The sequence below is a fragment of the Lytechinus variegatus genome, chromosome 6, assembly GCF_018143015.1.
Source record: "Lytechinus variegatus isolate NC3 chromosome 6, Lvar_3.0, whole genome shotgun sequence".
NCBI classification, from domain to species: Eukaryota; Metazoa; Echinodermata; class Echinoidea; order Temnopleuroida; family Toxopneustidae; genus Lytechinus; species Lytechinus variegatus.
Window position 1 is genome coordinate 19,138,134 of NC_054745.1, and position 277,665 is coordinate 19,415,798.

The window sequence follows — 277,665 nt, forward strand, 5'->3', positions numbered from 1 at the left end:
GGGGGGCACGTGCCCCCCTAAAAAAACCGGGAAATGGAGAAAAGAGGGAGAAGAGAAACGTGGTTGGAAAGAAGAAAATATCATTCAAATATAATGTTATATTATAATTATGTTATGTGACATTACATAAGAAACATTTTTATCATAAATTTATGAAACACAATTTCCCAGGGCCTGCGTCTTTATTGTTCCTGGTGCTCGCATTGTCTGTTAACGAGATATGTAATCCTGTTGTACTAAAACATCCCGTTTTCAAGTCAATATAAACCAAATATATTTCCCAGCACTCATAAGTTATCATTGTTTTATGTAGTGACATATGCTTCTTTTTCATGACTCAAAAAGTGATTGCTCCATGTTAAGGTCTTCGTACACAGCCAGTGCATTATGCAGTGCGTATAAAAAAAATTACACTTTCAAAAAATCCTGTAAAATTCTACATTTGTAATATCCTGAAGATTTTTCCACATTTTAACATTAGTACAGATCCATTAAAGCAAATGACGATACAACTGTCGAAAAATATTTCCGCTTGAGTGAGCACCACTTACTTTTGAAAAGTTAGTGAAAAATGATTTGCGCAGAACTTTGAAATAGTTATGCGAATAAAAGTAGAACTTAAACATGAAGAAAAAGTGGAATTTAGCTAGTAAAATTGATTTGAAGATATCTTTTAACCTTTTTAACTTGCTTCCTTGCCAACAAACACTTCAAAGAGTGCATTTCGCCCCACCCCACTCCCCCACACACCGAGGCCATCGTGACGATATTTTGCTTTACACTGAGCTGTGATTTACATGGAATGACTTAAGCTTAATTTTCGTTTTTCAAATCATTGCCAAGCTTGGGAATAGCGTGGAGAAACAAGTATTAAATGAAAAATGAAACGTAAACCCACTTTCAATGATAAAAAAACTTGTTAAAAAAGTTTTTAAAAAATGCTGGAGATGTCTGATATAAACTTTTGTTCAGATTCATTTATGTCCTCAGATCCAGCTGGCACAAAAATGGTAAAGGTTGTGCTTACTACATGTTGAAATTTCAATTTGGGTGGCAAAATTGTTACAGAATGCTTGAATGTGTCCGTTTTATCTCAATTGACTAAAAGTGCAAGGGAAATGTATGGGAAATGTTTCGCAGGGCAAGTTTGATTTCGCCCTTCCCCCTTGACACAGCGTGAAAATGAGCATTTCTGCGCAAACAGATTTCTGCGAGCTTTACAAAAAAGGACAGCGCTCACTCAAGTGTAACATTCTGACAAAACTTTTACTTTCATTGGATAGATGAGACCCAAACCCAAATTTAAATGTTGAAAATTTCCTACATGTTGTATATTTTTTCATTCCCAGGGCTTTTTCAAAGTGTAAACTGTTTTTTGATACGCACTGTATAGTTTGAAATTCAATTCAGTCATAAATATATTTCAGCTTCAATAGAGTTGAAAACCCAATAATCTTTTTAAGAATAATAAGTGAATCACTGAAAAAAAGATGAAACTTCGAAAATGGGAGAGCAGGATTGAGAAAAGAAAAGGAAAAAAGGATAGGAAAAAAAACGAAAAGGAAGGAGAACAAAAAGAAACAAGTTGATGGCGGTAATAATATCTGATCGCCATTATATCTATCAAAGTACAGCAACAAGAAATTAATATAATCTAATATTATTCGATTCATCCGAAAAGGGGGAAAACAAGATATGACTCATCAGTTTATCCCACATCACACACACAAACACAAACACACATAATATATACATATTGAAATTCATCTTTTTTTAGATACGCATGCAGCTGCATGGTTCTTAACACGTTATTCCATGATTAAATTTTCAGTGTTTTAAGCCAGCAAAGTCAATCACCACAACACACACCAAACACATTGTTATATACACAAGCATTTCTTATTTTATATCCGATTGGGCTATTTGAGATGTATTGAAGGCGGAGGGGGGGGGGGGCATGGTCCCCCTTCTGGTCTCGACCGCCGGTTCGCACCGAAATTTGGCATGCATATTTGATTTGATTTATTTGTTTCCACATACCAATAACAAAAGTATATAATCATATTCTTTTTACCACATAAACTACAAGCTAAAAAAATCTGGAAATGATTATTTGTAATTGTTTTCAATAAATATGCAAATTTATTCATTAAAAACATTATTTGCATATATAAAACCCTATTTCACTTCAAATTTTCTTTCCTTTTTTCAAAGATGTCATCTTTGTAATCTAAATGCCCCCCCCCCCCCCCCGTCCTTTTCGGATTAAAGGTAAACAATTAGGCCTTAATGTGCTTCCTGTACGCACACACACACAAGAGAAAAACCACACAATTCAAAATTAAGACGCAGTTCAACTACTTCAACATTATAACCTTTATTCAGAGGGTCATGTCCCATACTTTCGCTCTTTTAATTATCACGATACATCCTTACAAAATCATAAATTTCAAGTTTCAGTTTCATAGTAAGCGTTAACTATTCTTCAATTATATTGAAATAATAATAAAATTTATATAAAATAATACGTAGGCCTATAGCCTTTATGCCCATCTTATAGTTAGATGTTCAAGGTGCTTCAGAGCAAATTAAAGAAAGTGAATATTTTGCATTTTAGACAAAGAAAAGCAAATCACGGTTATAAAACAGGTTGAAAAGGGTTTACAACATTAATTTGCAATTCAATGCCACAACAATAAAAGTATCATATTATGTAGGCCGATGAAACGTTTTATGAAACGATGAAACGTTCCCATGCCAACTGGTCCAATTGCCAACTCGTCTACTATCATTTGGTCTAACCATCAGTTCGCCCAATATCAACAAGGTCTAACTGCCATTTCGTCCACTCACCATTTCGTCTAACAACCAGTTTGTCCAATAGCCATTTAGTCCATTTACATGTTGGTCTAATTAGACTAAGTGTTTATTAGGCAAAATAAATGAAAATAAAACGAATATCAGACCAACTGGTTGTGAGACAAAGTGGTCATAGACGAACTGGGGGGTGTTTCACAAAGATTTAAGCATGACTTAAGTCGCACTTAAATGCCGACGCGTACATGATATGCAACGCGCGATCTTATTGATCAATACGCAGTAGTGCGCGTCCTGTTGGCATGATCTGACCAATGCTGTCATGCCTTTTATACTGCGCGCTACTAGACATTTAAGTGCGACTCTAAGTCATACTTAAATCTTTGTGAAACACCCCCCAGGTGATTAGACGAAGTGATGATTGGAGCACTCTAAAAAAGAAATGTTAACTACACATTTGAAAGGTTGGAGGAGTGACAACATTTTCTAAATGTTGCATTTACCACTTTAAATGGTTCTATCCAACACTTAAAATGTTGGTTGGATTCAGCTTTATACAAGGTTGGATGTAACATTTGGAAAATTTCGAATTTTTAGAGTGAGCAAATGGTTGTTAGACGAAATGTCGATTGACGGAATGGCATTAGAAAATGAAGATTTTTGGTGAGTGGACGATCGAGTTGGCAGTGGACCCCGGGGGGAGGGGGCACTTACATTGACGAGTGGATACCATGCGCGACCAAAAAACACGTAAAAAGGATGTCCTTTTCACGATAGGGCACGTTACATACGTAACGTGATAAGGGTGTCAAAAACACAATAATGAAAAAAAGGTATCTATTTCGCTAGAAAATTACGTGATTAGGGTCGAATTTGCGAGGATGATAAAACAAAATTAAAATGTTTTATGAAGGATGTCCTTTTTGCCCCAACACTACATGTTTAGAGTCCTGTTTGCGCGAGGTGTAGAAGATGGGGTCGCACTAAACCAAATAAGGTAAAGCCGACGACCGAAGGACCCGTAACAATAAAACATTCCTGTACTTGTTTAGGGATTCATTTCAGGGAATATTTGCCAAGAGTATCGTTTTGTTTCCAATACTTGTTAAGGGTAGGATTTCACAAGCCAATACTGTTAAGGGGTGCATTTTCAGAATATGGAAATTACGTTTTTAGGGTGCTTTTCGAGACCCCATGGTCGCACATGGTATCCACTCGTGAATGGAAGTGCCCCCCCCCCCCGGGCAGTGGACGAATTGTCAATTTACTAACTTTCTGGAGAGCGTACATAAAAACTTCTGTCAGTAATTTTACTCTTTATAATTGCTCTCAACCATCAGTTGCTAGGATTTGCTAGGAGTTGTTCTTTTTTAAAATGTGCGGGAGGGGTTCGAGCTGAGGGGGGGGGGGGGGTGTTGGACAATGCAAGGAAAGAGAGAAAGTAAAACACACACACCATCGGGTGGGTACCTTGTTTATTCATATCCATGACAACGAAGGAAACGGATCGCATAACTACTGATGAAAAATGAATAAAATAATGAAAATAATACAAATATTACGGTTGTCAAAAATTCATAAAGGGTAAGTAGTTTTTACGTTTTTGTACACCATTTTTTTTTAGGTGGAGGATTAAGTGACCGGGGTGGTGCTGTATGATGTAACACCATAAGCAACGTACCCCCATTGGCGGCGGAAGCCAAAAATTTTAGGAGGGTACAACCAACAATTTTTTGACAAGCAAAAAAAAAAAGAAAAGGTTCTCAACACAAAAATTTTAGGGGGGACGTAGGAAAATAAATTAACAAGCAAAAAAAAAAGAAAAAAAGGTCATCAACAACAAATTTAGGGGGGGGACCGTCCCCCCCCCCTTCCCTGGAAATATGATTTGTATAATTGCTGGTTTTTTGTTTGTCTTTTTCTTGGGCTTGTCATTTTTCGGACCAAAAGTAGTTAGTCGTTACATCTCCTCTTAAATAATCGTTTCTAGGCCCCCGCCTTTCTCCAAATTCAACAAAAACCAGTGAATATCGGAAAATACCTGGAGTAACAAATATACACAAAAACTATAATGCCATATTATTTCGATGAAGTAGCATATTTTTGTTCTATCTAAAGATTCGATAAACCATGTATGAACCCTTAATGCACGTATTAGACTATAAGTCATTGTAAAGAAGACACACAAGAACATTATACTAAGTCCGTAGGCTGATATGGTAAGGAAAGGATGGGGGGGGGGGGGCAGTGGTATAGTGGTGTAGAAAAGCAAAATAAAATATAAAAAAAGACAATCAATTGTCGAACGAAACCAAAAACGACTCCCGCGTTTTACCAAGGATTTCGCTATCTGGAGTCAATTAATAATTGTCGTCATAGATTTACTAATACAGACTTTACTGAATTTGCATTGTGCCATTTTTTGCGACAACTTCCCACAACGTCCGTAAGCCTCGTAAAAAATGTAATGATGATTTTGATATCATTCTAGTAAGCGAATTAATAAGAACGTATTATTCCAACTGTAAGAAAAAAAATCATACACACTAAAATGTTAAAGATCTATGTAACGTCAGTACGTCACCGTACAATCTGTATCCCTTATGCACAATAAAAAAAAATAAATAATAAAAAAAACGCGTTGTTTCAGCCTGTCACCATAACAACTGTTGTTAAACTTTTTTTGTAATTGTTTAAACTTTTGGACAATTTGCTAAAAAAACGAATTTAAACAGTTGATTGAAAAGTTTAAACAGTTGCTTAAAAAGTAGAGTGACGGGCTTAAACAACGTGCTTAAAATTTTAAACAGCGTTTATACAGTGTAATACATCAGCGTTGTGCATGGTCCATAAACAATAGCGATATCCATTGCTTAATTCATTTCAGGTTATTTGATGCATGCATGTACGGTCATTGGTTATATAGGCGTAAAAAGGACTTAGTATGATAGTTTTAGAATAGTACGCCATTCACCTTTCTTCTATGGAATACCGACTATTTACATTTGAAATGTTCTATCCACGAACCCGAAGGTGTCATATATTTCCAATCACAACATTTTAAATAACTTTTTTTTGCACGAGACAGTTTGAATGAGAAAAGTTCTTACCGACCTGCTGTTCGTTTTGATATATAATTCAAATATTGATTGTTATCTACAAATTGCACAGAAATATACATACATATAAATAAAAGCAACCGCAACCAAATTTTTTTTTTACGATAGTTTTAATAAGTAGGTGGTTCTGCCTGTGTTTATATAATTTACTGATTATTCCGAATCCAGGATTGCTTGAGATAGGCGTACACAAAAAACGGATGAATATTTACACATTGCAGGCTCAGATCCGGAGCTGGGGGGGGGGGGTGTTTTTGCGAGCGAATTAATGACCTAGTGTTTAAGTGAAAACCTTTTTATTTTGCTTGTCAATTTCTCAACGGGTTACCATTTTGAAATTTGACGAGAAAAAAAAGGTTATCATCCCATTATTTATAAGGTAGGCTAATTTTGACAAAAATAAATTTGAAAAGCAGGCCATCTCGACCTAACTAAATGTGTCCTATCTCTTTAAATGTCAAGTCCACCCCAGTAAATACTGACCTAACTAAACGTTTTATTTATTTCCATCATAAAATGCCAAAGATACTTGGGGGACATTTGAAATTATGTCCTCCATACTATTTGGGTAGGGGGACGCGGCTCCCCCCACCCGTCCCCCTGGGATTTCCGCCCATGAACGGGTAAAATGTGTCATCCTTTTTTTTTTAATGCTGGATCCTGTAGCACCCGAAAAATTTCAACTCTGGATCCGCGCCTGCATTGCGTAAAATGTTTACAGCATTCAACGACACACAAATGAAAATTGATCCCCGTTATTTACAATATAAATAATATTCTTTCAAAATATACATTGCGCGAATGTGTGTGTGTGTGTCAAAGAGAGAGAGAGAGAGAAAGGGGGGGGGGGATGGGGATTTATAATATCTTTCTCTGACTGGAGGAATACAAAATACATATTGAGTACTCAAACCTAAATACATAGGCCTATAACAGCGCAGTAAATGATCACTTAAATTTATATTTCTATTTCCATGTCTGCACTGCTATCTTTTAAATACGTGAATACAAGAATGTACACAAAGCAAAATGTTGCAAAACAAGAAACCATAAAAAAGACTGGCTTAATCCTGTCCATACAATTTTGCCAGTGTTTTGTTTTTCTGGTCAATACAATATCATAAAAATATGATACACATTTATAAATTTGCAGTGGTCATTTCTCTGACCATATACAAGTAGTGTATTCAATATTCAGGTGATTTCAAGGGAGAAGAATCTATCCCTTAAATCCAATAATTTGGCATCGGTGAGGGCTCCCTTCAGCCTGTCATGTTGCTCTGCAACTGCCGTTTCGGCTCTCCAGTCCATTAACATTCTATGGGTTCCTCTGGCGGTAACCTGGCCTTCCAGTCTGTTGAGATCGTGACACCGTTGCTGCGCCCCTGGGGGGACTTTCAGAGCTTGCATCAGCCTATCAAGATGGTCATCGTTTTCGATTTCGTTGGCGAGATCGTAGAGAACCTTGTCATCCAGCCTTTTTGAGGAGGCTGAGGATGACCTTGTGTGAAGATTGAATAGAGCAGGGAAAAAAAGCAAAACATTTTAAACTTTTTTATTACGATTATAAAACCCCCACACATGTGAGATAGTATACAATGTGGATGTATGCTTGTGTTTGTGTGTGTTAGGGCGGGTGTGTGGGGGTTTGTCTGTTTGTGTGCGTAAGACTAAGATATATATATATAGAGAGAAGGCTAGATTGAAAGAAAGATCTGGAGTTTACCTAAGAGAGATAGAGACACTGCTAGAGAGAGGGGGGGGGGGGGGGCAGGGAGAAAGAACGTAAGTAAGCAAGTAAGTAAATAAGAAGGAATGAATGAAGAAACGAAAGAAATATATGGAGAAAGTAAGTACCGGGAGTAGTAGGGAGGAAGGGAAGAAGGAAGGGAAAGAAAGAATGAATGAAAAAGAAGCAAAGAAAATAGAAAGGGAGAAAGAAAGAAAAGGTGGAAGCGGTTTAAAAGCATTGGTGTCTCCCTATAGCAGCTCAGACGCAAAATTATGAATTTTCTGACATAGATCCATAAATCTATGGGTCCCTCTTTCTGTAAAATAGTCCTCCAAGAGATATGAACGACACTGCAATATTTCAGGGCATGTACTGTCTGTGTAGTATGTGCATGCTCTATTGACAACTTTATAAGTAGTTATCTTTTCCGAAAACATTTGTGTCTTGCATGGCGGCCGTATAAAGACCTATTGTTTTTTTACGGAGACCGGGGTGGGGGCAAATTACATGCAAATTTTGGAAGAAAAATTGAGCCAAGTGACTAAGCTTGTCATGAATTAAAAAAAATGAAATTGAAAGATTTAGTACATACTTATTATCAATTTTGAAAAAAATACTTCTTAAAAAAAAAATCGGTAAAGGGGACGGGGGGGGGGGGCACTGCCCGCTGCAAGCCAGCCCCTCCCGCTCCTTACGGTTATGCCGCCTTATATTGGTAGCTGTACGTTTCATGCTATAATGAAAATGACTCAATGACGAAAGCTTACATTAAAAATTCCCTGTAGACTTACTCTGATTTGGTTTGTGCCCCATTTGGGCTCCCCGAAAACGTTGCACCATCTGACTCGGGTGAAGAGAGAGGACCTTTTGGACTGAATAGGGAGAATTGTGAATAGGTGAAAAAAAAATCTTATCCTCCTGATGACAGTTCAGCAGCTTTGTTAAAACCACCCCCTTTTCGCCGTTTTAAGGTCATGTATGGAAGTTTAACAGAACAACAATTGGAGTCAAATCTGTAAACAATTGAACTATTCTGATATTCAGTAAACAAAGGAATTTTTAATGTTCCTTCAATGTAGATACGGCTATAACCAAGAAAATAGGACCTACACATTTTTGCATGCTTCATCTAACGAATTACAACTAGAAACACTTAAGAAAATAAAAGTAAGCGAATATGATTATGGACATGACGTTTATATGATGTTTCTTAGATCATAATTAGTAATATTTCATCAAAGTTAAACCAGAAATATATTTTCATAAAGATAATCTGTGTTAAAAATAATTATGCATTATTGTATTTGTTCTCCAAGTGTTCCACGTACTACTTTTAGGTTCAGGAGATACAATGAACATTATGGATGAGTTTGTTTACGTAGAATGAAAATAGAGCGGTTATTGGGAGAATCTGGATCTTATTAAGTTTCATATTTTACAATATTTGGGAATACTCACGCGTCAGTTATATCACCTGCAACACACACACAAAAAAAAACAATGAATGAAAATGATAATAATAGAAAGCAGTTAAGAGACGTTGATCACTACAACTTTGGTTCCAGTGTAGTGTATTGAACAATAATTATAACTATGCATATATAGCCCTATAGCCCTATCTATATACATACAAACATATATATATATTATAAAGGGGCTAACTAAACCCACCTTTGACCAAAATTTATTTTTTTATACAAATATATCTTAGACGTGGGAATCAAATGCAACATATCGCATTTGAAAAAAGGCCTTGGTAAAGATTAATTGCAAATTTTGGATATTGCATCCTGATCTCGTTAAGAAAACAAAGGTTTTGGCTTCTTCAATCGCTTCTGATTTAGCGTATTAAAAAGAAAACAAAGGGTTGGTGACGAACTTGATGTACTTCTTTTTTTTGTGGGGGGGGGGGGGGTGGGTGTGGCTGGGGTGTGGGGACATAGGCGGCGGAAGCGGGGGGGACGTGTCCCCCCCTAAATTTGAGGAGGGGGGGATGGTCCCCCCCTAAATTTGTAGTTGACCTTTTTTTTTTTTTTTTTTTTTTTGCTTGTCAATTTATTTTCCTACGCGTCCCCCCCTAAAATTTTTAGGATGAGAACCTTTTTTTTTTTTTTTTTTGCTTGTCAAATTTTTTTCTTGGGTTGTCCCCTCCTAAAATTTTTGGCTTCCGCCGCCAATGTGTGGGGATAATATAGTTGCCATAGAGGTTATATGCTGGTGTGTGTGTGTGTGTGTGTGACGTTCAATCTTTGATATTAAGTAGTTATAATGATTTAATACATGATTTATTGCAGTCAACTGACGCGATCATCGCAACGATATTCAAAATAAAATGATTAACCTCTCATGATGATGATGACGATGGTCATGATAAAAAAAATAATGAAATAATAATAACTAGCAGAGAGATGCAGAGCAGAGCAATCATTACACTACTAATGACAATACTACAACAACAACAACAACTACTACTACTACTACTACTACTACTACTACTACTACTACTACTACAACAACAACAACTACTACTACTACTACTACTACTACAACTACAACTACTACTACTACTACTCCTACTACTACAACTACTACTAATACTACTACAACTACAACAACAACAACTACTATTACTTCTACTACTACTACTACTACTACTATATACTACTAGTACTGCTACTATTACTACTACTATTACTACTACTATACTATTTTACTACTACTACTACTACTACTACTACTACTACTACTACTACTACTACTACTACTACTACTACTACTACTACTACTACTACTACTACTACTACTACTACTACTACTACTACTACTACTACTACTACTACTACTACTACTACTACTACTACTACTACTAATACGACTACTTATGGTAATTATAAAAATAATAATGACTACAAAAGAAATCGAGTTCCTTACCGAATTTAGCATTGAAGGCATGACCATCGTCACAATGCGGCCGGAAATGGAAAGTAAAATATACATCAGAGTTACTGGTCGCTTTCACTAAGAAATTGACGACATTTCTATCCAGTCTGTAGATTTCGTCTAGTGACACAGCCTTTGTTCATGAATAGAAGCAGAAAGAATTTCAAATAGAAAATGATACTAATGCCCTCTACGTTATTTGCTAAATGCCCTAGTCACATACGAAACTGAATCCGAACTGACCCAATGTTTGTCATCGGAAATAACGTCATAGTAGCTTTGATCGTTGTAGTAGTCGGCTCCACCGTTGTGACTTTTTAATTAATTTCGGAGTTTTAGAATATAATGTTATGCGCAGGTATATATTCCTAGCATACAGACTACCCCCCCCCCCCCCCACAAAGCACAATGCCAAAAAAAGTGAAGCAAATTCAAAGCAAAACAGTACAGTGCAATACTTGGTTCGATTCCAGTAATTCTTCAAAAAGCTGTCAGGACCGGGATCGGTAGATAATATAGGAGCGCAAATTTGGGACCTATATAACAAGGTGAATATGTGCGCTATACAAATCCTACATCATATTTATCAAAATATTGTTAAGAGTGAACTTCTTTTTTTAATATTGGACCATGTGTGTGTGTGTATTTGAGTTTTGTCAGACGTGTATCAATCAGATATGATTATTTACGTCTGGGACCGACCTTTAACGTCACCATCCGAAAGACGTGACCAGGGCTCGAACCTCGAACCTCTGCATCAATTTGTAACTTCCCCACAGCTTGGATTACAGGCGCACGCCACAACGCCCAGTTGTATTGCTACTTTGATGGTATCTTGTAAACATAAAAGAAATGTACAAATTACAAATGTTCACTGCGCAAACTTTGTGCATTGCACATTACAGTCATTCACCTATACTTGGTGATTTGAAGTTCTTGTTATATGGTTAGAAATGGGGAGTATATTACCAGCCAGTGATGAAATCCACTGTAAGAATTGAATGGAATTTTCAATTCCATGTACCTTTTCACTTTCTGTCACGTGACCACTGTTTACGTCACATTTGATCTTGAGTTCTCCCTTCTCCCAAAGGACAAATATTTTCTTGGTCGGTGCCATTTTGACGTAACCAAGCTTTTCTTCTTCAGTACCAATTACCTGTTTATCAAAAGAAGAAAAAGGAGAAGGAGAACATGAAAAAAAAGGAGAAGAATTAAGAAGGAGATGATGAAGAAGAAGAAAAATTCACGTTGCCCAACTGGCAAAGGTCTAATATATATTTTTCAGATTATGTTTTTTAAACTTTCTAACTTATCTAACTTTTAATCTAATTTGCATTAACACAAGATCAAGACAATTTTAGAAAAAAAAGCCAAGGCAAGTACAAAAAAAAACAAACAAAAAAATGAACTCTTTAATGCTTTCAACTTAATATCGTTTTCATGAAAGCAAAAAAAGAAGAAATAAATAGCTAAATGAATGAATAAATAAATAAAACAAAATAAAAATTCCAACTAAACATAATGACATAGCATGATGAAATTAAAACACAGTTTCATAACATTTAGCTAGCACTAATATGATTACATTTATAATGATCTTGATGATAATATCTCACGTCTTCAAGGCCTGGGGTGTCATTGTACAAACGAAGGTGGCAGCATTGCGGTTGTAGACGGCTGAGTGATTTGGGAAGGTAGGGCGTCGAAGCGACTCGCTTTCCAAGAAAATAGTCCGAAATTACCATGAACATTTCACAGATGGAGAAGTGGTTGATGTACACTTCAAGTATGTCTTGCCTGACAACGCACCGAGGCATCCCAGTTGGTGATAGCTCTTCTTTGGTGACTAAAATTATGAAGTATTAAGTATACCTGTATTAAACTTAATTACCTCCCTTGTATAAAGCGCATAGATATTCTGTATAATATTATGCGCTATATAAGCATCTACTATTATCATTATTATTATTATAAAAAAGTGAGTCATTCGAAATGATTTTGTTTTTCATATTCATCTTGATTTACTGGTTAAGTTATACATAAAAATGTATTGTTTTTATAATGGCTGTATAATGATTATGATGATGGCGATTATATGAATTAGAAACTATATGTCGAAAAATGTTATGAATTAGGGTAACAGCAACATTAACAGTGGGTGACGTCTCAATGGCCAATATAACGCCCTCATATCTGATCGTATTCTTTGAGGTATCGTCAAAACCTGCAATGCAATGGATGTCATCATGTGATGGCACTTTGACCAATCACTGATCCAATCTCTACAAACTGTAAACTATTACGTTTTATTTACCTTTATTATTGAAAAAAAAAATTCGTTCTAAATGATCTTTTTTCTTCATCTTCATCCTGATTTACTGGTTAAGTTATAAAAAAATCTCTATAATAATGGCTGTATGATTATTTTTGATGATGAATTACAAACTAAATGTAAAAACAAATGTTAGGAATTAGGGTAACAGTAACATCAGCAGTGGGTGATGTCTCCACCGTCAATTTAACGCCCTCATCTGATCGTATTCTTTGAGGTAACGTCAAAACCTACAATGCAATGAATGTGATCCGTGATCCTTGTGGCTAGCTATGATCACGTGATGGTATTTTGACCAATCACTGATTCCGATCTCTGTGTACTATTAAGGTTTATTCACCTTTATCGCCCTGCGTGACGTGCATGTTGACCATGGCCATGGAGGGATCTGTTGGCATAGGGGACGCAATGGGGGCCACACCTCAATGGTTTATCAAAAATGGTCCCTCGATTCGTCGAAGTGTACACCCGATGGCTGTGTGAGAACATCCTCAGTGACAAGTGAACTTGAGGCTGTAGAACCTAAAAGTGAGAGGGGAGGGGGGGGGGGGAGATATAGAGAATACTTGCTTTAGGAAACTTAGATAACAGTACCAAATCATTACGAAATCCTGATGCAGACTGCTATCGACAAGGGAAAGTCTTTTATTCCGAATATGTAATATTTCCTTATTCGCCCTACAAAATCTTGATTGAACCTGTTATCTCTTACGTAACACGCAATCGGAAAAAAATGAATTGATAAATCCAGTAGTTATTATATTCATGTTGATAATCACTCTACAAAAAAGTCTTTAAACAATTGGCTATAGAAACGGGGAAGGAGGGGGGAGGGTCCGCCCACTTTTTTTCAACAAAGGTACAAAAAAACGTAAACTTGATAATCTGATTGTGAATTTTGCATGGTCAGTCCCCTCCCTCTACTTTCCGCCCACGCGCCAAATTTCAAAATTCGTCCCATTGCCAAAAGTCATTAAGGAATTTCGCACTGCGATGAAGAACGCATCCGAGAACACAGAAAATAATATGTTAATATCTCAGAGGTCATAGGGGTAGATTTAGAATTGTAACAGAGTTTTTGGTTTAGAATAATGTTCAAGTAATGATCAGGGTTACTTTATTTAGTTTTGGAGGTTAGATTTTATGCCCGATTTTATGTTTGGTTCAACGTGCCTATTTTCCATCGGATTAATTGTCGCCGGAGCAAATATCATGGAACATAATCGCCCAGCCTACCTTCATCGTGATTCTGCATTCCTTTCGTAAAGCCCAGACTGGGATGAATAGACTAATACCATGGGCAGGTAGCATGATTGTACCTCCTCGAGATGGATGGATCATTTGACTAGACATGTCTGGATCTGATAATAAAAGGGTTAATACTGGCTTGTTAATAATTAAGGTTTGTTATAATAATACATGAGATTTGTATAGCGTACTTTCCATCTTGATTAGATGCTCAAGGCGCTTCAGAGCAGAACAACAAAAACTATTTACATAATATGTGTGAACGATAAGTCAATGTCTATCCAAAAGCACTCTTATACAGGTATGTTTTCAGGTTGCCCTTGAAGGTAGCTACTGAACTCTGGGTTTTCAAACTCTGTGGTAGACAATTTCACAGGCTAGGCCCTGCATGAGCAAAGGCATTCCCCGTTATTCAAATTGTTATACAATTTACATTTTATTTCAAAGATTTTTCAGGAATAAAAACAAAATATTCCCTTTTCTTGTTTGTTTGATCGTTGTTTTTGTTTTTTTTGGGGGGGGGGGGCATAGCCCCAGGCCCTAATCTGATGTAGTTGACACCGAAATCTTGATTGTACACCATGTGTACAGTGAACGTTATATAAACGCACTGTATGAAACATTTAGCCCCGAATTATTGAATTTTGTTAATACCACTGCCAAGATACATACCGTAATTATCTGGGTCTTCTTCCATATCATCGAAAAATGAATCCTAATAAAAAAGCACACACACAAAAAAATAATGATTTAAATTCAACTAGGAACAAAAAGTGTCCACACTTTTATCATATTGTAAACACACTGCAAACATTGTGAACAAGCAGTGAATACACACACTGTGAACACAATGCAAATAGACTGTTCACGAACACACTGTGATTTATATGTGAACTCACTGCGAACACATTATAAACTCACTGTGAACACACTGAACTCACTGTGAACTCAGAAATCACTGTTCACACACTGCACTGTAAAAATGAAGTGCTAATTTAGCACTTACAGTGCTTGTATAGTGACTGCACTACGGGTGCTGAAAATCAGCACTCGCAGTGCAGTTACTATGCAAGCACTGTAAGTGCTAAATTAGCACTTCATTTTTACAGTGTGGAAACAAACTGTTCACACACTGTGATATGTCTGCGAACTCACTGCAAACGCACTGCAAATACACTACGAACTCACTGAGAACTCACCCTGAACACACTATGAACACACTGCAAATAGACTCTTCACGAGCACAGTGTGATATGTCTGTGAACTCATTGCGAACACACTGCAAATACACTATAAACTCATTGTGAACACGCTGTGCACATACTCCAATACATTATATACTCAATGTGAACACACTGCAAATACACTATAAACTCAATGTGAACACACTGTGAACATACTGCAATACATTATATACTCAATGTGAACATACTGTGAACACACTGCAAATACACTATAAACTCAATGTGAACACACTGTGAACATACTGCAATACATTATATACTCAATGTGAACACACTGTGAACACACTGCAAATACACTATGAACTCAATGTGAACACACTGTGAACATACTGCAATACATTATATACTCAATGTGAACACACTGTGAACACACTGCAAATACACTATGAACTCAATGTGAACACACTGTGAACATACTGCAATACATTACAAACTTACTGTGAACACATTGGAAACAAACTGTGCACACACGGTGATATGTATGCGAACTCACTGCAAACAAATTTCAAACACACTACAAACTCACTGTGAACACACTGTGAACATACTGCAAACACATAGCGAACCCACTGAGAACACACTGCAAAAAACACACGGTGATATGACTGTGAACTAACTGTGGACTACCTCTGAACACACTGTAAACTCAGAAATCACTGTGAACATATACTACAAACACATTACAAACTCACTGTGAAAACACTGTGATCTCACTGTAAACTCGAAAACCAGTTTGAACACACTGTAAACACAATTACTGCAATCATATTACAAATACAGTGTGAACACAATGCAAACAAAATGTTCACATACTGTGATATGACTGTGAACTCACTGCAAATATACAACAAACTCACTGTGAACACAATGTGAAATTACTGTGAACACACTGGAAACAAACTGTGCACATACTGTGATATGACTGCAAACTCACTGCAAATACACTGCGAACACACTACGAACATACTGTGAACCCGCCGTGATTATACTGCAAATACACTCTGAACACACTACGAACCCACTGTGAACAACCCGTGAACTTACTGCAAACACATCTCATTCAAACGCACTACAAACTCACTGTGATCACACTGTGAACAAACTGTGAACACACTATGATACCGTGCTTTCGCTGCGGGGAAGGGACGAACCATCATAATGAAAGACAATACATGCATACCCCCCCCCCCCAAAAAAGGGACATGACAACGTACAATACAAAATGTTAGTAGGCCTATACGAACCCGAACGGCTGGTTTCTCAAGACGACTATGTGGAGGGAAGAGTCTAGAGTCAGACACCACATCTCCTCCGCTTGCTCCTGCTCCTAATTCGTCCAAACCTGAAGATGTAAATAATGAAAATGATGAAGAAGAGGATAGATATAATAATTATCATTATTTTGATAATAGTGATAATAATAATCATTATCATCATTTTTATTATACATGAAACATAATTTGAATAACGGACACATGTATTTTTTTTAATGCGAGGGAGCAAAACCGACATCTTGTGTCATTTTTGTTATAGATGTCAGAAAGAGTTTAATTTAGCAAATAGATATACTGGTGAAAGTCTCATCCAAGCCTTATCGCTCACGATGGTAGTATTCTGCAATTTTTGAAGAAAAAAAACCTACCACCAATGGTTCGATTTATAGGTTAGCCTACATATCACGCTTCATACAAATATTAGATTTTACTAATTGTTGTTTTATTATGTACCATTTAGTCATCGGGTCATGATTTTTTTTTATTCGGAATAGCAGTAACTCAGACAAAAGCAAATACGAATCATTGTAAAAAATAATGGTCCGTATTCTGAACTCGGGTTCATATTTAACCCTGGTTAAAGTTGTGGTTTAAATATGGAAAGCCAATTGGAGCAATCCCTGACAGTACAAATTCAATTTATAAACTAATTTGACAACCAAATTGTTCATAATTGTCTGGGAATGATAACTGAACCACTTTTCTTCATTATTAAAGCCCAAGGAAACGAAAGAGCAAACATACGAAATATACAATATAAACAGATTTTTGTCTATTATTTTTTTGGCTCCCTATACTTTTGGCACAGAGTTAGACCGTGCAGGCCATTTAAGACTAAACTAAACTAATGGGATGTGGAAAGAAACTTGAAAATGACTGCAAGTCATTTAAAGGGGAAGTTCACCCTGACAAAAAGTTTATTGTAAAAATAGCAGAAAAAATAATAAGAAATATTGACGAAGGTTTGAGAAAAATTCATAAAATAATTAAAAAGTTATTAGAATTTCAATTATTTGATTTGTGACGTCATATGCGAGCAGCATTACTACATAGCGAATGGTAAAAAATCAATGAAATGTCATTTTCTCAGAAAATTGAAAATGGTTTTTACTGTACGTTTTGTATATCAATAGACAAATCATTTCACACCCGATCATGAATAGAAAACAAAATTAAGTCATCAGCAACCATATAAAATTTGAAATTCATGCATTTTATATTACATAACACATGGGGCAGCTGCTCGTTTATGACGTCACAAATCAAAAACTTTGAACTCTAATAACTTTCTTATTTTTCAACGGATTTTCCTCAAACCTTCACCAATATTTTTTATTATTTTTTCTGCTATTTTTACAACAAAGTTTTCTTCAGGGTGAACTTCCCCTTTAAGGTCATGGAATCAATCATAAAGATCCATCGACAAGAATAAATTAATTTGCTTCATTTGAAATCAACATCACTTCTAAATTTGCAACTAAAATTTGTAATTGATTGCAAGGCTTTTCTTGCAACTCCCCCTTAGACTTCCATTAGTTCCAGATTACATTAAAATTGAATGACTTGCCTTGTGAAACACTCCTTGGGACAGAGGATGGCTCATGAAGCTCTTCTAACATGTCTAAGTCTTGTGTAGGCCCAACTGTGGACTATTATCAGGCAAAAAACAATGGTATGAAGAATATATTAAAAAGGTGTTTTCGACAAACGATTATAAGCGACATCATACACGATGTTTCCAAACCTACTTAAAATTTACGATGATTGAACGGTGATCATATCCGGACACCCATCCCCTGGACGTCCGCCCCGCGGACATCCACCTTCTAGGATCACTACCGCTTAGGACAACCACCCCCTTTATTCGAAATGTCTTTATATTCTTTATTCATTTTATTTGTATTGTAATGGTACAATGATTTACTGAACTATATCTAAACCAACATTTGTATGTATTGGAATGCCTAGCTTTAATCATTCCGGTGTCTTGTAAATCATTTGTCAGGGTACTGTGAATTAATGAAACGGAGACAAGTAACACATAACGTAATATTCAATTGTAAATTTATATAATTGTCATGGTCGGAAAAAAGGTTACCTATATATTTCAAATGTCCTATTTTTCTACAAAGTTTTATATTCATGGGCATATTTTAAATAATTGTTTAATGTTCATTATCATTAACCAATCTTGACGTTTGGGCAAAAGTTCAACTTTTATCCTCACAGTTGTTATAGAATTTCTGGATTATTTCTTTCAGTAATAAGCTGAAGAAGGGGGAAAACATACAAAGAACGCAGCAATACCATAATTATTCCTTGTACTCCAACAATGTACAGCTTCTAACCATTTTGTGTGTGTGTATGTTTAAAATAATCATTTTAGGAATCGCTTTAAGCTTTCATTACATTATGGATTAGATTTTTTAATTCAATTTATTCGTACCGGGAGACAGGAAAATCAGGTAAAAAGATTCAATGATCTGCTTACCTTTACGTTAGGCCTACTACTAAACTTTCGCATGGCACCACTATCCATAATTTGATAGCCTGTGATTGCATTCTCATCATCCCCGCCTTCATAGCCTGTATTATCGGCACCTAAAATAATATGATGTAGTATATATATATATATATATATTATATACATATATATATATATATACACACACACATATGTATATATATATATACATATATATATAGTGTATTTATCATTGTGATTATTAGCAGATTGGTTTAGATCCTGAAGAAGGGAGTGTGCCAAAAAGCTTGATGAAGACTGGTATTGACCTTGCTACGGCCCTCTCCATACTCTTGATCTCATATATATATATATATATATATATATATATATATATAACTAAATGATACAGAAGGATTAGACATAAAAATGCATATCAGCCCCAAAGCAAAATAAGAACAAACATCTTCGTTGAAGCTTTATTGTACTGTTTTTTTTTCTTGTGCACACACCTTCAGTTGTGATTAATAAGGTCGTATTTATTTATCTATTTAATAAACGTGTATTTATTCATTACGTTAAGTAAATTAATTAATAAATTTATTTATTTCAATAAAGGTGTATTAAGTTCATGAAATAGTATTATAATAATGCGTACGTTTCTTCATTAGTTCATTTATAAAAATCAATTTCCATTTTAATCCATATTTTCTGCAGAATAGTTTACCTTCTGTTTTTTTCTTTGACGCAGTTTCGGACGATGAAAAATGACCTCCATCAAGATTCTGCAGAGACAAATTCTAAGACAATAAAGATGACAATCAGTTTTATGCGCAATCTACGAATCTGGACACCCACCCTCCAAAAAATAGTATGAGACATCAACGGTGTAAAATGAACGTGTTTTATACCTCATAATAAGTAGATATTCCTATGATATATCATGGGGGGGGGGGTCCATGCTTCAGAATGGGGTGGGATGAAAACTGGCCACAATTACAGGATTCCGAGGAATTTTCAACTTTATTTTAATTTAAGGGTACCCCCCCCCCACACACACACACGTCTTTAAAGTAAGCATTATTGCAAGGTACACACAATTTGTGTGGGTGGGTATAGGAGAGTGATATCCGCCCTGGGGTCCGTTTTATAAAGCTGTTCGTAAGCTAAGAGGGGCTTTAAGAACGATTGGTGATCCTTTCTTACGCGCAAAACCATTCGCCCTAAGAAAGGATCACCAGTCGTTCTTAACTTACAAACAGCTTTATGAAACGCCCACCAGTTCTACCAAGTTACTCCTTACTCATCTTCCATTTATAAAATTGTACAGAACTCTTTTAAAGCTGGCAGAAGTATTGGAATATTGTCATCCAGGCAACCGTAACAAATAAAGATATTTCCTTATTGCCACCAACGTAATTTACTCCAAACCGACCGATTATGTCCTATTAAAAAAAACGTAACAGCTTTGATCGGTCTTGAATCGGCCTATCTAGTGTGACTGAGACTAGCTCACCTTTGTTTCCGTCGCCTTTCGACCGAAGCACGTACTCCATTGTACTTCTAAAGCTATTTGGAAGCAGACGATGAACTCGAGGAATGCAACCGCGGCAATCACCCCGTCAATGGCCCGTCTCGTTTCCTTTTATTGGCAAGAAGGTGGTGAAAAGGTTGTAAGCATTGGAGACGAAACAATAAATTTCATTTTTGCAGTTATATTTGATAAGGTCCATGGGCGGAAATCTGAGAGGGGGGGGGGGGGGGGGTGGGGCGGACCTTAAATTTGAGGTAATTACCTCAAATTTTCCAGCTCCTTGTCCCCCAACATTATGGGAGAGATTTCCGCCCCTGATCAGGTCTGAGCCAAAGAGAGGGCGATGGGGGGGGGGGATTGCGAGGGCAGAGCCAAGAAGGGACGGGGTCACGACGTTGAATGTTAAGCCCTCCCCCAAACTGAGACTTTTTGGTTGCGGTTTTTTTCCGCCTGTCACCTTTTTTTCTATAAACCAAAATGCTCTTTACTCCTAAGTAACGATTTTCATTGTTTTTCAAGATAATATATTGGTTTATTTTTCTTGCTTTTGTTTTTTAGAAGACAAAATGATTTTCTTTTTTTGAGTGATATCCCGTCCCACCTTAGTAACTTTTGAATTTCTGGGACATAACACGTCTCCTTACAATAATAATGGATCCTTAGCTGCATTGCCCAAACTCGAAACCTTTGATTTTAATTTTGTTTTTGCTCTTTTGTCATTTTATGAAGGCCTATACTGATAAGGGGGGGGGGGTAATTGAGGATCTGCCCCAGTATTTATCTTGTTCAAATAATTATATATCCATGTAAATCTGACAGACGAAACATGTAAATTGTACATTCTCAAAAAGACTGGACCTCTAGGAAGAACAGAGCCATTATATCAAAGGCTCTGAATATAGTGATCCATCCGTATATTTTTATGTGCATATTTATATATTTAATATCATATCTTGTGCAATGTATTTTATTGTGATTATCATATGGTAAATAAACCAAACCAAACCAAATATGTGTGAAAGATTTGTAGACGTTTGGTTTATTCGAACAGGATACAGAAAACGGGACACGGACCAAATGAAATAAACTTGAAATTTATATATATTTTATTACGGTGTCTTCAGGGTGTAAGCAAATTCTGATCAATAAAAAAAGTTGCTTAATTAGGCAATTGCCATAATTCATTAGCATTACAGCTATTAATGATGACAACAATGCAGTGCTGGGAACGCTTTTTTAATGGTGGTGCTGAAGTAAATGTGACAAGCCTTAAAACAAGTTTTTCACTTCAAAATGAAGGTCATTTTGGTTCCTAGAAATATGAAAAAGAAGGCTTCACTTCAAGACAAAGTTCATAAAGTACATTTCTCCAATTTTGTCACACCTTTCAGAATTACAGGGGGTGCTGCCTTATGATTACAGAGATGATTTGGACGACTCACCAACTGTTCACAAGAAAATGACGAACTCATCACACCCGGTGTGCACATTGAAGCATCTTCGGAAGCAGCTATAGAGCAATAGAGAGCAGCTAATGCCAACGAAATAAGACTAGATATACAAGATAATACCCTGTAGAACGTATGCCTGGTATGCTAATGGGAAAAAGTGAATATTAATGTAATATAACATAATATAATACAATATGATATGATATTATAGTAATATTATATGATAAATTAATATCTGTAAGAAATATTAAGTACGATTTCAACCAGCATGAGGCTAAATTACATGTGTCAAACCAAGATGTGGCAGTATCTTACCCAATGCGGGAAGGATATTATCTAGTAAGTTTAAAAAATAAGCAGGGATTACTTTAGAATGAGCAAACTTTTTATCACAGTTGATAAATAAAATGCCCAAAAGAAATGTCCAATCTTGGTTGGACACATAATTACCCTCATGGAGCATTTTTACCCAATATCTTATTTTTAGATATTTTTTAGTATAGAATCGGCTTGATAATCACTGGAAGGATGCTGCTTTTATGTACAATTTTGAGTAATGGAATTTCAGTCTTGCCACATGCACCTAATTGAAACTTATAGTGTGGAGCTTACACTTTATTTCCTTGGACCAATGAATAGGCTACGAGCATAGTTTGATTAAAATAAAATAAAGCATGTACATTAAATTGCAAGTTGGAAGAAAAATTAAAGATCACAGAACGTTATTTCTAATATTTGAGAACAATGTTTCTATAATTCAAAAACATAATAGCATATGCCTGGTAAAATTAAAGTGAAATAAAAGTACCTTTTGTTTGCTTAATTAAAAATCATCATAATATTTAACATGTTTAGTGTGCTCAAATGTTGCATAATTGTATCAGGTTATTGTAAAATTGCCCTTTTCCTGTCTTGTGATTTGATTTGAAATGTATTGTTATTGAGAATATCACGCTTACATGCCAATTTCAACCTTCTGACTAACATCTGCGTGCATTTGTTGAAATCAATACCATTGTTAAATTGATTTTTTTAAATGCAAGTAGGAAGAAAAATGAAAGATCACCGGATGTTATTTCTAAAATTTGAGATAAAATGTTTCAACAATAAAAAAATATCACTAGAAGGCCTTTCCTATATGTAACTCTAAAGTTGTTTCTTTTAAATAATTCAAAATTAATGGTCAAAGGATTAACAAATGAGAAGTGCACTAGAAAGTGAAAGGCTATACACTATAAAAAAAAAATGTTGAGTAAAAGTGGTCCATGAGGGTAATTATGTGCCCAACCAACATTGGACATTTTTATTTAGAAGTGTGATGAACATTTTGCCCATTCTAAAGTAATAGCTGTTTTTAACCTCACTGGACATTATGCTTCACGCACTGGGTAAATTACTGCCCCAAATTGATTTTATACATAATTACCCTCGTGCTGGTTAAAATTTTACAGAGTATGTTTATTTTCAAGTGTACATAACAATAATCCATTTAATACTGAAGATGTTTTAATGTATATTTTATCAGTACAGACCTGGCACTTTGAGAGAATAATTTTTGATATGTAACATGTTGGCAGTGATAAAAGGGTGTCACCACTTCACAGGCATTGCTTTTAGTGGACCCTCTGATTTCCATATGCTCTATTTGGTGCTGAACTTTTATATAAGTCCTACTTGCACTCACCGATAATGTTCACCCTTTAATTTGAATCTGATCTGATTAATTGGTATCATGTTCAAATGTAAATGGAATAAAAAAGACTCTGAAAAATACCCGGCATAGAGAAGACCCACTAAACCATTCAGATGATAGTATATTAATAAACACATAAAAAATCTTACAAGATATGTGGAACATTACACTCATAAAAAATGTTGGGCAACATACTGTCCACAAAACAATTGGTTAAAACTTTATCAATTTATTTGTAGTTTTAAACCAATAATGTGTGCTTTTGGGTGAAAACTACACATTATTTGTTGAAAACTACCACAATTCTTTAAGTAATCGTTGTGTGGACAGTATGTTTCCAACATTTTAAGAGTGCACCTAAGACGCAGATGAACATTTATTCAGAAACTAACTACGAAAAAAAGGTTTAGTATATATTCTTTTACACAACTGACAAGAAAAAACATCTTAAAGAGTAAGAACAATATCAATAAACAAATATGCCAAATACAACAAATATCCAATTCTGGGTAGTTTTAAACCAATAATGTGTGTTTTTATGTGAAAACTACACATTATTGGTTGAAAACTACCCAGAGTTGGATAAGGTTTTAACAAATTGTTGTGTGGACAGTATGTTTCCAACATTTTAAGAGTGCACCTAAGACGCAGATGAACATTTATTCAGAAAGGAACTACGAAGACAGGTTTAATATATATTCTTTTACACAACTGACAAGAAAACAACATCTTGAAGAGTTAAAACAATATCAATAAACAAATATGCCAAATACAACAAATAATGCATAAGTTTTGTAATACTTTTAATGCTTACCAAAAGAGCAATTCCTCTTCTGGAAAAACATATTCCAATGATCCCTGTTGGACCAAGTATCTGTTAGAATATAATTATGATAAAAACAATAACAACAACATTAATGATGATATTGATAGACAATAATCATAACTAAAATAATCGTATTTATGACAATAAAAATAATCGTAATTATAACAATAATGATACTGATTATCAAAATATTCATTTTTTTAAAATTGAATTCTGTATCATATTGTCGCCATAGCCAATTCTAATTCGATTAAAATCTTTGTACTTGAATAGACAGATGATGTTGTTAACCATTCTTGATTTTACAGAAATATCATAGTTTACTATGACATTGAAATAGGAACAAAATATTAATTCAATGTTTTAAATACATATATTTACAAACTTACAATTTAATTAAAACAGCTTTCTAACAGTTTACTCTTGAAAAATAAATAGTATTTGTCATCCTTAATGATTATTAAATAGATTGGAAAGGATGATCTCTTACGGCAACAACACATTGTGCATAATACCTACCAATATACAAACGATAATTGGAGCAGCAAAATATGACCATTTGCATGACAATACAATGGCAACGATGCCAAATATTATTAGAAAACCAGTTCCTGAAATTTGAAGAGCAGCTGGTAATTTGGACACCTGGGAAACAACAGAGAAAAACAAAATACCACAATTTGAAAAAATATACCGTATTATTAAGTATCGTTTGAATTTTAAAACAAAATTCTAAAAATATAAACAGTGTGCAATTTCTAATATTTATTACTTAAAAGTTGAGGGTTTTCGTTTTTCTTTTAATTCAAACCAGTACTAGTCTTCTTTAGTTGAATAAAAATATACACACATATATAGGTACACAAACAAAAGTTTTACAAGTTATTTAGTATTGAATTCTCTTTGCTCATATTCATATACAAATTTTCCTTTCGTTTATTTCTCTCATTATCATATTTTTTTCAGAACATATATGAACATAATTCACAAATCATAAAACTTCATCTTTTTTCATTGTAACTAATGTTATCTTGTGACATTTGTAAAAAAATATAATGCATTATTCACCATCAAATTAATTTCTCTTTCTTTTTCTTTTCTTAAACCGTAAACAATATGCTGAGGCTTCAAACGAAAATTTTGAATTGGACATTTTCTTATGAGTGCTTCGACGTATTTCCAAAACTCATCAACCTCTGCACACAACCAAAACAAATGTAATAAATCCCTCCTCAAATCATTGCATTCACTACACATATCTGTGTTTCTTAAATTCCAGTTTTTAAGTTACAGAGAGTTGTTGTTTAACTTAGTGATTAAAACAATGAAATGAAGATGGGCCGGCCATCTTACAAGATCACATGACAACAGATGGACCAAACGTATCACAAAATGGAGACCATGGCTAGGATCAAGAAATCGGGGTAGACAAACACTAAAATATATATTTTGTATTGTTTACACTGAAATGTATTTTTAATATTATTTGCCGAATAAATAATGATAATAATATAGTGACGAGCTCACAAAGTTCAATATAATGGCACAAAGTGGATTGCTTCAGCATAAGACCAGGACCTTTGAGATCAACTTGATGAGGCCTTCGTCCCGCAGTAGGCTAAACACGATTGATATGATGATGATGATTTTTAACTTTTTAAACATTGATTTCATTGTGTATACACTCCCCTCCAAAAGTTTGGGAACACCTGCATTTAGTGTGTGTTTTTCTATATACTTGGTAGACTTTGTTGATATTCGGGCTCATAGCACAGTTGAATTTTTGTTTTAAAGTGAATATTATACAGCAGTGTAAATTTTGTTATTGATTCAAACAAATTTATACTCTTAAATGGCTGGCTACCAGTCAAGATGGCATTCTCTCAAAATGCTAACTTATTTTATAACATGCAGTTATTGCAGTTATTCAGAGCTTTTACACTAATACATGTGCAACTTCATTCATTTTTCCTTTTCCTAGTCAGAAGTCAGACACAAAAATAAAATTTAACAATACTCAGTGTTCCACTGATATGGAAAAAAAATTAAATAAATTTTATTGTATAAACGTAAAAGACAATAAATCATATATTTCTTTTAAATAACCACAATAACAATCAAAAGGGCGTCAGTTTTTTTTTCTTGATCATGGAAACTCATTTATTTACTGGTTACTGGGGCGGCCAATCAATGATTTCCAGGACTTGTTTCTCTTCCTTTTTCTTCAAGTAGTCTTTGCATATACTTGACGTGTGTTTTGGGTCATTGTCTAGCTGGAAAGCGAATCCTTCTCCGATCAGGTATTTCCCAGAAGGGATGGGCTTCCGTTGTAGGATTGAATGATAGCAGTGCTGGTTGAGGATACCCTCTACTCTGTGCAAGCTACTTACCTCTCCTGCACCAAAGCGACCCCAAACCATGACGTTACCACCACCATGTTTCACAGTTGGCTTGATGCATTGGGGTAGCATCTTTTCTCCCTTTCGCCGTCTCACATAGGTACTTCGCTTGCTGCCAAACACCTCGAACTTTGATTCGTCACACCAAAGAACCTTCTGCCACTGCTCCAAAGACCAGTCTTTATGCTTGCTAGCACAAGCAAGCCTTTTCTTCCGGTTCTTTTCTTTGAGGAGTGGTTTCCATGAAGCCACACGGCCCATCAGCCCTGCTCCACAGAGACGCGTCTTCTAACAGTTGAAGAACATACAGGCATCTCACGGGTGTTGTTGAGGTCAGCTGTAATCTGTGGGCAAGTCAGGCAACGGTTGCGTAGACTGCTCACCCGAATGTATTAATCTCAGCAGGACATGTTGTTTTGGCCTACCACTTTGTCTACTGTCCCTATTAGACCCAGTGGCCTCTTTGCATTTCAGGCTGTAGTGAACAGCATGGATACTGATCTTGAGTTTCCTGGCTATTTCTCGCATGGAGTAGCCTTCTTTCCTCAAAACTACAATTGACTGACGTGTTTCCAAAGAAAGCTGTCTTGTCTTAGCCATTTTAATTTTGTGACTGACTTCTGACTACGAAAAACTGAATAGGCAAAATGAATGAAGGTGCACTGGAATAAGTGTAAAAAACTCTCAATAACTTTTGAGTTCATGAATTTCGAATTGCACTGATGTCAACTCCACTTTCATGCATTTTCTTTAAAGGATTAGGAATTTGTCAAGTTCAGATGTCAGTTTTCCAGGATAAAGATGCAGATTTCCATAAATTAACTGTCTTATGAACAATACTGAGCAACAAATTCTGAGGACATCACAAAATAATGGGAAAAATTTCAGAATAGAACCCCAAACAGAACAATGTTAAAAGAAGTTAGCATTTTTTAGAGAATGCCATCTTGACTGGTAGCCTGCCCACCTTGGCAGTTGGCAGCTGCACGTCTCCTAAGAGCTTTTAATTTGTTTGAATCAATGATAAAATGTACACTGGTGTATAGCCTTCACTTTAAGACAAAAATACAGCTGTACTATGAGGCTTAGCTTCAGTAAAGTCTATCAAAGTTTGAAAAAAACATACACTGAAGGCAGGTGTTCCCAAACTTTTGGAGGGGAGTGTATATAAACAAGTTTATCAAAAAGGGAATAAAACAGAATGAATACATATATACAAAAAATAAAAATGAATAGATTAAGGTTTAAATGCTTACCCGATGAGGCGTTTTACTATGTCCATCTGCCATTGTTTGAAAGTTACATGTTTCATCGGCTCCAGAAGCTATAAAATGAAGTGAAATGTGGTTGAAAATCAGTTCTGGCTTTGGTGGGGTAGATTCTTGATGGTATCGCACTTTGACTGAGCAGCAACGTAATTGTGATCCTTGATCCTCTCATCACCGAATGAAATCGGCACAACGTCATCGTTATCTATTTTGGCATCACCGCTAGTATAACCGTCATCATCGTCAATCATCATCATCACCATCATCATCATCATCGTCATTTTCCCCCACGAATTCAAATAAAATGCTTTATCGCGTACTCACATAAAGGGCAATATACCTTATAATCATATTTCATGAATTCACATACAAATGCTTTACTTTACAATGCATTAAAAAAACACACTCATTTTATTTACCTCGATGCATTTTAGTCATGTTAGTGTGCATTCACGTCAACGAGTTATCATGCTTCCATGCTAAAACAAAACAAAAATGTTGTTTCACCATCAATCTACAAAGTAGAGTCGTTTTTGCTGTACTAAATATTTCGTTTACTTTTATTAGATGTTCCATCACTCTCATAATAAGTCTGAATTAACGTATACCAATCCCCTTTCTCTTTCGTTTCGTCTTCGCCATATTTTTATCTTTTTTGAACGTCACTTCCTTCTTTAACCAACTATTGCAGAAAGTGCAGATAGGTCCTATAATGTTACTTCCAAGGCAGATAAACCTACTCTTGTTTTTCTTACCTTCGAATTCTAAGCTAATCCATTCTCATCCAAAATTTGAATTTATTATGTTGAAAGTTGTAAATCCATTCAGAGCTGCAATTTGAAAAGACTATAGGTGGCGTTTACGGCTTTTATCGACCTACTCCAAATACGATGCAAGCGGCGTCTGTATTATCACCAAAACACACACACACACACACACGTATGTACATGTATAGAAAAACACCGAAATGAATTCCAATTTTCCATGCATGCCTGCGTAAAGTAGTATAAATAGGAGGGGGACACGATAAACAGATATGAATAATCTATGCATAATAACTCGATGAATAGAGGAACATTCATGTGAATAGCAATGAAACTAGCGCTTTCAATGTTAACAGAGTAGAACGAATGCATAATACTAAATAAAAGCTGGCAGTCGAAAAGGTCCGATGCACTGGGGCAATCGACTCCAGGCCGATCAAATCTATTATGTTACATTTCAATGACATACCATAGTTCGGTATGGAGTCGGTTTCGTCTATGTGACTGTAACGTTAACACGCCTTATTTTCATGATCTGATGTTACTAAGCTAATGTCAATCGAACTCACTGAAGTTTCATTTTCAGTTCTGTATTGTTCAGTGTTCTTTTCTTTTAGAGATTTTTGGGGGGATTTTTTCGGCGGGGATAAACAAGACTACTATAAGCATTTGAGATGTGGATATGGCGACGGCATGCTCAAAGGTCAAGTCCACCTAAGAAAAATGTTGATTTGAATCAACATAGAAAAATCAGACAAGCATATAATGCTGAACATTTTATCAAAATCGGATGTTAAATAAGAAAGTAATGATATTCTAAAAGTTTCGCTTATTTTTCACAAAATAGTTATATGCACAATGCTCATACAAATGAGAGAATCGATGATGTCCCTCACTCACTATTTCTTTTATCTTTAATTGTTTGCATTCATGGGAGGGAAAAGGGTATTTGGATGAGAGACCACTATATCATCTGTGGAACCAATTTTGTAGATCTCGTTATCATTTTTGTTAAAGTCAGCACTGACCATTGCCTGTGGAAGTTACACGATCAATCTACAGAAGCCCGACATGACATTGTTTACTGTAGATACGGTATTCAACATAACTGAAACTACACGTACAAACCCTTATTCATATACTTATTTACAAAGAATTCTGTCACGAGAAATTAGCAATTCAAGAATAGGACAAAACTAGTAACTATGCCCCTCGCCCTTATCCGGCTCTTACTACATACTACAACATTGACAATCGTTAGAATGCTATTGTAAAGTATGCAGATTATGTATCGTGTTCAAAGTGGATAGGGGCTCCACGTCCCACTAGTAGTACTTGCTATTTCTGTGGAGTCCTTTTACCAATGAAGTATTTATGACAAGCTACCCTATATCAATGTATTTTGACATTATTTGGTTTTAAATTCAGTTTAGTTATTGTACTATTCCCAAACACTTAAAGGGGAAGTTCACCCTGAAGAAAACTTTGTTGTGAAAATAGCAGAAAAAATAGTAAAAAATATTGGTGAAGGTTTGAGGAAAATCCGTTAAAGAGTAAGAAAGTTATTAGATTTCAAAATTTTGGATTTGTGACGTCATAAACGAGCAGCTGCCCCATGTGTTATGTAATATAAAATGTATGAATTTCAAATTTTGTATGGTTCCTGATGACTTAATTTTGTTTTCTTTTCATGATCGGGTATGAAATGATTTGTCTATTGATATACAAAAGTTACATTGAAAACCATTTTCAATTTTCTGAGAAAATGACATTTCATTGATTTTTTACCATTCGCTATGTAGGAATGCTGCTCGCATATGACGTCACAAATCAAATAATTGAAATTCTAATAACTTTTTAATTATTTGATGAATTTTTCTCAAACCTTCGGCAGTATTTTTTATTATTTTTCTGCTATTTTTACAATAAACTTTTTGTCAGGGTGAACTCCCCCTTTAAAAGGGCAAACTTAGCATGTCTTCTTTATTAAGAATTATCTTAAAGAAATGAATATGTATTACAAAATTTACCTAGGTTCGTACAATGTTGACACCCACATTGGAGTGAAAAGAAAATCAGTAGGCCTATGCTTAGATAAGTGTCAATTGCAAGAAATAAATGAATTTACATGCAGTAGGTCGATCTGATTTTCCCTTTTTATTCAATAAAAAAGGTCAGAGCAGTAATAAAAGTTCAAAACTCATTAAATAACCATTCCATAAGGGGTTTAAATATGCGAGCCTACAGTCTTAACATTAATTACACACCTAACTTCTGACATAGGCACACTTGAAGTCGATCACTCAAACTGTTATTTGGTAGTGACAAGAACAAAACATTTATAAAGAATACCTGTCATTTGTTTTAATTCAGATTGTATTGCGTTAAAGAAAACCGATGGAGATAAAAAGAATTGAATGCTAGATACGAGTTGTTTTTAGCTTGTACCTAGAACGTTACCAACTTTCCTTTCTACAAAGCAGGTGTATTGACCATATTGACTGTCTTGTAAAATATCTCAACCAAAAGCTGGACATTTTGTCTTTGTAGACAATGTCTTTGTAGAAAAACACATATGTGGTCAATGGTGGGGGGGGGGGGGGCTATGACAATAAAAGCAAAAAAAACAAGTGGTATATAATATCTTTCTGTTTTCAATATTAAGTAAATCTATCAAAAATAAGATTTTCATTTTAAAAACATACAAATGTCGGTTTACTCGCGACTTACTAGAAACTATGCGCAATCCGCCATACTCTGTCTATTCTAATATTTCATTAGCTCTATATCCATCGAGCATCCGTCCACTGGTATATTTACAGTCATTAATACAAACAGATTCTTTACTGGATTAGAAGGGGGTAAGGGCATGGTTATCAAAACTTAAAAGAGGTTTTGATCCGTAGTGCGTAATATTAACATGTATATGCCCAAACGGGTCAAAGTCTAATAACTCATTAGCAAACGATACTACAAGAGTCCGAACAAAATATTTCTTCAGTTTGATTTGTGCAATTAATCGATTTGAATCAAGCATAGATAAGATGGGAAGTTCACCCTGACGAAAACTTTGTTGTAAAATAGCAGAAAAATAAGAAAAATATCGGGTAAGGTTTGATGAAATTCCATCAAAAATTAACAAAGTTATCAGAATTCCATTTTTTATTTGTGACGTCATAAAGGAGCAGCCCCAAATGTTTTGTAATATAAAATGCACAGTATCCAATGGTTCGAAGTGAATTACTTCTTTTTTTTGGTGCGGGTGTGAAATCGCCTGTGTATTGACATACTAAAGGTATAAAGACACACTTTCAATTTTCTGAGAAAATTTCATTTCATTTGGTTTTTTTTTTACCATACGATATGTAGAAATGCTGCTCGCACATGACGTCGCAAATACAATAAATCAAATTATAATAACTTTTTGTTTTTCATTCTTTGTGATTGATATTCCTCAAAACCTTGCCATTTTTTTTTAAGTTAGCCGCTTTTTATACTACAAAAAAATTTGCCTGGGTGAACTTCCACTTAAATTGTAATGCTGTGTACTATCATATTCATCAATTTTGTGTATGAAAGTATGATGTACACTGTATTTACACTCTAAAACATGAAGTGCCAATTTAGCTCTTAAGGAGTTTTTACAGTGACTATTGCCCTTTGTAGTACACATTTTTGTCGTTCAAATTTTGACTAGACAAATCAGCACTCCGAAGTGCAGTCACTATACAAGCTCCTTAAGAGCTAAATTAACACTTCATGAAGTTAATCGTTGCAATGAATAATATTTATTTTTGGCTTGGTATGTGTTTAAATTGTGGAAATCTGATTGTTCATTGCCTTTCACCTACAAATGACGAGTTGCACGATCCTAAAGAGATGTCAAATTCGCATAAAAAGTACTTTCTTTTTGAATTTCTTAATGACACTAAAGAAACCGTGTTCTGTTGTCTGTAAATACATATTTTTGTATTCTGTCTAATGTTATAGCCATTTTAACTTAACACTTTCTCTTTTGCCCCTTTTGTTTAACACGTTTACCAATACTTCAAGTTCAAATCAGCCTCGAAATGTGTCATGCGAGTCTCAAAAACACATAATAATAATAATATAGGGTATTTATATTGCGCACATATCCACCTTGTTAGGGGCTCAAGGCGCTCCTATATTACCCGGCTAAGCTAGGCTTTCATGGCGCACACAGCTTTTTAAGGAATTACTTCCTACCGGTACCCATTTACCTCACCTGGGTTGAGTGCAGCACATTGTGGATCAGTTTCTTGCTGAAGGAAATTACGCCATGGCTGGGATTCGAACCCACGACCCTCTGTTTCAAAGTCCGAAGACTAATCCACTGGGCCACAACGCTCCACATTCCGTGATTTAGTTTACTAAAAAGTATTTATTAGTATTTTGTAGTTGATAAAAAGTAAGGAGCATAAGGTCTTAACTTCTAAGTCAAACGAACAAAGAAGATCATCAACTGTAAATCCCTTCATTTATGAAAAAACACCCTAAAAAGCTGTCACACGAGTCGCTTTAAGCCGGAATGATTTAGAAAAACGTTAAATGCCATTAATAACACGTATGGACTACAATATGTAGTCCCACATGTTGACTTTACAAGACGTGACTTTAAAATTCCTTTGTTTTAAAGATAAATGGGATGCACGTGATCACAAATGTTCTGTTTGAAGAAAATTTGGCACATTTTACTGTATAAATTATGACATTATATTTCCATCTTAAGTCCGAAATGATACTTGTCACGCGAGTCACAGAGTCACATTTTCAAACGGCAATCGACCCACAACAAGAAATAAGGCGCTAATGATTTTCTGAACATATTTCCAGATGTTTAAAAATACCCTCCATATTTTTTTTAAATCAAAATCTGGTATCTTTTGAGGAAATTTTTATCAAAATCTGGTATCTTTTGAGGAAATTACAAATATAGTTAGCTCATATAGTTAGCTATTTTTGTCTATAGGCGAATCCCGCCACAAACAGCTTTTAGGGTATACGCCTTCTTCCTTAAAGTCATCATGTTCATATTCATATTTTTTATAACGAATTGATTTACGTATGAACTTATGTTTACAAGAAAAAATACGTGATAAAATGGAAGGAAATAAATATTTTATTTGAATTGATAAATTGAATGAATCTTCAATAAATATGGGACGCTCTATATAAATGTATATATTGATTGCTTTTCCTTTTGATGCCTCTCGCTGAAGTATTGCAGTCATAGGCGGTGGAAGCGGGGGGGGGGGGGGGTGGCGAGGGGGTTTTGTCCCCCTACATTTGAGGTAGGGGTGGCCTCCATAAAATTTCTGTTTTTTTGTTTTGCTTGTCAATTTTGTTTCCTGCGTCCCCCCCCCCCCCCTAAATTCAGGTGGACCCCCTGAAATGTTGGTCGATAATTTCTTTTTTGGGGGGAGGCTGCCAAATTTCTTACCTGTGTCCATCCCAAAATTTGAGGTGGAACTCCCCCCCCCTCCCTATTTCTTGGCTTCCGCCGCCCACGACTGCAGTTAAAAAATGTTACAAGACAAAATCAATAATTACGAATGAAGTTCAATATATCAAGTGAAGTGGAAGAGAAACTAAAGCGACTGAACTCTTCATACTACTTTACAGTAATGGACGATGTCATCATTTTATCCTAAGACCGGTAAGTGAACCAAGATGGGCGGTCACAGTACATCAATGATCATCCAATTGTTTGTTTTGTAAGATATGACGTGCGTCTATGGACAAACTTAAGCGAACATATCATCTCATAGGGCATGTATACTATAGGCCTATATACCTTAGGCATTCTATGACGAGCAACTTTAATATAATACTATGAATTGTTATTTTCCACTTATAGTACGTTAACCGATCTAAACTAATTATGAATTCATTTTCCCAAAAAAATTATAATACAAAGCATAATAATTCAATTTACCTGCAAGCTTCATAAAATCCTGCATCATGTGTAGAAAAATATCCTTGTGTGGAATAAACTAAGATTGATAAGGGGGGGGGGGGTGCACACTATATAGCTCCGACTTTTACTAATGAGCCCTTTTCACATTTTTCTAATCACTAACAAATTAATAGTTTTTATTTTTGTAATAGTACGGCACTAAGTATTATTTTAATTTGAAATTTGGTGTTAATGTGTATAGAACACCACATAACCATGATACCAATGGTATTATAGCAAATACTGTTTTGTTTCAATATCATTATATTCATTTCATTTCTTGCAAAAACAGATTGAATATGATCATTTACAAGTGATGAAGAAAATAGCAAGAACTTTCTTACCTTGCACGATACGTGTACCGCCTTCAACGAGCTATTGTTCATTCAATAAAATGTTTCCTTATTTAGTTAGTCACAGAGAACTTAAATCCTTTATTCACCAGTTTTCGTCGCACAACAAACGATTAAGTGGGACTCGATGGTATTTTCCCCTGTGCATTTCTTTAATCCACCCTTCGGAACAAATAACAGGCTTTCTTTTATCAAACGCACACTCTTTAGGTGGTTTCAGACCGCCTCGAAGTTCGCCAGTTCCAGGTATTCTCTGATCGGGAAATTTACCCCGATCAGAAAATACCAGGTATTTTGGTAATGTGAAAGCAAACTACTCGTAATTTCCCCGAAAGAAAATACCCGCTATATAGTAGGTACTTGGCGAAATTACGAGAACTTTTGTGGGGATTTTTCCAAGGTCGTAGGTATTTTGGCGATGTGAAAGCAAATTACGGGAACTTTTAGCCCAGCGTGTCGTTGGGCGCGGCGGCGTGGGTGGCTGCTGGGCTAGTGATTTTGAATCTCCCGCCTTGCCTGCTTATCAGACCACACTGCGCATGCTCGTAACTTCGGGAACTTATACCGAAGGATGTGTTTCGGGGCGGTCTGAATGCAGGAATAATTAACGGGTATTTTTTAGCCTTAAAAAGTTCTCGTAATTTAACGGGGATTCTTGTGATCGAGGCGGTTTGAAACCGCCTTTTGACATAAACGCGCACACAAACACACACTCACACCCACACAAAGTCAAAGTACATTTTCCGTCGGTCATTACTGACATGATAATGGAACAGTTCGCTGACTCCGGTCATGCCGGTTGAGGAGTAAATAGGAAACTACTAGTCCGGGGGCTGGGAGAGTTTATTCAGCTGATCGGGTACAAAAAGGTTTGATGGTCCCATCATGTTAGCATGAAGGTAGTCATCAAGGGAAAGTGTTGCTGCCGGGCCATATCCTGTACGGAAGGCCCCGATGGCCCCAAATAGGGGCCCCAAAAATTGGTTTATTCAGCTGAAAAGGTACATGGCTAATTCTTTTTGCAATGGACCGAGAATATATTGTGATTTCCCAAAATACCCATGCAAGCAACTTTATCCTGTACGGGGGCCCAGACAGTAGGCCCAAAGGGGCCCCGACTAATGGGTTTATTCAGCTGAAAAGGTACATGGCTGATTCTTTTTGCAATGGACCGAGTATACATTGGGATTTCCCAAAACACCCATACCAGCAACTTTATCCTGTACGGGGGCCCAGACAGTAGCCCCAAAGTGCCCATATATCCTGTATATGTCCCACGACTAATTTATCAAGCTAAAAATGTACATGGATAATTCCTTTTGCAATGGAGGCAATATACATTGGGATTTTCAAAAATACCCATGCAGCAATTTTATTCTGTACGGGGGCCCAGACAGTAGGCCCAAAGGGCCCCCGAAATAGGGTTTATTCAGCTGAAAAGGTACATACCTATTTTTTTTTGCAATGGACCGAGTATACATTGGGATTTTCAAAAATACCCATGCCAGCAATTTTATTATGTATGTGGGCCCAGACAGTAGGCCCGAAGGGCCCGCCGAAAATGGATTTATTCAGTTGAAAAGGTACATGGCTATTTTTTGGCAATGGACCGAGTATATATTGGGATTTCGCAAAATACCCATGCAAGCAACTTTATCCTGTACGGGGCCCAGACAGTAGCCCCAAAGTGTCCATATCTCCTGTATAATATGTCCTACAACTAATTTATAAAGCTAAAAATGCATATGGATAATTCCTTTTGAAATGGAAGCAGTATACATTGGGATTTTCAAAAATACCCATGCCAGCAACTTCATCCTGTATAGGGCTCCAAACGGTAGGTCCAAAGGGCCCCCGAAAATAGGGTTCAGCTGAAAAGGTACATGGCTAATTCTTTTTAAAATGGAATCTGCATACTTTAAGGCCCACAAAAATACACATGCCAGCAACTTTACCCTGCCATGGGCAGCATTCTACCTGTGTGGGGTCCAAAACAGAATTCATGCAGGGCCCATTAGAATGGTGCCTTATCAATGTGTATATATTATAAGGCCTCCATTGATAACGATGTAAGGGATGGGAGTGTTCAGGAATATCCATCCGAATTAGACAAAATAGTTTGAGAGGCCGATTACTGTACGAAAACAATATGGCCCCTGAAATTGTGGCTAATCTAGCTCCACGCCCTGAACCTCTTTTTATTGGGATTGCCTGATATTGTATAATGGCAACAACCGCCTATTCTGATTTGCCTTCAACCACTTGTCAGTGCTTCCAGACTACTCTACGTCATGGCTTCCACAACTCAGGTGAGAAATGTTAATTGTACTCATAATTTTATTCAAACCGATTTGACTAATTAAACTATCCGTTGAAAATAATAATGATCAAGCATCATACATTAGTTATCAACAATAAAAGTATTATTATTAAAATTTTATATTATGATCACAACTGCCCTCACTTGCCAGATACAATGTCCCGCCATGCGTGGATCAAGTGGGCCTGGAATGCCCCCCTCCTCTCCTCAAAAGAGGGGAGATAGAAAAGAGAAAAGGGAATGGGACTGAGGGAGAAGAGAAAAGCAGATCGGAAAGGATGAGAGGTGGAAAAGAGAGAAAATGGTGAAGGGTTGAGAATGAAAAGGAGGAAATAGAAAACGAGAAGGGAAAGGGGGAGGGGAGAGAAAAGGAAGGGGAGGAAGAGAGAAAATGAGAAGGGGCATATAGATGGGAGAGAGTGTGAAGGGGACAAAGAGAAAGAATGAGAAGGGAAGAGGTGAGAGAAAAAGAATGGGGAAGAGACAAAAAAAGGAGAGGAAAGGAAAGGAGAGAGAGAAGGAAACTGGGAGAGACTAAAGAAAAGGGACAGCGAACAAAATAGAGGAGAGAGGGAAGGGAAGAGAGAGAGGAAATATAAAAATTAAGAGATACAGGAAGAACAGAATAAAACTAGAGAAAATGAGAAAAGGGATAATTGGATTAAGGAAACATGCAGGATATGGGGACGATCATAATGATAATATGGAAAAGAGAAATGAATAACAGTAAATGGAAGAAATGATTTTTTTTAACAAAAGCCCTTGCCGTCTCGTAAAAAATAAAAAAAAATGAAAAGGGAAATATATGGGAAGATGTAGTTGGATCTTGGAAGCTGTAGCAGCCTCGTACCGTTGATGCCGACACAAAGGGTTATGAGGGACAAAAGAGGAAAATAATGTAGTGTGGCCGGGTGTTCTAACATGTCTTCCTCGCAGTCATAAGCAAGCCAACTCAAAAATAAGGATGTTGACCAAATGTAGTGTAGTAGGCTTCTGATTTATTGGTCTGCCATGCAGACCACACTAGGCATTGCTTTCACAAATAATATATTCAAATATATTTAAAAATAAAGTCACATTATAAATTTAACCAATAGAGAAACAGAGAATGGAAGAACCCAGTGGAAGAACCAAGGGTGAAAGGTGAACCAATGAGGATGAGATAGGATGACATGAATGAAGAAGAATGTTCTGAATGTAAATGAGAAACTGACAATAGACCGATCTGATAGAAACATGTGAAGCTGTATGGAGTTGGAATGGCAATGGAATGATGTGATGAAGAAACTAAGGAATGAGAGAAACAGGTGTGTGACAATGGTATAGAAATAGGAAGTGAAGAGAAGTATGGAAAGCAAAGTGTGAAATAAACAATTATATTAAATAAGGCAAAATTCAACTCTTACAATAACAAGAAAAGAGGAAGAAGTTTTAAAAATACATAGAAGTGGAAATGGAAAGAAAAATAACCTTAAATATCACACCTTTCAGGTTAATAAATTAAAATACTATTCTACTATATTCGGGCCTTGAACTGTATCAACAAAAGTGATGGTAGTATTAGGCACACGGCAAACTACTCCCATATCCATAGCCCTTGTTGTAATATTACAAACCACTTGAAAGTGGTATTTGGGGATACGCCATTCTGCGCGCTCGCTTCGCTCGCTATACTGCTACTGTCATTATTTCAGTTCAAGAAAGATTATGCATGTTTCAATCTATGATAACTACACCTATAGTGTAGTTATGTAAATAATTATGTATTGTGATTTCCCAAAATAAGGATGTTGACCAAATGTAGTGTAGTAGGCTTCTGATTTATTGGTGTAGTTATGTAAATAATTATCCCTCTATGTATTATCCCTCTATGTATTTAGCCCAGTAAATGAAATGTGGGATTTCCGCCAGTTCCAAGCATAAATATTCGATATCTCCAAATGAAACTACATGTATAGGCCTAGGTATACTGATTACACTACAAAATTAATTTCCATGTATGTTATCCTAGGGGCTTTTGGGGTTGACTGCATGTCTGGGCCTTATACAGAATAAACTTGATGGCATTGGCATGATTGGTATCTTTTAAAAACCTTAGCTGCGTGCATACAAATTCCATCCAAAAAGGTTATACCCATGTATCACTTCTGCCGAAAAAAAATTGGTTGTTAGACATCTGTTTCCTTTTTGGCTGCTATCTGGGCCCCCATACAGGGTAAATTTGCTGGAATTGACAATTATCCATGTATGTCTTCAGCCTAAAATACACTTTTTGGGGAGGGGCACTATGGGGCTACTGTCTGGGCCCCCGTACAGGATAAAGTTGCTGGCATGTGTATTTTTGTGAGCCTTAAAGTATGCAGATTCCATTTTAAAAAGAATTAGCCATGTACCTTTTCAACTGAACAACCCTATTTTCGGGGGCCCTTCAGGCGTACTCTCTGGGCCCTGTAAAGGATGAAGTTGCTGGCATGAGTTTTTCTTTTCAAATCGCATTGTATACTGTTTCCATTTCAAAAGGAATTATCCATGTTGAATTTCAGCTGAATAAATTAGTTGTGGGACATATATGGGCACTTTGGGGCTACTGTCTGGGTCCCCGTACAGTTGCTAGAATGGGTATTTTTGGAAATCCCAATACATACTCGGTCCATTGCAAAAAAAATTAGCCATGTACCTTTTCAGCTGAATAAACCCATTTTCGGGGGGCCCTTTGGGCGTACTGTCTGGGCCCCGTACAGGATAAAATTGCTGGCATGTTTTTTTTTTTGAAAATCCCAACGTATACTGCCTCCATTTCAAAAGGAATTATCCATATACATTTTTAGCTTTATAAGTTGTGTGACATATACAGGATATATGGGCACTTTGGGGCTACTGTCTGGGCCCTCGTACAGGATATAGTTGCTGGCATGGGTATTTTGGGAAATCCCAATACATACTCGGTCCATTGCAAAAATAATTAACCATGTACCTTTTCAGCTGAATAAACACATTTTCGGGGGGCCCTTTGGGCCTACTGTCTGGGCCCCCGTACAGAATAAAATTGCTGGCATTGGTATTTTTTAAAATCTCAATGTATACTCGGTCCATTGCAAAAAGAATTAACCATGTACCTTTTCAGCTGAATAAGCCATTTTTTTGGGCCCCTATTTGGGGCCATCAGGGACTTCCGTACAGGATATGGCCCGGCAGCAACACTTTTCTTTAATCACTACCTTCATGCCAACATGACACTTTTGTACCCGATCAGCTGAATAAACTCTCCCAGCCCCCAGAACTATACTATAAGTCGATGAACTAGCCAAACTCATTACAAAATATTCACCGTATGAAAATCTTTCACTCCCCCCCCCCCCTTCGGAATAATTATCAGCCTTTCTTTAACGAACGCACACTCAGACAAACATGCGCACTCAAACATTATCACAGCCACACGAATTTAAAGTACATCTTCCTTTTGGTCATAATTAACATGCTAAAGAAAATGTCGTGCAGCATTGCCCCCCCCCCCAAGAAAATGGAACAATCTACTGACTCCGCTAGAAATTATGAAACTCTTGATTCTCTGAACACGGAAATTTCCGTGTCGATGAATCGAGCAAAATTCAATACAAAGTATTCACCGTAAGATGGCGGATGTTGACATTTGGAATTACATGTGTTAGGTTTCACACGCTTATTGCATCATGAAGACGAACATTTCAGGGGGGGGGGGGGGCGTTTCATAAATATTTTTGTCCGACAAGTTGTCAGATCTGACAACTTTTCTGGATTTTGATTGGCTGAGAAGCACTGTTACTATGGTAGCTGTCGGATAAAATGGGAGTTGTCGGATAAAATGTCTGACAAGTCCTTTCATGAAATGCTCCCCAGGTGATGAAAGCAGTGAGCTTGTCATTACATTTGTGTCGATTGATTTCCCAAAATAAGGCATTAAATATACAATTGATGGTCGCGCTTTATTTTTTTTTAATAATAATATTGTGTATTGCAAATTATCACCCTATCGGATATCTGATCTGGTAATTTGCAACATTTTTCCTGGTCTCATCCGGGAATTTGACGATAATTAGAAAGGAATGCGCTTCGTATTTAAATGATCCGCGCAGCAACAACATTCGTCATATTACCGTGTTTATTTACATTAAAACATATAAAAATGTATGTACACACAAATAAAGGAGTATTATAGACATAGGGACAAAGAAAACAGAATGCAATCGAATGACCCCCCCCCCCAAAAAAAAAGGGAAAAAATAAACCAAAAAATAAACAAATACAAAAAAAATGTAACAGTTGACATTTAAACAAGAAAGTATAATAATTATATGCGTGTATTTGATAACGATTGGTGTATGAGTGCATGTTTTCAAATTAAACGTACTATCCGAAACAAAAGGTTCTGGTGACGAGGAAGACAAAATTGCCTACTGGAAAGCGCTGGTTTGTCGCCGATCTTCCTATCTCGGAAACATGGTCCTATACAAGTATAGGACGTTCCTACGTTTCGCTCATCTCGTCATAAAACAGGCCTCGGGCGTTTTTAAACGTTCCAATTTCCGACCACGAACAGGAATTAGAGTATAGCGCCAGCTTTTGATGATAGTTAATTTGTTACAATTCAAATTTGCAGCTGGGTCAGAAGAGATGAGATGGCAGAATCAAGCGATCGAGAAATTCGATCAACTTCATGTAAAGAATTCAAAGGCGGCGCCGGGATGGTTCTTCTTGATATTTTTTTGGGGTACATGTTTTATTCCATTTTATTTGTTTATTCTATAACTCATTTATTTATTCCTATATTTATTCATATCGTTATCTATTCATATATATGCGACGTCATTTTCATAATCAATTGAATTGTAGGAAGTACACAGCAAAAACTGTGGTGTTAACCGGTGTAAATAGAGGACCACACCAGTTATTGTACACCGGTGTTAAATTGGTGGTGTTAGTTTTACACCTATAGGTGTTATTACAACACCTTTTGTTGTTACATTTACACTCTTTGGTGTTATGTTTAACACCGGTTAACACCGGTGTTAAATTGGTGGTGTTAGTTTTACACCTATAGGTGTTATTACAACACCTTTTGTTGTTACATTTACACTCTTTGGTGTTATGTTTAATATTTAGGATGTAATTTTAACACCTCAGGGTGTGTTCCTCTATTAACACAAATTGGTGTCAGCTTTAACACCACAGTTTTTACAGTGTACCATGAATTCACATGGCTTAGACCATTTCGTTTTAAAAGTTTTTATCTCACCTTCCTTCATGTCCTTCATTATCACGTTGTCCCCTTTTTGTTCCCTTTTCACCTCTTTACTTCTTAGCTTCATGAAATGAACAATCATACGGTAATGATGGCTCCCTGCCCCTCCCCTGAGCGCGCTTCTGGGAATACTTGGATGACACCATTACAATCAATGCATGTCCCAACCCAAGCCCCCTCCCTAACGAAAAAAAAGTAATAATAAAATTCACACAATGAAAATAAGAACAAACAGATAAACAAACAAATATATATATAAATAGATATATAAATAAATGAATAAATACATACATAGATTAGTGAATAGAAATGACAAATAAAATCAAATGATGGATAAAAAGTAAAGATACAAAAAGATAATAAAGGTATTGACTTTCGTTGTCACTCACAATGTGCCCCTTTTGTGTAGAATATTGATTTAATACATAAACAAAAGATGTACTCATGTGGGATATACATTTCACACTAATTCGTGAAATTATAATATTTTGGAAAATCAAATAGGGTAGGGAAACCGTGTAAAAATGTCTGGCTTATGACACCTTGATATCGAAAGACAAGAATTTATGCCTCAGTCACATTTGGTCCACGGCGGCCGTACGGCGAGTCGAAAGCAGCCGTTTTATTCATTTTTGTACAAACCACCTATATGAAGCTGGTACCAAAATGTTAGTACCGCTGTTTTCGACTCGCCGTAAAGCAACTGTGACTGAGATATTAGGGATCATTTCTAAAGTCCATGGACGAACACGTTGTACACCTTGCTCCCTTGCATATGATTTCAATTGAAAAAAACCTATGTAGTTTCTATACACAATCCCACTATTGCATTTGTCTTATAATCATTCATTAAAACAATTTGTCCAATGAACTTACCACAGCGCATGCGTACATCTATTTAAAACCCCAACCAAACAAACGACATAATTGATATAGTAATGTCTTATGAGGTTGCCGCTGGTTAAATAGAACTTGCGATAGCTGTGCCAAATTTAGAGTGGTTGAATTATATGGTCATTTTGGTCGTGGGATAGACGAACTGTCTCGTCTATAGATATCAGCTTTGGATACACTCCTAAAAGTAACATTAAAAACCGATTGCATTCGATATCGATATTCGGATCTACCAGATTGATATACTAACTTGATAGAGTGCCAGAGTGAATGTCGTCCATTCACGACGCGGTCTGGGTCTTTCTGTTAAAGTGTGTCCTCCCACGTACTCCAACACATTTAAAGCAGACATAGATTCACGGATACAAGTTCCAAGATACTTCATTACTTTTATAACAAAAGTAAGATGATATCTGTCACAAGCTCCGGCAATTGTGTTTCTCATTGGGTGAAAGCAAATTAGTGCAACTGATTTCTGTGTTTGACATCAATGACAACCTTTCTGAAAAGTGGTTTTAGTGGCCGGTTTCCATCTGCATGATCTGAGTGAAGTAAGTTGTCATCATTTTTTTTCTGCACAGTTTGAGCAATCCTTCAATATTATTAAACTTATGATATTTATTTTCATTGACAATGATAATTAATTGCCAGTTTTCCCCTTTTTCGTCTGTTTTAAGAAATTCAAAGATGTGAGTTTAATTAAAAATTAAATCATTTTCATTTTTCCAAGGAAGTAAACATGACCAACACACTAAGAAATAGAGGTTCAAAATTGAACCCCAAAAGGTTGATGCAAAATCAGCACCCTATTGGTTCCCAAATTGAACCCCTGATTTGGGGTTCAAATATTGAACCCTGCGGTTGGGGTTCATTTTTGCACCCTGCGGGCTCAAAGCTGCACCCCTGAATTTTAAATTGAACCCTGGGGGAGCAGTTTTGAACCTGCAGGGTGCAAAAATAAACCCCAACCGCAGGATCCAATGTTTGAACCCCAAATCAGGGGTTCAATTTTTGAACCCATAGGGTGCTGATTTTGCATCAACCTTTCGGGGTTCAATTTTGAACCTTTATTTCTTAGTGTTAGTGCCACTGGTTTGACTGTGAATATTTCAAGAGTGACTTTAAAAAAAATATTTTGAATGTACATACCAACCAGAATATGCATATAACTGTTTTGCGAATCAACATGATCAAGCGAAATAAAAAATGTCATAACTTTTTTTTACAACCGATTTAGATGAAATTTTCAGTATTGTGGTTGTTTTTTGTTTGATTTTTCTCTTATTATTCGAATCATTTTGTTGTTGTTGCGGTAGACTGGTCCTTTAATCATCGGTAGAACATTACCCTGGCAAATCAGGTAGGTAATACACGGAAAAAAGGGAAAAAAGAATTGGGCACTTATGTTTTTTCTATTTGTTGGACCTTGGTTTTTTTATTGCTCAAGATTAGCTCAATAATTAACCAAATTTTTGACATTTTCCCTCTCCAACTGTAACAATTTTTACAATTTGTGAAAATTTTGGTCTGAAATTATTTACCGAATAATTCATGATATGTCATAACCCCCCCCATAATTTTCCGACCAACATTCGCATGTAACTATGGGGGGGGGGGGACTACAACCTCATATATGGCGATTCCATACGCGTCGTATGGGACATTTTGACAACCGATTTTCTAGTTTCCTTGTCGAATGCTTGAACAATAAAATATTCTTTTTGTCAATGATAAAGCTATAGTGGGTAGTCAAGTGAAAAACTAATAACCAACAAAAAATGCTTATCGGTAAATTATAGGTGAAAATGTTGAGTTTCGTTCGGGACGCAGATATGTCCCGTACGACACGCAGCATTTCACCTATGGACAACATATTTTTTAATGGTTGTCAGTTTTTTTGGCATGTCTACCAAGTAGTACTTTAATATTACCACAAAGCAAAATGAAGTTCTTCATTCTTTTGGACAGCAGGTGGCAGAGTGTTGTAAAAATGGCTGATTTTTCTAGCATGGAATCGCCCTATACTTTCATCCTTGTTCAAAGGGGATAGAAAGGCAAATACACATTATCAGTAGGCCTGAAGTTTATTCAAATTCACGTATTCATTTACAGTAAATGGATGGATCACGATAAACAAACCATAATAAAACAAAATCAAATTTACGTACTGGGAAACCATTAATCGAATAAATATCAATTTTCACCCGTGTATTACTCCCAAATTGCAATAAAACAATGAAATAATAAACATTTTAGAAAAGGGATAGTTTAGGTATATATATATATATATATATATATATATACATATATAAACATATTTATATATAACATATTTATATATAATATATATATATATATATATTACATATATATATATATATATATATATATATATATATATATATATATATATATATATATATATATATATATATAGTCGAATGTACTACATATGTACATACATTATACATACACACACACACACATATATATAAATATATATATATATATATATATATATATATATATATATATATATATATATATATATATATATATAGTCGAATGTACTACATATGTACATACATTATACATACACACACACACACATATATATAAATATATATATATATATATATATATATATATATATATATATATATATATATATATATATATAGTCGAATGTACTACATATGTACATACATACACACACACGCACACACACACACACATATATATATATATATACAAACGTATGTACACCCATAAGTACATCCATACATTTTGTAATGAATAATGCACCATCCTTGATGAAACATGCTCAAAGCGCTTTACAGTACAACACCATAGCAAGGAATGACACTACCGTTGAAAATCAAGAATACAATACTTTTTGGTAGTGGAAAAGTATTGCAATAGCTCTCAAAACATTCGAAGAGCAGTCTCTGCTATACACCACCTCTAAAGAGTCTAAATTGGTACATAAATTTCCATCAAATTTGACCCATTCGCACTCAATCATTTTCTTTCAAGTGTTGACTCTTTGGAAGGATATGTACACTGATTTGTTTAAACAAAAAATACTTGATTCAGAAAACAAACACTCAATTGTTATTACTATAAGAAAAAAAAAATGATTCACCCTAGCTGCATTTACGAATGTAGCCAGGAGCACAATAAAATATATGTATAAAAAAAGACACGTGCAACTCAAATTCAATGTCAGCCATACGGAAGATAAGTGCTGGAAATAATATGATGGCAATTATGTAAACAAAGTAATATTTTATCGAAGACAATAACATAATTGTGAACAATGGTTTAAACTACATGAGCTTATACTCTAAAAACAGAAAGACAGAAATTCTCAATCAGTCTGCGGCACTAACAATTATATTGTCGCTCAGTGGATAAATCTTCAGAATTTGAACCACAAGGTCAGGGGTTCGAATTCCGCTGCAGTATCCTTTGGAAAGGCGTTTAATTATCTACATTTGACACTCTTCACCAAGGTGACGTAAATAGGTAGGCCTAAATTGCTGGAGATCCCGATGAGAGTAGCCGTGTTAAAGCCGAGATAATAATAATACAGCAATTAGAAAAATTGTACTAAGCGCTAAAAATTTTTTGAATATAATAATTATTATTATTATACATGTATATAACACATCATGTATACAGTGGTATGAAACTTCTAACAGCCCATCCTATGCTCAAAATCTTCGTGCTTTCATGCAATGCATTCAAATTCATCTTCAATTGTTTTTCTTCTAGTGATGCTGCTCTATCTAAACTCTGGAAAAAAATTATGACTAGCCTAAGGTACGCACCATTAGATATGGGGGGGGGGAGGAAATCCCACTCCCCCTCCCCCCAAAAAAAAAATTGTCTTGCTATAAGAGTTAAACAAAAAAATGACTCACCACGAGAGTAAACAAAAAATGTCTCAATGAGGTACGCAATAAAAAAATACTCAAAGAAGAAAGGGTATTTTTTTTGCATCAAGCCAAACTTTCAGCCCCGGGTACCTAATGGTGCGTCCCTAACTCTCTCACTACCAATTGACGGATAGTATCATTTTGCTTCGGTGTGTACTGTTGAACACATTTGGATGTTACTACATCACCATTGCTTGTTGTTTCTACGCTCTCTGGTGTGGCCTGCATGCCTTGGGTCCTCGCTCCCACCCGTTTTTACGGTGTGGTGTTTGTGCGAGTGCGTTTTAACGCCATGTTCACGTAGAAATCATTGGCCCCTTTCTCTAAGTAATCCATTTACGAATGAAAAACATCATCCACTTCATTACCAGATTAACCTGAAGTTTTGAGAGCTCATGTTCAGTTACGTCGCCACACGCTACCACACCGAATGATGATTAATGACCTATTCAGTGCTTGGCACTTGACGAGGAATATAACATACTGTTGTCATCGTAATGATGAATGGACACAGTTGTTCCAGTAAATGTCCCTACTGACAAAACTGGGGGGCGTTTCATGAAAGGACTTGTCGGACATTTCATCCGACAAGTACTAGTTTATCCGACAGTTACCATAGGAACAGTGCCTCTCAGCCAATCAGAATCAAGGAAAGATGTCAGATCTGACAACTTGTCGGATGAAAATATTATGAAATAATATTGATGAAACGCTCCCCAGGCCTATAGGGGGAGAAGGCGGGGGGGGGGGGGTCGAGGGTACGGACCCATCCCCCAAAACTTTCACGACTGAGGGGCCGAAGAATATACAAACAGGAACGGAAAGGGGGTAATGTGTGATAAAATTTTCGTAAAATTTAAAAAAAGGTATCCTAATATATTTTTTTTCATTAAGATTGTCAAACATTTCCTAGCTCGCTTCGCTTACTTGCAGCTTTTTAGAAATTTTGCCCCACTGAGATGCTATGGCTAGCACCTCAAACTCTTTGGCTCATTCTAGGGCTCATTAAGCAACTATTTGACATGAATTTATTCGTTCACGAAAGAAGTTAGCCATACTTCCGCACATCTTGCTGCTCAAAGATAATGTTTAAAAAATGCCACATCAACGATCAACAGCACCAGCTAATGCTCTAAACTACTGAAACAAAAATCCATCCACGGATCTATACCCAGTGTGCAATATTTTGATTACACAGTATATTGCAACATAAGCACAAAAACACTCAAAACTACGGTGTTAAAACTGATACTAATTGGTGTTAATAGAGGACCACACCCTGAGGTGTCAAAATTACACCCTAGAGATTAAACATAACACCAATGAGTGTAAATGTAACAACAAAAGGTGTTGTAATAACACATATAGATGTACAACTAACACCACCAATTTAACACCGGTGTAAAATAACTGGTGTGGTCATCTATGTACACCTGTTAACAGCACAGTTTTTGCTGTGAAGACTGATATATAGATGAAATGACTCAATCTTTTAACAAAACCCATACCTCAATATTCTGCATAACAGACTCATGTACGTAACGTCCTCAAACTAATTATTGCACTTAGGACACACACCAACATCTCCATCTTTATTTCTCTCTCACATTTCCATTCTCACCCACACCACTTTCACTCCTATACATTCCCCAGCACGTACCTATCCTGCAAATACTGTCACTCACTTTTTTCTATTTTTTTCTTTAAAAACAAAAACAAAAACAAGTGCACACAAAGTTAGCAATAATGCATGTAGTATTTCCATTTATTTGAAAGCAGGATAAAAGAGCCTTGTAGATTAAATGCCTTGCTCTCGGGCATAGGTGCCGCGGCCGGGGATCGAACCCCGGACTTTCCTTGTTATAGCCAGGCGCCTTAGACCACTCGGCCAGGGCACCTCCAAATCACACCCTCGTGCGTGCGCGCACACGCACACCCACCATCCTTACAATCACTCACATCCATCCACGCACACACATCCACGTACCACAATTGCCTTTCTCCACTTCACACACAAACACACAAATCTCGAGCCCCCCTCCTATGCGCATAACATTGCAATCACATAACATGCATAAGTAAAGCACGCCCACACTCACATCTACAAGCACCGCCAAAGGCATCCTACAACCACCAAGTTTATTTTTCAACGATGAAAAAAAAGCACAAATAACAAACATACGCAGCAATTAGGCCTATAGATGTAAGATCGATTATTCCTAAATAACATAAGAACAATTTTCAGTGATTACTCTGAGAAATATTTTTTTTAATCAAGTGACGTAAAAAATATTTGTGTGGCCCATAACTAGGATATATATATTGGGGAGGGGCGGGTGTAACAAATTCCTGCTGTAACAGTTGCCAGTAAGCATGTACGTTGGTTGAATCGTTTCACTTTACAAGAAATATAGGTGGGGAAAGACTTATGATGACTATTTTGATGTGCGTTATAAGATTTACTGCAGTTAAAAACAAAAATGAGACTGCAAATCAGTCTTTTTCATTTAAGAAAAATTGATGGAAATCTTGATCCCATTGGAAAGAATTAAGTTTATATGTCATGTTGTCGATCCCTATAGATAATGAAACTGCTCTAGAAAGTAAGTCGAGCCCCCCCCCTCGCCCTTTTTTCGATATAGGTCTATGTAGATAAATAATTTATATAGGCCTATCCGTAAAGTTCATAAATGAATGCCTATTGAAAAAAGATAGAACGCCTGTAAATTATGTCTGTGCGAATGATTGTTACGTGTAATGCGCTATAACATGAAATACTGTGTCAATATTACTCTGAATGAGTTCTCGTATGAAGGGTCTCGGAGCAATTATGGCTAATCATTGACTACCCCAACTGTTTGTCTTCCCTGCCGACAGTTCCCCGATACTAACATCTTCAGTTACGATCGAATGCATCCACGGTGAGGAGGTATACCAACCTGAGCAGAAGTTAAGGAGTTTAGCGGAACGGAGTGAGAAGCTGTCGGGGGATTAGCGGGCCAGTATGGCGACTAAGCGGTCTATGAGCGTGATTAAATTAGTTGAAGATGAGGAATTCCCAGCGAAGAAAGCACTTTTTCATAGTAACATGAGTGGTAAGTAGTTTACAATGTGTATAAAATATAATCAATTGTAAATGACCGAATGCTGGGTGATAACTTTTATGTCGTTTGGAAATCAAGTTGCCCTAATTTGTAAATAAGGACAATTTTTTTGCCCTAGTTGGTCAAATGTTTTGCAAGTTTAATTTGACCAAGGCCAGTTATTTTTTTGAGAGGGAAGCTGGTTTATTTGTTAAAAATCCGGAAGAAAAAGTCAGTCAATAATGAATGAATGAATTTATTATCCAATGCAATGATAATACCAATTTACAAGTTTACAGACAATAATTTATAAATACATAGAAAAGCAAGGATAATAGGAACCAGAAAATAGCGTGAATGCTAGTCAAGTCTGGCCCCTTCTAGTCTAGATAGATAGATAGAAACATGTTTTTAAGAATGAAAATCGTGAGTCTACTAATATACTCTAGCAATAACTACATAACAATTTAACAAAATTAGTTAACAGTATTTATATATGAAAGATATCTAGATGATAACAAAATATAGATGGTATCAAAATTCATTTTCCAACAGATGTTCGACAATAGCTTAACGAAAACTTGATGGACTTTTTTCGGGGCAAAAAAAAGGTGGAAAAGAGCGGTTTTCATATTCCAAAAATCGGGATAACAATAATAAATATTCCGTTTAATGTTATTGTATTGTAAGTATTGTAGACACAATTGCACAACTTGACAACTATACAACTTTCGGTGAATTAACAATAAATATGGCGCGAGACGTGTTAAAATTGCTGGAAGTAAAAATTGAAAAAATGACACATTTCACGAGATGTATAGGCCTACCTATCTTTAGGAAAAACTATAACGAGTAATAATGTATTAAATGTTTGTTATGTAGAATAACAACTTATATGTTACAAGTATTTTGAATTGAGATTGACTGCTAATACCATGCATTCAATATTAGGCTATTATTCCTGCACCCTATCTTGTGAGATTCATTAGTTTCATAAGGTTGTATTTATTGTTCAATTTTGCTTTGTAATTAATTAATCCTCCAAAATTCACACTACAAATACATATCATAGAAACATAATATTGTTCAATTTTGTTTTGTATCAAATTAATTCTCCAAACTTTACAGTAAAATGCATATCATGGGAACATAATATATTAGCAAAGGTGGTATTTATTGTTCAATTATGTCTTGTATTCAATTAGTTCTCTAAAATTCGCAGTAAAAAGAAACATCATAGGAAGACAATATATTAGCAAAATATGATTAAACATGAAGAACGAAACATGCTATAGGCCTACATTAGAGCCACAGTCAAGAGAGACGAAGTTATATGATTAACTGGGAAAGACACCCTATTCAAATCAGTTTATAATAGTAGGCCCGCTGGGAGAACAGTTTTCGGAACTGAAGTGGCTACCCTGGGTAAATATACCATTATCATTATTGTTATTATTACTATTATTATTATATTATTATCTCCATGGCCATCACCGTTCTTACAAGGGGTCCCGGCAATTGGTAATTGGATTACACATCTTGAAAAATCTTGAAGAAAACAAAAGAAAAACAGCACAACATTTTGGGATAAATTAATAGACCTAATAATCATTGGGGATGAAGAGGAGGGGAATAAATCATTCAGTAAATGTAAATTCATATTTTTACATGGTATTTTGAACATAAACATTATAACATAAAAAATGAGAACATCTTTCCATAAATTACACAATTAGTTATGATATAAAAAGTGCTTTTGGTCGAATTGTTTTCGTGTGAATTGTAATTGAATTTGATGGGAATGTCAAATGTAAGAGAGATGTTACTCGCATAGTTGAAAAACATATTTTAAGATTTTATGTAATAATTACGAAGCGGGTGGATAGGATGGTCACAACATCATTAACTCGCTAATTGCACAGTCATAACGACATGCACACAAATGCACAGCTTTGAATTTAATAACTTTTGATAACTTTTCGATCCAATTATATTATGTTTTTATTGTAAATCATGAAGAACACAATATTCACAATGGATTTAATATTATCATTACTTGTATATTGGAATTACATCTTATTCTCCCTGGACCTACAATTTCATGTCTGCTCAACTTCGAATGTCCCTCTTTTTGGCCTCACTTACCCGATTGGGCGGGCACCGGTCATTTGACCCTCGCTCCTTAACACCATCACTTTATCGTTATGTTATGTTCGCTTTTATTTCTTGTAAATTTGTTACCAATCATATTATAATTATCATGTAAAGATGCTCTTCTTCATCTTGTATAAACGCAACGAAAACCTAATAATAACATCAATAATAATGCCATTTTACATTTATCATTTGCTGTTTTTTATCTCCTGATTTGTACATACTTTCTTAATCTGTCTGAGGTTGATATAAAGAGAATGAAATTTAATCAATCAATCATATAATAACGTCATGTTATACAGGGCCCACTGTCAAGTCTGGAGGAATAGTTCATAAGAGCCGTTACCCTAATGAATAGAAATTAATGTTATATATCATAAAACCAATTAAATTATGAATGTTTACATTGACACAATGAATCATACTGCTTCTTGTAATACCGTAAAATTGCATGAATTCTTTTCGCCCCGTTCCGTCTTATTGAACATGTTGAAACTTGGGACTTAGCCTAAGTGGTGATCGCATAAGACCATATGGTGATGTTCCCACTTATTGACGTCAGTCACACCGACATCAACTCCAATCCGACCGATGACATCTCCTTCGAAAACACGGAATAGATTTGATCGGTCTGGAGTCGGTTCCACCGGTGTCACTAGGGCATTAATTAGAAAATTTCACAGTGCATTCTTCTTTCTTTGTTCTTCGTTAATGAGTATGATCAGTGTAGGTTATCTATCCAGTTACCTAAACCCATTGCTATAATGAGGCTTTATCAACAATTATTTGTGGAGTGACTCATGCAGCATCCAGAAAGTTTAAAAACATCCCTCGAGATCTCCAAAAGAATCCTTGAACTCCAAATAGTTAAGACCCCTTTGTTTAATATTTCAAATTACGCTCCAATCTTGATAGTCCTCATCATGGGTTTGAATCAAAATTACAAATCATCATCTCTATCACCTCCTTAATATTCATTGTTTGTATATGGTTTACTATGTATTTTCTTTTTCCGCCTCCAATCTCTTTATGCATTCTCTGAATGGGCCCACCCCTTTATCATGACCCTGAAGCACTAACATGGCTGCTAACATTGGGTGATTTCAAGTTCAGTGTTGACCTTTTGGTGTTTGTGTCAGGTCCATTTTACACGATTATAACACCAAACATAAAATGAAATGAGCTAGGGAAGCAACCCAAATTTCAACACCAACACCGGACTTGAAAATCACCATTTGATAACTAGTTAAAAGTGACACTCCCATAGGGCAATTATATATAATTCATGGGTCAAAATGAGTGAGATCAGTACAAATGCTTGCAAATGAAGTAAAATCATAAAGGACCCAAAGGGTGAGACTAATTCTCAATGAGAGAGAGTTGGTAGCTCTGCACCAATAATGTATGTATGATTACGCCTGCTTACCAAACTAACAAATATTCCGAAGTCCCATTTCACTTTTATTTTTTTTTTTTGGGGGGGGGGGCTGTGACAAAAATTATCTCCTTTCGGAAGTGAAAACAATTTCCTTTATTTCTCTGTTATTTCTTTGCATGTCAAAACAACTTTCTTGCAAAAAGCACCTTCAGTCTAGGGAGAAAACTTTTCTTTTCGTCGTTGTTGATATTTGGCAGTCGGTCAAGTCATGGACGTCACGTGACTTCGTAGGAAGATGGTAGCGTATTCGTGATTTGGAGTTAAATAACCTCGCTTTGGTCCTGGATTCGTAATGTATTATTTCTAGAACTTTCCCCAAGTGTACTATGAGTGATCCTGACAAGGAAAAGACAGTAAGACAACCATATTTTCTTCGTTCGAGAGAGGAAAAGGATAAAGATCCTGAGCAAACTTTAGAACCACGAGGCCAGACTTCGTCTACACACACGCACGGAACACTTGCCCTCGAAGACGCCGTAACTTACCCCGTTCAGCCCGACACGCTTTCTACGTCTGATTCTGTAGGCCCAACTACCGTCACTATGCCTAAGGCTAATGAGAAAGAGTCGGTAAGTCGTGATGAATTTTTGCAAACGTCTAATAAAATTCTCGAAAAACTTGACTCACTAGGTTCAGATATTTCGGCAATGAGAAAGGAAGTAAGAGAAATTCGTGCCTCGGTTGCTGACTTGGAGGTAACAACAGCTGACTCCTCAGCTAGAATCACTAAATTAGAAAATGAAACGTTACCACTCATGAAGCAGGAATACAAGAGCGTTGAGACTGAGATGAGAGAGAAGATGCTTGCTCTTGAAATACACGACAGGAAAGCTAATTTGTTGTTTTATGGTATCAAGCATGAAAGGGGAGAGAATGTTTTTGGTGTGGCTAAGCATGTCTTCAATGATCTAGGAATCTCCCGGGAAATCCCACTCGTAAATATCCACCGTTTGCCACGTCGTTTTCAGCAGGGCGATGATCAGCACCAAGCCAGCCCAGACCCTATCATTATCCGATTTAGCTCAATGATAGATCGAGATTCAGTATTCAGCGCATATCAACAAAGAGTGAAGAGGATGGCCAGGGTAGGAGGTGCTCAATCGCCAACTGTACCACCGGCACCTATTGCTTATCCCTCTCTTAGAATCATGATGGATCTTCCACCACAATTGAAACGTCAGAGGTACCTGTTAGAGAAAGAAGCCTTCAGGCTCAGGAAGGACCACAATAAATCAACAAGAGTGAAACTGTTCGGTGTCCAGCTTCGCCTACAGGTCAGAGAAAAGGGTTCTAATGCAGAATGGAAAAATATCAATTGATAAGGATAGCCATTACATGTTGTTTGCTAAAATCAACCTCGGATCAGGATATCGTCTAGCTATGAAACTTTTGTTTATCATACATATGGAAATATGTTAACAGGATTTTGAAGAAAACTGACTGAATGAAGCCTTATTTGATCAATTTTCTTTGATTTTTAATATCTAAGGATGGTATCAATATGACGTCATGTACATTAAAATCATGGTTATTTGTTTCTTTGTTCAGCCAAAGATATATGGCTAGCTTGATGCTATTTGCTCATGTTGTTTGCTTCAATGCAGTATCTCAAAGTTTTTTTTTTTCTTTACATCCTTGATATTATGAAAATGCGATATCAATGGTATATGAATATGCAAAATATATCACTTAATTAGAAGCATATTTTTTAAGACACTGGTTGTCTTTAAGTTGTATTATGCCTGCAATTTTACATGAGAGGTAAAGAATCTCCTTATTTATTTGATTTTGTATACAGGTGTAGACTTAAAACAAAATACAAGTCATGCATTTTAAATTTAAAAGCTTGTAATTTAAAAGCTTATAAATTCTGTATGTTATTATAAGTTATTTATAATGCTAATACAAGTAAAAGAAAGATTCATACATTACTATAAGGTCTAGTGATGCATCTTACTGTTTGTGTTAACCTTGTATTAGAGTCAAATGCTCATATTTAAGCTTTGGTCTGTAGGCATGGTAGAAATATTTAATTTCAAACAAACGAGTTTATTGTATTTGAGAATTATGATGATCAAACCATCACAATTAAGTAAAAGCATATTTTATTTCTCACTATTATGCTTACTGTTCTGCATAAAGGGTAAAAATAACTTTATATCATTTTGATTTTGTGTGTGTGTAATCATACTGTACATGTACATTTGAAGGGCTCAAAACAAGGTATATAATTAAAACATTCTAGGACCTCAAAACATTTTATTAGTATTTATATTTTGTACTATGGCTTAGTATTCTGATATTGTTATTCCTATCTTTGATAAAAATATCCATTTGAAGATTAAAAATCTTATGGGAAACAAAATGATAAATTGTTATTATGCTTATCTCTGGGTGTTTTGCTTTAACCCATGTATGATGTACCATTGCAACTTCCATAAAGCACTCAGACTCACTGGTCTCTTATTCACAGGTGATAAACATTCCTAAGTGTAACTTACGCCATGACGATAGTCCGTAGCATTTACGCAATAATGTACAACAATAGTATACGTAATTCAAATGCCTTCTTGGTTAAATCATAGAGCTACTACTAGCTCTACGGTTAAGTCTTCGTATCTTTAGTAAGGTTTTTTTTATTGTCAATGTGAGTAGCAAATAGGATGAGATTCAATGTACAGACTTCACTTTGTCGTACTTCAACATTATTCAGTTAAATCTTAAAGTACGTTTGTACAGCAGTTAGTTTTATAATTAGATATTAATGATAGGGCTGGATGCTTTTAACATCAGATAATCCTAACAGTTACGAGCCCAACTCTTGCATAATTTTTTGTTAGGTATACCATGTGTTTTTGTTGCATTTTGTTTTTTTTTTATCCTGAATTCAGGACCTAGCGCAGGTTATTCCAATAATATTGCTGCCAAACATGATTGTTTTGTTCCATGTTCTTGTTATGTCTTTTTTTCATGTTACCTTTTTAAGTTTCTTGTCTGATTTTATTTCTTGTTATGCAGCTAGCCAACAATGTCTTATTATTTCCATATTTTGTTGCAATTTATTGTTGAGATTAAAGAGCTATGAATACTGTAATGGCTGAATTACCTTTTGCTGAAACAAACGACCTTGACTTGGACATTCTGTTTAATTCGTTGCAAACTGCTGATCATGATCCTTTATGTAATACTGCATATGAAAATTATATCTCTGAAAATATTAATAAGAAATTTGATGAAATGCTGTTTGATTTTGATCCCAATGATATTCACGCTATAAATGAGTCTAAATACTATACTCAAAATCAATTTATCCGTATGCATAAAAGCACTATAAAAAACGATATGCATTTCTTGAATTTGAATATCCGAAGTTTAAGTAAGAACTTTGAATATTTAACCTTACTGCTGGACAACATTGATGCCAGTAATTTCATTATCGGCCTTACGGAAACATGGTTGCATGACAAGCCTCACTCATTATACTCTCTACCACATCATAATTTCGTATTTAATAATCGTGTCAATAAGAGGGGAGGGGGTGTTGCAATGTACGTTCCTGATCATTTTAACTTTAATGTACTTAGTGACCTCAATATCATGAATGAAACTATGGAAGCAGTTTTCATTGAAATAGTTCTTGAAAACAAGAAGAACATTATTGTTGGAACCATTTATCGCCCACCATCTTCTAGTCACCCCGAATTTCTACTCGAAATCCAGCACTTACTTGTTCATCCTCTCCTTCAAAATAAACATTGTATCTTAATGGGTGATTATAATGTTGACATGATAAAATGTAAAGACAATCAATTTTCTCGTGACTTTTTGGACACATTGCTTTCTTACTCATTTATTCCTGCAATATCAAAACCTACACGGTTATCGTCACACTCTTGTTCTCTTATTGATAATATATTTGTAAATATTGATCACATTAAGGTAGAATCAGGAATTATACTCTCTGATATTTCGGACCATTGTCCAGTTTACTGCAAAATTGATAGTTTTTTAGGTACTACAAAACTGCCTCCTCCTTTAAAAATGATAAGGAAATTTACGGTTCCTAAAATTGATAATTTAAAAGAGAAACTCAAAACTTCAAGTTGGTCAGAGGTGTTGGAGAATAATAATATTAACGGCTCCTACAACAATTTTAATAACATTCTAAAAGACGCCCTCGATGAGTGTATTCCATCGGAGAAGTGTAAGTTTTCAAATTACAAACATGAACCTCGTAACCCATGGGTTTCCAAGTCTATACTGAGATCCATTAACAGAAAAAACAATATGTATTACAAACTTAGAGTAAATCCTACTCCAAAACGTCGTGAGAAATATAATAGATATAAAAATACATTAACAAGAATTTTACGGATTGAGAAAAGGAAATATTATTGTAATCAGTTTGAAAAGAAAAGGTCCAACATAAAAGAAACATGGGGTATAATAAATAATGCTTTGAATAGGAGGAGTCTCATTAAAGATATAACCCAAATCCGTGAGGGAAATAAAGTTTTAGATGAGAATGAATCTATATCCAATCACTTTAATGAATACTTTGCAAACATCGGATCAAATTTGGCTAAGAAAATTCCTAACGCAGAAAAAAGTTTTCATAATTTTTTGAAGAACAAAAATCAGAATTCAATATTTTTTAATCCAACCAATTCATCAGAAATTTTACGAATTGTAAAAAATATGAAAGACAAGCGAAGTATGGGATATGATGAAGTTAGTAATTTCTTGCTGAAACATATCATAAATGAAATTACTGAACCTCTAGAGCACATTTTCAATTTATCTATAAGTCAAGGTGTCGTACCGGACGCAATGAAAATCGCTAAAGTTATTCCGATATTGAAGAAAGGTGATCCTTTAGACTCCAATAATTATAGGCCAATATCACTGTTATCGTCAATTTCCAAAGTTCTAGAAAAACTTATTTTTGATCGTACTATGTCGTTCTTTGTAAGTAATAATATTTTCGCAGATTCGCAATTTGGTTTCAGACAAAAACATTCCACGATACATGCAATTTTACAATTTGTTAATCATGTTGCTTCTGCTAATGATGATCATTGTCATACACTTGCAATATTTTTGGACCTCTCCAAGGCCTTCGATACCATTGACCATCAAATATTACTGTATAAACTTTCTCATTACGGTATTCGTGGGAAGGCCTTGGAGTGGTTTAGAAGCTATCTCATAGGAAGGTCTCAATTCGTTTCTATTAAGGGTGTTAATTCGTCTTTTAAACAGCTACCTTGTGGTGTCCCTCAGGGATCCCTCCTTGGACCTTTACTTTTTATTTTGTATATGAATGACTTTCAAAACTCTTCTCGGGTCCTGTCATTTACCCTATTCGCTGATGATTCTTCCGTTTTCTTTTCCCATAAAAACCCAAATATCCTATTAGAAACAGTTAATATTGAACTCAGACTTGTTGCAGAATGGATATGCGCTAATAAACTTTCCCTTAACATAAATAAAACTCAAGGTATGTTTTTCAGTAATTCTATTTCACAGTTACCCGGTAATGTTTACATTAATAATACTGTTATAAATATAGTTGATTCGTTAAAATTTCTTGGTCTTATTATTGACAATAAACTTTCTTGGAAAGAGCATAATTTGAATTTAAGTAAAATGCTTGCGAGGAATGTTGGGGTAATCAATAAATTAAAATCGTCATTTCCTATGCATATCTTGAAAGGTTTGTACTCAACACTTATTTTACCTTATCTGAACTACGGTATACTTGCATGGGGTAATTCGTTTAATTACCAACTGGATAAATTGTTAATTCTTCAAAAACGGGTATTGCGAATAATTTGCCACTCTGACAGGTTAAGTCACACAAATATTTTATTTTTCAACAATAAAGTATTAAAGGTGCATGATTTATATAATTTCTTTTTAGGGTGTTTTATGTTTCAATTGAACTCAAATGCTCTTCCTCATGCTTTTACATCACTATTCCAAAAGAATCAACATTTGCATACTTATCCTACCCGACAGTCGTCATTCTTTCACTTGCATAGGTTGAGAACAGTACTTAGGAAAAGGACGATAGTATATACTGGTCCAGTTTTTTGGAATTCCTTGGATACGACACTTAAGCAACTACAAAATTATAATATTTTCAAACATCACTTGAAAGCAAAGCTTCTTCTTCGATATAATGAAACAAACTGAATTGCTCTTTATTGGCATGCTCTATTGTATTTTTGTCCACAGAGCTAATCAAGAACTTTCTTAAATTCTGTTGGATGGCAGCTGCTTGTTTTATTTATTTTGTTCTTTTATTTCTTCGTTTCTTTCTTTTGTCACGTTTCTGTGTTGTGTTGTTTTTGTCGGTATAATTTGATTTATAAAATGTTGTCACGTGTATTATTCTAAAGTAATTATATCAAAAGTAATGTATAAAAAGGGAACCTTATCTACAAGCATTCTGCTTCTAAGGTTTCCTCCACTTTTCCGTTTTATGTATACTTAAACATGTATTAATATGTATTGATTAAGAATGCTTGCTATTTATATTTATATAACCTACGTGTGTAATGGTTGTTCAGCTTAGTTATGCAAGATATCAAAGTTTTGTAACATAACGGATTTGTGGAAATAAAACCTAAATGAAAATGAAATGAATTTTTGAACAAACCATCCTGTTTTAGAAACAGAATTTAGAAAAGGAGCGGTTTTACTGAAAAATGGCAACATTACTCTGCAAATTCTTATAACAGGAATTTTCTTCAATTTAATGGAACAGGTCTGATAAAAAAAAGAAAATATAAGTCTCTTTACAGGAAATCGATAGGTTTCATACACCAAACCAGATACCGAATTTCTGTAATTTTACACAATACATGTAAGATTACAAAGTGTAGACAAAGTACTGGCGTCCGTTGCAGAAAGATTTGCGTTTAAACGCAAGTCAAAAAATCAATCGCAAGTCCCAAATGCGCGCCGATGATTGGTTGAAAATCAAGTTGCGATTGATTGCACCTCTTTCTGCAACGAGCCCCAGGTGTACTCGGGACACTGCTGCAAGAACTTCTGTTAATAAAATGTTTAACAGTGGAAATCTCCCTCCCAGAGAATCGTTCCACACAGTGAAAAAAAATAGCACGTTGTTTAAGCCTGTCACTTAAAAAGGTTGTTTGAACTGTTTTGTAATTGTTAAACTTTTTGAACAACTAGTTTAAAAAGTTTAAACGGTTCTTTAAAAAGTCTAAACATTTGTTCAAAAAGTTTAAACAGTAGTTGTTAAAGTGACGGGCTTAAACAACGTGCTTAAGATTTTAAACAGGGTTCTTACAGTGCAAGGCTCCGTGCCCTAGTCTACAAATGTAGACCCACATCTGCAGTGTGTGTACCTCAGCTGATTCAACGAGTCTGCATAGCAGACGATGTCTATTGATGCTGCAGAATGGCTTGCTTCGCTCGTCCTTTCAGGCTGGTTTGCTTCGCAAACCAGCAGATCCCACCTCACGAGCCATTCAGAGTCTGCATAGCAGACTACCCTTGCCCTTCCCACTCTACACTACATGATATATATCAAATCATTCTAAATTCACGCTTAACATTTTCTCGCTAGATGGTGAGAGTGCCGAAACTTCGTCCGACGAGGAACACGAAATAGAACTTGAAAGCAGTGCCATCGATAATGAAATTAGGAAGACAGTCGTTGTGAACAAAGATGACGGTGAAATGCACAAGAATAAGAAAGATGAACCAACGAAAACAACTGGCAAAAAGACTGTAGCGCAAATGGTGAAGGACAAGAAGAAACAAACCGCTCTAACCTTACAATGGTGAGTTTATAAAAAAAAAAAACTATATCAAGGGGTTGTCGAACCAGTCCTGTCCCTTTTAACCAACATAAGCCGACGGAGGGTATGACAGGCCGTTGTTATATTTAAAGGGTACTCCAGGCTGAAAATGATAAGACATGAATAGATCGCAAAAATCAAACAACCACATGACTGAAAATTTCATCAAAATCGGAACAATGTAAGATTTTGCATCATTTCAGAGAAACAGTGCATATGCAGTAAACAATACGATATCACATCCCCACTTATTGTTTTTATTTATTCTATGTAATCCTAGGCTATCTATTTAAATTCTGCAAAACTGACAATTGAAATAATGTGTTTAATATTCATTGCGGCTGATATTTCTCTTACAATTAAGGGACAGACAGGAATGAAATTATGAATAATTTTGATTTCGGGAATTAGGGATCATGACATCTTCAACCCACATATATATATATTGCATATTCTCGATACCATGGTAGTTGCCAATTCTGACAAAGTTACAGTAGTCGCAGGGGCAATTGCAACCCCCCCCCCCCCATACCCCCCTTGGAAAAAAAATGTGCCCTTATTCAAACTGAAAAGTGCCCGGTTTTTTTTTCAAAATGAATTGTGCCCTTATTTAAAATGAAATACCCTTTTTGAAGTAAAACATAATAATTGCATCAATTATTGTTTATTGAGGTACTCATTCTGTTCTTGGTTACAAAAAGTGCTTAGCATGTCCATTTTCAGGTTGGAATATCACGATTTTTGGCTCACATTTTGTGCTCGCATCATTTATTGTGTGGTAAGGTACTCATTCTGTTCTTGGTCAAAAGAAGTGCTTAGAATGTCTAGTTTTTAGGTTGGAATATCACAAATTTTGGGCTCGCGTTTTGCGATCGCATCATTTATTGTTTTGTAAGGTACTCGATGTTTCGCTCCGTTCTTGGTTAAAAAAGTGCTTAGAATGTCAGTTTTCAGGTTGAAATGTCACGAATTTTCAGCTCTTATTTCCGCTCGCATTATTCGATTGGTAAGATCATTTCAAAAAGGCTGTGCTCCACTTAAAGTTCAAGTCCACCTCAGAAATGTAGATTTGAATCAATGGGGGGAAATCAGACAAGCATAATGCTGAAAATCCATCAAAATCGGATGTAATATAAGAAAGGTATGACATTTTAAAGTTTCGCTTATTTTTCACAAAATAGTTATATCCAAGATTTAGTCACGAGCAGATGATGTCCCTCACTATTTTTTTATTGTTTGAATTATACAATATTTCAATTCTTACAGATTTTACCATAAGGAAAAACTTGAATGAACCGCAAAATGTTTAACAATGGTAATACCACATGTTCAGGGAGAAATAAAACTTTCTTTCACAGGACAAGGAGAAATATAGAATATTTCATACAATAAAAAACCTTCATGGTGAAAAAAGGAAAAACTTCATGGTGAAAATATCCGTTTGCACCAAAATGCCAATTTTGACATATGAGTGCCCATTTTGGCCCCCCCCCCCTCCAAAACGAAATTACGTTCCGCTGCACCTGAGAAGTTGTAATTCATCTCGGGAACTCTTTTCATGCTTTGAGAATCGGTTCGAAGAAATTCGATATTATTCGTAGTTAACAATAGTAATTTTAGTGATATACACGTATATTTTTCAACTCCAGGCTGGAAGAGAATTACTGTATATGTGATGGCGTATGCCTACCACGATGCATACTCTACTCACATTACCTGGACTTCTGCAGAAAAGAGAGTCTGGACCCAGCTTGTGCTGCTACGTTCGGCAAGGTAAGGATAAAATTTCAGCATTTCATTATGCCACAGTAATTATGACAATGTTAACAGTTCCTTCTCAGTACTCATGCAATTCAAACTGAGCGTTTGGGTGCTTTGTTTTTGTTTGTTCATATTTCGTCTACAAGCGATACATTGGAGCAACATCTATTCTGTTTTAATTAACAATGGTCCTTATTGCCGTTTGGTCAAAATTGTGCTATCGGTATTTTGGTGTCATCTGATTATAAAATCTTATCATCTATCAGTACTAAAATCTCACCTGCATATCTATAAAAATAATTTTTAAAAGAAACTTTTCCAAAATACTTTTTGGAGCCTTTTTTTATACGCACTTACATATCTCTGCAAAGTTAGCAAATTCGGACACGCGGTTCTTATGATCAGCATCTTTATACCCCAAGCAAATATAATAATAGTTATATTAATGAAACGTTTTTGTATAGCCCAAAATACATAAGCAAATTAAGTTGCATCTCTCTGAGCGCTTTTCACAAAGCGAGTGGAGATGGAGACATTTTCACTTGACTAGGGTACACTGTAAAACTCTCACCACCAGCCCAGAATCTATATATGCCCACCCCAGAAAGGTATTGAAGCAACACCGGTTTCAACTCAGTGTTGTTTTAATACTATTTGGTGTTGCATAATGACCTAACTGGTGTTAGACCAAAACCAAACTGGTGTTGTTTAACACTTTTCTTGTGTGGAGATATATAGATTCCGGGCTGGTGGTAAATCAACACCGGAGTTTTTGCAGTGTACACATCATTGAAAGAAAATGTAGAAATTCATCATTTTAGATTTTATTTTTCAACATTTCAATTTGTAACTATTGAGTATACTGTGAAATGAAATTTGCTGTGTATCTATTGAAATCATTGCCAGGTTTGTTTCTTGAATTTTTGCGAATAGTTTACGCGTGTTTGTTTTACTCATTGTGGCGATAGACAGGCGACAAAACAGCGGCACTATCCTTTGAAAATCGCAAGAATCGCCCCCAATGATGACGACAGGTCGGAGAAATTCTTAAGCAAATTATTCCTAACCCTGTGGGTTCACCGTTATACTACACCGCGGTTTTTACTAGTAGTTGATCTATTTATATATTGATAAATTTCCTTGTGGGTCTGAGTGTATCCGACATTGATAAGTAGCATTTATCGGTATTTACATCTTGTAAGTAAACTTTGCATGTATCTTTTCAAGGCACGGATGGTAAATACAGGACTACATGTTCATATATCATGACCTGGACAAAAACAATCAGGGTATATATCCGATATTACGTAACAATGATACCGTTTTGCGTATACTTTGTCAAATGTTTGCGTCATGAAAAACTTCTCGTAGTCTTGTTGTCTAGACCCATTGGTGTAAAATACTGGGCGGGTCTTTATGCCTATACTATAATAAAAACCCTGATTTTACAGGAAAAAGAAGATTTTGCAGAATGCAATAACAGAATCATCATGATCATTTTGTTAATTCATAAAACAGTAAATTTTCTGCAATTTAACAGAACAGGTCTGTTTAAAAGCTGAAAAGTGTGTTTTTTCAAAGGAAATTTGTAAGGTTCCATACACCAATTTCCTGTAAGATTACGCATTCTGGTAAGATTACAGGTGTTTTCGAGACTCCGCTGCAGGAACTTCTTTTATTTTAAGGATAAAACAATGAAACAGTGTAGTTCCAGTTCTGAAATGAATTTGTTTTACGAGTCATTGGATTCTGTTTTAAAATATTATGATTTTTTTCTAGAACTTCTGTTGAATATATTGCTGATAATCCTGTTAGCATTCGCAATCAATGACATAACAGGCCCTATTGATCTTGATTGATTGCACATTTTATGCTCACTCGCTTCGCTTGTATGACATAATTCCCAAATAATGCATCGTTTTCAGAACGAATCCTCTGGCAGATTTGTTTTAAGGTTTAATGTGCACTTCATCTACAGGCCCCTTAGGTTGGCATAATTGACGACAATGGCGTAAAGATGGGAAGGGCTGGGGTCGAAGCCATGGCTCCCTGAAAGCTTCATGACAAAACAAAAGGGACAACAGGAAGGGGGGGGGGGTAAAAGTAAAACGTTGAAATATATAATTTCCTAAATGTTTTTTTTTTGTTTCTCATTACCACTATAAAAATAAAATCGTGCTTTAAGGAGAAAATAAAAAGGGGGGAAATAATCTTATTCGCTTTGCTCGCTCGCAGCTTTTCAGAAGTTATGCCCTATACTGCATATGTGGCCCCTTCAAAATTAATTGCCCATGACGCTACTCATTGGCGGATAATCTATATAAGAATAGTCCACTGCCTAGGCCTAAAAAGACTACGAATGCAGACTGGTTGTTTTTCATTGACTGCAGGCGGAATGTCATTTATATTGTCGTCATGTAAACTGTTCCAAACTACCCGTTTCTTATCAGTGTGTTTTACCAACAATGAAACATTTGTAAACTGTCGCCAACGTTACGTGTGATCTTCCCATTATATTTGGGGAAAACATTTGAATGCAACAGTTACATAAACGAAATAATTATGTAGGTATATATTATAATATGAATGTATTTTAAAAATGATCCTGAACGATTTACTGTATATTCTGACATTTTATATTTTGTGTTCATCTTCTCACCTGATCAAAATTTGATCAACGGTGTTTTTATTGACGAGATTTATATTCAATATCTATATGTATCATCCCTTTAACGCTTTTGAAAATATCGATTTTTTTTTAATCTTCACGTTAAATGTTGACTTACACAAACAATTCTGAACCTGGTGAAATGTAACAAATTGTATCTTTCTCTGTGATAATTTTATCTTTCTTCTTATACCTTCAGACAATTCGACAAAAGTTTCCTAATTTGACAACAAGACGACTTGGAACAAGAGGGCATTCAAAGTAAGATATATATTTTTCGTCAAAAGAAAGTGAGAGAGGGAGAGAGATGAAGGGGGGGGGGGTTCAGATAGAGTGATGCGGAGGAAACGGGCCTTCTTCAACTAATATTTCAGTAAACGATTGTACGATCATTCATGATATTTTAGAACCAACACAAATATGACTTAATGATGACATAGTGTATAAAAAAATTATATTGATAAGAATTTAATAAATATGTATATAACCTGATATTGGTAACAAAGACACTGTGAGAAAATTAAAAGCCTGGTACGAGATTATTAGAAATACAAAAAGAAGTTAGTTAATCTAATAATTTAAATATCTATATTCATTTAAGAAAGAAAAATCTATTGGCACAGAAGAAGAAAGGAGAAGGGCAAGAGGAAGAAGTAGAGGAAGAAGAAGAAGAAGAAAGAAACAAAGAAAGAAAGAAAGAAAAGGAGGAGTAGAAATGGGGAAAAGAAGAAGAAAAAGAAGTAGGGTGAGGAAGGGGAGAGAAAGAAGAAGAAAAAGAAGAACAAAAATACAAATAAGAAAAAAAAACTTACATATAAAAGATGACACGGAGGAGCCGGAGGAAAAATAAACCAATTAAAAAAAAAACCGCGAGAAAAAAGTTGAAGAAGGGGAAGGGGCGAAAGTAATGAATTAAAAAACAAAGGGAGGACGAAAATAGGATCCAATCGAAATGCCACCCCCAAAAAAGCAAAAATCACAGAAGTCACACTGATTTTGTTCACACTTATAAAAAAAATGTAGATGATTCAAATGGCGTAGTAACAAAAACAAATCCAACAAAACAAAAGACAATTAGCAAACAAAAACAAGACGTACTTACACACATGGCCATTACACGCATCAAGATAGTGTATAGATCACGTCAAACAAAAGGAACCACGTCATTTGTTGAACAGCATTTGTTTGGTAACTCTAATGTTATTTCGTAAATTCCTGTCTTATCAAACTTAACGACATTTTTAAACCGCGGTTAGGATTGTCATACCAAATTATCGGTTCTCATAAAATGCAGTCCACTTCTAAAGGTAAAGGCCGAAAACTGCCTCTGATAATGAAAAACTTTGTCATGAGACTTCAGGTTGAATTGTAGAATGTGAAAAAAGACATTTACCATAGTATGAAAAATGACAATTTATTGATTAACAAAAAAAAGATAATCAACTAGTAATAACTGAACAGTTATCTTCTTTATCGAACATGATGACAGAGTCAAATAAAAATAGGAAGCATAAAATGTAAATGCAATTACTACAGTTTGGCTCCCCCATAGTATTATTACGGTTACACTTCGTAATTCCGAATGTTCTTTATTCCGAAGGTTCGTAATTCCGAAACACGTAAATTGCCTATACCTCGATGTTCGTTAATCCAAACACGTAAAAGGGTTCGTTAATCCGAACATTTGTGGCGTTATTCCGAAGGTTCGATAATCCGAAAACGAAATAAGGTTCGATGTTCCGAAGGATCGTTAATCTGAAAACGAAATAAGGTTCTTTGTTCCGAAGGTTCGTTCGTCCAAAAACGAAATAAGGTTAGTTAATAATTTAGTTTTCGGACTAACAAACCTTCGAAATTACGAACCTCATTTCTTTTTCGGATTAACGAGCCTTCGGAATTACGAGCTCATTTCGTTTTCGGGCTAACGAACCTTCAGAATTACGAACCTCATTTCGTTTTCGGACTAACGAACGGCTTCGGATTTACGAACCTTCGGAAATACGAACTTTCGGAATAATGAAACTTCGTAATATCCGAACCTTCGGAATAACGAAGCTTTGGAATTACGAATGTATATAATAATAGCGGCATATTTACCCAGGGTAGCCACTTCAGTTCTGAAAACTGTTATCCCAGCGGGCCCTGCCATGCGGTGATGGTTTACAATCATAGCCCATGGCCGAAGTTAAACCGGGCTTCATAATGTGGGCAAACCGTGACCCCCCCCAACACAAAGAGGAAAAACCCCCCAAAATCCCCAATTTAATGAACAATTATGCTATGAACACATAATTATTATGCATGGCCTGAAAGAGTATGTTCTCCCAAGTAATTTGTGTTAACGCCTGGATGATCAGGAGTTATTCTTTGAAATATTGTCAAGCTTGATTTGCGCCAAAATAAGACATGATTGCAATTCATTAATTCAGATGTAAATGGTGTTGCATTATAACATCAATTTAAAACACATTGTCAATAATTTACATAACAACTGTTAAACATTCTTTAGTTAAGTTCATTGGAAATCGATTTGCAAATGAAATTATGTTTATACTAACTCATGCATAATTATTGGCGATTTGTAAGGTGCCAATTTTGTTTAACTCACACTGTCTAATCTTTACACTAAACGTCCTATCATTCTCTTTGCAGATATCATTACTACGGTATCGGCATCAAAGAGTCAAGTGCTTATTATCACACTGTGTATTCTACAAAAGGACTAACCAGGTAGGAATTTGGTTTTTCATCAAATAGTAATATTTACGTATAAAGATTATTATTTATACGTATTTATACTATTGTCTTTTTACTTTTCTATTTTCAGAATTATTTATGGAATTATTATTTGATCTACATCGTTATATATATGTGTTAATCTATGCATTTGATATCTTCTCATTCATGAATTAATTTATTCCAAAATAAACTAATTCATTGATTTGCTCAATTCGTTATCTACATATTCATTTATATTTATTTGTTTATGTATTTTACCAATTTATAATTCATTCGCACATTATTTTTTCTTTAATTATTCATTTATTTACTTATTTATTTATTTAATTATTCATTTGTTTCATACAACTTTTTATTCATTTATCAACCGAGCAGTGTCACAGCATAGTAAAAGCACATATGAAAATTCAGATTGCAATATTTGCGTTATTAACCATAATCATCTTTTTTCACTTTACATCTCTTAACACGCATAGATTTTCTGGAGCAAGATTAAAGAGCGAGGTAAGGCCAAATTCCCAAAAAATCTTGCACAAAATATTTCACAAAATTATATTGCATTATTTTCCTCTGTTTGTCTGTTTGCACGTTTGCACATCTACATTCATAGACAAATTGTTTTAGTCCTGATTCTCTCTCTCTCTTTGTTTTTTTTTTGTGGGGGGGGGTAATTCAATTAATTTTCCCTCTTTTCATCATTACCTGCTTATCATTTTTTCTCCTCCTTTTTGTCTTCTATTCTAAATCATCATCACCATCTTTTCTTTTTATTCTTCCTTTGCTTCTTCCTCTTCTTAATCATCATCATCGTCTTCTTTCTTTTCTTTTTCTTCCCCTTCTTTTTATCTCGTATATTATTCCCCTTCCTGAGTCCTAGATTAATTGTTTTAGCGAAAAATAGCAAAATATTGTAATCGTCGAGATGAGCTTGTTCATCACACTCAACCATTGCATATTAACCGAGGGAAGCATATTGTTTACCGAAGCCCTCAGCGAGCTCGTGTATCGGGGCTCTAGCAAACAAAGACCCCGAGAGCTTAGGCGGCTATAACAGCGGGTCAGCGTAGGTATTTCCTGAGGAGCGAAGTATAACGGATGGAGACTCGAGTAGTTTAAAGAGCCCATATCAACGATCTGTCGTCTTAAATTGTTTTACTTATCCTCTCTTTGTTCATTCGTTCAATGTTTGGGTGGAAGTTAACCTAATCATTTCCTTCTATATCGCAAGCATGGAAATGAACCGACAGGGCCTACGCCTAGTGTTGAATCAAACTAGTAACGTAATAAACAAATTTTATTGTATCACTTCACTTTTTAAGAGACATTTTTTCGCACAAAGTTTAAATGTTTGAACTACATGTATACATAATAAATGTAACATAGTGTTATTTGAATTCAACAAGTTAAAGAAAAAAACCACTATGGGTTTAAACAAAGTGTTAAGGGGATTCCTTGCGTATTTCAATTTAAATTTCTTCAATTCATTTATTCTGCAGTTTCATTTTGCATGTAATCATTTTTCATTGTATCCTTATCAATGGCGTAATGATACCAAAAAATCTTACGGGGGCTATAAATGGATTTAGGGGCTAAAACTTCTACAATGCTACGACCGTGCGAGTAAAATGCCTCTTTCTAACGTGATTAATGAAAGTAAACTTGGTTACAGATTTTGATATAATATTCAGATATAGATATTCCATTTTCCTTTCCTTATCTTTCGTTTTTCATGGTCGTGAATATTTTGGGGGCATTCCCCCCATCTGTATGTCCATGATTGTCATCATTTCGTTGTATAATTTAATTTATTCATTTATTTGGAATTGCACAGGGGGAGAAAATTTGCACACTGTCCTCCGTGCAGGTTCCCCCATGCATACACGCCATCATGCATGCACACGATACGTGTGTTATCCAATTAAGATATTAACCTGTTTAGTTCGGAGGTTAATGACGTAAATTACGTAATCGCATCCATGTCCACACTCGGTGGTATCCAAGTAATAAACTCCATACTACAGACACATTTTTAAATGAAGAAAATGGAGGGGAACAGTATCATCAAAGCATGCAGGTATACCAAGAGGGGGAAGGGGTGTTCGGACTTCGATCTCACCACCTAGGAGTTTCAAAATCGAGAAAAGATAGGGAGAAGAGAAGGGAGAAGACAGATTTGAACCCTTGGCTTTGGCCTGTATTCTGAGCTCGGGTTTGAATTAAACCCTGGCTTAAAGTTGTGGTTTAACTATGGAGAGCCAACTGCAGCACCAACCCCTAACAGTACACGTTCAATTTATTAACTCACATGACATCCAAATTGTTCATATCTAGGAATTATAACTGATGTATTTTTCTTCATTATGAAAGCGAATGGAGACAACATAGTTAATTGGCTCCCAATGATTTTACTATTGAGTTAAACCGCGGTCTAAGTTAAACCTGACTTCAGAATACGGGGGCCGATTGCACGAAATGGTCTTTCCAAGGACCGTCTTTCGTGTCGCCCATCTTTTATGATACGCTATAAGCGGGGTGTTTCTGAAATTTATGATAAAGAATAAGAATTTGTTAGCTTGCTTTTAAATCAAATTTTATACAATTTCATGATATATCATATCATTTTATAAACAAATATTCTGTTAATTTAAATGGACGAATGAAATATGTTTGGAGATGATTTATTTGAAATGCGTTTCACATGGCGCATCATAAAAGATGGGCGACACGAAAGACGGTCCTTGCAAAGACCCTTTTGTGCAATCGGCCCCGGGCCTTTGATTTAAAACCCTGGTTACGGGGCAGCAAAATAATTTGATACCTCCGTAAACATTCCGTTTACATAAAAAAAATAAAATTTATATATGGGATGATGTTAATGATGGAGATGACGTTCATGATCATCGTTAATTTACTACGATTATCTACATCATTTGTATTTCTGCATGTATATCAGCTATGATTAAATTCGAACTCAATAGCAGTATTCTGATTATTATTATAACAAAATCCATAATCACCGCGATCGTCACCTGTCATCAAAAATATCTTTAATTACACTGACAGTTTTAGTCTGACTTTTATATTTCAAAAAGATTTTAGCAAATCAAAAGAAATTTACCGAGGAGTTTGCAAGATATGCACAGCTATTCCATGAGGTTTCCCTTCTTTGAAAGGGGGGGGGGGGGAGACGACCCTCGCCCATAGACTGCTCTACAATACTCACAATTCAGGGGGGGGGGGGGGTGTTCCGAGACCTTTATCCTCGTCACGCGACAAACCTTTCCATCATTATACTTCGGCTTTAACTGGGAGACGGAGAACGCATACCACTGTCAGGTTTCCGACTGCACCGGTATCCCCGAAACCGTTGCATCGAAACGCCGTCACTTCTCCCGGCAATGGATGCACGCTTGGCTATGAGAAAACTCGCAGCTCCGAGAAAGGGATTTGCGATGGTAGCTCGGTAACGGAACGTTGTGCACCATGCGGGCTATGGCGGATCTTCGTGTTATGGTTGCTTGCAAAATGATGGTTGCTTGGCTTAAAAAGCATGTTGCCCATCATCAATGAGTGAATGCCCTCAAAATGTACATAAATTGCACTAATAGGGGATTTCCCTCTCTACAATTTACGATCATCCAAGGTTTGCTGATGTTCAGAGCCATGCTCGTTTACAGAGTTGACTCTTTGCGCCAGGGGACCTATGACCAAATAAAATGAATGAATTAGTTTGTATGAAGATGAGCCCTAACAACTCGCAACGGCAAATGATCCAATTAAGAAAAGGAACCTATTTCATTTGTATTTGGAGAATTTTCATGCCGTGACTATGAAAGCAAATGACGTCGCACTGTTCAGTAGGAATAATAAGCCATTTTTTTCATCAGCGAAGAAGATAGACCTAGAGGTGGAATTTTGAATGATAATGATGTTATGAATTTTTATGCTGCCACGATAGGTATCATTTTGGAGAACATACCCTATAGCGTTGGCATGGTTGGAGGCTTGCAAAAATAACAAAGTGGGCGGGGTGGGGGCTGCCCATTCAAAAAAAAAAATCAGTCAGTCATGCGCCTTTAAGATTTTGCACACGGTTTTGGGGAAAAGTATGGGCAGAAGCCCCATACCCCATGTGGTTCAGAGGTCCCTGTGATGATCGTCATCCTTACCATCATTCTGTAGTAACCACAAGTCACTAATTTAGCTTTAATAGAGTAATGTTTTTAAAATAGGAATAAATAAAAAAAGTTTCAAGAAAAGTTCTTGAAATATGACAAGTTAACCCCCTTTTGATGGGAAAATATAACAATGTCGCATATTGTGGATTTTACCGTTTGGATGGATTTGGGAAGGGGGTTGGGGTTGATTCTCCCATCTGTCCCCTTTTCTCTCCATCATGTCCATAATTCTCTGAGCTCAGGTTTTCGTAATATCTTCTCTTCCCTTTGTCGGGTATATCTCTTCAAATCCGGTTCCACTGCGCTTACGGATGCAAAGGGATGTAAAACGTAAAAAAAAAACATCTTGCCATCCATTGGAAAGTGCTTTGCATCCGTTATCATGGTTATGTACGCATTGCATACGTGTTTCATACGCTCTATCCATCGAACATCCGTCACTGTGATTTCATCCACGCAAAACGCAAAAAAAAACGAGTTGCACAAAACTTCAAGAACGGATGACCTCTCCACCGTGTACGATATAAATCGGCAACATGACGAGCAATAAACGTGTCATGTCCGTTATCATCCGTTAGACGTCCGCTGTGACCTCTCTGCATCATCGCAACTCACAGCCACTGCAGTTGAACAACGGAGAGGAGGACAGATGAGGTAGGCCTACATGGAACGTTTTTACATCATTTGTTGGACGTAAATAGAACGGATGGAAGCGTATGCATCTCGTACACGTACTCAAAACCCCGGTAACCCCTTCGAAGCTGTCATCCGCTTCCATCCGCTATAGGCTTCCTATAAACATGCACTTAACATCCCTGTTACATACTCCCCACGTCCGATCTTTTCCGTTGTGTTTTCGCAAAATTTTCAAGAATTTTGTCCATTTCTGGAGCCGATGAAAACGGATGGAGCCACCCCCCCTCCCCCGAAATTTTGCTTGTCCGCTGTGTCTTTTATTAATACTTTTGTGGGACCAGGCTTATACTTTTAAGGAAGAGATCGACATGAAAGAGGAGAGGATATCACCCCCCAACAAAAATAATTTTATTTTAATCATGCTCCTGTGTGCAGTATAGCTATTTCATCATTTTCCTTATACATACACGCGCGTGCTTCTTATTTCAGCAAGATATTCATTAAAATCAATAGGCATGCATGCCCTCAAAATGATATAACGCTTTCCTAACATTTAACAACATTACACATGCTTCAACCCCCATCACCTTAAAAGGGCGGAATCGAACAGCTTTATTGCTATATTCATCTGCTCAGTGCAAACACATCGGGACAAATTCCAGGCTGTAAATTACTCCTTTTTGACACAGCTCTCTCGAATGAATAATGGCGCCAAATTGGCCTCTTTGCTTTTTCCTTTTCCAGTCCTTTCGGCCTACTTTTTTGCGCGCCTTCGTCGTCAGCCTAGCGCGGTAACATTGGCATGTGTCGTTTTTAATGCGGGGTCGTTTTGCATGGGACCACATGTCGCGTTTCATTAAAACGCTATCCGTCATCCTCAAAAAGATTGGTTTATGCACCGAGTTGATCGAAGGGAATTAAACCCGAGTTATAAATTTACTAAATGATGTTCATTCCCCTTCTTCTTTTTGTTTTTTGATGAAAGTTCATCAAACTCTATACTTCCTTCAGACACATTTCCAAGAATATCATTTTTGCATGTTTTTTTTAAGTCTCGTATTTATTAACGAGTGTCAATTCTATTAACAGTATTTCCATTCAACTATATCCATGATATCAGTAACACTTCATACGTCATCCTGTGGGTTGTGATCCTGTTTAAAATGATCAAGATCTGATATAATCTTCCCAACGTGTATATAATGGGGTTATTTGTAGGTATAAATACAAATTTATATTTGAATTTATGTTTTATCGAGTATTATATTAATGTAGAAGCGATAGGTTGTAAGTATTGAAACAATATTACAACTTACAAATTCCTCCGGATTTTCACTAAATCTACATTTGAATTTGTTTTCAATGTAGGCACTTTTATCGAGTATTATATTAATGTAGAATCGATAAGCTGTAAGTACTGAAACAAGGTTACAACAATTTATAGATTCCTCCGGATTTTCACTAAATCTACATTTGAATTTGTTTGTTTTCAATGTAGGCACTTTTATCGAGTATTATATCAATGTAGAATCGATAGGCTGATAGTATTGAAACAAGATTCCTCCGGTTCACTAAATTTCTGAGTTACTTTTAATCATCGAAATACGACATGTTAAATCTCGTCACGTGTTTCATTTCACTGTTTCTGAAAGACCTCTTTTACTAAATAACATGAAATGATGCTAAACTGGGCGTTGTGGCGTGCGCCTGTAATCCAAGCTGTGGGGAAGTTACAAATTGATGCAGAGGTTCGAGCCCTGGTCACGTCTTTCGGATGGTGACCTTAAAGGTCGGTCCCAGACGTAAATAATCATATCTGATTGATACACGTCTGACAAAACTCAAATACACACACGGGTAATCAAACCAGCACCCAATTAATAATTTAGTAATAAATACATGGATAATCAATAATCAATTGGAAGCAATCTTCTTTCTTTCCAGATCATCGCAAATTAGTGGTGCAATGAGCAGAAATAAAAAAATGAAATAATAATCATTACAAATAAATAAATAAATATATATACAAATAAATGAACAATAATTTCAGACATAAATATTGAGGGCGCCAGATTCTGCAGATGGATCAAAAGTTCTAAAAAGATGGAAGCGAGTAACAATTTTCGTTTTTGATAAAAAATCTAATTTTGGGATATGTTTTGACATATTACAAAGAGTTAATATTTCGGTTCCCCCTCTCTTTCTTTTTTATCTTTTCCTTTTTTTCTTGATCGTGAAACTTTTAGCAGCAATGACCCCCCACCCCCATCTGTACGCAAGTGCCATGAACTTAAATAATTTTTTAATAAAATGTATTTTATGACAGGGGGGTTCACCCGGAAGTATTCACTGTCACCCAACGTCACTGACACGAATGTTAATAACTTTGTAATTATCATTGTATTCTATGACAGGGCGGTTTCACCCGGAAGTATTCCTTGTCATCCAAGACAGGGACACTCCTACCAGACTTTCCGGATGCTCAGCACATGGCTCTTCCATTCGCTCTGTCTGCTGAGAGGGTAAGGATAAAAGTATATATATATTTAGTTTATCTCATTATATTTTACTCATTTATTCAAAATTTAGTTGATTTTATTAATTTATTTAATCTTATTACTTAGTCTTATTCATTTAGGAATATTTATTTATTTGATTAAAACGCAATATTAAATTGTGAATAATATCTCATCAGTTGTCCGTGTTATTCACCAAATTGGCAACAATAACTAATTTTTTAAGGCAAATCTGACCCATTTTTACTCTATTATGGGAGCCTATTTTGAAATCACTGTATAAATCACTTATTAACTGTAGTAAAAAAGCAAGTGAAGGTTTCTAAGCAAAGAAATGACCCCCTCCAAAAAAAAAAAATCTAATTTGCCTTGTTCTGGATTGCTGAAAGCGCACATTAAAGTAATTGGTAAATCATTATTGTCCTTTTTTCTGTTTTCGTTCAGGTTGACACTCTTCTTGTGATGTACAAAACACACTCTCAGTGCATATTAGACACAATTATTAACTCCAGCTTTGATGAGGTAAAACAACAATAGAGTACCGAAGTGTGACGTCAGTTGCCATGGTGTCCTGGCGGGCTGGTTCTAAACAGAGTCGCAGCTGACGATCGTCTGTGCACATTTGTATTAGCAAATGGCTTAGGGTCGTCTGAAAAAGAGGTTACAAGTGATGAAAGTCCGATAGCAGCCATTTTCTCATATTTTCTCATGTGATTAACATTTTGGGCTCATTTGCTTAGAACCAGACCGCCGTGACACCATGGAAACTGACGTCATCAATTCGATACTCTTTAGTCCTTTATCTTTAAAGGAAATACAGAACAGTTGGTCTAATAGCCACAGCTTAAGTCCTCAGCTACTTAAACCTGGTCTGATCATTACCCATAATGCCACAATGCTGGGTAGTATATTATATTGTCCCACGTGAGCATAAGAAAACACTAATTATACTCTATGAATTCATGTTGCAATAACGGTTTCTTTAAATACAAATAAAATTATATGGTTATATATATCCCTGGTATTACTAATGGTTTTATCTCAAAAGGAATATGTTAAGACTAGTTATTATGTAACAAACAGTAAACAAGTGACAACGCACATGTTGCATGGTCATTTTAGTTTCCCCTAAAGGATTAAATTGATGCATTACTCTGTCCTAGGAAACTACATTTATTATTATTCTAATCTGCAAGTAAAAACTAAACTCCAATAAGTGGAATCGAGTATACAAACTCGTGCGGTCCAGTGGTTAGAGTATTGGACTCATAATCAGAAGGTGGTTAGAATCCCCACTCTGCCACTGTCTCCACTTTGATAAAAAAAAACCAGAGAGTAATATCTGTCATCTATAACTTCAGCCACCATTTAAACCTATATGTAAAGTGCTTCCTACGTGACTGGTTATATACCAGCTTGGCATTTACCAGCAAAAAAAGCTGTCCTGCCAAATTCCTAAGGAAGTTACCATAAACAGAAATAGAAGCAAGAAACATTGGATGAGGCTTTGTCTGGCAAGCTTCTGAAAATAAAACTTACAGTACTGAATGAAATGAGAAAACCAGAAAATGAAACAAGGAGTGGTTTGATTTGTCTTATTCTTTCAAGTATAATTATATTGTTTTTAACTGTCTTTTTTAACAAGTGCACACCTAGGTACCAATAAAAGCTTGTAGCATTTCCATTTATTTGAAAGCAGGATAAAAGAGCATTGTAGATTAAATGCCTTGCTCATGGGCATAGGTGCCGCGACTGGGGATTGAACCCCGGACTTCCCATGTAAGAGTCAGCCGCCTTAGACCACGCGGCCACGGCACTTCCACTATTACACTACAAAATACTGCATTGTAGGATGCAGGGCCGTCGCCAGGGGGGGTGCGGAGGGTGCGAACGCACCCCCCTTCAGAACCCCCCCAAAAAAAAAAAAAAAAAAAAAAAACGGAGGGGGGGGGTAGGGATACTTGAGGGCTCTTTTGAAAAAGATCTGGCCGGCGGGCTATATAACTGCATGAAATTGAGTTAATACGTTGTTTTTTGTGTTTTTGTGGGTTTTTTTCATAAAAAGCACCCCCCCTAGAAAAAAGCTGGTGACGGCCCTGGGATGGATGGGGATGAGATGATTGACAGGACCATCAATTGGCTTTAAATTTTCAATCAGCCTGTCACACCCTTTGGTTTTATCCTCTATACCTAAATAGATCCAGAACTTTCTGCTGCATTTCTGGCAAGGCATGCCCGATCACCTTCAGCCGTTGCTCGATAACCCGATCATGATCGATCTCATCTGTATCTGCGACTCCATACTCTACAAGACTGTGATCGATATTCTTATCCCAGCTACCATGCAGGAAATGCCTGAAAGGTTAGTTAACCCATTGCAAACTGGAATTCTGGAACCAATCATATACCTGTACAAAGTCTGTGGGAATGATCGAATTCAGTATTCAATAGGTTAATGGGGAACTTTTTCCCCGACACAGGAGCATTCACGAACACAGTAAATGTATTTTTAAATCCCCTTCATTACTGAAAACAACCAATAAGTCTTTGTAGGAAATTGGTAAATCAGTAAATCAAACCAGCATTTTTGTCCTTGACTTTGGACAAACGAAAAATTTGGAATCTTTGTCAGCTCAAAAACTTAGTAGAACAAAACTAATGCTCAGGTTCACCAATTTCTGATAAAGACCTTCCAGCTATTCCTTGTAATCTAACGGGCATTTTCAATATATTCACTGTATTCTTGAACCTTCTGTATGTCACAGAGCGAAAACTGCTTCATCCATGTTGGAGTACATCACACAAATAACATGTTTCCAAGTGCCCTTTAATACTATGGTTGAACAAAAGGAATATGAAAATGTAATTATGATCTTTAATTTTTGAGCAATAAGTGCAAAATTGGATGTGATTTTTTTTTTGGGGGGGGAGGGGCTAAACGTCATATTTTTCATTTAGATTCGAACATGATTCCTTGTGCATTTACACCCCAAATACCCCCATGTCAAAATGATAGTTGCCCCTTATATAATTCAACTGGATTTTCAATCTCCCTACACATAGTTTACTGACGGATATCCGACGTTTCACTCGGCAATGGGAGATATGGATGACGTCATCACTTGAAAACCTTCCAGATGCGCTCAAAGAGTCTAAGATCACAGTGGCTAGACGTTTCGTCCAGTCGCTTAAAAGACAATCATCGTTCCTTCATTTAGCTCAGGTAAGACTTATATATTTAGTTTTGTTGTACAGGAGAATAGTATTAACATTTAAGCCTACATGAATGAATACAAACATTTTCTCACGGGGTTAGGGCAATACATGCAAACAATGTTCAAGAATTCCTACAAGCGAACAAACCCTTTGAGTTGATAATGAGCATGACGAGGGTCTTGTTTTATTAATAATTCGAAAGCGAAGCATTTGTTGCAAGCTTCTGTTGGAGGTTTAGAAATGAATGCAATGGGAAAGAGGATTTGAAAATTACATGCGTTTGGTGAGGGGAGAATAATACTGGTCACCAACCCCTGCTGTGTACCTCCTTCAAAGGAAGCTTTCATTTTACACTTGCCTTTTTTTCTCTTCTCCAGACTGCTCGTCCAGTCCTCTTTGACCAACAGCTCGTAGATCAGATGATCGAGGATCTTGAGAAGGTTGATCTTTGTTCTATCGGATCTCAGGCAATGCTGTCAGTCTCCCAAGATGAAGCAGATTCCGAATTGAACACAGAATGTGAGATTCATTTTCATTCTTGTTCACAATCATTTTTTGTTTTAATAGTGTTTACTGTTCCTTTGGGCACTTTCAGGTCTTATTGGTGTTGCAAAAAAATATTTGCAATCGATTGCAAATTTTCATCCCAAATTTGAAATCGACAAATCAAACTAAAATTTGTGTTTCAAAAAGCAGACCAGCAAATGAGTTCTAATTTTCTAATAATTGCATAACATTTGAGTTTGCAAAACATTCGATTGCAAAACATTTGATTGAGTTTGTAACAAAATTTACTTGTGATTGACTGCAAGTTTTTTACAACACCTCATTGGAATATTGGGAACAGGTTATTTTTCACTTCGTTCGTTAGGATCCCAAGTAATGCTGGTTATCACTCAAAAAGAAGAAAATGTACAACCAAGTTCACAATGTCATTTTTTCATAACTATTCTTCTGTGGTAAGTTCATATCTAAGGTAGACAAGAGTAAGTCAAATCACACACAAATATCCACACAAAATAAATACTCTCCCATACATAAGACACAGGAAACTATATTAAATAAGGAAAAGACAAAACATGAACACGTGCCGCCCCCTATAAATGCAATGACAAAAAATGCAGCAAAAAACACTGAACTCTCCTAAAAATGTATGCCCACAAAAACAATTAATACAATAAAAATAAACAGAACCATATAAAAATAATATAAACCAACACTGTTACACTCATAAACGCCCCCTATGCACACAATGGCCCACACACGCACACATACACGTAGGGACACTTAAAGTCCTTCATATATACTGTATGCATGATCTCAAAATATGATCAATCAACTCTGTCATTTCTCAAACACAATCTATTAAAGCAAAATATCGGCGCATCTTGCCTACAATTTCCTCAGGCAAATACAGACTATTCTTAACCAATCAGATTAAAGGATTTCAATAGTTTTTTTTCATTACAGTTTGCGCTAAAAATACCCCTTTCATGTGTCTTTGCAGTTCTGAATGACTTCAAGGAACTTCTGAAGAAGCAGGCGACGGTCGAGGCCTTCACAGAATGGCTGGATCAGGTCGTTGAGTCAAAGGTCATCAAGGTATGTCGAAGGTCACTTGTTACTCATCAAATAATGCATCCCAGTGCTGCCACCAGAAGATGATAAACCACACAGAAATCATACTCGACCATCATTCTACTATCAATGCTCCACCAGAGATATAAAAAATGCAACCTGTAAAAACACATTACTTCAACTGACCAACACTCATTCTTCCAGGGATGTTATCAGTTGTATGTTTTGTTTGTTGTATCTTAACAGCCAAGCAAACAGAATGGGCGGTCATTCAAGAAGCGAGCCCAGGATTTCCTGCTGAAATGGTCATTCTTTGGAGCTAGAGTGATGCATTCATTAACAATCAACAACGCCCAGAGTTTTGGTAAGTGTACACATTTTACTTTTATGTTCTCCATTTTATAAATGTGTAGGCTACAGTAATGCCATGGAATTACAAAACTAAACAAAAGATGTAATGACCAATTTAAGTTCATAATATTTTCAGGAATTCACATGAATTTTATAAAAAGAAAACAAATATTGAAAAACATGACGGACAAGTACGTAATGGTTGCACGGACATCAGAGTAAGTTACAGTACATACTTTTGCTCAGAGGTCATTGCGTATTTTGTAGTTAAAGTGCCATCATGCCCTAGAAAAAACAACAATATTACCATTTAATTGAATTGCAAGCGTTCAATGGCAAGATTTTATTGATATAATTCACTGTAGGGGCCACTTACATTGACAAGTGGATACCATGCGCGACCAAAAAACACGTAAAAAGGATGTCTTTTTCACGATAGGGCACGTTACGTACGTAACGTGATAAGGGTGCCAAAAACACAAAAATAATGAAAAAGGGGTATCTATTTCGCTAGGAAAATTACGTGTTTAGGGTCGAATTTGCGGGGATGATAAAACAAAATTAAAATGTTTTATAAAGGATGTCCTTTTTGCCCCAACACTACGTGTTTAGAGTCCGATTTGCGCGACTGGGTGTAGAAGTGGGGTCGCACTAAACCAAATAAGGTAAAGCCGACGACCGAAGGAACCGTAACAATAAAACATTCCTGTACTTGTTTAGGGGTTCATTTCAGGAATATTTGCCAAGAGTATCGTTTTTGTTTCCAATACTTGTTAAGGGTAGGGTTTCACACGCCAATACTTGTTAAGGGGTTCATTTTCAGAATATGGAAATTACGTGTTTAGGGTGCTTTTCGAGACCCCTTGGTCGCGCATGGTATCCACTCGTGAATGGAAGTGGCCCCCCCCCCCGGGTATAATTCACTTTAGTAAATCAGATCAGGTCTATCCAGTATACCATACATTAGGAAGGAGGGGTTGGGGACAGGGGCAGATCCAGGATTTTTCCCAGGGGAAATTTTGTACAGGAAAAATTTGACAATCCCCCCCCCAAAAAAAAGGGTCTTCACTTGCTTATGCATGACATATCCCCTTAAACAGCCTCTCAAAAGGAGGGGGGGGGGGCACTGGCTGGATGTGCCCTTACCTGAATCCGCCACGTTTGGGGGGTGAGGGGAAACAACGAGTTGATCAACTTTGTTTTAGATTTTCATTACATTTAGCACAAACATGAAGGATAGGTCTCACTTGTTAAAAGGTAAACAAAACAAAATATGTGTTGCTAAAGAATAAAATAGTCCAATGTGGGATTGAACCTCAAACCTTAGTTAGATTACAAGCTAAGTGAGTGAACTCCTACACCACACCACTTTCTCTTACAGCTTCTTTCCATTTGATACGAATGCTACTGGATGAATATATTCTGCTAGCTGTTGAGAGTCAGTTCAACTCTGAAAAGGACAATGACCTTCAAAATCGACTCGAAAAACACATGAAGGCATCAGGTATGTATCATAATATATGGATTTATACAGTGCTTTTGCCAAAGGATACAAAGTGCATCTGTTGCTATCTAGCCTGCAGGCATAGATCCTGAATAAAACTTTGATCAACAAGTAAGTCTTCCCATAAGACTAGCACATATAAACCTTGCTAAGTGGTTCTTCATTTCACTAGCCATTGTAGTCTATGCATTCAGACCACTTATCCCCCTGTGAAGGGTTTGCACAGCAAACTTGTATTTGTTACCCAAGCTTTGACATTTTCCTTTATATTGAATAGACAATATATTGGGCACATTCTTTATTGTTCTTTGTGATATTGAGTATTGACAGTAATACAAGAAAGATGGTTTAAAATGCTGACCTTTTTTCATTTTTCCCCTCACCTTCTTATACTAGGTAACAGCCAGAGACCTCTTTCTAATCCAGCTGGGTCATGTTTTCTCGCTAACCGCAATGGCTTGCCAAGACAGCAGGCTGGCCTCATAGACCAGCCGCATTGTAAGCGGGAAGACATGATGGATCACAACCGCAATGCACTCTATCCTGGACATATGGGATCCTTGGGGCCTGGGGAAAGAGACTACCTCATGCCATACGGAACGACTCCGCCTCATCATTCCCTCGGATCCCGCAGCAACCCGATGTTGACTCCACCCATCTCGCCCATCGTGATGCGCAGCTCTGTCATCAACCAAACGCCGTTACCGCTGGCACCTCATGCAGGCCCCGCCCATAACCAGCCATTCATGCCGTCCACATCACCACAGACCGGTTTCCCGTACATCAATCACATTCAGGGGCAGGAACCCTATCTCACCTCAGCTAGGACCCCAAACTACATGGCCCCGTACCCAGCATCAAACTACTACCACCATCCTACTGTATTTCCACAGGGCTACAACAACTCCCCTTATTATTCACGGTCACATGACTCCATGGATACAGGGGGAGTAGCTTATCCAGATTCCTACCCACATCGAGATGACCGTTACTATGGCAGCTGCACAATGGGTGGGGAAAGGCAGGATGTTGGGGACTCCTCCTTTTCTTACGCTAACGGTTATAACCAAGGTAAAATATAATTAAACAATTCTTTCTCCATACATGTACCAATATTCAGTATAACGTAAGTCGGTTTACTTATTCATGTCACTTGTGATATTAAGCTGTATTAGGCTAGCCATTCAAGAGAGAACTTGACATTTTCCTGGCATAACTGAATATTATAGGTATTGTAGATATGAATGTTATGAAAAGGGATGGCTTCTGGAGAAGTTGAACAACTCATAGGCCTAATTTAAGAGCAAAACACTGTCACTCTCTCATCACAGAATATTTATTATACTTAAATTATTTTATTATTAATATTAAAGTATACATGTTTCCAATAAACAATAAATTTATTTGAATAGAAAAATAGTATAAATTAATGAACAAAGGTCTTCAAGCTTTCTTGGTTCAAAAGTCCCTGTCTATTCTTCTTATTGTTGCACAATCACAAGCAAACAGCAGATTGTCATGTTACTTTAAAAGAAATCAATCCTGAATATAGTTCTTTCATTTTTTTCTTATGCAATTACCAAATAATAAATATTCTATTTTGTCCCTTTAACAGCTTATTACCATCCAAGCCAGACAGAAAATCAAAACAAGCAAGTTGCAGAGAGAGTCTCAGTCATCACCAGCAATTCATTCAGCAACCCCGCTACCAGACCGGATCATCAGTCGAATCCTCGCTCAGACAGCTACGAACAGGAGATGCGATCCTTTGAGTATGCCAGCCAAAACAGCGAACAAATCCGCCAGGAACACTTTGGTAATGAGGCGCACAATCTTGGTATGTTGGAAGCCAATTGTGGGGAGCAGGGAAAGAGTCTTCAAGAAAGCTTCATCAACCAATCATCATTCCAAGGTAAGACAGGTATAGCCACCTCTAAGTTGCCCATCAATATTGAATTTGGCTGTTTGATGTGATAGTATAACCTCAATCCCTCTGAACCATCATCGATACTGTGTATTTCTGTTAGCCATAGATGCATAGCGTCCTCTATGTTGTCCACTGATATTTCATTTGGCTGTTTCATGTGATGGTATGACACCCCAGGAAAAAGACATTGATATAGTGCATTTACATGTTTATCCTGTTAGCGAAGTGCCCCCTCAGTTGTCCAATGTTTCATTCAGGTGTTGCATGTTTAATAGCACTGCATGCATCCTCACTAAAGCAGCTACCAATAGTGCAGGTTCTATTTTACTAATCCCGATACAAGTAATTAGTAATTGGTATTCCTCTTGTCATTCTTGAACAATAATGCACAAATCCTACTCTATTACACCTGGGGTGTTCTGATCGGTCAACATGAAAATTATGAACTGGGCATCATTCTGTGTATGTTTACTTTAATCTTTGAACAGATCAAACCCATCCAAATTACCCTATGGGCAGCAATGGACTAGACCCAAGCCAAACTGGCTCCAGTGTGACTTCACACCCCTATGGACAGCCAGGGATGTACCATTCAAACAACAGGGAAGCAGCACACGCACTGTCACAGAGGGACCATTTGGAAACAACCACTACTCATCAATTAGGTGTAACTACGTCCCTTAGCGAGAGTGGACATGAACCGCCCCTGCCTTCAATAAACACGGTTTTCAGCCTCTAACAAATTTTAATGAATAAAAGAAATCTAGTAAGTTTAAACAAGTCAGTTGTCAGGTTTCATGGGAAAGTTGACATTGCTATGCAGGGTGCTAGATAAATTTTTAGAAACACTTGCCCTATCAGACAAGTAAATTTTTAAAAAGTTGGAATATACTTGCCCCAAAATCTAAGTTTTACCTCTTCAAAAGAAAGTATTACGGTTTTATAATCCATTGACCTTTCTTTTCTGTTTTGTCATGAACTGATGTACCTTGTTATTGCATTTCTTTTCCCAAAGTGATTTTATCTTGCCCGCCATGACCAAATTTAGGGTCGATACATTGTATCGACCCTAATTTTGGTCATTCCACTCTGAGAAATTTGTTGCCCAATTTGGGCAAGTCGTGTCGGTCTTTACTTCAAAACACTTGCCCGACTCTAACTTTTACTTGCCCCGGGCAATCCGGCACGTGCTTATGTAGCACCCTGCCATGTACACAGTTTCTAGCCAACGTAGGGTACTCTGAAAATGGTTGTCAGGATAACCATCTGAAATACATACATGGACCGGTATGCTAAACTCTGGTTTGATTCAATCTCTGGTCCAAAAATGTCTTCAAAATACAAATAGCAAATAGGCATGACTGGGATGGTGCATGATCTCGCATGAGGTGAACAGAAGATGCTCTTGCTGATGTGGTTTACTGTACACCATGTGGAGTGTTATAGAAGCAGTGGATAGAAGAAGAAGAGAAGGAAGTGGATAGGCGAGAAAGTGGAGATTTGAGAATAGAGTATTCTTTCTTGAGAATAGTCCTGAAAAGGACTGTAAACCAGAAGGAATGTTGAGTGAGAACAGCTTGAGTAGTAGAGCGAACGCCGAGCGAACACTCACTCCTGAAGACGGACAGTCAACCTGTCCGAAACGTCGAGTCTCTCTACTACTCATCATCTCTACTCGCCGACGCAAGCCAGCATCTCCTCATCAGCTCTACTACTCAAGCTGTTCTCACTCAACATTCCTTCTGGTTTACAGTCCTTTTCAGGACTATTCTCAAGAAAGAATACTCTATTCTCAAATCTCCACTTTCTCGCCTATCCACTTCCTTCTCTTCTTCTATCCACTGCTTCTATAACACTCCACATGGTGTACCGTAAACCACATCAGCAATTGTACATGCCACCATGCAAACCTTCAAACAACATCTGAGAAGATGCTCTATTCAACAAAGCATTAGCCGGGTTGAATAGAGCGTTTCTTTCTTTCACCGAATGCAAAATCTTGTACCATTGCACGAATAAGAATATTCGCTCTTTGTGTTGTACAACGCCTCGCAATCTAGCGAAAAACATGAATATAGAAGATTTTTCCCTGCAGTAATCTATGAAAAGGAGCAAAAATATTGACCTTGGGAAGCATTGCCCATGTAGCCAGCAAGCTATACTTCACGTTCACTTTTTACCGAGCACAATGAATTGAATTGTATAGTGACATCACCTCCTAAAGCTGTGCAACGGTACATTTTAGATGGTACGTCGGGTGTGCAACGGTACGAATGTTTGACATTCAGCCACCCATTTGCTCACGTACACAAGCCAAGCAGGCGGTGTACAACTATGTGAAAGGTATTTCTAACTGTACAAATTCAATTTGTCAGCTCATTTGATACTGAAACCAATCATTCACAATTGACTGGGAATGATCATTAAAACATGAGGGAGCCAAATAAAAAGAACAAAACATGTAAATGCATTGTTAAACTTTTGGCTTCCGGTAATATTAGCAGAGTTAGACCATGGCATGAAATAAACCAGATTTCAGAACACATGCCATAGGATACGATTCTGTGTTATCATGGTTGGGTACATGTATTTAATACAAAGATTTTTTTTTTGTAATAAACATCATATTACAGTTAGGTTTTATGGCCAACATATATTATGCAACTGCTATGTATACTCTAAACCTTGCAATATTATGTCCAAGTCCTAGTCCTCCTATTACTGATCTAACACTGCAAGAGGCAAGCAAAGGAATGCCTGTAGCCGTACTAGATTTAAATGGGCAAAATGCTGACCCCCAAGGATCCAGCTACATTACAAGAAACTCCAATGTTCTGGAGTCAGGACATTGAACGTGAAAGATCTCCTAGCTCCCAAAAAGAAATTTAAAATATTGATTATAATTTTTCTTATTCTTTTTTAAGATTATAAACCAAATAAAAGACACCTAAAAATGATGTTGATATGACTTATCCCGTAGTGACTTCAAAAAGTTTATTGAACCAAATTAAGAGAAAGGAGCACTACAAAAAATGTTTCAGTACAAAGTAATCCCCAGGGGATGTTTCACAAAGATTTAAGTGTAACTTTGAGACATATAATTTTGATTGCGAGTGGTACATGTATATAATGCTTCACTGCATTGGCCAGATCAAGTGCACAGGACGACCAATGCGCGTATCAATCAATCATATTACGCGTAGCAGCGTGTTTGCGTTTACGCACAACTCTCAGTCACACTTAATAATACGGTAAACACCCCTAACTGTAATTCAAACTGTTTTTATGATGATAAAATACAGTACTTGCTAAATTTTTTCTAGTACTGTCATGTAAAAAAACATGCTGATAATGCCCAGGGAAATATATTTAGCGACAATTTGTTTTCGAGATGATGAAACAGTACTTTTGGGTTTCATTGCTATTCTAAATCTGTACAAGTGTACATAGTTTTATAGAGACATTCTTCTGCTGTACAATTAAACACCATATCAATGTGGATTATTATCATTATCATTCCATAATATTATTTTTTCATGCTGGACATGAAAGTACATTTGTTCACATGTTAATACTTTCATATATAGTTTGTAGCTTATGCGTATCGTGTGTGATGTTGTCATTAGCTGTCTTTCAAATCGAGTATCTTTCGTTATATATATATTTCAATTCAATATTGAAAAATGTTAATAAATTAATTCAAGTGTTTCTGCAATGTGTAACTACCAGGGATGCCACTTAGGCTTGATAAAAAGGTTTGAAAATCATGTAAAAATAACCCCTTTTCTACATGAAAAAACGTGTTTCTTTATCCAGTACCGCTTTAAAGCAGAATCTCATATCTCAAAACTCTTCACTTATTCATGTGGGGCATCGTGGTCTAGATTCTTGTCTTTCAATCTGAGGGACATGGGTTCAATTCCCCGCAAGAAATTTACCCACATTTTGCTGCACTCAATAATGATAATATATAGCATTTATGAGGTGCCGATCTATCTAGTTGCCTATTCAGTGGCGCACTATATATTACCCCGGCTGTAGCTACAGCTGCTAAAGGCGCTTGGTGCATTCGAGTAATTAATCCTGCCGGGTACCCATTCACCTCACCTGGGTCGAGTGCAGCACAGTGTGGATAAATTTCTTGCTGAAGGAAAACACGCCATGGCTAGGATTCGAACCTACGACCCTCTGTTTGAAAGGCGAGAGTCAGAACCACTAGACCACGATGCGCCCACATGAGGTAAAACTGGGTACCCGCAGGAAGTAATTCCTCAAAAAGCTGTGCTCACCGCAATGGTAGACTAGCTTAGCCAGGGTAATATGAGCGCCTTGAGCACCTAACAAGTTGGATATGTGCGCTTTACAAATCCTATATCATTTATTCATTTTTTTATTCCATTTGTTGTGGCTTTGGATCAGGTTTTCTTTGATTAAAAACAGTGATTGCATTATAGACTGGATAAGCATTGGGAGAAGATTGCCTATGATTTTGAGTGATTTTAGATTCTTGTGTTTTTATGGAAATTTTTGCTGGCTACGATACCCCTGCCACCCCTCCCTGCCAACATAAGTAGCGCATCTAATTTTTGTCTGAAGGGGAGCAGCAATAGACATTCTACATTGATCGATGAACAGGCTTAGTCCTACAACATCGTTGGAGTAAAACACCCTACCCTTCTTCAAATAAAAAAGAGGCAAATTTCACAAAGGCATTAGGTTACTTCTTAATATAGGCGGAAAAGATCTATCGAAGATTAAGAAGTTACAAATTTCTAAAATTTTGCTCTTACTCTTTGTGCGCTGGGCCATGAGCTTCTCTGTGCTGAATTGTTTTCAGGGAAGGAAACAATGGATTGGTTGTTTGAGTGTGATGTGTGAAATGCAAATTTTGTGCGGCACCGAGTGTGCATTGGTGTGAGGTATGCGTGGAAAGGGCTAATGACGTCATATGAGAGCTGCTGCCTCATATATCATGTTACATGAATTCCTGCATTTATATATGTATCTTACAGATTCATGACAGACAATGGTTTTTGTCATGTAATTGCAAATGGAATTACATATATAATGGTAGAGCTGCTCGCATATGACACCAAATATTAAAATAAACATAATTCTATTCTATGAACCAAAAAAATGTGTGCTATGCAATGTGAAATATAGACATTCTTTCATCCTTTCATTGTAGCTGTTGGTATCATTGACTGAGTAATAAAAAACAGTATCCATATCTTTGCAATTTTACTTGTGTTTTATTAAAACTGAGACATGAGCATTAAAACCATATACATGTATATGTAAGATTTAAATAAATAAATAAAAAAACAAATATCTGTCAATTTCGGTTTATTTAATGCTGTGGAGTATGAGTACACAATGTATACATGCATATTAAGTAGGGTCAGTATTCATTATGTAGACATCAAACTTGTTATCTAACAAGTGGTAACAATGTAGAAAAGACATGTTATTGGTCACCACAGACTGTAAAATGATAGCGCTATACATAGCAAATGGTGATAATGTCTAAAGGTGCCACTTGCTTTAATTGATAAACAGTTTGAAGGTTAATGAAAGTAATTGCAGTTCACGATGTTTTCATAACAAATTCTCTATTATAAACAAAATTTAAATCGTCTTTATATCGTCAAAGATCTAAATCTGGTAAAGTTTCACTGAGCTGTGTGAAATCATGAAATCTTTAAAGCTGAAAAAATGATCACACTAAAGATCACTATCGAAGATAAGCATACGAGGAACAGTGTATTATTACTGATTGGGAAATGCTCAATATAGTGTTCGAACTTCATGCTCGTTTTGCTAATTTCTCAGAAATAACAAAACTTTTTCAAGAATTGTTTGGCACATATATTCCATACACCCGGGTGGTCATTTGATTGAGTTCTGTACAAACAATAGTTGAAATCATTACAACTAGCAGCCATCTATATGCTCAGTAAGGATAGTATAACACAATCCCACCATTCAAGGTGTTATACTGATAACATAAATTATATATTTACGATTTCATAATAAGTGGGATTATGCGAACAGTATCTCACTCATTACATCGCAGTCACGCTCCCTGCTTAAAAAAATACTGCATTTTGAAATGTTGTCACTATTATTTTGCATCGGATTTTGACAAAATAGAAATTATTTTGGTCCTCCCCAATTTTTTTTTCTAATTCAAATTACCATGATATTTGAGTGGAGTAGCCAGGGCTGGGAGTAGCAATTAGCCTAAGACAACCCATTGCCTCTACTAATCCACTTTATGAAGCAGTGGAATCAAATATATGGGGGCTCAAGGCAATTCTGCGAACCCAAAATGCACAAAGGAACCCTGGACAATAAAAATTAGCCTCAGAAAATATCTATTCAATGTGACAGATTTGGGCAGTTAAAGGACAAGTCAACCCCAACAAAAACTTGATTTGAATAAAAAGAGAAAAAATCAACAAGCATAACACTGAAAATTTAATGAATGATGAAATTTTCAGCATTGCGCTTGTCTGATTTTTCTCTATTGATTCAAATCAACATTTTTCTGAGGTGGACTTGACCTTAAAAACGGGCCCCCAAAAAAGGAAACAATTTTTTTCTTGCCTGGTATTAAATTAATCCCATTTTGAACTTGGTTCTTGACTTTCCTCTTTCCTTTCAAACCCCTCTCCTTCATCGCTCTCTCTTTCCCTAAATCTTCTCTTCCCCTCTTTCCTCTCCTCTCTTTCTCTATCCCTCTCTTTCCTTCTATCCCTATACCTATCGCTCTCCCTCTCATCATCTCCATACCTGCCCCTCTCCCTATACTTATCTCTATCTTTATATCTATCTCCTATTCTATCTCTCCTTTCATCCTTCTCTCTTCCCCTCTCTCTTTCTTTGTCCCTGATTTCTCCATCTTCACTATCTGAACCTCTGTCTTTGCCTATCACTCTACTGCTTTCCTCCCTATCTCTATCGTCAGCCCTTCTATCTCTCTCTCGATCTTCATCCCTTCTATCTCTATCTTCGCCTCTTCTATCTCTCTCTCTTTCCCTCCTATCTCGATATCTGTCTATCCTATCGCTGGCCTCTCTATCTCGATATCTGTCCCTATCTCTGCCTATCCCCCTATCCCTGTACCTATTGTCTCCTTCACGGTATCTTTCTTCTCTATCGCCATCTCTTGTCTCTCTATCTCGATCTTTTGGCTGGACTACGATGGGTTTCTTGAACGGCCGGTCCCTGCCCCCGAACCTCAGCTGGCCGGACTCCTTCTTGCCCCCGAATCCACCACCTGTAAAAAGAGAAATAGTAGAGACCGTGAGAGAGAGAGAAAGAGCAGGTGGGAGGCTGGGTGGGGGGGGGGGGTGAAATTGAAAAGATGAGAAAGACAGAGGAGGAAGAAATAGTAAGTGGGAGAGGGAGGATGAAAAGGAGAGGAGAGAGTAGGAAAACAAAAAGAAAAGTGTAGGTGAAAAAGGAAAGAGACGGGGGAGGGGGAGTAAAAAGGACAGCGAGAGATGGAGATGGAGAGGAAGGGTGATATGAGAGAGGCAGATACAAGGAGAGCAAGAAGGAGGGTTGGTTAATATAAGGGATTAAAGTGGTGAGAAGAAAGAGAGTGAGAGCGCAAACAAAGCAAGTGGTGGAGAGAAGGGGGAATAGACAGATAACCTAAACACCCAAAGTTATAAAAGTATGGGGAGGTGAAAGATAGACCAAAGAGAAAAGGACAGAAATAGAAACACATTCAGACAAAAAAAAATATGTAAATGGACGAAATTAGAAACTAAACCCCACCCCCTAAAAAGAATAACAAAGAAACATTTTCCTAATTATATTCAATGGGGCCTCAACAAAAGTATGTTGAAAAGGTGTATATTGCATCTTGACTCAACTCCCCATAGATTCATCACCAGAATTGTGTTCACACCACAAGTATCATATGTGAATCCAATCATTTTAAGGGTGTGTTCATACTATCTACCTAGCCTTCTGGGTATCCATCCATCCAGGGTGCGCTCACACTCCCAGTCGACAAAGACAATGCGTTCTTCAATCACGCTCTGATCAGCCTTGGCCCTTGCACGTCTCGCCGAACTTTCGTCTTCAAACTCGATGAACGCATACTGCTTTGAGAAGCCTGTCACAGCATCGCGGATTAGATTCACTTGCTTTAGGTCACCGTACTTTGAAAAAGTCTGAAATTAAAGAGAAATGCCAGTTGTTGCAGTAAACACTGATTTCATGACAAAGTCTGTAAAACCAGGCTTAATTGTCAGAATATCATCCAGGATCTAGATCTGGTACAGTTACGTAAACTGAACTTTGTGAAATCTTGAAATCTACGCTGAAAAACGTTCACACTGAAGAGCACCAACACAGATAGGCACACGTGGGACGCTGTATTATTATTGCTGGAATAAAGACCCGACGGAAGTGACCGAATCCGCGCTTATTTTGCTTATTTCTCAGCAATTACACAATTTCTTCCAGAATCCTTTGGCACATATTTTTTATTCATACAAACAGACACTTGGGTGGTCATTACATTAGATTCTGTAAAAAGTCATTTTGAGATCGTTACCAAAACTGGAATTTATCTTTAATAGGCTTGCGCCATATGGCCATTAACACAACACAAATCAGTGTTTTAAAACCAATATCAGATTGATTCTTAATTGGTGTTCTTTCAAGGTTTCCATAGGTTTTCTGATAGATACCTGTGTTTTGGGACTGTAGCAATGCAGCAAAGTCCATGGTGCAAGAGGCATGGGGCTTAAATTTTAAGTACAGCATTTAATCTGCACATTATTTGTTTCATAAAATGAGTCAACGTCGAAAATATAAGAATTTTTTTTTCCTATACTGGTATATAAAAATTATGTTTAAGAATTGTGCAATAAACATTTTATGACATTATTAGCACGGTATCTATATCGTAGCTGGAATGTGTATCAAAAGGCAAACCATAAAGCCCATACCTTTTGTAAAAACGCACTCTGCGTGCACTGTATATAAAGGTGTGTTTAAAACAATCATATATAATTTCTAGAGGGTATGATGCATGTGCACCTTTTGCAATTAGGTGTTTGTAAACATGTTTAATGGATTTTATCGCCTAAGTCATATTTTCCCCCATTTTTGGTTAATATTTGCCAAAAGCACTGCATGTACACTGCCTCTCTCTCAAAACTTAAATACAGTAACTCCATCAGTGAAATGAATCATGCACTTCTGTGTAAGGAATACCTTACAATATTTACCTTTTCCAAGGTTTTCTCTGTTGTTTCAGGGTTGAGCCTAGCAACAAACAAGGTCAAATGCGGGTCACCGTCTACAGAGGGCGGTACATAGCTGGCCTGAAGAAAGAAGCATAAGGAATCATATTCATATGTGTCAATACTTATAATTACAGAGGAAGAAACGAACATCTTCAAAAGAAGGCAATAACTCAGTAGCAAAAACGTTATACTATTGCATAGGACAAATGCACCAATACAATAGAATATTTAAAGAAATAATGGTAATTCAAATCTTTAAGATATTACCATTCAACAGTATGCCAAAATAATGTGAAAGGCTGAAAAAATGCACCTCAACAACAATTTTTTTCCCATAATCCAAGAATCTTGAATATTGTTCCCACATCAAAATTGTTTACCATGGTGGAGAATCGAACAGCAAAAAGGGCATTTGTCCCAGGCCCAATTCCCTTTCCTCTTTCATTTGAATGGTAGATGTACCTTTATAGCTCTCTCTACAGCTCTATCATGCGGTCTGGAGTCAGTCCCATCTATAGAACCTGCTGTTAGTGGATGATACACACGGGCTATGGGATGCCAATTATCCATGGTGACTCTTTGATTGTTTCTGCAGTAGATGAATGGATATGCAGTACCTGATGGGACAAAAAGGGATAAAGTGGAAAATGAAATAAGGGTCAGATTTTACTTGCAATAAACCGGTTGTGAGAGCTATGTTTTGCAAATTAACCATCAATGAAACTAATTGAATAATTTGCTGCCCATTCCAAAACATCTCATGTGCATGCGCGAGGGTCTGAGCTCGGACCCTCACGCATCACATGAAATGTTTTGAAATAGGCAGCAAATTGTGTGAGGAACTCCATGTTGGCTCTAAATCACCAATTTTGATGCTAATCGGAGGATAGATATGGAGTAACATTAGAATGAAAAGTAAGAAATCAAGCTAGTTCGGTGTAGAATTTTTACAATAAATGTGCATTTTTTCCCACCTTTGCCACTTGGAGTCTTATCAGAGCGAGTTTTGGGGCTAGATGTTTGGGTAGGCGGAGTGCAGTGTAGTGGTAGTGAAGTGGAGTGGAGCATGCACAAACATTGCTTGAGGTAAATGTAGGCCTAAAGGAGACTATTTTTTTTGTTCATGTGATTAAAAAAATATAAAGAAAACAAAATTTTGAAGTAGATCTAGACTATAAGGAAAAATTTTTCAGGAATTAACAAACCATTTTGGTGGACTGTACGGTACTCTATCATTGGCCATGCGTTTTGAGTTGGGCCCATTTCCGTTACAACTCAAATTTTCTTCGAAAATCGCACCATTTTATACAATTGTATTTTTTTCTTATGTTTGACATCCTTTACCCATAAAAGTATATATATTCTGAAAGGAAATTGTCTGAGGAATTCAAAAATGCAATCAGAAAAGGCATAGGGTAATGTTATAAAAAGTTAAAGGTCAAAATATGTGGAAAAATGTGAAAAAAACATACTTCCCAATAAATCTGAGAATCGGATAAACTTTACACCCTATAGGGAAATAACATGCATATTTCAATTCTTTAGAGTGAGACCTTTCCAGTGATATATAACTTGTTGGGGATAACTCTACCAAAATAACTGGGCGCAATCATCTTTCAAGACCAAATTTCACATCACAATTTTTGCGGGTAAATATGTATCAATGCTTGATTTACCCCTAAAACATTAATTAGTCTTGCCTTTAGTTGCATAAATACACTTGCAAACACTAACCAGTATATTATAATATATTTACTGTGGTTATTATGAATAAAAAATTATTTCATTTGACTCAAATTGTGGGATTTGTCACCTCTTGGCTCAAAGACCGGTGGACCACAGGTTGACAACTGAGAGTCAGGTTTAGCATATAAATATAGGAAAAATGTGAATACACAATGAAAAGTTCTCATTACTGCTTAAGCTTATTTAAAATTAGTGTCAACAAAAACAACTGACAAGTTATAAATAAATCCAGACACCTGGCAAAAATACTTTGTTATTTTAGAGTGTTTTATTTTAAATATACCCTCTTGCTCAACATTCTGCAGGACATGGTCTCTTGGTACTGGGTCAATTGAATGTCAATGCACAGAACATATTTCTATGGGTACATTTGCCTCTGTTTAATCTTTGTACCAGTTTCATTCTCAAGTAGTTTTTTGTTTAGTTTGTTTTATAATTTGGAAAAATATTCTCTGAACACTTTTGTGCCAGCCAAATATGTGTCATTTACTGATTTATAGAAGCAGTGTGATGTAACATTAAGAAAAAAGTAAATAGAATCAGATGAGGACTTTATTGCAACAAACAAGTTTTCATTAATTAAAATTGCATAAAAGGTGTATTTTTATCTATTATGATACCAGAGTAATCTGAAGATTCTGACACAAAGTTATCACTATCGGTCTACGCTGTCAATATTGAAACCATGAGGTCATGATTATTAAAACAATAGATTGATTTATCTCTGAAGCCTTTAATTAGTTTGTGCTTTTCTTTTTGAAATTTATGCAGCTTCTAAATTTTATTCAAGGTGTAACCCACAAATGTATTTATCTCTCCTCATTTCCTATACATCAGACAGTCACAATTTCAATCATGTTAATTTCATGTTTTACATCAATTAATTATACTAATTAGCTTAATTAGGTACCCTTTAAACTTAAAAGTTCAAATTTGACCCACTTATGACTGAAGAGTAAGCTAGTGAGCTCCAAAACTATTACATATTTTAGGTACTGTGATGTTACACATTTAGTTTCTTAATAAAATGAAAATTTATGCTCCCCTCGTCTACCACCATGCAAAAATGGCCAATCGATGTTACATAACTGCTAATTACTGGTTAACGAAGTAATCTCAAGTATTTCTTTTTCTTTTAAGTAATTGGTATAAAGATTCCCTTTAATATGATACCAAATATACCCATGTAGCACATGTATTTCAAGTTTTATACCATTAATTATTTCTGTGCTTGTCGTGCAAATGTAACGATACCACCTATTTGCGGGCCCAACTTAAAACGCATGGCCCATTAGGAGAATTAGAAAACTTTCTGACTCTGCAAAAAAAATCTTTATTTTGGTGCAGTTCTTTTATATATTTTTAATGAAATAAAGACAATTCGATAAGCCCCGTCGGGAGGATTTTGCATTGTTAACCCCCTAGCGAGCCATCTGTGTACAAGTAGAAATGAAAAAAAAAAAAAATGTTAAAAACTTAAATAACCACGACTCCTCGAAACAGACGGCTGCTAGCTGTCTTGCCTATAGGCCTAGATAAAATTTAAGAAAGCGAAAAAAAACTCAATAACTCAATGGCTATGTTTGTGACATAAAACACGATAATGCCAGATATCTTTGCTTTCTGGGACAATCCCAATATTTGGATTTGCACCTTGGTCTATTGGAAAGCACACTACCTAAATCGACCTGTTGCTAGGCCGCAAGTGTCGGCGTGTCTGACTCTGAATAACCCGATCCAAATTCGAACTCAATCTCCCCTCGGCCTCATCACGATTCACGGTGCGGTCTCAGTCTTTTCGTCTGTCTGCAGCTAGCTCCTCGTTCAACTTATTCAAGCAGATTGAAAACATAAGCATCCATAAAGTCTTGGTTATGCATATATGCGGAACCCTGACAGATGACAGAAGAAGCATTCACTATTCAGCCGGGCCAACATCCATAATTAGGAAGATCGGGGAAAGCACCTTTTCTTAAAGGTCAAAGGTCATAACTACGGACGCCAAAACCACTCTTCAATTCATGAAATCGTAAGTTCGGAACAATTTTGTTTGTAAGTTTACAAAGTTTTTTGAGTTAGATGTGTCAAATTATTCATTCATAAATTTATATTGGTTAAACTTCGGTAGTTTTCTCCCCATATCAAATCCAACAATATTGCAATGTATGGATCGAGAATTGATCTCGAAATTCTCTGAGACTCTGTTTTCTTTTTACCTATCCCAGTCCCACATTTGCATTTTAATGTAGGGGCCTAACCACTAGTGGTAGCAGGATGGGAGTCGGATGTTTTTGAAGCCTTCTTTTTTTGTCTTGCGATTACACTAAAAACATGAATTCAGTAGTTGTATTCATCTTCTATTTTGTTCTCTATAATATTTTCTAACATTTAGTAAAAATTGATGAAACTTCGCTTGTAATTTTTTTCCAAATGACATGACTTTCTAAAAAATAAAATTGATCGTCTGTACACAATTCACAACAAATGGGTAGGCCTACTTAGTCTTGAGGACGCAATGATGATGATTTTTTTAGATATGTCTTACATTCTTTCATCATTGATGAAAGAATGTAAGACATATCTAAAAAATCATCATCATTGCGTCCTCAAGACTAAGGCCTACTAGACTCAGACATGTCAGAGCTACCAAGTCTCACGCATTGTGCGTGAGACTCACGCATTCAGGGTCCGTCTCACGCATGGCACCCATTTTTCTCACGCATCGGGACCCGACAGAAAAAAAAGAGAAAAAGTAGCATTATTCGCCAGATTATACGACTGGCCGACCGCCTTCGCGTCTAGCCCGGCACGCGAGACGAATCAAAAGTGCAGTCAGCGCACAGCTAGTATGATGAATAGCGTGCGTGCATCGCATGGTTTTGAAGCCCATATCTCATGCGCGCGCACGTTGCGCGCGCACCTTTTCGCAACGTACAAGTGTAAGTACTAACCGCGCGCGCACAGAGACGTCGAGTCATGAAAATCTCACGCATTACATTTTTTTGAACTTGGCATCTCTGTAGACTTCTAGTGCAAGGTTATTTGACTGAGCCATCATACCACTCGTTCCAGCTCCTTGTCAGCAAGAACATTACAATATGCCTAACAGGGAGGGGGGAAGGAGGAGAAAGAGAAAGGGGAGCTGGAGAAAGATAATCATGGTGAATAATGTTGAGACTACCACATTTATAACCACATCTTTTGAAACTTACCACCTTGCGCGGGAGAGTAGGCGCGGTGTCCATAGAAACGACAGGAATCGATTTTATGAGAAAAAAGCAACAAAAAGTACAAATTTAGCAGAATTATTCAAAATTGTATTGACCAAACCCAAACCCCGCTGAAAAACCAAGAAATCCAATAGGAAATGGCTTTAGAACAAATCTCCGCCGTCCATCGTCGAATCATTAGCGGAGCTCACAGTGGAAGTAGTGAGGCGATCATTTAGCATCTTGACGTCGTAGAACTGATTTGAAAGAGTAAAAATATTTCGCCACCGCGACAAGAATCGGCCGTAAACTTACATTGTAGTGTACCGCGGGTGGTCGGTTTCAAAAGACGGGTGCAAATGAGCAAGTGGAAAATCGTCGTTTTCGTTGTTCGTCGATATATACGCAGACACCCATGGGTTCAAAGCATCTCGCGTGCGAAGGAATATCAGTCGAATGCAACGCGACACACACGACACAGTTAAATTCTTCTGGGCTTTTGCCCACATAAAATAATACTTAAAATTTTATATATCACATTCTGCTATGACACTTACCGAATCATTTAGATCCTTCCGTGACTTCTCCTTGAAGTTTCTTTTAAAAAACATGTATATTTTCTTGATCTTTAGTGAAGATTTTACGGAGATGAAAACTGCTCAGCGCGGATATCAATTTTCGCCTAAAGAGGGCGCGCGATTTATATTCATATCAAAGACACGACAAGGGAAAGACTAGGCACCTACACTACTTCTACACGCAAATCGACGCAAGGCATTACGCGAAGTCCGTGAAGTGTCCAATCTTTTCATTGTATAGACTTTGGGATACCGTACACGTATTATTGACGTTCGTTAAATCCTGTACTGCTGGTTTCTTTCCAGGCATGTATATTATTTTCATTTTTTTTTATTAGTCATCTTTTTATATTCATTGCAAATAAGTGTTATCATCACCAATAATAATCTTTAATTATGTTTTTGAAGGTATTTCATTCATTGGTGCCCATAATTAGTAAATTAATCATAAGGATTGCGCATTCAAAGAATTTAGATACAGTTATAAAATTACCGAGGAGCTGAATCAAGTTTGTGAAATTATTAGCGCCACCAACGGGCTTCCTTGTATTTCCGTGGAAGAGACAAGCGAAGTCACTTTCGAGGCCGAGGTAAGCGAAATTTGTTTTTTTTTAATGATTATTATTTTATTATTATTTTCATATTTCTTTAATCTATTGCTACTTACCGGCAAGAGCCCCGGTGCGTAGCGAGAAGGAGTTTCGGCAAATATTACTTCAGCAATGAAGCGATGTTTGCCGACTACTTTGAAATCCAGGGTCAAACACGGTCTATTGTACGAGGTTAGTACATACTAACCTCGTACAATGTGTGAGTGATACGCTGATTGAATCAGAGTCGCCGAGCTGAGCGAAACATGGGATTCTGATCTGCTTAATTTTCTGCACAAATGAGACGAAAACTGGGTAAAATTCATGAATATTTTCGCAGATACGATGCTTAGAAGATTAGGTGGTTGAAAAGGGGTAGTTCCAACCATATCCACTGTCACTGACTTCAATTAAAATCGTAATTGGAATATTTTTTTTTTTTTTTTTTTTTTTTTTTTCCTCCCTGAACATCTGGAATTGCCATTGTGAAACATTTACAGTGTATGGTTCAGTGAATTTGGTCCTTATCAAATCTGTAAAATTGAAATATTGTAATTTTAGATAGCTATGATTCAAACAATAAAAAACAAAAGAAAAAGTGAGTGAGGGACATCATCGATTCTCTCATTTGCATCCATGACCATGTGACTAAATTGTGCATAACTATTTTGTGAAAAAATATACAACTTTAAAATGTTTTATACATCCGATTTTGATAAAATTGTCAGCATTATGGCTGCTTGTTTGATTTTTCTCTATTCAAAACAACATTTTTCTGAGGTAGAGTTGACCTTTAACTTTCCCTCTGTCAATTCTGTGTTTTTAAATTCTATGTTTTAACTCTTCTTTCATCTTTTTCCTTCTGTTTTTCATTTTTATATATATTTCTATGTTCTGATTTTTCTTCTTCCTTTGTTTTATGAATTAAGATTAAGGAATAAAATGAGAAAGAAGAAGAAAAGAGGTAAAACAAAGGATATGGTTTACATTGACCCAGTTTTGAAATATGTAGGCTTAACTTAAGGCATGATTTAGATCACTCTCATTATCAAGTGAATGTTTTGAAGCTTGTAGATTAGAATTTGTGTTCAGATCTAAATAATTAGATCTAGATCTAATACGGGCAAGTCCAAGAAAAGGTCACCCTGGAAGGGAAAATTTCATCTTTAATTTAAGAAGTTTTCTTTGGTGGGGTAAGAAAGCCAAAATGTTGAATTTTAAAATTTCATTAAGAAAAATTTGATAATATGCATATTTATGCTAATTTGGGGCACCTAATCTGCATAATAAGTAAAATGGGCGTTACGTATGGGACAATTATAAAAACTCATAGAAAATGAAAACAAAACTTCTGAGATTTAGTCATAGGTGGGACATGGACCCCCTTACATCTTATTACTTTTGGCAGAAAAAAGTGGTGTCATCTAATTAATTATGCAAATTAGGTCTTGTCCAAGGATGGATTGTCCCATACGTAACATTTTGAGGATGTTTTTTTAAGTCATTTTTCATAAAACAATACTTGTATTGTTGCATCTCTGGGAAGTTCTAATTTATTAAGTATGAAAATGTTATACCACAAAAAGTTTCAAAAATGGAGTTTACTTTTTAATTAAAAGTTAATTAAAAAATTGTTACGTATGGGACATAATGTTACGTATGGGACATTTACACACAATGTCAATGGGGAGATTTGTGTACAAAGTGAATGGAGAAAAACAAATTTGAAGAGTGCTCTAAAAACTGATTATTTACCTTTTCTTTAGTTTTTAAACACTGATTTGTTATGAATACTGATTAATGAATACAATTGAAGCAAAAAAAAATGTGAAAATGGAAAAATATGAAAAAATAAAAACAATAGAAATACATAAGAAATTCATAAAACCATGAAAAACAAGGAATAAAAAGGTTGAAATGGCTAATTTCCCCTTCAGTGATATCAAATATGTCTCAGTAGAACATTTAATAAGAAAGAAACTCTTGTTATTTCCATTTTTTAAATTATTTCAATTTTTTGAATTATGGGGAAAATTGTGTACGTTCTCTATGGGGACAAAATGTCCCATACGTAACTGTCCCATACGTAACATGTCATTAATTTGTTTAATTAGAGTCTGTAATTAGAGGGATTTGGCTTATGACATGAAACTTGCCATAAATATACTATAGTATTGAGACTTCTATCACACTAAGTTTCAAGTTGTCAAGTGAAATACTTTTAGAGAATTCTCAACTTGAAAGAAATGTATTAAAAATTGTCTTTTGGTCAATTCCAGCCAAATGTTGCATTTTTCCATTTTCAAAAATTTCTTTTCTGAGCAATTTTGTTTATTCTGTTTAAAAGTATACAGTTTAAGGTTTACAAAAACACAATTATATTTACTATACCCTCATTCATTCATAAAATACACAATGTGCACTCTGTTGCACTTTGGTACTAAGATTTCATAGAAATTGTACAACTTTGACCCATCCCTGGCTCCTGGCATGCAAAGGGTGCTGACGAAAAATTCTACTGTCCATGTGACTTCCAAGCAGTAATTTACCATTAGCTGTATTGTTTTACATGCTGCAGTGAAACAGTGAGGCACAAAATACATTTCAATGTATGTTTGTTTGATGTCCCATAAGTCACAGTTTTAAGCATTAAGTTTCCCTCATGTGCTGCCATAGACTCCTGCAGACAAGTATTGGACTTTTTTATCTACCACAGTACATGCTTGCTTCAACAAATCAAGCTGCATCTGTATTGGACTTGAAATAGCTATACTGGGGGGACATACATTTAAGTCCCATAAGTCACATGTCCCATAAGTCACACATACAGTTCGTAAACCATGCCACCTTAAAGCTGTCCATGACATCAAAGAGTGAGATGAGAATGCTTAAAAGCTGGAGAACAGTATGCTGACTGTCAGAAAAAAACAGTTAGAATATCACAGGCAGTGGATGGAACAAAAAAAAGTTTGGATTGTGTGCTCACCCCCCCCCCCAAAAAAAGGAGAAAACTGGATGTGATCGCTAAAATGCAAAGCTTGAGTACAGGTGATTTGGGTTTGTTTCACCCCAGCTTTTATTCATTTTTTTAAGGTCCAGATCACTCTCTTGGTTTTCTTGTCTCCTTGGGGTATGCAGCAACTGTTTGACATATGATGTGAACTTGGTATATAGTTCCATGGAAACTAAACTTATTGCAATGTCCCATCAGTCACAAATTTTGTAGTTGAGCGATCCTATGGATCCTGTCGAAATAAGAGCAACAGTCCTCAGATGCATAAGGCTACCATGAGCAGAGATATTAAAAGGGTACATACAGCGCTCCCTACCAGCCCCTGTGAATGCCAAAAAGTTGTTCAGAAGCTTGCAATCAAGTTTTCTTAGAATCATTCCTGCCGCCTGCCAATAGAAAGTAACATGCGCAATTTGCAGAGTACCGAAGTGTGACGTCACAATGTCATGACATCGAATCGGCCGGTTCTAAACTGAGTCGCAGCTGCATGATCGTCAATACCTATTTGTATTTGCAAAAATGGTGATGTGTGTTGTCCCTGGTTGTTACCATAATTCTGAAAGTTGTAAAAGGGCACTGGTTCATAAAGCTAATCGTAACTTAAGAGTGACTTTAAGAACGACCGGTGATCCTTGTGGTAAATGTCATCATAAATTGGCAATGTTTTAGCATACAAGAAAGGATCACCAGTCATTCTTAAAGTTGTTCCTAACTTACAAACAGCTTTATGAAACGGCCCCCTGGTTATTTTGTTTAGAACCAGGCCGCCATGACACCATGGCAGCTGACATCATCGCTTCGGTACTCTATAAATGGTGATGTCCTTTATACAGGCATTCTGAATTTCTATGAAAGAGATGACATAACAACCCAAGCAGCTGGCAAAAAAAAAGAATTTGTGATAGGGTGCACCCCATGATATATTATTTAACTAACTTTTTTGTATGGCCTAAAGTGTATATTTAATGAATCTTGATGTACCCTTTGCCAAATTGTGTCCCATAGGTTTCAAAATTGGCAATTTTTGGCGGCCATCTTGGTGGTTATCTTGGATTTTTCATGAAAATCAGTTATTTTAATATTTTTTTGCAGAGACAATGGTAAAATCTTCCATGTAAATGAATACACTTTTTACAAGTATACATGTAGTTTAGATAGTAGAATATTTTTTTTAAAGAATTTATGCCAAAATTTTCATGTTTTTTGTCAAAAATTTGCATGTGCACTGATTTCTATTTGTTTTATTATAAACATCAACAACTAATGAAAAATATCAGCTTTCGACATGACAGAGAATACATGTATATTAACAAGAATATTGATATACTTCATGGCAGCATTAATGTCTTAATTTGCTTACATACAATACACTGAAAAGGCCATTTTCTTACCATACTGTATGAGACAGATAGAGAAAAGCAACATTTATTTGTCCCATACATGTAACAAATATGTCCTATCATTTTGTCCCATCAGTCACAATTGAAAGTGTGTACATGTCATAGAGCTATATATTGACACTAGAGTAATCGCTCGCATTGACGCGCGCGTAATGCGGCTGTGATTCCATGTATTGCGCAGCCGCCATCTTAAAGAGGGCAAGAGCGCGGATTTATAACACACGGTTCTATGGGAGAATATCACATATTTCACTTTTTTACATTATATTTTCAATTTAATGCTGTATGCAACGTTAAAATCACAAGGCAAAACATTTTTATGTTAAAATATATGATAACCATGCATATTTTATAAAGGAGATGGACTGAACATCCAGAAAACGGGGGAAAAACGACGAGGTCGACTGAGTAGTAGTTATTCAATATATAAGCCATCATATAGCATATACCGTGACAAGGGTGTAAGATAGGGTCAACTTAACACTTTAGAGTGTTCATATGTTCTCTTGATTTGGTGCTCATTTGACACTCAGTGTTCAAGCAATATACTCAACTGTATTGAAACAACACTTAGAGTGTAAAATAAACACCAAATAATCAGAAGTGTTGAAACAACTTGCATGGTGCTCATTTGACACTCCGGCAGTGTTCAAGCAATATACTGTGTTGGAACAACACTTAGAGTGTAAAATAAACACCAAATAATCAGAAGTGTTGAAACAACTTGCATGGTGCTCATTTGACACTCCGGCAGTGTTCAAGCAATATACTGTGTTGAAACAACACTTAGAGTGTAAAATAAACACCAAATACTCAGAAGTGTTGAAACAACACCGTGACAGGTGTTGGATAGAAATATTTTAACAAAAATTATTGTTGAAGTTACACTTCACTGGAGTAACTCAACACTGTCTGTTGTTGGGGTATTTTAAAAAAATACCCTAGTGTTAAGTTACACCGTCAGGCTGCAGGTGTTGAAGAACTTGAAATCGGACACCAAATGGTGTGAATCCGAACCGTGAAACAACACCAAAGCTGGTGTTGGTATATTTTAACATCCTAAATGTTGGTAATCTTAACACCAGTGGCAGTGTAACTCCAACACCAGATGGTGTGGTCCTTTATTGATTGGGCTGCTAGATTTAACACCCGTGGTGTTAAATATAGCTATAACGTCGCATAGTCTCCAATATTATATTTAATGGGATTATCAGTGATTCACCATATGATTTCTACTTTGATTTCCTCAAAATTAACTGAAAGGAGGGGAAACTTCAGACCAAGCCCTGATCTACATCATAGGTAATGCACGTACAGCAACCTATTTTTCCCCGTTTTCTGGATGTTCAGTCCATCTCCTTTATAAAATATGCATGGTTATCATATATTTTAACATAAAAATGTTTTGCCTTGTGATTTTAACGTTGCATACAGCATTAAATTGAAAATATAATGTAAAAAAGTGAAATATGTGATATTCTCCCATAGAGCCGTGTGTTATAAATCCGCGCTCTTGCCCTCTTTAAGATGGCGGCTGCGCAATACATGGAATCACAGCAATTTGATGAAGTCCGCCCTCTAGTGTCAATAATATACATCTCTATGGTTGGACATGTACATTCTTTCTAATTGTTCATTTTTCATCTGTTTGCTAAATATTTATGATTGTAATTGTTTATTGATTATTTTGTACTTAATTGATTACAGTTCTTAAAGCTTGCTGACAAGTTAGGAAGTATTTTTTTTTGGGGGGGGTTAATGTTCCCTTTATATTCATGAAGTGCATGAAAAGATGTTTCTGCCCTTTGTTGAATGTATTTCTGACACCATGGCATGAATTATTAAAGGTGTCATGTTATTAGGGAATATTTCTTCATGCTGAAATTAAGTTTGACTTAAAAAGTTATTGAGAGGAAATGTAAATTCCATGAAATGAGATAGGGTCCCATCAGTCACATTCACTTGTCCCATAAGTCACACACGATTGCACACAACTACTGAAACAAATGAAATGAATCTAGTCCAATTCAAGTACTGTTTGTGAGCACTATCACTGGTGAATCTCCAAGTCCAAATTTAAAAACATTGTCATAAAACTGAGATAGATATGGCACTTTGAACAAAAGAGCTCAATTTGTGTGGTCCATCGATGTCCCATAAGTCACAATGACACTTCTGAAGATATAGCACCCTATGAAACCAAGCTGCAAGCATACATTTTTGTATATAGTAAGTTTCAGTATTCTTCTTAGAGATTAACAAAGTAAATCCATGTTTGTGCAGCTACTATTTCAGATATGTACTTTAGTTATGTGGAAAAAACTATCAAATGTCCCATAAGTCACAATGGAATTGACCTTTTCTCTGCGTCCCATACGTAACGGCGCATCTTTTTGCTCTAAAAGGTCAAGATCAAGGTCATATGTCACAATTTTTTGCATGATTATTCTTCTCCTAGATGTCTACCATCATGAGGGTATTCAATCTAATCAAAGTCATTTAACACTATTTTTCAGGTCATTTAAGCCTCTGAAATGTCCCATATGTAACGCGCGCGAATTCTTGGACTTGCTCATACCTGTCTAAATGTAGATCTAATATGGTGATCTGTGTTGTATTTTCTCTGTAGATCTCTGTACATGTAGGTCTACATTTGCATACTTGTACATGTAGCCTATCAATTGATCTAGCATATTTGCTTTTTTTTCATCGCTATTTACATGTACTCCTCAAACTAGGCAAAGATGAACAATATTATCAGTTAACCTGAACCAATACCCCTCGCCCTACCTTATCACAGTGATTTTTTTTCACTGTTCCCTTTTAATAATTGTAGAAGCTATGATGTCACAGCCCACCAAGGATATGGAACAAGCATCACAAGGCCAAGCCCAACCTGGACCTGGTGGCGATACAGACCAAAGGACCGAAATAGTGCTGGATCCAAAGGCAGAACGTGACTCGAAACAAGAACAGGATGCAGAGCATGAGAAGGAAGACCCTCCATCTCCTGGAGTTTTGCAGGAGAAGCACTCTAATGATGAAGGCATAGAGAATGATGATCATGCAGGAGTAAGTGAGGGTGACAAGCATCACCAAGTACATGTAGGAGCTCTTGATGTAGAGAGAGGGACATCTGCAGCTCCTGAAGATGAAGCCAACAATGCGGATCAAGTCCCTGACAGGGGAGAGAAAAATGAAACAAATTCTAATTCTTTGACTGAACAGGATGAACACACTGTATCAGAAACCAGAGAGATTGATTCCGACAAGAATGGTATGTTCATAAATTATGCTTATTTGTGACACCCCATTCATTTTAATTTGATTTGTTAATGTGTTAAAGAATAGCACATTTTATTAGAGGTGGGCAAAAGAGGGGTAAACATGTGTGATATTTCAGAATCAAGCTTTACATATCATGAGTGAGCAGAATGTTCTGCTGATAGAGATGATGCCATTTAAAAAAAAATTGGGTGAAAAATGAGGCTAATTTCCTTTGAAATTGTGTCATATTTATCAGCACAACAAACTGCTTCAATTGAGATCTTGGTATTGAAATATCGCCCATTTATAGCCCACCTATAGTTATATGAAAAAAAATCTGAGATTTGTATGGCATGGGGTGGGTTACTTTAAGCTTGCAAGTAAGGAAAATGTTTTGTAATGATTCAAAATCTAATGATTGATTTGCAATTTAATTGATTGCAACACCCTATTGTAAGCAGATTTCCTTCCCATTCACACTGTATAGATAATATCAAAGCTTTACTGGGTCGTGACCTTCATCACTTGACACGACCTGAGAGGTCGATCCTCTACCGAGAGGGCGCTAGATGCCAAGAAGAAGGTCATATGGAGGGAGCCCTCAAGTGTTATCTTGGAGCCATCACGGGTCTGGCGGAGGGGTCTTCCTTCGAGGAGCTACCAAAGTGCCTTCACGCCATAGCTGATGTTTACTTTGAGAAGAAGGAATGTATCCTTAGCAGTAAATTGCTGATTGGTCTGTAGACAAAGGCTTCAGCTACATTCCAGTTGGCCACATTCCATATGGTCTAAAAATAATAATAATGATAATAGACATTTATATAGCGCCATCTATCTAGTAATATCATTTTCTGAGGCGCGTTGCTATCACTATTACACTGGCTTTAGCTCAAGCTGCCTTTCAGCGCTCAGGCATTAAAGGAATTAATCCTGCCAGGTAGCCATCACCTCACCTGGTGTTTCATAAAGCTGTTCGTAAGTTAAGAGCGACTTTAAGAACGACTGGTGATCCTTTCTTTTCGTAAATGATATCCACCATTGTTGATGGTTTAGCGTGTAAGAAAGCTTGCATCCTAAACAAATGTTCATTTACTCAAAAAATAATCTCAGGCTTCTCAGGTTTTTTTTTTTCACTCTTGTTGAATTGTGGAAGCTCTGTCTGTTTGTTATTTCTTAACATAATCCATAAGATGAAAAAGCTGTATATTTCATCCAGGCAGAGAAAATGTACTATGAAACAGCTCTGATTGATATTGTCTGTGTACCGAAAGATACAGGTAAGACTGTGGATAGGCTTAAATGTAAAAGCCAAAGTAATGACTTGGCAGGTGTTTCAAAAAGAAAACTAGCTTATCTGAAAAAAAGGTAATTCTCCTTCTTCATCATACTGTCACCATTCAATATTGTAAAATCTTAAAGACAATATAGGAAATATTCGTTAAGAGCTTTTTTTTGCAGACTGTTTGGAAATTTCAGCTAGATTACAAGGTGTGCACATCACAGGCTTTAGTGAATCCTGAATTTTAAACCTTGTTTTCTCCTTATTTTGTATGCTCATGTTGATTTTTTTTCTGCATTCAATCAAGTACTTGTGAGGGTTGCAGACTTAAAGTGGATCAATTTGGCAAGTTATATCATTTTAAATCTCTGGTGCTTTTTATACGCTCATCCTACGGGACGTAGTATGGTATCACGCTCGGTGTCCGTCTGTCTGTCTGTCTATCCGTCCATTAACTTTTCCATGTAAACGCACTTCAGTTTAACCTAACCTAGGCTCATATAATTTAGTGTGTATAATACTAACATGAATCCCAGAAATATGCTTTTTATACGCTCATCCTACGGGACTTAGTATGGTATCACGTTGGTGTCCGTCTGTCTGTCCATCCGTCCATTAACTTTTCCATGTAAACGCACTTCAGTTTAACCTAACCTAGGCTCATATAATTTAGTGTGTATAATACTAACATGGATCCCAGAAATTCTATTGATTTTGAGGTCAGAAGGTCAAAGGTGAAGTCACCACCTTCCACTTTTCTTGCTTGACCAATAACTCCATTTTACACATTACAGGCGGGCGTATTATGTGCTCGCTTTAGCGACACTCTTGTTCAAGCTCAATGAAAATCTCCAAATTTCAATTTGAATTTTAGCATGGCTGGTCACATTTGTGCTGTGCCATTTTTTCCTATGACCTTTTTTTTGTGTGGAAACAATAAATTCAAAGATACTCCCTCCCACGATCGATGTATCTTTAGTTAGAACTGTTGTCCTCTGCAATGAAAATTTAGAGATAAAAAAAGTTTTTACAGCTCATTAGCGACATCTCACCATAGTTGTATGTTCAATAATCTGTTTGTTTTTAACAGACTCTAAAGCTGAGAACAGACAAAATATTGAGGATGGCGATGGAGAACATCAAAATCAACAACACATTCAAGGGTCTGATGAGGAGACGAGCAATGAGAAGAATGGTGACCCTGATGATGACCTTTCACCTGACGCTAAGAAAGGTCAAGAATTTGAGAACTTGGCTAGACTCTGTCTCCGGGAGGGGAAGTAGGTTTTTCCACATTATGCATTCATTCTTATTTCTTAATTTTTTGTTTGAATTATTGTTGATCTTTATTTTATTCTCATAAATTTGTTTTATATACATGTACACCTGTATATATTAATCCTACATGGTCGAACCATGGTAGATTGAGATTTATGACTGGCAGATGGTTAACCCTATAAGGACTGTGGACTCTAGACCAGTTATTGGTTGAAGTGTCAGATATGAGTCTGTGCTTGTAGACGAATGAAAGCCGACACCCCCACTGACTTTATTGTTACTGCTTCTCTTCTCTTCAGGCTACAGCTCGCTCTTGATTACTGTGGGAAAGCAACTAAGATGTATCAGACCGAATACGGAGAAGATCATCCCATCACTGTTGCTGCACTGGATCTATTTACTGTCATATACGCCGATGTAGGCAAGAAGCTATATTCAGGTTAGAATTGTGATATTATCATCAGGAGGGATGCTGGTTTGAAAATTCAATTTCAGTCTAATTTCAATTCAATGTCACTTTAAAGAGAAATTTCAAGTGAAATCAATTTCCAAAAAAATTCAATGTAATTCCAGTTAGATAGAATTCATATTCAAATTCAATCAAATTCGCTTTCAGATTCAAAATAAAATCGATTCAAATTTCAGTTCAATCTTAATTCGATTAAAGTTCAATTTAAATTAGATTTATATTCAATTTCAATTCAGTTTTCTTGTGTTATTTCACTCTTGCTCTCCATCTCTAACACACACCTTTCTTCTTTTAAATTTCCCCCTCTCTTTTTTTATTTCTCCCTCCCTCTCACAATTTTTATCTTCCTTTCTTTCTGCTCTTTCTCGCTCTCTCTCTCGCTTTCCTTGTCCCTTTCTTCCTCTTTCCCTTAATCTTTCCCTCCAACCTTCCTGCATACAGATGCTATGCAGAAATTTGAGAAAGAAGAGGAGGTATTGAAGTCTGAGAGATCACATGATGTGTCACCTGACAATAATGAACCAGAACTAAGGCAGAGGTGAGTTAAAGAGAAAAGGGAAGGAAATTCTGTTAGTGCATGACGAAAATCTCCGTTTGAGAGCAGCTATACCCCAGTTTCCCTTATCATCAATTCTCTTCTCCAAGTACTACAAACCCTTAATTGCCCCAAGCATGAAATTTAAGTATAGAAACACCTGTTTCTTGACCTCGGTCCGAAGATAACACATCGCAGCATATACAGTCACAGCAGGGGGCCACACACGATGGATTGCAATGTGTGTAGTTCTAGAGCCTACTATGGAGTTCCATGTATACATGAAAGTGCAACTTTTTTCTTCCTTTGTTTCTTTCTTTTTTTTTTCCTTCCTTCCTCCTTCCTTTCTTACTTTCTTTCTCTATCTCTTTCTTTCTTTCTGGCTGTCTTATTTTTTTTCTTTCAAGACTTATTTTTCTTTACCTCTAAAGAACTTGGATTTGCCAAAAAAAAAATAATGATTTCATATTTGCATATCAGCCGCATGATTATTATACTTTGTATGTTGGTATGCCATTACTTCTTTTTTTCGAACGTTAGGACTGTATCATTGCGCGAGTGAACGGCATGCATCCCATATTTTCTTGCTGGACGGACAGAAACTATGGGATGCATCGCGGTCCCTCCATGCTAAGCATACCAGAATTTTTATTCCGCATACTTTCCTTATTTCGAGGTCGATTTTCTTCGTTCAAAATTGAAAATAGACTAATATTGGATGTCTGAATGTAATATGCCTTTGAAAACGTGATTAATATCGAATACAATAATTTCATTCCGAAGGTCCTTCTACAGGCAGACAAGTCTTACGTAATAGCACAGCTGTTGTTTATCATTTCGTCCTTGGCTCAACGCTCACCACCACGGCCTGTGGTGGTGAAATTGAGACAAGGGGATTACCTGGCCAAGATGGGTTTATCGGGGTTGGAAATGTTGTTGAGATTTTTCAAATGAAAAATGGGGTATGGGACCGCAGTTTGCAGTCTGAACTGCGGTCTCTATTCAAACGGGGGTTTGACGTAATGTAATATTTTGGCACGGAGATATTGTGCATAGCTATATCCTTATAAGATGCGGATTTTGGGGGACTCACATTAAAATGTATTTGTATTCTAGGTCTTTGTTAGTAAAAATAAAAAAAGAGATTCATATAGTGTAATATTTTTGCACAGAATTAAGTGTTTGTGTGCACAGCTATATCCTTATTATACAGAATTTGATTTTTTGGGGGACTCGCATTAAATATTCTACATGTATTTATTTATTAGAATTCTTGGTAACACTGAGAAAAACTTCAGGAAACAACCAGTACGAAAATGAGATAAGAAATTGAATTGTTCACATGTATGACATTGAACATATTTTTGTAAAGCTTTTTGGCTTTTATTTTGTATTTGAACATTTAGATTTACGAGCGCTGATGACAAAGAAGTGAATGGTGTTGACAGGACAATGGATGAAGGGATTCATCAAGGAGAACTGGAACCGACTTCACTCGAGGATCGAGGTGAATAAAAACCAAATTAACTTCATTTTCGTACTTTTCTTCCTTTAAAATCCTATTTACATGGCTTTACTATTCAAAATGATGTAAAATTGTCCATGGAACAAATCAGGAACATGTTGCCTATGTGTGCCATATATTTCCCAAACATTTTACTTAAAGAAGGTAAAGTCCTAAAAGCAGATTTATTGGGTGATGTTTTATATCTCCTAACATGCCACGCACACTACTAACCCAATGCCACAGTGCTAATCCGATGCTAATCCCCTGTGCCAGCCACAAAACCCCCCTGTGCCACATTGATTTTGGGATCGCGAGTCGTATTCACTCCTTTCAATAGTCATGATTACAATTGCTTGTAACTCTCTAATGATTAGTTTATCCACAAAATATTGTGTAGTAAAGTTGTAGGAAATGTCATAATGATGTCCTCATTATATGGATTGGTTATTATCTTTACCGCTAAAATATGAGTTGTATCAAGTAGTTCCATTTTGTGGAGTGTTTTGTATGGATCCAAAAACCTGGGTCTCTTTCCTCTCAGAGGCGGAGCCATATCTTGTAAAAAATGTAGAAATACTCGAAAGAGTCGAATGTAAACCGCGTAAGTTGATCTGTCAGAAAGCAGAGTTCGCACTGCACACAATAGTGCTAATATATGGCGTGCATGCGATGCGCAATACAGTGCAAAACAGCGTAACAATGATTGTTATTCCGAATGTGCGCAGTCATGCACGAAGCAGGCGAGGGTAGGACACAATGCAAGCACAAAGCAATCAATAGTAGGCGTGCGAGCACGAGTGTGGCATGTTATAGTAGGATACGTAGCATGCACGAAGCACTCAATGAGTTAAATAATCATTATTCTTTGGTCTTGATGGGAATGCAAAAAAAATTACATCATATTTCTATAGTGCATGATAGTGAATGATGATAGTGAATGATGTAATCTGCTCAGTGAAAACCCTTCACTCTAGTCAAGTGTGAAGGCCCACTTTTTGATCAAATTTTCAATGAGTGTATGCCCCTGCAGACTCTGCAGGATACACAATGTTTATATTCTTTATTTTATACAAATCAACAAATTATATTGATAACAATATAAACTTTTTTTACTCTATAAACATGGAATGGTCATGTCACGGCTGTTATAGTCTTATATTCAGCATTTGAGCGTTGAGTTGTGAGCGTTTGGAGCATTCTGGCCCAGTGGATAAGTCTCCGGACTTTGATACAGAGGGTCATGGGTTCAAATCCCAGCCATGGCGTAGTTTCCTTCAAAAAATTCCTTCAAAAAATTTTATCCACATTGTGCTGCACTCAACCAAAGTGATGTGAATGGGTACCCGGCAGGATTTATTAATTCCTTGAATGCACTGAGCACTGCAAGGCAGCTGAAGCTAAAGCCGGGGTAATAATAACAATGTGCATCGGAATAGATTATTTCTAGATAGATGGCGCCATATAAATCCCTATTATCATTATTATTGATATAAACTTTTATACTGTATAAACGTTGGAATGGGCATGTTACTGCTGTTATAGTCTCATATTGAACCTTTACAGTTTATTAATTTTCCATCCTTCTCACCAGATGACTGGGTCATGACGGTCCTTCTGATGTTGATCTTCTTCCTGGTAACCGTTTTCATCGTCATAGTGATATCGTCGATCTACTGCTATAACAACAACAGGACGGGTTACTGCGCGCAGACGAGAGGAGACATCAATTACTGGTACATGTATGGCAGACAGGTCATTCACAATATCAGGAAAAGTTTCAGATGAAGAATCCTCGACCAGTTGACAAAGGCACTGCCTCATCTAGGCCCTGTTTTACAAAGAGTTGTGATTGATCCGATCAATCGCAACTATGGACGGCAATCAACGTCAACATGCATTATGAATACTTGTTCAAAATATTTTCTAACTATGATGTATATTCATGCACTAATTTTCTGAGAAATTCACTGTGCTTCTCTTTGTTTACAAAGGACATTAAATGTGCAAATTTCCTGTTGAAAAATTTATGACACTGATGGATTTCCAGAGTTGCGATTGATTGAATCGATCGTAACTCTTTGTAAGACGGGCCCCTGGTGGGCGTTTCATTTAAAGCTACTCGTACATTACGATTTCACGAATAACTGGTGACCCTCTCTTGTGATAAATTATATTCACCATTAACCATTCATTGGTGATTATGAAGCACGTAAGAAAGTTCACCAGTCATTCTTATATGCTTTTCACACTGTACTTTTTGTCCTAAATTGGTGGGGCTAAGGGGGGTCTTAGCCCCACCAATTTCCTGTGGTTAAGCTTAGCCCACTTCATTTTCACACTACGTTTTAGCAAAGTGGGCTAGCACGGTAAATAGTACGGTACTATCTGGCCCTGCAAAAAAGCAGGGTTAGCCGGCTTATTGTGGTGCTAGCACCACAATTGCGGTGCTAAGAGATGCAGTGTGAAAACGAAACAGGGCTAAGGAGAGTGGGGCTAAGCATTAACCAATCACAGAAGTCGAATTGCACGTTAATCCCGCTCTGTATGGTAAAATCATCAGTATTCATGAGCTGAGGGATAGTCCGGGGTTAAGGCATTAACCACGGTTGAGCAGATACATGTAGTATGGGGTTAAGAAAGACAGTGTGAATTGAAAAAAAGATAGTATGGGGTTAAGAAAGACAGTGTGAATCGAAAAAAAGATAGAATGGGGTTAAGGATAGTCCGGGGTTAAGGATAGTATGGGGTTAAGGAAATGCAATGTGAAAAGCATATTAGAGTTGCTCTTTATATGAACAGCTTTATCAGTGATTTTTAACAAAGACTGGTAACCCTTTCTTGTTCTAAATGATATCGCTATGTGCAAGTCGGTGACATGTGGATGATTACTGATGAAAAGACGCTTCTGCCATGTCTGTGGCTCTCACTTGTGGAAGTTTGATAGCAGGGCCCTGGAAATGACTTTTTTACCGGGGGTGCTGATATACATGTGACGAGCAAAACACGTGGGTTTCACCAAAAAATGAAAGTCATTTTGTTTTAGTGGCTGTAAATTTGTTGAGCGAAAAAAAAAAGAATTCACTACAAATTGCAGGTCCTTTTTGTTATATTTATTCATTTTGCCTACCAAAAATTCCAGCGGGTGCCGCCTATGGAAAATAACAACCCAGCTTCCCAGGGCAATGTTTGGATAGTTCCGTCCATTTTAATGATCATTTTCCGTCCATATACAGGTTTATGATTCGCTATTTGGGCACTTGTGAAAATAGGGAGTCGGACTGGTGACACAACATTTGCTCTTGCCACATTTGCTTCAGTCTGTCTCAGAGGAAATAGAGTTTTTGGTTCAGAAAAGTGTAAGGATATTAAGGTTTTGTAGGGTTTATTTTGTTTTGGAGGTTGAATTTTATGTTTGACTTAAAGTGCAGACTTTCTATCAGAGCAAAGTGTTGCTGGATCAAATGTCGTGGAACTGTCGGACTACATTATACTTTCCGCACAATTTACTTTTTACTATGTAGTATATGTATATAACAAATGTCCCAACATATGAAGCAAAGTGATGACAATTTTGACAGACATTGATTAGATTTAGTAGGGGTTGGTTTCTTGAAGTGATTGGTCAGTGAATTGGCAGCTGTTGTAAGCTACTGAAAATCTTGTATGATTGGTTAGGACCAAATTCGTGAGAAGCAATTATTGAACAAAAATTAATGAAAACATCCCCCTCGTATCTTGTTTATTGTAGACTGAACTGAAATAGAATAACCACCAACTAGAATGCATTGGCACTAAAAAATAAAGTCTATCCATGTCGTTTAAATGGTTTTGTCTCTTAAGTTTAGAGGTTGCAGGTTTTTGTTTGTCTTCATGAAGTTTTGACGACAAACAGCAATCTGATTCTGAAACCAAAATTGAGAATTTACGCAGGGGGATAAGGGTCACATTCCAATGCATTGACCCTATCTAGGTAGGGGGTCAGAGGTCCCCCTCAACAATTCGTGTAATATTTTTGCCACGCGAAGTTTTTACCGCGCCGCTCGCTGACTTTTTACTTTCAAGTTTTGCGCATTTTCTGAGACCAAATTTGCGTTGCCCAGGTATGCGGATCCGAAATCATGCAACATTTTGTAAAAGCATGTCTGACCAAAAACTGTGATTTCATTTACAAAGTCAATCCAAAATGTGTTTTCAACCAAAAATCATAAAAGTATGATTATTTTTAGTTTTGCTGGTCTAAATTGATTTATTTTATGCTGTGTATGATCTTAAAAGAGTCCCAGAAAAATTTCATCGAAAAAAACAATGAAAAAAAGGACCAAAGGAATAATGTACATATGAAATTGCAAAAGCTAGTCCATAAGAAATTGATCTAATATCACAATTTTTTCACCTACATTTGCTAAGAACACCACAAAGAGTTTCTGCACCAAAAATTTGAACAATTGGAGCTTCATTTTGGGAGTTTATAGGAAAAAAAAGTATGATATTGCATACTAACTTTGCAAAAATTAGCATAATCAATCAATAGCAATTTGCATGAAATTGATTAATATAGTATTTAGTAGATTATATCCCAGATAACCTGCATGGCACTTTTTTGCGTGATTGCGCAATTCCAATTGACGACCGAGATCTCAAGGCCCCTGCCGGTCATATGGTCTCCCAAAATACCCCCGCCTAGATAGGGTTAAGCATGTCTTGCCCGACATGTACATGTAATCTAGATATCATCAAGAAATGAGGCTGGAAGCTTTATGCCTATATGTACATGGCAACTGGGATATTTCAGAAATATTGCTCTCCCCCCTCCATGATGTCCAAAAGTTGCCTTTCAACAATTTTGTGCCTTGCATGTATCTCTATGCTTAAGAACACAATGTGAAAAATTGATGGGAGGTGCCTGTTGCCTAAGTTCAGTCCTTTTTGTGTTAACTAGACAAGCTTGATATTTAAATATCTGCATGTTTTCAATAAATAATTCTCCAATTGAATCATATTGCGTCAGTTGCTCAACTTATTCCTTGCTAAATTCAACTCTTTTATATAATATTTATAGGTGTATATTTATGCATTGTTAATTACATAATTGTGCTCTTCTTTGTAAATTCATTGAACTTCTAATGTTAGTCCTTCATGTTTGGAAATTGCATTTTGATTTTATATGCTTTATATCTAGTTCCTCTTGGAAATATTTATGATTATTTATTGTTACTATTAAGTGACTACACAGATTTTGTATTGTTTATAAATTTTGATTATTTAAATGAAAATAAAACTCATGCATTCCATTTTCTCTTAAAACCCTCGTCTTGTCTGATGACTGTCTTAAAAGATGATCGACAAAAAACAGCTGGGAGGTCTTTGTCCAAACTTGGTGAACCTGAACAGGAGTTTGGCAAGTTTTGTAGCTAGGAACTTGCAAATATCGGACCTGCCACCCCAAAGCCATCAATAAGTTGACTAAAATGAATATTGAGATATTTATTGAGCTTGAAAATTCATTCCCTAAGCTTTAAAATGATATTTATAGTATGTTAAAAGCGACCAACAATAACCATTACAACTATTTGATTGAATGCAGAGGAAATTCAGCAAGAGCTTAAAAGATAAGGAGAAAACAAGGTTTGAAGATTTGGGTTTACTCAAGCATGAGATGTGTATACTCTGTATTCTCAGTGAAACTTCCAAGTAGTCTGCAAAAGTAGTGTCCGAGAAACTCTTTTTATTCAACATTACAACTTCAAACTTTCACAGTATGAAGAATTGCTAGAATTGCTCTTTCAGATAAGCTATTTTTTCAATTTTTGGTTTTTTTTAGACTAAATTACTATTTTGGCTATTTACGGAGAACCTTCCCTGGTGACTTATTGGTGGTTTTGGGGTGGTAGGTCACACATGTCTTTTGTCCCGACTCGAAGACAAAACTTCTGTTTTGAATCACTAATTTTTGACAAAGAATTCTCTGAGTGTCTTAATTTGTTATGAAGGGCATTTGACAACGCATTTATATTTTTGTCCTTGAACCCTTCAAATCTCTGTACGTTGTTCTCTCTAATGGCGTGTTGCAAGAAACTTGCGATCAATTGCAAGTCTATATTTGGTCCCTAAATCAATCATATGTCTTGTAGTTAATTGAAAATTAAAGATTGATTGCTAATCTGCTCCTTGAAATAAGAAGTTTAATCTGATTTGCTACAGCTAACGTTGATCTATCAGTTGTAAAATTGCAACATAATATTTGCAATTGATCGCAAATATTTTCTTGCAACACCCCCTAAGTGTACTTGCCTATTTCTCTTTGTCTTCTCTCCCTCTCTCTATATATATATTTCTCTTAGTCTACTTGCTCCCCCTCTCTCTCTCTCCATCTTTCCCTCTCTCTTAGCTCTCCAATTCTTTGTCTCTTTCTACTTTAATAAAACATTTCTTTTCCTTCTTCTTTCTATCTCTATCTTCTCTTTGCAAACTTGACTAATTACCCTGTAAAAGAATTATTACACTAATGTGAAACTAATTTCGTGCTTTACACAAAACAATTTTAATCTGTTTGAATATTCATGCCTAAACAGTCTATTCAGAATGCGACAATACAAATACATGTACATCATTACTATCATCAAGTTGATATCTTACAAAATAATTATATTGGCCTCCTTTGCAAGTGGACCATACACAAACAACCTACCTTTTTGTTTACATCCACGGCCTGTATAACATAACATTCAAGTTTCATAGGAAGTCTATGACAAGCCATGTATAAAATGATTACATCAATTGTATATTTTGATTTATTTTTGTATCACTTCATCTCAAAAATTATTAGGCTCCGTTTGAAATATTTAGAATTATCAATGCGATACACTTCTAAAAGTTTGAAGACTTTCAAGAAAGTATCAAAATAAATAAGGTCACAAGTTTCATCTAGCATACTGCACATTATGTCAATGTGTAAAATGGGTGTATATTTTTGTTGAGGAAATCCTAATGAATTTTGACTCGAACACAAATATCAGTTCCAGTGTCAAAGGCTCCTGATGAAGCGAGTTTGCATGCAAGTGTTCTCGAGCTAATTGTCCATACCAGACTCTTGTTTCGGAACAAGAGGGTCAATATGCGTGTTGTAGAAGCACCAGCACAGTTAATGGTACCCAATGCACTGGTTCAAGATAATTAAAATAAACAACCAAGAATTAATGTGTTTTATCATATTTGATTTCTATTCAAAACTAATGCTGATCAGCAAATTATCTGTGATCAGTTGGATGTTTCATAAAGGTGTTTGTAAGTTACAAGCGACTTTACGATTGACCAGTGATCCTTTCTTAAGAACTAAGAAATAACAATGAAAATGTTATTTACTCCAAGAGAGGATCACCAGTCTCTCATAAACCTACTCATAAATTACGAACAATTATTGTAGCTTTGCAATTATGACAACTGTTGTGGAAACCTTGCATGTGATTGGCAGTTGAACCATACTAGAATGGTAGTTGTCATATTGGCACAGTTATAGAAAAGGTGTCTCTTTATGCTCTTGGTTTAACCAAGGAACTGTGAACACTTTAATTCGCTGGTTGAACCTACAGTATATTCAAGTACACACGCTTGTACAAGTTGACCTTCCATTAGCCAAATATCGACCAACTGTTTTTCTGACCAGGTGGGTGTTTCATAAAGCTGTTTGTAATTTAAGAGCGAATCAAAAAACGACCGGTGACCCTTTCTTGTGGTAAATGATATTCACCTTGAATATTCATCGGTGATTATTTATTTGTTCTTAAAGTTGCTCTTAACTGCTTTATGAAATGTCTATCCTCCCCCCCACCCGAATGTGTAAAACATCGTATTCTACATCTTAACAATCAATATTTGCCGAGATCAAACAGATTTCTATGGCCCCAAGAAATCTGACTTATTCAGATTTTACTGTCCGACATACATATATGATGCCATTCATGCCAACATGATGTCAATGTTGGACCTGTCTCAACAACACAGTCGTAATTAGAAGAGGGTAACTTGTTAAAGAAGGGATATCCTCTGAATATTATAATAGGTCCATGATGTTGGTTGCATATGACAAATATTGTAGTTTGTACTAATACACTCGCTTTAGAATAGGGTGGCTGGTTGTCTCAGACAAGGGCCACGCTCTCGATATTTAGGTCAAAGAACTTGGTTGCAATTAATAAATATCACACAAGAATAGGGTAGCCGGTTATCAAAAGAAGTTCCATGTTCTCAGAGTGTGAGTGGATGAAGTTAGTTATGATTGGCGTAAATCAAACAAATAAGCAGTCTTTAGAATGGAGTAGTTGGTTGTTTCAAAGAAGAGCCACTCCCCTCACGGATGAAGAGGAAAGGAAACTGGTTGAGAAAAAAATCCTGGAATCATTGCTCAAAATCTGGGTTCTTCTTCAAGATGACGAATCCTTCCATGATAGGTGTGCTTGGAAGATCTGAAGAAATGGCATTAGTTAAGGATTAGAGCAGAAATAATAACAGTAATCCGCTTTTATACAGCGCTTGATACATTAGAACGATGTGTCTATTAAAGTGCTTTTATAGATATATTACCCAAGTCATCGGATTCAATCAATCATTCCCGCACACAATGTGTGCACATCTTCAACTCCCTGGGGAGTATTCCAGTCAGTCGCAGGTGAGGCGCACACAGTACTAGACAAGATACAATGACTTTCACATCCTACCGGGTGCCCATTTAGCACCTGGGTCGAGAGTGGCAAAGTGTGGATTAACGCCTTGCCAAAAGACGCCAGACCTCGGTGGGATTCGAACACACGACCCTCTGTTAACAAAGCGCGAGTCAGAACCACTACATCACGGCTCCTCCTCCGGTACTATAGAAGGTGATTTCATGAGAGATTATATTTCTTCCAAATAATGATTTTCAGTAAAATTTAAAGATAAATGACTTCAATTGCAAAACACAAATGATTTCATGATTATGTCATAGCCTGCTTGCATTTATCTCCTTATTTGAGTCTCTATTCATTTATTTTTATTTTTTACTTTTCTTGCTCTTTTCCTCTTTTCTCTCTCGTCTGCTCTCTCCCTCTACCCCCCCCCCCCACCAACCCTCTCTCTTTCTTTCTGAATCATTCTCTAAATTTCTTTCTTATACTATTCATCTTTCTATTTCTTCCTCCTGCACAAAGAGCATATTCCTTTCATGAGTATAGAAACATGAATTTTCAAGTTCTCCATGACTATCTACAATGTATTGCGTAAACATTGCAACAATTTAGAATTCCTGATAATGCGCTGTATTGTTTCATTTGTCGTGTACTATCTATAAAGAATGCAATTTGTAAATGTTATGAAGATCAACAATGAATAAGAAGATGATGATGATTACGATGGTGAGGTTGATGATGATGAAAATGATGATGATAATGATAATAATAATTGCATTTATATAGCACTTTCTCAAGAGGGTAAAATCGCTGTTGATGGCATAAGACAAGTTAAGGTTTACGGTTATATAAGTGTGTTTTGAGATGTTTTTGAAGTGGTCAAGAAAAGAGAGGTTTAGGAGAGATAGAGGGAGTTTGTTCCACAGACGATGGTGATGATGATGCTGCTGATGGTGATGATGATGAATTCAAACCACTATTATTACTAGAGTTGCCACATGAAATTAAACGATAAAAAGGATACATTCTTCCGTAGCCAGCTCTGCTCTCTCCCCGTAGGCTAGCAGAACTGGTGTGGTATGTGTCTGGAATCCTGTGATGGTTTTAGGCTTACCTGCCTGGCCGACTACATCAACAGCCTGAATAACAAATTATAAATAATGGTTGAATTAAATTCCTCAAAATGTAGCATAGTGGTAAATATTAACAGTCTAAATAACAAATGGTAAGTATCATTAATAGATTAAATTGCTCAAAATGTAGAACTGTGATAGGGAAGAAATACTAAAACTTAAAATCATATTACAAGATATATAAAGCAGGGTTCATTGACTTTTCCAACTCTCACTTGAACAGGAAGTGGTCCAAGTACTTCATGAATCTTTACTAGGATTCTCTATGAAAATTTGCTCTCTACGGATCAAAAGGCATCATTTTGTAGCTTATAACTAAAGCCTGAAACTTACAATCAATAACAAATTTCATGAAACATGCTCCACTTGCCTGTCCCCCTCCGACTTGCTCAGGAAGAGGTCTGAGTTCTTCCTCAAACATTAAAAGCATTCTCTATGCTCTTGACCAATCAAAACATATCACTTCGGTAGCTTATAACCAAAGCCAGAGACTTGCAAGCAATAACATCTTTTATGAAACAGGGTCCATTTACGTTTCCTACCATCACTTGCACAGGAAGTGGTCCAAGTACTTCATCAAACTTTGAACTATGAAAATTTGCTTTCTACCAATCAAAAGGCATCATTTCGGTAGCTTATAACTAAATCCTGAGCCTTAAAGCAATAAGAAAGTTTTATGAAACAGGGTCAGCTTACCTGTCCTACTCTGACTTGCACAGGAAGAGGTCTGAGTTCTTCATCAAATGTTACAAGCATTCTCGGTCGCATGGCAGTGACAAGGCCATAAATAAGGTAGTGAGACTTGCTCAAAATTGCTGATTGGAAAAAAAAGAACAAAAAATAAGTGGTATTAGGCAGTAACTATTAGGGAAACAACCATTATCAAAATTGATCATCATCAACGTCATCAAAATTGATCATCAACATCATTGTCATCATCACTAACATCATCGTCATCATCATCATCGTGAAAATCATCCCCATCACGAGCATCATCAACATCGGTATCATAAACATCATCATCAACGACACTACTATCACCATCATCATTGTAACCTCAAACAAGTGGAATGCCTCTGGCCGTCTCACCTGCATCACGCGGTTCAATATAGCAGCAGTGCGGACTTTGAATACTACTCTAACTCGCACAAGATGTTCAGTGATGCATGGTTACTCTTATGTCCACTTTTTATGAACTAGACCAATAAACTTACAGAGATATGATGGTTATTCAACAAAAAAAACCCAACATGGCCAAAGTTCATTGACCTTACATGACCTTTGACCTTGATCATGTGACCTGAAACTCGAACAGGATGTTCAGTGATACTTGATTACTCTTATGTACAAGTTTCATGAATCAGATCCATAAACTTTCAAAGTTATGATGGTAATTCAACAGATACACCCAATTCGGCCAAAGTTCATTGACCTTTGACCTTGGTCATGTGACCTGAAATGCACACAGGATGTTCAGTAATACTTGATTACTCTAATGTCCAAGTTTAATGAACTAGACCAATAAACTTTCAAAGTTATGATGGTAATTCAACAGATATCAAGTTCATTGACCCTAAATGACCTTTTACCTTAATCATGAGACCTGAAACTTGCACAAAATTTTCAGTGATGCTTGATTACTATTATGTCCAAGTTTCATGAATCAGATCCATAAACTTTCAAAGTTATGATGGGAATTCAACAGATATCCCCAATTCGGTCAAAGTTCATTGACCCTAAATGACCTTTGACCTTGGTCATGTGACGTGAAACTCATGCAGGATGTTAAGTGATACTTGATTAATCTTATGTCCAAGTTTCATGAACTAGGTCCATAGATTTTCTAAGTTATGATGACATTTCAAAAACTTAACCTCAGGTTAAGATTTCGATGTTGATTCCTCCAACATGGTCTAAGTTCATTGACCCTAAATGACCTTTGACCTTGGTCATGTGACATGAAACTCTGAAAGGATATTCAGTAATACTTGATTAACCTTATGGCCAAGTTTTATTAACTAGGTCCATATACTTTCTAAGTTATGACGTCATTTCAAAAACTTAACCTCAGGTTAAGATTTGATGTTGACGCCGCCGCCGTCGCCGTCGGAAAAGCGGCGCCTATAGTCTCACTTTGCTTCGCAGGTGAGACAAAAACCTTTTGTTAGCATCATTTTCCGTTTACAAGGTCAACAGATTAATAATCATTATATGGTGCGATCGTTTGACGAGCCATGTGATCTCTCATGTGACTTACTGTTTTTGACATCTAGGAATGCTAGCGTGGTGGCGAGTACACCTCCCAGGGCCACTTGATTGAGCAGCTGCCTATCGCTGTGGTAGGGGGAGAGGGTCAGGGTGCCCTTAGCCAAGTGGGTTAGACCCTGAGCTAGACGGACCATGAAGAGGTTGGAGGGGTCCTTGGCGTGGTACTGGGCCAGCTGACGAAGCATGGCAGCCAGACGGGCATTGTTGGTTCCTACAGTAAGAAAGGATAATCATCAAAACCAGTTGAGTAAAGCGAACAAAAAAATGCGTGCCTGACAGCAAATAACAACATATCTAGCAAGTTGTAACAATCATTAGGCAATTAATGTTTTACAAAAATATTAATAATAATAATTATACTTGCTTATATAGCGCTTAATACTTACTTTGTCAGAAGTCTCTAAGCGCTCTACAGTATATGCAGCTTAATTACCCTGGCTTTAGCAGTGCAGCTGTTACGCGCGCTGCGTTTCAAGGAATAAATTCCTGCCAGGTACCCATTTACCTCACCTGGGTTGAGTGCAGCACATTGTGGATCAATTTCTTGCTAAAGGAAATTACGCCATGGTTGGGATTCGAACCCACGACCCTCTGTTTCAGAGTCCGGAGACTAATCCACTGTGCCACAACGCTCCACATATTGAGCGTTATATTGTCCTCAGATTGGCAATAGCATTGTTGGAATGTTCACCAAGGAGTGGAGAAAGTGCATGCATTGAGTGCAAGCGAGGATCCAAAGACCAGGGAAATATCGTATCTGAAAATTCCTCAGAGACGTCATTGGACGTATCAAGCGCTCTACAAAAGCATAATAAACATCCTATTATTCCTATTATCATTGTTATGATTAAATTGTATTATATTATTACCAATTATCATTATCATTATTAATCACTATTATCATCATTATTATTAGTAGTAGTAGTAGAGAGTCAAAAGGGGCCTCAGCTTTCGATCCTAGCAGAATCTTCTTCGGAGGCAAAATGACAAACATATAAAGTGGAACAACCATAATATAGACCACAGACATTCTTTTGCCAGTAGTAGTAGTAAATGCTATAGCAGATGTAGGATTTACCTGCTCCGACGACACCCATAGCGTAGATTGCATTGTGAGCGACCTCGTTGTCGGGGTCGTGGGAGAATTTGCTGAGCGTATCAAGGATCTGTAACTGAGGGTTGGACACGGAGAGCATCGCAAGACCGAGCGGGACAGATCGCCTGATGACGGGCTCACCGTACCGTAACTGAAAAGAAAAAGAACACTCATGGTTTTAACAGCCTAGCTCGGGTTACAAGATCTGGGAAAAGGAAGGAGTAGCTGAAATTAATGATGGAAAGAGCAGATCTTAAAGGGGAAGTTCACCCTGACAAAAAGTTTATTGTAAAAATAGCAGAAAAAATAATTAACAATATTGCCGAAAGTTTGAGAAAAATTCATCAAATAATTAGAAGTTATTAGAATTTCAATTATTTGATTTGTGATGTCATATGCGAGCAGCATTCCTACATAGTGAATGGTAAAAAAAATCAATGAAATGTCATTTTTTCAGAAAATTGAAAATGGTTTTCACTGTACCTTTTGTATATCAATAGACAAATCATTTTACACCCGATCATGAATAGAAAACAAATTTAAGTCATCAGGAACCATACAAAATTTGAAATTCATGCATTTTATATTACATAACACATGGGGCAGCTGCTCGTTTATGACGTCACAAATCCAAAACTTTGAACTCTAATAACTTTATTACTCTTTAACGGATTTTCCTCAAACCTTCACCAATATTTTTTACTATTTTTTCTGCTATTTTTATAATAAAGTTTTCTTCAGGGTGAACTTCCCCTTTAAGACTTATAATTATATATCAATTCATTATCAAAAAACATAGATACTGTAAAGATTCAATGCAGATATATTTCAGAGAGGATTATTTTTCATTTATGCAAAGAGATATTTTGATGGTCATTTGATTTGATTCCGAACGAACTCATTTTGAAATCACTACCGCAACAGGCATTTGGTATTGAACAACTTACTAAATGTCCAAATGCCCTCAATGCCATCTCAGAACCAATCTCCTCCCCCATGGCTATCAGAGCAATGCCTAGCACTGCAACGGCTTGATGGGACGTGTGATCCACTGGGCCATCGTCCGATTTCTTCTCGTCCTTCTTCTTGTCATCTTTCTTCTCCTTTTCCTCTCCCTCCTCATCTTCGATGTGTTCACTGCAGATGTGAAGTAGATGCTGGACCTTGAGTACATTACCCGTGCCTGAAATATTAAAATCATAAAAATAAGACAGATATGTGTACACAGATACACGGGTCGTGTGGTTCAGTGGTTAGAGCATTGGACTCATAATTGCAAGGATGTGAGTTCGAATCCCCACTCTGCAATTGTCTCCACTTTGATAAAATGGCCCTAGAGTAATATCTGTCATCTAAAAGGTCAGGTTATTGGTTACATACCAGTTTGGCATTTACAAGCAAAATGCTGTCCTGCCGAGTTCCTACGGGAGTTCCCATAAACAGAAACAGAAATGTAGAAACGGTAATAAAGTTTCTTTTCACATATGGTCAAAACCTAGCACATACTGGCTAAAACAAATGTTTGAAAGTACAATATACAATCGCACAAACAGCAGCCGAGGACAGAAGGGAGGGGGGGCATCATGGCCCCACCCCAGTCCTGAATGCATCTAAAATTGCCAAGTTCTTTTAAGGATTCATTTAGAAGGACGCAACACATGTTTTGCATAATATGGTCTAAAATCTTGCTTCAACAAATATATCCGACTAATGGAAATTTACCTAATTTACATGAACCTTATTATACAAATAATGAATGTTCATGAGTGCAATGGACAGAATACTTGAATGGATCATTCATTTAATCTTTCACAGAATGAAGTATTCTGTCGATTGCAAAAATGCAAAAAACATTTTGATGCAAGATATGCTCATGCAATGCAACCTCGATCAGTTGATTGTTGCGTACATACATGAGTGCTACAAAAACAAGTTTTTTTACTTGTGGCGCCTGCGGTCTAAGGTGTGCATGTGCAATGGATCCAAAACTCCACGAATGATGGCTTCATTGTAAAATGGGCTGAATGATCAATATCAAACAACCCATCAAATGACAAGGATCTATTGAGGTGTTATACAAATATATGGACTGATAAGATAAGAAAGGTGCAGCCACTTGATCATGGTTATCCCTAAATAAAGTAGAACACACAACGAGAAGATCATTATATAGGAAGGTGGTTCCTGAACCACAAATCTCGCTTGATTTCACAATTAATAAACATCTAATATGACCCCAAGATGGCCTTTGGGGTATTAACCCTATCTAGGCCGGGGGGGGCCTCGGAGGCCCCCCCTCAACGAATCACGCGATATTTTCGCAGTGCGAAATTTTTTGACCGCGCCACTCGCTGACTTTTTACTTTCAAGTCTTGCGCAACTTTTGAGACCAATTTTGCGTCACCCGGGTACGTGGTTCCGAAATTATGTAACATTGAGTAAGTGCATGTCAGACCGAAAATGGCTCAAAAACGTGATTTCGTGTACAAAGTCAATGCAAATTGTGTTTTCAACCAAAATTCATAAATGTATGATTATTTTTAGTTTTGCTAGTCTAAATGTATTCATTTTATGCTTTTTATGATCACAGAAGAGTCCCCAACAAATTTCATTGAAAAAACAATGAAAAACAAAAGGTCAAAAAACAAAGAAATACATAAGAAATTGCAAAAAACAATATAATACATAAGAAAATGATTTGATATCACAATTTTTTTCATGTACACTTGCTAAGGACACCACAAAGAGTTTCTATACCAAAAATTAGTACATTTGGAGCTTTATTTAGGGAGTTAGAGGAAAAAGTATGATTTCGCATACTAATTACGCATAAATTAGCATAATCACTTAATAGCAATTCGCATGAAATAAATTACTATACAATCTTGTAGATTATGTCCCAGGCAACCCGCGTGCCAATTTTCGGCGCGATCGCGCGGTCGACGGCCGAGATCTTAGGGGGGGGCCTGGGAGGCCCCCCCCCGGCCATAGGAACTCCCAAAATACCCCGGCCTAGATAGGGTTAAGTATTGTAGGGGTATATGACAATACCTAATGATCATTTGATCTTATGACCCCTAGAGACCTTTTACCTCACCAACTTCATCACTACAAATGTGGCATTACCCGAGGATCGTTTGTAACAAGTATCAACATGATTGATGCAGAAATAAAGAAATGGGAGCAAGTTACACAAAAAATTTAACATTTTTATTACAGACTAACAGACTTACAGGAAAAGTGATTACGAGGTCTCTGCTGAACTTCATTCAGGCTAGACAAAAAAGATTAAAAGCCACTCACCTGCGTACGCTACAACATCGACAAGAATCTTAGCAAACTCCTTGTAAGGGTCTGGGAGGACATCTAATGCTGCCAGGGTAGCCTCTACTGCTTCTTGTTTACCTGATCACAAAATATTTTAAAAATAGGGTATGAATTATCCTTCTGGGCACCAGAAGGGAAAAAGGAAAAGGGGCAGGCCTAAAACAGCTTGGAGGCAAACAGTAGAAAAAGAAAGGACCCTGGCTGGATGGAGGACGTGGAGAAAAGCCAGAGCTGTGGCCTCCGATAGGCAAAGGTGGAGACGTTCAGTGGAGGCTCTATGTGCCACTAGACATCTGGTAATAACAAAAATAATAGACATTTATATAGCGCTATCTATCTAGGAATATTCTATTTCGAGGCACGTTGTTATTATAATTACCCCGGCTTTAGCTCGAGCTGCCTTTCAGCGCTCATGCATTCAAGGAATTAATCCTGCCGGGTACCCATTCACCTCACCTGGGTCAAGTGCAGCACAATGTGGATAAATTTCTTGAAGGAAATTACGCCATGGCTGGGATTCGAACCCACGACCCTCTGTTAGGCTCCACGTAACAGGTAGGGCGTGAAATGATGACCAGTAAAAAAAGCTGGGTCCTCTAACACATGAAGGTTCACAGCGATTGATCTTAGGCTCAATTGATTGTACATTGTAGTCAATGCAATCAACCACATAAAATTTTCTACAATCATTGCTAAGCTTTGTGTTACAGGCTGATTCAACACTCTTCGTACATCCAAAGAACTAAAAAAGCTATATTAGTGGAGCATTGTGGCCCAGGGGACTAGCCTTCTGACTTTGAAACAGAGGGTTGTGGGTTCGAATCCCAGCCACGGCGTAATTTCCTTTGGCAAGAAAGTCATCCACATTGTGCTGCACTGAACCCAGGTGAGGTAAATGGGTACCTGGCAGGAATTTATTCCTTGAAATGCCACCGTGCTGTAAAAGGCTGCGGGGCTAAAGCCAGGGTAATAATATCCAAATGACAGCATATGGATGTATTTGGCAGTGATATATGCGATATAAGCATGTTGTATTATTATAGAAGCTGAAAAATGAGTCCCATTCGACTGATTCTCACCAAGTTTGGATTGTGGATGTTTGAGTAATTCATGTATTTTCAGCAATTATAAATTTTTGTATTAATGCGTTATTAGTTTTCAGGATTGGTAATTTTCTAGAAAAATTCTGAGCAATTTCTGTAGTCAGTGTTTTTTAAATTCATTGTGATATTCAATGTCTATATGCATAATGGTATGATGTTGTTATATCTGTCTTTCTCCTGTCTCCTTCATATTTGACTTAATACATGTATGTGAGATTATTCATGTAAGAACGCCAAATTCAGCCTTTGGCTGCCACACAAATGCGATGCATTTGTGAAATACCATAATATAGAATTAAATCTGCTCTGCAGAGACATGGTGTCAAAAAAAATTGCTGAAACAATTCTTTGGTCAATTTATAATCTCAGTACACTATAATGGAACAGGGGCTTATTGAAATTATATCAATACTCTTCTTCGGTATGTTCCAAAAATAGACAAAGGAACTAAAGTACATGGTCACGGTCTTGAGGGTTCATTCAAGAATTACTCACCAAGGTATGTAAGGGCTAGACCAAGGGCCAGGTACCTGGCAAAGTTATCCTTGAGTTCTAGTTTCGTCTTCTCCATCAGGGTTTGTAGGATGGTACTGGTTACCTCACCGTTACAGGTCCCGACAGAGATTAGACCCAGCGATAGAGCAGTCACTCCTACGACCTGATAAACGTGTATGGGTTGCAAGATAGAGAACATCAAATTCTCATCGATATAGATAAATTAAGAACCATTTTGAGGAAGATTTAACCCTAAGAAGACTGGGGGGGGGGGGAGGGGGCTCAAGATAGAGAACATCAAATTATCAATATAGTTGTATTAACAACCATTTTGAGGAAGATTTAACCCTAAGACGGGGGGTGGGGGGCTCAAGATAGAGAACATCAAATTATCATCAATATAGATGTATCAAGAAGCATTTTGGGGAAGATTTAAGATGTTTAAAGGTAGAAAATTGATGAATGTCAAATGGAAATTAACTCGCAATGTTTGGTACTTAAGAGGATATTAGTGGAAATAATGATAATTGATGATAATGATGACGATTCGACAATGATTAAGTCAGTGATGGCGGCAATGATTGTGAAGAAGATGACGTTGATGATGGTTGTGAAGATGGCAAGATGTTAATGAAAATGCCAATGGTAATAATGGTGATGATGCTGTTGATGACGATGATGATGGCAATGATGATGGTGATGTTGATGATGTTGGTGATAATGGTATCAACATCATGTCTCCATTCTGATATTAAATCCTAATTTACTTCAGACTGCATCACAAAATAGTAAAATAAATTAACACAAAAATCAGATGAATTGATCCATGAATAAAGTACAAAAGAGAAGACTATCTTACCTCCATATTCGACTTGGTATCGGCTAAGGCTGGAAGAAGAAGACTAATCACATCTTCTCTATTAGATCCAGCATAGGCAAGACCAAGACTGCGATACAATTAATGAACAAAAGCAGTGATTCAATCGATTATCTTTATAATTATGCCTATAAAGCTTATTTACCTCTACATTGCATTTACAGAGCACTGCACGCATCCAGTACCATCTTGGGACAATTAATATTAGAACTTTCATCCAGGTACAATTTTTTTATACTGTAGTGTTCAGATTCTTAATCTTGTTTCAGCACAGCTACCATTCACACATACACTGTAGAAACTTTACTGCCATATTTTGGCAAAAGGAAGCAAGTTACAAAAGCATTTTGTGTAAATGAGCAATATGTGTTCACCATTTACCTAGGCATCAATGCAATTTAACAGTATATTTTCTTCAATATCTTCCCATAGAACTATCGCTTCTTCCCCAAATTTTGCCTGAGCGTGCAACATACAGAGGGCATTTCTGAAACAACAATAACTCAAATTTGACTGATGTGTCACTTGCTTCCTTTTGCCAAAGTTGGGCAGTTCAGCTTTTCAGGAACCAATTACTGCCAGGTATTCACTGACCTCACCTGGGTGAAGTGTGGCAAAAGTATATTGACAGCTTGCAAATGGATAGGAGAGACACAGTGGGATATTAACTCCCGACCTCGTGATACATAGTCCAGAGATATATCCAATGTATCATAAAACCTCAACTGATGAATATATCCTAATAATTAAGAAACTTTGTGATTTATTTGACAGAAACAAAGCAAATGATTGGGGAATTTTTTTTTAATTACTTTAAAAATAAAAGTGATAGCTTTCTTTCTTACCCAAATATAGCACCTATCCTCATGACATTGTTGTTGTGAAGAACGTAATCAGATAAAAGGGCTAGAGCTGGATCACACTCATTTCTCACGCCGGAATTTACAATGCCACATGCTAAAAGAGCCCCAGACTGGTGAGAGAAAGGATCAAAGAGATAATAAATTAAGATTGTACTCATTTCTCATGTATGAATTTACAATGCCACATGCTAAAAGAGCCCCAGACTGGTGAGAGAAAGGATCAAAGAGATAATAAATTAAGATTGTACTTATTTCTCACACATGAATTTACTATGCCCAATGCTAAAATAGCTTGAGACTGGTGAGAGAATTGATAAAAGAGATAATAAATTAAGATTATACTCATTTCTCATGCATGAATTTAAAATGCCACATGCTAAAAGAGCTCCAGACTGGTGAGAGAAAGGATCAGAGATGATAAATTAAGATTGCACTCATTTCTCATGTATGAATTTACAATGCCACATGTTAAAAGAGCTCCAGACTGGTAAAAGGATCAAAGAGATAATAAATTAAGATTGTACTTATTTCTCACATATGAATTTACTATGCCCAATGCTAAAATAGCTTGAGACTGGTGAGAGCATTGATAAAAGAGATAATAAATTAAGATTATACTCATTTCTCATGCATGAATTTAAAATGCCACATGCTAAAAGAGCTCCAGACTGGTGAGAGAAAGGATCAAAGAGATGATAAATTAAGATTGTGCTCATTTCTTACAGGTAAATATACATGTACCATACATACATTTAAGAGCTCCAGAATGGTAAGAGTAATGAACAAGGGAACACTGAATCAAGATTGTACTCTGATCTCACACCTGAATTCACAATGCCACATACTTCTAGACTACATGAAGTGAGAAAATGAGGATAAAAGATATAATAAAGACCCCCAAATTAGTGGACGAGGTACAAGCAGGTAAAAATAGAAAAAAGAAATACATAGTGCAACTTACTTTTATATAATCTTCTGATGAATATAGGTATTTATCTATCTGTGTGAGACCACCATCTACATCCCATAATAGAACCATCCCTAGTGATGCCGTTGTACTCATCATACCTGCAAAAAATAAACAAATTACATGTAACTCTTTTGAATTTAGCAGATTTGAAGCTATATTTAAATATTTACAGCTGAGGGATGAATTTATGGAAATGTATCATTACGTCAAACCCCCGTTTGGAGAAAGACCGCAGTTCAGATTGCAAACTGTGGTTCTATACCCCATTTTCTGTTTGGAATTTGAAAAACTCATTTCCAAGCGCCGATCAACCCTGATTGGCCAGTTAATCCCGCTGTCTCAATTTCACCTCCACAGGCCAGTATATGAGCGTTGAGCCAAGGACGAAATGATAAACAACAGCTGTGCTATTACGTAAGACTTCTCTGCCTGTAGTAGGACCTTCGGAATGAAATTATTGTATTCGATATTTAATCACGTTTTCAAAGGCATATTGTATTCAGAAATCCAATGTTAGTCCATTTTCAATTTCGAACGAAAAAATCGACCTCAAAATAAGGAAAGGGGATAAAAATGACGGCATGGTTTGCAGGGATGGTACCGTGCTCGCACATTGCCCATAGAGCTCTATGCATTGCCATATATCCATCGGGCTGTTGTGTTATCTTCGGACCGAGGTCAAGACACAGGTGTTTTGATACTTAAAAGAGAATGCAACCTTTGGACCAAGATAGCTTGTGTGAAAACAGAAAAATCAAAGAAACAGATCAACGAAAGTTTGAGAAAAATCGGACAAGTAATGAGAAAGTTATGAGCTTTTGAATATTGCAATCACTAATGCTATGGCGATCCTCACATTGGCAATGCGACAAACATGTGTGATGTCACTCTTGAACAACTCTCCCCATTACTTTAGTATATATTTCACTTAAATTGCCTCTTTTATCACATCTATCAGTAGATCATGTGTTCTTTCTATAGGAGGGCATGTAATACAGATTTCTAAAGAATACATCATGGATAAAGAGTTTGTATCACCATACGGAAAAGCAAAAAGACACATTTTCAGGGTATTTCATAGTCCATCAAAGGGAAAGTTGTTCATCAGTGACATCACACATCCTTGTCGCGTTGCCAATGGGAGGATCTCCATAGCATTAGAGATTGCAATATTCAAATGCTCATAACTTTCTCATTATTTGTCCTATTTTTCTCAAACTTTCTTTGTTCTTATTCTTTGATTTTTCTGTTTCGACACAAGCCTACTTGTTCCAAAGGTTTCATTCCCCTTTACATTGCTTGCTTGGGGCAGTTAGGGTTTGTTGTACTTGGAGAAGAGAATTGATGCATAGGGAAAAGGGGTATAGTGTTCTCAAATGGAGGTTTCCATCATGATTATCAAAATGATCAAACAAGTTGAAAAAATTAAGTTATTTTTTTGTAAAATTCAGCCCCCCCCCTTATGATCTCGGCCGTCAATCGCATGATAGCAACGAAAATTGGCAAGTGGGTTACCTATGGTACAATCTACAAAGCTATCAGATCAAATTCTGCGAAAAATCTCATGGCTAATTAATAAAGCTAATTTATGCATGATATCAACAGTTTCCTCTAATTAACTAAATAATGCCCCTAAAATGCTAATTTGGGGTTAACAGAGTTTTTATAGGAATCTGATTAAATTTACGGTAAACAAAAATTCAACATCACATATATTTTCTTATGAATTTTTGTTTTCTAAATTTCTTATGTATTTCTTTGTTTTTGGACTTGTTTTCATTGTTTTTCAATGATAATTGTCGGGGACTTTATTTTGACCACAACAGGATGAAAATTAATTGACTTTAATCAAAGAAAAATAATGATACATTTATAAATTTTGGCTCGAAACACTATTTGCATTGGATTTGTACACGAAATCATGTTTTGAGCCATTTGGGGTCTGCATGCACTTGCAAAATGTTGCATGTCGTAAACACGTACCCTGGGGGGTCACAATTTTTATCTCAAAAGTTACACGAGACTTGGAATGTAAAAAGTCAGTGAGTGACGCGGCAAAAAAATTTGCACAGCAGATTTATCTCTAAAAATTTTGAGGTGGGTGGCCTGAATAAGCCCCCCCCCCCCGTCTTATTAGGGGGAAAACCCCTTGATACTTACCATGTTCTTTGTTCTTATATATCCACTTGTTGCCATCATCTGTGAGCAACTTGTCCTGTCCAAATCCTGCGTTCAGGAAACCGTTGACAAAAGAAGCAGCAAGGTTCTGTCTAGCAGAGTCTACCTGTGACCCACTCGGAGCAAAGGACGGCCCTGGAAAGGATGAATGGCGAGATTAGAAAGGTATTAAACTAGTATTCATGATATTCTGATAATCATTTTATATTTTCATATTTATATTAGATTTTTATACATTTTTTTCTGCTTTTTTTTTAAACAAATTGTTTGTAAGGGTGAACTTTCCGCTTAAATCATAAAGCCTGGTGATCCCATTGATTTAAAAACACTGGACAGAGCCATAACATGCTCCTTTGAGGCCACCATAAACACTTAAAATTTTGACACCTTTTTTCTCTTGCGTGTGCATGTGTGTGGTGATTCCTATGTGATGGTATGGCCCCGTATACTGTTAATCGTGTCATGGAGTACTTTTCCTGAAGCTTCAGTGTTGTGTGAGCGGCAACATGTAGCGAGCTCTATCCATTTTCTTTTATATATCCATGGGTCATCCCTGTACAAAGTCCAAAGGAACCTCTGAATTCAGGGGAATGTTTCATGAAAGGACTTGTCTGAAGTTTTATCGGACAATTCTTGTTTTACCCGACGGTTACCACAGAAACTGTGCTACGCAGCCAATCAAAATCAGGCAAAGTTGTCAGAGAGAAAATGTTCGTGGAATGCTTCCCTGCAATCGAAAGGTTAAGAAACTTACTGGTTGATTCCAAGTGGCTCTTGTAGATATCTTCCGGGACTTTGGGCTCCATGATGTCAAGCTGGAAATAAATTGAAGAAAAGATTAACGAAAACAATGATCCTGAAAGGAACCAATTAAGAACTTCAGTTTCATTTTGCCATCTATTTTTAATACAACAAATTGTCTAAAGCGTTATCACATATGGGTAATTGATAAAAAAAAACTGGGTAGTAATAATAACTAAGTTTTATACAGTGCTTTTCATAAAATCCATCTCAAAGCGTTTACAAAGAAGAACACAAGAAATATACAAACAAAAGTGAATTAGAAAAAAAAGGACACTAAATGGGGCTATGTTGAATATGCTTTCTTCATCTTCGTCTTTTAATTTGATTGGTGTGATATTTGGGATACAACAAAGGGAAGCTGGCAGAGTATTCCAAGACATTGGGCAGAGCTTGAAAAAAAGTCTCCAAAAAGTTTAGTTTTGGCTTTTTTTACCATGAAGTTTTGATTTGCAGAATGAAGGGACCTGCTAGGAGTGTATGCATGGATTAATTCAGAGAGATATTTTTGAGCATGTCCATGAAGAGATTTGAATTTTAGGAGGAGAATTTAGAATTGTATATGAAATTGAATGGGGAGCCAGTGCAATTGTTTTTCATGAAAGGACTTGTTGGATATTTCATCAAAGTCTGTTTTAACTGAGAATTATCAAACCAGCCAAACATCTACATGTAAGTTTGTCAACCATCAAAAGCAAGAAATGTTGTCAGATCTAACATTTTGTCAGATGAGAAATGTTGATGAAACCCTCCCCCGATGTATTTCCTGCTTAAAATGTTTCTCATCACATAATTTTTGTCACAACTGTAATGTCGCCTGGGGCCTGTAACACAAAACTAAGCAACGATCTTAGCACATTTTTCTATGAAAGATTCCATTGACTACAATGTACAATCTATCACAAGGATGAAGTGTACGATTAATAGATAACCTTTGTGTTACAGGACCCTGGATTGGAATATCAAAGACCCTCCACTATATTGCTCTTTTTCAACACATGATTTGAGTAGCATGCACCCTGCAGGTCGCCCCTCTCATTGAGTACTGTACCGATATTTCCAGTGTCTTGAGCACTTTACTGGATGTGGCGCTGTGAATATAACCCGTATTAGTATCATATCATCTTTGCTAAAAGGGATGGTCTCGGCTGAAAACATTTATATCTTAATACATAGACTAGAATTCACTGATCAAAATGCCGAAAATTTCATCAAAATCAGATAACAAATAATACAGTTATTGAAGTTTAAAGTTAAGCGATATTTTGTGGAAACAGTCATCATGAATATTCATTACGTGGGCTGAGGATGTCACATCCCCATTTTCCTCTTTCTTATGTTATTACACAAAATCATAATTTTTTGCACTATTTCACACTTTTGTAAATAACATGTCTCCCTTATAATGAAATAAGTTGCAGCAATATATATCTAATGCACTATATCAGTTGTTAATCCAATTTTTCTAGTTCTTGGAGGAAAATAATTGAATAAACCTAATTTCATTTAATAAAATACAAAAGAACAAGTGGGGATGTGACATCATCAGCCCACCTAATGAATATTCATGACGAATGTTTTCACAAAATATTGCTAAACTTTAAAATTCAATAACTTAATTTGTTATCCGATTTTGATGAAATTTTCTGCATTTTGCTCAGTGAATTCTACTCTATTTATTAAGCCCACCTAATGAATATTCATGACGACTGTTTTCACAAAATATCGCTAAACTTAAAAATTTATTAATTTATTAAGCTATAAATACTTTCAGCCCAAACCATCCCTTTAATTAAATAAGTGCTTTACCTCACGAGCCAGAGCAAGGAAGTGTGTATTGAGTTGAGTATTGGACATAATCTCAACGAGATCATCGTAATCTTCGGTCTCCTCTGGTAGTTCTAAAAAGAGCTGCTGGGATCCTAGCATGTAGGCTAGCTGCTTCTGGACCAACCTAGTTGGGTCAAAGGATCAAAGGTTACAAGTGAAAAGGTCAAGGTATAGTTGATTTTTGTAACAACATTTATTTCAAAGAGATTACAACATCAGATAGCTTTATATTAAAGAAATTGGCCCAAAATAGATGAACATTTCAAGGAAAATACTCATGTGCTGTAATGAGGCCCATACACTTGTTTTGGTGTCTAGTGCGATTGTTCAATTTTCAGAACATAATATGGGGGCGTCGTGGTCTAGTGGTTCTGACTCTCGCCTTTCAAACAGAGGGTCGTAAGTTCGAATCTTAGCAAAGGCGTATTTTCCTTCAGCAAGAAATTAATCCAAACCGTGTTGCACTCGACCCAGGTGAGGTAAATGGGTACCGGCAGGAAGTAATTCCTCAAAAAGATGTGCGCACCAGAATCGGTAGACTAGCTTAGCCGGGGTAATATAGGAGCGCCTTGGGCACCTAGCAAGGTAGATACGTGCGCTATACAAATCCTACATTATATTATACATAGCTCGGTCAGACAAGCCAAGTCTAATGCATATGGTGTGAGACTCAAGCATTAGGGACATTACAAAGAATTGTAATGCTTTCAAATAAGTAAATTTTCTATTTTTACTTTTTAAAGACCAAATTATTATTTTGGCTGGCTGCCTAAGGAGGGGGGGGGGGCTGATTCACAAAGAGTCAAGTGTGAATTGTGAATCAGTGTCATGCTTTAAGTGCTGACATGAAAATGATATCTAACAAGCAATATTATTAATACGCAGTAGCATGCGTCCCCTAACCATGCTCATGACCAATGCAGTGATGACTTTTATAGGGATCGCAACTAGACATTTAAGTGCGACTCTAAGTTGTACTCAACTCTCTGAGAAACACCTCCCTGGTGACTTATTGACCAGGGGGGTGTTTCACAAAGATTTAAGTATGACTTAGGTCGCACTTAAATGTCGACGCGTACATGATATGCAACGCGCAATCTTATTGATCAATACGCAGTAGTGCGCGTCCTCTTGGCATGATCTGACCAATGCTGTCATGCCTTTTATACTGCGCGCAACTAGACATTTAAGTGCGACTCTAAGTCATACTTAAATCTTTGTGAAACACCCCCCAGAGTTCACTAAGGTGGTTAACCTGCAGTTGAGTCCATGGTTTATGCAGATTTCCTGTATAAATTACACTCATTTACTGCGTATATTAAAGAAATGTTCAATGCTGATGCACGCTTCTTTCAGAATTCGCCAAATTGTTGTCTGTTGCCATGGGTAAGTACGCTTTTCCATTCAAGAGTCCAATGTCTGAGTGGACTCATTAATAAAACAGTGGACTCGTGAATAAAATAGCACGGATGACCACGGCAACAGGCATTAATTTTGGGCAATGTGAAAATAACACGCATCAACATTTAATTTTTTTTAATAGACGCAGTAAATAAGCATAATTTATACAGGAAATCTGCACTGATCACAAATTACAATGACTTACTTATCTTGACACGATGTGAAAATCTTCTCAATAAGTTCAACATCATTCAGCCGGATTGCTAGCCTCATGGCTTCAGGGTAGCTATTGAACTTTCTGAAGATATCCAGTGCCGTTCTCAGCAGGATCGAGTCTTCCGGTTCTGGCACATAGTTCACACAGCTACAAAGACATAGATTCCAAGAGGACATGTGAACGGAACTGAATTTGAAAGGATTTGATTTTCAAACTATTCCACATATAATCCTGGAAATTTGAAATTGGTTTCAATGCAGATCTGAAATACTGGTGTAATACTGTCCCAATTTTACCTTGATAATTATTTCAGCATTTCATATCAAAATTGTAAATGTTCATATCTAACTCCACAAACTCTGAATAATTACAATTTGCATTCAAGCTACGCACATTGGAACTAATTCCTGAATACATAGCCATTTTTTTTCTTGAAGATATGGGTCCCGTCTTATAGAGAGTTACAATTGATCTGATCAACATCAAATCTATGGAAAGCCATCATATTTTCTACAAGAAATTTGAACAATGTCCTTTGTAGACAAAGAGAAGCGCACTGAATTTTCAAGAATGTGAAGAACACAGTTGGAAAATATTTCGAACAAACATGCAAAATAAATGTTGACGTTGGTGGCTTTCCATAGTTGTAGTTGATTGGATCAATCGTCAATATTCTTATGCAAACATTCAAATTGGCAATACCTGATGAGATAAAGACAGACCCTGAGGAACACATAAGTGTCTACATAATCATGTAATAGATCTGTTTCCAGTGAGGAATAGGCAAAAACAAATCACTATTCTTAAATGAGCATTCAAATTGGCAATACCTGATGAGGTAAAGACAGATCTTGGGGAACACATTAGTGTCTACATAATCATGTAGTACATCTGTTTCCAGTAGGGAATAGACAATATCAAATCATTATTCTTAAATGAGTATTCAAATTGGCATTACATGACGAGATAAATAAAGACTCTTTGGAACACATTAGTGTCTTGTAGTAGATCTGTTTCCAGTAGGGAATATGCAAATCAAAGCACTATTCTTAAATGAGCATTCAAATTGGCAATACCTGACGAGATAAAGACAGACTCTGGGGAACACATTGGTGTCTACATAGTCCTGAAGTAGATCCAACTGTTCGATCTCCATGAGAAGATCACAAGCCTCAGCCTCGGCGTTGTGCTGCATGTGGTAGGGTACGATCTCCTTGGCGAGGGTCAGGAGCTTCTCCCGCTGGGCCTGGTCCTTCTCCGCATCGGTCTCGTTCCAGACCTGGCCTATTTCTCCTGCAAGATGCCTGGTTAGACAAAAGAGAACAAGATTTGTTAAAACGGAACAACAACACCAAGGAGCTCAAACACACAGTCACATTTCAATTACCAATGAAAGTTGTGCTTCAATGACCACAGAAGGGCCTAACCCTGTGCATTAATTCATACTAAATGATTCATATTTATAATTATTACATGACTGATCACAATTTTATATCTTCTAGGATAATTCATCTTCTCACTTTAAAGAAGTTTGTTTATATCAAGGAACTCATAACCTGTCAAAGCGAGAAGTGCTTTCCTGATGTAAAGCATCTCAGAGCAGTAACAACATGGACACACGTACCTGGCATATTCATGGCCCCAGGATGCAATGTCTTCTTTGGATCCAAGCAGGCGGAAGTTCAGGCAGTCCTTGTTGTCGCTCAAAGTCATGCCAAGAACGGATATGATATCAGCACAAAAACACTGAAAAGCAACATACAAGAATAAAAAAAAAAGTTTGATTATCGCGTATATACATTGTTAGTTTAATTTACTGCCATTGTTTACGCCATATAAGCATAAATCACATGCTCATTCTCCTGAAGACAACAAGAACACACTTGTCAAAAATGTTGACTTTGGGGTCCTTTCAAGGATGAACAAATGCCCACTAAAATATATACATGGTGTATCATGAAATCACTCACTCTTCTTCCTTGCCATGGTAAACTTCACATGTGCATTATAGGTCTTCTATTTTACTTATTATTTATTCATGCATTTATTTATTTCTTATTCATTTATTTATTCATTTATTCATTTATAAATTTATTCATTTATTTATTCATTTACTTACTTACTTACTTACTTACCGGTATTATTTATTTACCACTCGTGAGATGGAACACCCTATCAGCAAATGTTGCTTTTCGTAGGAGTCTTTTTGATTATGTCATAGTTCTCAGAAACTTGAGGGACTTGGTCCCTCGAGGCCCCCCCTCAACGAATCGCGCAAAATTTTCGCCGAGCGAAATTTTTTGACCGCGCCACTCACTGACTTTTTAGTTTCAAGTCTTGCGCAACTTTTGAGACCAATATTGTGTCACCCGGGTACGTGGTTCCGAAATTACGCAACATTATGTAAGTGCATGTCAGACAAAAAATTGCTCAAAAACGTGATTTCGTGTACAAAGTCAATGCAAATTATGTTTTCAACCAAAATTCATAAATGCATGATTATTTTTAGTTCTGCTGGTCTACATGTATTTATTTTATGCTTTTCATGATCACAGAAGAGTCCCCAACAAATTTCATTGAAAAAAACAATGAAAAACAAAAGGTAAAAAAACAACTAAAATGTATACATGGTGTATCATGAAATCACTCACTCTTCTTCCTCGCCATGGTAAACTTCACATGTGCATTATAGATCTTCTATTTTACTTATTTATTTATTCATACATTTATTTATTTTTTATTCATTTATTTGTTTATATATTCATTTATTCATTCATATATTTATTCATTTATTTATTTATTTACTTACTTACTTACCGGTATTATTTATTTACCACTCGTGAGATGGAACACCCTATCAGAAAATGCTGCTTTTCGTAGGAGTCTTTTTGATTATGTCATAGTCCTCAGAAACTTGAGGGACTTGGTCAAGTTTATAACAAGCATATATGCAGTATTAAAAAAAAAAAAAAATCATATTTTAACAAAGTGAAAAAAAGGGTTTCAGCAAATAGCATCTTACCTTGTTATCACCAACCGCCATCTTTTCATAGATCTCCTTAAGCGTGTCATAGTGAGGCCTAAGGAACTTCAGGGGCTTAGGAACAGAGGTCATTGAACTTGTTGATGCTCTAATCATTTGTCTCAGTTGTTCTAATGCTGGCCGATAGAGGGATGTGTCCTTCTCCTATAAGTACATAAAGTAAGATGTACATGTAAATCAAGCATTGCCCATAGTAAATTGATTGTGAAGAGCGGAACTTTTTCTTTTCGCCATGTACTTCAAAATTTCAATATCGGAAACGTTATTTCTCTTGTGCATCTTTTTCCTCAAGGCAGTGATTGAAATGTAGAACAAGTATGTTGTTAAGGTCCTCACACAAGGAAAATTGTATTCTGAGTAAAACTCTTTAAAAAATAAATTGATGCCACATATAAGAGCAAATTAACGAGTTGTCGGTAAACAATAATGAATCTCAATTTATCAAGACATGATTTGTCTTGGTTTATGATGATATCCTTGTTTTCTGGGACAATCCCACTTTTTGGTCCAGCACCTCAACTGACTGAATGGCCCATATTCGAAGTAATGTTTAACTTAGACCATGGTCTAACTCTGTGCAAAAATTATGGGAAGCCAAAAATTCCAACATTTTTGTTAATATTGTATAGTTCTTATGTTAACTATTTTGTTTCCTTTTGCTTTCATACTTTAATACTTCAGTTTTCATTCCCAGACAATTTGGGTGTCATATGAGTTAATAGATTGGATGTGTACTGTTAAGGATTTGTGCCCCACTTGGCTCTCCATAGTTATAACAAAACTATAAACCATGGTTTAATTTAAACCCGAGTACAGAATACGGGCCAATGAATTTATACTGTACCTGGAGCCTCTCCACAAGCATTGTCAGCTCTTCCTGAAGCTGTTTGTCCTCCTCAGACTATTAATACAAACAAAGAGAGAAAATGTAAGTTATAGAACAAGATTAAGAAAATTGAGCGAAGAAGTTATATATAAACAAGTGTTTGGTACAGCAAAATCATAATATAGCCTTAAAAACTGACATACTGAAGTTTTTCGACATGCACTCATCGGAGTCGCATGACTGACTAAAACGATAGAGCAAAACAACATATAATAGAACCGAAACCAGACAATGGACGCTGAATGGTGAGCCGTGATTGGCTGTCAGGCAAATAGATTAGTCTTGGTACCAAATAAGCGTCTCTGTAAAAAATATGTGCCAAAGGATTTTGGTAGAAATTGTGTATTAAATGCTGAGAAATAAGCAAAAACAAGCATGAAACTGTTGCGACTATTTCCAAAACAGTACACTGTCCCACATGTGCTTATCTGTGTTGGTGATCTTCAGTATTTTGTTTTCAGCTTTAGATTTCATGATTTTCACAAAAGTTCATTTTAAACTGTACCAGATCCACCTTTATGTTGCTATACATGTAATGGCAAATAACCTTGGTTTTGCAAAGCTTCACAAGAAATCAGTGTACAATTTTCATTTATCTGTAAGACTACTAACATGATTCACATAGCAATGGATAGACAATAGACTGTATTTATAAGTTGACCATTCACAAATAGAACAACCAGTGATGTAAAGCTCGTAACCAGCTAGACTCTATGGCCCATATTTTGAAGTTGGTTTTAACTTAGACCATGGTCTAACTCTGTGCTAAAATTATGGGAATAAAGCAAGCAAGATGGCTACATGTACGTAAACATTGGCAAATTCTTTTCCCCTCTGCTCAAAATATATCTCTTTTTTTTTCAATGAATATTTGTTTTGAAACAAAATCGATATTCTATAAATTTTGGAAATGAAGTTCTAGCCAATTTACATGATTTTGGGCTAGATCTTTTACAGGGAAAGTAGAAATCTCTGGGCGAAAATTGCACTGTTGACCGCGATATGCACATGGATGGGGCACAATCCCTGGCTCCATGGAGAGTAAGCACACGTCAGTGAATGATTTTTAATCTCTTGGAGCCTCTTGACTACATTTAACTACAATAAAACACTATTCAATATCACTTAAATCTGATATCAATTTTTATATTTCTTTTTGAAGGACCAGAGTTCATAAAGCAAGGTATATATAAAATATGTTTTTACTTGTTAGCACCTCAAAACAATTCTGAAACGTTCTCGTCCGTTTAGTAATCTGAGATATGTATGACTTCTATTTCATTTTCCTTTCTGCTGTTGTCTGAATCATGCATCATTTATATTTCTTTTTGAGAACTAGAGTTCATAACGGCAGGATTATAAAATCGATTATAGCCTTTAGTACCGATCAATGGTGTATTGATATGTGACGATGTCATGTTGGGAACTTTTGTTTATTTGCCTTTCCGACTTTGTAGAAAAAAATGCATCTTCTACAGATACATGTGTATTCCTTTTTCGAAAAACAAGAGTTCCTTCCTTTAATATATAAATCGCTAGCACTGTCGCACATCAAAACACTTTAAAGCATGTCCCGACATAAAAAATATCCTCAAGCTTTGAGATAAACAACTTAAATTTCTGATTTCTTTTTGCCAATATCAATTTTAGGTATTGCTGTGCATCGCTGATCATCTAATCCAATCACAGATTTGACTTAGAGCATTAGTTAGATCACGCATGCATGCACACGTTTTCAGAAAAGATTCCAATTTCCACTTGTCTTAAGACAAGTTCCAGCACAGCAGGCACTCATCGATCAGCGTTACATTTTTTAGATCGCGATATTGGTGAAAGTCTTTGACCTACTTCACATTTTAGTCAATATATTTTTAGTGTATGATCTTGCCGCCATCAATTGAATTGGTCTTGCATTTAGTGAATCAATAATTTTTGCTTGACAAATATTTTTGAAATTCATGAAAATGCATGAATGATGAATGTGCATGAAATTGAAAAGTTTGGACACCCCGGCCCCCCTTGATCAGTAGAGGCGCTGGTCCAAAAATTGGGATTGTCCCAGAAAACAAGGATATCCTCATAAACCAAGACAAATCATGTCGTGATAAATTGAGACTGTCCTTGTTTATGGGGACGTTTTTTTTTCACTTCCCCTACGGGACAAAGACAGCAATTACGGAAATTGAGAGTGCTAAAAATAGATTCAGTGACCTCAATTCCCCCCAGTTCACCGTCTTTTTTTCATGACTTACCGTCTTCCAATAATCTTGTTATGAAACCTGATATGTTTACATTGACTAGCACACTTGATTGGTGTCGGCACTTGACAGGTGAAAGAACTTTCCTAGATTTCTTGTGTGAAGATATCCTTATAAACTGAGACAGTCCCTGTAAACTGGGACGATCCCAATTTTCTGACCAGCGCCTCTACTGTTGATATTTGATCTAAAAATAAATCTTAGTATCGTTGAATTTAAATGGACTCAAACTAGTGCACTAACTCAAACTGATGGACCGTGCATTAACGTTAATGCAGCAACGAACCATCAGTCACAAGAGGTCGGCTGAGCTTGAAAACCCGTCCCCAGTCGGCTGGGCTGTGGAAAAGCACCGAAGCCGGCGACTCTGTCTACATTTCAGTCCCACCCATAAGATTTCATGCTGTGTTTCAAGAAAATTGCTTTGTCATCACGACCTGTACACAAAATTGAACCCCAATTCGAAAAATATCATCAGAAAACGTACTTAATCAAGCCAACTACAATTAAAACTATTATTCGATTAGATGTACGTAGTTTTACCAAATCTTGCTCCTTTTCATCCTCTGTTTTCTTGTCATTTTTCGGCTCCGGTTTCTGCTCGGCTGGCTTCGTTGTATCTGCCATGATGAATTACTAAATATGAACGAAAGATGGCGCTATGTCAAAACTCCAAGAGTAGTAAATGGTTTTTTTTACTACTCTGAACTCCTTTTTTTTGTAATCCCATTATTTTTAGTAAGCGTATAATTATTTCTCAATGATAAGACTTTTTTTATATTGAATTATTTCAGAAAGGTATACTTAAGGTCTCAGATATAATATTTGGAGGTCAATTAAAACCAGTTTCATACTAGTATAATTTGAAATTTTCATCTGAAAACTTGCTCAGAAAAAAGATATTTTCAGTAAAAACAGGAGAGTGGATAGGCGCCTACAAGGTGATTAATGGAAATGGATACAGACAACTTTGAAATTGAATTTATGATAGTTGGGCGTGTTCAGAAACTATGTGATATAAAATTTAGACGAATATATGATCATTTGGCATAGACAAATTTCAAAATGATTTTGTATTTTATTTTCATGTTACAGATGGGCAATCCGAATATGATCTGGGGTCTGGAAATGGCCAGGGGGAATCGAAAGAAGTATTTCTGAGACTGAAATTTGCAATGCAAAAAACGCATAGAATTTCAATACAAAAATACAAGAGGCTGTATACACGGAAAGGGAACTTTCAAAATTTGGTTTTGAGACAGATTTTTTTTTTCACTTTAGTAAAAAAAAGGGGTTGAATCTTACCAACAAAGAAGTTGAATCTTACCAACAATTATTTTTTATTGTCCTAATCGAAGTTAACATGGTCAAGCGATTATGGGAAGAAATGAGTAAAAATTTTCGACTGAATGTACTTGGCAGTGACATATGGAAAAAAATTTTCATGGGGATATCTAACAAAGAAAAACACCATACAAGAGTATCTTTGATAAATGGAATTATCTTTTTATATATTATTTTAAGTTCAAGAAAACAGGGAATATTGCCAACCGCACAAAAAGTGACAAAATAGTTTAAAGAATAGAGAGATACGGATTTTTACATAGGCGTTTGAAAAGGGGGGGTGTTCGGGTGAACAGATCAATGCATACCTGTCTTAATACTATGAATGTATTGGTTGATTCAATTTTGTTTCTGTTTTGCTTTGTTTATTTGATCAATACGGACGGCTCTACCAGAGCAGGATAGTGTACGTGTGTAGATGGATGTGACGGGGGGGGGGGTCGGTGGGTTTTAAAGTGTGAATGTGTGAGCGTCAGGGGAGAGAGATTAGGGGGCATGGGTTTACGTAAGTTGAGTTTATAGGGACATTTTAGGGAAAATAACTTTCCTCTAATTAACCTTTAAAATAATATTTTATCCATTTTAAGTTATGTGCAAAAGATATTATTTTTATTCTGTTCAGGGAAAAAGCCGTATTTTACAAAATCTGTTTTATGTTTGCCGACTGATATATATTTTTTCCTGTTTTCTCATTGTTATGTAAGAGAAATGGGGCAGTAAATTGCATTTGTAATAATTCTAAAAATTTGTAATCTTAGTAATATTCACTGTTAAAAAACCCGTGATTTTTACAGAAAAAATAACAGAATCATTCTGTAAATTCATGAAACAGGAATTTTTCTGCAATTTATTAGAACAGGTCTGTTTACAAAGGAAAATTTAAGGAAATTTGTAAGATTCCATACACCAAATACCAATTTCCTGTAATAGGCAATTTGGTGAGATTACAGGTGTTCTCGAGACTCTGCTGCAGGAACTTCTTTTATTTTAAGGATAAATTTTCTAACAGTGTTGATATATTTCTTTGTTTCGTGTTTTGCATACATATACACAATCTTGATTTCTATGAATTGTGATTGTTAACTTATCGATTTGAAAGAGGAAGAAAATAAAATATGTAAAAAAAATGGCTCTACCTTTTTTCCTACTTCTTCTTCTTCGTCGTCTTTTTCTTAATCTTCTTCTTTCTTTTTCGTCAAATAGTGCAGCTAGTTTACAATCAAACTGGACAAAATAAAAAGAAAATGTACGGTTTGGGGGGGGGGGGTATAGAATCCAGATGCCACGCAGACAAGTACTAGTATGTATATACAGTTGAGGCCAAAAGTTTACATACACCCAGTGAAATTTGTTCGCTTGCCAAACGTCGTAAAATTTACTACATCTGCAGAAATATAAATACTACCGTGACGAATTTGGTATCAAATGAAAGAGCGTATTAAGCTTTTGCACATGATGGGAATGCCGTTGGGATTAAAATATATTTCAGGTGGAATTCTTTTTGAAAAAAAATATTCCTGCCGAATGTATTCTATCATTTGTTATTATATTTTCAAACATAGTTTCATAATATTATGTCAAATCTATGATTTAAATTACACTTTCTATCATGATATGTCACCACTGAACAAAAATTGTAATCTGAAATGCTTGTGTAGAGAAGAAACCAGCACAAATATGATATGTTTTTGTCAAGTTTTTATTTTCAATTTGTCTAAAATATGAAGATTTTTAGGGAAAAAATTACACCTAAATATTTTTTTCAGCTCCTGATGACAAAGCATTGTGATGAAGGGGCCCGTGTGAAGGGGCATGGCATACTCATTTGTTTGATATCAAATTTGTCGTGATAGCACAAATATTTTATAAGATACAGTAAATTTTATGATGTTTTGCAAGTGTCAAATTTTCTTTGAATTTCCTGGGTGTATATGTAGGCCTATGTAAACTTCTGCTGGCTTCAACTTTTTTTTTCAATTGGCTTCAACTATATATATATTATATATGTGGGGGTGTGTTTGTGTATATGAAAAGTTTAGATGCAAAAGGGATTAGGTCCACTTTGGACCATTCCGAGAAAAAAAAACATGTTTTTTTTATTCTCACTTATTGCAATATACTTATGAGAAACTAAATTGTCGTGATGTACTAACTTATCATGTGAACATAAAATTGGGTATAACAGAAATCTACCTGTCTTCATTTTTTTTCTATATATTTAAAAAAAATATCATTGTGGACCCTACCCCTTTTGCAAGTAAACTGAAATGAATCCATTCTCTTTTGATTAAAAAGGTAATTTTTCTTTGCCACTTCATTCACATTTTCATTTGAATTTCATATTGTCTTTGGCATCATCAGAGTGACTAAACTTTTAGAGGTTTAGAGACAGAAAACAATAGAATTTATGAAATATGGACCTAACCCCTTTTGATAAATGAGTTCTTCAGATTTTAGTCGCAAAAGGGGTTAGGTCCACTCCAAGGAAATCATTTTTTTAATTCTCCCATATTGCAACATTCTTGTGCGAAACTGAATTTTCGTGATACCCTACCATGAGAACATAAAATTTGGTATACGAGAAATCTACCTGTCTTCATATTTTCTTCAATTCTGTGTGGACCTAACCCCTTTTGCAACTAAACTGAAATGGACCTAACCCCTTTTGAAAAAAGTGAATTTTCTTTGCCATTTTAGTTCACTTTTTAATAGGAATTTCAACTTTTCTTTGGTATCATCTTATAGAGCTACTAAAAATTTATACAGTAAGACATAAAATACAAATTTGATGAAAAATGGACCTAACCTCCTTTCTTTTGCAAGTGAGCCCTCCCTCTCTCTCTATATATACATTGAGTTGAGATGAATCAAGGCCCAGGATTAAGGCGCTCATGTTAGTAAAACAGGAAGTTTAGTTAACATTATAAGTTACATTGTCAACTATTTTAAAGTATTTTATGATTGATACACCAACAAATAATATAAACATTATTTTAGCCGGGTTTGGCCTATGTTGCTGGGGATTGGGAAACAGAGCAGGCGGGAGGGGGGGGGGTGGACATTACCGCTATTTTGTTTGTTTTAAAGAATTACTTATATCTCTCTTTGTACGTCTCCGTCCTTCTTTCTTTCTCTCTCTCTCCCTCCCACTCTCTCTCAGCATCCTCCGTGCCCAGGGTGACCAGCTTTCAAGGGACAGTCCCGTATTCCAGCAATTTGTCTCACTTCCCCCCGGAACCAATCTATCGTCAGGGAGACCCCCCCCCCCCCCTTGATTTCACCCCTTCCCCACACTTCCTTTTCGACTGATGTATTAAATCATCTGTAGGCGACACGACATTTTCTCCTGCGGCATTTACTCCAGTCTTGAAATATCAGAGAGCAAACGGTAAAGTAATACCATGGTCACATTTGTTCTACGGCGGTCGTACGGCGAGTTGAAAACAGCCGTTTTAACGTTTTTTGTCCAATAGGTGGTTTGAATCAAAATTAATAAAACGGCTGTTTCCGACTCGCCGTACGGCCGCCGTAGAGCAAATGTGACCAAGGTATTATGATTGTAATAGAGTTTTGGGTTCAGAATTAGGTCAAAATGTTTAGTTTTCGAAGTTAGATTTTTAAAAACTAATCTCCAAGACTTAATGTTTGGCAAAACTTGCAGATTTTCAATCGGATAAGTTGCCGTCGGAGTAAATGTCATGGAACTCATTCTGTAATAGAAAAAAACATAAATGTAAAAAAAAGCTTAAATCCATAATGATTTTAATGACGTTTGATATGCTCTCATGAGCAAATAACAAAATTAAAGTAACGTACGTTTTTTAAGTAATTCAAAAAATCAAATATATAGTATGCAACTTTAAATACTACACTTAGTCATTTACGTACATAAAAAAAGACAATAGAGAATTCTTGGCAAAAAGATTTACATGTGCTGTCATTTAAACGAATAAATGTTATTTTTCAATTAATTGTCGATTGAAAAATAGAAATTAAAACAAATCAAAACCAGCCGTGAATAATGACTAGCCGAATATTGGATTTATTTTCAATCTAAAGGATTGGCTTTTAAATCTGAAAAGATTTTATATTAAAATCCACAAGGTTTATATCTAAATCTTTTTTGAATCCTCGGAATCTAGAGACTACCTATTCAAATATAACTTTGTCAAGAGTGTAACGTACAGGGCCTCGTTTCAAAAAAGAAACTGGTTATAATTACAATTACACAATTTCTATAACTGAATTACTATCGGTCAATCGGATTAAAGGATTTCAATAGCTTTTCACTAAAATTACAAGTTATTATTGTAACAAGTTTTATGGAACGACCCCCCCCCCCCCGAGGATCGAGGGGAGAAAAGAGAGAAAGATGATGAAAGAAGTAATAATTAGTATTCTTTTCTGAATTAATATTATTTTTTGTTACTTTCTTTACGGAATAATTCAGTGCAAACGGTTATAATAATTTGTTTTACTTGTCTTTTTAAAATGTTAAGATAAAATTATTTGTTTATTCTTTTATTTACTTATTCATGTTTATCTTCCTTTTTTGAGGGGGGGGGGGCTAGCATAACCCTTTGGCATATATTGGATCAATTCCTGCAGCATGTATTAAACCATGTAGACCGTTGGAGATTTAGTCTATGAAAAGCACGTGTTAGTATCCAACGGGTTAGTCTGCAGTTGATGCACTACTGTATACATGGTATAGCGTGACTCGAACACTAAAAACAACATTGCCATCAGAGGTCTATCCAGGAAAAGTTCAAACCGAAATCACTTTTAAGTTCCTGATTGCGGGGACGGTAGAAGTCGTACAACTTCTCGATGACTGCATCGGAAATCTTCGGGTGCTTCCGGCCCTTCTGTGAGTTCAGACATTTGACGTCGGGCCTGCTTTCAATATTCGCGCAATAAAAATGTTTGTTCGTGTTGTACTGGAAGTGATCACGCTTGAAAAATGGGGGCAGTTCTAGGAAACGTTCCACTTGAATCAAAATCGGAAATGGGTCTTTCTTGAACTCGTTACCGTCGACTATTAGAACTCTCTCCTCAGGTATCTGCTGGTATAGCGCCCTCAAGTCAATGGCGTACATTCCTAGGCGGACTATTGATGCGAAGGGATTGACATGACCGAGATCATCCAACACAGTAGCGTGAAGGGTTCCTTTGAACCCCTCAAGTTCTTCAAATTTCTTCCTCTCCTCTCCTTGGTAGCGGTCGGCAATGGTCGCCGTATGCACAAAGTCAGACACCAACCGTTCCACTGGATCCCGGAGCATCAGGATCAACTTGATGTCCGCAGGAAGATATTTCCTCAACATCTGCAGCAGTTGCGGCTGCATGCCGCTGAAGAGACCCGGATATCCTGTGACTGGCATCTGATATGCGGACGTCAGTCGGAAGGTCTCCTTCCACTCGGCCATTGTTGCCTCAGTGATGTCCGGACCAGGTTGGACTGAACGGGAGAAAGATACCTTGGGGTGTAAGCCCAGATACCTTGCCATGGCGGTTGTTCCACCCTTCTTGACTCCTATAACAAGTCCATGTGGCATTCGCTTCTGACATTGCCTGGTGTCAAGTTCTGGCTGAGACAGGGGTTCTTCGGGTCGCCATCTCTGAAAGAAGTAACATGTTATCTCGCTGTCTTTGGACACTCCTGGATGATCTCTTCTGCTAAAGAAAAGGGATAAAAGCCTGATGGAAGAAAGAGTGTTGCCGCCGTCTTCCTCTCCCAAATCTCCCTTTCCAAGGTAGTCAAGAGTCATGAGAAAAAGAATCGCACCAACAAAGCAGCCAATCGTTACGAGGATCCTTCTTCTTTGTCTTCTCATGATGTATAATTTACAGTATTGGTACCTGCCTTTAAGTACCCTACTTGGATGGTTCGCTTGTCATTCGCATATGCGACTTACTATATGTTAGAGAATTTATATTTGAATTCTTCAAGCGTCCTTACAGTTATGGCAATTTTTTTTCGCGGGAAACATTTACTTTTTGAAAATTATAGCAATGCTTCGGAATCAGATTCAATCTATGTTGTCGTCCATTTGAGCATCAGTCGATCAAAAGTTAATCAAGTTCATCCAGTTCAAGTGCTACAGTATATCTCGCACGATGCTCGGTAATGAGCTGCTACCACGCCTGGTGAATACACATCTCAATCTGAAAAATAGACCAAAGGGAACATGACAAAATTATAATGCATGCTATCATCTACTATTGTTTGAAATGGGATTGGTGGACGCTTAACATATTGAATCCCTTAATCACGGGTCCGTTGTTATAAGTTTTGCAATGAACATTTTTTAAAGATTCTGAAGTCATTATATTCATTCAACATTTTCAACATATTTCTGGGAAGCGGGACATGGAGTACCACCCCCCTGAACTTGTTCGGGGGGGGGGGGCTGCATGCGTACGTAATACACCATAGACAGCTCTCCCTGTTTTTTTTTCTTTTGGGGGTATGCTAAAAAGTGGAAATTTGACCCAAATCACCTTTATCTTGGAAAAGATCGAATCCTTTCTTCTTTTGCTTTTTTGTCATATATTTTTTCTGACCAAATTCACCTTCATTTTAATGCTTTTTTGTTGTTTTTATTTTTTGGCACTCCAGGCCCATGTCATTCGAATAGATTGGCTGATAGTTAACTCAAGTAAGCACCCACACCCAAACAAATCAAAATTGTTTCTTCTACAAAATATAATGATGATGATGATAATGATAAATAATTATGATTTTAACAGTAACAATAACAACAATAATAATAATGATAATAGCAGTAATAATAATAACAATAATACTAATAAGATAATAACATATTAAAAATGGCTTGTACTCCTCATTATTTAACTTTATGCTCGATAAGCCTTCACGCAGTGATCGTCTTTCCATCCCCCATTATTATTATTCTTTATTTGTAGTTTATGGGGGTAGGGGGTTAAGTGTACCTAAGGGTCTGGCTTTAAGTTGTGTGTGTTTTTTTATTACTATAACTTCCTCATTAATCATTTTGATTGAAGTGTATGGAGAATCTTAACTTGAGTTTTATATACAGATTATAAGTTTATTTCCGTAATTTAGATTTTTGTACCCGGATTCTGTTCTGTATTTATCCCTTCGTGATTATAAGTTGTTAAAGAATTGTGAGCAGGTTAATTTCAAGTTTACATTTGAAATTCATATATATTCCCTTTCTCACCATTTTAAAATGTTTATGTGTAAACTTGAAACAATTAAGTTTAAATGATATCATGTTATATATATATTTTTTTTACATGTGATATGAGGAAGAAATAAATATGATTTAAACAAAAAAAAATCCCATAACCTGTTATGCATTTATGTTTTAAGTTACAATTAATGAAAAATTACACCAATTTTTACCGAGCTTGTTATGCTAGGCCTTGTAACTTATGAGGGATATGACTTTAATACGATACTGGGCAAAAGTGGACATTTTCCTGAAATAATTACTGGCTCTATTTCAAATCTGGATCAAAATTTTCTATCAAAACTCAAATGGGATTTCATAAATACAAAAGGGGAACATGATTAGCTACATTTTTTTTCCTTACGCATCTCACTATAGGAGAATCCAAACCATACAAAATATCTATACATGGGACTACATATATTGTTCTTTTTACTTAATTATAATTGAACAGATAACTATTTCTTGTTTTGTAAAATTTTCTTTCGGATAATCTGAAGGTCATCATTTTACTCCATATCAAAATAAAATTTTAAAATATAAGTTCATTCTATCTTGCCTATGTGTGAATATTTCAGATGTCACTCTGTAATCGTCACTCCGTAACCTGTTATGCATTTATGTTTTAAGTTACAATTAATGAAAAATTACACCAATTTTTCAATATAATGCAGCATATTAAAGCTAGAACAACATATTATCCAATCAATAACTCAGCATTTCGATAGTTCAAAGAGTTTTAGCAATATGTTTTCTCCTCAAATATGCACGTCCATTTTGCGTCACTCCGCAACCATGTTTGTGAATATTCATATCTCATTAATTCAGTGGATCAAAATAACAAATGCTATTATTTTGAAAAGTGGGTTTCAGCCACTACCGTCAGGTACCATTTCTTTGCGAATAACTATTTAAATATGGGTGATATCTTTGTTTGAATGCCATAAAAACTTGTTTCTGAATGTCACTCCGTAACCGTGGAACTGCCCAACTGTGTTTTTGCACAATCCTTACGATATTAAAGACTCCCACCCCACCCCCCCCCCCCCGGGGGCCACTTCCATTCACGAGTGGATACCATGCGCGACCATGGGGTCTCGAAAAGCACCCTGAACACGTAATTTCCGTATTCTGAAAATGCACCCCTTAACAAGTATTGGCGTGTGAAACCCTACCCTTAACAAGTATTGGAAACAAACGTGAACACGTAATTTTCCTAGCGAAATAGGTACCTTTTTTTCATTATTTTTGTGTTTTTGACACCCTTATCACGTTACGTACGTAACGTGAACTATCGCGAAAAAGACATCCTTTCATTTTCATTTTCAAGTGCCCCCCCCCCCCCAGTCAATAATACTCGTTCCTCAGAATAGCACTTGCTAGAAAATGACCCATAGAAGCTTGTTGTTGGGCTCTACTTACCCTGCTGGCTACTACGTACAGTGCTTTGGTTCTTAATGAAGCTTGTGGCAGATATATGCATGGGTGAAGCTTGGCGGTGCGTTGGTTCAACTTTACGCAGTTCATGTTGGCGATAACATTATTAATGTTAAACCAGAACAGTATAGATGTGGAGGTGTAGGCTACAGAAAGACGTTGCACATGTGTGACTGATGTTATAGTTGCTATTATAGGTTATACTTGGATGTGTTATAGGTGCGTCGAAACGTATTGATTGGTAAAACCAGCTTTTGTGAGTGAAGAAAGCATAAAAAGGCCCCATCGATTATTTCTAACTGTCTTCGCTTAAGTGGCACATAGGGTAAGGGAAGGATGTATGCGATGGAAATTATTGATTAATTTGATTCACCAGGTACACTGCTTAAGAAAACCTGAACATGTTGAAGAAAAATAAACAGAATCATTCTGAATGTAACAGTACATATTGCTGGGTTTATTTATTTAATCTGTACTCTTACATTTGGCTTTCCATACGTTGTTTACATTCAACTTGTTTACTTCCATTCCAACTCATCTCATCCTTCTTTCCATCCTCACAATCCACATACATTGTCATGATCTCATCTTTCATTCCATCTCCACAATACATCCCACATAGCAACACAGGTTCATTACATTTCATTCTTTCATTCAGTTTCCTCCTCAGTCATGCTTCCTGGTCTTCCATTAGCTTTCCACTCCACATGGTCTTATTGTTTAATTCTCATTAGGATTCAGTTTAACTCATGATCACCCTTCTCTGTTCTGATTGGTTCATATTTTTAAATAGGGCTAGTTCATTTTATAGTTCATACCATTTTCCTTCTATTTGATTGGTAGATTTCTATGATTATCCAATGTGGGTACATTGGCAGAACTTCCCAAAAGATTGGATTGGAAAGTAAAGTCAGTGCTGATATGGACTTCATCTTGTTAACTTTTAATTTATTCTGTGTTCACCCTATCTTCAGTTCAATAATTTTAGTTTAATTAAATTAAAGAAGAGCTTTGGAGATAGAATGTACAGGAGAGCATGGGAGACTGAGTTCATGATTTTGGAAGTGTCTAAGCGGTCATGTTACATGAACATAAAACTTTACACAGCTTAACGGGACGTACAGGTCTACATAGATATAATAGAGTTTGGTTGCAAACAGGGTCCGAGAAAAATCACCGTTTTTGTCTCACCTGCGAAGCAAGTGAGACTATAGGCGCCGCTTTTCCGACGGCGGCGGCGTCAACATCAAATCTTAACCTGATGAGGTTAAGTTTTGAAATGACATCATAACTTAGAAAGTATATGGACCTAGTTCATGAAACTTGGCCATAAGGTTAATCAAGTATTACTAAACATCCTATTAGAGTTTCATGTCACATGACCAAGGTCAAAGGTCATTTAGGGTCAATGAACTTAGACCATGTTGGAGGAATCAACATCGAAATCTTAACCTGAGGTTAAGTTTTTGAAATGTCATCATAACTTAGAAAATATATAGACCTTTTTCATGAAACTTGGACATAAGGTTAATCAAGTATCACTGAACATCCTGCATGAGTTTCACGTCACATGACCAAGGTCAAAGGTCATTTAGGGTCAATGAACTTTGGCCGAATTGGGGATATCTGTTGAATTCCCATCTTAACTTTGAAAGTTTATGGATCTGATTCATGAAACTTGTACATAAGAGTAATCAAGTATCACTGAACATCCTGTGCGAGTTTCAGTTCACATGATCAAGGTCAAAGGTCATGTAAGGTCAATGAACTTTGGCTATGTTGGGGTTTTTTGTTGAATAACCATCATATCTCTGTAAGTTTATTGGTCTCGTTCATAAAAAGTGGACATAAGAGTAACCATGTATCACTGAACATCTTGTGTGAGTTAGAGTAGTATTCAAAGTCAGCACTGCTGCTATATTCAACCGCGTGATGCAGGTGAGACGGCCAGAGGCATTCCACTTGTTATTTTTCCATATTGCAATATTCTTGTGTGAAACAGGATGTACTACCCTATCACGTGAATACAAAATTGGATATAAAAGAAATCTTCCTTTCTTCATGTATATATAATTCACAACACAAGCAAACTAAAATGAATCCGATCCCTTATAAAAAAAATGTTTTTTCTTTACCAATTTAGTTCACGTTTTAATGTTAAATTCATTTTTTTCTGATATCGTTAGAGCGAATAAATATATATATGTTTTAGGCAAAAAGCAATAAACTTGAAGAAAAATGGATCTAGTCCCTTAAAAAAAAGTGACTTTGCGGTTCACTTTTTAAATGGAAATTCAACTTATCTTTGGTATCATCTGATAGAGCTACTATATGTCTATAAATTGACACACACACACACACATATACATATATATATATATATATATATATATATATATATATATATTATACATATTACTTAGTGGTAGTAAATACGAGCTGTGATTCTTTGGTATTATCTTTTAGAGCTATTAAAAGTTAAAAGTCTGTACATTGAGACCCCCCCCCAAAAAAAAAAAATTGATGAAAATTGGAACCCATTTGCAACTGAGCTCTTAATCCATCATTATAAAAAAAAATTGCCAAGAGTATATTTGCACAATACATTTTTTTTTTAAAGAGGCTTCCAACTGAATTGTTGAGACAACGTTGAATGTTACATTTACGACTCGTATTTTAAATGTCACGGTAGGAGGCTAATTCCCGTGGTCTATTGTATTTAATAAGCCAGTTCGTAGTTTGAATGCATATCCTAGCATGTTGCACGATGTACTTGACAAACTGTGACATACCAGTCGTTCGTGGAAGCATTGATTTTTTTTGTGGATGTAAATGAAAACGACAATTCAAAAGAATATATGAATAATCAAGACATCAAAGTTGGTGCTTATCTCATTAGATTTTAAAGCACCATGTCACTTAAGTACAAATGACCTTCTTCTGATCATGCGCAGAAAGGAACTACGAACTGGCTTATTGGTTGAAAGTTGTGGTTTAAGTATGGGAAGCCAAAAGTATCAATTTTTTTATCATGTTGTACGTTTCTTATGTTTACTGTGCTCTTTCCTGATTCATCGATTGTGAAGACAATAATCTATATATACTTCCTTCACAATTATGAATGATTTGAGAGCCGAATGAGCTGAAGTTTGATATCTCTACTGTAAGTGATTATGTAACAATTGGCTTCCCATACTTAAACCACAACTTTTAACCTGAGTTTAAGTTAAACCCGACTTCAGAATACGGGCCTTTATATCAAAGACAGTGCCCAGTTTGACACTAAGCACAGTTTTGCATTCCCTTTGACCTCAAATCCAATAGACTGCAACACTGTATCTTTTCCACTCATTACCCCCCCCCCCTTCCCTCCCCCTTCCCTTTTCCAATTTTTTTCTAATTTTTTTCGTGACTCCCTCCCTTACCAATCACTCGTTCTCCCTCGATTACAATAAACTTTTTCTGTTTTCAAAATCATCTTTGTAATGATGATAAAATATTCATTCATTTTTTATCGTTTATTTATTAGACAACCACTGATAGTTCATAGATTCATTAAACCTGTAAAAAACAATAACAAAAGGCTACAATGCAAATAGTTTCACTCAACACGCTTGAAACGATTTATGGATTAAAACAACAAAATACGGATTGCTCTATAATATTGTAAGTAAAATCGCAAACGCAACGGTATATTTGCAAGCCAAAGATAAAAGTGAAATGGAAAATGCAAAAACGAAGTTATCAATTTTCTCTAAATGAGTTCTGTACACTATTAACTGAATTCTATATACTTGACCCGTATTTGTAGCCTTTAAAGAAGAAACTTTCTTAAACAAAGTGCACACCTAGTTACCAATAACGCATACAGCATTTTCATTTATTTGAGAGCAAGATAAAAGAGCATTGTAGATTAAATGCCTTGCTCACGGGCGTAGGTGCCGCGGCCGGGGATCGAATCCAGGCGCCTTAGACCACTCGGCCACGACACCTCCTACAGCCACAGCCACAAGAAACGAACCAAAAGCACTCTACTCCTCACATCATTCCAGTATTTTATACTGTAGAGGCTTTCTAGAATGATAACACGCCAATTTATATACTCAATATATAATCAACTCACATAATATCACCAAGGAGCAAAACAAGTCCCACTTTAACCATGTTAACTTTGGGAACCTTGTTTTTTTTTAGGGTTCTGACTACGGGGAAAAATAGATCAAATTCGCATTTTTTTCCTAACAGTATCGTGGAGGGGCTAAATACATGTAAGTAATCACCACTTTGATGTCTTAAGAGTGTATGAGGAGGAAAGAGGGGGAAAAACATAGAGATAGCCAGGACAGGGACGTATAAAACGGCCTGTGACATGTTTCACTTTGCGGATCTTTAAAAATATTTTATTCTATTATTATTATTATCTATTTCTTTATTCATTTACTTATTTATGTGGGGGGGGGAGTGGGGGCTGAGATGTTATGCAATTCTTTCTCAAATCCAAAAATGTATCAATTCCGTTATTAATTACACTTAAATATCGAAGATAAATTTTTCCATTTGTCCATTTTCTGAACGCAACATAATAAAGATTCATGACTATATATACCAAACAGGGCTAAACATTATGCACTACAGTTCTTCAGCACTTGACATATTTGGTCATTGTGATATTACCAGTGATTACGAAGCAAAATACAAAAATCAGTAAACACCATATCATGAGTTATATGAGTCATCAATTTGAACATTTTGTATTATACTCAAATAAAATCAAATGATGCCATGTAAATATCGTTCAAAAATCAAAAGAGGCTCCAAAATAACATATTTGCACTTTGAAACGAGAGTGGTAAATAATTTTTTTTAACAAGTGCACACCTAGTTACCGATAATGCATATATCATTTCCATTTATTTGAAAGCAATTAAGATAAAAGAGCATTTTGGATTAAATATTTAAATAAATAATTACTACGTCGTTTTTTTTCAACATCAAGCACATAAACCAGCCGAAATGCAATTTAGGTTCATCACCAGTAAAAGTTAATTCTGTTGAAATGATTTAGACGGTAAATTTCTTTTTATACACCACGAGTTTGTCTCCATCACAGCTTATCAGGTTACCAGAAGGGGTCACAAGTCGCCACCCCCTCGGGAGCTGGATGTCACTATATTTTCCGGATTTATCGAGCATCTTACCCTGGATGATGGCATCCCGTGGCCCCTCGCCATCGCCGACCTCGGCAGACGGTTCCGAAAGTCCGTCGGGCCCGAAGTAAGCTATTTCTGTAATCTTGTCAAAGGCGCAAAATGCTGGGATGAACCATCCGGAATGATCCCGGGGAAAAGCAAACACCTCTTGTCCTTTTTCTGAGATGATAGTTACTTTATCTGAGCCGGTGCGCACAGCGATGTTACCTGATGACAAGGCGTCTATACCTAAAACACCTTTACTCCAGTCAAATGCAAAAGTATTTTCGATGCCTCCGTCGTGGGGGTTGATGAAGTAGACCTTTGGCTGATTATACTGAGCAGCGATGATCATGCCATTCCGGTCAACATCCAGTACCACTTCGTTCCAAGGGTCCCCGGGGAAGTCATTGTCACAGTTAGGGATGCTGATATCTCTTATCTTATTCCATTGCTTGTCATAAATTGTTATGAGCCCACCTAGCATCGTAATCATGTCCTTTTTATACATGATTTCATCGCCCCATCTGTAATTACCACATACTATGAGATCGTTGCCTAAAGCAGCGCATGATACAATTTCCTTGCAGTTATCTTCGATAATTTTCTCTATTTTTCCGGTGTTTATGTTTGTGACGTACGTGGTGATAGACTCGTCATCACAGTAGCCAGTGTAGCGCTCGTGTACGCATATCTTATCATCATCGCCTCCACACAGCAGTGGATCATCAAGAGTAGATGGCAGTGTGATAGTCCTAACAAGTTCCCATTCGCCCACATAGCCATCGATTCTTGCATACTCTCTCCCGCCTGCCGTTCCAACAAAGAAATCCACCTTATCAACCTCACGTTGTAACCGACCTAGACGTTCCGTAACATCACGATGGTCATCCACACATTGATTTTCATCAATGGATGCAATCACACCAGGTGCTTCAATCACCAATGATTTATCCTGATGGATTATACGTGTGATGGTTGACGCCATGTTCTTCGCAGTGTGCCGTGCATGTTGAGTCTTGTATGTAAGATCTTTGATATTTTTACAAACGATCTCGCCGATATTCTGCAGCTCAGAAAGAACGTTTGATTCTCTCTGCTCGCTGACTCTATGCTCCTGTTCCATCTGAGCATTCCTGGTCTTGATTTCTTCTCCCACCTTCTCGTCAGTCTCCTTCCTCCATTTCATCCTTTCTTTTAACAGTTTTATCGCAGCATTCTTTGCTTTTTCAAGCACCTTTCTCGACTCTGCGAACGACGCGGTTAGACGGTCGCTGACTGTCTGAAGATGCTTCTTTGCAGAAATTTCAGTGGACTTGATTTCAGCCTCGACCGCCATTAGTTCTCTCTCCAACTCCTCCGTCTTTTGCAGTTTGTCATTCAATCGTTTCCTCCGAACTATGATGACTTCCTCGATGTTTCTGAGCTGATCTTCATTCTGATTATTGAACATTTCGGTACTACTAGCGCACGAATTGCAGAGAGCGATTTCGGATTCTGTGGAGTAAAATTTTACTGGCTCCCCATGTACATCGCATGACCATGTTATCCCTTGGCATTTTCTTTTGGAGAGCCTGTCCGTGTCATCTCTATCATGTCTATCCGCTTTGGATTTCGATGCCATGATGACGGATGCACGTTACAATGCTGCAATGAGAAGAAATACATAATAAATTACCGAGGGATCTATATGTACAACGCAAAGTTCCGAATATGACGAGTTCATAAATCAAATAAATCAAATGTATTTTGGAGTATTTATTTAGCTTTAGTTTGATTAGTGTTACAAGAAATATTACATTATCTAAATTCGAGGTCAGGGGAGCTTCAATTCATGAAAGAACCTGTCGGACTCCTTTAAAATCTGACAAGTCTCCTTTTTTCCCAAAGTAACCATAGTCATCGTACTTCTCAGCCAATCAAAATCAAAGAAAGCTCTAAGATCTGACAACTTGTCGGATGAAAATTTTGATGAATCACTCCCATGATTTGTGTTGGGGCATCTTGCCCCCCCCCCCCTCCTGCCATATGGGGCATAATCCATGCAGATTCCAGGGAGCCGCTTCATAAAGCTGTTCGTAAGTTAAGAGCGACTTTGAGAACGACTGGTATACCATTCTCACGCGCTAAACCTTCGCAAATTCAATATACCTGTTACCACAAGAAAGGATCACCAGTCGTTCTTAAAGTTGCTCTTAACTTACGCACCACATGGTAATTCTAAAGAATGTACAAGCTCGGGGGGGGGGGGGGCGTTTCATGAAAGGACTTGTCGAAACAAGTCCCATTTTATCCGACAGTTTCCATAGGAACAGTGCCTCTCAACCAATCAAAATCATGGAAAGATGTCAGATCTGACAACTTGTCGGATGAAAATACTGATGAAACGCTCCCCGGTTGGCTATGAAAATAGAATGAATAGTGAACCGAAAAATTATATTAATAACAACAACAAGAACAACAATAATAATAAAAATAATAATAACAACAACAATGATAATAATATGATATAATATTATGATCATAATAATAATAGTGATAATAATATTGATGAGATTATACGATAATAATGTGGATCGTTGTGGCCCAGTGGATAAGTCGGACCTTGAAACAGAGGGTTTTGGGTTCAAATTCCAGTCATGGGATAGTTTCCGTCAACTGCATTCTACAAGCTTCGCTTTGTAGCAGCTTCCTCCGTTTCCGACCTGATACATGGTTATCTTGATGAATATGCATGTACAATTTCCTTGTTTTATTGATTATGATTATATCAAGATATTTGTAACAAAAATTGTAAATTATTGTTGGAAATGGAAAATAAATGAAATGAAAGACAATATAGCTATAATAACTATAGATGAGTAAGTCCTTGATCCATGCACGTTCTGTAAAATTTTGTTTCTTTGTTATTCATTCAAATAAATTTCATATAGGCCTATACATAATCAATGAAATATAAATCAAAATGATAATTGCAGCAGTGCAATACACAAATTAAATAGCAGTGTAATAAATATAGTAGGCAAATTGTAGAAGAACAGAGACATAATAATAATTATAATTATACTTGTTATTATAGCGCTTAAGGCTCTATAAGCGTTCTACAATGCAGCAAAATCCGAAATCATTCAAAAATAATATTTCAACAATATGCAGCTAAAGCAAATAATAATGAAAAAAAAGACGTAACTACGCAATTTGAAAGAATGAATGTATATTGAGCATTCTCCCGCCCCTCCCCCCATCAGACCCCAAAGCTGAACAAACACACACACCAACAACAACAAACAGGAGAAAATAAACAGAGGATGAAAAAAACATACACAAAGGAGAGAGAGAAAAAACTCAACAGCAAACAGCAAGTAAAAGAAGACACTTACCGATGCTTCTGTTGCAGATGACGGACCCCCGAGCCTTGGCTACAGATGTGATATCGGGATGGGTGCAGGCATTGAATTTATACAGAAACCAACTGAAGGGATAGCGAAGCAACCAGGATATAAAGATCAAATAGGCTACTATGCCATAAGGAAGTGAAGAGAGTGTCTGAAATGGTATTTCATTTTCCCTAAAAATGATGACGTCACCTGTCAGGGTTCGCAATGATTTCCTTGAGAGCTTCTGGGCAAGGCACCACCATTGTAAAAAAAAGAAAAATTAATTTAATTCCGTCATCACGATTAACCATAATAAGAATCATGGCAAACGAGGATTTTTTGTAAAGATTAGATCGATGATTGACTACGTATGGTTTAAAGACATGGCTCAACCATGGACGCATCAATTATCATGCATAGCTGACAATTTCCGTAGATCATTTTCACGCTGAATATAGAATACGGAATAAAATCGCTAATCAATACGGCTTTTTACGGAAAACTAATAAATGTACAGATTAGTCAGGTAAATTGAAATATTGTTTCCTTTAATTTTTTTCCTTACTGCGTCAACATTTTACTTTGATCTAAAAAATTCAATTTTGTAAATGCAACCTTTTATCTAGCATCTTTTACGATCTGCCCCTTTACACGGTAAAAAAAAACACGTGATTTGAATTATGATTCCAGTGAAAAATAAGGCTAAAGAAGATATTTTTTGTAGCAAACCAAAATAGAATTGCGACCGCTAATCACAATCACAAATTCTACTCCAGTTAAGTTTCACTAAAAACTCCGGTGTTGATTTAACACAAGCCCGAAATCTATTTCTTTCCACACCACAGAAGTATTGAAATAACACCAGCTTGGAATCAAACCGATGCTGTTTTAATGCTAATTGGTGTTGTATAATCACATATCTGGTGTTAGACCCAAACCAAGCTGGTGTTGTTTAACACTTCTCTGGTGTGGACAGATTGGTGTTAAATCAACACTAGAGTTTTTGCAGTGTATATACATTTGTCAATGTATAGATAAACTTAGTAGGACACTTTCTTCATATTCTACAATAGAGAATCTTTTCATGGGAGTGGACGATCATCATGAAGTAAGAAATAACGTTGAGGCAGGGGCTGATCCATGATTTTCCGAAAAGGGGGGGGGGCAACTTTCTCCGAGGAAAAATTTGACACCCCCCAAAAAAAGTTTCAAGCAAAAAATATTTTTGTGAACGAAAAACATTTATAAGCAAAAATGAAAAAAAAATGAATGAATAATGAAAATAAATGAAATAAATAAAAAAGGTGTTAAACCAATGATTAAGGACAATTCGTCCACAAAAAATTACAAAAAAAACCCAAATAATAATAATAGTCTTCACTTTCAATCGGGTGGACAAGCTTCTGTTTAACGACATTTTTACATTGCAAATTTTAATTGTGCCTATTCTTTCCCACTACTTTGCAAAAACTCCGATGTTGATTTAGCATGTCCACATCCATGACATCAGAGCAGTATTGAATAAACATCAGTTTAGAATCGAACCGGTGCTGTATAAAACACAAACACACATCACAATAGATAAATGTCAAGTTCAATGGCGATTCTTTCCTTTAAATTCCTATTAAATTCAAATAATTATGGGAAGTTATAATAATAAAAAAAATACTCAAGCATGTTTCACCCACTCACCCCCCCCCCGACTGACATTGCACAAGAAATTAAAGCACCTGGGAGTAACAGAGAGAGAGAGAGAGAGAGAGAAAGAACTAAGCAAAACGAAAAAACAAGAAAAATATTACCGATTGCAAAGTCGTTTCAGACATTATTGTGCTATTAAAGTTAAAGCAAAACTTCGAGAGATTTCTATAGAGAAACGGACAATGGAGTGCATCATCTTTCGACTTTATTACTTATTTTAGGGGTCTATGTAATTCTTTTCTATTCATAAGCGTGCATACGTTTTCACATTTACAAATGATTTACAATTGTGTGTGCTCTAGCGCGATATTGAGCGATAGATGTGACTTAGGGGTAAATGTATGTTACACAGAAACCAACTGAAGAGAAAGCAGGGCAACCGGGATTTAAGATCAAATCCGATGTCAAAAGGAAGCGAATAGAGTGTTTGGAAAGGTATTTCACTTTCCCTAAAAATGATGACGTCACCAGTCAGGATTCATAAAGCTGTATTGCTTCCTGAAGAGCAATAGCTTTTCGGGAAAGCACCGCAATTGTAAAACAAAACCGATCTATTTCCATTATCGTGATTACCTTTATCGTGATCGAGAGATTACACAATCATAATGTTTGAGGTGCCGTGGCCGAGTGGTCTAAGGCGCCTTGCTACACATGTAAAAGTCCGGGGTTCGATCCCCAACCGCGGCAGCTATGCCCGTGAGCAAGGCATTTAATATACAAACCTCTTTTATCCTGATTTCAAATATATGAAAATGTTATATGGATAATTGGTAACTAGGTATGAACTTAAAAAAAAAGACGATGACTTTGGTTTTAGAATGGATACTCCACCATGGTTGTGAAAATTGGCGGCGGAAGCCAAAAAAATTAGGGTGGTCTACCTGAAATTTGTGATGGACACATGTAAAAAAAATTGACAAGCAAAAAAAAAGGACATCAGGGGGGGGGAAAAGAAATATTTTAAGGGGGTTCACCAGAATTTAGGGGGGACGCAGGAAACAAAATTGACAAGCAAAAAAAAAGTTATCAACTAAAAATTTAGGGGGGTGGGACCGTCCCCCACCTATTTTTTTTTTTTGGGGGGGGGGGGATCTGTCCCCCACCCCCCCCCGTTTCCGCCGCCTATGGTTGTGAAGAAAAAACTAACAACCGTCAGATACCATTACACTGCTAGAAATTGCGGTGTAGATTTATATAATTTCTTGTCTTTCTTATATTGCACGGCATGTAAAGAAGAATTTCCATTTATGGACAGTCAGTAAACTCTACGGAGTAAAAAAACAACAGTATATTGAAAACGGAATAAAATTGTAAATGCACGGCTTCTTATTGAAAACTAGTATAATTGGCAGATAATTCAGGTCTTTACAGACAACATAATCGCGCAGGAGTGGGAAGTGGGGCTGCCGAAGCCCCCCCAACCCTTATTTTCGGGGGGGGGGGGGCTGAGTAAGTGTTTGAAGTTGGTCTTTCGATTAGCATGCGGAATTTAGAGCGATGCCATTGTCGTCGGAGCAAATGTCGTGGAACTCTTGGCCTACGTTAAACAACATTCGCAACACGTACCCCTTGGAAATTCTGTTAATATGATAAAGTGTAGTCATTTGACATATTTAAGCCTTTTTTCATTTCTCCCTCTCTCTCACAAGAAAAATCCAGCCCCTTAATAATCGTTTCGAGGTTCCTGCACCTCGATGATCTGATATGACCACCTTCTTGCCGTGTGAACAAAAATAAATCGCTTTGATGCAGGATCGAACCACATAGTTAAACCGTCGTTTTATGCGTAAATGTAGAACAGCGATAGAGAGAGAGAGAGGAAGATAGAAAGGTAGATAGATAGACAGAGAGAGAGAGAAGGGAGAGAGTGGAAGAGGGATGAGCAAATGAAGCGAGACCAAGAGGGGAAGAGAAAAACGGGGAAAAGCGAACTCAGATTTTTTTTTTAATAAAGGTTTATTGTTGTATTATTTTTCCCCACAAATGAGTGGACAAGATAAAGGAGAAGAAAAAGAAAAGGTCTGGTAAGAAAAGAATTTGCCTTCGACAGGCGCGGATACATCGGGCAAGGGGTCTTGCCCCAACCCCTAAAAAGGGTCAAGGGGGAAAAGAAGTGGAATTGAAAAGGAAAAAATAAAAAGGGGTCCCCCCAAAAAAAATGAAGAGGGTATGAAAGAAATCGTGCCAACGGCCCTGCACTCCTCGTAAAATTATTGTTGTTTTTATTCCCACGTTGGTGTCTTACTACCCCCCCCCTCGTTATGCACAGAGTGTAAAATGAAAGTCGAATATGTAAATGGAACAAAATAGGAAAAGAAGAAAACTGTGTTAGAGAGGGAGAGAGAGAAAGGGAGAGAGAGAGACAGATAAAATAAATACAGTAAGGAAGAAGAGTAGGAAATAATTAAATTTTATTTATTATTTAAAAAAAACAGGGATACCCATTCAACAATGTTGGTCTACCATGGGGCCTTCTGACGATGTACATAGCATAACATAGCTAGTTGACAAGAATGGAGGAAGCATGAATGTAAGAGGAAAAAATATCCACCCTAAAAAAAAAACAAAAAGTGAATCAAACAGAAGTTGCATGAAATCTATTTTCAATCGCAAATTAGCCTAATGGGGCGTTATGAGAAACTTGCAGTCATTTTAAAGTCTTTTTTCGGTCCCTAAAACAATAATTTTTCTTGTAGAATACGCAAAATTTTGAATGACTGCTGATCCGTCTCTTGTAAATCTAACATAGGCTACAGCTTTATATTGTAAAGTGCAAAGAAATATTTTCAACTGATTGCAAATAATCCTGCAACGCCTCCATACTCCCGAAATTAAGTGTAACTTGCAAACATAGTACTATGATTAAATACACAAAAATACAAATTTGTGTTAAAAAGACCGTACGCTGGATTTTTTTAGACCAGGTGCGGATCCAGGATTTCCCAAGGGGGGGGGGGGGAGCAATTTTTTTTGGTGGAAAATTTTGACAAGCCAAAAAAAGGGGGTTTTCAACCACAAATTAAGGATATTTCGAACCCGAAAGAAATTGACAAGCAAAAAAAAAAGACTCACATACCTGATATGGAATTGAACGTACATGTAATTTTCTAGCAATGTTCAATAAAACTGATAAAAGCCCCCAAAGCCTTGTCTTCTCTTGTATCAAATAAATATAGAAAAAAAATATTAAAAAATATATCCAGGGAGTTTTTTGCTCTGTATTTTCGGCGTATTGCCCATGTTAACACCAACTGATCCCCAAGGTGAGCTTCCGGGTAGTTAAGAGATGAAACATCGCTAATGCTTGAATCATAATGCACATGACATGACAAGAAACCGAGAATGCAAATGATGTGATCTTATACAGAGTTGGACAAAACCAATAATTTATTGAAATATTTCAGAGGTAGGGCCTATACATGTATAGAGATAAAACGACCCGATATAAAGCACGTATGAGTGACTACAAAATTGTCAACACGGTCTCAATAAAATTATCCACAAATCAAGAACATGAAGGCACAAAGAGATACGTGTAGTATCTGGTCGTTGGGGGAAAATAGAGAAGCCTTCAACATATTCAAGGGTAATGGGGAACACCATATAGTAATACTTCGGTCACATTTGCTCTACGGTGGCCGTACGGCAAGTCGAAAATGCCCGTTTTTAAACGTTTTGTACACTGTAAAAACTGTGGTGTTAAAACTGACACCAATTGGTGTTAATAGAGGACCACACCCTGAGGTGTTAAAATTACACCCTAAAGATTGAACATAACACCAAAGAGTGTAAATGTAACAACCAAAGGTGTTGTACACCTATAGGTGTAAAACTAACACCACAAATTTATCACCGGTGTAAAATAAAACTAACACCACAAATTTATCACCGGTGTAAAATAACTGGTGTGGTCCTCTATGTACACCGGTTAACACCACAGTTTTGCTGTGTACCAGCTACATATTAGTGGGGTTTGAATAAAAAAAGAATAAAACGGCTGTTTTCAACTCGCCGTACGCGTAGAGTATATGTGACCGAGGTATAAGAAATGAAAAAAAAAGAGAGACCGACATACATGTAACGAACGAGACAACATATAAAGTGCGTCCCAGAATGAAGGAAACCGGGATTCCCATGTCTCTTTTTTCTTCAAAATCAAATAAATTATGATATTTTATTTACATTATCATGTCATGCAATCATTCCACTTTGATTTGATTCAACAAAACTAATACGAGACAAACATTTCACGCTTTATTTGAACAAGACGGGTGGGTGTTTCATAAAGCTGTTCGTAAAGTTACGCACAACTTTACGAAAGACTGGAACCTGTTCTTATGTCATAAATCACTCATATAGGGATATCACAGAGCAGAAGAAAGGATCACCAGTCGTGCGTAAAGTCATTCGTATCTTACGAACAGCTTTATGAAATACCCACCTGGTTTGAAATTTTAAAGTCAAAACCAGGTTGCGCGGGAGAATTGGACAGGGTTGGTTCGTGATACGACGATCTTACTTATTCGACGATTTACTCATTAGTATTTCTTTTGTTAGATTCTCTCAGTGAGAGTGGACTCAGATTCACACGTGAGTTTCTGCGCTTCTGATATGTCTCGACATTTGTTGATTGTTATCCATGCGTGAATGATTTGCTTAGCTGTTGTTTTCAAATTAAATATGAGATTCCAATCTTGCCATAAGTATCAAATTTGTAGTAAAATCATATTAATAATTGTGAAATTTATAACTAAAAACAAGTTTCCTATTTTTGTGGGACGCACTGTATTACCTAAAACCTATCACATACATAGATCATAGAGCTATCTCTGTTAGCTCCATGCATAGATCGTTTAAGAGGTTTCAGTAGTATGAGTGATATGCATAATGAGTCGCCTAATCTTTTTTTTTAATTATTCATTTTGTCTATGAAACCATCACATCTTTCAAAAGCGTACATATTGTTTCAAAATTAAAATGTGATATCGTTTGTGCGAGCAATGCAAATCAGTATCATCATGTATCAACTTCAGTTGAAGTGATATGGGACACCTTACAAAGAATTGTGATTGATCCGATCAGTCAAATCTATGAAGAGCCAACTACGCAAACATCTAAAATACATGTTAGGTCAGAATATTTTCTGGATATAGTGTACACTGCAAAAACTCCGGTGTTGATTTAACACCAGCCCAGAATCTATGTATGTCCACACCAGAGAAGTATTGAAACAACACCAGTTTGGAATCAAACCGATGTTGTTTTAATACTAATTGGCGTTGTATAAACAACTATCTGGTTTTAGACCAAAATGAGATTGGTGTTGTTTAACACTTCTCTGCTGTGGAAATATAGATTCCGGGCTGGTGTTAAATCAACACCAGAGTTTTTGCAGTGTATGCTCTTACATTCATCGTTGTCTCGACCAATCTGTGTTCTTCCTTTTTATTTACAAATGACATTGTGCAAATTTTTGGTAGGAAAAATAATGACAATGATGGATTTCCATGAATAGCGGAGATTGATCAAATCAATTGCAACTCTTCGTTAGACGAAACCTTGATCTATACATGTTGTTGGTCATTCACTAAAATCGTTTAAAATAGAACTTCAGAGAACACGGTAACCATGGTAAAAATATCAAAACGGTCTAGCAGGGTTATTAATGTGAGGCACATAGACCAACGCCATGATCCGTATCCTGAAGTCGTGTTTAATTTAAACTCTGGTCTAAAGTGGCGGGTTAACTATGGCTAGCCAAGTGTGACACAATCGGTCATTATTTGTGACACAAATCTATGAAATTAGAGGTTGGTAGTGAACAGCGCATCTGACTCTATACCTGGAAAGTATGAACAAGATAACTGTTTTCACCATTAAAGAATCAGGAAAGTGCACAGTAAACACAAGTAAAATGTCGTATGAACAGTCTTTATAGTGAACTTTGATGTAAAAGATTTGTATGTTGACATGATTGGCTTCCCATGATTTTAGAAGACTTGGACCATGCATGTCTGAGTTAAACCCGAGTCCAGAATACGGGTCCATCACGAGTCCTACACTAAAACCACAGTAGACTCGGTCTACGTAATCATGCTAAATCCTAACCTATTCCATTTTGTCTAAATTCGACTCTTTAAAAAAAAATTTAATCTAAAGTCATTGTTGGACGATAGACAGCACCATTGTTGATACCATGCAGGTCCATGTTGATACACACGCTAGTTTGAGACACAATATTAATGTTATTATCAACAAAATAACAGACATTGCTATGATTTCGGATCCAAAATGGCATTATATTCATGACTTGTTCCATTTCATCGAGTGATTGCGTCGGGAAGGGTAGACCCGTCAAAGGCCGTCATATAAAACGAACTTTAGTAAAAAGTGCCCCCTTATTCCCTAAAGGCCGGGGACAGATAAATCCGATGGTTAAAATGATAATTTTCACGAAATGTGCGTCGGGTTACGCTCCAGCCTAGCATCATTCAGTGGAATGGTGGACAGTGGAAATGGTGGAGGCCTTATTTTTATCCTTTTACCATCGATTAGTCCATATTGAAAAAAAAATAATAATAAAGAAGTAATAATAATCAAGTTGCTAGGTCTTCCAAACATTAATTGATATAATCTGGCTTGGGGTATCCAAACAATTCAAAGTCCGTATGGTAAATATCCCAAAGTGCTCTTAGAGTCTCTGTAGAAAAATTCTCAAAATATTTATCTGTACGGCTGCTGCTCACATTCGTCGGGTGGCTGTTCTCTCTGCCCGGGAAACTGAGGGATCGTGTGAAGTTCATGTTCCGTAAAACATACTCAGCCTCGTCGTATGCATTTTCCAGTTTGCCAATGAAATCGTAGTGGATTTGACACGGTGAGCAAAGCTTATACATTTCTTTCCAGTGCCTATCGAACTCCAGCCTTTCATTCTTGTTTGTCAGATAGGTCACGAATTCGGCAAACGTGACGTTTTCTCCTGTCGCCAATGCTAGAGGTGATGGATTCTTCCGATATCTTTTCACGATTCTCTTCCCAAATTTGTGAAAAACGGGAGGGGCCGTGCGGTAGACAGCCAAATCTGCAAACTTGTTTTTGTACGCAGAGACCACGCGCGCGAGCGGATTACGCACGAACATCACCTTCCGATAATTACGCAATCGATATTCCTGTTCCTCTTTACTTATCATACCGAAACGCGTTATCCCGTTGTGCGCGTGCGCCTCTCTGCTCGTTATATCATCCATGACGTCACGCTTCCCATCTAGCACCATAAGAACACGCTTCCAATTACTGCAGCCAACTTTTGGGATGTAGCAAAATAAAAGTTTCTGTTCTTCAATAACGTACATATGTCTAAAGGTATCCTTGTATAAAAAGTTCCCTCCAATTTTTAATCTGTGTTCGTGGCATACATCTGCAATTCGCTGCTTCCGCTTTGCTTGAAGCTTTAGTATTTCTTCCTCTGGTGCTGTAGGACTTTCAGTTAATTTCGCATTTATATTGTAAATTTGATGTCCCCCAGATGCAGTCACGTGATTCGTAGGCTCACTGTTGGTTGGTTTAGAAGGTGAGATGTGCTTTGGTGCATTAGTAACAGAGATGTTGTCTTCCTTGAATTTCAATGTGAAGTCCTTTGTGTAGACGTCTTTTCCAAATGAAGGTGGTTCTTTTGCCTGAAACAAAATGAATAAAAATAAATCACATTCAATATACGGTTTCCGTATGATAAAAATAATAATGTAAACAATACATCAACCACAATAATAACATAAATAAAATGATAAATTATAATCATAATGAAAATAATAATGACAATAATGATACCAATAATTACAATAATGATACTTCTTTTTTTACCCGTCAGGGTAGCCACTTCAGCTCTCATGATCTGTTTTACCAGAAAACCATGTATAACATCGTGTATTACCCTTCTACATTTTGATTAGTCGTAAACATGACAAGGAAGAATCTCAAATTGAAAAAAAATCCTTGGTATGATTCAGCCGGGTCCGTTGCAGAAAGAGTTGCGTTTAAACGCAAGTCAAAAAAATCAATCGCAAGTCCCAAATGCGCACTGTTGATTGGTCGAACATCAAGCTGCGAATGATTATTAGAGTTGCGATCGATTGCAACTCTTTCTTCAACGGGCCGCAGGATCGAAGCTATGACCTTTCTTTTTACATGGCCAGGGCTCTACAATTGAGCGACCTTAGACAGAAAAGATACATAGATAGATAATTTATATGGTTTATTAAGACGATCATGGTAGCCAAAGGTCCATTTTGATCAATTTTACAAACATGCACTTTACATATATTAGTGGCGATCAATGTTTTTTGTCAACAATGTCTGTAGTCTTTCGTCCGACATTTTATTTGCATTGTGTTTGCTTTGTAATAACATGCAAAATATTGATTTTTCGCGCTGTACGTTCAGTAAATGCGTGTTTTTTATGTGTTTGTTCTTAGAGTCATACGTCAATCAGATATCATTATCGTTAATACCTAAGGAAACTCTTAAATTGCCCTCGTCCTTAAGAAAAAAACCCCCTCCACACACAACAACAACAACACCACCGAAGACGACGACTACGACGTAAAAGAGCAACATATATAAATAGCCCATCTAAGCATGCCCAAAGCGAAACAAGCATATCTAACCTTTGACCTTGGAACAGTTGAATGCAGTACCTGATTGAAGATGTAAGCATTCGTGTTTCCTTCTAAAGGAGACGAAGAGAACTTGTCAAGATGAACATATCGAGGCGCTATAGAGGAAAGAATAATAATATATTTTTGATAAATTACTTATAACAATACAATTGCATTATTTGTTTAGTAATATACTTATATCCTCTTAATGAATTTAAAAGGTGATTGAAACGTCCCTTGTCAGGCCCGTATAACAAAAGAAATTAAGCTTGCGCTTCGCGCTCACAAAAGTCATAGTTCAATTATATCCGAGTAAATTAAATTTGGAGGAATCTGCGATTGGGGATAATGGTGTATACGTGCATATCCTTTCCTGGTATGTACCGGATATGCTAATAACTCTTTTCTCCCATATAAATTGGCCCCCATGAAATCTTTACCCCTTTCCTACCCGAAAGTACGGTCATGACACTACCCGAAGGTACGGTCATGACGCTAATAGTGGTTCCCAGTTCCCACATTGGCCCAAATTCTCAAAGATGGTTGTACTATGGAACAAAATTACGGACTATGAGCAGATTTCTCATACTATCGTGCTTGAATTTAGCAACCTCTGTCAAAAGAGCACATTTGTGAACTCGTTTTGTACATCGTTGCGCTTATTTCAGCACGGGAAGGCATCCATTTCTCATCAAACCGCCATCTCAGAGGCTGAAGCGATTGCCTTGCATTGCGTGTGTTAGTGATCTGCAGCCAGCGCATCTCCGACATATCTCTTCCTATATCCTCTGAGGGAGGGCGCTATGAGATCGTAACGTCATAATTTATGAAAGGCAGCCTAACTATTCAGGCCACACGGGCCTCACTACAACTGGCAGGCCAAAGATATTCATTCGAGCCAACCCATTGCTCAGTTTTTGAATTTGATATTGCTGATTGACAAAAATGAATATGATGACAATCTAACACTGCCGGATTCTAGGGAGGGTACCTCCTGAACATCCTTTTTGCAAATTGGAAAAATATATCACTACTTTGAGATTATTTTTTTTTTACTGGCGGAAGAATTAGAGCCATTTTACTCTGTCAAGTGAGAATTTGATCTTGTCAGGTGTAGACTTCATAATGCCGGTTTATTCTGAAAATGAGTCGGTTGACTGGTCAGATATGAACTGTCAGACATATATCCTGTCCACTGGTAGTAAACATTCAACCCTCGATTTTCCTCCTTATTTTTTATGAATTTGTTTAAAGTGCCCCTTTAACACACGAGTCTATGGGAAATGAATTAGGCCTGTGATGCCTTCAGTGAATTCACCTTTTGTAAACGTCCGATAACCATAAAACACATAGAGGGCGCAGCAGGCGACTGCCAAAGTACAGATCACCAGGAAAGGACTTCTAAACGCCTTCCGCCTCAGACATGTTACAGTCATCTTTTGGAGTTGTTGTGGGTTTCTTTCTGCTTCAATATGGGAAGAGATAGCTGGTCGATTCCCGCCTGTTTCTTCATCAAAATGACTCATATCAATCCAGCTATGGTGCCCTTCAATCTGTAAAACAAAACAGTGTGGGATTTTTTTAGGATTATTGCAGAAAATTTGCCCTATCCTAAGTTGCCCTTCTACTTCTACTAATGACCGAATATATATACATGTAAATGCCACTGGCGGCGCAAATTCTTCAGTGATTCTTGTTGACCAATCATTGTTTTTTTCAGCTAAACCTATGGAAGCTAAAAAGTGCCACCGAGATGTTGAGATAATAATCTTGGGAAGTCGACATCATGATAGCAAAAGATCAGATGACGAGATGGATCTCATCATGTCGATATCTTTTAGAAGAGATGATCAGATGAAAAGATCCCAGATCTCGTCATGTCGACATCTTTTAGAAGAGATGATGAGATGACAAGATCCCGGATCTCATCATGTCGACATCTTTTGGAAGAGATGATCAGATGACAAGATCCCGGATCTCATCATGTCGACATCTTTTAGAAGAGATGATCAGATGACAAGATCCCGGATCTCATCATGTCGACATCTTTTGGAAGAGATGATCAGATGACAAGATCTATCTCGTCATGTCTACATCCAGTGGAAGAGATGATCAGATGTCATGATCTCGTACGTAACTCTTCATGTCGACATCCTTTAGAAGAGATGATCAGATGACAAGATCTTTGATCAATGATCATCTGATCATCTCATCTAAAAGATGTAGACATGATGAGTTATGAGATCATGACATCTGATCATCTCTTCCACTGGATGACCAGATGACAAGATCTTTGATCCATGATCATGTCATCTGACCATCTCTTCTAAAAGATGTCGACATGACGAGTTACGAGATCATGACATCTGATCATCTCTTCCACTGGATGTAGACATGAAGAGATCTGGGATCTTGTCATCTGATTATCTCTTCTAAAAGATGTCGACATGGTGAGATCCGGGATCTTGTCATCTGATCATCTCTTCTAAAAGATGTCGACATGATGAGATCCGGGATCTTGTGTCTGATCATCTCTTCTAAAAGATGTCGACATGATGAGATCCGGGATCTTATCATCTCTGCTAAAATATGTCGACATGATGAGATCCGGGGGCTTGTCATCTGATCTTTTACTATCATGATGTCGACTTCCCAAGATAATTATCTCAACATCTCGGTGGCACTTTTAAGCTTCCATATAAATCTCTTTCAAATCTTTTCAATTTAAACGCGTAGTAAGTACGCACAATGTTCTAAAAACTCGATTATGAAGGAATATATTGTTGTGTATCTTATATAATATACATAAACTATCTTCATGCAAAGGTCTCTAATCTCTTTTCAGAGTGAGATGAGAGGAATTGGATGTCAATCTTTTAAGAGTGAATTCTTACTTTTTGGATTGAAAGTATGCATCTTTCTTAAACTTAAAAAAAATCACTCCCGAAAAATTGAAATCGCATTTCCACAGGATTGGTCATTCAGCTCACTCTGAGAAGATTGTGATGATGGACAGGATTAGCTCCTTTGCATTTAGAGTATTACACTCTATATGTATTATATCTTATATAATCTGGACCCTTTCTTACAAAGAGTTACGATTGATCCGATCAATCTCACCTGTATTTGAATCAATCCAGATCATATTTTTTCTACAGGAAATTTTTACAGTTTGCTAAACAAAGAGATTCGCACTGAATCTCCAAGGAAATATTCATCATATCGAGAAAACAATTTGAACAAATTTGCATTTTAGATGTTGACTTTGCTGGCCATCCATAGTTGTGGTTGATCGGATGAATCGTTACTTTTTTAAGATGGGGCTCTGATATGGATCCTAGATTTTTGTTTATATATATATATATATATATATATATATATATATATATATATATATATATATATATATATATATGTATACACACACATATATATATGTGTATAGATATATATATATATATATATATATATACATACATGCATATATATAATAATTTGCTCTTGGCCAAGAATTGAAGGGAATTAAAGTTGTCGATTTTTGTGTATGTGGCTCGCGCCCTTCGTAAACTCGGAAAATTTCCACAATCGTTGGTGGCTTCAAAACGCCGTTCTTGATGGCCTCATTATGGAACTCACTCACATATATCTCCCTTATATTATCTTGCATCCCAAATGTCTCAAAAGGGTAGTTTTTGTTGGATAGGTATGAAGAGGATGGGTAAACATACATCGACTATAGCTCGGAATGTTTACCCCTCCGCCTTGAATGTTTGCCCGTTACCTCTTTAACATTGTAATTATGCAATGGTATTCTTCTCGGAATTGTGCATCCCATCACAGTCAAACACTATAATGTCCCATAGTTAGCATGCAGTGTGCAGTATTAACAGGGAAAGCCATCGGTCAGTATTCTGAAGTCAGGTTTAACTTAGACCACAGTCTAACTCTGCAGTGCTAAAAAATTGTGTTTATATTGTATATTTCTTGTGTTTACTTGTGTTTGTTTCATTTTGCTTTCATAACGAAGAAAATACTTCAGCTACCATTCCCAGACAATTTCGGTGTCAAATGAGTTAATAAGTTGAATGTGTATTGTAAGTGATTTGTGCTCCAATTGGCTCTCCATACTTAACCCACAACTTTAAACCAGGGTTAGATTTAAACCCGAGTTTAGAATACGGGCCACCGTGTTTAGCGATCTCGATTTTATTTTTCACGCAACAGGGTAACGCGTGGTTCTTACTGCAAAAACATGAATAAAACAAAGAATTGGCTTGCCTACTGTACTCTATATACTTAGTGTCACACAGTTATTGATACAGTCACACAGGGGCCGGGATTAAATATTAATGTAAGATAAAACATTATTTTCTAAATAAAGGCTTAATTAGAAATCTTTAAAAAAAAATTACAAGGCAAAATTTTTAAAGTCGGGTTCAGTTTCAGTTTTAACGCAAACATAATATCAGAAATAAGATATTTTAGATTTATTTTAGCCTCTTGGATACGGGTGAATAATCCAAAATTGATGGTTGATAAAGAATTTGCATAACCTATATAAAAGATTAATATAATTTCTGCACACTGTAGAAAATATTGGGTAGAATTTTTACCAGCACGAGGGTAATTATGTGTCAAACTAATTTAGGGCATATTTGACTTAATGCAGGAAGCATATTATCCAGTAAGGTTAAACCATAAGCAGCATTATTACTTTAGAATGGCCCAACTTTTCATTATTACACTGGATAAATAAAAATGCCCCATAGAAATGCCCAATGTTGGTTGGACAAAGAATTACCCTCATGGAGCACTTCTGACCCAATATTTTTTAGAGTGCAGTAAAATACCATACGGACACATATACCACAAATATTACTAATGCCAAATCCAGCTCTTGATAAAATAAGGTGGTCATTGCAGGCGCCATTCTTTCTAAGTGTACATTCGAGCTCATTCAACTTTTCTCGTAATTGAGTCTACGTTTGATATGAATATAAATTGTCAACATCATAACGAGATCGAATATGTACTTTTGGCATTTGTATATCATCATGTATACAAATACAGCACCTACATCAATGATATCCACACGCTAATAAACAAAGAAATAGGCATTAAAAATGCTTTGGTCAAAGACTTACCATTTATGGTTGTTGTCCAGTTGGTGTAGTATCCATCTAGCCATTTTTCCGAGGTGGGTTGAAGCCTTTACTGCATCAGTTGATCCTGAAGACTATGGACCTGCAACAGAACTAGTTCACATGTAGGTGTGGCGCTTACTGCTACAAAGCTCTCATACATGTATGAGATCCGCGAACCGATTAACCGGACAGTCAATGTCCGTACGAAAGTTCTGAGGATGATCGATATTGCGCCAGTGATGCAGACCGTGCTACAAAAACACAAAGATCAGCGATTAATCACTTAATTAAATAGCCTATCAAGATCATCGTTTCACGTGCATCTTGCTCAATGGACTGACTAGGAACCAATCAGAAATGCTCTTTCAAATTAGCGATCAATCGCTAACCTTTGTGGTTCGGAGCCCAGAAAAGAAAACGGTATTGATTGTCTGTTACATGACGCATGGGTCCTACGAGTGGGATCCATGCGTGACGTTGGCTGATCCAGAGACCACGGTTGCTCGAGACAAACTGTGACGTACAAGGAGGGCAATGACACGGTTCAGCGGAGTATTGGCTATTCGATAGGGGTATACCAAGTATTTTGGATCGATCAACTTCAACAGACGTTATTGATTATTGTACGGAGGCTTCCTAAAGTCTCTCCCGCATGTATAGGCCACATACCCCCAATGGCATCTTCCAAAGCAAAATGATTAAAAAAATTGTGCTCGTGAACGAAAGTTAAGAGCACGGAGGTTGGCCTCGCATTCAAGGTGCCATGAACCTAATTACAACAGGAAGGCAAACCATATTGATTCGACCAAAGCCATTCGATTTTTTATTTTCAAAATGAGCTAGCAACGATACCCTTTTCTGGCCAGATTTACAGTGCGTATCAAAAAAAGTTTACACTTTGAAAAAGCACTGGGAATTTAAAAATGTACATCATGTGGGTATTTTTTTCACAAATATTTTTGGGCTTGGGTCTCATCTATCCAATGAAAGTAAAAGTTATGACAGAATGTTACACTTGAATGAGCACTGTCCATTTTTGTAAAGCACGCAGAAATCTGTTTGCGCAGAAATGCTCCTTTTCACGCTATGTCAAGGGGAAAGGACGAAATCAAACTTACCCTGCGAAACGTTTCTCATACATTTCCCTTACACTTTTAGTCAATTGACATAAAACGGATACATTCAAGCATTGTGTAACAATTTTGCCCCTCAAATTGAAATTTCAACACTTAGTAAGCACGAACCTTACCCTTTTTGTGCCAGCTGGATCTGAGGACGTAACTAAATCTGAACAAAAGTAATATATCCAGCATTTTTCACTAAGTTTTAATCATTTAAAGTGGGTTTTCATTTCATTTGTAATGTAATACTTGTTTCTCCACACTTTTCTCAAACTTGACAATGATTAACAAAATAAAAATCAAGCCTAAGCCATTTCATGTAAATCACAGCTCAGTGTGAGGCAATATCGTCACGATGGCTTCGGTGTGTGGGGGTGTGGATAGGGCGCAATGCTCTCTTCGAAGTGTTTTGGGCAAGGAAACAAGTTTAATAGGTAGAAGATATCTTAAAATCAATTTTACTAGCTAGAATCCATGTGTTCTTCGTGACAAGGGTCTACTTTTATCTGCATAACCAGGGAAGTGTTATGTAGATTCCCTGGCATAACTATTTTAAAGTTCTGCGCAAATGATTTTTCACTAACTTTTCAAAAGAAAGTGGTGCTCACTCAAGCGGAAATAATTTTCGACATTTATATCGTCATTTGCTTAAATGGACCTGTACCAATGTTATAATGTGGAAAAATCTTCAGGATATTACGAATGTATAATTTTACAGGATTTTTACAAAGTGTAAACTTTTTTTTGATACGCACTGTAGAATGTGAGATATATATCCTATCCGATAGTAGTAAACATTCGACCCTCTAATCTTACGTTTGTTTATGCGATTTTTTTTAAGTGCCATTTTAACAAACGTGTCAGTCAAGTTAGTAGGTTTATGCAAACAGGATTTAAGGCGTTGGCATTCTAGGACGAGATTTTTTTTGTTCATGGCTTTCTTAAGGGCAATGAGGGGGGGGGGGTGGGTGGGGTTAAACACGCATGCACGTTTGTTCGATATCTCGCTTCTATATGGATATTGTGAATAAAATTCTTATACAAACGATCTTTTTTAGGTATACATTTCAATAATGATTTTGTTAACCATGGTTTTTACATGTATACATTTCAATAATGATCTTGTTAACCATGGTTTAAGAGGAATATTCTTTCTTTTGATTCTTCTACAAATAAAATTATTAGCATATAGTTGTTTGAATTTAAGACAAAAAATATAATAAGCATCTTCTATAGTTAACTTTGATAAGAGTTTGCTCCAGTCAGTGACCAACAAATCATTTTCCTTGAGTAAGCATCAGTATTCTCAGTACTGGAGTGATTAATGATGCTGTATTTTTCGTCATTGACAGATAAAAGAAATACCGGTATCACTCTGGACTCATCTATTATCATTATTATTATCAGTTTTATTATATCCAAGAAAATGTTGAGTAATTGAAAGAATTGAAAAGAATTGAATTGAAAATGTTGAGTATGACGTGCAATTCAAGGCAATACAGCAACAAATGCATGAAGAGGACTGTTATTTATGCTGTAGCGCCACCTTGTGTTGCTTTGGCTTGGAAATGTTTCTTCCTTATTGATTGTATTGTTATTACACTCAGGTGTCTATGAAGAGCTAAGCAGGCCATTCAAGGGATGGTTCGGGCTGAAAGTGATAGAGTAGAATTCACTGAGCAAATTACCGAAAATTTCATCAAAATCGGATAACAAATAACAAAATTATTTAGTTTCAAAGTTTAGCAATAATTTGTGAAAACAGTCGTCATGAATTTTCATTACGTTGGCTGATATCACATCCCCACTTGTTCTTTCGTATTTTATTATATGAAATTTGTTTTATTCATTTTTTTCCTCCAAGAATTAGAAAAATTGGATTGACAACTGATTTGGTGCATTAGACATTAATGCTGCAACTTATAAGGGAGACATATTATTATACACACAAGTATGAACGAATGAAAAAAATATGATTATATGTAATAACATAAGACAGATGTGCAACAATACATCTATTCGAGATTTGTCAAATAAATGTATAGTTTTTAGCCAATCAGAACACAAGGAACTATAATCTATTTATACTGACAAAAAATGAACATTCTCAGTAGTCTTTTTGTATATACACATGAAAAAAGATTTGTATTTTGCAAAACAACAAATGCAATCGCGAAATACGACTTAAAAATTTCAATGTTACTATCTGAAAATGGTCTATAGTGACTGATGCAGAGTATATCTGCAAGATCATTAAATCTATCGGCCCGTGCTGTGTAGCTAGGTACGCATCTTGTTTAATCTCTCGGCATTTTCGAAATTCAGGTTAAAAATCGATGAATGATAATGAAAGATCATGCTCTCGCTTGCTCTCCTCGGTAAATAATGCCTCTGAAATGACTCATTTGATTTTTTGTTTTAGAATCGAGCTACTCTGCCTACTGATTTACTTCAGTCTTTATTCGTTAGCAGGGGAAATCTGGATTACGATATATATTCCATCCACATTGGTAAAAGCTAGACCCGCCCTAGATATAATAATAATAATAATGGTGATTTAATAGTAATGATAATAATGATAATAATAACAATACTACTACTACTAATAATAATATTTCCATTTATACACCGCAGTTATGCATATACTCACTTACTATTACCCCGGCTGTAGCTGAGCCGTCATAAATAGCCGCTAAAGCGTTCAAGGAATAAATCCTACCGGGTACCCATTCACCTCACATGGGTCGAGTGCAGCACAATATGGATAAATTTCTGGCCGAAGGAAATGGCCTGATGGCTGGGATTAGAACCAACGAACCTATACTTCAAAGTCCGGAGACTAACCCATTCGGCCAAAACGCTCAACGCTCTACATAAAACAGTACAATAAGTAGCTGGAAGTCGATAATGCGCCACCCCCCCCCTATCTTCGTTGTATAGAGTAGTTTATCTGAAAAAAAAATCAAAGTCCTCGACTTACAATGATGTCATCCATTTTTTCACAAAGTTGTTTTTTATTGGTTTAGATTTAATTATGTCTCTGAATGTTTTCTTATGATCAGGGGACCATTCACATTATATCACATACGTGTAAGCTGCCTTTTAAATCGCACGCATTCTGCACTCATGTCTGTGTAACGGCAATATAGGCCTACATTATCCTTCCAAAATCGGAATGGCGACTCCTGCATTGACAGCAATCTTTCAGAACCATGTTCACTACAAACGATGTTACGACGTTTTTGAAAGAAGGTCAGGCAAGGTCGATCTGTACAACAACTGGGCGAAAGAGGAATTTTCTAGAGTTGCTGGAGATATTTATGGCGGGAGGAGGAATTCAGGCATTCGGAACCCGATTTGTACTTTGGGAATAGGCAGCGGAACGGGTAAGCAAACATAAAATAAACAGCCAAGGAGGCACATCGAAAGCAGATTTTGTCTTTTATGAAAAATGAATAATTTGATAAAAAAAACAGTCAAGCGTAGCTAGCGTAGACATATACCCAATGCGATTATTTTTTTCTACGAAAAGTGATTTTTTGTCTCACCTGCATAGCAGAGTGAGACTATACAGTATAGGCACCGCTTTTCCGACGGTGGCGGCTGCCGCGTCAACATCAAATCGTAACCGAAGGATAAGTTATAGAAATGACAGCATAACTTAGAAAGTGTATAGACCTAGGTAATGAAAATTGGACACAACGTTAATGAAGTATTATGCTCCTTTAGATTCAGGTTACATGACCAAGGTCAATGAAAATTTACGGTCAATGAACTTAGATCATGTTGCGGGAGTCACTATCGAAATCTTAACCTAAGGTTAACCTTTCTTTAAATGTCGTCATAATATGAACCTATTAAATGAAACATGGACATAATGGAAATCAAATAATACTTAACATCCTGCTTGAGTTTCAAGTCACATGACTGAGGTCGAAGGTCATTTAGGGTCAATGAACTTTGGCCAAGTTCTTTTTGCTGTTGTTGAATTACCATAACTTTCAAAGTTTTTGAATCTGATTCATAAAACTTAGACATAAGAGTAATCAAGTATCACTGAACATCTTGTGGAGATTCAGGTCACATGACCAAGGCCAACGGTTTTTTGAGGTCAATGAACTTTGGCCATGTTTGGGGTATTTGTTGAATAACCATAACTTTGAAAGATTATGGATCTGACTCATAAAACTTGGACATAATAGTAATCAAATATCACTGAACATCTTTTAGAGTTTCGGTTGATATGACCAACGTCAAAGGTCATTTAAAGTCAATGAACTTTGGCCATTTTGGGGGTATTTGTTGAATCACCATTACTCGGAAATTGCATTGGTCTAGTACATAAAACTTGGACATAAGAGAAACCAAACATGTGACGAAACACCCTGTGTGAGTTTCAGGTCACATGTCCAAGGTCAAAGGTCATTAATGTCAATGGACTTTGGCCATGTTGGAGATAATTATTGAATTGCTCTCATAACTTTCAAAGTTTATGGATATAGTTTATGAATTGTGGACATGGGGATAATAAAGTATCACTGACAAGTCTTAGGTCGCATGATTAAGGCCAAATGTCATTTAGGGACAACGAACGTAGTATTGTATCATATATGATTTTTCTGCGAGAGTCAAAAGGGGCTTAAGCTTTCGATCCTAGCAGAATCTTCATCGGAGAATAATCATCACATAGGACGCGCTTTCGCATACATTCGTAAAACACCCCTCCCATTCCAATATACAAAAGGTTGGGTTATCTGACCCAACAATTTGGTGAAATGCTGCGAGCAAAATACAATTTATTTATTTATTACAAATCTGCATATCAAGAGTTGCCTCTTCAGCTTAATACAAAAAAATAAGTCGAATTGCTCAATATATATATATAACTAAAATGTTCATTAAAGTCATTGGTCTTCACAGGGTACTCCATTATCCATGGAGCGTTGTGGCCCAGTGGGTTAGTCTTCGGACTTTGAAACAGAGGGTCGTGGGTTCGAATCCAAGCCATGGCGTAATTTCCTTCAGCAAGAAACTGATCCACAATGTGCTGCACTCAACCCAGGTGAGGTAAATGGTTACCGGTAGGAAGTAATTCCTTAAAAAGCTGTCTGTGCTATGAACGCCTAGCTTAGCCGGGTAATATAGGAGCGCCTTGAGCACCTAACAAGGTGGATATGTGCGCAATATAAATACCCTATATCATTATTATCATATGCATACATATCTACATAATTATCACGTAACGTCAGCAAATTAAATGTCGGACAGACTAACACCCTCGAATGGTCTACGGCAGACCCCAGTGTGCTGGTCTCAGGGTGTAAACACTTATCACCAGGCTAGCTAACCAGTCTTTACTGGTGTAATGGTAAAACTGTAAAACAACAAGAAAATTGTCTAAATTAAGTATATAGACACATTTTGGAATGTTCAAGAACAAATTAATACACATGTTATAAATTAAATCAACTGCAGTATGATTGACATTAATATGAAGTAATTACGGACAAAAGGGTTACAGCAGAATTTGGGGGTATAAAAACAAAAAGAAAGACGTCCTTGACATCCTTCAACCCTTGCAACAGTAAATTTTTGCCAATTAATTGAATCTTAAAACAACTACCATCAAAGATTCTGTAGAAACGTTACAAAGCAGAAAAAGAAAATTCAATCTTAGCGGTAACAGAAATAATCTCATCTCAACAAGAAATTAGGCTGACATAACACAAAACAAGGGAAGGAACCAGCCCTGAAACTTCATGAACACAGGTTTTATATTATGGCGAGCCTCCACTGTACCGCATACATTCGTAATTCCGAAACTTCGTAATTCCGAAGGTTCGGTTATTTCGAAGGTTCGTCAATCCGAAAACGAAATAAGGTTCGTAATTCCGAAGGTTCGTCAATCCGAAAACGAAATAAGTTTCGTAATTCCGAAGAATCGTTAATCCGAAAACGAAATAAGGTTCGTAATTCTGAAGGTTCGTCAATACGAAAACGAAATAAGGTTCGTAATTCCGAAGGTTCGTCAATCCGAAAACGAAATAAGGTTCGTAATTCCGAAGGTTCGTTAATCCGAAAACGAAATAAGGTTCGTAATTCCGAAGGTTTGTTAATCCGAAAACGAAATAAGGTTCGTTAATCCGAAAATTAAATAAGGTTCGTATTTCCGAAAATGAAAATTATTCATTTTGGTAACAAAAACGGTGTTGTCATTACAAGATGTCATCACACGATATTATGCAATGATAGTAATAACGATCGATGATACTTGCGTGTGTTGTGGCCAAAAGCATGTATTTCATTAAAAATAGGCGCCCTGATCAAGCATAATAGGCTAATTTCGATTTTATCTGAGCAATTGCTACCTAAGCAAATGGTTTAAAGATGCAGGGGATCAAGTGTGTTGGTCGCGCGCGAGTAACCTCTAGATAATAGGATTTGTATTGGATGGGATGTCATTTTTAATACATGTAACAGCTTCTGCTGGTAATAAAAATAAAATTAATACTAATAATGATCCTTGTGAGATGTTGAAAGTGCGAATCGGAAGCTTAAACTAGTAGACATTTCATGTAACAAGACGTGAACTTAAACATTTTGAGCATTTTTTGTAATCGTGAGAAAGATGTGTATCTTTCTAAAGAATTAACTCGAGGGCGAGCTGTAATTTGTTTATATACTAACATGGGGCCCGTTGCATAAAACTTTTTACCTGAGAAAAGGCAGGTTGTTTTTACCGGAGTTTTTGCCCTGTGCTAAAGTCATTGGCGGAAATCAGACTAACCTTAGTTTTCAGTTTTTACCAGAGTTTTCTCAGGTAAAAAGTTATATCCAACAGGCCTATCAGTAATCTTTTAAGGACTGCATTTAGTGACTCATGAATAGAATATATACCTCACGAACTAAATAATGAGAGCGCGAACCGCAAGCTTAAAATTTGTGATGTTCCACCTGAAAACTGGACATTCTAAGCATTCTTGTAAAAAAATAATTATAGCTGGGAGAACAGTTCTCAGAACTGAAGTTTGTTTGTTTGTTTTATTTCCGTAATCAGATAAAAAATATACAATATACAAGAGAGATACATACAATAACGGAGGATCACCCAATTCAGCTGTATTTGCAAAATACTGCTGTTCTTCCTTGGGGTCCTGGTTAAATAATATCTATATCATTATTATCATTCTAGGCCTACATGACATTTCCAAAAGTTTGAGCACGTGATTCGCTCGCAACATCTCACAAGGATGCCCTTTTAACAGTAATCGACCAAAAAGGCGAATTTTACATCTTCAGATTTGATTTCCCCCCCCCCAATCCGCTTGCTCTCTACGCTCGCAGAAATGAAACGTAAATATAATAATTTTTAAATCAGTGATCACTTAAAATATTTTGCTCAATTCAATTACTACAAAACACGCAACCTCTTTACACAGATGATAATCTCATGGTGAAAATATACGTTTGCACCAAATTGCCCCTATTGGCCCCTTTTTTGGCTTTGCCCCCCAGGAAAATACGTTCCGCCGCCACTGGTTGAAACACGCATCGTCTTCATGGCTAACTGCAAAAAGTTCTTAAAATGTCCCCTTCAGATCAGGTCAGAGCTTGTATATTTAATTTTTTTTGTTTGCGCTTCTTGCTCGCAGTTATCTAAATTTAGTTACATAGGCATCTCGATTTGAAGATCACAAACATATTGCCCATCATATAAAAAAATATAGCTCGCGCTCGCATTATTTAAAAAGGGTTTATCATGTTATTACATATTTACTTTATTTTATAAGTATAAAGCTAATCATTGACTGTTAGGACTACCCTTTCAAAGAAACAAACAAAAATCAACTCTAAGCTGCCGATCGAAGAAAATATGGCTGAAAAAAAATTGCCCCCCCCCCCTATTTTGACGAAAGTTGGATCCGCCGGGAGGGAGGCAGGGGCACTTGCATCCCAAAAACGAAATAAAAAACAGGGAAATTAATATTTTCCAAAATGGGAAAGTTCCTTTTCAAAAATGAATATGCCGTTTTTCGTGGTTTTTTTCGAAATAAAATACTCTTTTTAAAGTATACAAGTGAAGTTAAGTTTTCAGGCTGGAATATTGCAAATTTTCAGCTTACGCTTTGCACTCTCATTCGATTGGTGAAATATGCATCCTAAAGAGGTCACTAAATGCTTTCTTTATGAAACAGGTTCCTTTTCTGGTCAGTATTTTTCTCTACTTATTTCGATCAAATTTAAAAACGTACCTCATGAAGAAAGCATATCCAACATCGCCCCATTTACAGTGTCCTTGAATTATTATTATTATTATTTTTTTTTTTTTTTTTTTTTTCTTTTTTTTTCTCTCTTAGTTTAATGATTTCTAATTTGTATATTTTGTATGTTCTACAATGTAAAGCGCTTTGATATGATTTCATGAAAAGCGCTATATAAGTTCAAGTTATTATTATTATTATTAGTATGTTTAAGCTCGCGTTTTGCACTCGTGTTAATTCTTTAGTTAGATGCACATCTTTTTAATGACAGCAGAAATTTTGCCCGGATTTTAAAAAACTTATTTTCATTTTTTTATTGAAATACCCTAAAGTTTTAGCTTGTAATTCACGCTCGCAACACATCGCAATAATGCCATTTTAAGAATAATTGACCCCAAAAAACGTTTTACAACTTCAACTTTGAATTTGTTTTACCAAGCCGCTCGCTCATTATATTCTCCCGAAAAATAAAGCCTTAATACGTTTTGCCATAATAAGAAATCACTTCAAAGAAGGTTTTTCTCTACTTAATCACTATCAAACACACAATAACTTCAAGCAGATGATAATCTTAAGGGGAAAATATTACCAAAGTGTCCATTTTGACGTATGAGTTTCATTTTTTGGCTTTACCCCCAAACGAAAATTCGTTCGGCCGCCCTTACCTTCCCATCTTCAACAATTGAACGGCAACATTGTCCCCCGCCCCGCCCCCCCCCCCTTGCCTCTGCCTCTGCTTTCCCGGTTTCCATTTTTCGGATTAGCGAACCTTATTTTTTCGGATTAACGAACATTATTTTGTGTTCGGATTAACGAACCTTATTTCGTTTTTGGATTAACGAACATTGAGGTATAGGGAATTTACGTGTTTCGGAATTACGACCCTTCGGAATAAAGAACCTTCGGAATAAAGAACCTTCGGAATTACGAAGCTTCGGAATTACGAAGTGTAACCCCACTGTACATACTCATTCATAGACGAATATTAAAGTCTTTTAAAAGATCACCTCTTGGCACGAAAAGCTTATCACAAGTAAGATTAAAAATATGTATAAACTTCCCTAGAAACAATAGACATTTTCCACTATTAAAGGATTTAACCCTAAATCTCCCGGGGTATCTTGTCATTCCGGGGATTATGCCCCCCCCCCTTAAGATCTCAGCCGCGGAATGTGCGATTACAACGAAAATTTGCATGATGGAAAAGAATGGCGTAATCTACGCAGATGTATTGGCAAATTTCACTGAATTCATATATTTTTTTATTTCATATGAATTAATTATGCTAATTTGTTCATAAAAATTATACTTTTTACTCCGATTCACTAAATAAAGCTCCTAGAATGCTATTTTTGCTGAAAATATTCTCTATAGCATTTCTAACAATTGTGAATGAAAAAACTCTGATACCAAGACTGATTTCTTATGTATTTTATTGTTTTTTAATTTCTTATGTATTTCTTTGTTTTTTTTTACTTTTTTTGTGGGGGGGGGATGGAAATCGTTCCAGACTCAATTATGATCAGAAATAAGGCAAAATTAATTAAGCTTAATCAGTAGAAACAATGATACGTTTATGAATTTTGGCTAAATTTACAATTTGCGTTGGATTTGTTCATGAAATCACGTTTATGAGAAATGTCATGCACTTACATAATGTTGCGTAATGTCTTAACCGCGTAACCGGAGGTCACAAATTTGATCTCAAAATTTGCGCGAGACTGTAAATTAAAATCTCAGTGAGCGGCGAGGTCAAAACATTTTGTGCTGCAGATATTTCGCGAAAAGTGTCGAAGGGAGGACATTATGCCCCCCCCCCGGGAGAATTAGGGTTAGAGGAGGGTAAAGAACGTCATACTCTAATGTGATGACGATATCAACTTACTGATTTGTGCACTTCCAAGATCTCGATGACGCAAAAAGAGATAAAATTACCCAAAGATATGTATTGCTTGGGTTCTATTCATACAACTGCAAAATAATTTGATATATTATTAAAAAAAATAGACAGCCCAACTTAAAACTAAATACAAGGTAAATTTCACTTCAGATACGTTTGTCAAAAAAGCACTTTTAAGTATAGCTTAATTCAACAAGATACATGTACTATAATGAACAATATTGCATTATGCCTATATACTCTCTGTACTGAGACTTAAATAGGAAGGGAAAAGAAAGAAGTGATAACATATAAAAGCATAACTATTTGACATTCTGACACAAATTTTCAAAATATGTGATAATTTGTCAATCTAATAGAAACTGCAATGATTTTTTACACATGGCAAGACAAGTAAGATTTCATATGGTATACAGTAGGCCAGTGACGTACCGTGGGTCACGGCATTGGGGGGCACCACCAAAAAAAAAATTGAGTCACTTAAGGCCTGGTCACACCGCCTGGGCGTTGTTGGAGCGGTCGTGGAGCGGTAGGGAGAGAGGGTCGAATTTCGCTCAAATTGGGGAAAAACAAAAATCGAAAACAAAAAAGAAACGCTCGGGCGGTGTGACCAGGCCTTTAGTGAGCGCGCGCTCAGTTGCCAGGTACACTGACCTAATAGAGCCATTTTAAGGATAATGCCATTAAACGGATATGTATTTCACTGATCAAATAATGCGAGCGCGAAGCGTTTGCTGAATTTTTTTATATTCAGACCTACAAGGGGGCATTATCATTTCTTTGTAATCATAATACGTACCTGTCTCGCTAAACAATGCGAGCGCGAAGGGTGAGCTGAAATTTATGATTATATATTGACCCCAAACAGGGAGATTTTAAGGACTATTTAGCGTCCCATAAACCCCCCCCCCCCCCCCGAAATTTAGTGATGATTTATCATAACTTATTCATAAATAAAATCGACAAATTATCTACCAACGTAAAGCTTGGAATCTTTTCTTTCATCTAGTACTACTTAGATTATTCCTCATTCACGCATGAGTGAGCAAAAACAATTCAAAGAAAGGATGCCAAAATCTCATTTGGCGGTAAGCATCTGTATTTTAAAAAAAAGTCATATGGCTAAAAAGTTCAATATCTGCTCTTTTATTTGATACCTTAATCACAAAAATGGTCAAGAAGTAAAAAAAGTTATGATCCCTCGAAGCAAAGCTTGTATTTCCATAATTTTATTAAATAAACGTGTTTTCACAAGTTTCCCACAGAAGCTATCGCACGGTAACAAAGGAGTTAATGCATGGCTGATCGTCAACAAAACGGAGCGTCGAGTGAGTTTGAACGCTAGCCTGTAAAACCTCTTCATTTTATTAAATTATTGAAATTCAAGCCTTATTTCAAATAACCAGAACTTTGTTATTCCTTGACCGTTTTCTGTAATTGAGGTATGTAATAAAAAGCAGATATTGAACTTTAAAAAAAAATTGGTTTTCTTTTCAAAACCCATATACGGCCCGCCAAGTAACTTTTTGGAATCCCCTTTAAAATAATTTAAGTAATTCCAGATGAAAGAGGAGACTCTACGTTAAAAATAGTACGTGATTTGTCTATTGCATTTGTGATTAAAATATGATAAATCATCGATAAATCTCGGTTTCGTTTCTTGTGGGACGCACTGTATATTAGGAATCAATTAAGAGTAGGCCTATACCATGTTGATCTAATGTGAGTACCAAGAGCTTGCTGATTTTGTTAGAATTACATCTAAACACATAAAGCACTTATAGTCATTGTAATCAACACAAGCATTCGCGCTTGCAATATTTGATCATGTAGACAAAAACACAACAAAAGAACATGCACATGAAAAAGTGATAATATGATCAGAAATAACAGGATTCACTGTCAGAAAAGCTGGAAAACGATATATTTCTTTAGATAAATAAGCGGGGTCGTACCAGTCATGATGATTAACGAATGTACATCTGCTAATTGTAGATTGTAATTGTACTTGCTTATTGTAATTGCTATGTAGACCCTTCTTGAGCCTCATGTAGCTCTCAGATTGATCACAAAAATCAAAATCGGTCAACAAATAGACAAAAAACATTGTTTGTAGGTTTTGACATATAAATTAGCATTTTGTTATCATGTGAAAGAAACGAAATTGAAATTGATCAACGAATGAAGGAGATTTTTTTTTGCTGTATACGAATGAAATTGCATAAATTAACATAATTTTCTAGTAAAAAAATAAAAATTCTATGTGAAAGTTTGGTTAACCTCATGCAGTTCTACCAGATGAACGAAAAAATCAAAATCGGTCAAGAAAATCAATGAAGAAGAGGCAATTTCTGTGATTTATGAATAAATTTAGTAAATAATTAGTAATCTTCATCCTAAAAATTCTGTGTAGAAGTTTATTGAACCTCATGAAGATCTACCAAATGGAAGAAAAAAAAATATCAAAATCGGTCAACAAATAAGAAGAAAAAAATAGTGATTTAAAAAATATGCATAATTCAATTTTACATAAATTAGCATTGAAAAAAATGTATTCAAAACTTTAGAATTCTGTATAAAAGTTTGGTGAACCTCATGAAGCTCTACCAGATGGAAGAAAAAAAATCCAAATTGGTCAACAAATTAAAAAAGAAGAAAGAGCATTTTAATTTTTTTTTTAAATACGCATTAATTATCATATTTAATGACTTTCAAAATTGTGTGTAAATGTTTTGAATCCCCCACCCAGTGCTTTTATATAAAGCAATCAGAATTGAAATCGGATTTAAAATGACGAAGAAGAAGAAGCATTTTGAATTTTTTCCAACTTTTTAGCCCTCCAAAGGCCTTTTATTGAATCAAATAACATGAAAATATACAAAAGCAAACAGTATTACACAATCAATAAATGATCTCAAACAATAATACTTAAACATTTCTCTCAAGTAAATAGAGAATGAAGTGACATCTATTTAGTATTAAATTTGTTAAACACACCCGATATAGAACTAATATATCTCTCATCTTCAAAATATTAAAGCATTTTTTTCTTTGCATATGCAAACACTGTTTATTTACTATTTAAATTTTGAAAAAATAAATGCTGTTTGAATACCAAATAGTTCAATGCATCATTTCTTTTCTCATCAAAACCATGGGCCTGTGAACATTCATTAATCAAATTTTCTGTTTTCTTCCAAATTTCCTTTCTAAATTTACGTTCATAAGAAAGTGTACAATATCATCCAACTCCTTATTACAAATTCAACATTTTTCATTTCTAGCAATCTCCATCTTATAAGATTGTTTATTCAGAAATAATATTTTATTTAATATCTTATACTGAAAATATCTCAAACCAATATCTGAATTAAAATGAAATATCATAATATGGTATTTTTACATTTTTATATAATCAGGAGGGTCATCTAAATACCGATCCCATTTTGAACATATTAAAGGAACACATTTTGTTTTTCCAAGAAAAGTTTTATAGATATATCGACATCCTTTTCCGTCATGTACTGATATTTTAATATGTGAAAGTATCGAAAGATTTTCTATACTTTTTTTTAACAAGTTTCGACATTTACTTGATATTGACACTTTATTGTTTGTCTTATAGATAAAATAAGACAAATAATTTACTTTAAAACAAAATTTTTGTTCACGTTCATCAAGAGTAAGTAAATTTCCTTTATCATCAAACAAGTCATTAATAAATCTAATCCCCTTTTCATACCATGATTGAAAATATACGGACTTGTTCTCTATTTGAATAGCATTGTTTCTCCGCAAAGGATAGGTAGGCCAATTATTTTTTTTTCCCGCTTGAATTAACAAAAACACAGCATCAAATACGCCTTTCCAAACTGCATTAAAAAATTCATGAGATAATGACAGAAAATATTTATCCCCGTAGTCTAATACAAATGGCTTAGTTAAAAATTACTTCATCAGATGAAAGACTAGATGAAAGACAAGACTAATTTTGTCTGGCTTGTTCTTCCATATAAGATTGAAGAACTTTAGTAGTTTTATGACTGTCATTTACTTATCAGAAAGAGATGGAATTGACATAGACAAATGATTAAATTGTGGCAATAATAATGATTTAACAACTATGATTCTACCCAGAACAGTGATATTTCGTTTAATCCATGGAATCATTTGACGCTTAAAGGTAAATGCTAGTTTTGGTAACGATATCAAAATGAGTTCGTACAGAATCCAATGAAATGACCACCAAAGTGTCTGTTTGTATAAATAAAACGCATGTGCCAAAGGATTCTGGAAGAAATTGTGTAATTACTGAGAAATCAGCAAATAAGCACAGGATACGGGTAGAGCGTCGGGCCTGACGCTCTAAGCAATAATAATACATTGTCCCACGTGCGCTTATCTGTGTTGGGATCTTCGATGTGAACATTTTTCAGCGTAGATTTCAAGATTCACAAATTTCAGTTAATGTAACTGTACCAGATCTAGATCCTCGATGATATACTAACAATTTAGCCTTGTTTTACAGACTTTCTCATGAAAGCAGTGTTTACTGCAACTACTGAAATTTCTCTTTAAGTTTGTCGAAAATTCTATCCTAATTATAATCGGGTAGTTTCTCAGTAGCAACATTAAAGTCTGTACCAAGGTACCGAACAAAATTAACTTGTTTTCCATTAAGTTGCATATCTTCTTTTCATTTCTTGAAGCACCTATCCAAATCGCATTAGTTTTTTGCATATTGACCTTTAACACACTACAGTCAGCAAATGAATCCAAAATATTTAGTACATTACAGAAACTGGCAGCTGTACCATCGAGAAGTAAAACTGTGTCATCCGCATACTGAAGAATTTTGTATTAAGTCTGTTAGCAATACAACTTGACAACAGTTTATAAACAACATTCAACAATGAAATTGGTCTCCAATTTATGATGAAATGTCTTACTTTGTCAACTTTAGGAATTAATGTTATCAAGCCATTATTTTTAAGTTTAGTTTTCCAGAAATGTAAGCAAAATTTACACTTTTTACCAAATATATACCTAAGTCCCGAAAGAATGCTTTCAAAGATTAAGTTGTAAATCCATTTTGTCAAGGAGCCTTATCATTTTTCATATTTTAAATGCAAAATCAACTTCACTGTAAGATATTTTTTCTTATAAAGAAGAAATATCTTCCTCTGTAAGACTATAAAAACTTTCTTCCCTAATAAGAGAAAAAAGTTCTTCGGCATCACTATTTGCATGATATTTATATAACTGTTCATAATATGAGCCAATTTCTTTTATAATGTCTCTTTGTTCTTGCAATACTGTACCATTATCATCAATCAATTTAACGAACGTTTTTATTCTGCTATCCTCTGCTTTTCAAGATTAAAAAAAATATTTAGACAGTTTTTCTCCATATTGCATTATTTGAAGTCTTAATCTGTTTGCTACCATTTCGATTTTCTGATGTCTAAATTGTTTCAATTCTTCCCTAAGAAGTCTATTTTTTTGTAAATTTTCTCTAGTATTTGTATTTTGGTCTAGATGTTTTTCTTAATGAAGTATTTCAATTTCCAGGTTTTTTCTTCTTTTCTTTTCTGTCTTATTACATACAATATAGTCGCTGCTCTCAACTCCATCAACAATGTATCAAAACACAACTGATCATCAATAATAAATCTAAGATCTTCTTTTCGAATAGTTTCAAAAGCTTTACCGTGAAGACAATCAATATCAACATATTGCAAAGTAATTTCTTTTATTTTTTCCTTAATAAAATCAAAATATTCCGCTTTTTCAAAAGTGGGTTATTAAACTTCTAATAATTGAATCGCTGATGACATTTATTTAACACAATCTCTAAACTTTGAATCTCTAATTTTGAAATTCTTGACGGACGACAGACGATGGGCGCCACGTTACGGCATAAGTTCATTTAGCCCTTCGGACCAGATGAGCTAAAATCAAAAGTCGAAAATGAAGAAATACATAAGAAATTCATAAAACAATGAAATATATGACAAAATCAATTTTCAAACCAGGATTTTTTTCTATGATCTTTTTATTGTTAATTAGAGCAAAATGTATGATTTACGTATACATTAGCATAGGCTTAATTAATTCATTAAATTAATATCGGATGATTTCGAAAAAAAAGTTAGCCATACAGCTTCAAACATTAGGTCCCAAAATATTCCTATCATGCCAATTTTCACGGCGTTTGGGGAGGGGGTGAATCGCCCCTTCCCCCGGTTATAGAACACCTCAACAAGCTCGGTCAGATTAGGGTTAGCCTCTTGTCGAGGCCCTGGCGACTGCTTCCCGAGCGAAGCGAGCGATATAGCGAAATAAATGAGGCCTTGTGAGCGCCTCAAGCCATGCTTGCTCTTGCGAATTAGGCCGTCATGGGCATCGACAAGAGGCTAGGTGAGGGTTAGCCCTGAAAGGCTCCGCGGGAGGAATCACCCACCCCCTCAACATTTTCATGATAAATCTGCCGCGCAAAAAATTTCAACCCCGCCGCTCGCTAACTGTTTAATTTTAGATCTCGCGCAGCTTTTTAGACCAAATTTTCGATGCCTGTGTATGCGACTTCGAAATTTCACATCATGTAAGTGCATGTCAGCCAAAAAAACTGCCAAAGAACGTGAATTCATATTCATATTTAACGCAAATTGTGTTTTTAACCAAAAATAATAAATGTATCTTTATTTCTACTTTTACTTATTAAACTTGATTAATTTTGTCTTGTAAATGATCAGAATGACGTCTCCAACGATTTCCGTTAAAAAATAAATAACAAACGAAAAGTCGAAAAACCAATCAATACAAAATAAATGAAAAAAAACAACAACAATGAAATACATGAGAAAAAAATTGCGATACCGACACCAAATTTTATTTTATGTGCATTTGATCGGGATCCTACAAAGAGTCTTTGAATAAAAATTAGCAGTTTAAGGACTTATGATAGTTGATTAGAGCAAGTGTTTTATTTCATGAAAAAATTAGCATAATTAATTGAATAATTTGGCATAATTAATTAATTAAATGAAAAAAATTATAAAAAAATAATCGTGCAGCCATGTAGATTATATCGCACTTTACCACTGTGCAAATTTTCGTTGAGCTTGCGCGATCAAAGGCCGAGATCTCGGGGGGGGGGGGGGGTGTTGCACCCACAAAGTTAATAACGCCCACAAATGTATTAAATAACACTTTATCCACAAATGTAATAACACTTTACCTACAAATGTAATAATTTCCCCAACAAATGTAATAATGCACTTTACCTACAAATGTAAAAATGACTTTACCCACAAATGTAATAATTTTGAAGGGATTTTGGCGAATCCGTTCTAAACTAAAATACTATAGTAATGCGTTCATATGGCACAAAAGTGCAGAGTTTTTTTCCAGACCCGTTAAATTAAAAAATTATAATACAAGTCCAAAGTCTTTTTTCAGACCCGGTTATTTAAAAAATTATGATATATGTCCAAAAATGTTTTTTTCCACACCCGGTTATTTCAAAAATTATCATACAAGTCCAAAATAAGATACGATAATGATATTCCAATGGAATAAAAATGAGAATCGAGCTCAGACTTTTCTCAATACCCAGTTAATTAAAACTGGTGGAATAAATGTCTTTGCTGTTGTTTTAACTTATACGGCGCGTATTGTGAATATATGCGCTTAGAGTAAATTGAGAATCAAGCGTAGTCTCTTCTCCAGACCCGGTTACTTAAAACTGAAAAACTAAAATCCTATAGTAATCCGTTCATATAGCACATAAGTGCAAAGTCTTTTTTTTCAAGACTGGGTTAATTACAAAATTATAATGTAAGTCCAATTTTTTTTTCCAGGCCCGGATGTTTCAAAAATTATAAAATAAGTCCAAAGACTTTTTTCCAGACCGGGTTGTTTCAAAAATTATAATATAAGTCCACATTAAGATACTATAATGATATTCCAGTGGAAAAAAATGAAAATCGAGCTTAGTCTTTTCTCCAAACCCTGTTATTCCAAAATTATAAATAACAATACAGCAACAACAAAATCAGTGTAAAGACCCCATAATCTTTTTAATGCTGGATAACATGGACATATAGCGCAGTCTTTCAGCCAGACTCAGTTATTCTTTTTTTCAAAATAACGCTAATAGTAATAATAAAAAAAACTCAAAATCTAAGAGCAAACAATCGTTCAACCTAGGAACCTGATTTAAAAAAGAGATTTAGAGCGTTGTCTTTATTCCTGACATAATCACTAAAAAAATACGGAAAAAAAATCTTCTTACGTAAGACCCTATCATGTTCTTATTCTTATGGAATAACACGAGTTTTGAAACGAACGAGTTTCCTCCAGACCCGGTTAATAAAAAAAAAATGAATAAAACAAACTTCAAATATAAGACCAATCTTCAAAAGTTTCACAAAGTAAAAAAAAAATATATGTCTTTACCCAACACCCAGTTTCTTTTTTTTTAATTAATACTTAGACCCCTACAAAACATTGTAATTAATGCATGGGTAAAGCGCAAATTCCAGACTTAGTTATTATTTGAAAAAAAAAATTGTTTTTACAAATATTCTAAAACGAATGCCCAATAATATAATTACTGTGGAATAACACGAAGATCGATTGTAGACTTTCCTCCAGACACAGTTATTTCAAGAATTAAAAGCAGTAAAACCCAACCCCCAACAACGAATCTAAGAACCAACAATCCTCCAAATTAAGACCATGTAGAAAAGCACGTTTCATAGGTTGTCTTTGTCATATTCTTATTCATGTGGAATAACACGACTATTATGCTTAGTCTTTCTTCTAGACCCGGTTATTCAAAAGATAAACAAAAATTGAAAAAAAATCAAAGCTAAGATCAATCTTAAAAATTAAACCTAGTTAAAATGCTTGGGTTTAGAGTGTTGTCTTTACCCCAAACCCAGGTAAAAATAAAAATTTAGCGAAACATTAATCTTAAAACTTAGACCCCAGCATCTTCCAAACTATAAAAACCCTGTGATAACGCATACTACAAAAACGACAAATTAATAAAAGGCGTAAATATTCATATCTGAATGTTACGCGCCTTAAAACCCAAGATAGCAACAACAACATCAATGTTATTCTACATCAGTGATATTGCGGGGTCTTTGTTAATATTGTTTGTTTTTATTGTTTCTTATAATTTCCTATATTGAAATAACTGGGTCTGGAGCAAAGACTACACCATATTTCCATAAACCATACCTGTGGCAAAAATATTCAATCCTGACTGGTTGCCAACCAAGGAAAGAAGAAGAAGAAAAAGAAAAGAAGAAGCCATTCTGTCTTGATGAGATTGCAGGGTCTTTGTTTTGTTGTTGTCGCTGTGTTTTAATGATTTTTACAACTGGGTCTGGAGGAAAGACTACGATATATTTCCATGTTGTTCACCATAGATAGGATCGTGGGTCTATTTTTATTATTATTAAATTTTTATCATTATTTTATCATCATGTGTTATTTGAAAAACCTGGGTCTGGGTCTGGGTGAAGGACTACGCAATATTTCCAGGTTATTTAACATTAATACATGTAAGATAGTGGGGATTTTGGTTACTTGTTGACTCTTTAAAAGATGATATGTAATTTTGAAATGAGTGGGTCTGGAGGGAAGACTACGCTATATTTCCATGTTTTTTCAACATCAATAAGATTGTGGGGACTTTGTTCTATTATTTTTACATATATTTTTTATGATTTGTTATTTCAAAATAACTGGGTCTTGAAGAAAGACTACGCTATAGTTTCAAGTTATTCAAAATCAATGAGATTGTTGGGTGTTTGTTAATATTGTTCTATATGATTTGTTACTTTGAAATAACCGGGGCTGGAACAAAGGTTTTACCATATTTTGATGCTACTCAATGTTGAAAAGATTGCAGGGTCTGTTATTGGTTGTTTTGTTTTTGAATGATTTTTTATAACTTGGTCTTGAGGAAAGAATATGCTATATTTACATTTTGTTAAACATTAATAAGATCATGGGGTCTTAGTTTTTTATTATTATTTTTTATTGGCTATTCGAAATATTTGGGTCTGGAGGAAAGACTACGCTTGATTCTCAATTTACTCTTAGCGCATATATTCACAATACGCCCCGTATAAGTTAAAACAAGAACGAAGACATCTTTCCACAAGTTTTAATTTACTGGGTCTGGAGAAAAGACTAAGCTCGATTTTTATTTTTATTCCACTGTAATATCATTATCTTATCTTCGTTTGGAATAATATTATAATTTTCGAAATAACCAGGTCTGGAAAAAAAGATTTTGGACTTGTATTATAATTTTGGAAACAACCGGGTCTGGCAAAAAGGCTTTGGACTTATATTATAATTTGTTAATTAACCGGGTCTGGAAAAAAGACTTTGCATTTTGTGCGAAATGAACGTATTACTACAGGATTCTAGTTTAGAACGGATTCGCCAAAAATCCCTTCAAATTTATTACATTTATGGGTAAAGTCACTATTACATACATTTGTGGGCGATCAAAAATTATTACATTTGTGGGTAAAGTGCATTATTACATTTTGGGGTAAAGTGTTAATACATTTGTGGGCGTTATTACATTTCTGGGTAAAGTGTTATTACATTTGTGGGCGATTAATACATTTGTGGGTGTAACAGGGGGAAGAATTCCCCCCCCCCCCCCCGGCTGTGAGATGGATCCGAATACCCGGCTCTTTTAAGGTTAAAAGCTGAGACTTTCGGACATATACATGTGCTATTGTTTACATAAAAAATACTTTCGGACGGGCTGCGGACGGACTGGCACTGTGACGTTCGATCGAACTCCGCTCGAATCACGTTAGCTTGCTCCATGCTACCGATGCACGTCGTGTCCGGCCGCTGCGCTGATGCGATGTAATATCGATGTGGCAGATATGGCAAGTTCCGACTCGGAGTCCTCGTTTAAGACACAGTAGAAGTCCGGATCTATTCTAAGTTAGTTGAGCCACATGGCTAATTTGCTTGTTTGTTATATTAAAACAGTAGTCCAGTGCATTAAGGCACTTGTCGGCTTAAAACAAAACTCGAATTTCAATTTCATTTTACTTTGCCAGCTTGTTTGTCCCATTGAAGACACCGTCAGAAAAAAAATGCATCGAAATCCCCCCAAATCGCCTTAAATTCAAGACCCGAGTGATTTCGAACGCACCCGCGACCCGAGTGATTAGTATATGCCAAATCGACAGATTTTTTCCCCCTGTATTTTCTGATTTTTAATAACAAATAGATGTTTTTCTGTTTGCATATTCTGTTTAGAAAGTTTAGAAGTTCTAATTTTTTTTGTTAAACATCATTTGCTCGATCATTAAGAAAATCCAATAAGAACTGGTCTTGAAAAATATCTTCTACATTGTTTTTTTTATTTCTTATTCTACTCCATCACTATCAACTACATCACCTAACATGCCTAATTCTAAACAATTTTTATTCACATCCAAATATAATGTTAATTCCTTTGAGAATGTGTTGGGAATTCCTAGCCAGTATTCGCAGTTATTCTCAATTATCTTTTTGTTTTCTTCAAAGCAGTGATGTAGCAAAGAATGTTCATCTACATGTATACTTCTCATTTGGGCATACTATTTTAAAAAGTTTCCGCTAATTTGTGTCATCAATGAGTATATTCCAACTTCTGCAAGTATTGCAACGTGGCTGCTCTTTTCGTTAATGCCTGACACATTTCTAAACCCCATAACCCCATAATCTTATTAATGCTGGATAACATAGACATATAGCGTAGTCTTTCAGCCCGACCCAGTTTTTTTTCTTCAAAATAACGCTAATAGTAATAATAAAAAAAAATCAAAGTCTAAGACCAAACAAACTTTCAACCTAAGAACCTGTTTTAAAAAGAGGTTTAGAGTCTTGTCTTTATTCCAGACCTAATCATTAAAACAGTTACGAAAAAAAATCTTCTAACATAAGACCTTATCATATTCTTATTCTTGTGGAATAACACGAGTTTTAAATCGTACTCTTTCCTCCAGGCCCGGCTATTCAAAAAATGAATTAAAAAACTTCAAATCTAAGACCAATTTTCCAAAGTGTTACCCAGTAAAAAAACATTTCTTTACCCCACACCCATTAAAAAAAATAATACTACGACCCCTACAAAACATTGTAATATTGCATAAGTAAAACAAACACCCTTTCTGCAGACTTGGTTATTATTTGAAAAAAATAAAATAGTTTTTACAAATATTCTGAAGCGAATACCCAATAACCTAATTACTGTGGAATAACATGAAGACTGAAGATCGACTTTCCTCCAGACACGATTATTTCAAGAATAAAAATCAATAAAACCCACCCCCAAAAAGGAATCTAAGAACCAACAATCCTCCAAATTAAGACCATGCATGTAGAAAAGCACATATTTAGAGCGTTGTCTTTTCCAGACCCGGTAATTTAAAAATGATTTAAACAATCTTAAAAACAAAAGACTTTGTCATATTCTTATTCTTGTGGAATAACACGAGTATTATGCTTAGTCTTTCGTCTAGACCCAGTTATTTAAAAATATTGAAAACAAAAAAATCACAGCTAAGACCAATCTTCAAAATTAGACTCACTTAAAAAGCTTGTGCTTAGAGTGTTGTCTTTACCCCTCACCCAGTTCTCTTAAAAATACAAATTAAGCGAAACATTAATCTTAAAACTTAGACCCCAACATCTTCCAAACTATAAAACCCTTGTGGTAACGCAGTTTATTAAAAGAAATACAGAACAAAAAAAAACCTTTTAACCCTCTTCCAGCCTAACATCCTGTAATAAATGATGTAATTAAACATTCACTTTTTCTTCCAGGCAAAGAAATCTATAATAAAAAAAAAAAACATCAAAACTTAGAGCCCGGGGAGCGTTTCACGAAAGGAGTTGTCTGACGTTTTATCCGACACTTACCATGGTAGCACTGCTTCTTAGCCAATCAACATCAAGGACAGTTGTCAGATCTGACAACGTGTCGGACATAAATGTTGTTGAAATACTCCCCAAATCATCTTATTCATGTTGAACAGGGACAAGAATATGATTGAGTCTTAGTTATGAGGATTTAATCATTTATCTAATTTTTGAAAATGACAAGGTCTGGAATAAAGCAAACTCTCTAAACTTTTATATTGAAGGTTCTTAGTTTGAAGGATAGTTGGGCCTTAGATTGAAGAAATCTATTTTTAAAATTTATTTTTTTTTTATTGTTACTAATTTATTATCATTATAATTCATTTCTTATTATAAAGATCTAGGTCTAGACGAAAGACTACGCTATATTTCCATGTTATTTAATATAAATAAGAGAGTTGGGGTCTTTGTCACTTTTGCACCAGTTTTAATGAACTGGGTCTGGAGAAAAGACTAAGCTCGATTCTCATTTTTATTCCACTTGAATATCATTATCGTATCTTAGTTTGGACTCATACAACATTTTTTTTAAACAACCGGGTCTTGAAAAAGACTTTGGACGTCTATTATAATTTTGAAACAATCGGGTCTAAAATAAAGACTTTGGACTTATATTATAATTTCTGAAACAACCGGATCTGAAAAAAGACTTTGGACTTGCATTATAATTTTTGAATCAACCGGTTCTGGAAAAAAGACTTTGGATGTATATTACAATATTTTAAACAACCGAGTCTGGACAAAAGACTTTGGATTTATATTATAATTTTTGAAACGACCAGGTCAGAAAAAAGACTTTGGACTTGCAATATAATTTTTTAATTAACCGGGTCTGGAAAAAAAAACTGTGGAGGTAAATTATTATTTTTGAATTAACCGGGTCTGGAAAAAAGACTTTGGATGTATATCATAATTTTTTAAACAACCAGGTCTGGAAAAAAGACTTTGGACTTATATTGTACTTTTTGAAACAACCAGGTCTGAAAAAAAAGACTTTGGACGTATATTATAATTTTTGAAACAACCGGGTCTGGAAAAAAGACTTTGGACATATATTATAATTTTTTAAACAACCGGGTCTGAAAAAAAACTTTGGACTTACATCATAATTTTTGAATTAACTGAGTCTGGAAAAAAGACTTTGGACGTATATTATAATTTTTGAAACAACCAGGTCTGGAAAAAAAACCTTAGATGTATATTATAATTTTTGAAGCAACCGGGTCTGGAAAAAAGACTTTGGACGTATATTATAATTTTTGAAACAACCGGGTCTTGAAAAAAGACTTTGGACTTATATTCTACTTCTTGAAACAACCGGGTCTGAAAAAAAGACTTTGGACGTATATTATAATTTTTGAAACAACATGGGTGGAAACAAAGACTTTGGACATATATTGTAATTTTTTAAACAACCGGGTCTCAAAAAAAAAACTTTGGACTTGCATTATAATTTTTGAATTAACCGGGTCTGGAAAAAAGACTTTGGACGTATACTATAATTTTCTAAACAACCGCGTCTGGAAAAAAAAATTGGACTTATATATAAATTTTTGAAACAACCGGGTCTGAAAAAAAGACTTTGGACTTGCATTATAATCATTGAATTAACTGGGTATGGAAAAAAGACTTTGGATGTACATTATAATTTTGAAACAACCGGGTCTGGAAAAAGACTTTGGACTTGTACTATAATGTTTTATTAACCAGGTCTGGAAAAAACGACTTTGCATTTTTGTGCTATATGAACGCATTACTATAGGTTTTTAGGTGAAAAAATCCCTTCAAATTTATTACGTTTGTGGGTAAAGTCATTATTACATTTGTGGGCGATCAAAAATTATTACGTTTTGTGGGTAAAGTGCATTATTACATTTGTGGATGAAATTATTACATTTGTTGGTAAAGTGTTATTACATTTGTGGGCGATTATTACATTTTGTGGGTGTAACACCCCCCCCCCTTAAGAAGCAAAATTCATAATTTATAATGTAAAACTGCAATGAAAACATACATTTTGTCCCTCTTTTGAACTTGAAGACCTTTTTTATCTGGTAAGAAATCCTTTATTTGTGGTTGATGAACTTTTTTTTTTCAAACATTTGCCACCTCCCCTTTGGAGAATCCTGGATACGCCGCTGGCTGCACCAAATGAATCCAGATGCAACTAACGTCATATTCCTTCCGGCCATGATTATAGATCTACCCCGAGTAAAAACAAATTACCCTACTAGAAAAAACATGTGATTTCAAATATTTTCTCCGTCCTACAGGAAGCTTTGAAATGGCCCTTCTAAAGCAACTTCAGCCCTACTTCCCTTCAATACACCACACCGTTGTGGAGCCGTGTGAGGAATTCGTTTCTCATTACAAACTTCACTCCATCCTTGAGAATGTACAGTATGACTGGCAGCTCAAGACATTCCAGCAATACATGCAGGACCAGGAGTACACTTCCAATAGTAGAAAATTCGACTTCATAAGTGCTGTCAATTCTCTTTACTACACTGGCAATTTGAAAGAGACTATTCGGTTTCTCATTGATCGACTAACCGAATCAGGCTATCTTTTGGTAATTGTCTGTTCAGGTAAGAATGTTCTGCCTTCCCATCTCACCTTTGACTATCCTTCATCTTTTTCATGTATCGCTCCATTTTTTTCTGTGGGCATATTTAAAAGTCGGTGGTACACTGTCATGACTGTTGTCCTAAATTCAGTTTTCCTTCCTAAGGCGCTATTAATCAGAGAATATGTGTTTTCCATTTGTGTTGTTGCATGTATATACATTCTGCATATTCCCAGGTAGAATATTGGCTAAACGTTGGAAGCTTGAAAGTCGCTGAACGTTGCAGGAGCAGATTCAGGGGGGGGGGGGGTGGGGGGAAGAGCCGCCCCCATTATTTGGCAACCAAAAAGAAAATGTCCTTTATAAATCTTGAGAGAAACGCTGAAAAACAGAAAGAAAAATACGAAGGAGGAATCATTACCAATGTTTAATTTACGGCCTCGTAGCTGCCGGCCCAATCCCCACAGGCCTACTAACAGTGGCACCGCATTCTTTTGGTTCATAAGTAGGCAAACCACGCTACCGCAACTGCGCGCACATCAAGACATTCTCCTGCACTCCATCAACGGCCGATTAGCTCTGCATAGGAATATGTAGGAGGATTACCATAATTATGCGCACAAGTAAGCCGTAAAACAATATTTTAAAAAGTGCTTAAAGTGTCCGGTTTTCGGGTGTAAATATCAACAGATTTCGAGCTCTCTTATATTAGGTTGATAAAATAAGGCAACAGTTTCATGAATTGCTAATAATGACATTGTCCCTTTTTCAGAATGGAATATTGATATGACCAAGTTTCATCTGGCACTTTAGATAGTCACATAGGAAGATAGTCAATTTCATATGATGACAAGATGTCTTTACAATTTCCCCGGGTGCTTGGTCTAAATAATAATAACAAAAAAAAATCGGCTCGCGCTTCGCGCTCTCATCATTTGTGAAGTACGATCCATATCCACTTCGCAATTTTCCTATGATGCTTGAAATAGTACTTAAATTGACCCTCTTTCAGATCACCTTCAAGGTTTTTTTCAGATTGCACTCGTGCATTATTGATTTTCATAATGAATGTAATTAAAATTCCCAGATTCTAGGTCTAAAGCTGAAAAATACGCGCGCACAATAAATACGCAGTTTGCTCCTTATTCGAAACGTGCTTGAATCATCCAGTTTCATATCAGAATATCAACATTTTTTTTCTTCTCGCGCTTCGTGCTCGCATTATTAATAGAGGAAGATCCCAAATTACTTATTATTTTCTTAATTTACGAAACATGAATAGTGTTTCCCATTTTTAGGTCTGAATCTCATTTTTTTGCTCGCGTTCGCATTATAACAATTTTGATTGTTGAAATATGTAGTTTTCACGGGTAACTGCAAACAGTCCCCAAGGTCTGTTTTCTATCAGACCAGAACGTTTATTAAAAAATGAATATTTTTTTTTCGTTGATCCGTTATGGTGACATGATCAATTATCACCCGTATCAGACATCTGAGCTGGTCATTTACAAAACCTTATTGCCCTAGATTCATAAATATCGGGAAGGGATAGGTATATTATTTGTATTTTCCTCGGTCTCAATGCGCATATTTACTTTGCATGCAGAGACGACGCAAAATATGACTTTGTATTTTCCCTGGTCTCACATCCGGGCATTTGAGGATGCGTATAAAGAGATACGCTTCACAAGGATCTGCGCGCCAACAATATACGTCATAATAAAGACATCACTGGATCCAAGCGCTTGCAAGTACGTCATAATGGTAAAGTGCAGAGCCTAGACCCTTATATTAACAAGAAACAATACAACTATTTTAAAAAGAAATATCACCGTTATCACGTTTTTTGCTCTAGATATCTGATTTGGATGATGAAAATATTGACTGGCTCTTCTTTCGGGGAACATCAAATATATTGCCCTTAAAGGAAACCAAAACCCAAGAAGAGAATCTTATTATTGGAAAGAGTAAAATGAGAGGAACAATTTAAAAAAAGTTTCATTAAAATCGATTATGAAATAAACAAGCTATGGGAGTTTGAAAATTCTTGTTTTACTTTTTATGGGCATCCTCAAATTGGCATTCGTGCTTCAAAATGGCTGATTTTGTGGACAACTCTCCATTTGTTTTGTACACAAATTTTCAGATTTTCCTCGTTATCTTTCAAATTGCATCTTGGCTCCTTCTGAGCACAACATATGTCATGGCAAAATATAATCCACACCATATATGTCAAGGTCTGGAGGAAATAATGTGAAAAATGTAAAATAAAGGGGAAAATCTGAAAATATGTGTACAAAGCAAATGGAGAGTTGTCCACAAAATCAGCAATTTTGAAGCACGTTTGCCAATTTGAGGATCTACATAGTTAGTACTACAAGACTTTTTAATCGTCCATAACTTGCTTATTTCATAACCGCTTTTGATGAAACTTTTTTTAAATTGTTCCTCTCATTTTACTCTTTCCAATAAGATTACTTCTCTTTTTGGGTTTTGGTTTCCTTTAAAAGACCCATATTGCCCTCGTCTAAAGACTCGGGCCAATATGATTCTTTTGCTGGCAATATATTTGATGTTCCTCTCAAGGCCAGTCAATATTATATCATTATCAAATTTTACAAAATGCTGCAGGGGTGACTGGCCTCCACAGATGACAGTAAAATTCACACGGCCGATTTCGAGTTACTGTATCTTGGAAAACATGAATTATCTAATGGATATGAATGATATTTACAATATAATTGAAAAAAATCTGTCGAAATTAAGTGTTTGGTTCAATTAAGATAGACAGCCTCATCAACAATAACATAAATTCGAGCGAAATTGATAAAAATAGGTGCTCTGTCGTAGACAGGATTCCTTATGATAATATCTTTATGGCACACATATTTCGTAGCTCAAGTCGCTCCCATATTTAATATGTTTATTCTCATTGCTCCAATTTGATAATATAACAGAAAAGGGAGCCGGTTATCGGATCATCGCTAATTTTCCTGAGCTGCACCCAGCCTTCAAACCGAGTTATTTCATCTCTTCGAAGACAGTATCTGAGGCCATTGCTGAAATGGGAGTAACGGCCAAAGTGAATAGCCTGCGGACCAATGTAGATTTCTCAGGTGTGTTTGATGAAAATGATGCTGATGGCGATGCTATCTTGGACCTGTTTACGGGGATAATGGATTACCGAAGAACAGCACCAGAAGCCCTGGTCGAACGTGTTCTTAAATTCCTTAGACAAGAGAGTACTCCGGATTCTGAATCTGGCGAAATTAATTTTATGGACCATCCTGTGTGTGTAGAATGGGACACTATTTTAGTTGAGAAATCATACAAGCAATATTTGACGACCTAATTTTGTTGTGATGGTTTGATCTCTTTGCTACTAAATTGAAATTCCAACCACACAAAAGAGTCTATTTGAATATATTACGAAAATAATTCAATTTTTCACTAAATCTGATGAAAAAAGAAACAACTGCGCTGAATTTCACAAATACTTTATAGTTGAATAAATTATTCTGGCCGGTAATGAATGAAGGTAACCGAAGATGTCACCTACTGACTATAGTCGGAATATTAATTTTCAGGTGAAACAGAACTGAATTCCTCTCTGCTATTGCGCTAAACTATTGTGAAATGATTGGAGAGAATCTTTATTACCACGTCTTAAGTGAATTCTATAATTTACACAATAAAAGAAAAAAATACATTTTTCTTTGTATTGTTTTACTTTTTTTTATTCATAAATACAGGCGTATTCCGCCACAGGCCTTTGCTTTTGGGTCTTATGTCTCTTCTAGTAACATAAAATGCGGGTATCATATTCATTAGGACAAACTGATTTTCGTATGGGTAGGTGTTTACGAAAAATGTAGAAACTTGTGAAATGGAAGAAAATATATGTTTACTTGAATTGAATTGAGTTATATCATTGGCCACGAATTGTTGATAAGCGATATTTTATATGTCAGAACAGCTTAAAAAAAAACAACGTACGTACATTTTCGATGGCACAGGGCCGTGGAAGCGGGGGGAGGGGCGAAGGCGGGGGGGGGGGCTTTGCCCCCCTACTTTTTCCAAAATCGTGTACAAAAACATATAAACATGATAAATAACCATATGATTGTGATTGTTTGCTTGGTCAGCCCCCCCCCCTTTTTTTGACCCGGTCGCCAACTTTGAAAACTGTTCCGCGGCCTCTGTGGCACCCTACGATGTGCTTGTCTTAATCTAAATATTGATTCAAATAATGGTTTGCTGGTTTAAACTAAAATCATTAGAATTCCATAGCAACACATTTTGGAGTTAACTGAATAAAAGTATAATGTTATTCTAATTTGCATACAAACGATAATCTAAAGAAATGGCATTGTAAATTTATATCTTTCGATGACTGGTTTTCAAAATAATTTAGAGGCGATCCTACATTCAGCATCTGATAATTAAAACTTTTTGATCAGCGTGTTCAGAATGCACTTTTTTGATGTTAATAAGAGAAGGTCTGGCATTTACATTTAACTGCATAGTTTTTTCCCTATTTCCTTCATTTACGTCCATGTTCTTATCACCAATTTGTTTATGTTGGATATAATTTTGTAATTTCTATATAGGCCTAATCTATATAACTTACTATAATTTGTATGAAATATATCATTTTCTAATGTACGACAGTTTGTAAGTGTTTTCATCTTTGATTATGCGCTATTATAATTTTGTTAGCAAGTATAAAGGGCACCTCATTATGGTTCTTAGTGTTACACCATCAATGTTTAAATTTGTGTTAATGGATTTTCAGTGTTAACTCTAAATTCTAAGGTTTTCAAATAAATCCAGATCGGCTGTAAATAGTGACCTGTCGAATATTAGAGGAATATTTAAACCATTAGGATTTAAACATAAAGCTAATATATTTGAATTTAAATCATTTGAGATTTAAAAGTTAATCCTACAGATTTGCAATAAATCAAAAATTTGGATGGTTACCTTTCGCACCCGATCTGGATTTATTTTAGGTCCTTGTAATTCAAAGTGAACGTGTTGATTTTTTTTCTCATAGGAACATAATGAATTCCAAAAATCTGCAGGCCTATATGGCATCAAAATGAAATATGGATTTGAAATGTCGAGAATGACTTTTTATTGTTCCAACGTATTGCTTTTTAATTCCCTTCACTTTAAGTTCGAATCATTTTTTTTTTCTTAGGGGATGGGTGTAATTAAAGTAACATACGCACCCAATCAAATAAAATACAAGTGGTGCGACTGGTCCCCTCCCTAAAGTAAAAAATGAACATGACTTTTATTCCGCGGGCCAGTGTAGGCCCCCCTCCCCCTTAGGAATTGTTCGCAGTAATAATTTTTTTATTATCGTTCGGACCCCAAGGAATCGGAATCCAGTTTTTTTTTCTAAGTGGTGGGTGTGGCCACTATGGATGTTGACATGGCAACGTGAGATGAGAATGACAATTTTAACAAAAAAGGTCAATAACCTTTGAATTAATTGTCCGTGTAATATGAAATTGCACTCAGATGAAGGATAACTGCATTTCATTCTAGTTGATGTATAATATGATGGGTTAATACAACCCGTTGCCATGGCAACACTATATTAGTTGAATAATTAAAAAAACAATAAAAAATAACAGAATAGTTGTGTTTTCACTGTTAAACTGTTACTAAATTGAAGATCATTGTGATTTTGCTTTATGCTTCTCATGTTCATTGTTCTAGAAGCAGTTTCCATGACAATAGAATCAAATAAGTCTTAAAAAAACATAGAAACTGCTAATGACATGATCACAATACATCATGTCAATATGTGGTTTTGTGTGTGTAAGTTTTTTTGGCCATGGGCCAGCTTTTGAAGCCCCCCCCCCCCCTTTCCATGAAGGATTTTCCTATCCATGTTTTTTTCTTTTAGTTGGGAATCCCTGGAATCGGAATCCACTTTTTTTTTCTAAGTGATGGGTGTGGCCTCTAGAGCCGCTGCCATGGCAGCGAGAGATGAAAATGATAACTTAAAAAAAAACGCAATAATTTTTTTAATAATTATCCATTTAGTATAACATTGGGCTCAATTGAAGGGGAATCGCATCTTCTTCTCTTTGATACATAATATGATGGGGTCCATACAACATGTTGCCATGACAACAGTAAATTGCATTATATAATACAAAGTCAATATGTGGCTAAGTTTTTTTTTTCTGGCATTTCAAAAGTTAAATGAATGTCATACATGTACATGTATGACAAAATGATTAATATCAATTGATTGCGTTGTCACTGTAAAACATATTGATGAGCAATGTCATTTTCCTTTTGTCTTCTTATGCTCATGCAGTTTTCTTCAAGATATTTCCATGACAACAGATTAAAATATGTCATTAAAGGTCAAGTCCACCTCAGAAAAATTTTGATTTGAATCAATAGAAAAAAAAATAGACAAGCACAATGCTGAAAATGTCATCAAAATCGGATGTAAAATAAGAAAGGTATTACATTTCAAAGTTTCGCTTATTTTCAACAAAATAGTTATATGAACGAGCCAGTTGCATCCAAATGAGAGAGTCGATGATGTCACTTACTCACTATTTCTTTTGTTTTTATTGTTTGAATTATATAAAATATTTCAATGTTTACGAATTCGATGATTAGGACCTCCTTGCCTGAAGCATAAATTGTTAAAATAATGGAATTCCACGTGTTCAGGGAGGAATGAAACTTCATTTCACATTACAATGACGAGAAAATCAAAATATTTCATATTTTATATAATAAAATACAAAAGAAATAGTGAGTGATCTCATCAGTTCCCTCATTTGCATACCGATCGAGATGTGCATATAACTGTTTTGTGAAATGAAGCGAAACTTTAAAATGTCATAATTTTCTTACTTTACATCCGATTTTGATGAAATTTTCAGTGTTATGCTTCTTGAATTTTTCTCTTTTTATTCAAATCAAGTTTTTGTTGGGGTTTATTTCCAGTTACCCAACTAGTTCCGATTAGAACTAATTTCCTGTTACCAATCTTTCCAGTTAGAAGTCATCTCCAGTTACCAAATTGGTTCCAGTAAGGATTTCCAGTTAACCCACTGCATGGTTCAAGTTAGGATTTCCAGTTGCCCAACTGGGTCCCGTTGCAGAAAGAGTTGCAATCAATCGCAACTCTAAAAATCATACGAAACTTGATTTTCAACCAATCAACAGCGCGCATTTCAGACTTGCGATTGATTTTTTGACTTGCGTTTAAACGCAACTCTTTCTGCAACAGACCCCTGGTTCCAATTAGGATTTCCAGTTACCCAACTGGTTCCAGATAGAAATCATTCCCAGTTGGAAGTCATTTCTAGTTACCCAACTGGTTCCAGTTAGGATTTACAGTTGCCGCAACTGGTTTCAATTAGTTTCAACTGGAAGTTGTTAAATTCCAGAAAATTTCACAGAATGTCAATGATGGTCTGAAACTTGAATGAGAAAGCAAGAAAAAGGAAATGAAAGACAAACTGGATGAACCTGAAAAGCGTCTTTGTAAGGAATAGGCGGATGCTGAATCTCTTGAGCAATAATAATAATAATCCGCTTTTTATATAGCGCTTAATCCATCGGAACGACGTGTCTAAGCGCTTTACAGATATATTATTACCCCGGTCATCGGATTCAATCAGTCATTCCCGCACACAATGTGTACACATCCTCCACTCCCTGGGGAGTATTCCAGTCAGTCAATATACGAGACGTAACCCACTTAGGATCCATGGTCTACCTGAATCTGCAAACGCAAACACTGATGCAATAGCACTGCAGCTCTTCAAAGACAGGATGAGGTTGGACCTTCTACCTAATGAGCTTGACAGAAGTCATCGAGTGACACCTAGACCAAGGGAAAGCGACAATGAACACCGGGGCCCTGGAAATTGTCCAAGAGCGATGATTGTGAAGTTTGCCCGTTACAATGCGAGGATGATGGTATATCAAGCAAAGTAAAAATTCAAGGGTTCTGCGATTTTCATCGAGGAGGATCTTCATTAAGACAGAGAATAGTTAGTACATGCATCGGTAAGATCAAGGAGAATCGTATCAAACGAGTTTGGACACAGGATGGTCGTGTTCTTGTTCTTTCAACTGACGGGAAGGTCATCCCCATCAGGGATCTTCATCATGCTGACTCACTCTATAGGGTTTAGGTAAATTTCATAAGTATAAACTATTCTCTTCATACCACACTTTCCATGTCTGCGCGTATAAACATCAAATATCCTTGCTTAATATGCAATGCTTCAGTGAAGAAGAATCAAAATGCTGCTCTGTGCATACGATGTAGGAATTGGTGTCATGTAAAATGGGGAATTTCCATTGCTGATTTCGAGAGTGATGATGATTGGACCCATGACACAAGTGATTCTAAGATTCATTCTATAAATACTGAAATCTCACTTGTTTCCAAGTCTTGTAACTTGGTTGAAGGTCTCTGTAATATATCTATAGGAATTCTTAACAAAGGACTTTCGATTTCACATTTAAATGTTCGAAGTTTGAGGAATAAAGTAGATCAGATATCACATGATTATCTTTAAACTCCATTGATTTATTTTCTATGTCAGAAACTTGGTTGGATGTAAATGTAAATAATGTTTTCTTCCCGTCTTTCCAATAGCTTGGTTGGCAATAAATAAATGCAAAACACATCTATATAATCCATTTAATAGCGATTCAATTGTAATGACCCCCCTTTTTTCATACATTTCTGTGCTATCTAAAGCATACCTAACTGCACATCATTGATTTTTAGACCTCACCCATCAGGGTACAGTTTTTTATGATCAAAAGTTATTTTTTCCTATTGGAATTCGTACCTGTGGAACAAAGAGTTAAAAGTGCAAATTACTTTTACTAAAAAGATGCAAGAACAAATTCTTTCATAATCACTTTTATTTAAATTATTACTCTTATATATATAAGATTAGTAACATAACATGATGGTTTTAGTTTATGTTAGTTTAGGATACAGATTTAATCTCCAAAATGAAGTACATCGAGTTTTGCATCCAAACCATATTTTATTTTTGCGAGTCACAGAATCATGGCACAAGAGTTTTTCATTAAAGCAAATGCTATTATAAGTATTAACTGGTGACTATTCATAATCATTGCGATGTAATTTGTTAATGATATTTGTGGATATGTACTTACTATGAAAAATCCAAAATATTCTTTTATGACATGGACATTAAATTTGTCCAAAACACCACCAAAAACACTCATATTACTAAAAATTTGAAAGACAAAAAATGTAACATGTCAGCTGTTTTCAGCTTCTGTCATGCATTTTCTTTAGAATACAATTAATTATCATTATGCAAGTAGCATTTCCATTTGCTTAAAGGCTTCAAACACCTTGATGCCTGTAGTACCCATGATTGGAGGCATGCACATTTTCATAGCCAAAATCTTATATTCCACCCCAATTTAATCTAAAGGACAGGCTCTAAAAGACATCTAGTGAATATATCTTTGGACAATCGATTTTAAACCTGAATTTTATTGTTACACAATTTTTGTTTCGATTTTAATTTCCCATTAAAAAATTCATTCACCAACTGTCTAGTCCTAATGTTCCAATAAGAATCGAAGTTGACCCTAACCCTGCAAAGGGCAACCCTAAACTTTCACATTAAAGTAGATTAACTTTCAACTTTTCTCTCATTTTAAAATGAAGGGTATGTCTTTCGAAGACACCATACAGTGAGCTTTAACTTTAATACACTCATTGCATTTGTAGGTCATATAGACCGGAGCTATAGTAAAGGCCTATTGTATGTCTAAGTCTTGATATTTTATCATTGGTTCCAGTTTCAATTACACCCCACCTGTACTACAGAACAGACTGTAATAGTTATTCATGTCCTAGTGAATTTTTCATAAATTGACAATTAATGTGAAATTACAATCTATGATACCATACTTTGCCCAAACACCAGACCCTTTGGCATAGGGATAGACTAGTAGGTCTACTGATCCAACTTCCTCAACACTAAAACTTTATCTGGTCTAGATACTTGATCATTATTTTCAATTCCAATTACACCCATCCGTTCTACAGAACAGAAAATAATAGTTATATCCTCATAAATCTTGTATTAAATTGACAATTAAGCTGAATTTATGATCAATGATACCGTACTATGCAGACACCTTTGACTTTTTGGCATAGGCCTATACCCTACCCACTGGTCAAACTTTTTCAACTTAAGATTTAGGGCAGGCTATAAACTGGTCTAATACTTAATCATTGTTTCCAATTTCAATTACACCACATCTGTTATACAGAACAGACTATAACAGTTATGTCCTAGTGGATCTTTTACTGAATTGACAATTAAGGTGAATTAGCAATCTATGAGTATGATACCGTACTATTCATAGACCCTAGTACGTAGAAATTGGTCTAGACTAGATCTAGGCCTAACTTTAATATAGACCCTAATGAAGACACTGAAAATAAAGGCCAAGATCAAACTAAAAGATCTATCATGACCCAGCATTTAATTATATTGACCTTCTCAGGAGGAAGAATGTTTGCATACAACCGTATTTGACTACTTAAAACTCTTTGGGAGAATAATATACATTTGCTGACACCACCACTGTCAGCTGACATAAATTTGACTAGGTGGGACAGATGAACATTAAAACTGATTCAACATGGAAATTATTAAATATGTGAGTAAATATTTTATTACATTGTTTCATATCAAACACAATATTCAAATATTATTTTCTATATGAATAACTTAGCAGAAACTTACCTCAGATGCTTTGTAAAGAGATGTTTGTTGCAACAGCAAAACTTTTGGTCAACCACAAGCAAGCAACTGCCAAGGTACGCCCACTAGAGGGCGCACGTCTTATTTACTTTTGTGATTCTAAAGATATTGTCATTATTCTTTTTGAAGTGTTGTAGCTTTTTGATTAAAAATCCTAATAATCACCAATTTTTCACAGTGTATTAAGCATACTTCAATGCAATTTTTAAAATTTATTTGATAGCATCTAGTTGAATTCTGACCATTTTATAGATATTTACATTTCATGATGAATATGCAAATTTTTGGAAAAAATATATCAAAAGTGGGTTTTCCCCTTTTTTAATAGAAATGTGATTGTAAAAAATATCTAAATTGGTACCAACATGCTGAGGATTTAATTTTCTTCAAAATCATACCTCATAGATGTTTTAAACTTGTTTTGCAGATAAGTTATAGGCTATTTTGTACAACCTTGCATTTCCATAATCCATAACCATAGAAACGGCTCTGGAGGCCACACGCACCACTTAGAAAAAAAAACAAGCGGATTCTGATCCGTGTGTGTCCGACATATGAGAAAAACGTAACTACGAAAAATCCCTAAAGGTTTGTTATTATAAAACAAACCAGAATAATCAAACCCAGGTTCATAGGCTAGCCAATGAAATCAACAGAAGAAAATTAGAAAATAAAATTCAGTATACACTTTTAAAATAATAAACAAAACTGAATATGCAAAACGCGTGTTTATCTGTTTATAACATAAGGCTCGATGCCAATGTTTGGAAATCTGCGCCCAAAAAAATAATAAATGTTTGGTTTTAGTACTCATCCACAATTTTGCAACAATTTTTATATGATAAGCTAATTAAGTTTGCATTTATGAATACCTTTCATGATATTGTTATCAATTGGTTTATTATATTCAGCTTAAGAATAGGAGTGGGCTATAATTGGGTGATTTTGGGTTTTACTGTGGGAACAGTTTTTTGGTGTTCCTTTTACCTTATCTCAACATGAAATGACAATATTTTTTGTCTCGGGTCCGAGAAAAAAGTGTGCCGGGCCGCGCGTTGCGGGCCAAAATCCAAAATGGCCGCCAAACCCCCCCCCCCAGGAAAGTTTTGGCCCCAACTTCTTTATTTGGTGGTCTTTTTCTCTGGTTTTGGTATCTATTCATATGTTTTTTGGGGCAAGCAATATGTTTTTCCTATAATTAACACTTTTAAAGCACTATTTGTAGAGTTAAAAGGTAATTATACCTAAATTATCAATTTTTATAGCCTTTTTTCAGCCAAATGTAGGTTTAATTGTCCTGGAGTTCTTGGATATTAGATGGTATGAGGTCAACAATAACAAGCAGCTTCATAGAGCTATATTGCTTTTATTCCTCTACTATGGGTTTCACGCATATTTGTGAAATATATCTTATTAAATAAAAAATGTTAATTGTCCATAGGGGCTATACAGTATACAATGTACTGTTACTGTACATACTACACTGCATATATCCATGCATTGACCACCATGACATAATGCAAGGCCTGTATATAAACAATAGTATCATATAAATAAGCTCCTAAAGTTTGAAATTAGATTGTGAATTTGATTGCTTGTCAGCTGATGTACACGATGAAACCAGCAACGTAAATTGCACATAAAAATATCACATATCATGTACATCTAGCCATACATGTATCTTCTTCATTTGGAGGCTTTTTTTACCTGGTTGTGGCGTCTAATTGGCCTACAGTATGTTTATGGGGTCAGGTAACCATCATGGTAACGTTGATCAACAGCAAATCAGAACCTAGGATTCCATGCAAGGTACCATTAAGTTAAGTTAACATAATGGTAAATTTTTATGGAACTGGGCCCAGAATAGCTACAGTGTAAATGCCATGATGTGGCGTTAATTACCTTTCTCCACCCCCTGATTAGCATATTTGACAAAACATGTCCTCAGTATCTGAGACAAAACATATCTTCAATTTCTGAGGCATCTAATTCTAAACTCATTTCTACATGTCTAATACTATAGTTTAATATACAGGCCTTGTCATGGTGGCCAATGCATTTATGCAGTGCAGTATGTACAGTACATTGTATACTGTATAGCCCCTATGGATAATTAAATTTGTTTTTATTTAATAAGATATATTTCACAAATATCCATAATGCTCATAGCAGAGGAATAAAAGCGATATAGCTGTATGAAGCTGCTTCCTATTGTTGACCTCGTACCATCTAATATCCAAGAACCCCAGGATGATAGAACCTACTTTTTGGCTGAAAAAGGCTATAAAAATTGGAAAATTTAGGTATAATTACCTTTTAACTCTTTTTAAAAGTACTAATTATAGGAAAAACAAATTGCCTGCAGCCAAACACATATGAATAGACACCAAAAAAAAAAAATTGTCATTTCATGTTGAGATACATTACAAGGAATAAAAAAAAAAGTTCCCATATTGAATTACAAAAAAAGTATTTTTGACCCATGTATAGCCCACTCCTATTAAGAAACAATTTTCTTTGTAGTATATTACAAATACCCTATTCCCACCCTTTCCTTCTCTTCCTCTCCTCCTCCTTCTTCATCTCCTTCTTATTTTTCTTTCCTCGATTTGTTAACATAATATGGTCCAATCATTATCCTTATAAAAATCACCAATGGTATCTGACTAGTGGCGAATGGTAGTTGAATGGTGAATTGAATGGTAAATGGTACGGGAATGGTATTTAAGTGGTGTTTCAATGGTACATTCTTAACGGCAAATGGTAGTCTGTTTAATGGTAAATGGTATACTATATACCCAATGGTGTCTCGGTGTTATGTACCCAACGGTATAATTGAAATGGTGAATGGTATACCATATACCCAATGGAGTCTCAGTGGTATCCAATGGGGCCTCAATGGTATGATTTGTATGGTGAATGGTATACCATAAACCTAATGGTGTCTCAGTGGTATCCAATGGTGTCTCAATGGTATTTGCCTAAGTGTATGATTTGTATGGTGAACGGTATACCATAAACCTTATGGTCTCTCAGTGGTATCCAGTGGTGTCTTAGTGGTATGTGCCTAATGGTGTGATTGGTATGGTAAATCGTGTAACATATGCCCAATGGTTTAATCGATGGAGAGCTGATTTCAAGAGAATGGAATACCAAAAGATAAATTGTAACGCGATGATGGTTCAGTGATGTGTGCCTAAGAAAATGGTCATTACGTTATTGGTGAATTGTATAACCGATTGCATTACCAAATAACATAAGTCCAAAGATTTAAAAATCCATCAAAGATTGAAAAGTGATTAGAGTTATTATCTTTTTTACTTGTGACTTTTATGCGTTCATTTGTAGTTGTTGTTGATAAGTTCTCCGATAATTCATCGAAAACTAAATGAACACGGGCCAGATTCGGGTTTCAGTTTTGTCAGACCTGTATCAATCAGATATGATTATTTACGTCTGGGACCGACCTTTTAACGTCACCGTCCGAAAGACGTGATCAGGGCTCGAACCTTGAACATCTGCATCAATTTGTAACTTTTCCACAGCTTGGATTACAGGCGCATTCATTCGCAGTATAGGCTAAACAGTAAGTCAGATAACAGTTTTCTTTGATTTTGTTTTCGTAGTTAGTGGCTCGGCCTGATAATTTGTCTTAGAATGGAAGATGTCGTTGTACTACAAGTACCACGATCATGAACTGCCATTGCCACTGTCCCGTTGGCGCTGGCCGCTGCATTCCGGGCCGAGACGCGTCTGGCTATGACAAAATGGGGTGTTTATGCTTTGTATTAGCTGAGGTGAGCTGAGCCGAGCACCGAGTAGTAATTCGCTCATATGGTTTGGTATTTATTGTCAATGTGTTAAAAGATATATATCAAAATACAGCAATGTACCCATATATGACATAATAAATGATGTAATTCGTCAGTAATGATTATTTGCATATATTACTTCGTTTATACATCGCGATTTTTTGCAGTTTAGTGCTCATTTTTGTGAAAATTAGTTTTTCCTATTCATATTGTAAATACTAGAGTATACAAGGGCTTATGGCGGCCATTTTGAATATCAGGAAATAAATATTTTGTCAAAAAATATTTTTTTCAGAGAGTATTTCACTCCTGCCACACGATTTAATGCTTTTCATAGCCAATATGCGGACGGTTTTATGATTTTCATGGGTAATTTGCATATTTCGGCGGCCATATTGGATTTTGCCAATTTGCGGAAAATGCTCAAGGTAACACGAGCGCCATCATCCAGATTCGTAATCAGAACTCTCGAATTGACAAGAAACCATAAAAGGAAATTATATGTATATATATATATAAATATATATATATATATATATATATATATATATATATATATATATATATATATATAAATATATAAGGTTTGGTCAAGTTTCTATGGGGCCTATCCTGGACTAGGCCGGTCTGCGCGTAATCACAGTGATTTGACAAAGCATGCCCTCCAGCGTTATTAGTATATATCTCTATGTGTAGAACACATCATGTTTTTAATACAAACAAGTTGGATATTATGTGAATTTATTGGCAAAACTTAAACTGAAAATATGCATATTAAGAATCCGACCTGTGCTCCTTGGCATCTCCAAGAATAAATTTTATTTTTTGACGTTTATCAACCACGCCAGCTTTCTCACGTTGCTCTTGAATGTTTAGCGGAATAAACATAGGCATATCGTGTTTGATATCGAATTAAATACAAAAAATATCCATGTATGAATCTCTTAGATTTTAAAACTTTCCATGACAACTGACGGTCATTTTAGATAAATAAATAAAGTTATAATTGATCACAAATGCAATTAACATATTTTGTGGAATATCTCGTGTTTGGTTGAGGGCGTGTATAGAATTAAAGAATGTGATGGTAATTTATATTTTCTGACGTCACAAACCCCGCCATAGCATGTAAGTAATTATGACAGAATGTGACACTTTATATAATAAACTTATCGTGTTTTTTAAACTAATTCAAGCTTTTAGCGAGTGAAATTCAAATCTAAAAGTTACAAGAGATCAAATACATGACAAAATCACCTAAAGTGCAGAAATGTTAACGGTAGGTCAAATGATGTTAGGCAATGTAACAAAACTTTAATAAACATGTGACACAAGCTTGGTATCATATCACCCATTTTCTTACGTGAAATGAAACTGCACAATTTTTCTTTACTTTAGTTTTCTGTAAAAACACATTAACTATAAACAAGGACGGATCCATACACGATAAATAATTTGTTACACACAATTTCCGGTTTAAGATCAATCATGTTGGAGCCACCTAAGAAAACTACTTCTTCAACACAAATTCACATTTTTAGACAAGTATCCAGTAAGACAAATTTGACATTCTACGTCATCCTAACTCCGCTGCATTCTGTTCTCTCAATCATCGTCCAGACTGATTTCACCCTCTTTATTCTCAGCTGTATGTTCAGTATTCCTTGTATTTAGAATGACACAATGTTTTTTACATACGATACATCATAAGTGTCAAACGCTATGGAGCATGGAGGCCCTGATTTAAATCCACATGGAAGAAGTTCTAATAATTCCTTGGGAGTATTAAAGTGCTATGAACATGTACAGGAGCGTCTTCCTAAATTATATTGCCCATCCATACATGGGAGGCATGTTGCAGGAGAGTCATTCTTATCAGTTGCTCTCGAGATAAAGCTCTTGAGGAAGGCCACCTTAGATAATCATGGTCTTGTGCTGACCTGTCAGTTGGGGTAGGTTAATGATCTATGAAGCATAAATTCTTCTTGCTAAATGATGTGAAGTAGTGCTAAGTAATTCTAGAGACACCATTACATTTTTTTATTAGTTAAGAAAGATGAAAAGTATGTATATTACAACTTGATTTGACCCAGTCCACTTCATCTTCATCGAGCAGCAAGTGCTGTGCCTTATTGACACAGCACGGTATCACTACCTGACAGGGAATTATCTCTGCAAAGCTAACATCTTACTCCAAACTTCAATCTTCAATTTCATTTACTTTTCCATCAGTATGCAAAAGACTTGTGATCCCAAAATGAGAACAGTGTCAGAGAAAATTATATAGGCCCTCTGCTTCTACTGCCATTGCATCTTCAGAAGATAGCTGATAGTACATGGAACATGACAATGTCTTATCCATAATCACAAGCATTCAGAATGTTCATTTTTTAGGACAAGATTCCCGAGATTTCTGTAAAATTTAGTTCGCTTCTCGTGATCGCAATATTCAATCAGGGATTATGAGAAACAATCATCTTGTTCATAAGAATAAAGCTAAGAAGTCACTGTTCGGACTACCTCTTAAAAAGGAAATAATCAGCTTGTAGTCGTTTGAGAAAAAAGTGAATGACCCCCCCCCCCCTTATTGGCGAAAATGCGATCCACATTTGTATAATTAAATGTGTATATCATAATTATGCATACACATATAAATACAATGTGAAATAAGTGCCCCCCCCCTCACTCCGGAAAGCTGGCTTCGATGGCTGGTACGAAATTTTTGTCCCGCCCCAGCCCAAAACGGGCGTTTAAAGTCTTTTTTTATGAGTTTTATTTGTAATTCACATTTTAACAAACATATCTCCAAAAAAATACAAATTCTTTTACATTCATATAGATAAACACCATGCTAGGTTGAAGTAACATACAACAGATCTAATTCAAAACAACAACAAAAATAGATCTATACCCTTTATTCTTTCAGAGTAATTATATTCCACTCTTTCCTGTGAAAGTCTGAACGATTATGTTTAAAAGAAATGAAGCGTTCTGTTTTTCTAACTGTGTTAGACTGCATAAAAATGATTTAAAAAGAGGAATTGTTTTACTATATTTACATGAAAAAATGAAATATTTGCCGTATAGTATAATTGTATTGACCAAATAAAAATGTTCTTTTTTCAACGTTCCAAAACAAATTTCTAAATTAGATAACTTATAAGAACGGATATCTTTTAAAGTCAACCAAGTACACAAATCGTTCCAAAAGTTCGAAACAAATTGGCATTCAAAAAACAGATGCATCAATGTTTGATTTTGTTCATTACAAAAATCACATATGTCATGATTAATAATTCCGATTTTATGTAAATAACGATTTGGCGACACTTTTCTGTGTATAAATTTAAATTGGAAATTTCTTAGTTTGTTATCTATTGACGATTTGTATATCAAGGTAAACGAGAATCCCAAATTTCATTGTTTGATAATTGCAGTGAAAGGTCGTTTTCCCGTCTGTAACAATGATCTGTCTCTGACACGTCCATAGTATAATTAATTATAAAATGAGAGTAACATAGCTTAGAAACTTTTTTGTGTTTAAGGAAATTACGTAATCGATCGTCGTGTGGTTTAAAAGGTGTATTCTGTTTCATGTATTTGTTTCTGATAACTCTTTTCCAATCGTTTGGTATGGCAGATAATAATGAATTATACATCATGATGGATGTGTAACCGTAGTTCTCAACTATTACCTCAAAAGATTTAAAAAGTCCATCTTCTGTTAAAAAATCGTAAATAGTATTTAAAGAAGGTTCGGACCATCTTTGAATATAAAGAGGTTTTCCATCGACTAAACTGTGTGAATTGAACCACAGCGGTTGCGACAGTATTTCCTTAAACTTAACAGGATTATAGTATCTGTAATATGACCATGAACTCAATAAATCATTCCAAAAAGTTTCGGTACATGGATTGAATAATATATGATATTTGCTAATATTCCAAATCGTAAATTTGCTCTCACCAATGAAACGAACAGATTCTTTAAAAAAACACTTCCATTTCCCATTGTTATCATCTAAATATCTTTTGACCCATGATACTTTAAGTGCTTGATTAAAACATGACAAATGTAACATTTTTAGACCACCATCTTTGTAGTCATTGTATAAAGAGAACGCTTAATTTTTTCACCTTTCTTACTCCACAAAAAACTAAATAATAGCTGTTGCATTTCGATAAAAAAGGTCGATGGTGGGTCTGAAATAATGCTTAAAAGATATATTAGTTTTGGAATGACTAACGTTTTTATTACTACTATCTTTCCATACAATGTAAGAGATCTACCACACCAAATGTTTAACAGAGAATTGATCTCATCCAGTTTTTGTTTAAAGTTTAAATAAAAAAAGTATGTTTTTCGCTCAATGGGATTTTTATGCCTAAATAAGAAAAATAATCTACAGGCCATTGAAAAGGAATATCTTGGCATAAATAAATCGTACAATTCCCAAGTTGAATAACATTACACTTTTCAACATTTACTTTCAATCCACACATTTCTTTAAAAGTATTTAATACAGATTTGCATTTTCTTAAGTTTTGTTCGTTGGGTTCAAGGTAAATGGTTGTATCGTCTGCGTATTGACTTATTTTTATTTCAGTATAATCATATATTTTAAACCACGGATTTCTTGATTTTCTCGAACTAAACAACTTAAAATTTCGACCACTAAAATAAAGAGATATGGCGAGAGCGGGCAACCTTGTCTTACTCCGCGGTGTATTTCAAAAATCATTGGAGGAGTAGCCATTATCTATTACACATCCTTCGATATCAACATAAAGAAGTTGAACCCAACGATCAAATTTTTCACTGAAACCGAACCTTCTTAAAGTTTTGTATATAAAAGACCACTCAACTGTATCGAATGCTTTTTCAAAGTCAATACAGAGTGCAAGACCACCAACATTATGCTTTTTGCAATAATTTTGAATATCAATAAAAAGTCTTATATTTTCGCCAATATAACGTCCTTTGAGAAAACCACATTGATCGTGATTTATGAGAAGTGATATATCACTTTTTTCATTCGGAAAGAAATTATTTTTGCGAGAATCTTATAATCACTACTTAATAAAGAGATTGGACGCCAATTTTTGAGTGAAAGTAAATTTTTCCCTTTTTTAGGCAACAGTGTAATAATACTTCTCCTCATTCAATGAGGTAATATATTTTTTTCAAAACTTTCATTAAAAACTAAGCATAGTTAAGGATTTATTTCATTCCAAAAAGTCTTGTAAAACTCAATTGGCAACCCGTCACTTCCTGGTGACTTATCATTTGCAAAAGACGTGATCGAATCATAGCATTCCTTCTCTGTTATCGTTGATCCCAACATATTTATGTCACTCTCATTTACAGTTGGTATATTTGAGTTGTTCATTGATATATTCCTATTCGGAATGTTCTCTTGAGATGAATACAAATTAGCATAAAAGGTTCTTTCTTCTTCAACAATATTTTTTGAAATAAATATAATACCTGTATCTGTTTGGAGCCGAAAAATACATTTCTGTTGGTAATTTCTTTTTTCTAAGTTTGCAAAGTATTTGGTATTTTTCTCTCCCTCTGCGATCCATCTCACTTTCGATCGCACGATTGCCCCACGTACAACACCTTCATGTAACATTTCAAATTCTCTTTTTTTCTCTTCTAATTTGTTTGCTAATTTATTGTCCACACAACTTTGAATGGTATCATTTAAATAATTGATTTCTTTTTCTAAACTTTTCATTTTCTCCTGGTCTTCCCTTTTATTTTGTTTTGAGATTTGTATTAACTTCTGTTTTATTTTGTACTTCAAAAATTCCCAGCGTTGTATGGGGTGAAGTTTATCATTTTCATTCAAAATTGAAACGATTTCTTTTTTAATTTTCTCGACAGTATCAGTATCAGCTAGAAGAGAGGTATTCAATTTCCAGAAACCTGGCCCCCTTTTAGTAATTGATTTTATTAGTACTAGTGATACCAACGAATGATCTGATTTATAACCATAGGTAATGTCACTTGTTACAACAGAAGACGATAAGGTTTGAGAAACGAGGAAATAATCGATTCTAGTTCTGAATCTCATATCCTTTGACATCCATGTATATTTTTTGTCTGGTAGATGAGTATGACGCCAAACGTCCAGTAAATCAAAATCATCAATTATTTCCATTATTGCCTTTTTACATCTTGGATGGTTTTGGAAAGCTTTGGGGAATTTATCTTTTGTGGGTTCCAAAACCGTGTTAAAATCTCCTGCTAACATATATGGTTCTTCACAGTGTTCAAATATCAGAGAATGTAAGTCTTCGAAAAAAGAACTGTCGTCGATGTTTGGACCGTATATGTTTCCAACTGTTAACATCATCTCATTTATTTTTGATATGGTAAGTAGTATTCTTCCGTGGTCGTCTTTGACAGTGTTTACAACGTCAAATGAAGCAGATGGTTTGAAGAGAATGCACACTCCGGCACTTTCGGATGTTCCGTGATTAAATATTTTATATCCCCATTCGTGTTTCCATCTTCGTTCTGATCTCGATGTCGAGTGGCTTTCTTGTAATAGTATTAGATGAAAGTCTAGAGTCCTGATCCAGTTAAAAATGCACCTTCTCTTAAAATCCTTTCTCAATCCCCTTACATTCAGGGAACAAATTTTTATATCTATAAAATCGTTCATAATAATGATAGGTTATTATGTGTTGATAACAACCGCATAATTAAGTATTGAGATATCTTCACAAATACAAACATAAAAAGTAAAATATATTGTGAATTACTTTCAGGCCTAGATTTATAGGCAAACAAACAAAAACATAAAAACCGGACTACCCGTACCAGACACATAGAAAATAAGGGTAAAAAAGAGGTCGGAGGGTCGACCACTTTAGGTCTGCTTATCATGATCGAAAAAAAAGGAGTGCAGGGACGGGAGCTCCTGGCAGTAAAAAAAGTTGTCGGCACAGACATTCGTATGATGTAAAAAAAGGAGACATAGTCGCACTGTTTATTTCTCAAAACACTTTATCAGACCGTTTTAACATTTCCGTTATCAAGATCGGCCAACCTCAATGTTTTAAGGGGGCCGGGTACATCTTTGGGGCCAGCTTTATACTTAATAACACGTGGTACTGAGTTTGGGATGAATGCGAATTTATTTTGTGATCGAAGATCTTTCACTTTCATCATTAGCCTCTTGTGATCGTTTCTTGTATCTGTGTGAACATCATCGCTTATTCCAACACGTGACCCCTGAATTTCAACTGCTTTGAGTTTGCCGCTTTCTTTCAAGATTGCCACTCTATCTGTATATCGGAGCAGTTTAACGTGCATTGGGCGTGGCCGACTCGGTCTCTCGCTTCGTTGATCTCTGGCGCTGGCGGGGGTTCGATGGGCACGTTCTATCTCAACATCATTGATATGCAATTACTGCCTGAAGAAGTCACGTGCAAATGTTATGCAATTGCTCGGTGCGCCTTCTACCCCTTCTGGAATCCCATGTAGGATCACGTTGTTTTGCTTGCTACGGTTTACCAGATCTACTACGTCTCGTCTCAGCTTATTAACATATTCATAACTCGCTTTTGTTGCTTGAATGTTTTGGATTTCTTCCTTAATTTCGATCCTCATTTCATTTTTCATAAACTCTGTCGCATTTTCCACATCCTGAATCCTTGTATCCATCCTCTCCAACTTAGTTTCAATTCTGCTCATTCTCTCTGATATGGTATTTATATCAGTTTTGATCTCATCAAGCACAGACACCTTTTCAAGAATGTTACGTAACATCGTATCTGTATCGACGTTCGTACTTGCAGTACGTACCTTTTCCCGGGGCGTGGCAGTCGTGTCAGAATTGTTTGCTTTTCCCGATTCGACGTCACATTTTTCCTCAGAAGTTGCTTGTCGTTGTCTCTTAAGTCTTTCACTTTTACCCATCTTCAGTAATTTGGCCAAATCGTGGTTTTGGAAACCACTCATAGATTTGTGTACGCGCATTTGTGTACAAAGTGAATGGAGGTGGAAATAGGAAACCGTGCGTGCGACTGAATAAAGCGCTGCTGTATGAAGTGAATGGTGGTTACCTATATCACGATAATGCCAGTAATTTTATGACTCACGATGCAGAAAATAGACTTTTGGCCGAAAAATCAAAGTTAAAAACGGAGCTCAATAAAAAAAAAACCTTCTACTTAGCTAGATATCAAGGGCGCCCTCCGCGTTTAAAGTCTTAATCACCCCTATTCTGATCGAAACAAACAACAGCCCACCCCCCCCCCTCGCGCAGTGCGATTTTTTTTCAGGTTTATAAGTGGTAAACATTTAATCAAGAATTGATCGTTGAGTGGAAATTTTAAACTTTGACAAAACAATTTAAAAATGCATCTACACGCCCCTAGCGATATTTGATTTGATAACTTTTACGATGATAATTCTGCTCTTCAGGTTTGTTTTCTCGTTGAATTAATTTACATTTTATTTGTTTCATGTTCAGTAGTCTTTCTGTAAGTTGTAATTATTGTAAGCATGTTCAGTTTGGTCATTGTACCTTTTTATCATGCTACATTTATTTATGTTTAAACCGGATGAATAAAATGAACAATAAAATAAATATTTGCTGGGCAAGTAATTAGAGAAAAACTTGAAGTAGCCTCATAAACCGATGATTATCCCTTTGAGATAATCCTCCGTACGTAAACGCCCCGATAACGATAGATCAGCCTCTCCCACAGGGGCGGTGAAAACTAGGGGGCCAGGATCGAGGCACTTGCCCCCCCACAAAAATTTCCCGTAGGAACGAAATACTATTTTTTTCCCAAAACGAGAATTCCCTTGTTTTCTTGCTCAAAATGTCACATACCGTTTTACGAAATGAAATACCCTTTTAAAGTATATTTTAATTTTTGTTATCAGTTATAGTAAGATAAAGGTAAAAATGCCTTTGCTATACTTTACTCTACTTTGCTCTGCCGCCCTTATTTTTGCCTCCCCATTCTTTTTCCAATTGAACAGCAACGGTGTCCCTCCCCCTCCTAAACCCCTGCCTAAACCGACGCTTACCCTTCTGGTTTCCCCGGCTTTGACACCGATTATTTAATTTTTTGGATAAACGAACCATCGGAAGAAAAAAAAAACATTTCGTTTTCGGATTAACAATCATTCGGAATAACGAACCTTATTTTGTTTTCGGATTAACAAACCTTCGGAATAACGAAAGTTATTTCGTTTTCGGATTATCGAACCTGCGGAAAATCAAAACTTATTTCGTTTTTGGACGGACGAACCTTCGGAGTAACGCCACAAATGTTCGGATTACAAACCCTTTTTCGTATACTGATTAACAAACATAGAGGTACAGGCAATTTACATGTTTCATAATTTTGAACCTTCGGAATAACGAACCATCGGAACAACAAATCTTCAGAATTAGGAAGTGTAACAAAGGACATCTACCTGTCTTTAATTTTTTTTTCTATGTATAACAAAAAATTGCAAGCAAACTGAATTGTATCCAATCTCTTTTGAAAAAAAGTGATATTTCTTTGCCACTTTTAATCAAGTTTTAAAGTGAATTTCAAGTTGTCTTGTATTTAATCTGATTGACTAAAAATTTATTGGTTTTGAGACAGAAAACAATACAATTAGTGGAAAACGGACCTAACCCCCTATGACAAAGAGTTTGGTTGCAAAAGGGGTTATGTCCACTCCAAGAAAATCATTGTTTTCTTTTCTTTCTCCAATACTGCAATATTCTTTATGTAAAACAACATTTTCATAATATCCTACATGTACCATAAGTATGTACCATTTAAAAATAAAATCTGGTATAAAAAGAAATCCACCCGTCTTAATATAAAGATTATTTCAAAATATTCTTTTTTAAAATCTTTGTATACTTAGCCCCCCTTACAACAAAACTGAAGTGGACTTAACCCCTTTTGAAAAGAGAGATTTTTTTGCCATTTGGCAATTTCAGCTTTTCTTAGGTATCATCTTATAATACTACTCAAAATCTATACAAAGAAAAATCGGCACTGCCTGAGTTCTTAACCGGTGCCGATCAAGAATAACCAGCGACACCTAAATTTAAATCGGCGACGGTCAAGAATAATCAGCGTCCCCTGATTCCAATAAATAGGCGCCGGTAGAATAATGAAGAAGAGCATATTGCCAACCAAATCTAGATCGGCGCCGGTCAAGAATGATCAGCGGCACCTGAGTATACATTTTATTGTTGAATGGTCATAACGAATAACAAAGCTTATTGCATGCCTTTACAGAGTGGACTGGGGCGGGGCAGTTGCCCAAAGAAGTCACGAAATTTTTAATTTGTCATTTTAAAAATCCCAGAATGATACAAAAGTGTAAAGGAAATCCTTTAATATTGATCTTATTTTCAAATGCTTTAGTAAAAAAAAGTCGGTCAGTTTTCTTCGTAACACATTTCACAGTGTGCCACCTCTATGGTCTTAAGTGTAAAACAGTTACTATAGTGTTTCACTAGAAAGTGTACAAGACTTGACAAAAATATTTTCCATAATTTTTCACTGGCTTAGAATTTTTTCATCATTCTCAAGTAATTAATTAATTTTCAATTTGATTAATTGCACTTCTCCCCTCAATGGCATTCTGTACAGGCCCTAAAACGCAAGCCACCGCCTGCGAGCAAATTAATTTAAGGTTAGATCAGACTGGGATGTTTTAAGAGAGTATACAATTTGAGATGCTAATTACGCATATTTCTGTGGGTATGGCCCTTTCTTCTAACGCGTATCGCGGATGTATAAGGAGCACGTGGATGCAGTCAAAGTCAAATTCATGTAGACTGACAGTGTGCTTCACGTGGTGAATTCAGTTCACTACACGACCCTGAGCTAAAACTTTTGGTGTTTTTTGCACCATAACCTGAAAATTGCCTAAAAGAAAGAAGAAAAAAAAAGGATGCCGAACGTGAACGAGAGCGAATGCGGGAGGAGATGCAAAATAATTCCCACAAATGTCGAAAGATAACAGACATCTTCAGAAAACAGCACCTTGTAAGTATTCACATTTATTGTACTTTTTACATACTCTTTTTAATACAATGGCAAACACACAGTCATTCAATATGATATAAAATTAAATGGTCTAGCCTATTTCAATGAGTCTTTAATTTATTCCATGTTATTTATTGTATGCTAATCAAATGCCCGCTTTTCCATGAGTCGAAACAATTAGAAATATCCCTAAAACCTATGACACTTTTTTTAAACAAAATTCTTAGAAACTAAAAAAAAATGTACCTTTTATTTATAGAGGCCAGGGAGATTAAAAGAGTAACATTGAGGGGAAAGGGAAAGAGGAAATAGGCCTATCAGAAATATTTTTCATCACAATTTCAAACATCTGCAATTTGGTAAGGGCTTGTGTCACTGTTCACTGCTCCCGGCATTCCTATTCGCAGCGCAACCCTTTGGGTGCTCTGCATTTCATATTACCTATTGGTCGGGGTAGCACCACGGCGCTGGCATTGTCTGTATTAGATTAAGTGAAAAGCATCATAATATATATATATATATATATATATATATATAAATATCAAATTCTGGATATAGGCCTATACATCATGTACATGAAAATTGAATGATAATATGTAAACCTGGATTGGTGATGTATTCCAAATGATTCATGATGTAGTATCATTGTATATATATATATATATATATATATATATATATATCTATAGTAAAAAATGTGTCAATTAATATACAAAAGTATTGGCCTCATCGCAATAAAAGGGTTAGTACACGAGATTTTGAAATCGCACGAACATGCATGATTTGTGTTACTTTTGCTTGTTTCTTTCTTTAATAAGTTTTTCAATCTCTCTCTATATGTTTTAGAAAGATAATATGTTTAAATTAATGTATATTCTGTTATAATTAGATATTTTCAAGTGGACTTCAGGGAATGGTCGTACGCAGCAAGGGGGAAGGGGGGGGGGGGGCAAATTTCCGATCAGCTGTTTTGAAAACACATTTTTCCTGAACATTTCATAAAAATTATGAAAAATGTGAGATGTGCACCAAATACTTTTATTACACTTGTAAAAAAACAAATCAACCCATCGAGTAGCTCGGTCCGTTTACTCTATCATTTTTACTTTATTTCTTTTCAAAAATATGTTCAAGTCTTGCCCCCCACCCCGCCGGAAATATTATCTGCGTGTTGTCATGCAAAATGGCATGCCTGGAAATCCTACATTTTAAAAAGAGCATTTGACAGGGTCAGATTTTACCCCTTTTCAACATTTTCTTTTATGGCGCCGGTAAAGTGCAAAAATATGTGTGCCGCTCGGTAGTACGCCCCCCCCCCTTTTGCCAAAAAGCTGGATCCGCCTATGCTCTTCATATACTCCACATTATTTGTTGCATTACTTACATTCGTGACCTAATTTGACCTTTTATGCCCTTAGATGACCTTTAATAGCCCTGGACACGTTTAAATGCGTAGCGATTTATACTATGCTAATTTTATTTTGCTTTTTATTCAATGTGATTTCAAACATATGTTTATTCCGCTCAATAGGACTGTAGCTGACAGTTGGTGTGGTTTGTGACGTCAGAAAAAAAATCCTCAGGATGCCAAGGTAACATTCATCGAATTCTTTAACTTGCACACTCTTAGACCTAATCTTTGCAAAATATGCATTTAATATCTGACGTGTTAGTATTCAAAGCATGTACATGTATGTTCCGCATTATATGTCTTACTCATTGGCGGCGGAAGTCAAACATTTTAGGAGGGGACAACAAAATTTTTTTTGTCAAGCAAAAAAAAAAGGTTCTCAACCCAAAAAATTTTAGGGGGGACATAGAGAAATAAATTGACAACCAAAAAAAAAAAAAAAAGGCCATCAACAACAAATTTAGGGGGGGGACCGCCCCCCCTCCTCATATTTAGGGGGGGACCATCCCCCTCCTCAAATTTATGGTCCTCCCCCCCCCCCGCTTCCGCCGCCTATGGTCTTACTTACATGTAAGGACATTTAACATTTCATAACCTTCAACTGGCTAATGCGTGATTGAAATGCCCAGTAATCCATGTATTTGCCTTATATTTTTTGCCATGTTAGTTCCGTAAAGATATGAAAATCATATTTAAGAGGTATGTGAAAAAGTGGGCGTGGACTATGACGTCAAAAAAAAAAACCGACCCAGGGTGCCCAGGACGCATCCATTGGATTCTTGGAGACACCCTATACTACTACTTGCAGCAAAAAAAAGGCAGTCATACCAAACTTGATGGTTATGTTAGGGTTCTACTTGACTACTTCATGTCATTGAACTTCACATCGAAAGGCATACGAAGGTCACATTTAGTCTGCTGGGCAAACCCTTCGCTCGAGTTAAGGGTCTGAATGTGCGGCTTACTTATGGAAGTTTTGTATGTGCTAGTCTTTGCGTGGAGGCACACTTTTTGTTCAAAGTTCCAATCAGGGTTTGTGCCTGCAGACTAGGGCACAGTGGCACATAGTGGCGTAACTACGGGGGAGGGGCATTGGGGGCACGTGCCCCCCCCCCCCATCGGCTGGCCAAAAAAAAACGGGGAAAAGGAGAAATAAGAGGAAGAAAGGAATAGAAACGTAGTAGGGAAAGAATGAATTATTGTTTATTATAATGTTATATTACATTATGTTATATTACATAACAAGCATTTTTTTTCATTCAAGCATGTCTTCATTGTTGGTGCTCGCATAGACTGTTTAACGAGGTATATAATCCTCTTGTCCTAAAATCTCCCGTTTTCAAATCAAAATACACCAAATATATTTCCTTGCAATTCGAGTTATTAGTGTTTTATGTAGTGACATTTGCTTCTTTTCTCATGACTACTTAAAGTGATTGCCATATTTCAAGGTCTTAATACAAAACATTTCCTGTCCGTGCTAACGTTCGCATTAGTTGATTGGTGAGATGTCTGCTCTTCATGAATTCCTGAAAGCAGTCCTTAAAATGTCAATTTTTCTGATTTGAATATAAAAAAAATCAGATCGCGCTTCGCGCTCGCAGTATTTGATTATTGAGATGCGTATGATAATCATGATTACATAAAAAAGTGCTTCATGTGCTTAGATGTAATTCTAACAAAATCAGCAAAGGGTGGCACTATCATTAGATGACTATGCTGAGATATCTATACTCTTAATGGAATCCTGAAGTAAAGTCCTTAAAATGTCCCTGTTTGGGGTCAATGTATACACAAATTGAAGCTCGCGCTTCGCACTCGCATTGTTCGCTTAGCAAGACAGGTACGTATCATAACTTTTACAAAAAATGCTGATAATGTCCCTTTTTATGTCTGAATCTCATAAAATTTTAATCAGTGAAATACATATTCGTTAATGGCACTGCATGTCCTTAAAATGTCTCTATTAGGTCAGCATACTTGGCTTTGCGCTCTCCCTTAGGGACTCAACATTTTTGCTGGTGCCCCCCCCCCCCATGCCGTGACCCACGGTACGCCACTGGCGGCACACATAAATATCTTCGTGAACTGTCAAGCAGTAGTGTTGTAGTTGGTTTGAAATTGATCACAGTCATGTGTACATCTATCCTGATAGATATCTTCTATTGCGAGATGCGATAGGAAACCTATATTTGGTTTTTAGTCATTGGTTTAATGGTCGTACTTTGTCGGTCCATGGTTTAGTGACATAGATCATGTACATGCATATTTAAACAGAGAAAAACAAATGCAACTGTGACGATCAAAACGTGCAGTAGCGAACTTGATTTTATAGCATTTATCCCTATAGGGAAAGTTTGACATTTTCTTAATAATTTGTTTTGATTTCCACGCCTTTTGTAACTACATATTTTGGTAGCACATTTTAATGATTGCTTGATTGATTGATAACGAATTTATTCATTCCAAAATTTTAACAAAGTTACAAAGTAAAGCAAAATACAATATAACATTTTGAAATGAAATAGGAACCTTCTGGAAAGCAAAGCTTGTGATCGAAGGTTTCCTTCAATAAATAAGTCATATTAATGAAAAAACAATATATATCTATATATAATATACAAATCATATCGTTGTTATTGATCTGCTGGGTACTAATATCAAGGGTCGGCAAAGGTTAGATGGGGGGGGGGGCATTACTATCCCTGCCATATAAACAGTACTGGTTACACTTTGTAATTCCGAAGGTTCTTTATTCCGAAGGTTCGTAATCCCGAAACACGTAAATTGCCTATATATACCTCGATGTTCGTTAATCCGAAAACGTAAAAGGGTTCGTTAATCCGAACATTTGTGGCGATATTCCGAAGGTCCGATAATCCGAAAACGAAATAAGGATCGATGTTCCGAAGGTTCGTTAGTCCGAAAACGAAATAACATTCGTTAATCATTACAATTTCGGACTAACGAACCATCGGAATTACGAACCTCATTTCGTTTTCGGATTAACGAACCTTCGGAATTACGAACCTCATTTCGTTTTCGGACTTACGAACCTCCGGAATTACGAACCTTCAGTGATACGAACCTTCGGAATAACGAACCTTCGGAATACCCGAACCTTCGGAATAACGAAGCTTCGGAATTATGAATGTATGCGAACAGTACTTGCGTGCGGATTATTGCCTCCGACGGGACTGATTGCAGAGACCACGCGCACTGCTGGACATTCATTTGAGTTCATCCCACTTAATGTTCATGGTAGGCGGCCTAATTCCTTTAATCGAAAGTCTTCTAGCTCACTGACTATAACATATTAGTAGCAGATGCCAACATGAAATACAAAGGTCTGTCTGAATACCAGACCCTATAAGTGTCGCCATTGGTTAGGAAAAGACTTCCTTCTGCTAAATGCAACCATGCATGGACCTCAGACTCGCGAGTGAGGGGGGGGGGCATTCCCAAGGAAAATAATAATAATAGGGGTAGGGGACACAATAGCCCTATCCCCCAAAATTTCGAAGCATTGTATTTTGGTTGCTTTATTTCCTAACAAAAGTATGCGTATTTTTCCCCAAATGCGTATCAATGCTTAACACGTTCCTCTTCAGGTCTGAATATCAAAATTTCGGGTTGCACTTCGAGCTAACATTATTTAACTAGTGAGATTATATGTCCTCTTAAAAGGGAAATGATCCTAGAATAAGTCATACAAATAATTGTTGAAACAGTTTTGTTTGCGTGTCACTATATAAAGATATTGAGGTGATGCATCGCCAAATCATTAACCTTTTTGAAAAAGGTAAGTCGCCATTTCATGATTAAAATTAGTGCCGGAAGTTATTGCCGCCTTATCTCCAAGAATTATTTTTCATTTATTTAAACTCTCCCCTTCAAGTTCGCATTATTTGATAAGTGAGATGCATAGTCCATAACAAATGTCACTTTTTTGCGTCAATAAATCAAAAAGTTCAGATACGCACTTAGCGCTCTCATTAGGACATTTTCTTGAGGGCGATTCGCTTCATATTAAGTATTACAAAACTATGCATATACACACAGGAATACTCTCTCTCTCTATCTCTCTCTATATAAACATATTTATGTGTGTGTGTGTGCGCGTATATATACATATGTATATAGTATAATTGTTCATTAGATTCTACACTATTTATATTATTTAATATAAATAGACCTATATATTTTACATACACATACATACATATGTATATATATATATATATATACATATGTATGTATGTGTATGTATAATATATAGGTCTATTTATATTAAATAATATAAATAGTGTAGAATCTAACGAACAATTATACTGGATTATATGAACGAAAAATATAAAATTATCCCGAGTGCAGGTTTATCTCACCAACGCCGAAAGCCGAGGTGAAATAAACCAGCCTGCACGAGGGATGATTTTATATTTGGAGTTCATATAATCCAGTAATATTGAACGAAAGAACGTTCACTATTTATAATAATAAATTGTAGAACGCATACTTAGCTTGTTGTACGTGATCAAAAAGGAGGCTTAATGTACACGTCAAACATTCAAAATGTACCGTCCATAAAGTAAAGTTGCACAAGTCAGGAAAGGGCAACGTCACTATAGAAATTAAGATTCAAGGCATCGCCTGCGCTAGAAAATGAAGACGTGCAGGACTGACTGGCCAAATGCGCATTGCCTGTAATCGATATTCTCCCCGTTCATTTTACATGTTTTAACACGGGCTTCACCTTCCAAAAATCGTCAGTTATATTGTTCATATGTACAATATAACTTTTTAAAGGGAGGTCACGTGGTTCCAATATAGCTAGTCACAGCTCGTATTTTACTACCACTATTTACCATATATATACATGCATATACACACATTCATTTAAAGCTACTTTTCATGCAATTGAGGCCAAAAGTTTACATACACCCACGGAAATCTAGTGAAATTTGTTCTCTTGCAAAACATCGTAAAATTTACTATATCTTCGGAAATATGAATACTACCACAACGAATTTAATTAAAATGAAAGCGCGTATTCAAGCTCTTTCATGTGATTGGGATGCCGTCGGGATTAAAGAATATTCAATCAGATTTTTTTTATTGTATTTCAAACATGGTTTCATAGAAATATACAAATGACAAATCTATAATTTATAAATCATTTTCTATCATGATATGTCATCACTTAACCAAAAAGGAAAGGGCTACATGGAAACCTATGAAATTAATTGTGTCAGTAAGAAAAAAATATTGTCATGAATCATCAAAGAAAGGGAAAAGTATAATTTGAAAATGAAGTGTGTGCTAGTGGGTGCAAGTGCAGGTGAGAGATCTATGAATATCTGGATAAAAGGTATATTTTCAATGAAGCTTTAAAGGAAAAGACAAATGCAGTGAGTTTGATATGAATGGGTAGGTCGTTCCCGCATACATTCGTAATTCCGAAGCTTCGTAATTCCGAAGGTTCGGTTATTCCGAAGGTTCGTATTTCCGAAGGTTCGTAGTTCCGAAGGTTCGTAATTCCGAAGGTTCGTTAATCCGAAAACGAAATAAGGTTCGTAATTCCGAAGGTTCGTTAATCCGAAAACGAAATAAGGTTCGTAATTCCGAAGGTTCGTTAATCCGAAAACAAAATAAGGTTCGTAATTCCGAAGGTTCGTTAATCCGAAAACGAAATAAGGTTCGTAATTCCGAAGGTTCGTTAATCCGAAAACGAAATAAGGTTCGTTAATCCGAAAACGAAATAAGGTTCGTTAATCCGAAAATTAAATAAGGTTTGTATTTCCGAAAATGAAAATAATTCATTTTGGTAACAAAAACGATGTTGTCATTACAAGATTACACGATATTATGCAATGATATAGTAATAACGATCGATGATGTGTGTTGGGGCCAAAGCATGTATTTCATTAATGGCGCCCTGATCCTGATCAAGCATAGGCCAATTTCGATTTTATCTGAGCAATTGCTGCCTATAAGCAAATGGTTTAATTAAAGATGCAGGGGATCAAGTGTGTTGGAAGCGTGCGAGCAACCTCTAGATAATAGGATTTGTATTGGAGGGGATGTCATTTTTAATAACGGATTCTGCTGGTAATAAAAATAAAAATAATACTAATAATGATCCTTGTGAGATGTTGAAAGCGCGAATCGCAAGCTGAAACTAGTAGACATTTCATGTAACAAGACGTGAAGTGAGCATTCGGAGCATTTTTTGTAATCGTGAGAAAGATGTGTATCTTTCTAAAGAATTAATGCGAGGGCGAGCTGTAATTTGTTTATATACTGACCTGGGGCCCGTTGCATGAAACGTTTTACCTGAGAAAACTCAGGTTGTTTTTACAGGAGTTTTTGCCCTGTGCTAAAGTCATTGGCGGAAATCAGACTAACCTTAGTTTTCAGTTTTTACCAGAGTTTTCTCAGGTAAAATGTTTTATGCAACAGGCTTCAGAAAGTAATCTTTTGAGGACTGCATTTAGTGACTCATGAATAGAATATATATCTCACGAACTAAATAATGAGAGCGCGAACCGCAAGCTTATTATTTGTGATATTCCATCCTGAAAACTGGACATTTCATATTCTTTTTTTGTAACCAGGAATAGAATGAGTTCCTCAATAAACAATACTTGATGCGAGCGAGAAACGTGAGCCAAATTTTTCCGATTTTCCAACCTGAAAACTGGACATTCTAAGCATTCTTGTAAAAAAAATAATAATAGCTGGGAGAATAGTTTTCAGAACTGAAGTGGCTCCCCTGGGTAAATAATATCTATATCAATATTATCATTCTAGGCCCACATGAAATTTCCAAAAGTTTGAGCACGTGATTCACTCGCAACATCTCACAAGGATGCCCTTTTAACAGTATTGACCAAAAAGGTGAATTTTACATCTTCAGATTTGACTTTTTTCCCCAAACCGCTTGCTCTCTACGCTCGCAGAAATGAAACGTAAATATATAACTTTAGTGATCACTTAAAAAATTGTGCTCAATTTAGTTACTACAAAAACACACAACCTCTTTACACAGATGATAATCTAATGGTGAAAATATCCGTTTGCACCAAATTGCCCCTATTGGCCCCCTTTTTTTAACTTTGCCCCCCCCCCAAAAAAAAAAAAAAATACGTTCCGCCGCCATTGGCTAAAAGACGCATCATCTTCATGGCTAACTGCAAAAAGTTCTTAAAATGTCCCCTTTAGATCTGGTCAGAGCTTATATATTTAAAAATTCTGTTCACGCTTCTTGCTAGCAGTTATTATCTAAATCTAGTTACATAGGCATCTCGCTTTGAAGATCGCAAACATATTGCCCATCATATTAACAAAAATATATAGCTCGCGCTCGCATTATTTAAAAAGGGTTTATCATGTTATTACATATTTACTTTAATTTATAAGGATAAAGCTAATTATTGACTGTTAGGACTACCCTTTCAAAGAAACAAACAAAACTCAACTTTAAACTGCCGATCAAGGAAAATATGGCTAAAAAAACTCCCCCCCCCCCCCTCTATTTGACGAAAGTTGGATCCGCCGGGAGGGAGGCAGGGGGCATCAAAAATGGAATAAAAAACAGGGGAATTAATATTTTCCAAGATGGGAAAGTTCCTTTTTCAAAAATGACTATGCCGTTTTTCATGTTTCTTTCGAAATAAAATACTCTTTTTAAAGTATACAAGTCAAGTTATGTTTTCAGGCTGGGATATTGAAAATTTTCAGCTTGCGCTTCGCACTCTCATTCGATTGGTGAAATATGCATCCTAAAGAGGTCACTAAATGCTTTCTTTAACATGTTCCTTTTCTGGTCAGTATGTTCAAGCTCGCGTTTTGCGCTCGTGTTAATTCTTTATTTAGATGCACATCTTTTTAATGACAGCAGAAATCTGCTCGGATTTTTAAAAACTAATTTTCATCTTTATTGGAATAACCTAAAGTTTAGCTTGTGATTAACGCTCGCAACACCTCGCAATAATGCCATTTTAAGAATAACTGACCACAAAAAACGTTATACAACTTCACCTTTGAATTTGTTTTACCAAGCCGCTCGCTCATTATATTCTCTCCCGAAAAATAAAGCCTAAATATACATTTTGCCATAATAAGAAGCCACTTCAAAAAAGTTATTCTCTACTTAATCACTATCAAACAGACAATGATTTCAAGCACATGATAATCTTCAGGTGAAAATATCACCACAGTCCCAATTTTGACGTATGAGTTTCATTTTTTTGGCTTTACCCCCAACGAAAATTCGTTCGGCCGCCCTTGCCTTCCCATCCTCATATGATAACTGAACGGCAACAGTGTCCCCCGCCCCCTCCCCTTGCCTCTGCCTTCCAGGTTTTCAATTTTCGGATTAACGAACCTTATTTTGTTTTCAGATTAACGAACCTTCGGAAAAACGAACCTTATTTTGTTTTCGGATTAACGAACCTTCGGAAAAACGAACCTTATTTTGTTTTCGGATTAACGAACCTTATTTCGTTTTCGGATTAACGAACCTTCGGAAAAACGAACCTTATTTCGTTTTCGGATCAACGAACCTTCGGAATAACGAACCTTTTTTCGTTTTCGGATTAACGAACCTTCGGAACAACGAACCTTATTTCGTTTTCGGATTAACGAACCTTCGGAACAACGAACCTTATTTCGTTTTCGGATTAACGAACCTTCGGAACAACGAACCTTATTTCGTTTTCGGATTATCGAACCTTCGGATTAACGAATCGTCGGAATTACGCCACAAATGTTCGGATTAACGAACCCTTTTTCGTTTTCGGATTAACGAACATCGAGGTATAGGCAATTTACGTGTTTCGGAATTACGAACTTTCGGAATAAAGAACCTTCGGAATTACGAAGTTTAACCCACATTTCAACCTGTCCCTTATTTGCAACTTTCCAAAAAGCTAGTTGCAACTTAAAGGTGCGGTGCGCCCAGTGTGACATCTTGTCTGCAAAGTGCAGATCAGATTTTAAAATTTTTAGCCTAAGCAATTTAATGTAAATCACAGCTCCGTGTAAAGCAGAAATCATCACGATGGCCTTAGTGTGTGAAGAGGGGGGAGGGGGCGCAATTGTGTTCAATGATGTGTTTGGGGCAAGGGTACTACTTAAAAAAGGTAAACAAATTTGTTCCAAAACAATTGTCTTCTATACACGCACTGTATATTGCTATGAACATGAACATTTGTAACCTTATCAGCTCGGCTGGCTCCCCGACTGCATGTATAACTGAAACAAAAAAGCCCCCCCCCCCCCCCACGGCCAACGCTGCACTTTTCACCTCTACGAAAGCATTGGGGTCAACTCAACGTGAAGAACATTCCGAGGACATTCCGATGACATAAATTCTTCACGCTCTTTTCATCGGAGTCACTCCGTTCATGAGTGTGCGGGGAGATAGTAGATTAATAGCACCTTATTATCAGTAGCTCAATGAGCCAATAATATGAAGGGGCAAACATGGCGCATTGGCGAAAATCTCCAAAAACTGCGAGTAAGCAAAGAGAGATAACAAAAAGTTTAATTTGTTGTATCAAATGTCTAATTTTGTGACAAATTTTGACATATTTTTCCGAAAAAGATAACTACTCTCTTGCTTTTCCTTTCATTTCCTTTTATATTTTTCAATTAGTCGTGAAAAGCTTTAGGGGTCCATGGTCACAACTCCCCATTTCCACGCTACTGATTGTTATAACCCGGTCTACATATCTAGTTAAGCTTTTTTCTGAATCAAATCTTGCATCGTTTTGCATTATATTCAAATAACATAAAACAAATACAAGAAAGTGTTTAGTAAATTAAGAGGCTTTTATGGGAGGAAATTATAATTTGTTTAAGAAATTAAGAAAGTGTTTGTATTATAAATGAAGATATGCTTCTGATAAGACCTAACTGAATAATGAAAGCGCAAAGGTGAATTGTTTTACCTCACCTGAAATGACAAATGAACATTTAAAGACTACTTGTATGAATTCATCAAAAGGAAACATGTCTCTCAAAGAAAATTATGTGCAAGCAAAGCGCCTACTGATATCGGGGCATTTTTAATTATAATATTCTGTACCCATTTACCTGTAGAATGTCATTCTAACTAGATGAATAATCCACGCGCGAAATATGAGATGAATATGATCTGAAAAATGAACGTATTATTCACTGTTCGAGACAATGGAGAGGTTATGGATCTCACTGATCATACAATCGCGAAATTTTAACTTATTTTTTTGGGATTCAAAGACCTAAAAAAGAATATAATTTCCAACTAAGGATTACAAGACATAACAAGTTATATCCACTTGAGGCCAGATGTGTACATACACCCAGGAAACAATAACCGTAAACATGGAATGTAAAGGGGGGGGGGTCGCTTTTGACATTAATAATGATCTACTTGTCAAAATAAGACATGGTATTAAACTTGAAGGTACTAAATCGTTATTCAAAGAAATTAATGAGGACAATAAAAAATGAAGCTGCTGGTATTTTCTATAGAAAACCAAATAACATCACTAACACGTTTCTGGATAGATTGGAATAATGCCTCGAAAGTAAATCACGCAAAACAAAGACCTTTATTTCATGGGTGATTTCAATAAAGACATTTCAAAGCCTTGCACTCCACTTGGTCAACGCTCTATTGATATATTGTCCTAATTTTCTTTTAAATATCCCATTAATAAACCAAAGTGGAGAACTAGTACAATCCACGCAATACTAGATATTTTGGTTACACTTCGTAATTCCGAAACACGCAAATTGCCTATACCTCGATGTTCGTTAATCCGAAAACGTAAAAGGGTTCGTTAATCCGAACATTTGTGGCGTTATTCCGAAAACGAAATAAGGTTTGATGTTCCGAAGTTTCGTTAATCCGAAAACGAAATAAGGTTCGTTGTTCCGAATGTTCGTTAATCCCAAAACGAAATAAGGTTCGTTAATCATTTCGTTTTCGGACTAACGAACCTTCAGAATTACGAACCTTCAGAAATATGTACCTTCGAAATAATGAACCTTCGGAATTTCCGAGCCTTCGGAATAACGAAGCTTCGGAATTACGAATGTATGTGGATATTTTTGTTCCAATGTAGAACCTTTAGGTAATAACGACAACAACGGTATATTTTACTATGACATTTCAGAATATTTATACCCATATTCACAATAATGTCGAGATGACAGACATTTACAAATTTAAAACAACAAAATAACGAAAGAATCACCCGATAAAAACAAAACTAACCGTAACATACAATTTCTTAAAAATAAATTGAGTGCAGAGAATTGGGAAGATTTTAATAGAGAAGTCAATATTAATAAATCATATGATATATTTTTTCAATATGATTCTCTAATATGATGACAAAAATGTACCTCTGCCATCGGCAAAAATCTGTCCCCAAAGGTAGGGGGGCTGGAAAATTTGACTAGCCAAAATAAAGGTCATCACCTAAAAATTAGGGTAAATTTGATCCCCCAAAAATTGACATAGTCAGGTCCAGATTTGAGAAAAGTAGACTGCCTTAGGCAAATCGTGCTACTGCTGAATTGAAAAGTGTTTTAACATACTTTGAGGGCGCTGAGTCGAAACTTGCTGTTTGCCAATCTTGATGTTGGTGTTCAAATCCTCAATGGCCGCCATTCTACACCCATTTTTACTCTCTTCTGACCCCCAAAACTTGTAACAAAAACGTTTGTCAACGGTTTTTGGTACTATTTGATCTCAGAAATAACATACTAAAAATCCATCAAAATCCGTATCCGGGAAAGTAGTTATTTTCAAGATGGAGTCTAAAAGGTGGCCGCCATTAACTGAAAATTAAAATAACCGGCAATTTATCTACCATAGACACCTTTTTTCGGTGTATCATAGCAGCCATCTTGGGGTTAAAGATGGCTTACGAATCAATCGGACACATTAGTTTGCAAACCTGGGTATCAAAAATAACGCATAGATCCCTATTTCTGAAATATATAAAAATCGTTTAATATGAGAAGATGCATTAAAATGTTCCCATTTTGTTTTGTGCCGATATTAAGATGAAAACGTCGAAATCAGGTTTGGCAAACAGCATTTTTTGGATCAGCACCCCTGAATTACCTTAAAATAATTGATACATGAGCATTAACACAAAATGCCTAAAGCAATTTTTCTGAGCACTTTTTTTTAATCTGGACCTGACTAACAAGCAAAAAGACAAAAACAAAAATAGTAGGGGGCATTTGATATTGTCCCCCCCCCCTACTATTTTGTCCAAGAATCAAACCTGGTCAAAAGAAGAATAAACAACCGTGGATCACCCAGATATTCACCCATAATTGATTATATAAGATATCACTTAAATCATCAACTTGAGAACATCAAAACAAGTACAAGAAACATTGTTAAAATTGAACCTTAATCACTCGCTTGCCTCGAAGATCGCATTCTCTAATAAATTTGAAAAAAATAAGGATGATAATAGAACATTGTAAAAGCTTGGTCTTAACAACGTTGGTTTCCTTTTAAACAGGCATAAAACGCAAAACCCTTCAGAAATTGGTGATGCATTGAATTTTATTTTACCAATGTTGGCCCTAACCTTGCATCTAAAACTGCAAATAATGCCAATGACTTTTTTTTTTTACATATTTAGGTAATCATGCGAACGTTCTTTATTTTTTAATCCTACCAATATTCATGATATTGTTCGGAAAATCTGCTAAATTCAGTGGTCATGACGGTATCACTGTATGTTTAATTGAAGAAATTATTTAATTTATAGCTTCTCCGCTTTTCAATTTATGTCTCTCAAATGGAATTTTACCGGATCAACTGAAAATTGCAAAAATCATTCCTATTTTCAAAATAGAAGACCCTCGTCAAATATTCAACTACCATCCTATTTCATTATTACTCTGCATATCTAAAATACTTGAAAATATGTTTACAAAATATTATATTGTTTTCTGGACAAATAAAGTTAGACTTGCGGAGTCAGAGGTATTGTTTTATGTTGTTATCTAGGGATTTAAGGCGCGTACCATTCAGATATAGATATTTTTGCCTATGATTAACTTGTCTTATTTTTGTGGTTTTTGTGCATTTTGTGCATTATGGATCTGAGCTCTGCTTTAAGACAATTAGTATGAGGTCGTGAAATGCGGCTCATGGCAAATCGTTGATTATTTCAATAATATTTTCTGGCTGACCTGGTTCAGTGATTTGAACTGGCTTATAGCATGCACGTGTATTGCTAATAAAAAACAAGCACTGCCTATCCCTCCCACACACACAACCAAGACAGTGTGATACCCGTCAGCAGACCTCTTCTTCCGAGGTTTGAAAGGAAAAAAAATAACGTGTAATATAAAATACATGTTATTGTTTACATGTTTACAGCCTGCTATGTGCAGTATCTTGTAATTTGTCATGCAGAGAGAACTTAATAAGAGAGTCTACGTATCCTTCTTACGAAAGACACAAGTGCTCTCTGGTGTGAAGCCTCTGATGAAGATAATGATCCCTCGAGATCTGCTGCCTCTTGACAGTCTGTATCGACTAACAGCATTGTTCTATCTATGATATATTTAAAGCGTTCAGTTAGGAAAAAGTATTGTTTCAGGCACTCCACAAATACCGCATAATACAGATGGGTGTATTCTGAATAGAAATAGGTTTATTCCTTGAAAGCTTTAGCGCCTATTAATAGGGCGGCTTAGCTACAGCCGGGGTAATAATGTGATATCAAGTTTCAAAGTGCAGTTGAGTATATGCACATAGTAAGTGCGCTATACATTATAAGTGGACATATTATCATAATACAAACTCAAATACTATCTTTCCAAAAGGTCACTATTTATGTTGGACAATTATCTTATTTAATCACATATTTCATATTGCAATACATTGTGGGGTAATAGCAATAGAAAGAAAAAAGACACTCCGTATTCGATCTTACTCACAATATCTAGCTCACACTGACCCCATTTTTTGGAAACTCAAAACATTGAAAATGAACGATATCGATAGTTTGTTATGTACAAATTCTCGACCAATATTATACCTACATCCTTTCAAAACTGTTTTACTTACACTAGCGACGTTCATTCATATCCCAGTCACTCCTCAGAATTTCATTCGACAAACCCGAAAATAATTTTAGCACATAAAACAATTAGACATCATGGTCTAGACATATGGAACGACCGGTTACACTTCGTAATTCCGAAGCTTCGTAATTCCGAAGGTTCTTTATTCCGAAGGTTCGTAATTCCGGAACACGTAAATTGCCTATACCTCGATGTTCGTTAATCCGAAAACGAAAAAGGGTTCGTTAATCCGAACATTTGTGGCGTAATTCCGACGATTCGTTATTCCGAAGGTTCGATAATCCGAAAACGAAATAAGGTTCGTTGTTCCGAAGGTTCGTTAATCCGAAAACGAAATAAGGTTCGTTGTTCCGAAGGTTCGTTAATCCGAAAACGAAAAAAGGTTCGTTATTCCGAAGGTTCGTTGATCCGAAAACGAAATAAGGTTCGTTTTTCCGAAGGTTCGTTAATCCGAAAACGAAATAAGGTTCGTTTTTCCGAAGGTTCGTTAATCCGAAAACGAAATAAGGTTCGTTAATCCGAAAACAAAATAAGGTTCGTTAATCCGAAAACAAAATAAGGTTCGTTAATCCGAAAAATGAAAACCGGGAAAGCAGAGGCAGAGGCAGAGGCAAGGGAGGGGGGCGGGGGGACACTGTTGCCGTTCAATTATCATATGAGGATGGGAAGGCAAGGGCGGCCGAACGAACGAAATGGGCACTTTGGTGATATTTTCACCTTAAGATTATCATCTGCTTGAAGTCATTGTGTGTTTGATAGTGATTAAGAAGAGAAAAACTTTTTTGAAGTGACTTCTTATTATGGCGAAATGTATATTTAGGCTTTATTTTTCGGGAGAGAGTATAATGAGCGAGCGGCTTGGTAAAACAAATTCAAAGGTGAAGTTGTATAACGTTTTTTGTGGTCAATTATTCTTAAAATGGCATTATTGCGAGGTGTTGCGAGCGTGAATCACAAGCTAAACCTTAGGTTATTTCAATAAAAAATGAAAATTAGTTTATAAAAATCCGAGCAGATTTCTGCTGTCATTAAAAAAGATGTGCATCTAACTAAAGAATTAACACGAGCGCAAAACGCGAGCTTAAACATACTGACCAGAAAAGGAACCTGTTAAAGAAAGCATTTAGTGACCTCTTTAGGATGAATATTTCACCAATCGAATGAGAGTGCGAAGCGCAAGCTGAAATTTTTCAATATTCCAGCCTGAAAACTTAACTTAACTTGTATACTTTAAAAAGAGTATTTTATTTCGAAAAAATCATGAAAAACGGCATATTTATTTTTGAAAAAGGAACTTTCCCATTTTGGAAAATATTAATTCCCCTGTTTTTTATTCCATTTTTGATGCCCCCTGCCTCCCTCCCGGTGGATCCAACTTTCGTCAAATAGAGGGGGGGGGGGCAATTTTTTTTAAGCCATATTTTCCTTGATCGGCAGTTTAAAGTTGATTTTTGTTTGCTTCTTTGAAAGGGTAGTCCTAACAGTCAATAATTAGCTTTATCCTTATAAAATAAAGTAAATATGTAATAACATGATAAACCCTTTTTAAATTATGCGAGCGCGAGCTATATATTTTTGTTAATATGATGGGCAATATGTTTGTGATCTTCAAAGCGAGATGCCTATGTAACTAAAATTAGACAATAACTGCTAGCAAGAAGCGCGAAGAGAATTTTTAAATATATAAGCTCTGACCTGATCTAAAGGGGACATTTTAAGAACTTTTTGCAGTTAGCCATGAAGACGATGCGTGTTTTAGCCAATGGCGGCGGAACGTATTTTTTTTTTGGGGGGGGGCAAAGCAAAAAAAAAGGGCCAATAGGGGCAGTTTGGTGCAAACGGATATTTTCACCATTAGATTATCATCTGTGTAAAGAGGTTGTGTGTTTTGTAGCAACTAAATTGAGCACAATTTTTTAAGTGATCACTAAAGTTATATATTTACGTTTCATTTCTGCGAGCGTAGAGAGCAAGCGGTTTGGGGGAAAAAGTCAAATCTGAAGATGTAAAATTCACCTTTTTGGTCAATACTGTTAAAAGGGCATCCTTGTGAGATGTTGCGAGCGAATCACGTGCTCAAACTTTTGGAAATTTCATGTGGGCCTAGAATGATAATATTGATATAGATATCATTTACCCAGGGAAGCCACTTCAGTTCTGAAAACTATTCTCCCAGCTATTATTATTTTTTTTTACAAGAATGCTTAGAATGTCCAGTTTTCAGGTTGGAAAATCGGAAAAATTTGGCTCACGTTTCTCGCTCGCATCAAGTATTGTTTATTGAGGAACTGTTCTATTCCTGGTTACAAAAAAGAAGTATGAAATGTCCAGTTTTCAGGTTGGAATATCACAAATTTTAAGCTTGCGGTTCGCGCTCTCATTATTTAGTTCGTGAGATATATATTCTATTCATGAGTCACTAAATGCAGTCCTTAAAAGATTACTTTCTGAAGCCTGTTGCATAAAACTTTTTACCTGAGAAAACTCTGGTAAAAACTGAAAACTGAGGTTAGTCTGATTTCCGCCCATGACTTTAGTACAGGGCAAAAACTCCTGTAAAAACAACCTGAGTTATCTCAGGTAAAACGTTTCATGCAACGGGCCCCAGGTCAGTATATAAACAAATTACAGCTCGCCCTCGCATTAATTCTTTAGAAAGATACACATCTTTCTCACGATTACAAAAAAATGCTCCGAATGCTCACTTCACGTCTTGTTACATGAAATGTCTACTAGTTTCAGCTTGCGATTCGCGCTTTCAACCTTTCACAAGGATCATTATTAGTATTATTTTTATTTTTATTACCAGCACAAGCTGTTATTTAAAATGACATCCCCTCCAATACAAATCCTATTATCTAGAGTTTGCTCGCACGCTTCCAACACACTTGATCTCCTGCATCTTTAATTAAATCATTTGCTTATAGGCAGCAATTACTCAGATAAAATCGAAATTAGCCTATGCTTGATCAGGGCGCCATTCTTAATGAAATACATGATTTGGCCCCAACACACGCATGTATCATCGATCGTTATTACTATCATTGCATAATATCGTGTAATCTTGTAATGACAACATCGTTTTTGTTACCAAAATGAATTATTTTCATTTTCGGAAATACGAACCTTATTTAATTTTCGGATTAACGAACCTTATTTCGTTTTCGGATTAACGAACCTTATTTCGTTTTCGGATTAACGAACCTTATTTCGTTTTCGGATTAACGAACCTTCGGAATTACGAACCTTATTTCGTTTTCGGATTAACGAACCTTCGGAATTACGAACCTTATTTTGTTTTCGGATTAACGAACCTTCGGAATTACGAACCTTATTTTGTTATCGGATTAACGAACCTTCGGAATTACGAACCTTATTTCGTTTTCGGATTGACGAACCTTCGGAATTACGAACCTTCGGAATTACGAACCTTCGGAAATACGAACCTTCGGAATAACCGAACCTTCGGAATTACGAAGCTTCGGAATTACGAATGTATGCGGATAATATCATAGTACAGAAACTGCGCTACCTAGGATTAAGAGTGATATTCTGATTGCAATGAACAATCAGAGAGTCGCTTCTAGTTTTACTAGACTTAAGTAGCGCATTTTATACTATAACCGCACCAGACTTTTATAAATTTTGCATAAATGTTTCTGTATAAATGCTGTTGCTCTTAAATGGATCAAGTCATACTTGTCTGATTGGCATCAAAAAGTTCTTATTGATGGTACTATCTCAGATTCTTTCCCCGTACCTTTTGGCGTGCCCCAGGGTTCACGGCTCGGTCCCTTGCTTTTTGCATTATACATAAGTGGCCTTATTAATAGTACTCAGAATGATTTTCCCGAAGTTGCTTGTCATTGTTATGCCAACGACACACAATTGCATATATCTTTTATGCCATCTTCTATCTCTGCAGACACAAGTGTTTCAAGGCTAGAACAATGTTTAATTTTTTATTTGTAGCTGGATGCTCAATCTGAAATCAAATGATAGCAAAAGTGATTTTTTTACTCACTGGCACCTCACAACAGATCTCTAAAATTACTGACTTGCTAAGCATATATGATAAATAAGTTGAGAACATCCAATCTACCACTCACGCTATTACCATGTGATTTAGCTCCTGTTCAATTCCAATATCTGTAACACAGAATTGGTATGGCCGCATTGGACATGTGTACATTGACAATTGCATACGCTGGTTTGCCTGGTGATCGAGTATTTCTCCAACCACACCGAGCAACAACATTGATACAAGACCAAATGAAATGAAAAATTCCGATTTGTAACATAGATCGACATAAAGGTAGAACAATATAAATAATTCTCTTTGCAGTCAGTGAAAGTTTGTTTAGCGTTTTCGCTTTTGATTTGATTTGATTTGACTTTATTTTACATATTTCACAAGTACAAACAAAATTTGAAAACAATATCAGAAAACTCATGAGAATACAAATCAGACAAGGCATAACAATGAATTCAAATTAAAGAGAATAGCGATTTGGAATTAAAGACAAATAAAAGGAGTGAAATATGAGGGAACCTGCATAAAAAAGCAAGGCTTGTTAAGTCTGCAGGATCCAGAAAAAAATTCGGTCTTAATGAGGAGAGGACAGGTAAGAAATTGATTATAACAAAGAAATGCCAAAATGTGACGATTGTGTAAGGAATACAAAAAAGTAATAAAATAAATAAGTAAAAAAGAGTCCGCCACTCTATCACTATTATTTATTACTCATTACTCAGCCAGAGCGTATTAACAAAGTACATGAATACAAAAGTTTACAAAGGGAAATTATAAGAATTGATAAGCATCGCTTTCAATTTACGTTTGAATATATTAAGTGAGGTACTCTGTACCATATCATGGGGAAGATCGTTCCAAAACCTGGGCCCTTCAAATGCGATTGTTCTTTGAGCAAGGAGAGTGCGAGTACGCGGAAGGTGATAGGAGTCACTTAGCCGGGTGGGATATGTGTGGATTAGGTTGTTCCTTTGAAACATAGAAACAAATGTATCAGGCAATTCACCTCTTGAAAGCTGAAACATAAATATACCAACTTGAAATGCATATATGTCAGAAATTTTGAGTACTTTATTTTGGAAAAATAATGGGTTTGTATGGGAATAAAAACCAACTTGATTAACCACTCTAATTGCTCGTTTTTGTATCGTGAATATTTTATCAATTAAGGATGTATTGCAATTACCCCAGGCCAATATTCCATAATTCATATGGGATAGAACAAGTGTAGAATATAATGTTTTTAAAATGTGATCAGGAAAAAAATATTTTAGTTTATTCAAAATGCCAGTGTTACGAGAAGATAACTTACATATATAATCAATTTGACATTTCCATGATAATTCATGATCAATGTAAAGACCGAGAAATTTGGTGGAATTAACTTGTTGCAAATTAACATTGTTTATAATTACATGGTCCGGCAAAGAATTCAAAGAGTTACTGAAAAGCATAAAATTTGTTTTGTTTACATTGAGTGACAACTTATTTGCTTGAATCCATGTCTGAACAGACCGCAATTCCCTATTCAAAATGGTAAGTAGTAAATTAGGGTTACGGTGTGACAAAAAAAGGTTCGAGTCATCCGCGAAAAGAATAAATGATAGGTCATTTGATGAATTATTAAAATCATTAATATACAACAAGAAAAGCAGTGGGCCTAGGAGTGATCCTTGCGGTACACCGCAAGAAATAGTTTTCATTTGAGATTTATGGCCTTCTATTGAAACAAATTGTTTTCTGTTAGTTAGGTAACTCGTGAACCATTCCAAGGCCTTTCCACGCACACCATAATGTGATAACTTGTAAAGCAAAAAATCATGATTAATCGTGTCAAAGGCCTTGGAAAGGTCCAGGAATACACCAACTGTGTGCAGAGAATTATCAATAGCATTTGCCACTTTGTGAATAAAAGAAAGTAAGGCGTGTACAGTGGAATGTTTTTTTCTAAAACCGAATTGGGAATCGCATAATATATGATTATCAGATAAGAAATTTACCAAACGAAAATATATTAATCTTTCAAGAATTTTAGACAGGGAAGTAAGGAGTGAAATTGGACGATAGTTGCTGACAATCCGTTTATCGCCTTTTTTAAACACTGGAACAACCTTGGCTACTTTCATATTTTGAGGAACCAGACCAGTTACCAAAGATTGGTTGAATATAAAAGTCAAGGGAGTTAAAATTTCATTAATGACACGTTTTATGACACAATTCGTAAGTTCGTCGCATCCAGGACTTTTTTTAGGTTTTAAATTATTTACAATATTTTTAATTTCAAATTCAGTGATCGGAGTAAGGAAAATGGTTTTAGGGTTGGGATTTTTTTAGAAAGTATTGGAATCTTTTGTCAGGTTCAGGAATATTATGGCAAAGAGTCGCACCAATATCGACAAAATAGTTGTTAAACACGTCAGCCATATCTGCAGGATTTACAACCGTTACATTATTATTTATAATTTCTTTAGTGAACTCCTTCGATTTCTTTGTTTGTAAAACATTATTTATCACCTTCCATGTACTCGATGCATCATTTTTATACTTATTAAATTGATTAGCAAAATACTGTTTTTTAGCTAAACGTAACAGGGATGTTCACACACTAGCTTAGAAACTTTAGTAGATACATTTAATCGTGAATTACCTAAAATATCTTTATGGTTTAAATGTAATAGTCTATCACTTAATATAGACAAAACAAACTTTATGTATTTTAAGCATACAAGTTCACATATCACTGAGTTTCCATACGACATAAGCATAGATAATATTCCACTCAAAAGGAAAAAAGAAACAAAGTTTTTAGGTGTCACAATAGATGAAAATTTAAATTGGAATGAACATATACGTTGTATAACTACTAACATCTCCAGAAACGTAGGTGTACTTTACAAAATGAAAAACATAATTCCTCATACTACACTCGTTTTACTCTACAATTCATTGATATTGCCGTATATATCGTACTGCAATATAGTTTGGGCAACGTGTGCAAAAACTAAAATTAATACAATATATTTATTACAGAAAAAAGCAATTCGAATTTGTACTAATTCGCAATATTTATCACACACAAATCCATTATTCCATAAACTAAAGACTCTAACTATTTTTGACATAAAATCATTTCAAAGCTTACTGCTTATGTTCAAATACGTAAATAACATGCTCCCACCTTCATTTCACAATTTTTATACTATGAACACATCTATCCATTCATACCCTACGCGGAACTCTTCTAATTTCCATTTAATCAACCCCAAATTGCTTATTGCGCAGAGATCCATAAGACACCATGGTCCTGATTTGTGGAACTCTCTACCAGAATCTATAAAAAGATCCACGTCCCTTTACTCATTTAAAGCAAACGTTAAATCCATGTTGATATCAGAATATTTGAAGTAAAATTTCTGTGTCGTTGTGTCATTAAAGCATCATCACCATCATCATCCTCTCCATCACCTTCATCTTCACCATTTCACCGTCATCTTCATCCTTATCATCTCCATCTTCAATGCTCAAATTAGATTACTGCTGTTTTTCATAAAATGTACTGTGTATCGATTCTGCTGTATTAATGTATTATATTAATCAATGAGTTTTAACCTGGGGTTGTCATTTTTTCAAGCAATCTGCTTATGATGACAATCCTTCTCCTGCAAATTGTAAATGTTAACTAATTTGATATGAGATCAATTTTGTTTGTAAGGATAATTTTAGTACATTTAGTTATGATTCATGCCAAAAAAATTATCAATATACTATGTTTGTTATGTTATGGAAAATGTATTCTATACGAATGATGTAATTGCAGAAGTAAACAATAAAATCAAAATCAAATCGTGGGTTCGAGTCCACCCCGGAAAAAAAAAAAAAAAAAAAAAAACGTTCCGATAACGAATATATTTTCGTTTTAAATGACTATTTTCAGGATTCTTTTTGTATTTACAATATAAATTGTTTTTACGATTTATTGACTTCAGGAGCGATTTAGAAACCCACGGAGGTCTGGGTATTTGTTTATAATTAGATCGGGAAAATTTTCTTAGTGGTATAGTTTCTTGATAAATCGACATAAATATGTCCATAAACTTGTCAAAACAAACATTAACGTCGTGAATATTGTATATTTCACTCCAGTCAACCAATGCCAGTCTCTCCCGAAATCTAATAATATGTCATCCGATAAGTCACGAAATGTATGTTTAATATTGTTATCTTTAGAGACTCTATCAAATACAATTTCAACAAATATTGGGAAATGGTCAGATATATCCGATACCAAGATGCCAGATGATATATGGGAAAAATCGTTAACAAAAATATTATCAATTAAGGTTGACGACGTATCTGTAATCCGTGTGGGTTTTGTTACTAATGGAATGAAAAAGTTGGATAACATCATATCTATAAATTCTTGATTACAGGGGGTATTACGATCTAACAAGTTCAAATTAAAATCTCCCATTATAAAAACCTTTTTATTATTCAAAACATGCATTGACAATAGACTTTGAGCACGATGTAAAAAATCATGGACACTACCTTTAGGGGGTCTGTATATTTCTCCAACAACTATTTGTTTTTTATCAGGTAATTTTATTTGGATAAATATGCATTCAATAACCTCAGACATCACATAAAGCTCGGTAAGTTCATTGACTTTCAAGTTATTTGATGCATAAAACCCAACCCCGCCTCCTCTTTTGTGTTCCCGATTGTTTGTATACAAAGTAAAGCCGTCAATGGTTACGAAGGATCGTTGTTGGTCATTCAACCACGTTTCAGAAAATACGATAACGTAATATCCATAACAAAGTTGCTCAATGAATGTCTGAAATTGGTCGATGTTTTTATTAATGCTTCTTATATTATGATGGAGGAAAAAGAGTTTATTTTTTGAATTGCGGGAATTTACAACAGTATCGTACTCAGAGAAGTATTTGGTACATATTGAGTGCATAGAACGATCTTCAGGATGGAAATCAAATTGGAGTTCTGGCATTTCCAGGTTTAAGTAACGCTGGAAGTGGCCATTATCATTTAAATCAATATTATGTTCATCCATAAGGAATTACGAGATAACTGTAGAAAATAGAGCGAGGATTCCTGTTATGTATAAAAGTAGAAAAGGATGCATTGCTTACTATTGATAAAACGCGCTGGCTGAGCAAATTATAGGGTGGCAAATGATGTACAAGAATGTAAAACGAGTCAATTACAGAATTAATTAAAGTAAGGTGATATTCGAATATCACAAAAAGTAACCAAGCAAACATAAACAATTTGCTTCTATAACTATTGGCTATTTGCAACCACCAAAGTATAAAGAGATAAGTCATTACGATGAGGTAATTAAAAGAATTGCATAACAATCATTGGAAATATTCAGGTCAACAAAATGAGATAACTACTTTTGCATACTATGGCGACAGTACCTTCAATTTAACCTGAGAATGCATGTGAGCAAAATGGCAAAGGAGTATGAAATGCAGAAAATACTGTGAAAACCATAGAGCAATAATTCCAAGCAAATTACATACAATTTCCAAGGAAACCCAGTCATTGTAAATCGAAACCATCACTATGTTATAAATAATGATACTTCTATCTTGGCTTAGTTTTGGATTCAACAGTGAAAATTGGCCGAGCAAGGCTGACAAAAAATGAAATATCATGCTGTCGTGCATCTCCAGTTAAAAAACTTCTTTGAATGTCATATAACAGAAAATTGAAGACTGAAAGGAAAACCGAATTTCTCCTTGAGGTTGATTTTTAGTGATATAAAATGAATTGATTGATTAAATGCAGTTTCATGGTCTTAAATATAACAGTCAAATCTGATCCTCAAATGCTTTCGCCATGTTTAGTCCTTGAGAACGTTACTCGAGCAGGCTACGGATGATTTCGGAGCTGAAATACGGACGCTAATTCGTCTGTTTTGCTGCAAACAAGAGCATTCTGAATGACGACTTTTAGTTCTGCCACAGAAGTGATGAAGAAAGAAAAACATTAGAACTCGTAATTTAAGTTGAGTAATAATATGCCCAAGTCAAGAAACCGGAATGAACTCAGTTAACCTCATTTGCATGATAATGCAAATTATTTCAGCGTGTGCTAGTATTGCCACGCCCAGTCATGTTCATGTTTAAATGGAAAAATTATGGACAAATGAGTAGTTAAATCAGTTTTGCATATGAAATTTATGATTGCTTGGTTCATATTCCATCAGTTGCTTTTGGGGATGAAATTTATGTGGAAAAAGGGTACCAAATTTGAAAGACATTTTGGAAAGGTAAAGACGAGGGTTTCTTATGCTCATGATACATGTACATCTAAATGTTGATGCTATGTTTACAGAATTGCCAAGTCAGTAACTAAGTTTGGCAGATATTGATATTATTGAAATTGAAATGCACTAGAGTTTGCACTAGGTTGTTTGGAATGCAACCGCCTTCATTTATGTCCAAAGAAAAGTTTGGTTTAAGATGAACAAATGTGTTTGTCTTGCAAAATTCATGGCAGAGACCAGGGTAATTTAGAAATTCTATTCACTTTGCAGATCATTATATCATTAACCTGATCATGATATCAGGTTAATGATATAGTGGTTTGCATTGGGATTTTACTTGGCAGTTCTGGAGTAGATATTAACTAAGGAGGTGTTAATTTCTCAAGTGTAGAAGTTGAAAATGGTTTATTTAGTGCTGTAATTTACACATAATTTAGGTTAAAATGAAAGTTAATTTTGCACAGCAAAAGGAGTATAGTTGACATTGTCATATGAAATTTATCTCAACTAATCTTTGATGAGCAACAGAATTTATAATTGCTACAAATCAAGCAATTTTGATAGTTATTTGATAGTTATTTTGAGATATGAATTAACCCAAGAAAAACAAGATATAGCTTATCTCAGCACTAGAGCCCCAGTTGCTTATATATTTAATTCAGTGTCAAAATCAGCTGAAGTTTAAGGAGTAATATAATTCAAGTAAAATAAACTTGAAGTGAAGTTATGTATAGACAAATTTATTTCAAATCACGTGCAATTTCAATTTGCTGAGACTCATATTGAGATGAAATCATTTAAAATTTATTTTGACCTTATACAATTGAAAGGTTAACATTTCTTAGAGGTGCAAGTGAAAGTATAGGACTATTTCTAATTGCATTCAACAATCCATTTGATTGAAAACTCAACAGCATTAAAGCCTGATTGAGTTACTTTGGTATTTGTAAGTCGATGCCATTTTCTAATTTTTTTTTTATATTTGAGATAATTGGTCAAAGGAGATTATGCAGATTGGAATCAAACATGATTATTAAGGCTTAGATTGAGGTTAAGTACGTGAAGAAGTTAAAGGTAATACAAATCTTTTCTTTAAAGAAGTATTTAATAGAAGCATTCCAGTCAATGCATGAAGATTTATGATTTATTTTTTCTGTTTTTTGCAGATCGAATAATAAATCTTTACGGCTTTGTATCTCAATTACGGTGGAACTAAATTTCTTGAATCGATGTCCCTTTGTCAACAAATCATCAACGTTTTTTAAGGGTTCCACGTACGTTAAAATACTCATTCTTCTCTCTGGGAACCTTCGCTTCCACTAATTTCCTCTTTTAATTTCGAATCGTCGCGGAAAAAAAACATCAACAAACTTTTCATCTTTTTCACGACTTAGGAGTGGACGTGGCCTAATTCGTCAGCGAACCTCGTCAAGACGATTTGTAAAATAAAAATTATCTGACAATAGTCAGAGGAGCTCCGAGAGTTTCATGAAATTCAGCGCTGACAGTTGTCGCCCGACAATATTGATGAAACGCCTCTGGGCATGCCTGGGTCACCGGAATATGAAACCGCCACTCTACCGACTCAGCTATCGCGCCGCCCCTTGGTCTGACATCTAACAACAGTTGGTCTAATCATTATTTGGTCTATAATCAATTAATGGTTCAACCATTTGGTCATAAGCCACTCGGTCTCTTATCAATTTAGTGTAATATCACATGGTCTGAAATAAAGCCCATTTTAACTACTGAATGTTTCCATGGTGAAGAAGAGTAGCGTATACGGTTTCACAGTACACCATGCATCTTTCTTGGGCAATTGATAGTCCTGAAACGAGGGGGGGGGGGGGAAGAGAGGAGAAAAAAAGGGGAAAAGAGCGAGAGAACAAATAAGAGAGAGAGAGGAGCAAAAAAGGTGAGAGAGAGAGAGAGGAAAAAGAAAATGAGCAGAAAATGGGGACAAAGAGAAAAAAAAGGACAGGAGAGGCTAAATTAGAAGGAAGATTAAATGAAGGGATCGGAGAGAGAAGAAGGAAAGGAATAGAGAGAAGAGAAACAGGTGGGGAGAGAGGGAGAGATACAAAAGAAAAGTAAAATGACAGGGGAAAGGCAGGGATGAAAGATAGAACAATGAAAATAAAAGAAGGGGCAAATGTAACATTATTACATGTACTTTTTGTTTGCTCATTTCCCCGCCGCTCAATTTCTCCTTTCCCTTTCCTTGTTTTCTGTCTCTCTCCGTAACCTTTCTTTTCTCCCCCCTCTTGCTTTTCTTCCATGTCCCTGTTTTCCCCTCCCCCTTCCTTTGTTTCCCTTCCCTTTTTTCTTACTCTGCCGCTTCCTTTTCTCTACGACCTGTTCCATTCTTCCAATCTTGTCTCGCCATTGCCCCCTCACCCATTTTCTTTTCCTTTTCTACCTCCCCCTCTCCCTTTTCTTTCTTTCTTTCTCCTTATCACTCTCTTGATTCGCCTCCTTTTCTTCTCCTTTTCTCTCCATCTCTCTTTTTTTTTGGGGGGGAGCAAGGCCCCACCAGCATTTTGGAACCACACCGGACAACTGAACAATGGACAAATTAAATGAATTTGATGATTAGATCAATTATATTAGACTGTAGTCACCAAACTAATTTCTTAATTTTTCTGTTCGATTTTGATATTTCTTACCACCATACATGTACGACCACTTCGGGTGTGGTAAAAAGAAATTATCGCAGATCGCGAAACCTAATCACGTTTGGGGTTATATGGGTCTAGTGTCATCCAACTGAAGAAAAATAATCCTCTGTTTTATCATCATCATTTTGAAGACATATATTACTAAACAATTGTGGGACATGTTGGCCCGAATTCACATAGGTGGTTTCGTTTGAAACCATGGTTTTTAGAAACCGTGGGTTTTAGAAACCATGGTTTTTGAAAAACCATGGTTTCTAAAATTTGGTATTCACAAACGATGGTTTCTAAAACCCACGGTTTCAACAGTGGTCTCAAATGAAACCATGGTTTCAACAGTGGACTCAATGGAAACCATGGTTTAAACCATAGGTTTTACCTCAAAACCAGGGATTTCCCCTTTTTAGCGCGTACTGAGCATGCTCAGTTTCATTGAAAACTTACATTCTACAGCTAGCACTGGCATAAGTGGCAATACGGTCTGATTCTTCAATTACTACAACTTTTTTTCGTTTAAATAAAAAAAATGAAAAAGGTGTAATTTTATGTGCTTCTAGCTACTATCTTGCGATTCCCAGGTACAGATGTATTAGCTGCTGTACTGTATTGGTGATCGACTCGGCCCCGGGACCCCGCTCAACAACTGACTTCATTTTGTGATCATAATTTATTTTCTTCACTTTTGTCGCAGAAGATAGACTCTCTTGTATTCCCTCAACTCAATTTCTTCATAGAAAGAGTAAAACTTAGTGTAGATTGATTTGTTGAGGTTTGTGAACTTTCTCTCTGATCGTGAGTAGCGGAAAACTGATTAAAGATTCGGTGGTTTTCATCGCAATATTAGTAGCTCGGCCCCCGTAGCTGCCGGGGCGCTTCAGACCCGAATATATCCCCAATGGAAGTGTGCATGTACAGTCAAAGAGCCGAGCTTGGCTGAGTTTAGTTTACTCCAACGACTTGTAGGACTAAGCCTGTTAATTCATCGATCAAAGAAGAATGTCTATTGCTGCTCTCCTTCAGACAAAATTAGATGAAGCTTTACATCGTAGGATCTGCCCTTCTACTTTTTTGAAAGAAATATATTTATTTTCCATGGTGTGCAGGTTGGTTTTAAGTGGTAATAGGCTTCAATTTCTTGACTTGTAGATGTTAGATTCATCATTCAGGCTAAAATTGCATGTATAGTACACATGCGCAGGCGCTGCAGGGGGGGGGGGGGGTCGGGCGTTTTTTTCCACGGCCCCAAAAATGTATTAAAGAAAAATATACATGGGGGCCGGCTTGGGACTGTATAATCCCGGCCCCAAAATGTTCAAAAGCATGGCTCTACGCAGCAGTTGCCCCCCCCTGGATTTTTTTTAATTTAACTTTACTGAAAACTTATTTCCACTGAAAATGTGCATGAAACTTTCAGTTTCTCTTTCAAATATGCAAATTTGGTTAAGTATACTACTAAGTGTTTACTATGTAATTATTCAACTTCATATGGCAAATAATAAAACCCCCTTCACAGAGGGATATTATATTTCAAAACAAGTATTTTTACTGTTGAATTTATCTTGTGTATATGTAGGCCTATGTATATGCATTTTCCTGAGATGATTGGAGATATGAGAAAATTGAGTTTTTGAGAGGGATGGAAATGAGAGGAATAGAGTTGATAAGGGTGATGGAGATAATGGGAGGAATGAAGGTGATGGAGATGAGGGAGGGAAACTGAGGATGGAGATGAGAGATGAAAGGATAGAGTGATGGAGATGAAAGGGGATGATCATTACTATCGTCATCAACATTACCATCATCAACACTAACATCACCATTGCCATCATCTTTATTGTCATCAACCTCATCATCATCACCACCAACATCGTCACCACCATAACCACCACCACACTTGTCACCATCAGCAGCACCAACACCATCATCATCCTCATCACCACCAAAGTCATATTGATCATCTTCATGATTATTTCGTCCGAATCAGAAAAAAAGGCAAAAGACTACTCTTATCATTTCTGTATATCTTTATTAAATTTGCATGAAACCATCTTGCACCTTGGAAAATCACACCAGGAAATTACATAAAAATATAACACACTGAAAATCTAATAATCAATTGGCATTTTAAAAACATTGCAAAATTACAAACATTTGTGAAATAATAAGGTCTAAGTTTTGATATATTGCCTTATCATTCTTGTATTACAATACAATAATGACCCAAATGAATAATTATTATTGTTAATTATTAACTGGTATTTTTCTGGTTGCCTGAGTCGAGCTCTACTTGTTAGGCTACCTGGTTTCCCAAACTAGGCCATCAGGCTATCCTTTGGGGTCAATTGAAATTATATATTTTTTTCCAAGAAAATGCATTAATTGCCCTTTTAATTTGTTTCATTCATGCTCCCTAAATGTACATGTGTCAGGCCAAGCTAGTGTTTTCCTGTTTGCCAGAGTTGAGCTCTACTCATAAGGCTACCTGGTTGCCCTAGCTAGGCTGTTGCCCTGGGGACACTTGAAAAGACTACATTTAAACAAAAAACAAGGCGAACCACCAGTCTTGCCTGATATCACAATCAATCTAATGTGTATGCTATATGATCTTTTGACCTTATTATCCTCTTGGACATGCATATATTTAATCCCCAATGGTTATCTGTACAAAGTGTAAACACAACTGATGCAAAAACAAAGAAAGAGCAATTAGAATCGATGACCCCCATGGACACATACGCATATTTTGGGGCATGCAATAAACTTTCTGTTAGCTATCAAAGTTTTAATCTTAAGCATTTGAAATAGACAATTTAAATTATGCGAGAATATTTCACATGAAAAAGTAAATGAGGAAATTGCATTTGATGCGTCCTGATTAAATAGCGTTTTTTTAATGAAAAAATAATTGAAGATACATGTAGTCTGAAAGAAACGAAATCTGATAAAAGTTCATTTCAAATACTTGTATTCAGGTGAAATTCTTAGTAATAATGTGCTCTTTTAACCCTACATGTAAGACCCGGGGGGGGGGGCATAGAACTATGGTGGGGGTAGGGTGAATGAACCCCCTCCCTCAACATATTCCACAACCATTCCGCTGTGCGAAATTTTACGACCATTTTACTCGCCGACTTTTTACTTTGAAGTCATGCACATCTTTTGAGATCAATTTTACGATGCATGGGCATGCTGTTGGAAAATTACTCAACTTTACATAAGTGCATGTCAGACCCAAAATTGCTCCAAAACGTGATTTTGTGTACAAAGTCAATGTTGAAATTTTTTACTTTCACAGGTGAAATTACTTGATTTCAGCATAATTATGCTTCCAAAAAAAAATGTTCTGCTATAATTTTGGCAAAAAACAAGATTGAATAACAAAGATATACATAAGAAAATTCATAAAACAATAAAATAAATAAGAAATTCATTTTCAATCTAGGATTTTTTTTTCATTTTGATTGTTAGCAATGGTATAAAAGTATGATTTATGCAGAAATTAGCATAATTAATTAATGTAAAAGATCTGACGATTTCGGAAAAACTAACCAAACAGCATAGCACATGACATGCCCTACTATTACCATACCAATTTTCAAGGCGCTAATGTGATCATTGGCAGAGATCTCAAGAGAGGTTGATTCACCCCCCCCCCCACCGTGAAAAAAAAGTGTTAAAAAAGAAGACACAAATAAATAATGAAATTCTTACTTTAGTCGATTTGACATGTTCCGAACCTAGAAATGTTCTTTCCGATGAAGTTTTTTCTTGATTCGTGTTCCTATGGGGTCCTAGAACAAATTCAGCTTGGCTGCCCAAAGTTGCCGTTTGGGCAATTTTGCTAATTTGCATAAATCCAAAATGGCCGCCAGATGCCATCTTGAAAACCTAACTTTTGAACCCCTTTCCACAAAATGATGAGTAATGACTCGTTTCAGGGGTTTAGAGATGTGTAGAGCCGATTTCTGTAATCATTTTTGCAATATAAAGTCATCTTCAGGTCAAATCCAAGATGGCTGCCAGATGCCATCTTGAAAAATTGACTTTTGATCCCCTTGCCCCAGAATGATGGGTAATACCTCTGTTTAGGGGTTTTGGGGTGCGCAGAATCCATTTCTGCTTTCTTTTTTGAAAGTTAATGTCATCTTCAGGTCAAATCCAAGATGGCCGCTATATGACGCCATCTTGAAATATCAACTGTTGAACCATTTGCCCCAGAATCGTGAATATTAACTCTATTCATGAGTCATTTGGCATGTTGATTCAATTCATTCTGTAATTTTGCATAAGGGATAATCTTCAGATCAAATCCAAGATGGCCGCCAACCGCCATCTTGAAAAATTGACTTTTGATCCCCTTGCCCCAGAATGACGGGTAATACCTCTGTTTAGGGGTTTTGGGGTGCGCAGAATCCATTTCTGCTTTCTTTTTTTAAAGTTAATGTCATACTCAGGTTAAATCCAAGATGGCCGCCATATGACACCATCTTGAAATATCAACAGTTGAACCCTTTGCCCCAGAATCATGAATGATAACTCTATTCATTAGTTATTTGGTATGTTGATTTGTGCTTTATTTTTGCATAAAGGATAACCTTCAGATCAAATCCGAGATGGCCTCCAACCGCCATCTTAAAAAAATACTTTCCGAGGCTAAAACGTGTAAGAGCTAATGTAAAGGGATTTCAGTAAGAATACTCATTTCTTTTATTAATTATTAAGTTTAAGGTCAAGGTGAAGTTATATCTTAGATGTCAGATTTCGACATTAACTGCTCAACTTAGAATGAATCCTGTTTAGGTTGGGCTATGATCCATTTCGCGTGTATTTTCATTGTTGTTAATGTCCATCCATACTTTTGTACTGAAGAGGCTTTTAGGGTCTTATTTGAAATTGAAAGTGTTTTCTCAATATTTTGTTCTAAATCAATGTGTCCAATGATTGGTAGGCATCAGTTCGCCTTAAAAGACGATGGTGTAGCGCTAGGTCTTACATTTTCGAGAGTGACTGTAGAGCTCCACTCTAGATTGGCAGTCTCTGGAGCAAATTTGTACAGATGGAGGGTGGCGCTGAGACACGTTTATATAGAGATGCTGCCCTAGCCTTCCTCCTAGGACTTTGGTCTGCCAATTTAGCATTCCGTTATTTTCGGACGTCTTGACCCCCTGTACTTAGTAACCCTCCATAGAATGGCGACTATCATATACATCTTCATAAGCGTTAGTGTCTATGCCGGTAAGTTTTAAGTCACGTTTGCAGGTGTCTTTATAACGGAGGTGTGATCTACCGATGGGGGTGAAACCAATCACACAGCTCACCTTACCATGGCGATTCCAAGAAGGGATTCGCCAAGGTTTCATGCTGCGAACATGCCCCAACCACTTGAGGTGCCTTTGACTAAGGAGCGAGAATAAGCTTGGGATGCCAGCACGTAAGCTAAAGGGCCTGTATTTTTTACTTTGTCCTGCCATTTAATGTGCATGATACGTCCCAGGCAGCTGACATGGAAGGTGTTTAGCCGCTTTTCTTGGTTGGTGTACGTTTTCCAGGATGTACTTCCTTACACGAGCTTTGTCATGACTGTGACAGATTTTACTATCCTGGTGCTTTAATATATACTTGTCCAGTGAAAGGGAGCTAGAGACATATAGTCGATCCAAGGTAGGTGAGGAGTCCACCACAATCAGACGAGTGCGTGCTGTTGGTATAGATATCTGGAGGACAGTCGCTACTAGTCGGTGTCTTAAGTCGATCAGGATTTCTGTCTCACAGGCTGATAGATGATCCAAACCCTTACATGCACAGGACAGGCAGCTGCTATGTATGACTAGGTCTTGTACGCTCACTTCTCGAGAGGCAGGGGCGACATCGTTTTCGTACAACATTTCACGAATGAGAACAATCCTGACCATGGAACAGTCTTGGGGAGCCTATCTTCTGCAGGAGGCTAAATAGTGCACTCCTGCTGACCAAGTAAATGGCTCTTGTCAGGAGGAAAAGTCCAATAATAATTATAAAATAATTAATAAGTTAACTATTTTTTTTTTTTGGGGGGGGGAATACGGAGAAATCACTTTTTAATTCAAATAATACTGTAATAATACTTTAACTGGAAAAGTATGGTTGGACAGTAATAAAAAAATCATAGCCCAAACCTTGAATGGTGGCAATGTTGGATTATTTTACCTGGAGATGATCCTGTTTTGCAAAATTATTAACAGAAATGGAATCAACATACCAAATAACTCACAAAAAGAGGGATTATTCATGATTCTGAGACAAAAACTTGAGAATTAATAAAATAAATGAGTATTCTTACTGAAATCCCTTTTCATTAGTTCTAAGACGTATAAGCCTCGGAAAGTATTTTTTTCATGATGGCGGTTCGCGGCCATCTTGGATTTGATCTGAAGATTATCCCTTATGCAAAATTACAGAATGAATTGAATCAACATGCCAAATGACTCATGAATAGAGTTAATATTCACGATTCTGGGGCAAATGGTTCAACAGTTGATATTTCAAGATGGCGTCATATGGCGGCCATCTTGGATTTGACCTGAAGATGACATTAACTTTCAAAATAGAAAGCAGAAATTGATTCTGCACACCCCAAACCCCCTAAACAGAGGTATTACTCGTCATTCTGAGGCATGGGTGTCAAAAGTTATTTTTTTTCAAGATGGCATCTGGCGGCCATCTTGGATTTGACCTGAAGATGACCTTACATTGCAAAAATGATAACAGAAATCGGTTCTACACACCTCTAAACCCCTAAAAAGAGTCATTACTCATCATTTTGGGGAAAGGGGTTGAAAAGTTAGGTTTTCAAGATGGCATCTGGCGGCCATTTTGGATTTATGCAAATTAGCAAAATTGCCCAAACGGCAACTTTGCAAACAAGCTGAATTTGTTCTAGGACCCCATAGAAACACGAACCAAGAAAAAAACTTCATCGGAAAGAACATTTCTAGGTTGGTGTATTGAGCCTATGAGACTGTCAAATCGACTACTTGTACATTACAAAAAGTACCTGTTCTCGAGCAAGTCCACTGTACAAAAAAAAAGTTAATGTGAATGGAATAGAGATAAATGAAACATGCATGACACTAAAAACGGCAAAATAGGATGTAAAATAAGAAATTAATTAATCAAGTGGTAAAACAGATGATATGCAAACAAGTCCATGTCACACACTTACTCTTTCTTCTGTAGAAATATATTATAATGCTTGATTTTTTTTACAGAATTCACAATTATGAGAAAACTCTTCATCGAATTGAGTATAGGTTGCCACAACAATGGCTTTTTACAAAAGTTTCAGGGAGAAATCAAACCATATTACACCTGTACATTTTATGAGGGGAAAAAATCATGATACTAGCATATTACAAAAAGAAACACTGAGTGGAGAACGTCACTTTGTCACTCATTTGCATACTGACCAGGATGTGCATATATTTGTTTTGTGAAAATAAGCGAAACTTCAAAATGTCAACACTTTCTCATTTTACATCAAATTTTGATGAAATGTTCAGTGTTATGCTCATTGGAATTTTCTCTGTTATATCAGAGAAACTTTTTGTTGGGGTGGACTTGCCCTTCAGGAAAGTACAAGGCTTGTTTCTCTCCAGGAATTCTTGTATAGACATGGGTCCCATCGATCACTCACACAGTTGTTGTTTGGTAGTCTCAATCTCATCTCTGGTTGTTGAAGTTCTCACAAAGCTTCTTTTTTCTTGCTATGGCTTGCGAAACATCTTTGATCACTCACAAACAGATGATTGCAACACTGATGCCTCATCACCACGTATTCCCTGAAATTATCCTGTAAATGAAGATATATTGCCAGAAGTTGCATCTTACTCTGCGTTTTTCTTTTTTTAAGATGACAAAGAGAAAACAAAATATAACTATTCTATTGTCTTTACATTCTAAGATTTGAAAAAGAAGACTGGTTCCAATATGGAATCCTTTAAAAATTACTTTACTGGTCTAAAGGCTAAGCTTATCCGTATCCCATAAACATTTGTGTGACAACCGTACATTGAGCATAGCGATGCAATACTTTTTTCAAATAGCCAAGATAATGATGCAACCTCTCATATTTTTTTCTTTAATGTAAATTAGGGATTTTGGAAGAATCTGTCCACAATGGATGACAAAACATATAGTTCTAATTTACATTTCTGATTGTATTATCATATTCACAGTTCATTGAAAATTAAAAACAGGCAGTTGCCAAAATTTATTATCACTTTTTACATTGAGTCTTCCTTCTTACAAGAATATCACTATAATACTTGCATACACTAGGCTTGTCTTGAGATGTTATTGTCATACAACTTTCTTATTAAAACAATACTTACACCATACAAAAGCAGAATTGTCAATACTTGCAGAGAGAAAGGTAGTCTATCACTAGGCCCTTTGTCCCTCTTCAGGCTCAGACCATCTTCAAGCATGTTGATGAGGTAGTGTGTGGTCTCTTTTAAAAAGTATCCTCCTGTCAACGACTCCTAATTGCAGTTCTTGTTGGCATATTCCAATTGAGTTAGAGTGAGAAGCAAAAGAAAATATTTAAACATTGAAAAACAAAATGTATTCTTAACTACCTTTACTGCGTACTATCAAAATTAATAGGCCTACCTTTTAAATCTGCATATATTTGGTCAGTTGACTTTTTTTGCAAACAACCTAATCAGATCGCCATTCTCATAAAGTTACCGGGTTAAATTTAAATTGATCAACTGGATCAACAAATATTTGACATTTAGGCATTATACTCTATGACCATGTGACATGGAATTTAGATCAATTCAGTCACTGTCGGATGTGTACATTAACCAAGATTGAAATTGATCAAAATCAGTGGTTCTGTCTTAATCATGACAACAAATTTTTTGATAAAAAAGTTTTAGATGGTGATAAAGAAAAAAAAATAGAAAATAGACAATAGTCCACATAGAAACAACAACAAAAATGAAGATACCTCTCTTACAATCCTCCTTTAATAGTCTCTCAGGACAGCCTGTGCATGTTTTCATCCATTCAAAAATTCACTGCGGAAATAAACAAAGTACAGATAGATCAACATTAAATTAAGTTTTAAATCTAATGGACATGAAACATAATTCAACATCTCTTCAAACCTGCCAGATTTCCAACCAAAATGTAAATTGTTATTATCATTTGGGGTGATTTGTTAAAATAATCCATTCAATTAATTGTTCTACAGAACGGTGCTTCATAACGTAGCTCATCGTATTGTAGCTACATCATGTAAACAAAGCGAGTCAAGCCTATTGTTTTACGCAGTGCGCAGCAAAGGATGGGAAGATTTTGCAAAAAAAATGGCCACCCGATCGATCTGATTATTTAGGCCCTAGGCCCTATAAGAATATTTATTCCTTTATTATATAAGGTGTAAAAAAAGGTATAAAACTTAAATTTTAGTGTATTTAACCAATTTGCAGTGATGTGGATATTGAAGGGGAATCCATCATTAATTGTTTACCAGCTTCGACACACACTGACACAGCCCTAGGCCTACCCAAGGCCAGGGCCTAGACTAGCGTGTCTAACTTGGGCTACGGCTTCATGATGAAAAAAATTATAAAAAATATCAGAGTCTTCCAGGGGCATGAGGCTAGATCTACTACATTTCTCAAGTTGGATCTGAATAAGTGAATTTTGAGAAATAATTTTTGTGATCACTAGACTACTTGGAGACAGGATCTAAAGTAGACACGGTTTAGTAAGTGTTTTCCCATTCACTAAAAATTGACCCAAGGCAATATTTTTTATGCTGTTACTTTTATTATTATTATTAATTCTGCAATTTTGTGCAGTAACTTTAATTAGACTACTAAGATAAGGTACAAATTAATTAAGAACAAAATTTTCTTGAGTTTTGCACAATTGTGGTTGAAAGTCTGACTACTTTGGCGGCTTTGTCATGTTATCGCTAAGCAGCAAGATAATAATATATGACAATGTCGGTGGGACAGCTCTTCGTTATATTTTGACAGGACACAAAACTTCACGCGTGGGACTGGAAAATAGCTTGCGTGCGATAATGCTTTTTCCATCCCAAGAACACCGTTCCGCTCTTAACTTTGCATGCATTTACAGCATTAATTATAATATTTCTTCACAAACAAATACATGCAGACGTAAAAAAATATATTCATTGTCGCTATAAGATGGTAAATTACTTACGATGTTCTCACAGCTCGGCAAATACCGATATTAAGCACTTCGCTCCTCTTCATTTCGTGCAAAGCTATTTATCGTCGTCTATGCACTTGCTCAGCAGCTAGCTAGCTAGCCCAGCAATGTACCGAAATACTGTTCTGTGATTGGTCAATGTGCCTAAAAACCATGGTTTTCCTAAAACCCACGGTTTGAAACCACCTAAAACAGTTGACTCAAAATCATGCCGAAAACCCACGGTTGAAACCATGGTTTTATTTGAAACCACCTTTGTGAATACCAAAATCAGCAAAACCCACGGTTGAAACCATGGTTTCTGCAGAAACCACCTTTGTGAATTCGGGCCGTTGTGGATGAATACATTATACACATATATTCATATCTTACACATTAATGTCGATTTAACTTTAAATTTACTAATATATCATATTTTAATGCATTAGAATGTGACGTCGTGAATTTTTAAATTCTGAGATATATTAGGCAAGGCCCGGTAGCTGGGCAGTGACATTACCCCGTGCAAAACACAACACGAAGTCGTCTCGGCTTGTTGACTTTTTTGGAAGCTGCACATTAGCTTTTGACCGTATGTTTGCAGTTATTATTTACCAGCCGCTAATATAGAGGCTGTTGAGTATTCCTGGCTGCCCGAGGGGGGGGGGGGGGCACTTCCATCTACGAGTGGATACCATGCGCGACCATCGTGTCTCGAAAAGCACCCTAAACACGTATTTTCCATATATTGAAAATGCACCCCTTAACAAGTAGTAGCGTGTAAAACCCTGATAGCAAAAACTGGGTAAAAAGACGTCATATAGACGTCATTTTACGACGAGTATCACGTCGTTTTGACGTCGTAAAAAGACGTCTTAAAGTCAACTATTTGCACCAACGCACGTCGTCATATCAACGTCGTAAAATGACGTGATTATGACGTCTTAATAAGTCGAATACGACGTCTTTATGACGTTTTTACGCCATATTCCTGACCAGTATTACACGTCTTTATGACTTGATTATGACGTCATTAATGGTTACGTACAACGTCTTTATGACGTCTTTATAACGTATTCATTACCAGTATTATACGTCAGATTGACGTCGTATATTGACGTGATTATGATGACATTAGTGGTCACTTATTACATCTTTATGACGTAATTAATAGTCACTTTATAACATATTTATGACCAGTATTAGACGTCATCTGGACATGATTTTAAGGTCTTTAATAGTCGACTACGATGTCATAATGACGGAATTTTGACTTATTTTGACGTGATGATTTACATATGAAATTGTACATGAAAACACAACTCGAACGTACAGTTAACCTAGCTTAGTTCAAAATATTAAAGAAATCAAATCATGGGTTGATCAGTTCCAATATTTTTACGATTGCAAGATTGACTGTAGGTCCAAGACTTGTCAAGAACAGACAAAACACAAACACCCATACACACAGTCACACACATTAAACGATAAATCAAATACACATTTCAATTATGAACTCAGTTACAAATATTTTATTAATAAATTCAAGAAATCGCGTAACAAAACTTTTTTTTCCTTTAAGAATACAGTGTGTGGTGTATTCTTGTAAATACAACATACAACAAGTTGGATTTTACTCTTACAGGGTGCGGATTGCTTTCCCAAAAGTTTGACAAGCTAAAAAAAGGTAATTTGGCTTTCAGAATTGGCATCCCCCCCCCCCCCCCCCCATTCCGTATCTGGTCAAAGAACTATGAAACCAGTTACAATGTCTGTTAACAAATACAGAGATACAATTTGGATAAATTGCCTATTCATCTATTGCCAACTCGTCCACTGTGATCATGGCCTACCTCATTTAGTCAAATGACAATTGGTCCATCAACGAAATATCTAACAACCATTTGGTCCAATAATCTTCTAATCAACAGCTTGTCTATGACCATTTCATCTCATAACCAGTTGGTCTAATACCAATTTTCTTTTCCTTCATTTTGTCCGATTAACACTTATTAAACTTAGTCAAATTAGACCAAATGGTATGGCAATTAAACCAATTGGTTATTCAGAAAAAATGGTGGGTGGACGAACTGATGGTAAACCAAATGATAGTGTTAGACTGATAAACCCATGTAGAGTCTGAGATATTAAGATAAATACAATACTGATGTCCAAGAAATATGGCTTCCAAGTACCTTATTTTAAACAAGAAATGGCTTACCCTGAACAATATGTCTGTGAAAATAACACCAGATTTGCAGCGATACTCAAATGGAAGCTCATATTTATTTGGATGTAAGCAACAGGTATTCATTTTAACTAAGTATGGTTTGTGATTGTCGCTTAAAAGTTTCACCCTGGTAACAGCAGTTTTCCATATATACATAATAATGAAAAACACCCAAGTTTAAGGTGAATACTTCACTTGCATACATGAGTGAAATTCCCGACACCAGAGCCTGACCCAGTTAAAATATTTCTCGATATTGTGTAGCATGAGTTGTACTGCGTGAATATAATGCTGATATATAAGAAATAATTGCTTACAAGTATCAAAAATTTAACTAAAATGAGTAAATCAAATACCACATAAAATAAATTTTCTCTTTTAAAGGGGAATGAAACCTTTGGAACAAATAGGCTTGTGTAGAAACAGAAAAATCAAAGAATAAGAATAAAGAAAGTTTGAGAAAAATCGGACCAATAATGAGAAAGTTATGAGCATTTAAATATTGCAGTCACTAATGCTATGGAGATCCTCCCATTGGCAATGCGACAAGGATGTGTGATGTCACTGATGAACAACTTTCCCTTTGGTGGACTATAAAATACCCTCAAAATGTCTCTTTTTGCTTTTTCTTATGATACAAACTCTTTATCCATGATGTATTCTTAAAAAAATATGTATTACATGCCCTCATGTAGAAAGAACACATGATCTATGGATAGATGTGATAAAAGAGGCAATTCAAGTGAAATATATACTAAAGTAATGGGGAGAGTTGTGCACAAGTGACATCACACATCTTTGTCGCATTGCCAATTTGCTATCTCCATAGCATTAGTGATCGCAATACTCAAATGCTCATAACTTTCTCATTATTTGTCCGATTTTTCTCAAACTTTTGTTGATCTGTTTCTTTGATTTTTCTGTTTTCACACAAGCTATCTTGTTCCAATAGTTTCATTCTCCTTTCAGTGAAATCAACTTTTTGTTGGCGTGGACTTCTCCTTTAAAGTATGTAACAATGTAAGGATCAGTGCAAACGACCCATCATTTCTCGCTCAACAACCCGCCCTTTTTGTTTTGACAAAAATGGGCGTGACCTTACTTTCAAACAGCCATTGCGCCATACGAGTTGACCAATTGAATTAAATATGAAAAAGGTTGTATCATTTTGACCTTCACTTTGACCTCCGGGCGAATAGTTGTCAAACTTGACATTGATATACGTTAATTATCAATCTAATTTTTACAATTCTTCATCTTCTAAATCTTCTCCAATCATACCAATGATCTACGTTATCTTTATTATTTTGTTTTAGTAAAGTTTGTAAAAGCCTCACAATGAACATGACAAATTCCCCCAACTGAGATTATAGTAGAAATAGATCAAAAGAAATCGACCTTTTCAGATGAATGAAATGAAACATTAAACTCATGTTCTAGGGGGAAGTTAAAGGTCAAGTCCAATTCATTCCAATGCCTGAAAATTAATTTTCATATTATGAAAATTAGTAATTAAAAATAGAAAATAAGGAAAATAATCCAAAGATCATAAATTAAATGTCAAAAGTAAGTAATTTGAACAAAAGTTCATGATGAATATGTAAGTACAATGTTTTTATTTAAAGGTCAAGTCCACCTCAGAAAAAATGTTGATTTGAATCAATAGAGAAAAATCAGACAAGCACAATGCTGAAAATTTCATCAAAATCGGATGTAAAATAAGAAAGCTATGACATTTCAAAGTTTCGCTTATTGTTAACAAAACAGTTATATGAACGAGCCAGTTACATCCAAATGAGAGAGTTGATGATGTCACTCACTCACTATTTCTTTTGTCTGAATTAGACAATATTTCAATTTTTACGAATTTGATGATTAGGACCTCCTTGCCTGAAGCACAAAATGTTAAAATAATGGAAATCCACGTGTTCAGGGAGGAATGAAACTTCATTTCACATGACAATGTCGAGAAAATCAAAACATTTCATATTTCATATAATAAAATACAAAAGAAGGGTGAGTGATGTCATCGGTCTCATTTGCATACTGACCGAGATATGCATATAACTGTTTTGTGAAATGAAGCGAAAATTTAGAACATCATAACTTTCTTATTTAACATTAGATTTTGATGAAACTTTCAGTGTTATGCTTGTTGAATTTTTCTCTTTTTATTCAATTCAAGTTTTTGTCAGGTTGGACTTGTACTTTAAATTAGGCAGGGGCTGCGGAGGCTGAGGGGCTTCCCCACTTTCTTCTAAAACCATGTACAAAAAAATTGAAATTTATGATTGTGTTTATTAGCATGGTCAGCCCCCCCTTAAAAAACCGGTCCGTGGCCCATGCTTGGTCAACTTTGACAGGAATCAAATTTTGCCAATTGAATTGCCGGAAGACCTGGGGGCAGTTTCATGAAGCTGTTCGTAAGTTACGAGCGACTTAACCCTAAAAAGACTGGGGGGCTGATTCAGCCCCCCCCCTCAACATTTTTTCCCGATAAACCCGCTGCTTGAAATCTTTTGACCGCGTCGCTCGCTGACTTTTTACTTTCGAGTCTCACGCAACATTTGAGACCAAAATTGTGACTCCCGGTTATGCGGATTCGAAATTACGCAACATTTCGCAAGTGCATGCAGACCCAAAATAACTCAAAAACGTGAATTTATGTACAAATCCAATGCAAATAGTGTTTTTAGTCAAAATTCATAAATTGTATCATTTTTCCATTTACTGCTTAAAATCAATTAAATTTTTCTTTTTTATGGTCAAAATGAAGTCCCTGACAATTTCCATTGAAAAAACAATTAAAAACAAAAAGTCGAAAAACAGAGAAATACATAAGAAATTTAGAAAACAATAGAATACTTAAGAAAATAAATGTGATGTTGAATTTTTTAAAAAATAAATTTGATCAGATGCCTATCTAGATTATGTGAAACAAAAAGTAGCATTTTAGGGGCATTATTTTATTAATTAGAGCAAACTTATGATTTTACGCATAAATTGGCAAATTAATGAGCAATGAGATTTTTCACAGAATTATATATATTAAAATTTTGTAGATAATGCCATGGGTAACGCGCGTGCCAATTTCCGTTGCGATCGCGCGATGGACGACCGAGATCATAAGGGGGGGGGGGCTGAATCAGG

The 277,665-nt window shown here is 36.0% G+C and overlaps 10 protein-coding genes across 13 annotated transcripts; 3 read left to right on the plus strand and 7 right to left on the minus strand.

The window, feature by feature from the left end:
* Positions 1-4,695: 4,695 nt before the first annotated feature.
* On the minus strand, positions 4,696-13,330 carry LOC121417141. The gene is made up of 8 exons (XM_041610729.1): positions 13,284-13,330; positions 12,228-12,457; positions 11,633-11,767; positions 10,600-10,741; positions 9,127-9,142; positions 8,460-8,540; positions 6,420-7,437; positions 4,696-6,363 (listed from the first exon to the last, which is right to left on the minus strand). The coding sequence occupies exons 1-7, from the start codon at positions 13,321-13,323 to the stop codon at positions 7,131-7,133; spliced, it is 951 nt and encodes a 316-aa protein (XP_041466663.1). The 5' UTR covers positions 13,324-13,330; the 3' UTR covers positions 4,696-6,363; positions 6,420-7,130.
* Positions 13,331-14,131: 801 nt separating this feature from the next.
* LOC121417618 lies at positions 14,132-35,627 on the minus strand. The gene is made up of 13 exons (XM_041611353.1): positions 35,430-35,627; positions 29,100-29,247; positions 28,333-28,400; positions 25,197-25,322; positions 24,666-24,725; positions 22,150-22,302; positions 20,690-20,815; positions 19,901-19,973; positions 19,201-19,310; positions 18,277-18,358; positions 16,680-16,777; positions 14,864-14,906; positions 14,132-14,304 (listed from the first exon to the last, which is right to left on the minus strand). Exons 3-13 carry the CDS (start codon positions 28,363-28,365, stop codon positions 14,132-14,134), a joined length of 1,077 nt encoding a protein of 358 aa, XP_041467287.1. The 5' UTR covers positions 28,366-28,400; positions 29,100-29,247; positions 35,430-35,627.
* An 8,466-nt stretch (positions 35,628-44,093) lies between these two features.
* LOC121417142 (DNA-binding protein RFX6-like) lies at positions 44,094-86,900 on the plus strand. The gene is made up of 18 exons (XM_041610730.1): positions 44,094-44,481; positions 50,749-50,966; positions 62,147-62,363; positions 64,031-64,154; positions 67,010-67,071; positions 69,463-69,540; positions 70,026-70,053; positions 76,778-76,885; positions 77,324-77,401; positions 79,078-79,241; positions 79,943-80,102; positions 80,473-80,614; positions 81,603-81,697; positions 81,920-82,037; positions 83,406-83,528; positions 83,925-84,599; positions 85,144-85,440; positions 85,944-86,900. Exons 2-18 carry the CDS (start codon positions 50,876-50,878, stop codon positions 86,192-86,194), a joined length of 2,811 nt encoding a protein of 936 aa, XP_041466664.1. The 5' UTR covers positions 44,094-44,481; positions 50,749-50,875; the 3' UTR covers positions 86,195-86,900.
* A 5,088-nt stretch (positions 86,901-91,988) lies between these two features.
* On the minus strand, positions 91,989-98,238 carry LOC121417144 (U11/U12 small nuclear ribonucleoprotein 35 kDa protein-like). The gene is made up of 5 exons (XM_041610734.1): positions 98,152-98,238; positions 95,190-95,344; positions 94,710-94,805; positions 93,431-93,644; positions 91,989-92,737 (listed from the first exon to the last, which is right to left on the minus strand). The coding sequence occupies exons 2-5, from the start codon at positions 95,295-95,297 to the stop codon at positions 92,076-92,078; spliced, it is 1,080 nt and encodes a 359-aa protein (XP_041466668.1). The 5' UTR covers positions 95,298-95,344; positions 98,152-98,238; the 3' UTR covers positions 91,989-92,075.
* Positions 98,239-98,414: 176 nt separating this feature from the next.
* On the plus strand, positions 98,415-115,579 carry LOC121417143. Of its 3 annotated transcripts, none has more exons than XM_041610731.1 (9): positions 98,415-98,502; positions 108,100-108,540; positions 109,018-109,239; positions 109,721-109,807; positions 110,900-111,089; positions 111,387-111,526; positions 111,998-112,094; positions 113,498-113,598; positions 115,190-115,579. In XM_041610731.1, the coding sequence occupies exons 2-9, from the start codon at positions 108,105-108,107 to the stop codon at positions 115,381-115,383; spliced, it is 1,467 nt and encodes a 488-aa protein (XP_041466665.1). In that variant the 5' UTR covers positions 98,415-98,502; positions 108,100-108,104; the 3' UTR covers positions 115,384-115,579. The 3 variants fall into 3 exon arrangements, with proteins under 3 accessions (XP_041466665.1, XP_041466666.1, XP_041466667.1); XM_041610732.1 differs by having other exon boundaries at positions 98,438-98,525; XM_041610733.1 differs by lacking the exon at positions 98,415-98,502 and adding an exon at positions 100,832-100,850.
* Positions 115,580-120,111: 4,532 nt separating this feature from the next.
* LOC121417146 (26S proteasome non-ATPase regulatory subunit 2-like) lies at positions 120,112-147,646 on the minus strand. Its single transcript, XM_041610735.1, has 20 exons — positions 147,548-147,646; positions 144,705-144,761; positions 143,840-144,004; positions 142,442-142,563; positions 141,894-142,121; positions 140,806-140,964; positions 139,179-139,323; positions 137,323-137,383; positions 136,551-136,703; positions 134,382-134,488; positions 133,403-133,530; positions 132,540-132,627; positions 131,681-131,843; positions 130,059-130,160; positions 127,703-127,938; positions 126,738-126,906; positions 125,649-125,870; positions 124,088-124,206; positions 123,283-123,397; positions 120,112-122,060 (listed from the first exon to the last, which is right to left on the minus strand). Exons 1-20 carry the CDS (start codon positions 147,629-147,631, stop codon positions 121,993-121,995), a joined length of 2,691 nt encoding a protein of 896 aa, XP_041466669.1. The 5' UTR covers positions 147,632-147,646; the 3' UTR covers positions 120,112-121,992.
* Positions 147,647-152,057: 4,411 nt separating this feature from the next.
* Positions 152,058-157,255, minus strand: LOC121417147 (heparan sulfate glucosamine 3-O-sulfotransferase 1-like). Of its 2 annotated transcripts, none has more exons than XM_041610737.1 (2): positions 157,010-157,255; positions 152,058-154,516 (listed from the first exon to the last, which is right to left on the minus strand). In XM_041610737.1, the coding sequence occupies exon 2, from the start codon at positions 154,183-154,185 to the stop codon at positions 153,094-153,096; it is 1,092 nt and encodes a 363-aa protein (XP_041466671.1). In that variant the 5' UTR covers positions 154,186-154,516; positions 157,010-157,255; the 3' UTR covers positions 152,058-153,093. The 2 variants fall into 2 exon arrangements, with proteins under 2 accessions (XP_041466671.1, XP_041466670.1); XM_041610736.1 differs by having other exon boundaries at positions 156,991-157,255.
* A 4,659-nt stretch (positions 157,256-161,914) lies between these two features.
* On the minus strand, positions 161,915-165,800 carry LOC121417148. The gene is made up of 2 exons (XM_041610740.1): positions 165,575-165,800; positions 161,915-163,841 (listed from the first exon to the last, which is right to left on the minus strand). Exon 2 carries the CDS (start codon positions 163,816-163,818, stop codon positions 162,067-162,069), a length of 1,752 nt encoding a protein of 583 aa, XP_041466674.1. The 5' UTR covers positions 163,819-163,841; positions 165,575-165,800; the 3' UTR covers positions 161,915-162,066.
* A 6,323-nt stretch (positions 165,801-172,123) lies between these two features.
* LOC121417149 (carbohydrate sulfotransferase 11-like) lies at positions 172,124-181,559 on the minus strand. The gene is made up of 4 exons (XM_041610741.1): positions 181,071-181,559; positions 177,245-177,479; positions 175,936-176,042; positions 172,124-174,948 (listed from the first exon to the last, which is right to left on the minus strand). The coding sequence occupies exons 1-4, from the start codon at positions 181,071-181,073 to the stop codon at positions 173,893-173,895; spliced, it is 1,401 nt and encodes a 466-aa protein (XP_041466675.1). The 5' UTR covers positions 181,074-181,559; the 3' UTR covers positions 172,124-173,892.
* Positions 181,560-207,596: 26,037 nt separating this feature from the next.
* LOC121417619 (histamine N-methyltransferase A-like) lies at positions 207,597-211,230 on the plus strand. The gene is made up of 2 exons (XM_041611355.1): positions 207,597-207,900; positions 210,836-211,230. Exons 1-2 carry the CDS (start codon positions 207,597-207,599, stop codon positions 211,228-211,230), a joined length of 699 nt encoding a protein of 232 aa, XP_041467289.1.
* The last annotated feature ends 66,435 nt before the right edge of the window (positions 211,231-277,665 follow it).

Excerpts from the sequence above, each read along its gene's own strand:
- LOC121417147 (XM_041610737.1), bottom strand. The coding sequence starts at position 154,185 with ATGAGAAGACAAAGAAGAAGGATCCTCGTAACGATTGGCTGCTTTGTT.
- LOC121417148 (XM_041610740.1), bottom strand. The coding sequence starts at position 163,818 with ATGGCATCGAAATCCAAAGCGGATAGACATGATAGAGATGACACGGAC.
- LOC121417144 (XM_041610734.1), bottom strand. The coding sequence starts at position 95,297 with ATGGATAATTGGCATCCCATAGCCCGTGTGTATCATCCACTAACAGCA. Across the intron at positions 94,806-95,189 it reads CTGTAGAGAGAGCTATAAAG|GCCAGCTATGTACCGCCCTC; the intron begins GTACATCTACCA and ends TTCTTTCTTCAG. Across the intron at positions 92,738-93,430 it reads ATGGATACCCAGAAGGCTAG|GTGGTGGATTCGGGGGCAAG; the intron begins GTAGATAGTATG and ends CTCTTTTTACAG.
- LOC121417142 (XM_041610730.1), top strand. The coding sequence starts at position 50,876 with ATGGCGACTAAGCGGTCTATGAGCGTGATTAAATTAGTTGAAGATGAG. Across the intron at positions 70,054-76,777 it reads GAGCAAGATTAAAGAGCGAG|GGCGGTTTCACCCGGAAGTA; the intron begins GTAAGGCCAAAT and ends ATTCTATGACAG. Across the intron at positions 76,886-77,323 it reads TCGCTCTGTCTGCTGAGAGG|GTTGACACTCTTCTTGTGAT; the intron begins GTAAGGATAAAA and ends GTTTTCGTTCAG.
- LOC121417619 (XM_041611355.1), top strand. The coding sequence starts at position 207,597 with ATGGCCCTTCTAAAGCAACTTCAGCCCTACTTCCCTTCAATACACCAC. Across the intron at positions 207,901-210,835 it reads TTTGGTAATTGTCTGTTCAG|AAAAGGGAGCCGGTTATCGG; the intron begins GTAAGAATGTTC and ends ATAATATAACAG.
- LOC121417141 (XM_041610729.1), bottom strand. The coding sequence starts at position 13,323 with ATGGCCATGGTCAACATGCACGTCACGCAGGGCGATAAAG. Across the intron at positions 12,458-13,283 it reads CGTCACGCAGGGCGATAAAG|TCACCAAAGAAGAGCTATCA; the intron begins GTGAATAAACCT and ends TCATAATTTTAG. Across the intron at positions 7,438-8,459 it reads GGGGCACAAACCAAATCAGA|GTCATCCTCAGCCTCCTCAA; the intron begins GTAAGTCTACAG and ends TCTTCACACAAG.
- LOC121417143 (XM_041610731.1), top strand. The coding sequence starts at position 108,105 with ATGATGTCACAGCCCACCAAGGATATGGAACAAGCATCACAAGGCCAA. Across the intron at positions 109,240-109,720 it reads TTACTTTGAGAAGAAGGAAT|ATGAAAAAGCTGTATATTTC; the intron begins GTATCCTTAGCA and ends ATAATCCATAAG. Across the intron at positions 112,095-113,497 it reads GAACCAGAACTAAGGCAGAG|ATTTACGAGCGCTGATGACA; the intron begins GTGAGTTAAAGA and ends TTGAACATTTAG.
- LOC121417146 (XM_041610735.1), bottom strand. The coding sequence starts at position 147,631 with ATGGCAGATACAACGAAGCCAGCCGAGCAGAAACCGGAGCCGAAAAAT. Across the intron at positions 139,324-140,805 it reads TTCACATCGTGTCAAGATAA|GTTGGTCCAGAAGCAGCTAG; the intron begins GTAAGTCATTGT and ends TGACCCAACTAG. Across the intron at positions 136,704-137,322 it reads GAGCCACTTGGAATCAACCA|GGCCGTCCTTTGCTCCGAGT; the intron begins GTAAGTTTCTTA and ends CATCCTTTCCAG.
- LOC121417618 (XM_041611353.1), bottom strand. The coding sequence starts at position 28,365 with ATGGCAGATGGACATAGTAAAACGCCTCATCGG. Across the intron at positions 19,974-20,689 it reads GAAAGGCGACGGAAACAAAG|AATTTGTCTCTGCAGAATCT; the intron begins GTGAGCTAGTCT and ends TTATTGTCTTAG. Across the intron at positions 18,359-19,200 it reads GTAGTAGGCCTAACGTAAAG|TCCACAGTTGGGCCTACACA; the intron begins GTAAGCAGATCA and ends GCCTGATAATAG.
- LOC121417149 (XM_041610741.1), bottom strand. Across the intron at positions 176,043-177,244 it reads TTATCGGACGTTTACAAAAG|CGCCTCGATATGTTCATCTT; the intron begins GTGAATTCACTG and ends TTTCCTCTATAG. Across the intron at positions 174,949-175,935 it reads CAACTGTTCCAAGGTCAAAG|GCAAAAGAACCACCTTCATT; the intron begins GTTAGATATGCT and ends ATTTTGTTTCAG.